Here is a 288358-nt window from a genome sequence, read left to right on the forward strand (position 1 = left end):
GACAACACGAAGGACTCGGAACAGATAGGACCCGACAGAGACGCTGGGACACAGGTGACATTAAATACACGGGAGGGTAATCACAGAAACGAGACACACCTGGGAAACAATCAAGGGGAAGACAGGACAACACAAAGACTCGAGGACACAGAAAACTCTAATTAAATACACAGACAACACAGATGATGACAGTTACCCCCCCCCCCCTCAAGGGCGGCTACAAGACGCCCAAAAAACAAAAAACACAAGGGTGGGTGGAGGGGCGCTGGACGGCGGGCCAGAGTCCAAAATAACAAAAAACAACCCAACGGAGTGGGCGGAGGCAGAGAAAGGGCCAAGAGTCCAAAAACAAACAAAAAACTACCCACAGGGTGGGCGGAGGCAAAGGAGGCGGGAACCACGGAGGCGGTCCGGCGGCCGTCCGCGGCGCTGGAGGCGGGAACCATGGAGGCGGTCCGGCGATCGCCCGCGGCGCTGGAGGCGGGAACCACGGAGGCGGTCCGGCGGTCGCCCGCGGCGCTGGAGGTGGCGACTAGGAGTCTCGGGAGGAACACATGGAGTCTCGGGAGGAACACATGGAGTCTCAGTCTCGGGAACGCCGGCTGAAACGCTGGAACGCCGGCTGAAACGGCCTCGGGTGCGCCGGCAGTGCCGGCTGGAACGCCGACTGATTCGGCCTCGGGTGCGCCGGCAGTGCCGGCTGGAACGCCGGCTGGAACGCCGGCTGATTCGGCCTCGGGTGCGCCGGCTGGAACGCCGGCTGAATCGCCGGCTGGAGGTGCTGGTCCCGGAACTGGAGCGGGATCTGGGCTGGCGGTTTGGGAGGCAGAGTGTTGCCTTTCAAAACAGCAACCACCGTCAGGCGCTCCCGCTCTGCCTCCTCCTGCAACTCCGCCAGCCCCAGGTGCGGAAGTCGCGGGACCCAGTAATCCAGCATGATCACCAAGCGTGTGGCTATGTTCAGGCGGTGACGGGCGGAGTAAGGCTTTGCCAGCTCCTCGACATAGTCCTTTATGGTCTTTCTTAAGCCGGCTTGATCGGTTTGGTCGGGTCCTTCTGTCAAGAAGTGCGGGTGGTGAGAGGTGGTGAGGCAGACGCTGTAGACCCAGGAATGCGATAAATGAATGATTTTAATGAATAAACTCAGTCCAAGACAACGGGCAGCACGGCCGAGCAGAAGCCAGGGCTCGACGCCGGTAGCAACCGTTTAACCAACGGACAACACGAAGGACTCGGAACAGATAGACGAGACGCCAAACGAGACGAGGACCCGACAGAGACGCTGGGACACAGGTGACATTAAATACACGGGAGGGTAATCACAGAAACGAGACACACCTGGGAAACAATCAAGGGGAAGACAGGACAACACAAAGACTCGGGGACACAGAAAACTCTAATTAAATACACAGACAACATCAGACTGCTGCTGAACATCGTCACAGTCAAGCGCTAAGCAGGAACGAACCACTTCATGCAGATCCAGGGGGATTCAGTGCAAATATGGATGTGTGTTTTTTGGTCTGGGAGGGGCAACATTTGATTTGTACTGCTAAAAACTATTTTAGGAAACTCAATATGATTAACTTTGTAATTGACAGGGCCCCATTTCTTTTTCATTTCTACTGAAAAAATAAAAAAAATAATAAATTGTGGAGGGCCCCCTGTCGATCAGGGGCCCTTGGAATTATCATAACTTTTCTCCCTTATACGGCGCACCTGGCTAGACGTAGTGCACAGGTGGCATCCAATGTCGGTACCACTATTTCTTCTGAGAGCACGCTTTTTCCCACAGCCTCAGTGCTGGATTTCACACAACTGTAAAGGTGGAGGTCACTGGAAAATCTAAATTCAGTGATTTGGGAGTGAATACTTTTGGCAACATTGTGTCTTTTTAACATGTAATTTGAATGATTTCATTTACCTTTCATTGTCATCATAGCACAGATAATTGATGACAGCCACACCAAAGCAGTCTCCCAGAACATTCACCGAAGTGCCGAAATGGTCTCTGAAGAGCCCAGAGGAAGAGAAGAAGCATGCTGTCAGACTCAGCTTTGTTTTTCTTGAAGGTTTTCTGTCTCTCGCTCTACAACAACCAGCTGCACCAGCTGTTCTTCCATCTTGTGACGTATTCAGGGTAAATCAAACCATATACAAGTGATGGGCGATATGCCGATACAGAACAAGGTAAAAATGTCTATTGTGCTGCTTCTCTTTTATGGTTTCTATCACTATATGCTCTAGTGCTTTCAATGGGCTGCTTTTCTCCTTTTTGCAGCAACTGAACATGGACATTTTCTGGTGTTTTAAGATGAGTTACGTCAGTCTGCGCTTCCCCAACAGTATGTTTCCCCTAGACTGGTTTCTAGAACACGACAATGAGTTCACTGAACTCGACTGGTCTCCACAGTCACCAGATCTCAGTCCAATAGAACATCTTTGGGATTATTTCCATCATGGATGTGAAGCCAACAAATCTGCAGCAACTGTTTAATGCTATCATGTCAATATGGACCAGACTCTCTGAGGAATGTTTCCAGTACCTTGTTGAGTCGATGCCATTAAGGATTAAGGTAGTTCTGAAGGCAAAAGGGGATCCAATCTGTTACCTAATAAGGTACACATTTATTAGTAATGTGTACCTAATAAAGTGGCTGGTGAGTATATTTAACCAGCCATTTGAGAAAGATCAAATTTATAAATACACAAAAGACCGTAAATAGTGAGCATGCAAAAAGAAAAGTAACAACCATAAAATCTATTGTAGTACAGATCAGTTTTATTCAAACACATAACAATAGTTATACATACTCATTAAATTAAACATCAATAAAATATGGAGATATAAGTAAATAATTTCATATTTGCAAGAACTGAAAAAAAATAGAAACAAAGAAACACATGAATAAACTGATATGGCCCCATCCTCCTAATAAAAACAGGGGCAAACATGGAAATGAGCAGCTCAGACACCCCCGGATGATGACGTCCCTATCCAGAGGTTTCAGCTTGGTGGCGTTACCACTCTTCTGAGATGATCCCCTCTCTTAGGTGAAATGGATCTTGAGTGGGATGAAGGGGTGGAGGAGATGAACTCTTCATCAGAATCCAAAAAGGATAAGTCCATTTCGATGTCCTTGATGGAACGAGTCCTTTCAATGCTAACAGGTAAAATGGAAAACATGGTCAATAAAGTTCAAGACAAACTGGGACTAAAGTACCTCTTGTCTTACCACTTAGTGTAAATGACTTATAACAATCTATGCTCACATTTCTCCAAACTGAAGACATTGTGATACATTTAGATCTTTGTTATGTGAGGTTATGTGTGAATAACACAGAGACCATTGATACAGCTCAGAAAGGGATTTACACAATGTTGACAAAAGTATTATTTCATCTGCTTTCACACACACAGGGAGTGGCCAATTATTCAATGGCAGTGGCAATAACCCCTCGGAGAACGTTTTTCTTTGCAACCCAGCAGCTAGCATATATGAAGATGCTCTCCATACAGCAAAAGTAAAGGGAAAGGAGGAACTAAGGGGACAGCCAGTTTGTATTCTGGAGTCTAGGGACGAAAGTCTTTGCTGCTGTACATATTTTTTTTGTTACATTTGAGGCAGGATTTGAAACTTCAGACAAAATGTCCACACCGGTCTAGAATAGAGGAAATGTAATGAATTTAAGTCGTGCACAGATGGCATCCCATCATGGTGTTAGTCTCAAGTTCACTGTTGCTATTGAGAGTGACCTATTTGTTCAGTCTCAGTGGTGGCTTTCATACACCTGCAGCTGTGGAAGCCACTGGAACGCCGGAACTCAACGATTTGGATCAGGGAGCAAATACTTTTGGCAACATTGTGTCTTTGCAAATGAACATGTAATTTGAATAATTTCATTCACCTTTTATTGTCGGACTTCATCAGGTCATCGTAGCACAGATGATTGATGACAGCCACACCAAAGCAGTCTCCCAGAACATTCACCGAAGTGCAGAAATGGTCTCTGAAGAGCCCAGAGGAAGAGAAGAAGCATGCTGTCAGACTCAGCTTTGTTTTTCTTGAAGGTTTTCTGTCTCTCACTCTACAACAACCAGCTGCACCAGCTCTTCTTCCATCTTGTGACGTATTCAGGGTAAATCAAACCATATACAAGTGATGGACGATATGCCGATACAGAACAAGGTAAAAATGTCTATTGTGCTGCTTCTCTTTTATGGTTTCTATCACTATATGTTCTAGTGCTTTCAATGGGCAGCTTTTCTCCTTTTTGCAGCAACTGAACATGGACATTTTCTGGTGTTTTAAGATGAGTTACGTCAGTCTGCGCTTCCCCAACAGTATGTTTCCCCTAAAGCCCCACACAGTCTGCAAAAAAGGAAAAAATGCATATAATCGTTCCCAGCTGTTACCCGGTGAGCTCTGCTCACACACAGAGGCACTAAAGCAAGCAGTCAAGTTTGACCGCAATTTTCATTCCACGCCACGCTCAGCATGCTCAGCATTTACATGTTGGACATACCCAAAGCCTGAACCGATTATGTAAGTAACTGGATTATTTGAATTAAACTGGGTTTAAATATGAATAACTACTATATCTGTTTATTACGATTCAGTGATTTGGAGGAGACAGATGTCCAGCTCAGATCGTTCCTCCCAAGAAATGCTGGAGTCATCCTTGCTTCCTGAACTACATGGCTCAAAGAAATAGGATTGCAGTTCTTCAGTAGAACCAGCTCCCTCTTCTTCATCACTCCATCTAGGTTCTTCAGACAAATGGCTCAAATCTTCGCTAAGAGTCGCTCAGAACCTTCTCTGCCTCCCTGTACTCAGCCTAGTTGTGTAGGGTTTGATTCATGCTGATTACATCACAAGGCCATTTGTTGTAAAAAGCTGTTGTTTAAATCATGTAAGTGGTTTTTATCATTTCAGTGACACTTCAAAGTAATTTTGAAACACAAATATCAGGCTGTGAGCATCAAGTTGGACTTACAGAAGCCATTCCACCACCAGCAGAACGTAGGCATCATCTGCAGGCAGTCCCGCAGATGTCAGAATCAGGATAGTGATCATAGCTCCCGTTACTGGGATCCCTGCAGTTCCAAAGCTGATGATGGAAACAGTCAAGCTGCAAACCAAGCACAGCCTTCATGAGCATTTTTGTCTTAGGTACAACACACAGCTGTGTGTCAGCCTTTCCTCTTTAAGTGGTTAGTATTATGCAAAACTTACTTTTTTGAGCTTACATCGTGTCATAATGTTATTTCCTCATCAGAAACATACCTGGAGTGTCGCATAATTTCATGCATTTTTTGGAGAAATCTGAAATCCCATGACAACCACTCAGCTGTGCCTCTGTGGACTGATCGGCACTTTCAGACAAAGCTCTGAAAGTGGCAGCTTGGAACCTTGGAGCTGAACAAGGTTCACAGAGCACCCCTCTCCCACAACTCTCACCCTCAGCTCATTCAGACTAGCCAGCAGCAATTAGCAAACACGTGGAACTGTGCATTTCCTGAGCTCAGCATATGAGCTACTTCTGAGTGCAACACAGTCAGAAACTTAAAAGGTTAATAGAGGAGCGCTGTTGTTGTGATGACTTTCTGAAGGCAGAGTTTCAAAGAGTATAATTTTTAAAGAGACAAATGGCCAATTTCAAGGCATTAAATATCAAAGCCAAATATCTTTTAATTTATATTTCATATTGATTGCATTTCTTTAACAACTAAAGGTAACATAGTTACTTGGTTGTTATAAGAACCCCCCCAACAATTTAACAATTCCACTATGCATGTTTTCTCAATTCCAGGCACATCTAGGAAGTAGCTTACCCAATGGTGATTATCTGGCCGACATCCAGCACGATGTTATTTATCTGGGTAATAAAGACAACAGCGATCACTTCGTAGAGCGCGGTCCCATTCTTGTTGATGGTAGTGGCGATGGGCAGCATGAGGCGGCAGAGTCTCACATTGACCTTCATGTTCTCTTCACAGCATTGGAGGGTGATGGGCAGAGTGGCGGAGCTTAGGCAGAAAACACATCCTTTATTGGAGCACTGTTCATGTGTGGAAACTAGAAAGGTGTCCCACTCTGACAACAAGTCAGAGTGGGACTTGTTGAATGTAAGTCCCACTCTGACAGGTAATAACAAATAACATTTGTTATTACCTGGACGCAATAACAAATGCTGTCAACAAGGCCCTTGAGGTCTTCTCGAAGATGACATAAGGGTTCACTCTGAGGATTATGAAATAAAGCCCAGGAAGAACAAAAAGGGCATGGATTATAAGCCTGAAAGAGACAATAAAGTCATGCTCAGTGTTATTAAGTATTAAAGGTCAGTACTCACTGACCTTTAACTTTGATACTTTTATACATTTTGTCATGGTAATACCAGACACCTTAGAGTGTTTGGAGGGATTTTATATGATATACTAATACACAGTAGTTCATCACTGTAAAGTGGAAAGAAAATGATGCATGGTTTCCCAGTAACCATTCATCTATGAAAATGTTCGTACATCTACATTATGCATTATAGATCAACCTTTTTGCTGCAGTTCCAGCTGCAGCCTGCTGGGTTATGTCTGCACCAGCTTTGCTCTTTCTATTTCTGTTTCTATGTTTTGTTATGATTTGTTTGTCACATTCCTCTCCGCAAAATAGCGGACTATAATCATTTGACCTATAATCAAGTGATTATAGGTCTGGATTTGACTAGACCTTTCTAACACATGGATAAGCTGGTGATATCTAATCCTCAAGAGCCAGTGTACCAGACTTTTAGAAGTTTCCCTTGTCCTACACGCTTGAATTAAATGGCTGAATGGCATCACTAGCATGCAGTCAAGGACCCGGTTCCAATACTCAACCGGGCCCCTACACCACTCTATGAAGTGTGGACTCAATCAAAGTGCACACAAGGGTTCGAGTGGTCAGATTACAAGCAGGCAAAAATTAGAGAATTCTAACAGTACACTCCCGAGTCGAAACGTCGATATCCAGTATAGATATTTATGCTTTTCAAAGTCATCGCTGGATTGTATTCATAAGAACTGATCTCTAAACATAAAGAAGGAGGAAATCTCAGTAAAATCAGTGATACTGTTCTGTAAATAACATTCAAAGCAGTTTCTCTCCTTCTTATGTAGAGTTCAGTGGTTTCAACTTATTAATAAAGCTGAGACACAGGAGGTGTACATACCCCAGAAGAACCAGCCCTGAAAGCTTTCCAAGTTTAATGATGGCGCCCCAGTCCTGCACCTCCAGCACCTGGTGTGTAACCAGGAACAACACTCCTACTGGCAAGTACCTGAAACAAAAAGCAGCCAGAAGGCTAAATAAAATAGGCATTTAAAATTTTTGCTTTACTAATTTTGTTAAGAAGGTTAACGGTCATTCTTGCCGTAAATACAAGAACTGAAATGACATTTAAGTGGTATAGTACTGGTGACTTCCTCTTGTGTTTGATCGGAAATAATTGAGATAATATTCATGTTAAAAATGGGTCTAATTTGGTAAAAGAGTGAAATGATGCACTGTTTGATCTTACCACAGGATCCAGTTAAATGTGATTTTTATTGCTTCGTTGAGGCATTGAATGACCTGCACAGTGACATTGGCCTTGCTTTCCACCTTGTTTAACATGATGCCGATGACAAAAGACCAGACGATCAGTCCTATCATGTTGGGTCCAGCAACATAACTGCCTATCAGTCTTATCTCGGTGTCATTCTGTGCAAAAAAACAAACAAACAAACAAACAAAAAAACAACATAAATATGCTGTTTCTAAAACTCTTAGAGCAATATTGTAGAAGTGCCTCATTATTGGACAATAAATATCACTGTTCCACAATTAGTCGCATTAAAATCCTAAACTTCAATGTATCTTATTTTGATTTATTTTGTAAAAATGTATTTAGCAAAAAATCCCCGTTCAGATTGAGAGGTGGGAAGAAACAAATTCAATAGAAAAACATTTATATATATATATACAAACATAAAAAAACCCCCAGTCTTTGTGTATTTAAACAATTTTTTCATCACTTAAGTCTTTTAGTGTTTTTTTTTTCGGGCAAAATAAAACAAAGAAACTAAATAAAGAGCTGCTTACATGGAGGAATTTAAAGGTGCCTAAACTCATGGAATACATAAATAAAGAAATGATACAAATTCCCTCTGCTCATAGCCAAAACGGGAAGATATTTTATGCACATCTGCATCACATTTACATCGTTACAGGAATCCAAAATCTCTTGACTTCTGCTTCTGACATCAGCTGTTTATACAGTCTCAGCTCTACTGGTGTGTATTGGGAAGCTTCGACCAATGGCGAAAAGACTTTTTTTCCCCCCACAAAGGCTGTGAAGACTTTTGGAAGTTGTTATAGAAAAAGAACAAAGATCAGGAAAAAAAATACTCACCTGACCAATGTTGGGGACAGATTCTTCTCTTTTAATATGAACAATCTCAGTCTTGTACTGAGAGGAAAATAAATAAACTGTGGGAACTTTCCAAACTCAACATGGGAATTTACACAGTGAGCTGTGCTTCTGAATAAAAACATACCTGCTCATAGAAAGCCTGAAGAAAGCTCTCTGGAATCATGTTCCTATGTGAGTCAAAGGAGAGTCACAAAATAACTGTGCTTGTAGATGTTAGTCTTTCTTAGTCGCTTTGGTGCATTTCTCAAATCATTCTTGACATTTGCGAAAAAGTGCGTTTCTCAAAACAATTTCTACAAGCAGCAAAACACCTTGGATTATCTGCAAAAGCCAGTTTCTTTCTCAAAATTAAACATCTGAGTCAATGAACGTGCCAATGCCTCGGAATTAAACGTCCTCATTTCATTGTGACAGTCAAATTGATTGGGCGTGTTGTCAATATAACAGTGTGAAGGGATGTTCTGTTGTAAACTACAGCTAAAGTTTTGATAAGTATTGTAAATTGTAATTATGGGAGGTTAATGGCAAGAGACCGCAAAATTCACATTTATCCTTTTACTGTAATCTGCTGACCCGACCATGTTAGTTTGGCACGGAAAGAACAAGACAAAACTGCAGAGCACAAAGAAAAAAAACAAAAACAAAGTAGAAATGGGAACATAAGACAATCGGAAAACCAAACTTATGACATAATTAATTTTTATGAACATGACGTAAGTAAGAAGAATCAGAGAATCAGATAGAATCACCTGCATAAATGTAAAAAAGTATTTGTAACTTGTTGAAAGAAATGAGAAACTTCTTTTTTTGATGTGCTTAAGAGGCACAATAATTTGAAGATTGAACAAGAAGTTTTTGTGAATTTTAATTATGTTCTGAGAAAAGCACCAAACCAACTGAGAAAAACTGTAAGACACAAAACATGAGGATATAATTTTTCACCATAAATTTTACACATAAACCAACATAGTTTTAACTCAAGCAATGGGAAGAAAAGGCACTTATATCCCTTGAACCTTTCCATATTTTGTCACATTACAAACATAAGTGTATTTCATTGAAATTTATTGTGAAAGACCAACAGAAAGTGGTATGCATTTGTGAAGCAGAAAGAAAATTATACATGATTCAAAACATTTTTACAAACTGAAAAATGCAATGTGCAAAAGTATTCAACCCCCTAAGTCAGCGGTTCCCAAAGTGTGGGGTTCGCCCCCTAGGGGAGGCATAGTGCCATTGCAAGGGGGTCGCGGGAAGCAGTATGGATGAATGAAAAACAAAAACTAAACAGTTACACAAAAGTGTTTCACTGTAGAGATGGTTTGTAGTTTTGTTGCAACCTGAAGTGTGAAATTAACTTCGGTGGAGTTTGAAAACAAAATGTGTGTAAAGGTTTATGTCTGGTTGAACGATGTGTGTGCCCAGTTGATTTTTTTTTCTCTTTTGGGGGGATTTTATTATAATCCATAGGGGGGCCCAGAAAATCTTTGGGAACCACTGACCCAAGTCAATATTTTGTGGAAAAATATTTTGCTTCTATTACAGTTGAAGCTGTAATAGAGACTTACACTAAAAACTGCAAGTCTTTTAGTGTAAGTTCCATCCATCCATCCATCCATCCATCCATCCATCCATCCATCCATCCATCCATCCATCCATCCATCCATCCATCCATCCATCCATCCATTTTCTGTACACAATTGTCCCTAATGGGTTCTGGAGGTGCTGGTTCCTATCTCCAGAAAACGTTTCGGGGAAGAGGCGGTGAACACCCTAGATAGGTCACCAGTCTGTCGCAGGCTTTGCACATGTAGTGACTGAAATTTCTGCCCATTTTTCTTTGCAAAACCGCTCAAACTCAGTCAGATTAGATTGAGGGCATTTGTGAAGTGCAGTTTTCTGATCTTGCCACAGATTTTTAGATGGGTTTATATCTGGACTTTGTTTGGTAGCCCATCTTTATGTTTACAGCCGTTGTCCTGCTGGAAGGTGGACCTCTACCTCAGTCTCATATCTTTTGTAGACTCGAACAGATTTCCCTGTATTTGGCTCCATCAATCTTCTTGTCAACTCTGACCATATTCCCTGTTCTTGCTGAAGAGAAGCAGGTACAGGGAATATGGTGTAAGAGCAGAGGGGGGGCTGCGTGGTACAGCAAAAACAATTGGAATTAATTTATCATCAGAATAAAAAATCAAAATTCTTATTGCAGGACATTTATCACAGCAAATGATAAGCAAAGCAATAAATGTGCACTCCTAAATTATAATGAGATTAGATTACACACAGGTGTTAGGCATTAATACTCATCAGGCAACTTCTTAGGGCTATTGATTGCATTCAGAGAAAAGGGGGCTGAATACTTTTGCACACCACTTTTTCAGCTTTTTATTTGTAAAAAATGTTTTGAATCTAATAATTTTCTTTCTATTTCACAATTGCACACCACTTTGTTTTGGCCTTTCTCATAAAATTCCAATGAAACACATTCGTGTTTGTGATTGTAATGTCACAAAATATGGAAAAGTTCAAGGAGTATGAATACTTATAGTATGTATTTGTTAGAGATGATAAAAAACATCTATTGTATCTTTTCTATGCAGGAAACTATAACATTAATATGCAGAAAAGCAGGAATTTTGCCTGAACTCTTCTTCTCTCACCTTAAAAGGTCCTGAAGGACCAAATGAATGGAGAAGGGTGGGACATCCGGAGATTCAGTGGATGAAAGGTCTTGCCCCTCACCAGGCTTAGCCATTAGCACCATAGTCAACCCTACAACACAAATAATCTACAAAAACATCACCTCACTCTGACTATTGAAATCTGGTCTAAAACCCCATCTTTTTAGATGAACCTATTTTTCGAAGATTATGATGATGTGGATTTTTAAAATCTTTATTTCATTCTGTTGCTATTGTTTTATGTTAGCTTTTAACGGTACAGCAATCTTGATTGTCCTGAGATGCACTTTTAAATGAACAGTTTTATGATTTTTTTTTTTCAACAAGTCTCAGGCAGCATGTCAAAAACAATAACACAATACCCTCTATGGTGGTCTTGATAAATCTACATTAAAATTTGCTACCTATGAGAAAGTTACCAATACTTATGGCAATGAAGGTAGTGCCACAGATGTAGGTTCCAGTGAAGATGGCCATTTTCTTGGACATTTTGTTGCTTAATTCAGTCACTCCTGAGAAATGAGAGCAGAACCAGAAGTTCATGTGGTGCCTGAGCAATGACTAGGACAACATGCCAGTTCATGTGTGTCCTAACAATAGTCTAAAGGTCTGAACTCATCTTTATCTTCTTATAGTTCTTAGTCACAAGAAATAATTAGTAAGATCACCATATGAATCTAATGTCCAGATACAGCTATGGTCAAGTGTTTATCCACAAAACAATGAGTGAGCAACTTTCAAATACATCTTTATAATAATAATAAGTTCATACATCAAGTATCTACGTTCATATTTAGCTTGCCTGCGATCACGCTTGTCACAATGAGGGGGACAGCAAATATCTGAAGCATGTTTAGAAATATTTCCCCTGGCGTTTGGATCCAGTGAATTTGATGTGGAGTTAGAGGAACTAGAATCCTCAGCAGAAATCCAAGGCCCATCCCTATGAAGCAAACAAGTCACAAACACACACATTTTTATATATTTATATATACCATCAAGATGTGAAAACAACCTAATGGTATACTTTATAACAGCCATTGGAAATAAAAGGAAATGCTTTAGTTTCAATGATGAATAATATATTCTTCAAAGTTTTTTTCTCTCCAGGTAACATTGCACCCTGATGCTAAATAGGTAAACCTGTCCAGGGTGTACCCAGTCTCTCACCCAGTATACCTGCTACTGTAGACAGGCATCAGCCACCCTCATGACCATGCAGGACAAGTGTGTTCAGGTAAAGAATGAACAGATGGACGTATTCTAATTAGGCTTGTTTATTTTCAAAAATATCTTTTAGAAATAACAATACATATTAGGCATGCTTTTTTGTCAAGCCTCATCTCTGAATTAAATATGTTTTATTTTGGTCTGATGTGCAAATTCTACTGTTAAATTATGTGTTTTCATTGTCTGTAAACAGAAAAGTATTATTAGAGAAGTGAAGGTCTGGAAACATCCATCACTTTGTTAACAGAGTTTCTGAACTAAATGTACTCTTCAATAATATCGTCATGTATTGAACTGCACTGTAACGTATCGAACAGTACCATGTGTAAATTTCAAAACACAAATGTTCATCATGAATCGACAGCAGAAGAACTCCCCCATCTGATTAAAACGGCTTCTTTATAAATGGAAAGGATGGGGACAAAATACACAACTCTCACAGTCATGATAAAAAAAAAAGTCCAATAAATCAAATGACGACAGGATTAATTGGCAAGATAAAACTCCTACAGTCAAGTTATGAAACTCACAACAAAGAAGCAAAAAAACTTGACTTTCCTAATTATACTAACAAAGATTTTTGGAAGATTAAATTTGGTTATTAATACTGACAGAAGAAAAGTAAATAGGTTAGGTTAGGAGAAACTTAAAATTTTTGCAGAAACAATAAAATGATTAAAACCACTTGTATATTAAATCCATTATAAGAGAAATTAATATATAAAACAATCACAGTTAAATGTTTGTTACAGTGTATGGCTTTGATTGAAAGTGGAACGAATGAGTTCTTGCAGCTGCTCAGTCTACATGCAAGAGCTCTGAGTCAATAAGTTAAGAAACTGATACTCTGAATGAAGAACATGGGTGGGGTTTGAGATGATATTCTGGGCCAGTCTGGTTATTGTTTCTTTTGAAAATGGTCTGAAGTGAGGCATACTGCTTGACCCCCTTCTGCTTCATAGCTCTTTGTGTGAAACAAATGAGCTTAGCCTTCATTTGGACAGACAAGTTGCCAAAACAGGCAGAAACGCTGAATGAAGGCCTGGTTTCTCTACAGTATGTAGAAAGAGCAGCATCACTTTCTGAGTAACACCAAAGGGTTTCAACCTGCACTGAAAGTGTAGTCGCTGCTGCAGACAGAGTCAATCTGAGCAGTGCACGAGAGTTTATTGTCAATTTGTATTTCTGGAAATAACAAGATTATTCTAAAAACAAATCAATCAATCAATCAAATTTTATTTGTATAGCACATTTCAGCAGCAAGACATTTCAAAGTGCTTTACATCATTACAAACACAGAAACACAATGCAATATAGAATCAATAATCAACATTAAGTCAAGTTCCATCCATAAATTTGTAATTGATTACATTTCAAATACAATTCTAAACAGGTGGGTTTTTAGTTGAGATTTAAAAGAAGTCAGTGTTTCAGCTGTTTTACAGTTTTCTGGAAGTTTGTTCCAAATTTGTGGTGCATAGATGCTGAAAGCTGCTTCTCCTCGTTTGGTTCTGGTTCTGGGGATGCAGAGCAGAACCAGAACCGGAAGACCTGAGAGTTCTGGAAGGTTCATACAATAAAAGCAGATCTTTAATGTATTGTGGTGCTAAGCCGTTCAGTGATTTATAAACTAACAACAGTATTTTAAAGTCTATTCTTTGAGCTACAGGGAGCCAGTGGAGGGACTTTAAAACTGGTGTTATGTGCTCTATCTTCCTGGTTTTAGTCAGAACGCGAGCAGCAGCATTCAAAGTACATTAACTAACATCTTACAATACGACAAATACACATTTTTAATTGTTTTCATCTGTGACCAACAAATAAGTCAATATTCAAACTTGAGCTACACTTAATTAGGGTCAGGGGAAAATACATACCACCCCCCCCCCAAAAAAACAATTAAACATTTCACTAGGGTATTAAGACTGCACATATAAAGTACGCTTACCTCATTTCAGTAAAAACCCTGGTTAAACCCACTAACTTCTGTCTCATCAGGCAGCAATTCCACCACACAAATAAAACAATAATAATAATACTTAAAAAAAAAATCACAAGATGTTCAGCAAGAAAAAAAAGTTAGTACTTACCTAAGGCAACTGAAATCAGGGTAGCGGCCTGAAATATACTTTCTTTCATTGTCTTTGTTTCACTTCAGTCCAGTGGGCTGGAACAGACGGGCCAGTCTCTCACAGCTGGTTAGGATTATCAATTGTTTTTTGGTGTCCAGTGCTGGTTAGATAGAAGAGATTTGTCCCCCTTTGAAAAAAATGCTCTGAAAAACATATTTGGTTTCCATGGATACCTTGGTAAAAATAAATAATACAACTTAATAACACCTTAGAAATATTTGAAAAAAGACAGTGGGCTTTCTGTAATTTGATGTGATTAAAAACAAATTAGGTTCCGATGGTCTCAATAGGATTCATTAGTTTGGTAGTTCAAAGAAGTATTTTTTTTTAAAACAGGCGTTTAAGTGATTTAAAAAGTTTCAGTTTCAAAAGGATCTTGTTGTTCATTTTGTCGTCCAGTGTGTCTTTGGGTTAATTTTTTTTCGAAAATGCCAGGAAAAGCATTCCTGGTCTCCTTGGATACCTTACTTTGGTTCAAAAACTAATCAGTGTTAATATCTGTTTAAATTAAAAAGACAATGTGCTTCTAACAATATTAACTCTTTGAAGTGTTATTTTATGGGCTTTTTATTCATGTGACTAGAATATATATATTTTTTGTTTTGAGAGAATGCATCAGTTTATGTAGTTTAGAGTTTAGAAAGAGAGAAGGCGCTTGGCCTGAGCATATTAAAAACAAAAACATGTTTAGTATAGATGGGAATTGTAATATTAAAAGAATTATTTAGATCAATATATTGTTTGAACATTTGTCAACAACAAACTGTTGGTTGTTTGCAGTCATAATTGAATGTGCAGAGTCATAAATCATCAATCACCTATGATGCATTTGAAAGAGTAAAAATACAATTTTCTGGCAGGACTTTATATTTAGTTCCACATTGAGTTTTGTAGATGCATATTTCTACGTTAGGCCTTGTGTCTTCATATAGGGCTTTATTCACACTATAGAAATGGGGGGAATGGATCCATCCTGCCTTGTATCAACGGTTCAGGCTGCTGGTGGTGAAATGGTGTGGGGGACATTTTCCTGGGACATTTTGGGCTCATTAGTACCAACTGAGCATCGTGTCAACGCCACAGCCTACCTGAGTATTGTTACTGACCAGGTCCATCCCTTTATGACCACAGTGTACCCATCTTCTGATGGCTGCTTCCAGCAGGATGACGTGCCATGTCTTTCATAAAGTGCAAATCATCTCAGACTGGTTACTTGAACACGACAATGAGTTCACTGAACTCGACTGGTCTCCACCTGATCTCAGTCCAGTAGAACATCTTTGGGATGTGGAGGAACTGGAGATTTCCATCATGGAGGTGAAGCCGACAAATCTGCAGCAACTGTTTAATGCTATCATGTCAATATGGACCAGACTCTCTGAGGAATGTTTCCAGTACCTTGTTGAGTCGATGCCACGAAGGATTAAGGTAGTTCTGAAGGCAAAAGGGGATCCAATCTGTTACCTAATAAGGTACACATTTATTAGTAATGTGTACCTAATAAAGTGGCTGGTGAGTATATTTAACCAGCCATTTGAGAAAGATCAAATTTATAAATACACAAAAGACCGTAAATAGTGAGCATGCAAAAGGAAAAGTAACAACCATAAAATCTATTGTAGTACAGATCAGTTTTATTCAAACACATAACAATAGTTATACATACTAATTAAATTAAACATCAATACAATATGGAGATATAAGTAAATAATTTCATATTTGCAAGAACTGAAAAAAAATAGAAACAAAGAAACACATGAATAAACTGATATGGCCCCATCCTCCTAATAAAAACAGGGGCAAACATGGAAATGAGCAGCTCAGACACCCCCGGATGATGACGTCCCTATCCAGAGGTTTCAGCTTGGTGGCGTTACTACGGTTCTGAGATGATCCCCTCTCTTAGGTGAAATGGATCTTGAGTGGGATGAAGGGGTGGAGGAGATGAACTCTTCATCAGAATCCAAAAAGGATAAGTCCATTTCGATGTCCTTGATGGAACGAGTCCTTTCAATGCTAACAGGTAAAATGGAAAACATGGTCAATAACGTTCAAGACAAAGTGGGACTAAAGTACCTCTTGTCTTACCACTTAGTGTAAATGACTTATAACAATCTATGCTCACATTTCTCCAAACTGAAGACATTCTGATACATTTAGATCTTTGTTATGTGAGTTTATGTGTGAATAATACAGAGACCATTGATACAGCTCAGAAAGGGATTTACACAATGTTGACAAAAGTATTAGTATTAGTATTAGTATGGATCAGGGAGCAAATACTTTTGGCGACATTGTGTCTTTGCAAATGAACACATCATTTTAATAATTTCATTTACCTTGGTATTTTTTCCAAGCTTATCAGGTCGTCATGCCACACATGATTGGTGATAGCAACACCAAAGACATTTACCAGCACATTCACCGCAGTAATGAAATGATCTCTGAAGGGCACAGAAGAGAACAAACATGCTGTCAGACTCAACTATGTTTGTCTCGAAGGTTTTCTCTCCATCAATCTACAACAACCAGATGCACCAGGTCTTCTACAGCTCAGACTGATGTTGACTTCAGTCTCCAAGTGTAGTTTTATCAATCATTACTACACTAGCTCTCCTCAGGATTTCTCCACTAGTAGGTGATCCTAGACATTAGTTTATTATGCAAGTTAAAAATCATGTCCTGGTCAAGAATAATTTCAAGCTTTCTGATAATAGACCAGCATAGCTCCATCCAGAGTGACTACACAGTTTGATGGTGAAAGTACTCTTTAAACACAAGCAGCAGGCTTTGAGAATCAAGTTGGACCTACAGAATCCACTCCACCCCGATCAGAATGGCAGCATGCTCTGCAGGCAGTCCTACAGCGGTCAGAATCAGGATAGTGGTCACAGCTCCTGTTGCTGGGATACCTGCAGTTCCAAAGGTGATAATGGAACTAGACAAGCTGCAAACCAAGCACAATCTCAATTAGCATCTCTGTCCCAGCAACAGAAATGCTACAATCTGCAACTTTATCAATCCTTTCCTATTGTCCAGTTGGTTCAGTTCAAAATTTACAGTGAAAATAACTATAAATATCCTGAAACACCCCCAGATTAATGTTTTAGAATTAATAGAGTGCTTAGTTTTTGACCTGCTGCCTCAACCTTTGTCCACTGCTTCTTCAAATATTTGGTCAAGTGAGGTGATCAGAAATTTCAGGATTGAATATCAAAATTGTTTTACAGTTTTATGTTTTTAGACTTGAAGCTTATTTTGCACCTATTAAGTGATCACTGCGGTAGATCAGCTAATTTAAGCATCTCCTCTACTGATGATCTGTAAAAGTTGGTGTGTAGGTTGCCTTTTTTTTAATATCATAACTGAACCAAAACACACCAAATCCCAGCATGCACCTTTTCTCAATTCCATGCACTTATATGAAGCAACTTACCCAATGGCGATTATCTGGCCGACACCCAGGGTGATCTCATGAAGCTGGGCAATAAAGATGGTAGCGGACACTTCATAGAACGTCATTCCAGTTCTATTGATGCTGGTGACAATGGGCAACATAAGGCGGCAGAGTTTCTTATCGACCTTCACGTTCTCTTCACAGCATTGCAAGGTGAGAGGCAGAGTGGCGGCGCTTTGGTAGAAAGCACATCCTTCATTGGTGCACCGGTTCATATGAACAAACTGGAGAAGTGTCATGCTTTTTCAACAAAAACAGAACATTTCACCTGGACGCGATGATAAATGCTGTCGTCAAAGCCCTAGAGATCTGCTTGAAGATAAGAAAAGGGTTCCGTCTGGTGAGAACGACGTAAATCATGGGGAAAACAATGAAGGCTTGGATTGCCAGCCTGAACAACAAAACAAAGTCACATTAGTGTTAGAGATTCATTAAGTATTAAGTAAGGTTGTTAAACATTTATTGGTACATTCATACCTCTTTAAACATTTTGTCATGGTAAAACCTGACAGATCAATGTGTTTGGGGGGATTTTATATGATATGCTAACACACAGTGATGCATCACAGTAAAGTGGAATGAAAATTATGGTAACACTTTATTTGACGGGTTGTGAATAAGACTGTCATGACACCGTCATAAACATGACATAACACCTGTCATGAACATGAGTAAGTCTTCATGAATATTTATGACTGTTGTCATAAAGTGTCATTCGGTAAATCATGACACTTTTCATACAAAGTTGACATTATTCAAAATGTCTTCGTTATGACAACTTGTCATTAACCAAGAATCATCATGTCATAAATATGTCATAATAGTAGTCATAATAATGTCATAAATGTCATTATACACTGTCAAAATCTTTAACAAAACAGTTATTAATATTTCCCCTACCTTAAGTAAAGCAAAACAAGTAGGACCAATAATAAAGCTTTATTACACAGTAGAACAAACCCTTTATACAGTGGAATAAAACAAAAGATAACTTGTTCTTCAAACAGAGGGTTTAACTTCTGGTGAGTATATTGTAACTATGAAAGACTGATTGAAAAACTAAAACAGAATTACTTATTTTTTAACTTAAGAAAATAGGTTCTATCTACAGTCAGCCATTTCCTTCGTCATAGCCTTCCTGCAACGCTCCGAAAACAGGGAGATCCTCTTGTTGTCTTCATTTCCTGGAAGCAGGTCTTTGAAAGTGCCGGAAATGCTCAGAAATTGTGGCTGTTCTTGCAATAGTTGTGGTCAACGTTAATCATGGTGAAAGCCTTTTCGTGAATTCTGGTGAATCTCTTCTGGACATTCTCATAGCGAGTGATGACTCAATTCATTGTGGTCACCTAAAAAGTTGGCAAAGCAAAGAACACAAGCACCATGTCACATCAGCCAAGTTGCTAAACAATGCACATAAAGGATAACTTTGACTAACATATAAGCTTTTAATTTGTTAGATTAAAACTGGAGGGAAAAAAACCCTATTTGCCTGCCTTTAAAATATGTTTAATATTAGGGGCTAACCTTACAGTAATGGAGTTTAATAACTTTAGCTAACATTAACTTACAGCAAGGTAGGATTGGCTTGGATTGGTCATAGCTAACATTACAAAGAATGAGAACACAGTCAATGTTATTTTCTCAAAGAAAATGTAAAGTTAAGAAGACACATACCTCATATGTATTAGGTGACAAACTTTGGCTTCTTTTTAAACAGGAGGTCTGCAGAACTTGTGTAAGGTTTGCCCCACAAGATGGAAGATTTCTTCTTCACCAACACACTGCACGCCTGTTGTGCACTGCTGCCTCTCACTGGTGGAGATGGTGTATTGCACTACTTAAAACAGCCTTAAATAATGTTTCAAATGCAAAGTTCATAAGTGCTTTGTAGACATCTTACTGTAAAACTTTAGGATCAATTAAATTAAGAAATTTAAGACTAAACAAAATGGCAGAGCAATATAACATTTCCACATAAAGCTACATCATTTTTAAAGTTTAATCGGTAATACTTTTATAACAAATGAATGTCAGATCATGATTTGTTGGTTAATGTCAAGTTGTCATAACGAAGACATTTTGAATAATGTCAACTTTGTATTAAATGTGTCATGATTTACCGAATGACACTTTATGACAACAGTCATAAATATTCATGATGACTTACTCGTGTTCATGACAGGTGTTATGTCATGTTTATGAGCTTTGCTCTTTCATAAAAACAGTTGTCACATTCTTCTCTGCAAAATAGCACAAGCTAAGATTTAATGGAGAGTGTAACCACATATTATCAAATGGATATAGGTCTGGTCTTTGTCTATCCCATTCTAACACATGAATAAGCTTTGACCTAAACCAGTGGTCTCACACTCTCACACTCTAGTCCTTGAGCCCCAGGGTACTCGAACTTCTAGATGTTTCCTTGAACCTACAAATTTCAATGAAATGGCTAAACTTCATCACCAGCATTCGGTCAAGCTCTACAGAAATTTCCTAATAAGCCTGTAGTGGAGCCAGGGTGTGCTAAAGCAGAGAAACATCTAAAAGTAAAAGGACACCGACTCTTGAGGAGTGGAGTTTGAGACAACTGATCTAAACCTTTCCATGCTCCCTTTAGTTGAAGGTTTAGATTCATTATGCTGAAGGAAGTCGGACCTCGCCGCAGTCTAAAGTATTTTTCTGCCTCTAACATACTGTATTTTCTCCCAGGTTTGATCTGTATGAAGCTCAAACAACCTTCTTCCTCTTTCTTATCTGAAAGCTTGGTATATTGTTTTAGAAATTAACCCTGATTTAAACTTCTCCAGAACTTCCTCTCTGATGTGTCTGCTGAGGTTCTTGGTCTTTATGATGCAGTTTATTCGCTCATCTTCTCTAACAAACCTCTGAGGCCAAACAGAACTTCTGACGGGAAATGCTTGAACTGGACCAGGGGCCTCATGCGTAAAAGCGCAATTTTCACACTAAAACTTGGCGTACGGAAAAATTTAGAAAAGTGCGGCGCACAAAAAAAATAAATAATCGGACGCATAAAGCCGTGCGCACGCACGTGGCTGGCACCTTTCCTTTATAAATCCTAATTTGCGGGAAATAGAGCGCAGCTGCTGGCCCGCCCTGTCGCCACCCATGAATACATATGTAAATTAGTATAAATACCCGGAAGTCTGCCACCACGTGAAGCAATAACCATGGCAACGTCCTTGTTCGAAGCAGTATAAGTATTTATAATAACAATAATTATATATTTTATTTAAAAGGTGCTTTGAGGACACATAATGTCACATCACAAAAATAAAAATCCAAATTAAAAAAAAAATAAAGAGATCCTGCAGATGCCTGTTGGAACAGCAGCGCGTTCAGCCGGGATTTAAAGACAGACAGCGCGTCACAGAGTCCTTTGAGTGGGTAAAGTGGACGTTTATTCTAAATAATAGAATGCTTTATGTCCATAGAGCGCATTCACAAAGCGGGCGACTCGACTGAAGGATGACTGCAGCTGGACCGGCACCGGTACCGCGCGGCTCTTTTGCTCAGAGCTCCAGGAAGATCGGTGTGAGCAAACTAAACGCTCATAAACCATCATCAACATTTCACATCAATATGATCTCTGATCAATCGCTCCCTCTGAATCCTTCCATTGGCGATGTTCTCCATCAGAATCAAAGCGCCCCACAATTACGCGGCTACGTAATTGTGGGGCGTGTGATTGCACCTTAAAAATAATCGAACCTATTGATTATTTTTAATCAGCATGTTTGAGTTAATCTGCTGATCAAACCCTGTTATCTTCTATTAGTGAGAATGAAATGACTCCATGGATGCATTTCATGCGCTTCGGCGCACAGGCCAATGCGTTATGACACAAAAACTGAGAAAAAGTACTATTTACATTCGAGCGAGGTTTTCACATAGGCTACTTTTATTTTTTACTTTCTTTATTTTGTGTGCGTGTTAGCTTATTGTCTGAGGATAAATGCGGTTCAGTTTCATCGTATATGTTTTTAAACAATGAAATATTAAAATCATGAAAAACACATCGGGTTTGATGCTTCTTGGTCTAAATAACACCGAATGTAGTCAGATTTCAGTGTATTTAGGTGAGTTTTCACGCTTTGTAGTTTGATATTGTCGACAGAAAAAGTTTGCGTGGCTGCCGCACATTGTCACACCAGCGATTTTTATACATGCCGACTTGTGTCATAAAATATGACGCCGCACATTTTTTTATGTGCGCACTCACGCTTTGTGCATGAGGCCCCAGATGTTTGGAGGAATCAGAGTAAACCGGCTGACAATAATTGATGAAAACTGATCTCTCAACATAAATGAGGAAAATCTCATAAAATCTGTAAAACTGCTCTGTAAATATATTCATAGCACAGTTTTCTTCTCATGTCACTCAGGTAGAGTTCAGTGCTGCTACCTCAGGAGCAGTGATATCAATTTGGTAGCAAAGATGAAATGAAAAGGTGGTTGGACATACCCGGCTAAAACCATTCCTACAAACTTTGCGAGCTTAAGGACAGCGTCCCAGTCACCCACACCCAACACATGTTCTGTGAGCAGGAACATAACTCCCACTGGCAAGTACCTGGAACAAAAAAACAGTCAAAAAATAAAAGGTTTAATAAAAAGGATGTTCCAAATATATTTTAAATGAACGGTTAAGAGTGGAAGCTGCTGTCCTATGTAAATAGAACTGAATATGTAAAAGAAATGACATCTGCTCAGATACTGTCTGATCTTACCACAAGATCCAGTTGACTATGACTTTTATGGCATCATTGAGGGATTGAATGGCCTCCACGGTGCTTCTTGCCTTCTTTCCAATCCTGTTTATCATGATGCCGATGACGAATGACCAGATGACCAGTCCTAACATGTTGGGTCCATCAACATACTTGCCTATTAGTTTTGTCTCAGTGCCATTCTGCGCAAAAAAAACACAAAAAAACAGCACACACATGGTGGCTCCAGCCCTCTGACAACAATATTGTACGAGCACATCACCTTGTTGGACAATGCATGTTACTTTTTCATAATAAGTCAACATAAAACCATTGACCTTGATGTATTTAATATGCATTTCTTTTGTAATAGACCACTCTCTAAGGCACTGCATCATCGTGAAATGGAAAGGCACAAATTCAAGTGTTAAATCCTTTAGACACAAAAAACAAACACAAGGGAAATGGAGCCGAATGGAATGTAGCAGGGAAACCAGCAAGGAGTGACTGAGAAAGCGGTGTATCAATACTGTTAGGTTGAACAAATACTGAACAAAGATCTGGGCTGATGAGCTAATGGGTTGCAGGTGTGAGGAGAGAAAGCAGAAGGCAGGCTGAGGAGAGAGAAAGAGGAAGTGGCACAAGGGGGGAGGGAGAGCAGATTTGGGACTTGGAAATGAATCTAACAAAAATAATTAGACATAAGAAACATAATGAAAACTAGAGTAACTAAGGACAGGACTAGACACAAAAATAAATATAACTAGAATCCCTAAGAAGGAACTGATGTAAAAATAGAAACAAGGCAGAACAAAGTACATAAGGAACACAAATAATGACAAAACAAAAACAAACTCAAACAACCCAAGATCCTGACAGTATGAGTGTTAGCATGGTTGTTTGTCCTATGTGCCTCTGTTCCCCTGTGATGCATTCCTCCTGACACCCAACGACAACTGTGGCACACCTTACTGTCACATTGGCAAACACCACCTCCCCATTCAGGCTTTAAATTAGAAGAAACTCAAGGCCATTTGTTTTTTTCCTCTTCAATTTGAAGTTTGTGGCTGTAAAATGACAATTCTAGAATGGAAACACAGACCAAAAGAAAATACCCACCAGGGTTGGATCAAGTTCGAGGCCAAGTTCTTCTCTTTTAAAATGAACAATCTCAGTCTTGTACTGGGAGAAAAAGAGAAGCTGTGTTAAATTTCCAAACCCCAAATGGTGAAATTACACAGTGAGCTGTGGGCCAGAATAAAAGCATACCTGCTCATAGAAAGCCTGAAAGAAGCTCTCTGGAACCATGTTCCTGTGAGAGTAAAAGGAGAGTCAGAAAAAAACTGAGATAAATGTTAAAGACAAAAAAAACTTGAGGATATAACTTTACCCAGAGTCTCATCTCACAGAAACCTAGATAGTTGAACTAATATTCGTCAAAGATGATAAGATCTCTAATTTAACATACAGCCAGAAAATGCAGAACATCATGAATTTGGTCTCACCTTATAAGATCCTGCATGATCACGTGCAAGACGAAGGCTGACACAACATCTTCTTCAGTATGATCTTCAATCTCTCCCACACCAGGCTGGATGGACAGAGCCAGAAACATTGCTGCAACACAAAGCATCAGGCAGGACGTCAAAAGCAATAACACAGTACAAAATAGCTGTCTTCGTAAATCTATTTTAAAATTTGCTGCCCATGATAAATTTACCGAGAATTACGACTATTAGGGTAGAGCCACAGATGAAGACTCCTGTGATGATGGCTGTTTTCCGGGATACTTTGATGTTTAATCCAGTTACTCCTGAGAAAAGAGAGCAGAACCAGAATTTCATCTGAAGGCTAAGGACAACATGCCAGTTCAAGTGTGTCCTAACAATAGTCTAAATTTCAGAACTGATCTTCATGTTCTTATACTTTTTAGTTATAAGAAATATATGGTGTGAACATAAGATGAGTATAACATCTAGATACATATGTAGTCAAGTGGTTTCAGCAACATTTATACAGAATAGCCACCAAAAGATGAGTGAGTATCTTTTCAATCTATCTCTATGACAATGATAAGTTAATACATCACGTGTCTGAATTCATATTTAGCTTGCCTGCAAGCACGCTTGTCACGATGAGGGGGAGACTAAACATCTGAAGCATGTGCAGAAGCATATCCCCTGGTATGCCGATCCAGTTTTTTAATTGTTCAGTTATAGGAACTACAGCCCTCAGCAGAAACCCAATGCCTAACCCTGTTGGGCAAAAAAAACGGGAAAAAAAAACCCACAATCATAAACAGAATATATATGTATGAAAAAAAAACTTCCACATGTAAAAACAACCCACACTGTTGCATACTTTATGACAGCCTTAATAAATAGATGGGAGTGCTTTAATAAAAACAGTGAATGATATATTTTGCAGACATATTTTCAAAGTTTATTTCAGTTTGTTCATAGGCAACATTGTACCCTAGTGCTGAATAAGTAAAACAAAAATGTTGGTCATCTATGTGTGTAAAACAGTGACAAACAGGGTGTCATTTACACAATATATTACTGCTATTTTATAACGCTGTGGACAATGTACAAGAATTTCACGGTCATGATATGAAATATTCAACAAAGTACATTATTAAAAGGATTGTTGGCAAGAAAACAAACTCCTACAGCAATAGTAATACATTTTATTTAAAAGCACACTCATAGTTATTCTACAGTAAAAAACAAAAACAATGCACAACAACCTGAAAATGTTAGGATCTCAGGTGTTTTAGTTGGGTTTTGTTTATTTCTTAGTTCGTGTTTAAATCTTAGTTTGACTCCTATGGGTCTCAACAGGGTATTGAGACCCATAGGAGTCAAAAACACTTTTGTTATTCATTGCTACTTACTAGTCATATTTGGTGGTGCAGCTTGAACACAATAAAAAAAAATTTAAACCACATTTTACATTACATTTGACTGTAACTTTGCCGACACCCCCAAAAATTGCTCTTAAAAAATCTCCCTGTTTATGGTCCCCCCAATAATGAGATGGGATTTACACCCTCGCGATCAACATGACAGAAAATGCAATTGATTGGAAAATACTTTTTCAATCCCTTTAGAAATGAATCATAGGTTAGAGAGAGGATAGAGATTGTTGAAGTTCGAAGGGTGGAGACCAGATTGTTGATGATGGGAGCAATGGCTGTAGATTTAAATCCCGCGGGGATGATACCAGAGGACAGAGAGGAATGGATGATGTTAGTAATGATAGGGAGCAGAGAAGTGAGACAGGGTTTGACGAGAACTGTAGGAAAAAGATTGAGCTGACTGGAAGACGGTTTACACTGGCAATTAGCTGTCTGCACCAGAGGGGAGAGGAAAGACTGAGGGTAAGGGGTAAGGAAGTCTGAGTTCAACAGAGTTAGGCCCAAGGTTTTTGTGGATGGAAGAAACCCGGAACGAAGTTCAGGAATGATTAATCAGGAGTGATTAACATTTTTAATATAACAAAAAAAGAGGGATCATAACAGTTTGGAGGAAGAGCATTGGATGTTAACATTAAAAGAGAACAGCAAATAATCAGCAAAAGGAAGCTCATCAGAAGAAATTCAGAGGAATAAGTCCAGACAGAGCAGCTTAAAAGGTTCAGCGTGTGTCCTTGGATGTGGATCGGAAAGAAGTATTTGGAGAAGGAGAGATCAGATCAGCATCAACGTGAACGTTAAAATCCATATGACATTCGGTAAGAGGGCTTAGAGACGGGCAATCAGAGCAGCAAAGTCTTTCTTAAAAGAGGATAGACATCCCAGATGACAAGAAGGCAGGCATATGTAGCAGTGAGAACTGTCGGGTTCTCGCAGTGGGTTATTGCAAGACCCTCCACAGCTCGAAGTCACAACACTTGGCGACGTAAACAAACCCTGGTGTGGTGCTGGCAATCCACTTAACGCCAGTTTTTAATTTATCAAACTCATCAAAGAATAAAGAGGACTAAAATAAATATTTAAAAAATTGCTTAACAATAATCCTAAAGATATAAAAGAAAGATTTTTGGAAAAGTTTAAATGATTAATATTGACCAAAGACAAATAAGTTATGTTAGGTTATCGGAACCTGTCAACATTTCTAAAACCAATAAAAATAATTAAACCTGCTATCATTATAATGGAAATAACTGCATAACAGAAACATGGTAAAGTTTTAAGTTTTAGACACCATTTTCTGTAGTGAAAAGTGAATCGAATGAGTCCTCGCAGCTGTTCAGTTGATATGCAGGATCTTTTAAACGCAGTTCAGAAACTGATTCTGAGGAACATGACAGAGGTTTGAGATGATTTTCTGATGGCTGTTTCACTCAAAATTGTCTGAAGTGAGGCGTACTGCCTGACACCCGGCAACAGCTGCTTCACTCACTTAGCTTTATGTGAGATAAGTGAGTTTAGCCTTCATTTAGACCAGGGGTCTCAAACTCCAGTGCCTCGAGGGCCGCTGTCCTGCAACTTTTAGATGTGCCTCTGCTGCACCACACCTGAATAGAATAATTAGGTCATTAAGGCTCTGGAGAACTGATCTACACAAGGAGGAGGTAATTAAGCCAATTCATTCCAGTGTTTTGTACCTGTGGCACATCTAAAAACTGCAGGACAGTGGCCCTCGAGGACTGGAGTTTGAGACCCCTGGGTTAGACAGACAAGTGGCGAAACCAGGCAACAATGTTGAACCTAATGATGCACCCTACTGATGCCTTCTATATTACAGCATGTTGAAAGAGCCGCATCACTTTCTAACACAAGAGGCCCTCAACCTGCACAGAAAGTGTAGTTGCTAATGGACCCTGTTACTGACCTAGTCAACCTGAGCAGTCCATGAGAGTGTGTTGTGAATTTGTATTCCAGTGTATTTGTAAGTATCCACCTGGGCAAATAGATGCAATGGATGAGTAATCTCCTATTGCCTTCAGATTATAAAGAAGTTCCTGTGATATTTGGACATTAAGGATGAGAAACGGTTCCTCACAACACTGAAGACAGTTTTTAATCTGTCTTCAGATTAAAAACGCTGGTTAAATGTGATTTGTCTGAAATGAGGCAGAGAATAGCTGTGTCATCAGAAAATTTGAACATGTAGTTATTTTGTGTATTGTATTACAGTGTATTAAGCTGTACTTCACTAGCATCAAGAGAAAATACTTTCAAAAAAATATTAGGCATTCCATTGGCGTATTAAATTTCACATTTAACGTTCGCTTTTACTCATTTTAGTTTTCAAGCAGCAATTCCACCACAAAAACAAATGAATGAAAAAAAATAAATAAAAATCACGAGTAGAAAAAAAAGTAAGTACTTACCCAAGGTGACTCCCAACATGCAAAAGGCCTGAAGTATGCTTTCTCTCATTGTTTTTGTTTTACTGTGGTCCAGTCAGACAGATGGACTAGTTACTTGCAGCTGTTCAAGACAGTTGTCCCACTTTTTAGAAAATGCCCTGCTAAGCATATTCAGTCTCTATGGATACCTTGGTAAAATAAATAACACTACTTCAAATTCAAATTCAAAAATACTTTATTAATCCCAAAAGGAAATTAAATGTTGTTATTACTCATATTAATTCAAATTATTCAGAGTTATTGTAGATGGCGATGGCTGTTTTCAGGAAAAGGTCTCTTGTAGTGGCCTTGCACACCACTGTGCCTTATAACTGCTTAAAAATAAACAACACCATGGAGAGAAAACTGTGCATAAGTTACACCACAAGTTTGGCAGCATTTCAGATAAAACAAAAGATAATTAAAACAAAAGACTAATCAAAAATTACACTGGGTGACAAAAAAATTTTTTTTTTGGAACTTGCCTATGTTTTTGTCTACCGAATTAGGATTATTTTGCACCGCTGAATCCAAAAATGACCTCCATTCTTCTCAGGTTAGGATTTTAATTCTAATTTGACTAAGAGAAATCCGGTCTTCTGACTGAATGGATTACATTTTTGTGACATCAGTTCATTTTCGTTAATGTTTCTCATTCAATAAAAGTTTTAGGACAAAACAATTGTTTTCTAACACAGTGTATTAAATGTTACAAACTTAGATTTCTGTAAATTGAATAGTAAACACTGATAAGGGTAAATACATGTCTGATTAATATGTGAGAACAAGTCATGCATTTTGATGCTCAGATCTAGACAGTCTGATCTACAGGTACATTTGGTAAATTTGGTTTCCACAACTAAATGTCTAACATTACAGCCTAAAGGTAGCAAAATAAGTCGACACTAAACTCCATGCTGAGTTGCACAGCAGAGATGCCACCAGTGTCACCTGGTTGTGTGCGTGCATAACTAAATTGAGTTTACAAAGACTCATCACTGTCTCAGTCCCGTGCTAACATGTTTGAAAAATGGCTCCATTGGATTCTTTGATTCAAAGAGGACTTATGCACACCAAAAAAATATTTTTACATCTGTTCAGTAGTTGCTTGGAAAACGGAAACCATCTTAAAATTCCGATTATAGAAATCTGACAGGATTTAATTAGAAGAATTAGCTTCTCATTAATCTCGTTAGCAAGAAACAGTTTTTGTTTAAAACATGTTCAACAGACAAAAAGAACAAAAAAAAAACAACTTAAGCAATAAGTAGTTAGGCGTGGCATTTATCTTGAAAAGTTAACACCGTGTAGGATTTTTGTGGCCAGTGGTATTTCTGAAAAGAGGGGATTTTGAAAGATACATATGGCAAACGTCATGTTTACATCAACATTTGAACAATTCTTATGAAATAATATGATAGTTGCAATAGAGGAGATTCTGTAGTGATTTAGAGTCATCCTGTAAGCTTCTGCCTTTTTATAAGAGGTACTTTATTGCAAACAGCGCCCTCTGCTGGTCAAAGACTGTTTTTACCAATGTGAATGCTTTCATAAATTACTTATACTATAAAAATTATTCTAGAACAGCAGCAGATTGACTGACAATTTATTAAGATAAGTTCATCTCAAGAAATGATTTCATGCAATGTTCATACGTTCATTCATAAAAATGACAATTATATTCAATTAAATTATTTTCAAAATGAAAGCAGTAAATTTGTTCCTAAAACACAAAGGGCTTTATTTACAAAGTATTATTGTATCAACTTTGTATATAGAGCAGTTGTCTTACACTGAAGTTTAGCTCAGAATTACAGAGGTTACAAACAGAAAGACAGGCATTTAACCACTAGACACACAATGAAATGATCTATATAATCAAATCAAGAAAACAAATAAAACAAGTAATTATTTATGTTAAAACTATGAGGATTAAGAAAATGAGTTTTAGAAGATGAGGAAATGTGGCAGTAGGTGTTATTTATTGAGGAAACACTGGAGAAGTATTTCAGTAAGGACAAAACATAGTAAACACTGCAACAGGAAAAATAACAACAATAACATCTAGCAAAGATGAATTATCTTCAAAAACATAACAATAACAATAACTTAAAGATGAATACATTAAGGATGTAGATCCTTAAAAAGTTATGAAAAATTGAAAAACTAGAGAAGTTAAATACAAATGAATAAACTGGCACCATCCTACTGGAAATGTATGCAAACGAGGAAATGATCAGCTCAGACAACACAGGATGTTGACGTCCCAATCCTGAGGTTTCAGCTTGTTGGTGTTAATATGGTGCTGAGATGATCCCCTCACTTAGGTGAAATGGATCTTGAAGGGGTGGAGGAGGGGGAGGGGTTGGCCTTGTCTTTAGGCTCCAAACATAACAAGTCCAACTCAAGCTGACTGATGGAACGAATGCTAACAGGCAAAATGGAAAAAAAACATGGTCAATATCGATCTGGACAAACTGTAGGCTAAAGTACCCTCATATCTTACCACTTGGTGGAAATGACTTATAACAATCTACTTTCCAGATTTATTTTCACCAGAATTTGTCAGCAATATTTGATTAAATATTTCAAAGGAAAGTACTACAAACTGGAGATATCCTGAGCGCTTTTCAGATCATTGTTATGCGGGTCAAGAGAGTGAATAATGCACAGACCATTAACATACTCAGAAAGAGATGTACACAATGTTGACAAAGTATTCACTTGTCTACCTTCACACACACACACATACCTGAGCAGCATCCTAATCTCAATCCATGCGGTTTCATATGATTTGAACAAACCTGTAAAGGTCTTCTACCCCAAACGTCCTCATCTATGTTATGGAACCTGCTTTGTGCTCTGGTGCACAGCCTTGTGAGAACAGACAGAAGCCAATTTCAAGTGTTCCCACAGTGTTGGGAGTTTGAAATACGCAAAAATGCCTTGGTGTGATGAAGCATTAGGAGTTTCTTTTACTAAAGCAAATGGGCTGAGTCTGGCTTCTGGTGAACGGTACCAAATAATGAATCAGGTGGTATCCTATCATGGTACCATGCTCAAATTCACAGTTTCTTCTGAGAGTGACCTATTTGTTCAGCCTCAGTGCTGGATTTCATACACCTGTAGCCATGTATGAAGGCCACTGTAACCCCTGAATTCAATGATTTGGATTGGGAAGCTAATACTTTTGCCAACGTTGTGTGTCTTTCGAAATGAAAAGATAATTTTATAATTTAATGTACCCTGTGTCATTGTCCATGTCTTTCAGCTCCTCCTGGCACAGATGATTGATGAGACCTACACCAAAGCAGTCACCCAGTACATTCACCAAGGTGGCGAAATGGTCTCTAAAGAGTACAGAAGAAGATAAGAAACCTGCTGTCAGATTCAACTATGTTTTTCTTGAAGGTTTTCTCTTCCTCACTCTCCAACAGACAGCTGTACCAGCTCTTCTCCAGCTCATGCCATTCCTGTTAACCACATCCATCTCACAGGGTAATTTAATCAATCATTGCTATACATGCTCTCTACACAAGTAAGGGATCCTAAAACCCTTGTTTTGCAAGTTAAAAATCAAGTCTTTGTCAAAGATAAGCTTTCTCATAGCAAACCAGCATAACCCCATCAAGAATGACTGGACAGTTTGATTAAAGTACTGTTTTGAACAAGAGTAATGATCTGTGAACATCAGGTTGAACTTACACAAACCACTCAAAGACCATCAGAATGGAGACATGCTTCGCTGGCAGTCCCACAGCTGTCAGAACCATGACGGTGCTCGCAGGTCCCATCATTGGGACACCTGCAGCTCCAAAGCTGGCAACAGCACTAGTCAAACTGCAAACCAAGGACAGCTTTCATGAAGATTTCTATCTCAACTACAACACACAGCTGTATCGAAGCCTTTCCTTTTAGCAATCCCAGGATTCACATTTTCTCAATTCCAGACACATGTAGGAAGCAGCTTACCCAATGGAGATTATATAGCCGGCATCCAGGTTCATTTGAGATAGCTCGGCAACAAAGACGGCAGCGATCGATTCGTAGATCGCCATCCCATTCATGTTGATGGTGGAGACGATGGGCAACATGAGACGGCAGAATCTCACATCGACCTTCATGTTCTCTTCACAGCATTGAAGGGTGATAGGCAGAGTGGCAGAGCTTTGGCAAAAAGCACATCCTTTATTGGTGCACCATTTATATGTACTCGAGAAAAGTGTCAATCTTTGACAACAAACAAACTAAACATCTCACCTGGATGCCATGGTAACTGCATTTAGCAAAGCCTTGTTGACATGCCGGAAGACCAGAAAAGGGTTCTTTCTGGTGAAAGCAAAGTAAATCAAGGGAAGAGTGACGAAGGAGTGAATTGCAAACCTGAAAGAGACAACAAAGTCATGCTCAGTGTTAAAGCCATCCAAAGCAAAACTATTCACTGACCTTCAACTTTGACACTTTTATATATTTTGTCATGGTAAAACCACAGTTCATTGTGTTTGGGGGATTGTTTCCGCTAGCTTTGCTCGTTCACAGAACCAATATTTGTCACATTCTTCTTTGCAAAATAGCATAAGCTTCACAAATTGCCACGGATTATCTAATGAATATACTGTAAGTCTGTCCTTTGACTAGGCAATTCTAGCACATGAATAAGCTGTAATGTAAAGCTTTCAATCCTCTCTAGCTGCAGGTTTAGCGACGTTGTGTTGGTTCTTGACACAATCTAAAGGCTTTGCTGCCTCTAACGTATTTTCTTTCAGGACTTGAGCTGTATGAAGGTCAAACCTTAGCCTGCTTTCCATGAACTCTGGCTAGCGTTCCTGTCTCTGATGAAAAGAAACATTCCATAACATGATGTACATGATGCTTTGTAAATACATTCAACGCAATGTCTTTCCTTCTTAGTTAGAGTTCAGTATCTCAGGAGCAATGGTTAATTTGGCACCAAAGCTGAAACAGACACAGTGGACATACCCTAGAAATAGCACCACTATAAGCTTTCCAACTTTAATGACAGATTTCCAGTTTTCAGTCTCCAACACGTGGCTTATCATCAAGAAATAAATTCCAATGGGCATGTACCTGAAACAAAAAGTAGTAAAAATAAACAAGATTAAATAAAACCAACTGTTCGTTAAGAAAGGAAACGGCTGTCCTATGTACATACAAAAACTGAAACCACATCTCCATCATGCAGTACTGATGATTTACTCTTGTGCTTGACCTGAACTAATTAACGGAATGTCTTTACATTGAAAAAGAATCTAATTTTATGAAAGAGTGAAATTATGTACTGTTTGATCTTACCACAGGATATACTTGAATATGATTTTTATTACATCGTTCATTTCTCTAGCGGCCTTCACAGTGGCTTTTGCCCGGGGTCCCACCTTGTTTAACAAAATGCCAATGGTGAAAGACCAGATGATCAGTCCTAGCATGTTGGCTCCATCAACATAACGGCCCTTCATTTGCATCTCTGTGTCATTATGCCCCTAGAAACACAAATATGCTGGCTGTAACTCTCTAGGAGCAGTTTTGTAGCAGTACAGCACCTTGTTAGACAATGCATATCACTTTTCTGCAATAAGTCGCACTAAAGGCTTAAACTTTGATGTATTTTATTTGGATTTATTTTGTGAATGACCAATCCAAACTATTGCATAGTTGTGAAGTGAAAAGAAGGAAATTCAAGGGTTAAAAAAACTTTACATATAAAAAGAATAATAAAAAAAAGTTGTGTATTTAGTAAACTTTCTGTAACCTCTTCAGTAGCCCTGTACACTACCATGTGTGATAATTTGTTTTCCTTCTGCAGAGGCAGGAAAGCTGCTCAGACGTTTTATGGGAAGATGGATGGAGCTAAATCTAAAAAAATGGAAGATGAAAATTGGAACAGATCTTCTGCTTGCAGTAGAACAGACACTCTAAGCATACAACCTAATCTACAATGGAATGCATAACCATCTATTGGATCCATGTAGTCAAACCCAGCCCTAAATACATCAGAAAATTTTTGGCAAGATGTGAAAATTGGTTTCCTTCTATTTCCCAAAAACCATTACTGTTGGGTTAATTGGTCTTGTCTTAACCAGTGGGTATGAGTGTTAGCCTGGTTGTTTGTCTCAGTGCTCTGTGATGTGCCCCTCCTCCTGTCCAATGATTGCAGCAGAATGGCACAACTGCCCTCATGTGTGTTGAAAATAAACACTACTTCTCCTTTCAGGTCTTAATTTAGAAGAAATTTAATGCAACCCATCCTTTATCTTCCTCTTCACTATCAAGTACTCCTTTGTGTTCGTTGACGACTTTAAACTGAAACAAAATATATTGGAGTTTGTGGTTGTGATATGACGTGTGAAAAATCTTAAGGGTTATAAAGACCTTTGGAAAGTGCTCCAGAATAAAAACAAATATCAGAAGAAAATACTCACTGATCCAGAGACGATGGTTTTGTCTACTAGACTGACCTTAACAAACACTGTCTGGTACTGGGGGAAAATAGAAACTGTTTGGAAACTTTCCAAACCCAACATGGGAAGCTACACAGCGAGTTGTGGAGCTGAATAAAAACATACATGCTCGAAGAAGGCCTGAACGAAGCTCTCTGGAACCATGTTCCTATGCGAGACAAAGGAGAGTCAGAAAAAAACTGACCTTGTAAACGTTAAGGACAAAAAAACATGAGAATATTATTTTCACCACTATGAGTTTCACCTAAGGAGTTTCAAATTATGAATTTCATATCATAATTTACATAAACCAAGCTAGTTTTGATAGTTATCAGACACAATAGAAATCTCTATTTTTACTTATCTAGAGTAAGTAAAAATAGCTTATAGGAATTTTTTCTAAACATTTATTCTCTCACCTAATAATATCCATGAAAATGAAATGCAATAGCGTATTCTGGGATATGCGATTTGGACTCTTCTGCTTTCGTGTCCCCACCAGGCTCAAGCGTGAGCACTAGAACCAGTCCTGCAACACAGGCCCAGGCAAGATGTTAAAATCAATTACACAATACACACTGTGGCGGTCTTAATGTACCTATATTACAAACTGCTAAAAGTTACCGATAATTATAGCCAGAGTGGTAGTGCCACAAACGTAGATTATTATGTAGAAAGCTGTTTTCCCAGACAATTTGCTGTTTAATGCAGTTACGCCTGAGAAAAGAGATGAGAACCAGAAGTTCACCTGGTGCCAGAGCAAAGAGCAAGACAACACACCAGTTCATGACTGTCCAAGTGAAAGTCCAAATGTCCTAACTGATCTTCATCTTTGGACACGTTTTAGTCACAAGAAATAAGTGGTGAGTTTGAGCAACATTTACACAGAGCATCCAGAAAAGGTGAGTATCTAGATTCATATTTAGCTTGCCTGAAATCACGCTGGTCACAATGAGGGGTACAGCGAACATCTGGAGCAGGTTTAGAAGCACATCTCCTACCATTTCAATCAACCTTTCTGTTATTTTACTTACAGGAAAACGGAATTTCAGCAAAAACCCAGTGCCTAACCCTGTGGGGGGGGAAAAATGACAGAGATAATAGGTATGTAAAAAAAAACATCAACCTTATCTATGGTATATTTTATAACAGCCATAAGACACAATTGGGAGTGTTTTAATGTAAATGATAAATTATATATTTTGTAGACATGCTTTTCAAAGTTTTTTTCAGTTTATTGTGTATAGTATTGTTGTGCTGATCAATATTAGACAAAACGTGTAAAAATGCCTTCATACAACAAACTAAATTATGACATTTAAAAAACAAACACTTGAGTTTTTGAGGCTCACTCCATATAAAGACATCTGGTCCAACATCGTTATGTCTGGATGCTCTGTCTCTAAAGCCCAACAGGTGCCACAGATTATTTCATCTGCAGCATGTCCCACAAATTGTGAGTGCAAAGGATGTCTGAGTGCTTAGCAGCTGGACTGCTGACAATTTTTATTTGATAAAAACAAAACGAAAATCATCACATTTAAACTTTTATATTGTACCATGACAATGAAGAAACAAAAATGACATTCAACATCCACCAGAGACCAAAAAAAAAACATCATATTGCCAAATATGTTGAATATTGATACTGAATATACAACAAATAAAGAAAATTCGCCCCCCCCGCCTCCTCCTCATATTTCCTTTATGGGTTCATAAAGGTCACAGTTCACAGTTCATAAAGGCTTACAAATCCGGCCTTCGAAGGACGCGGCCCGTCAATTCGGACACACCAGATGCAGGCCTAGGAAGTTGCCCATGTCGCCCATATCAGAAACCTCCACTGCTTGGACTTTAATATAAATTTCTCTGTGGTTTCCCAAATTACTTAACAGACCTATCGCGTGACTTCTTTGAAATACTTTGCCTATCCTCTTTGCTGTAATGTTGGCTAATAAGTCAAAAAATGCCTCAGCAAATGTCACAGGTAACGCTGTGAGCTTCACAGCCTTCACCTTATGACCGTGTTTGTTTGTAGGAAGTATGCTCTACTTCTGCATGGGGCGAGCATCTCGCTGAAGTCAATGGAGGTCACAGACTCCACTCCCCAGCCACTTTTCTTAGCTACAATGAAAAATGTCCGAAGGGAGAATCGCGTCAGGCGTTCCGTGTGAGTCAGGCCAAACGCACACTGGGAGGCATGGCAATCCCTCCTAGAGACGTAGTCAGCTTCAGAAGGAGGCCCAGACTTCCCTCTCCCCAGCCACTTCTTCCAGCTCTCCGGGGGAATCCCGAGGCGTTCCCAGGCCAGCAGAGACATAGTCCCTCCAGCGTTTCCGGGGTCTTCCCCCGTGGCTCCTCCCGTGGGAAAAGGTGCCCGGAAGCACCTCACCAGGGAGGCGTCCAGAAGGCATCCTGACCAGATGCCCGAGCCACCTCAACTGGCTCCTCTCGATGTGAAGGAGCAGCGGCTCTACTCTGAGTCCCTCCGGATGACTGAGCTTCTCACCCTATCTCTAAGGGAGAGCCCAGACACCCTATGGAGAAAACCCATTTCGGCCGCTTGTATCAGCGATCTTGTTCTTTCGGTCATGACCCAAAACTTTTCAAACTTTAGTTTATGAAATACCAGAATTTTCATGACAGTCTGTTTTTAGTCTGATGACATAATTCCTGAATGATAAATCATACTAAAGCCGTCTCTTTCTACTGTTTACTTTTTAATCTTGAGTATCTTGGATGGATACTTTTTACTTTTACTTTAGTAAAAATATGTTGAGGTAGCGTTACTTTTACTAGAGTACATTTTTTGGGTACCCTATGTGTCCAACTGACTTGGCAGATGCATTGAAGTCTTTCCAATAGCTATTTCCACGTTTTAACATGAATAAACTAGTTTTGATTAAGCAAAACGTCTGCAGGCAAAGCAAAACCCTGCATATCTAGGGACAGAGAAACTAACCAGAGGAACAATATTTACTGAGCATTGCCACACTGCCGTTCCCCCCGTTCTCTCATGAAGAAGCAAATGTTGAGCTGTGACCGACAAATCAGTTCATATTCAAACTTCAGCTACACTTCAATAGTGTCAGAAGAAAATGCATTAAAAAGATATTGAGCATTTAAATAGCTATAAAGATGTCACATCTAAAATATGCTTTAACTAATCTGAGTTAAACACGCCATGGTAACCTGGCTTGTTTATATGCCAGTTTAACTGCTAACCTCCAGCAGCAATTCTGCCCCAAATATACAACTGGCATAAAGGCAGACTCTCTCACCTGCTTTCTTCATGCCTGCACTTGGTCGCATTTCAATAGGAAGGTCGCTTGGTTACCTTGCAGTGGTCAAAACTCTGAAATCAGTAAGTAATGTTTCTCCTTCTGTATAAGCAATTTTAGTTGGTTAATTCAAATTGCTTAAATTTAGAAGCTGCCTGAAGTCTCCTGTTTGGTACTGAGGTGTGGTTGTAATATACCCTCCCCAGTTCATCTTGGCAACGTAAAACGGGTATGTATTTTTTTTTATTGAACTGCCTGATTTCAGAGTTTTGAGTTTTGACCACTGCAAGGTAACCAAGCGACCTTCCTACTGAAATGCGACCAAATGCAGGCATGAAGAAAGCAGGTGAGAGAGTCTGCCTTTATGCTCCACACCCACTGAGGTAATTAGGTGCCAGGTGTCCTCAATCTTGGGGCAGGCTTCATCCTGCTACACAACAATAAGAAATCACAGGATAATCAGCAGTAGAAAAGCATGTTAGTACTTACCCAAGAGAATCATCATCAGAGTAGACCCCTGAAATATGCTGGTTATATTTGTCATTGTTTCACGGTGGTCCAGTGAGCTCAGACAGATGAGCCAGTCTCTCACACCTGTTAAAGACGATCAGTTGCTGTTTTGTGTCCAATGCTGACATTTGTCGCCCTTTATAAAAAATGCCCTGAAAAACATGTTTGGTCTCCATGGATACCTTGTTAAAATATATGACATAAGCTGAATACTTTAGAACTATTTTAAAAAAATATAATGGGTTTTCAGTTATTTGGTGTGCTTAAAAATCAAATCATGTTTCAATTGAGTCAATTTGGTTGGTTAATTTGTTAAATATTTAAGTGATTTAAGACGTTTCTGGTTTAAGATGATCTTATTGTTCATTTTGGCAGCGAGTCCTAAATTAAATTTCTTGGAAAATGCAACGAAAAGCATGTCTGGTCTCCTTGGATACCTTGATTTTTGTTCAAAAACAATAAAAAAATTAAGAATAATAATAAAAAGACGGTGTGTTTCTAATACATCTAAATTGTTTAGTTTATGGGGTTTTTTTTTTTCTTAAATTTGACCAGTCTGAACAGCATTGCTTACTATGCATTTAGGCTCTAACATAATTACAATTGGACTGAATTTTGCAGAAGTGTCATTAATGTCAGTTGTAAAATGCAATCAGTTTTGTTTTGAAATGCTATGATCTTTTTGTTAGTCTACGGAAACATCTGGTGGGTGCGATTCAAGCAAACCAATCCTGAATGTCGACAAAACGAAAGAAATTGTTGCTGAGTTGAGGAAAAATCACACCCCTCCTCATCAATGGTGCCACAGTGGAGCAGGTCAGCAGCAATAAACTCCTGGAGATACAGATCACCGACAGTTTGACCTGGTCCCTCCAAACCTCTGGTCCGATTTACATTGGATGAGAAGAGCAAACCTCCCCCCTTCCCATCCTCACCACTTCCTATAGATAAAGATCCTGCTGATCAGCAGCATCCCGGTTTGGTTTGGAGTGTGTAACTCCTCTGGCTGGCAACGTATAGAGAAACAGGTGTGGACAGCAGAGAGAATCATTGGGACTGAGCTTCCTTCCATCCTCTACGCTGTTCCCAGTCGCTGCCTGACCGTGGCTCAGGTGAATTAAAAAACACTTCTCCACCCTCACCATGGTTTATTCTCCATGCTGCCCTCTGGCCAAAGGGTCAGCAGCTTCAAATGTAGAACAACCAGATTCCAGAACAGCTTCATCCCTTATGCTATAAGTCTACTAAACTATTAATATTTTTATTGTATATATTTATATTGATACTTTTCTATTTATTTTATTATTATTATTGGAGCCTTGCAATGACATTTCGCTCAATATGTACATTTTAAATGTACCAATGAATGAAAATAAAGTCTGTCTAAATTCCTGGAGAAATGTCAGGATTTTTAACTGTGGTGGAGGGACCAGGGATAACATTTCTTTTGTTTGGAGAGAATCTGTTTCATTCAAATTCAATTCAAAAACACTTTATTGATCCCAAAGGGAAATTAAATGTTGTAAGTCATTAATTCAAAGTCTTCAAGAGTTATTATAGATAGTGATGGCTGTTGGCAGGAAATCTCTCTTGTAGCAGGTCTGTATTACAGCGAATCTGAAGAAGCCTCTGACTGAAGACACTCTGCAGTTCCAAGACAGCCTGATGAAGAGGATGGTCAGGGTTGTCCACAATTTTCTTGATCCAATGAAGAGTCCTTCTTTCCACAGTCATCGTCAGAATAGAACCAGGACAGAACCTGCCTTTTTTATCAGGCTGTTGAGCCTTTTTAGGTCCGTGGCTCTGATGCTGCTGCCCCATTAGCTAATGGCAGAAGAGATGACTGCTCTCAACAGATTTATAGAAAATCTGCAGCATCTTGCTGCAAACCTCGAAGGATCTCAGCTTCCTCAAGAAGTCCAGTCTGCTCTGAACCTTCTCATAGGCTGTTGCATCTCCAGTCTTTTTCATTACACTTTCATATTCAATGCATTAGAATACTGAAAAGTTCAATTACCTAAGTGAAACACATTATATAGATTAATTATGCGCAGACTAAGTTTTTATTTCTGTTAATATATGATAATCCTTCTCTTGGCTAATGAAATCCTTCAGCTAATGACAACACAAGATTTTAAATCATTTCATTTAGGATGAAATTAAGGAAGTAGAGTATTTCCATTCAGTTGTGGTGATTTGGGAGTCCAAAAGTATTTACGCTTTAAATTCAAAGTTTTGCTGCTATTCAAGATCATCCTATGCTCATAATAAACTTTTGTCACATTCATTTTCTGGGAGATTTTATAGATAAGAGAATTTGTGGAAGAAACTGGATCATTTATCTCCTTTTTCATTAAGCTGATTATAAGTTTCTGTCCTCATGTAGTCTTTTGCCCATTTATAAAGCTTCCTCTGCCGGTCAAAAGTCTGCTTCTCAGCCAACTCTTTAAAAAAAATTACTAATACAAAAAAAGACTCTCCTACAACAGCAGCAGAGTGACTGGCAATTTATTAAAATCAATTCTTCTCAAGAAATGATTTTATGTGATGTTCATGCATTCGTATATAAAAATTAAATGTATTTTCAATTCAATCATTTTCAGTCTGACAGCAGTGAACATGTTCATGCAACATTAAGGATTATATTCACAAAGTATTGCATCAGTCAAACTTTGTATATTGAGCACTGGTCATACACTCAAGTGAAATGCAAAGTTACAGAGGTTAAAAACAGAAAGATGAGCATTTAACTACTACAGACACACAGTGAAATGATCTGTATAACCAAATAAAGTAAAAGGTCAAAACCAGTTATTGGTAATAAAGCAGTGGGGATTCAGAAGTGGGAGAAAACCGATTATAGAAGACTGAGGAACTGTGGCAGTTCATGAGTCAGGAAATGCTGGAGAAATATTTCTATCCTACTTGTAATCTACAAGTAGAAAGAACAAATTTATAAAAACAGAAAAGTCCATACATAGTAAACATTCAAAAGCATAAATAATAAAATCTAGTACAGCGAAGGTGAATTACCTTCAAACACATAACAATTAACAACTTAAAGATCAATAAATTTGGAATAGAGATCACTGAAAAATAGCAAAAACAGAAATAAAATACAAACTAAATACAGATGAATAAACTGATATGGCACAATCTTATTAGCAATAATAACTATATGCAAACAAGGAAATGATCAGCTCAGACACCCCACGATGGTGACATCCCTATCCTGAGGTTTTAATGTATTGGTGTTAATATGGTGCTGAGATGATCCCCTCATTTAGGTGAAATGGATCCTGAGGAAGCGGAGGCGGAGCGAGAGGCGCTGAGCTGTTGGTCAGTCTCCAAACAGGTTAAGTCCAACTCGAGCTCACTGGTGGGACGAACCCTCTCAATGCTAACATGTAAAATGGAAAACAGGGTCAATAACTCTGGTCAACAGCCAAAAAAATTGTCTGGGGTTTTTCAACTGTTTTAGGATCATTTTGATGTGCTGAATCCAAAAATCACATTGTTTGTTCTCAATCAGGTCGACTTTCTGAACTATGGATGCAACATGAGCGTCAGAATGCGTGACTTGTTCTCACATATTGATCAGACTCCTGAGAATCTGATCAACGAGTGATGAGCAGGAGGAGAGACTCCATCAGGACAGAAAAGAGACGGAGAATTTTGCACAATGCAGACGTAATGTTCAGTTCACATATACTTACCCTTATCAGTGTTTACTATTCAATTTACAGAAATCTAAGTTTGTAACATTTAATTACCAGACTCTGTTAGAAAACAATTGTTTTTTTTCTCCTACAATCTTTTTTGGATGAGAAATATTAACGGAAATGAACTGATAATGTCACAGAAATGTAATCAATTCAGTCAGAGGATCAGATTTCTCTAAATTATATTAGAATAAAAACCTAATTATTCTAATTGAGAAAAATGGATGTCATTTTTGGATTCAGCGGTGCAAAAATAATCCTAATTCAGTTGAAAAAGATAGACAACTTCCAAAAGATATTTTTTTGTAACCCAGTGTAATGATCTGGACAAACTGTGACTAAAGTACCCTATATCAGTGAAAATGACTTATGACAATCATTGTTCAAGATTTATTTTCACTATAATTTGATCCAATATTTTATTAAACCTTTCAAAGAAAGATATTACAAACAGGAGACACCCTGAGGCATTTAGACTACTGTGATGTGTGTCTATGAGCGAATAGTACATAGACCACTAACAGCTCAGAAAGAGATTTGCACAATGTTGACCAAAGTATTCACTCATCTACCTTCACACACACATTTGTCTTATTCTCAGTGCAACGGATTAGACGTGAATGTGAGCAAACAGGTTAAATACTCATCCATGTTATGGACACTGCTTTGCTTTATTTGCACAATTCAATCTGTTCCTACAGGGAACAGCTTGAAATAATAAAGAAATTCGTCGGTGTACTGAAGCATTAGGAGTTCCTTTCACTGAAGGAAACGGGCACAGCAGAACTTCTGGTGAACGGTCCAAAAATAATGATTCCTACTCCGCCTTCCTGCCCAACTCAAACACTGCTGACATAGAAGAGCTGTTGTCCTGGCCACTGACAAACCCAGTTGTTAGGACGCCAAAGTGTATTGTCATTTTCATAGCAAAAATTTCATAGAGAAACTGAGGAGCACCTTTTGCAGAGTAAATCATAAAAAGCGGGACTAAAAATACAAAAAAGGTTTTTAAATACAGAGAATGAATTCAATAATAAAAAAAACAATAGGATATTTACCCAGTTTGACTATGTAGAACAGCTCCTGCTACAGTTAGAATAGTCATTTGAAATATTTCTTTAGTTCAACAATAATCTGTGGTATTAAAAACATTTACCAAGCCCGTTTGTTCGACCCTTTATTGTCCCACATCTTCTACTACAGTGGTTCCCAAAGACTTTCTGGGCTATCCCCCCTATGGATTATAATAAAATCCCCCCTAAAAAAGAAAATAAGAATCAACTGGGCACACACATCGTTCAACCAGACATAAACCTATACACATATTTTGTTTTCAAACTCCACTGAAGTTTATTTCACACTTCAGGTTGCAACAAAACTACAAACCATCTTTACAGTGAAAAACTTTTGTGTAACTATTTTTTTTTCATTCATCCATACTGCTTCCCCCCGCACTCCCTGCAATGGCACTGCGCCAACCCTAGGGGGCGCACCCCACATTTTGAGAACCACTGTTTTATTAGAAGGCAGAAGTTGAAATAGCTGTGTTGGATTTTTAATGTATCTTTTTTAAAATTTTGCCTGACACACCAAGAATGGTACATTTCATTTAGTTTGCGGAAGGAGCAGCAAATAATTTAAAGCCATTGTAATTACTACATGGAGGATCTTCTTCTTTGCAGCCTGGCAGCTAGCTTATGTGAAAACGCTCAAAGCAGAAGTAAGGGACCAGGAGAAGCTGTTGGGAGAGGTGATTTGTATTCCAGAATGTAGGGAGGAAAGTCTTTGCTGCATCTTTTTTTAAACTTTTTTTGTCTCTTTTGAAGCAGGATTTGAAACTCTAGACAACATGTCCACACTGGTCTAGAGTCCATTTTACGAAATGCAGTGACTGGATGTAGTGCACAGGTGGCATCCTATCATCTCAGAGCACCCTATTTGTTCAGTCTCAGTGCTGGATTTTATACACCTATAAGCCGAGGAAGAGACTGGAACACCTGAAATCAGTCATTTGGATCGGGATGCTTTTGGCAACACTATGTCTTTGCAAATAAACACATCATTTTAATGATTTAATTTACCTAGGTGGTTTGTCCAGGTCTTCCAGCTCATCATGGCACAGGAAATTGATGAGAACAACACCATAGCAGTCTCCCACTACATTCACCCCGGTCCTGACATGGTCTCTGAAGGGCACAGAAGAAGAAAACAAATATGCTGTTACTCAACTATGTTTTTCCTCAAAGATTTTCTTTCCCTCACTCTACCACAGCCAAATAATAATAATAATAAAAACTACAGGCAGCACAGGTAGCCAGGGCAGAACAAAAACTCGAATCCAGGTGTAAAGACAACAAGGTATTACTGAGGTATTAAGAGGAGAAGAGGTATATAAATACTGGGAGATTGAATGCTGGAACAATTGAATGAGGCTGATGGCTAACGGGTTGCAGGTGTGAGGAGAGAGAGAATGGCAGCAAGGGGTGAGGGAGAGTAAATATGATAACTAAGAGAATGAATCTAAGAGCAACAAAGAATTACTAGACTCAAGGAATGAATAAACATAAACTGGAATTACTAAGAAAAATTAACTAAAGTAAAACAGAAATGAGGCTGATATAATCAAAGAACGAGACAAAACTAGAGTAAAATCACCAAAACCCTAAAACAACTGAAAACAACCCAGTACCTGACGACATGCAAGTTAAAAATCATGACCCGGCCAAAATCACTTGCAAGTTTCATGATTGCAGATCAGCGTAACTCAATCTAGATTGATTACATGGTTTGATGATGAAAGTACGTTTTAAGCAAGAGTGGTTGACTCTGCGTTTCAAGTTGAACTCACAGAACCCATTCCACTACGACCAGCATGGCAGCATCCCTTGCAGGCAGACCCACAGCTGTCAGAATCAGGATAGTGGTCACAGCTCCTGATGCTGGGATCCCTGCAGCTCCAAATGTGACAATGGAACTAGTCAAGCTGCAAACCAAGCACAGTCTCTATCAGCATTTCTGTCTAAAGTACAACACACAACCATAATAAAGCCTTTCCGTGGAATTCAAATTCGTGGAAATTGAATTCCACGAAGTGCTGCTTCCTCGGCACTTCAAAAAAGCAGCTTACCCAATTGCAATTATCTGGCCAGCATCCAGGGTGATGTCATTCATTTGGGCAATAAAGACAGAAGCGATCACTTCGTAGACCGCAGTCCCATTCATATTAAGGCTGGTGAGAATGGGCAGCATGAGGCGGCAGAGTTTCCCATTGACCATCAGGTTCTCTTCACAGCATTGAAGGATGACAGGCAGACTGGCAGTGCTTTGGCAGAAAACACATCCTTTATTGGTGCACCGTTCGTACGAGGAAACTGGAAAAGTGTCACTCTTCGACAACAAACACAACATCTCACCTGGACGCAATGATAATTGCAGTCATCCAAGCCTTAGAGGTACTCCTTAGGATGACAAAGGGATTCTTTCTGACAAGCGTGAAGTAAACCATGGGAAGAATAAGTAAGGACTGGATTGCAAGCCTGGAAGAGACAATAGTCACGCTCAGTGTTGAAGACACGCAATGCAAAAGTATTCACTGGCATTCCACAGTGACACTTTTATGTATTTTGTAATAATAATGATAAATAATAATTAATTTGGCTTAGAATACATTTTATATCTTGAGATCTCAAAGGGCACACAGTAAAACCACAGAGTTCAATGTATTTGGGGAGATTTTATATGATATTATAACTGAGAAGAGAAAACTTTCTCTTTTTCTCTCTCCCCTTTTATTCACATCAACACATTTGCGCTCTTTTATTTAGAAAAAAAATATTTTGAAAAGAAGAGGCGTGATGCGCGATCCTGTCACCTTAACGGTGACTTGGAATGAATTATCAGTTGCACTTTGGGAATGCAAGGCTGTGGAAAAAATAATGCTGAAATTGATGGCTCTTTTTTAAAAAAATAAAAGAGCGCAAGTGTGTTGATGTGAATAAAAGGAGAGAGAAAAAAGAAGGCTTTCTCTTCTGGGTTACAATATGCTAAGACAATAGTGCATTGTTGTAAAGTGGAAAGAAAATAATGCCTGGTTGCACACAACAACATCTATCAAGATGTTTGTGTATTTGTTACCATCCTCCCTGCGTCCATACTTTAGATCAACTTATTGCTGCAGTTCCAGCTGCAGCCTATTGGGTTATATCTCCACCAGCTTTATGTTTTCATAGAAACGTTTGGTACATTCTTCTCCGCAAAAAAGGACTAAGTCCAAAATGGATGTTGAGAGTGAAGACAAAGCTCCACAACTTGCCCCAGATTATCAAACGGACTTAGGCCGGACTTTGACTAGGGCATTCTAACACATGAGTAAGCTTTGGTCCAAATCAGTGATCTCTAGTTCTCAAAGGCCAGCGTACCAGACTTTTAGATGTTTCCCTTGTCAAACAAACTTGAATGAAATAGCTTAACTGCATCACTAGCAGGCAATTAAGATCTACAGAGATCTGCTAATGAGCCAATATTGACATCCAAACATTAAAAAGTTTCAGGACAAAGGCCCTTGAGGAGTGGAGCTCGAGACAACTGATCTAAACCATTCCACGCTCTCTAGTTGTAGGCTTAGAGTCGTCGTGCTGAAAGGAGACGGACCTCGCCACAGTCTAAAGTGGTTGCAGCCTCTAACAAATATTCTTCGAGGGTTGATCTTTATGAAGCTCAAACTCTGAGATGAGTCAAGTTTAGGTTTGTCTTTATTGAATGTCGTGTAATAAAAGAATAAACAAAGTTTTGTTCAAACAAAATAAATTGAAAACAAAAATAAACAGAACAAAAGAGGAAGCAGTAGTAAAGTATATTTACACATTCAAAGGAGTGGGTAGAAGTATGAACTTATTTTTACGCCCAGCCCTCTTACAGCTGTAGCATCATCCAATAAGTTACTATTCCTGTTAACTTGGTTTTAACAATCTTTCTTAGTATTTTCTAGTATTTTCTATATCCATATCTATAACTCTAACCCTCTTCCTCTTCCTCGTCTGAAAGCTTGGGTAAGTTTTAGAAACTAACCCTTCTTTAACCGAACTTTATCCCTGATCTGTCTGCTGAGTTTCTTGGTGTTCATGATGCTGTTTGTTCACTAATGTTCTCTAAAAAACACCCAAAAACCCTCTGAGGCCAAACAGAACGTCTGAAGGGAACTGCATGACCTGAATTGGGTGTTTGAAGATATCAGAATAAAGAGACTGGAAATAATTGTTTTCATAAGAACCAATCTTTGCAGTGTCTTCATCCTCTAAACAAAATGCATTAGCAGCGGTGGCATCAGTTTAGTAACAAAGTTGGTAACACTTTATTTGAAGGGGTGTGCATAAACATGACATAACAACGGTCATGAACATGGAGTCCTCATGAATATTTATGACTGTTGGTATGAAGTGTCATTTGGTAAATAAGGACACTTTTAATGCAAAGTTGACACTTTTAGTGAACTTTTAATGGAAAGTTTAATAGAATTTTGCATTAATAGGGTCATTATTGACCAAACAATGCAAAGTTTACACTTTTAATGGACTTTTACAGCAACCTTTAGTGCAACTTTGCATTAAAAGTTGCAAACATTCATAAAGACTCCTTCATGTTCATGACAGGTGTTATGTCATGTTTATGACGGCGTCATGACAGTCTTATGCACAACCCTTCAAATAAAGTGTTACCAAAAAAATAAAACAGAAAAAGTGGACATACCCCAGAGCAATCACAGCTGAAAGTTTTGCGAGTTTAATGACAGCGCCCCAGTCCTGAACATTCAACACGTTTTCTACGATCAGGAACAAAACTCCGATTGGCAAGTACCTGAAACAAACAAACAAAAAATACTGGACTAATTAAAGGAATGTTTTGTACATTATTAATGAATCTAATTTTGTGAAAGAGTGAAATGATATACTGTCTTATTTTACCACAGAATCCAGTTGAATATGATTTTTATTGCATCATTGAGGCTTTGAATGGCCTTCACAGTGCTTGTTGCCACCTGTCCCACCCTGTTTATCAAGATGCCGAAGGTGAAAGACCAGACGATCAGTCCTAACATGTTGGGTCCATCAACATAACTGCCCACCAGTTTCATCTCAGTGTCATTCTGCACCTAGAAACACAGAAATGATGGCTCTAATTCTCTAAGAGCAATATTGTAGGAATACAACACCTTGTTGGACAATGCATTTCACTTTTTCACAATAAGTCACATTAAAACCATTAACGTTGATGTACTTAATTAGCTTTTATTTATTTATTTTTTTGGAAACGACCAATTCACAGCATTGCATAATTGTGAAATATAAAGGAACAAATTAAACTGTAAAAAAAAACAAAAACATTTACAGTACATAGAACCCAAATATTTCTTTATGTATTTAGCTAAACTTTATGCTGTACCATCTTCAGTAGCCCTGTACATCCAGGGATCCACGTCTGTGTTAATTTGCTTTTCTTTTGCAGCCCCGGCTCCAGAGGACTGGAGGGCATTCGCTCATTTTGAGAGGGGAGAGTAAGCGAGCTAGTACTTTAATGTAAATACATAAATAAACATTTATGTTACCTTTCAAATAAGATAACCATGTTTATTAATAGAAAATTACACAATAAGGACGTAAATGCATAATCAATCTACCCCAGTCAGAGACAGCAATAATAATATTACTCAAGTAACAGAAAGAAGCACAGAGCAGTAAAACTACTCTTACAAAGTACCTTTTGCCCCAAAAGTTACTGAAGTAAATGTAGCCAGTAATACCTACTGTACTTTTGAACATAGAAAACAAAATTCCTATCAAGCTTAACGTAATATTTTGGCATTGGCATTATCCGCATCCAACAGCATTACTCAATTCAGTCGGTTAGCTTAGGGGGGGAGAAAACTGTGCAAATAGTCATTGCCTTTTGCTGGTTTGCTGCCATTATTCTAACACACGTGTCTCTGTACAGCAGCAGCATGTCTCCTTCACCACACAGCACATACACCTGGCGCGAGCATCTTAGGGCTCATGTTGCTTTTAAGGGGACTCAGAAAAACACATTAAGACATGTTAGCACAGCCGACTCTGTGAGTGGGCAATGACCTCCAATCCCACCCATGCCATCAGGCCTGCTTCATAGGAAGACGGACGGCGCCAAAACCCAGACAATCTAGGATTAAAACTTGTTTCAGGGGTGCAGAAGACTTGAGAGTAGGAAAAATCTTCCCCTTGCAGCCGAACCGCCACTCTCGGTGAAAGCATAACCATCTGTTGGATCGTTCTAGGCAAATCCAGGCCTAAATACAATAGAAAATCAGTGGCAAGATGTGAGCAATGATGTTCCACCCACTGACCAAAAACATTACCGTAGGGTTAACTGTTCTTGTTGAAACCCATAGGTACAACGAGTGTTTGCATGGTTGCTTATGCTGTGTCCCAGTGTTCCCCTGTGATGTACTCCACCTCCCACCCAAAGACCACTACAGGAAGGCACAACTGCCCCTCAGGTGGGCTGAAAGCAAACACCACCCCTCCTTTCTGGCTTTAATTTAGAAGAAATTTGAAGCCCTCCATCCTTTTTCCTCCACTTCAGAATCAAGTACTCTTTTGTGGTGGCCGACTACTTTAAACAAAGCAGAATACTTTGAAGGTTGTGGTTGTAATGTGACAACATGTGAAAAACTGAAAGGTTATGGACTTTTGGAGAATTCGCCAGAGTAAGAACAAAAATCAGAAGAAAATACTCACTACTGCTGGATGAAGGGGAGGGCCAGAATCTTCTCTTTTAACCTGAATAATCTCAGTCTTGTACTGGGAGAAAAACAGAAACTGTTGGGAAACTGTCCAAACCCGGAAAGTTACAGACTGAGCTGTGGTTCTGAATAAAAACATACCTGCTCATAGAAAGCCTGAATGAAGCTCTCTGGAAACATGTTCCTATGTGAGTCAAAGGAGAGTTGCAAAAAAAAAAAAAAAAAAAACTGAGCCAAATGTTAAAGAATATTATTTTCTTATCATCATTTCACATAGGTGAAAATAGTTTTAATTGTTATCTCAGATAATAAAAGTCAATAATCCTCTATGAAAAAAACTACAAGATGAACAAAATCACCTTCCTAAAAATAATGGCCTATCATATTTTGCCCAACGTAATTTTTCTCTTTGCCTAAATCATCTGTTGGCAATAGAGAGGTTGTGTTTCTTTGCCAGAATAACTTTTGGGCAAAAAGAAAAGAACATATTTAGACCAGTATTTTAGGAAGGTGACAATATGCGCAATATGCACAAAAGCAGAAATTGTGTCTAAATGTCTGTCCTCTTGCCTTAAAAGATCCATGAGGATCACATGAATGGAGAAGGCTGGTATTCCCTTATTGTTCTCCTGTGTTAGGTGTTCTCCCGCACCAGGCCGGATTGTGAGCACCAGAAACAGTCCTGCAACACAAAATCTCAGGCAGGATATCAAAAGCAATAACACAATGCAAACTGCGACAGTCTTCATAAATCTTCATTAATAACTGCTAACCATAATAATGTTACCAAGAATTACGGCCAAAAGAGTGGTGCCACAGATGTAGGTTCCTGTGAACAAGGCTGTTTTTCTGGACATTTTGGTGTTTAATCCAGTCACTCCTGAGAAAAGAGAGCAGAACCAGAAGTCGGTGTGGTGCCTGAGGAATGAGCAAGACAACATACCAGGGCATACAGTATGTGTCCTAACAATAGTCTAAATGTCTGAACTAATCTTCATCTTTTAAAATGTTTCAAAAGCACAGGAACTAAATGCTGTGAATGTGAAATTAGCTTAACGTCTAGATATAATATAATATAAAGGGTTTCGAGCAATATTTATACAGAATATCCACAAAAAGACGCGTGAGCATCCTTTAAATCTACCTCTATAACAATGATATGTTAATACTTCAAGTATCTAGATTCATATTTAGCTTGCCTGCAAGCACGCTTGTCACAATGAGGGGTACAGCGAACATCTGAAGCACGTTGAGAAGCATATCCCCTGGTATTCGGAGCCAACTCAGTTGATCTTCCCTTAAAAAAATCATAAACCTCAGCAGAAACCCAGTGCCTAAGCCTATGGAGGTGGAGGGGAATCACAAACATAATAGATATGAAGAAAAAAAAAACATCAAGATGAACAAACAACCTTTGCTATGGTATACTTTGTAACAGTCATGAGAAATAAATGGGAGTGCTTTAATATAAATAGAAAATGATATCTATTGTAGATATTTTTTTTCGGAAATTCCTTTTCAGTTTATTGTCTATAGGTAACATAACCCTGACGCTGCATAAGTAAAACAGGAAATCTGGCATTTATTTCCTAAACATGTGTAAAATAATCACTGGCTACGTGTCGTTTACACAATGCATTCAATAACTGGAGGAAAAGGAGTGTAAGTTAGCAGATAAAACAAGGTTCAACGTCACGTTCAGTCAGCAGCCACTCTACTGCGCATCTTGTCTTCAGATTGCAGGCAAGACTCTAATTATTTAACCTATTTACGATTAGGCTGATGAAATAATTTACAACTCCCCACCAGCGCAGATCTCTTCGCCCGGCGCAACTCTCACACGCAGTTTTGCGCGCTCTGCAGTTGAAGGAGGTTCAACGCTTAGCACACCATCTCTGTACCTCGCACTTCCTCCCGTACAACCCACTGGATATATATATATATATATATATATATATATATATATATATATATTATTTCTGAAACCTTAGTTTATCACCTGCCTTGATGGACATCTTCATTTACCCTCCATTTGTGACCAAACTAGAAAGATTTTTTTTTATTTTGTCGTTTGCATTCTAAATATAAATCCCTTTAAAATATATAAAAAAAATATTATTTGCTTTTATTTTATTTTGGGTAAAAAAACTTAAATTTTAGAAAAACCCTATTCCGGTACCCTTATTGTTCACCATGTCTGTCTTTATTTAGAGGGACTCGCATATGTCATTGAGAGCTGATGATGTTACCGTGAACAAAATTTCTAGAAATTAAAATCCGACTCGCCTGCATTTAATGCTTCCGGGTCGTTAACATGCGTCTCGTTCACTAATGTCAACTTTGCAGCATAACTTATTTTATCGCGCGATAAACGGATGTAATCCGCAGACTGACAAACATACAAGCTGATGTTAAAACAGCAACATTAGTACGGGTAACCATGACAACCAGTCAGCGTTCAAAGGCCGGCCCGACTAGTTTTGCAGTCAAGCTGCGCGCGCATCTGCTGTGTTTGCAAATAAATAATCCCTCTAGAATATGTTCTAATAAGACTTGTTTATTTTCAAAAGTATCTTTCAAAAATAGCCTTTAAACAGGCTTTATGCCAACTATTATTATTATTATTATTATTATTATTATTATTAAAAACATGTTTTTATTGGTTTGATGTACAAATGTTACATATTTTGTTTTCATTAGTTAGAAAATTATTATCAAAGAAATTAAGGTTTGAAAACATTCATAAGCTTGTTAACTGAGTTACCAACACAATGAACTTTTCAATAATCTCTTCATTTATTGAACTTGACTTGAATGCATCCAACATCCTATATAAATTTAAAAGCTGAACAATTTAGATGTGTGTCAGCCTAATTAGACAGTAGAAAAATAGTATGTTGGCATGGCGATAACACAATGGTTCATGATGAATCGACTGCAGAACAACTTCCTCAATCATTATCGGCTTCAGAGTTACTTTTATTGTCATTATGCAAGAAAGCACAGTGAAATTGAAAAAATAGCAACTCTCATAGGCAGTTCTAATAAATAAATAAGCATAGATTATATAGTAGATTATAGTAGAAAACTGCGACTTTATAAATGGTAAATATGGGATAAAAATCAACAACTTTCACAGTACTAAAAAAATGTTCAATAGATCAAATATTGAAAGGATCGCTGTCAAGAAAAAAAACTCTTATCTCCTTTATCAAACTAAGGAGCATAAAATTAGTATAAAAAATAACTTAATAACAATGCTAGTAATTTTAAAGAGAGATTTTTGAAAGGTATTTGGAAAAGTTAAATCTGATTACTTATATTGATAAAAGACAAGTAGGTTAAGTTAGAAACTTTTGAAGTCAATAAAATCATTATTATAAAAACAGGGTACATTTATTAACTGACAGCTAATATCTTACGAAGTAACATTTTTGTGGTGGGGGGGTTTCTCTCTCTCTCTCTTTTTTTTTTTTTTTTTTTTACAATTTTTGTCAGCTGTGACTGACAAATCAGTTCATATTCAACCTTCAAATAGGATTATACTAACTTCAGTGTCCCAAAGGAAATTTGCCTTGGGTACAAATTCTGGCTCCTGCATCATCCAAATCCAAGACTTTACGCATAAAACCACTTCTATAATAAATCAATTAAAAGAGATATAAAGTATAAAAGAAGCATGTTAAAATCTTAAACACCATAACCTACAGTCACAATTAACTGTAGGTAAATTGGGCACCTGGGCAATTAGTTTACCTACAGGAAATTGTAGGTAAATTACCTACAGTAAACATTTTGTCTACCTAGAGTACCTTTCATGGCTGCGACTTCAGAGCATGCCTCTGAAGTGAGGCATACTGCTTGACCTTCACTAGCTTCATAGCTCTTTGCGTGAGACAAATGAGTTTGGCCTTCATTTGGACAGATGAGTTACCAGAGCTGAACCTAATGAAGGTCTGGTCTCTCTACAGCATGTTGAAAGAGCAGCATCACTTTCTGACTAACACAAAAAACCCAACCTGCACAGAAAATGTAGTCGCTGCTGCGGACAGAGTTTATTGTCAGTGTGTATTCTAAGGTATTTGTAAGATTCCACCTGGGCAATTAGTTGATTATGGATGACCACTGGTGAGTGATCTCCTATTGGCTTCGGGTCAAAAATAAGTTCCTGTGATCTTTAGATATTAAGAATTAGAAATTGTTACCACCGCCTGCTGAAAACAGTTTTTAATCTGCTGTCGGTGGTGAAATGTGATGTGTCTGAAAAGAGGCAGAGAATAGCTGTGCCATCAGGAAATGTGAACATGTCGTTGTTTGGTGTATTACAGAAACAGCTTCCTCCCTTCAGTTGTCAGAATGCTGAACTCGAGCTGCACTGAAACTCAGCTTAACTTCACCATTTCACAAAACATTTCGTTAGCATATTAGATGTCATATTTAAAGTACGTTTTAACTCATTTCAGTTAAAAGCCCAGGTTAAGCACACGTGTTTAACCGCTAACCCCCATCTCGTTACGCAGCAAAATACTACTACTGAAATTAGTACTCACCTAAGGCAACCGACAAGAGGCAAATGACCTGAAATATACCCTCCTCCATTGTTTTGTTTCACTGTGATTCAGGAAGCAGATGGGCCAGTCTATGGCAGCCGTTTCAGTTGCTGTTTGGTGTCCAATGCTGGGTAAGTCTCTATGGATACCTTGGCAACACAAATAACACACATAACTTATGACTGGTTTCAGTAATTTGATGTGCTTAAAGACCCAATCATGCTACCATTGAGTCAATTTGATTAATCGGTTTTCCAGTGCACAGAAATATTTTTATTTAAAAACAGCGTTTAAGTGATTTAAAAAGGTTTTGGAAGATCTTGTTCATTTTGTCAACCAGTCCTTGGATTACATGTTTTGGAAAATGCCTGGAAAAGAATTCCTGGTCTCCTTGGATACCTTGATTTTGGTTCAAATGCTAAACAAGGTTAATATTTATTTCAAATAAAACTAAAAAGACATTGTGTTTCTAATAATAGCACCACCTCACAAAACTCTTTATATTATGGACTTTTTATTCATGAAACTGGGTATTTTGACCCAGTTTCTGAAAAATATGTAGCCTACCGATAGTTTTTCTTTTGCTTCTGAGGAGTCTGGCTAGTCATTCTTGACAGCACACCATCCTTCAAATCTCACATTAATAACCTCACCAGGTCCTACGTAATATGAACACCCTTCACTCACTCCTCTTCTACCCCCCCAATACCTTGGTCACTCTGGTCTTCCTGAAAAATCCCTAAATAAGCTCCACTTGGTTCTCTTCTGTGTTTTGTCTTTGGCTTAAATGTTTTCATGTTAATGTGTACCTCCTTTTTTTCTCATTTTATTTCATTGTATTTATTTTCTGGTTTTGTGGTGGTTTGTCCTCTAATTGAGTGTAAGTTTTCTCGTAGATCAATACCTCTCTTTGTTCGTCTGCAGTGTCTCATTTATATGCAGTAATTTGTAAATAAAAAAAACCACATGTGTCTGACACTCATGTTCACGTTACTTCCCGCTCACTTTGATCCTCTTCCTCCATCCACTTGTCTGTCCCCTCTGCCCGACTCAATACTCAAAAATTTGACCAAAATGCAAAACATCATGTGTTTCAGAGAACTAATACCACACAGCACTCTGATAATATACAGCATTTTGAAGGAAACATGCCTCAAAAGTTTCGAATGATATTACTGTTTTACATTAATACAACAAAGATTTGTGCTGTAAATATGGATGCAAGGCATATCTGTGACTTATTCTTTTTCTTTTTTGTCAAAGGATGAGGGAGTTCAAATGATCGTGGCAGATCACAGTGTTTTTAATTATCATTCGAGCAGAAGGTGCAGAGCTTGGCGATAACCCCCAAGGATGTTGTGATTGTCCTTGAAATGACGAATAACTTAGGCAACATAGTAAAGACAGGGCTCCATTTTCCAGTGTCAGCGTTCAGCTGATCTGTTTTCTGTGCACTGCTTTTCAGGGTCCACTTTATGGACACTTAATGACAGTGGTAGGCTAAATTATTTTTAAATTTCTCGTACATAATTAAAGACTAACTTTTAAGTTGACTGGCAATTTATTAAAATCAGCTGATCTCAAGAAAAGATTTTATGCAATGTTCATGTGTTCACTCATAAAAAAATGACATTTAGATTTAATTCAGTTATTTTGAATTTGAAAGCAGTAAATCTGTTTATGCAACATGAAGAAAAGTATTTATTTACAAAGTATTATTGTATCAATCAATCAGCCAAATTTTGTATATAGAGCATTTGTCATTCAGTCAAGTCTGACACAAAGTTAGAGAGCTTAAAAACAGAAAGAAAGGCGTTTAACCACTAGAGACACTTAATGAAATGAACCAAATAATAAAAAAGAAAAACAGCTAACGCAAGTAATTACAGGTAATAAAACCGTGAGGATTTGTAAGTGGGAGAAAATCCATTATAGAAGATGAAGAACTGTGGCAGCTCAGTTGATAAGTGAGGAAACACTGGAGAAATATTTCTATTGTCAAAATTCATTTTATAAAAACAGTAACGTCCACATAGTAAACACGCCATTGCACACAACAATAAACTCTAGAATAGTGTTAATGAATTAGTGAATATAAATAAATAATGTAAAAGTTGCAAAAACTGAAATAAAACAGAAACTAAATATAGATGAATAAACTGCTATGGCACCGTCCTGCTAGCAACAATTATATTCAAACAAAGAAATGATCAGCTCAGACACCCCAGGATGCTGACATTCCTGTCCTGAGGCTTAATACGTTGGGGCTAATATGGTGCTGAGATGATCCCCTCACATAGATAAAATGGATCCTGAGGAAGAGGAAGGGATGAACTCTTCTTCGGGCTCCAAACAGAATAAGTCCAGCTCGAGCTCCCTGGTGGAACGCATTCCTTCCCTGCAAACAGGCAAAATGGAAAACATGGATAATCTGGACAAACTGTGACCAAAATATCTCATGTCTTTCTACTCAGTGAAAATGACTTGTAATAGTCTACATTCCAGATATATACTATATTACAAGAACTTGAGCCCATATTTTACTCAATATTTCATAGAAACATAGAAGCATTTTTATGTGGCTCTCTGAGTGAATACTACAGAGAACACTGACATAGTTCAGAATTGGATGTGCATAATGTTGACAAAAGTATTTACTCATCTGCCTTCACACACACACACACACCAACACACACACACACACACCTGAGCAACATCCTAATCTCAATCCATGGGGTTATATATGATGTGAGCAAACCGGTAAAGTTCTTTTTTTTTTTTTTGTTCTCCGAAGAGTTTTTGCGGCGCTAGTGGCTCGTATTTTTTGCGACAGTAGGCAGACAGGAAGGAGGGCGAGAAGAGGGGGGAGGACATGCGGCAAAGGTCGCCGGGACCGGGAGCCGAACCCGCGACGTCCGCGTCGAGGACTAAGGCCTCCAAACGTGGGGCGTGCTAACCCCCTGCGCCACCACAGCACGTCCCGGTAAAGTTCTTCTACCCCAAACTTACTCTTCTATGTTATTAAACCTGCTTTGTGCTCTGGTGCACAGTCATGTGAGAACAGGAAGAGGCCGTTTTCAAACTGTTCTCAACAAGGATGGGAGCTTGAAATAGTAAAAAAAAAAAAAAAGCCTTGGTGTGCTAAATCATTAGGAGTTCCAGTCACTTAAACAAAATGGGCTGAGCCCGACTTCTGGTGAACGGTACCAAATAATGAATCCCACCCCGCCTTCCTGTACACCTCAAACACTGCTGACAGGCAAGAGCTGTTGTTGTCCTGACCACTGACAAACCCAGTTGTTAGGACACCAACGTGTTTTATCATTTTCACATCAGTAAGAACGCGATGCAGCTTCTGCAGAGTAAAACATCAGATGCAAAGGACCAGAAGAATCTCTTGGGAGAGGTGGTTTGTATTCCAGAGTCCAGGGAGAAAAGGCTTTGCTGCATTTTTCTGATACTTTTGAGGCAGGATTTGAAACTCCAGACAACACGTCCACACTGGTATAGAGTACAGCAGACAAACTTTAATGACTGGAAGTGTACAGGTGGTATCCTCTCATGGTACCATGCTCAAATTCACTGTTCTTTCTGAGAGCACCCTATTTGTTCAGCCTCAGTGCTGGATTTCATCGACCTTTAGCAGTGAGAAGCACTGGAAAGCCTGAATTGATCGATTTGGACAAAGAAGTGAATACTTTCAGCAACATTATGTCTTTGCAGATGAACACATCATTTTAATGATTTAATTTACCTTGATGATTTGTCCAGGATCACGATCTCATCCTGGCACAGATGATTGATGAGAGCCACACCATAACAGTCTCCTAGCACATTGACTATGGTAGTGAAATGGTCTCTGAAGAGCACATAGGAGAACAAACATGCTGTCAGACTCAACTATGTTTGTCTTGAAGGTTTTCTGTTCCTCACTGTACAACAACCAGATAAACCAACTCTTCTCCAGCTCAGGTTGTTCCTGGTAACAAAATCGGTCTCCAAGGGTAGCTTTATCAATCATTGTTACACAGGCTCTCCCCTCAAGTAGGCGACTCAAGACTGGTATTAGTATTTTCGTTTGCAGAAAAAACTGAATAGAGATGTTTGTGCATCTCTATTCAGTCTCAATGAGACCTTTTTGCTGCAGTTCTAGCTGCAGTCTGTTGGGCTATGTCCTTACCAAAAATAACTGCAAGCATTTGATAGCAGACAAGTGTAACTCCATCCAAAATGACTACATGACTAGATGGTTAAACACGTACACTGTGTGCACAATTATTACGCAAGTTGTAGTTTTGAGGATTCATTTTATTATTGAACAACTACAGAACTCTCGGTCAATCCAACCCGTTTAAGAAGGGCCCACGAGTTCTTTATGCGATCTAGGTCTGGTGAGGAAGGGGGCCACTTCATTATTCTTCCATCTTTAAGCTCTTTACTGGCTAGCCACATAGCAGAGTACTTTGATACGTGTGATGACACATTGTCCTGCATAAAAATCATGGTCTTCTTGAAAGATGCAGACTTTTTCCTGAATCCTAACCCTTGAAGAATATGTCTTCTAAAAACTGGCAGTAGGTTTGGGAGTAGATTTTGAGTCCATCTTCAACCCAGAAGATCCATCTGGCTCATCTTTAATAATATCAGCCAGTACCAGTACCCTTCCTGGTGTCTGATGTGAAGTGGAGCTCTGTGCCCATTACTAATCCTGCCACGGGTCGATCCATCTGGTCCGCCAAGAGTCACTCTTATCTCAGCAGCTCACAAAACTTTTGAAAAGTCTGTTTTCAGATGTGTCTTGGTTCAGTCTTGATGTTTCAACTTATGTGTCCTGTTCAGTGGGGGCCAGCCGTACTTACCTTGGCCAGGTCTCTGAGCTCTGAACATCTTGTATTTCTGGGCCCTCCAGGTAGGTTGCAGTTCTAGAATGTGACAGCGCTGGAAGATAACGGGATCCTGGTAGCGTCACGTTTGATTTTTCACAAATCTTTGGCAGTTAATTTGCCTCTTTTTTTCTCAACACGTTTCTTGTGTCCCTTTGACTATTTGCAGCAAAACATTTGATGGTTCTGTGATCACGCCCAAATATCTTAGCAGTTTCAAGAGTGCTACATCCCTCTCAAAGACTTTTTACAATTTTGGACTTTTCAGAGTCACTTAAATCTCTTTTTTGGCACTTTTTGCCTGAGGAAAAGAAACTGCCCAATAATTATGCACACCTTGATATAGGGTGTTGATCTCCTTAGGTCCACACTCCCTCATTAAAAAAATGCACACCAGCTGACATGTTTACATTCAAAAAGCATTCAAGATTGTGCAGCTTGGAATTGGAAAATATGCTTAAAAATGATGATATGATCAAAACTAAAACTTGCCTAATAATTGTGCACACAGCGTAGTAGGTGATGAGTATCAAGTTAAACTTACAGAAACCACTCAAAGACCAGCAGAAGGGAGGCATTATGTGCAGGTAGTCCCACAGCTGTCAAAATCAGGATAGTGGTTGCAGATCCGGTTGCTGGAACACCTACAGCTCCAAAGCTTGAAATGCAACAAGTCAAGCTGCAAACCAAGCACAATAGAGATTGTGCTTGGTTTGCAGCTTGGCCAGCTGCAAACCAAGCAGCTGGAAATGCTCATGAGCATTTCTGTCTCAACTACAACATACAACTGTATTCCTCTTAACAATCCCAGCATGCATCTTTTCTCAATTCCAGGTACTTCTAGGAAGCAGCTTACCAAATGGTGATGATCTGGGTGACATCCAAAAGGATGTCACTTATCTGGGCAATAAAGAGGACAGCGACCACTTCATACAGCGCCATCCCGTTCATGTTGATGCTGCTGACCATTGGCAACATGAGCCGGCAGAGTTTCGTATTGACCTTCACGTTCGCTTCACAGCATTCAATGGTGACAGGCAGAGTGGCGGCGCTTTGGCAGAAAGCACATCCTTTATTGGCAAACCGTTTGTATGAGGAAACTACGAAAGTGTCACACTTTGACAACAAACAAACAGAACATCTCACCTGGACGCCAAGATCGCTGAGGTGAACAAAGCCTTGGAAATCTGGAAGAAGATGAGAAAGGGGTTCTGTTTGGTGAACACGAAGAAAATCAATGGAAGAACAAGAAAGGAGTGGATTGCGAGCCTGAAAGAGACAACAAAATCATGATCATGGTTAAAAACATTCAATGAAAAAATATTCACTAGCTTCCAACTTTGACACTTTTTATGTGTTTGGGAGCTTTTATATGATATACTAACACACAGTAGTGTAAAGTGGAAGGGAAATGATGCATGGTTGCACAGTAACGTCTATGAAGATGTTTGTGCATCTCTATTCAGTCTCAGTCCTTTTGCTGCAGTTCCAGCTGCAGCCTGTCGGGTTGTGTCTCCACCAGCTTTACGCTTTCATAGAAACAACATTTGCAGAAACAAATTGCACCAGCTCAGTCAGAGTGGATGTGGCATGTGAACACAAAGCTTCCCACAGATTGAATATAGGTTTAAACTTTTACTCTGCCATTTTAACACATGAATAAGTTTTTATCTAGACCTTTCAAAGTTGTCTTTAGAGTCTTTGTGCTGAAAGAAGATGGGTCTCTTGGTCTTTGTGGAGGTTCCTCCAGCTTTTCCCCAGTGTTAGTATTCATTCAAATGTTTTCACACAATGTATTTGTAATTTCACGTTTTCTGTGGCATTGCATTAGGATGTTTTCTATTATGAGTGCACACATTTAGTAAACACCTTATGTATATTTGGATTACTAATTATTTTTTGTTTTGTGGAGTTTTAAAGGACTCCTGGGGGAGAGGACTGCATCAGGCATCAGTCCATCAGGCTGAAGAATCGACCTCTCTCTCTACTAATAGCATAATTACTAAAACATTTTTGGTGTTAGGTTTTTTTGTTTTTACATTTGTATTGTAGTCAAAATGTGTTGGTTTGAATTAGTTGTTTATGTTTATGCATTGCTTGTCTTTGACTCCTTCCCCACCCCTCCTCGTTTGTGTAGGCCAGTCAATTGCCCGGTGTGTTCATTGTGGGAGGTCAGTTTTGGTTTGCTATCCTGAGTTAGGTTTGCATTATTTGACATTTTCTTTTGGGTTCATTTTTCTATATTTTTGAGATTTGCTTTTAAAGGCCATCTGTTAATAACTTTTAGAAAAATAAATAAAGAATATTTTTTTATATACATTTGTCCTTGTGCCTAACCGGCTGGACTGTAACAGTCTTCACGATGCCGTTTGTTCACTGGCAAACATAACAAAACCTCTTAGGGCCAGAACTTCTGGAGAAAACTGCATGAACTGGACTGAAAATGGTTGCATTTATAAGAACTGATCTTTTCATCCTCTAAGCATAAAGGAGTAGGAGGAGTACTGTTCTGTAAATACATTCAAAGCAATTTCTTTCCTTTTTATGCAGAGTTCAGTGCTGCCACCTTAGAGCAGTAGAAACAAAGCTGAAATGAACAAGGTGGACATACCCCAGAAAAATGACCCCTGTAAGTCTGATAAGTTTAATGATAACGGTCCAGTCGTTAACGTCCAACACGTATTCCACAACCAGGAACAAAAGGCCGATTGGCAAGTACCTGAAACAAAGAACAGTCAAAAAAAAAAAGGTTAAAGAAAATGGGTGTATAAAGAAAATTATTTCAACTCCCTGTTTGTTAATAAATAAAAAAAAAAAACCCAGCTTCCTTATGTAAATACAAACACTGGAATCAAATCTCAGTGGTATGGTCCCAGTGATTTGCCCTTTTGTCTGACCTGAACTAATTAAGAGTATTTTTTTTGAATAATAAAAATGAATCTAATTTGGTAAAAAAAAAAAAAATATGATAGAAATGATATGGTGCTTGATCTTACCACAGGATCCAGTTGAAAATTATTTTTAGTGCAATGCTGAGGCATTTAATGAACTTCACAGTGGCTTTGGCCTTGATTCCCGCCTTGTTTAACATGATGCCGATGGTGAAAGACGAGGCGATCAGTCCTACCATGTTGGCTCCAGGGACATAATTGCCCATCAGTCGTGTCTCAGTGCCATTCTGCGCCTAGAAACACAAATGTGCTGGATCTAACTCTCTAAGAGCAGTTTCATAGGAGTACAGCACATTGTTGGACAATACATATCACTTTTCCACAAAAAGTCCCACTAAAGCCATAAACTTTGATGCATTTTATTTGCATTTAGTTTGCAAAATACCAATCCAAAGTACTGCATAATTGTGAGATGCAAAGAAACATATTCAAGGTTTATAAAACCTTTACATGTAAAAATCTAAAAATATTTTTGTGTATTAAGCTAAACTTTATGCTGTAACCCCTTCATTAGCCAATGTATATCCAGTTATCCACATGTGTGTTCATTTGCTTTTCTTCTGCAGGGACAGGGAAGCTGACGGATGGAGCTAAGCCCAGGAACATTCAGATTTGGGTTCAGATTTATTCATGTCCCAAATGGGTAACTGATGTTACACCAAGTATAAAAACTAAATGACAAAGTATCAAAGTTAAAAAATAAAAAAACAATAAAACATACCAAAAAAGACATCAAATATAAATCAATACATTATGGGGAGAGTACAGCAGTCTATATGTCGACCGACAGTTGATACAAACACTGACAATCAGATGTAAGTCCCCAGACCTTGTCCTGCGTTAAAAAGAGAAATGGCAGCAGGATCAAAGGAGAGCTTGTACCTGTTACTTTTCATACTAAGAAGTCTGAGCCAGAGGCCAAAAGGCAGAAACTGGAACTCCGCGTGTAAAGGGTGAGATTTGTCAGCAAGAATGGCTTTAGTTTTCCTTATGATCCGTTTATAGAACAGATTTAGGGTGAAATTAGGACAGTCACATTCAGTCCATGTCTACAATGGAATGGTTCAGGTGAAAGCATGACCATATTATGGATCCCTGTAATCAAATCCAGGCTTAAATACAACAGAAAATCTGGGGCAAAATGTGAAAACTGATGTTCCTCCCTCTTCCCAAAAAGTGTTTTTGTTGGGTCAACACTTCAACAGGTACAAGTGTTTTGCATGGTTGCTTGTCCGTCTGTTCCCTGGTGACGTATCCCTCCTCACACCCCATCACCACTACAGAAAGGCACACCTGCCCCTCAGGTGGGCTGAGAACAAACGCCACCTCTCCCTTCATGTTTTAATTTGAAAGAAATTTAAGGCCATCCATCGTTTCTCTTCCTCTTCGCAATAAGCTACTCTTTTGTGTTGGTCCACTGTTTTAAATTTAAACAAAAATACAGTGACGTTTGTGGTTGTAATGTGACAACATGTGAAAAAGCTCCAGGGATCTAAAGACTTTCGGAAGGTGCTCTAGAAAAAGAACAAAGATCAGAAGAAAATACTCACTGTAACTGGATCAAGGTAGTGTCTAGGAATATCTGTTTTAACCTGAACAATCTCTGTCTTGTACTGCAAGAAAACAAAAAGAAACTTTTTAAAAACTTTCCAAATCCAACATGGAAAGTTACACAGCGAGTCGTGGAGCTGAATAAAAACCTACATGCTCGTAGAAAGCCTGAACGAAGCTCTCTGGAACCACGTTCCTATGCGAGTCAAAGGAGAGTCAGACAAAAAAAAAAAAAAAGTACTTGTAAATTTTAAGGATACAAAATATGAGGATACTGAAATGGCCTGGCGACCTGTCCAGGGTGAACCCGCTTCTCACCCGTTCAGGCATGTCAGATAAAGGATGGATGGAACATGAGGATGTTTTTTCCGTAATATCAGAATTTCACATAAACCAAGAAAGTTTTAATTTATAATTGTCAGAGATAGCAAAAATCTCTATTTTGACTTCTTCAAATTACAACCTGAATATGCAAACCAGGAATTGTGTCTAAACACTTATCTTCTCACCTAATAAGATCCATGAAAATCACATGCATAGAGGAGGATGGCATATTTATGTTAACGGTTGTTTTGCCGGTTGTGTGATCCATACCAGGCTTGACCAGGAGCACTAGACTCATTCCTGCAACACAGTCACAGGCAGCATGTCAAAACAATTACACAATACACACTATGACTGTTTTGATAAATCTATGTTAAACTGTGCCGCCCATCATAAAGTCACCGAGAATTACGGCCAGAACGGTAGAGCCACAGATGTACGTTGTTAGGAAGACGGCTGATCTCCCAGGCAATCTGCTGTTTAATCCACTTACTTCTGAGAAAAGAGATCAGAACCAGAAGTTCACCTGGTGCCTGAGCGATGAGCAAGACAACATACCAGTTCATGTGTGTCCAAGCAATAGTCTAAATGTCTGAGTTGATCTTCAACTTTCAACACTTTTTAGCCGCAAAAAATAAATGGTAAGAATGTCAGATAAGTCTTACACAATCAGAAAGAATATCCACACAAAAGTGAGCATCTCTTAAATCTATTTCTAACATTTACAAGTTAACACATGAAGTGTGTGGATTTTTAGCTTGCCTGCCATCACACTTGTCACAATGAGAGGGACAGCAAACAACTGAAGCAGGTTAAAAAACAAATCTCCCGGGAATTTGATCCAGTCCATTTGATCTTGAGTTACAGAAACCATAAGCCTCAGCAAAAACCCAATACCTAACCCTGTGGAGGAAAAATCACAAATATAATAAATATAAATAACATCAAGATGTAAAAACAACATTAGCTTAGATAGACTTCATCACAATCATGAAAAATAAATGGTGGTGCTTTAACATAAATGGTAAATGATATATTTTGTAGACACGTTTTCTAACATATTACAGCTTTGATCGGGAGCAATATTGGCCAGAGATCATTGACACAGAATACGTGTGAAGCTAACCAGAACAACTTCAGTTTAGATACTATTTGTTTACCCTTTGTGTGGCTCAACAGGGTGGCACTGATCCAATATGCGCTTTACGAGATTTATTTATTTTTTGGTGGTTTTGGGAACTGATGGTCTGACGGGACAACCCTCTGCTTCCCTGCTGTTTGTCTGTGTCATTTGTTACAAGACACCAAAAAGGGTTAAATGAAATGGCTTCCGTTTCAACATAAGCAAAACTTAGTGACTGTGTAAGGAGCCATTAGGAGGCCCCCTAAGTGGAACTGCTTTTCTAGTAATAATTTCTATGAGATAACATTAACAAAAATACACATTTTTATTATAAAGTTGTGATGTTTTTTGTTTGTTTTTTAAAATAATATTTGACCATGTAGAAATTATTCTTATACTGGCAAAAAGAAAAAATAAATTGCTCTTGGGTCCCCCCTGGTGGCCATCCTAGGCCACTGTTCACTATGAGCTGCAGTGCAGTGTTCTCTCTCGCTCTCTCTGACTATGACAGCATTTCATTGGTGCCTCTTTTATTTTCACCAATTTTTCCACCTGTTGCTCTTTGGCCTGCTTCCCCTGTTACCCCTCAAGTTTCTCTAAAAGTCTCTTCTTCAGTTCTTCTCTTTTTTCTTCTCTTGCCTCGTTTTTTTTTCTTTTTTGCCACCAAGTTTTGTCTCTACTTTTACGTCCACAATTTGCAAGCATCATCAGCTTGAAAAACTGGCAATCTAAGAAGGATATAATAAATTGAAATGAGAAATAATTTAGAAAATTCACACAATCAGTTGTACGAAGAAGTCTTATTGTAACCTTTCCTTTTTGGGATGTCACAAGCAGGTATACTTGGGCCAGAGAAATTGGTAAGATATCTGAGGATTCAGATTTCAGTACATTTATAGGAATGTACTGTACAGCTTAAACAGTTTTAATTTGAAGTTTATAAGTGTAAGTGGGCAGTTGATATCTTACTTAAGAGATGAAGGCCTGGCACCTTAAAAATAGGACTCTTTATTTAAGGAGTATTTGTGTGTGTCCACTCATATGTATGTGTTTTATTGTGTCTTGAAAGCCCATGTGGGCTGGGCACCTGTGAAAGGGTGCATGACACATATGAAAATAAAGTCTATGAAATAAACAATAAGAAATCACAGGATGATCAGAAGTAGAAAAGAAGTTCATACTTACCTAAGGCAATCATCATCAGGGTAAAGCCCTGAAACAGGCTCTCTTTCAATATAATCATTTCACGATGGTCCAGTGAGCCGAGACAGATGGGCCAGTCTATCGCAGCCGTTAAAGAGAATCAGTTGCCGTTTTGTGTCCAATGCTGGGTAACTACATGACATTTGTCCCCCTTTTTAAAAAATGCTCTGAAAAAACGTATTTGGTCTCCATGGGTACCTTGGTGCAATAAATAATACTTTAGAAATATCTTCTTAAAATACATTAGATTTTCAGTAATTTGACGTGCTTAAAAACAAATCAATGTTTCCATTGAATCATTTTTTAGTTCTCCAAAACATCTTTGCTTAAACAGTGTTCAAGTGATTTATGAAGTTTCTGGTTTAGGAAGATCTTATTGACATTGGCATCTAGTTCTGGGATTCCATTTTTTTGGAAAATGCAAAGGCATCATGCCTGGTCTCCTTGGATACTTTGATGTTGGTTCAGATATTCTAAACAATGTTTATAATAATTCTTAAAAAAATTTAAAAAGACAGTGTATGCACAATGAGCAGATTAGACTCGGGTTAAACAAAGCAAATACAAAATAGAAAGACACTACAATTTAGATATGAACAGGTGCTAAAATGGAGGTTACCCCTAACCTCAGACATAGCCATTAAAAAAAAAATCAATGCTTTAATCTAAAAATAACAAAAACCAAGGCTGCTACCCACAGCAAGGCAGGAGGCCACACAGAAGAATAGGAATTTTTTTCTAAATTTAAACAAAAAGCACAAAACTAAGAAACCAAACAAAAAGAAATTGTTTTTTTGCAGAAAATAAAACAAAGCAGCAGGGTCTCCAGTGAGCTGCATCAGCTTTATGCCTGAAATGAAGCTCCAGATTAATAGGTGATTTTAGAAAATGGTAGGAAGGCAGAGGAAGCCGTTGTCACCTACCAGAGCTGGATGACTCCACCCCGACCAGAGAGGCCCTTCCGGCCCAACAGCAGGAGGATCCGCTTGCCAGTACTTCCTATATATAAATAGTTGTCATTTTTGTGCTATTCAACTGCATGAGTGCAATAGAAAATATATACCCGTTTTATGTTGCCAAGCTGAACTGGGGAGGGTAAATTACAGCCACACCCCAGTACCAAGCAGGAGACTTCAGGCAGTTTCTAAACTGTAAACAATTTGAGTTAACCAACTAAAACTGCTGATCTTATACAGGAGGAGAAACATTACTTACTGACTGTTAGAGTTATGGCCACTGCAAGCTAACCAAGCGACCTTCCCACTGAAGTGCGACCAAATGCAGGCATGAAGAAAACAGGTGAGTGAGTCTCCCTTTATGCTCCACACCCATTGTGAGGCAATTAGGTGCCAGGTGTCCTCAGTCCTGGGGCAGGCTTCAGAAACCTTAACAAACCCACAATGCCTGTCTCATCATCTCATGTGTCAAAGACAGAAGAGGAAATATTGTCAGGAGAAAAATGAGAGCAAAGACCAACCAGTTCACCAGCTAGAATGAAGTCCTCTGTCACACTGAGCCAGAGGTGTCAGAGACAAACTTAAACTCCATCATATGCATTTGTTGACTCTATCAGGAAAACAAACTGGAAAAAACAAACCTTCCTAGACTCTGTCCATCCTAATTCTATGTCATTTTCTTTCGTCTTTCCATACATACTTTAAATAAGTAGTTTTTGTTTTTTATTTTAAATCTAGATTACTACATTTATTAATAATTTCAATAAGCAATCAAATAAAAGTTTTCAAGGCTAAAGTTAAACCTACAATATTCTGACGCTGAAATGCAAGAACCTCCGCCCCAGCCAGAGCTTGAATCACAGCAGGAGGCAGATTTAGAGGGAAGGCATGAAGTCAGCGGTAGAAAAACTAGAGCAGAGTCCAGTTTTCCAAAAATGACTGCACAGGCCCCAGATGAGCCAATCTCGAGAGCGTTCTGCTACAGATGAGAGAACAAGTGTCCAAGGTCCCAGTTTATCCTGAAGATGTTCCATCTGGTGGGTAACCCCAAAGACTAGCAGGGGCTGACTAGCTGATCCATATATTAGGAGTAAGCAGACACCCAAGGTGGCTCACTCTACCTTCCACTTTGACCTTATGGCTCCCTCTACTGGTTGGAAAAAACACCCCGGTGACTCTTGACAAGCACTAAATTACACTATGAGGAGTCTTTGTTTCCTCAAAGGTTAGTTCAAAATCCTCCACTTTTTATTGAATATAACCATAATGAACTGGCAGACGGTTTACTTCCCTACTCACAAACTTAAATCCTCCTCAAGAGGATTCAACCCAGATAACTAAAACACAAAAGTTGCTGATTTTTTTTTTTTTTTGTGTATGCTCAATTTGTTGTTTTCCTTTTCTTGTGAGAAACTGGAGCTCAGTTGGAAAACAAATAAGTTGGGCCCTTCAACATACATCAGATTCTTTGTGTGTGCATCGCAATCAGCTCTCACCACATCATTGGGGAGGCTTCTTGCTAACGTAGAAATTGCATCATTCAAGCGAACCGCAGTCTGATCCGATGCAGAACAGAGAGGAAGCAAAAAGGCAGAGACCACAAACCACATCAAAATCCATGACACGTTTATTTGTGAATTCTATGACAAACAGGAGGCAGTTTCATCTTATTTTACAAGCTACCATGGTTGGAAAAAGAGAAATACCTTCAAAAATCCATTTGTACGTCTTTTTCTCACATCTTTCAATGTTTGTTATTGTTTTATTTCATTTCATTTTTTTTTTTCCGTCAGTCATCTTCAAAATGCAACTATATACATGAAAATGGTCAAGTGCCATCTAAAGAGGGAGAGAGCTACATATTTCCACAGCGACCTGGGTCAGATCAGCTGTTGACATTCAGCTATTCTCATAGAAACTGAAGGGCAGGGAACAAACCGTGTCACTTTCCTGTTGCTTTACAATGTGGGTGGGAATTCTTTAGCAAGTACTCGTTTAAAATGTTCTCCTTTTATTAATCAAGCACTGTTAAAAAGAGATAAAAGTATGTTAATAAAGCTAATATACAGCAGTACCTTAGCTATCATTACGATCAGCTAAGAGTCATTTACATAATCCCAGCATGTAATAATCTAATTAGTGGTATGGGAAACATTTACAAAAAGGATGGAAATATTTATGTTGCTTTACTAGGCTTACCTAAAAATGGATACAGGTAATGGTTGATACCCCAGAGCCTTTAAAAAAGTCATTGGCTGGTGGTGTTTTTCTGCTAAATGTTTTAGTTAATGGGTGAAATACAATTTAGGGATTAGGGAGAGACGGATATCCGCCTCTACCAAGCCACATTCCTATGTGGCAATGCAATTTAAAAATAATCAGAATCATTATATGCATATAACCCTATCATTCTGCCACAAATCAAACAAGTATGTGTCCAGCATGTTTGCGTACTTCTTTCGAAGACATCAAAAATGAAATAACAATAATAATGAAATAACTTTTCTCATCATGTGTTTGATTCTTCATATTACGTTGCCATCTTAAATTTAGACCTATTCACATAAAAAAAAAAAAAAAAAAAACAGTGTAGGCTACAGACATGCATTGAAAAAAATTTATATTTTTCTTAATTTTGACTTGTTTGGAAATCTGATGAATCAAAATATTAATATCTAAGGGTTCACTTTAGCTCTCATCTCATAAATCCCTTATCAATTGTGCAAAATAGTACAACTTTTAGATTTAATTCGACAATGATATCTAATCTGAATATTTGAACTAAGATGTGGTGATTGTTTTGTAATGGAATCTACGCAGAGAAAGGAAAAAGTTCTAGTAAAAACAAGACACTTTTGTAGAGGAAAGGCACTAAAGTGACCCTCTTGTTGACAGAATGACATTGAAATTAAAATGTAGAGATTGCATGAGTTTCAACTGACAACATTTTCTGGCAGATTTACATGAATTTAGTGTTTGTGTTTATTTTAGTCTACAGTCTAAGAGGTAGAACGAAATTCTGTAAACTGTCCACTATTACTTTTGTGCAGACAATCAGAAATATAGTTTAAAATTACAATATAGGAATCATGTTATAAAGTTGCCTTTTATTTGGAACAGCACGACGAATATCCCATAAATCCCTGCCACAGTGAGCTTTTTATTGGTTCGCAGTGTATAAAGCCAATCATGTTAATGTTTTAAGCACAACCCTGTTTTGTTGATAGCACACAATTTTAATAGCTTTGAGTTTCAGATAGAAATGCAAAGGAAAGATTGAAAAAGACAGGTTCTTATTTGAACATGGTTTGGAAATCTTCTGTGTGCCAATCAGTTTGGGTTTTTGTAGTCTGGAGAATGAAACTGTTAGAAACAATCTTTTTAGACAGTAGATAGTACATAAAGATGACCACTAAACTTTGTGGTGCAGTCTACTTAATGTCTGCTATTTTTTTTTTTAGGGTTTTAACTGCAGGCAGAAAAGTTTTGAAAGAAAAACTACGAGTAAACCTTTTTGGTGGTTTAATAATATCCTATGAGCTATGGCTGTCTTGTTAGCATGCTAACTGTTTGTATATGTTTGAATGTTTAATATTAGTACTCAAATTATTGGTTTATTGAAGCTTAGTGTCATTGACTTATGTAAAATTAACTTGTGCCTCCAATATTTCAAATATGGTCTGATAAGAGGACCAGAATACTATACTGACAAGTAACTGAACTGTTTTTCCATGAGCATCTAGCAATAAGCTAAAGTTAACAGTTTGCAAAGTCAAAAATGATAATTTCTGGATAACTCTTTAACAGTGGGACAAACAGCTGCAATACTTTGAATCATATTGTTATGAAAAATTTCCATTACAGCAAACATTTTCAAATTACAGAAAGCCCTTTGAGCTTATTTTGGGTTCTAGAAAAATACTAAATATCTTAATGTAAATCAGCACTGAAGGAACAGTCTGCCCTATTGTTTAAATTTTTTGGTCAGATTTCTATAGTAGAATATCATATTTTAATATATTTTAACAAGGATTTGCTTTAAATAACAGCCAGGAGGAAATGTGGTGGTAGTGAGAATGACGGCTTTGCTAGATGAACATCTCAGCTAAATGTGCTAGCTTGTTGAAACTTGAGCTTGGGGTTTTGCAACAAAACCAAGGCGTTTTTCCTAAAATGGTTCAATAGCTCAATTGAAAATGAAAACATAAAATATTCAAGTCATATTTACTGTGTTTTCTTGTTGAGTTTAAATCGAGATTAAATTATAGCATCAGATAATTGTTGTGCAGGACAATGCAAATGCTTTTAAAAAAGTGAAATATGAAAAAGGAATAGTAAATGACCTTTTTGGAAACCGTTGAAACATTGCTTAGCTGGTAAACCAGTCAGACATCAAGTACAGCCATAAAATCGTGGCCAGAACTCAGACAGTCTAGGTGAGCTGTATTCCTGTCAGTGGCTGGAAAGGCAGCAGCTGGTTTTGTACCCAAAATGACAGACAGTAGCACAGAGACTGTGGGTTTTCCTCAGCATGTTATTTCAGTATATGTACTTTCTGTAATGCCCTACTTTTAAACTGCTGAGTCATTAAACTGTGTGCATGCACAGGGATGGGTAGGTTCTCTGTTAAAGTCCACAGAAGGCTGCACACCAACTAGCACCATCGTATCAAAACAGAGACTTGACAACAGGTCAGCAGAACATCAATTAAAAAGTAAAGTAGTAGATATTCCAGAAGAAATTACATTGTATTTTAAAAATGCCAGAGGTGCAATCTTTGCCACATCCAGCTACAGTTGTTAGCCTCTTGTCGCTTTACCAGGATACAGTACATTAATGACGAAAACAAACTTCCTAAATAAAGGAAGTTTGTTTGTTTTAGAGAGTCTGGTTTTAGTGTGACAAAATATAAGACAGATAATCCAACAGGCCATTTGAATAGCAAATCCAATATAAAAAGAAGGACATGGCAAAGTAATGGACTCAAGATACATGTATAAAAATCCTTCAGAGTATATTTTTATGTTTTGTCCAACATCAGATTTTTCTATTTGCAGGGTTGCACAACCAGGCTTTGTGACTTTGCAGTTCTGTTAGTGTTGATTTATGCTGCCCATTATGTCCCGCTGTTACAGGAAAATTAACTCTGTAGTCCATCTTATAGTTAACTTTGTATTTCAGCTTCATTTATTTATATAGAAAATCAATTTATGGATCCATTTCAAATAAGTTAAAAGTTTCAATGCTTTAGATATTTAAATATTAAAAGTCATATTTTTCTGATAAAAAAACCCCCAAAAAAACATTTTAAAAATCCTGAAAGAGATTTCAAGTTTGTTGTAATGCTATGAACCAATTCAACGAGCCTTATTAGTAAGAAAGACAGCCGTTAGTGTATGGTTGTGACAATATGTTTACTTTGATATCTCGACTTAGACAGTTAGTGTGTCTGGTCCAAGTATCTAAACTATGGAGTTCACTGCCTTGCAAAAGTATTCATATCAATCGCGGTTTTTTAATATTTTTATTTTTAAAAAAATCTATAACTGTTAGTAAAGCCAGTACAAAGGTTCATGAAAACACTGATGGAGAACATTTCTGGAAAATCCTGGAGGTGCTAAAGACTTGAGACTGCGGTTGAGGTTTACCCTCCAACAGAACAACAATCATGAACATGCAACCAGAGCTACAATAGATTAGATGAATGTAAATATATATATAGTGGAATGGTCACGGAGTATGGATACTTTTGCAACGCACGGTATTTGTTTATTTTCCCCAACCGTGTGATTATGATCCCAAAAGACGTTTTGATTGATTAGTAAAACTGGAATGCCTTTAATTTCTCGCTCCCAACATTGGCTTGGGTAAATCTGAAAAAACAACATAATAAATAAACATTAAAAAATTACATTTCTATCCAACGTCCCATAAGCTTAACAAAAAGGATCCCAGTTTAACTTAACAACAAGGAGGAATGATTCCCAAAGTGTGTCACAACAGAAGCCATTTCAAGATGGCGCACAGTAGATATGTACGTTTACCAGATTGGTGCTCTACTGTTAAAGGATGACATCAATACAACTCAATCTCTGGCCGTCTGCTTAAAAATAAAGACATAATTTCTATCATCGAAGGTCAAAGTCATGGCTTTCATATCACCCGTTTTGTCTGTATTTGTTCCCATTGTTCAATAAGACAGAGGGCAGACGGCACTAGAAAACCAAGCCATAAGATATATTTGCTCTCCAGGAACACTGCTTAAACACAGTCTCTATTTTAGAGACCATTTTTATGGTTTCATTTTTTGAGCCACTAGGTACCTGCATTCTTCAATTTAGTTCAAATCTAGTCATCCTGAGACACACAGCCCAGTACTTTCCAAAGTCTTCCTATACTAATAAGATACAGTGTATGCCACTCTGCTATGTGTCATTAAGATGTGCCGTTTTTTTTAAATCTGTGAGGTCAATTGTGCAAAGCAATCTGTGAGGTCAATTGTGCAAAGCAATATCAATGCGTGATGTTTTAAGTACAGGTCCAACACTGTGAAATCATCGAAACGTTTCACTGTGTCTCGATTTGCAGACTGGCTGTCTCAGACCAGCCAGAATGTATATGAAAAAAAAAACAAACAATAATAATAGTAAAAAAAAAATTTTTTTGTTTCATACCCCCCAAAGTTACACATAATATTTAAAATAACTGCTCATTAAACAGCATGATGGTGGTAACATTATAGCATGTAGTTGTGAACGTTTAATATTAGCAGACTGATTGTAGTACCTGTTATTCTGTTAGTTGGAGGTTGTGTTTTGAGTCCTGACATCATCATTATTTAACCTGTTGATTGGCATCTGTAGTGTTAGACGGCAGTTCTGGTTTCAGTCCTGCTGGTAGGTTTGGGATGCTGGCGGAGTCCTTGGCATCGGTTGCACGTCTAGAAACCGGAGTGGCGTCTCCGGGGTCCTGATTGAGAGAAGCTGGCAGTAGCTTTGTGGGGGGCAGTTTGCGCTGTGTGCTGACGCGATGTTATGTTTGGCAGTGGGCCTGTGTGCGTGGCAGGTTCTAGGTGTTTGTGTGCATTTGGTGCTCTCGGAGGTGCGGGAAAGCGTTTCCAAGGCAGTCGTGTTTGTGAAGAAGTGAATTTCCTCTGTGTGACTCTTCGCTGGGGCAGAGGGAGCCTCGTCACTCGTTACAGGCGTCTCCTTTCTCCTCGGCTCCAGCTGGAGAGTCCTGTGGGCGGTGCTTGCAGTGGCGAGCAGCTGCTCTAGACGATCGGACAAAGCAGGAGGACTGGGTAGCACAATCGCAAGGTGCATCCTGGGAAACAGAACTAAGTTACTTCTTGCCCACATCATGATGCCATGGTGTACAGAGCCTTGGAAACATGTTCATACCCATTTACCCTTTGCACATTCTGTCACGTTATAAGTACAAACATTCATGTACCGACATATTCAGTAAGTCCCAGTGAGTCTCATTTGTCAGATTAAAAGTATCTTTTGAAAATAACAACCTTTAAGTAGCAAACATGCTTTTCATTAAGCACACATTTTCTGTTTTTAAAAAGTTTTTTATTGCTCCGATGTGATCTTCTGATTTTAAATATCCTGTTTTTATTAACTGTAAGTGGAAAATGATTGTAGTTAGCAGAAATAAACGCTTTCAAACACCCATACTGTATGTGTGTAATTAATCTGTATGATATGTTTCACGTAGTGATAAAGCTCCTGAAATAAATATTCATTAATATTCTAATCATTTTACTGGTTAGACCAACAGATCAAACTAAATAGTTGTGCTTTAGAATGAAAATGATACATGGATGTTTAAAAATTACAGCTGCAACTCTTGGGTTATCTCTACACCAGCTTTTCACATTTAGAAACTTAAACTTTTGCCCAATTTCCTTAACAAATCAGATTGGATATACATAATTTCAAGAGGAGTTTTCTAGTCTTTGCAAAGTTGACTTAATGTGTTGATCTAAACTCCTTTGTTGTAACTTTGGCTGTATTTTTAGCTTCCTTTTACCACAGGTCTTTTGACAGATGCTGTAATCAGTGCTCTCCTCCACCTGGCAGTTCAGGCCATGGCGTGGCAGGTCTTCATCATTCTGCTACCATTTTCAGTACACACATTAAGAGTGCTTTTATAGCTTTCTTTCTGAGCAGTCTACTGTATTTCTTGGTCTGTGTGATGCTGTTAGTTCACTGATATCCTCAAACACACCTCTGGAAACTTCACAAAACAGCTGAATTCATTACACACAAGTGGACAACAAGTACTTATTACATGACCTTCGAAGGCAATTGGTCAAAGTGAACTTTATAAAAGGAGATTTACCACATTTTGGTCTGCAGTTCCACTATAATAGGTTGAACTTTATGGTTGTAATATGATAAAATGTAACATGTAGTAAAACTAGCAAAATACTACAAACTGCCATTTCATTTGAAAGAACAAACCTCGGTTCCCGGTCCTGCAGCCACGCTGTTGCTCGTTGCTTCCTTCCCTCCTCCCATGATGCTGATCATCTCCTCCCCAGCTGTCTGCCTCATAAACCGCTTATTAACAATCCTGGTCACGCTGTCGTTGCCTCCACTCAGTCCAGCCAGCGCAGCAGCCCCTCCGAGTGTGGGGTCGTCCACGCTGTTCAAGCCACCCAAGACACCCACGCCTCCGAGGACAGCGAGGGGGTCTCTCTGCACTCTCTCCATGGACAGGGGGGTTCCACCTGGGCCGCGGCTGCTGCACACATTCCTGAAGAACTCCTGCACCAGCCCTCCATACCGTTGAGAGTTGGAGTCGGAGCCGCAAACAGCAGCACCGGAGGGTTTTCCGGCAGCGTGAGGTTGCCGAGCCGGGCTGGCCGTCTGGCTTGACCCTATAGCAGCGCAGGGATCACAGGTTTGGATTATCACCAATGGGATTAACTGAAGTTATTGTGGGTTTAAGATAGAACAAGACTAGAAGACATTTTGGCTTTTTTCTGTTCCATCAAATTATGTTGTTTCTCAGATTGTTGTTATGTAACTTTTACTGCAGGGATTGAGCCTTTGCTCGTGGTGTCAGCATCTTCATGTACCACTCCACCACAATGGACGTCAAAACAACCTATGTGAGTGTTAACTCTTGTAAAGCTGGTCAAAAAGCAGACAGGGTTGAGAGCCTAATATCTCTTTTATTTAGATGATTTCACCTTAAAAATGGCTCCAGGGTGCTGCGTGGTTGGCTGGACAGACAGACGGACATGAATGCAAACCAAACTTGTCATTTTATTGTAAACCTTTTGACGAGGAATGGAGTTGGTGATAGTGTATTTGTGGATTTATAGCAGACACTTTTTGCATGGAAAGAAGATTGATGTTCAAGTTTAGTCAGATGCAGTCAGATATTGCAGTGTGGCGTAGTTACGCATCTATTCATTAGTAACCATGGAGAGAAAATGCTCCGCCGTGTACAAATAAACTGGTCGACTTTTGTATGCTCTTAAATCTGCTTCGGTGTTATGGGAAACGCTGTTTATGGCGTAGTGGTATAAATCATGGGGCGTGAATCCGGCTCTTTGATTAAACAAACAAATATGTCAGGAGAGGGAATGTATGGCTCGCTTTCTAATCTAGCTTTATCCAATGTTTGTAAGTGCTGCCATCTATGAGCCCCAAATAAGTTTGTTTACTTCAGCAGACAAATTACCTCGATTTGAACAAGTGAAAGTCATGGCTATAAAGTCAAGGCAAACATAACTTGGAAAAACAATCTCTCACTCCCAGCGTCGGTCATGGCGTCTCCATGTGATTAGGTGATGTATCTGAAATACTTAAAAGATGATAGAGTTACAGACCTAGATTAAGGATCTCACCTATTTCACTCCTCCAAAGCGACTCTGTGCTTCCGGAGTGCTCCACTACGCTGAAAAGGCTGGAGAGGCCGTCGGTGAGGCCGTTCAGGACGGGGCTGTCCCTCGTCGTAGTGGAGCGAGCCCAAGCAGAGCCGCCACTCCCACCGATGGCCCTCTGATGTAGGCTCCACATGCTGCGGTCCCTGCTGGAGGAAGCGCCGTCCAGTCTGGAAGTGGAACCTGAAACCAGCGGTTTGCTCGGTCATTCGTCTAAAAATGCTCCAAAGCACCAACGAGCTGGGTTCAGAGGGAAGCGATAGGAAGTTTTACCAGAAGACACTCTCCGCTGTAGCTTAGGCGATCCATACTTGGGCGAACAGCATGGCCTCTCGATGCGGCTGTGCACTTTATCCAGAGATGTAGAAATCTGCCGAGTTCGGGCGGATGCCAGCGAGGAAGTGGTTGTTGGCGTTGGCCGAGGTGACCAGGATTTGGAGTGCAACCCCGTTGCCCTGCTGGTCTCTGTCTGCAGCCCGATGCTGACACCCTGAGCTACAGTCTGGGTGGACTTGTTGGATACTCCACCGGGCTGAAAGAAGTTTAAAATGTTTTGGATTAGCCTTTTTACCTGAACTTTTTCCAGTAGAGCTAAGTTTGCAATTAGAACACTGAGCTCTTTCTGTCTAAATCCAACATTTATAACATGTTTTAATGTTACATTTTATTTACAAAGCACTTTTCAATACAAAGACATGTAAACTCATAATGATATTAAGTTTGGCATCCTTGCTATAAAGTAATAAAGATTAAATACAACAAGAATAGCAATAGCAAGCAGGAAAATACTAGGCATTCAAAACAATTTAAAAAAAAAAAACATTTGCTGGAAAAAGGATCAAAATGAATGAGAGATGATACCTGACTCCCAGGCTCCTTGCTGGATTTCCTCTCCAGAGAAGAAGAGCGAATAGCTTGCCGGACACAGTTAGTCATTTCCTTCATGTCATCGCTTAAGTTGGCAGAGATGTCTCCGATCTCCAGGTCATGGTAGGGAGAACCGGACATCATCCCGTCCACCACCCTGTTAGCCTCCCCACTGCTGCTGAAGACGCTCGGCATCGACGTGGAAATGCTGCTGCCTCTGCTCTCCAGCAGCTCCCGGTGCTGCTTGGACAGCGAGCTGAGCCACTGCTCATAGGAAGAGGTAAACGATGAGGAGGGTTGTTGTTGCTGAGCATCGAGCGCGTTTAGTGAAGCCACGCCACCATCTGTGTCATTCTGTTTCAGAGAGGAGCCCCCAACGCTGTATTGATCGGGATCTAGAGGCTCCTGGTATCTTCTCCGGTGCTCCATACGCCTCACAGTAGGAGGGCTGTAGTAGATACGGATGCCGGTCCGGTCCGGAGCAGTGCAGCTCCTCTGCACAAAGTCCAAGTCCATCTGAGAGGCCGCGGAGCTGCTAGAAGAACCGCTTGGACCATCCCAGGTTTTACAGGCATCAGCCATCTCTGGGGTCTAGACCAGGAGACAACAGCATAGGTTTAGTAAATGTTCTGACTCAATGCTTTTGTGAAAACAGTCACTCTAAGTTAAGATTAAAAAAAAATCAAGAGGGAAACCTCAACAAAGTTTTTCAAAGTTTAGACCAGTAGCCGTATAAAAGCCGGAGTTTCAAACCTCGTTGGTTATGCTGGTCCAGTTCTTCACGGTTATATCTCCAAACTCGGATCCAGTAAAAAGCGGCATTGAACCAAAATGTGCTTTGTCCTTCACACAGGAAGATCTGTTACCCTCTGAGTCCTCCAGTGTAGATTTGATCCTATTCAAAAACGCAGTAACAGAAAAGTTATGTTCAGATGTCACAATGACAAATTTACAGTGATCTGCAAAAGTATTCATTCTTCCACATTTGTGACATTCCCAACCACCCACTTGAGTGTTTGTTAACTTGGATTTTATGTAACAGATCAACACAAAATGTTTATTATTTGTGATCGTAGTTCTTTTTGTGAGTGTTAGAATTGTAGCAAATTCTAACAATGACCTCTTCTGGGTTTATGTTAACAATAGTTTTCTTTTTGCCTATTTTCCGTGAAAGCCAAATTTCTGGGCAATGCACTTTTTTTTCCTTTTCCTTTTTTTTTCTTTTCTTCTCTTTTCATTTTTTTTCATAGGTCCATCTGAGCTGTGGACCTATGCAGTGCCTCCTTTCTTTGCCTTGGATTTTATTTAGGGGTATTGTATGTTTTTCTTTTTCATATTTTATTTATTTTTTAACTTTTTTAGGTTTAAAAAGTCCCAGTGTACTTGTTTAAACGGATTCTGACACTGATTCTGACTTTAACTTAAAGCACCGATGATGAAACAGCCATAAAAAGTGAAGGTGATGACAACTAATGATTTGGATAAGTACATGCTAAAGTAAGCGTGATTGTTTTTCATTGTCACCTCGGCGATGGCGATCCATTTACAACACCCGTGTCCACGGTGGGTTCGTCTCCCGGAGGCTTCGACTGTGAGGGAAAAGAGAAGAGTCACGTTGAAAGGACTTGATCTGGTTTTTGCAAACAATCAACATTTAAACGACCTTCGTGACACGTCTGCGCATCGCAACTCCTATAGCATTTTATCGTGAGCGTGAAGTGGCCGGCCGCCTCCTTTGGAGTGTTTAGAAGTGAAGAATCTCGCCTGCTATAATCAGTCTGTGGCAGATCGAGGTGAAACACGGATTTGATGCTGAGTCAGTGGCTTTTGCACTCGAGGTGAGATCTGAAGCTCAGAAGCCATTTCCTCTGTGCGCGGAGGAAGAGAAGTGGAAGAAAAGGACATCTGCAGATGCTGTGCCAATAGCTGCACTGACAACCTTATTTTACTCTCACCGGCAGCACTGTGCAGCCCAAACTATCTGAATAAACAGAAATCTATATACTGAAAGTAAAAGATGTGTAGTAATTGACCGCCTTTGTTCTGTTTAAGTGTAATAAAGCAAGGATTACACTAAGTTGCCTGTTGGTGGGGCTACAACTACATCCCAAAAGCTTGAAAAGGTCCAAACAAATTACACATCCATAAGACTTGAGGAAGGCAGAGCGTGATAATGCTGCTATCAGAGTGGCTGAGACAAAAGCTAAACGACAAGCTGAATCTCCTCCCAGTTTTCCTGCACAGGCCTGGAACGAGACAGGATGACAGCAGAGAGGGGGAAGGAAGACGACGGAGACAGACGCGGAAGTGGAAAAAGCGAATGCGTGGACAGGAAACAGGGTGAGAGAGAGGAGGGGAGTTCTCTGCAGGCTGAGTAATTCAAAGATGACAGAAAGGCCTTAAATGCACCTCTGGGGTTTGAGTTAGGCACGCAGAAAATCCCTTTAACCTTAGAGGCCACAGAAGGTCGCAGCACGCTGTCAGCCCTCACTGACATGTTGCAGCCCACATGAGAGACCACGTTTTTCTGGTGAGCTGAGCTTTTACAGAACAGTCCAGCAATTACTCACATCCAGAGTTGGATGGTAACCAGATACATTTACTCCATTACATTTGCTTGAGGAATATTTTGGAAAATAAATACTTTTAGGATTATTTTTATTTACTCTGGACTTTTTACTTTTACTTCAGTAATTTTATTAAGACGTGTCACTACTCTTACTGTAGCAACATTTCTGGATACTCTTTCCAATGCGAGTAACTTCACTGGATGGAGAACGAGCTTGTTTTGATTTAAAAAACAATAATCAGACACCAGCAGTTTTATCAGTTTTACATCAAATGCAGCGGATTTGGAAAAATGTTTCTTTTGCCTGATTTGTTATTTTGTAGTTATATTATTTATATGAATTATTTGTCTTTAAAAAATAATAATAATTTAAACTTATTTTTATATTTTTATCCATCTGAGGCAGTAATTTTTAAATATTAACTGATTGATGCTTTGATTAGTTTACCAAAACATTTTTTCCACTCTTACCTAAGTATTTTCTTGGACAGCTATTTTTAAAAATTTTACTTGAGTAAAAATGTTTTCAAGTGGCGCTACTCTTACTGAAGTACAACTTTTGGGTGCTCAGCCCACCTCTGCTAATATCATGGCATTAACATCTGTGCAGTTACTGTTTCTGTCCACAAAAAGATGAAAGCAGAAACCCAGAGCAGCAACCTGAACCAACAGCATCGTGTCCAGAGGTCTGAACTCTACATGCGCAACATCAACTAATGGAGCTATTTTTTAAATGTGAAAAAAGCCCTGACACTGCATGGCTGTTTCTACGGTAAAGAGGCAATATTAAAAGAAGAATTTTAGCAGAAATTAACTTTCATTCTGTAACTTGATCGATCTGGAATGTCCTTCAATGTCAGACTCTCAACCCAAGACGTTCAGAATGTTTCTCACACTCACATGGACCTACAAAGACCCACCCTTCGCACCTTCTCCTGTTGTGTGACAGCGTCTCTCAGCCTCTGTTCCCACTGTGTTCTCTCCTGGTTGAACCTCTCCAGCAGCTCCAGCTTCTCTCTGCTCCAGTTCCTCTCTCCGATCTGAAGCTGATCCGATCGACGGTCGGACAAGCCAAAGGAGAGAGATTCAAAAACAGCAGGATGAGTTGAAATCAGATGGAGGTGACGTACATCCATGTTCACGTCCCTCAAAACTTTTAATTTAAAAAAGAAAGTTTTTCTCATGCGGGCTGCACAGTGGCGCAGTTGGTAGCACTGTTGCCTTGCAGCAAGAAGGTCCTGGGTTCGATTCCCAGCCCGGGCTCTTTCTGTTCTCTTGCATGTTTTCCCTGAGCATGTGTGGCTTCCTCCCACAATCCAAAACCATGAAAGTCAAGTTAATTGATCTCTCTAAATTCTCCCTAGGTGTGTGTGTGCATGGTTGTGTGTCCTGTCTGTCTCTGTGTTGCCCTGCGACAGGCTGGCGACCTGTCCAGGGTGTAACCCGCCTCTCGCCCGGAACGTTAGCTGGAGGTAGGCACCAGCACCCCTCCTGACACCTCTAAGGGACAAAGGTGTACAGAAAATGGATGGATGGATTTATCTCATGCTATGACCGCTGTCTTCAATTTCTTCTTCCTGCGTCCCGTCAGCATGATGCCGCGACCGCCAGCAGGCCGGTTCTTTTGGAAGTCACTGTACATCATTAACCTGATTCTGTTTTCACTATTGTGTCGACAGGCCCAATTCCAACAGCTGAAATAGTCCATTGAAATTCTGAATTCGTCATGCGTTTACAGTTTGCAGCATCAGCGCCAAAGAAGTTGTAGGTTTTCATTTCATGCTTGGACATCAGCTCACCTGTTTGGTTAAGTCCATCACGGCTGCGTACGACTCGGCGAGGAGGTGCTGGTGCTCCTCACGCTCCTTTTTAAGAGCCACCTTCAGGTCAAGAGGGTCCAGTGTTTCAGCGGAGGACAGTGCTGCTGTGGTTTTCCCGAGTTTGGTCTCAAACTGGAAGGTGAAAACCAGTAAATTCAGTCAGAATTTTTTAAAAATGGTAATGGGATTTTCTCTTTACTAAGAAAAAGAAAATCTTTCTTAATTCTAATATCTAAGAAGAGTGAGTGTTTAATCTAAATCTCCCATTTCAGTGTCATCCACTAAAGTTATAAGATTCTAATTAGGTTCCCTGTTTAGTTAATTTGTCACAGATATTAATGTTTGACTAAACATGGAAAAAATTTGACTGATATTCTTTTTGCTACGACACTTCACAAGATGCTGAAATTAAAACGTGTTAATGGAAGACTACAAGATTAGAAGTCAATGTAAATTAATAAATATAAGGCGATGTATGAATTTATTATTAAGTATGAAAAAGTAATATTGAGAAAAAGGAATTTTGACCTAAAGAAATAATTATAAATACACTTCGGTAGCCATCTAATTCTTCTGCTCATCCACGTTAGCAGCAGAGCTGCAGGTTCGGCCCCATTAGTTCAACATAGTTATGATTATTCTTCTAATGCGGACTATTATTTTTGCCATTATAATCAAGGTAATTGGAAATGTGTCATAATTGGACTTAAGTTGAATATGCTTAAAAATAACTTTAATTTGCTTAGTGATTAAAATCATTTATACTGGCTTGTGTTGCCTAATTACACTTTAAAATCATCCAGTCGGCTTTATAGAGTGAAATATTGGAGATGGGAAAATTTAATAGAAAATGGGAGAGTCCACATTGTTCTCTGTGTTATAGGTTTTAATAATTTAAATTACAGAGTTCCCCAGGAAGAGTAGTTAGTTGCTGTTAGTCAGGAGATTATAATTGAGGGGGAAAAAAAGAGTTTTAGTTGCCCTTTCAGGAGAAAAAAGTCGCATTCAAAAAAAAAATTAGAATTACAAGATGTTCAGAGATTTTGGCCTCTGAATGTCAGCAGTCAGTAACTTTCTACCCAGCAGCTTTGTGTCTGAGTTTAGTCAATATTAATCAACATAAACTGTGTCTTGTTAATAATTAGAATTGATGGTTGTCTGGGATCCATAAATGCATCATGTAACATCGCCCACTCATAAGAGGAAGTCTCAGGATAGCAACATGTCTCGTCCTGTATTTGTGGACTTCCCTGTCATCGCCTCTCTTCCCCTTTAACTCTGTTTCACTCCATCCTGTCCCTGCAGACTTCTCACTCTCTAATTTTGAGCTGCATCACTCCTCTTTTCACCCTCCCTTCTGTTCCGCTGTTGCAGATTCTGTAGGTGGAATCCCCTTAAATATGTATGAGCGGTTTTACATTTTCTCCTCAGCGTCCGTGTCTCACCGCGCGCACGCCCGACAGTACTGGCACGTCGGCCTGACAAACATGAAAACTCAAATGCCCACACACATACACCCAGACCTCCCAGACCCATCAATCCTCTCGTTGTGCCTCAGTCTGGCTGCCCGACTCGGTGGCATCTATGTGCGGTACTAATGAAACTGTCAGGCAGCCAGTCACAGTGAAGCACACTCAGACCGAGCCCAACTCCCGTCTCTTACAGCCGCGCAGTATTTCTTGTTAATGACGAACACAGCTTAATGAGGCCCACAACTCAACGTGGTTTACTGCAGAGGTGCTGAGAGGGAGGCTATTTCACTGCATGCCAAGTGTTTGCGGAGGTGTTTGGGTCAAAACCCGATACTTACTGTTTAGCAACTTTAACTGTATTTATGGAGGTAAAATCTAAAACAGTTAAAGTGCTTTTGGAAAGGAAGGCAGCATCTGAGTCTTTACCAGTAAGTAGGAAATACTTGTCACGTTTATGAATAGGTAATATTTTTAATATAAGAAAACTTGCTACATTTAGTAATATATATAGGCCTAAGAAGCTATTAAGTGGTTTTAAAACATCCCCAGACACGTCTGTGACTCATCATGGCTGCAGAAGAATGAGAGAAAGCAAGACTTTAGAAGACGACAGGAAAGTCAGACGTTTTAAGGGAAAGTTTTATCCATCATAGCTCGTAACCTCTGTCTGCTATGGAGCATGCTGGATCTGGAAATACTGACTGTTGGCAGAAATAGCTCTCCATTCTCTCGGAATATACACAGGGACAGATGTTTCTCATTTGCTTTAAAATATTAGTAGTGCTGTTTTGATGTGACTGCTGATAATATGAATTAGTAAAGCCTTTTTTAAAAATATATTTAACAACTTGCAGTGATAATGTTCTCTTTACAGAGGTGCTGTACAGAGAACAACAGTATTACTGGAATTAATGGTCTAATATTAATGGTCTAATAAAAGCACAATCCTGTGAGGCTTTACATTACATAATAATTAGCAAAGTTAGTTAGTTAGTCAAATAATAGTCAAATCAAGCAGAAAAGGCTGAGGATAGAGTTACTTTTGAACCATAATAAATGGAAGGTTGACCAGCATATTTGATGTACAGTATATTGATCATTTTGATCACGTCACTCATAAAAATGTAATGTTTGTTACTGGTTTCTCAATTGTTGACTGTATGGTGTTTTTCGATGACTTTGTATTTTTGTGCTTTTATGATGTGAAGAACTTTGAACTGCTTTGTTTCTGAAATATGTTAAAAAGCAAATAAACTTGATTGACTGAGCTTTTACCACGTTAATGTTAGAAGTATTTTTTTTTTAGCTGCAGATGCATCCATATTCCAATATTGTATAAAAAAGATTTAAACGGTTCTCCGGTTACCCTTCACAATAATCGAATAATCAGTGGATTACTAAAATAATCATAAGTTGCAGCCCTAATAAGACGCACTAGCAACAAAGACATAAAACTAAAATAAATATGTCTTTTCAGATCCCTACAAGGAACCACAAAGAGACATTGGTAAGCATGTTTCTGGTTAAGCTGCATGTGCTTTTATCACACATTGAAACAAACAGACCAGAGTGTTGCGGACTGCATTTGATTTTCAAATTAATATAGCACATGTCCTCCTCCCTTCATGAGTGAAGTTAATGCCACAGATGTGATGAATGAGCAATAAGAGCTTCCAGCTGCTCAGCTTGTCATCACAGAGATGTTTGTAAACAATCCCACAGTCAGCCAGGATGACTGATTAACCTGCATTAAACAATATAAGGCAGCATCAGAAGGGGGGCCTCAGGCCTTTAAAGGTTGGAAGAAAGCTGCATTTGTCCTGCAAGCGCTCAGGGATCCTGAGATCATTTGTACGCTCTCTGACTGGGTTTGTTTGTCAGGTCGAACAGTGAAGATAATTTCCTGTCAGGCTGTTTGACAGGAAGGACAGTGTTTGAAATTGAGTTGACTTGTTCAGTGAAGCAACAGCTGGAAGACCCGCTGCGAGTTGCCAGGAAGACTTGGCACTGATGTGGTCGGCTGGTTTGTTGTATGATCTACACAGACACACACACATAAAAAACAGACACGTACCCACACTGCACACTTTACAGTTTGCATCGTTGGCAGAGAAAAGATTACTTCCAAATGTGGCATCTAGATGAGAGCAACACCCACACACAGACTCATCCTAGTGGGAGAGTTCACCTGGCAGGAAAAAGCCAGAGGTGTTCAGGTCTGCACAGACGAAGCAATCCCTCGCTTTGACGATTTAAAAATTTTAAAGAGGTACTTGATCGGTCTCCGGTTTTTCCGTCGACAGTTTTTCTGTCTCGTACATGCAATGTAAAGATATGACAGGTGGTTTAAAGCCTTTACACGACAATGCAACTATTTTTGTTTCATTTTCCAAAATTTACTGTAAAAATTCGAACATTACAAATTACATTTAATAATTGATACCAAAGAGTTCGCTGTCGGGGAAGGGAAAAGTGTCTCGTCTCTGTGAACTCAGGCTCTCATCTACGACTGGCCATCAGGAGACAAATGATCTGGCATCCTAGAATGAGGCCTGACTCGTCGAGATCGGAATGATTAACGACGGCTGTCGGTGTCGGCGTGCGTCTCTGTGAGCGTTATTAGGCTTGTATGCTGAGGAGAACCCCGATAACGAGGAGAAAATCCTCCACTGTGGGATCACTTGCTGCATTCATGAATGTGATTTTTTTTTCTCCCATCAATTTTCAGTGAATTATCTTTAACTTACAATGTGGTGATAGGTGGCTTTTTGTAAATATTTTTATTTTTCCAATCATAAAAGGCCAATGGAAGCGTATGCATTTTTTACAGGTAAATGACGTCATAGGGACTTTCGAAGCAATTTCTTCCTACAGATGGGTTAAAATGCAAAATAAAACTCATTGGGAAATCTGGGCCTCCCTTCTGAAGCTGCTACCCCCTCGACCCGACCCCGGATAAGCGGAAGAAGATGGATGGATGGATGGATGGATGGATGGATGGATGGATGTAATATTTCTAAGTGACCCTTTTCACTCAAAATACTATTTGTGTTTAACGTCTTCAATATTTAAAAGTGAAACTGCACAAAAAAACAACATAAAATAAATGCGGGGCGGCAAATGCACATAATCAATTCCTAGAAAAAAAACGTGAACATATCTGACCTGCAACTTGATATCGATTAGGTCCAGGGCAGAATATGCATTAACATAATATACATTTATACAAAAAGAAAGAAGGGATGATATCATACAATTAGGTCTGTTTTAATAGGCCTCCCTGTCGGCAATAATTTACCTCTCATTCTTTCCCTGCCCCATTACACACAGTTCTATCCTTGAGGCTGTTAATTAAAACTATTACAGCTTCAGCTGTGAGACAGACAGCGAGACAAAGACAATCAAGAGGAGGAGGAGCCATTAAAATCCTGTCCCGAAGCTTGAGAGGAGCTGGAAAAGGTTTTACCTACAAATAAACTACCTGACCCCCAAGGTCAGCAAAAAGTCACTATGTTTGTGTTTTGGCGATATGGTAGAGCTGGTTTAGTACTGTCAATAAAAATCACATTTCTTAATTTATGATTGTACACCCCATCTTATCACCTTACTCAAAAATGCAGTTTTACTTCCTAGAAATAAAAGAAGGCTGCTCTGAATGTTCAGCCCTGCAGTCAAAATTGTAGAGCTGCACTGATTCACAGGGGGCCGTACAAACTTGTGCAAATTCTAAAATTTACATATTTCATGTAACCAAATTAAAACATGGCTTGTAAAACCCCATTGAACTTCAACAATCTAAGATGGCTACCTTCCATCTTTCTTGCATTTGATTCTCTCCAGCTCTTTTCTGTTCTCACAAGCGTTGCTCATCATGATATTAGTAGAAAAAAAAATTGTTTGTCAAACTTAGTGATTTATATTTTTTGACATTTCTACAGCAGCTCTACTCTGCTGTTCTGTTACCTGCGTGATGAGGCTCTTTAGTTCGGTTCTCTCCACCTCCCACTGATGCTTTGGCCTTTGCGAACTGCTGAGTAAGTTCCTGGGAGCCTTGTCTCTCTTGTCTCAACTCTGCACTCAGGTCCTGCAGAGCAACCTTTAGGTCTGCCAAAGTGCTGCTCACAGCACTTGACTGTAACAACACACAGACAGATCTAGTAAGTGTTTAGTCATGCACACGTCACTGTCAGAGCAACATGCAAGAAGCTGTTCAAAACGTAAGTCAATGCATGTCCTATGCATTTTTTTGTGTGTGTGCTGGTCTGCTTGCCTTTATAGTCGGGCTGAGAGGCTGTTCGTCTGCAGAGGCACTCTTATCTGCCTGGCTCTCCTCCTCCAGCAGCAGGTACAAATCCTTCAGGCTGTTTATCTAAGGAGCCAATCAAAGTGCAGCGTCACCTCAACTCCTCTTTCCAATAGTTCCTCAACCAAAGAAAATCCAAAATATTTCCTATTTTATAGCTACACATAATGATTGAAATGTTTTAGAGCCTATTCTTTTCAATCAATCAATCAAATTTTATTTGTATAGCACATTTCAGCAGCAAGGCATTTCAAAGTGCTTTACATCATATCAAACACAGAAACACAAAGTCATAGAATTAACAATCAACATAGGACATTAAGTCAGGTTCCATCATTAAATGTGTAATTGATTACGTTTCAAATACAATCCTAAACAGGTGGGTTTTTAGTTGAGATTTAAAGGAAGTCAGTGTTTCAGCTGTTTTACAGTTTTCTGGAAGTTTGTTCCAAATTTGTGGTGCATAGAAGGTGAAAGCTGCTTCTCCTCGTTTGGTTCTGGTTCTGGGGATGCAGAGCAGATCAGAACCGGAAGACCTGAGAGGTCTGGAAGGTTGATACAATAAAAGCATATCTTTAATGTATTGTGGTGCTAAGCCGTTCAGTGATTTATAAACTAACAACAGTATTTTAAAGTCTATTCTTTGAGCTACAGGGAGCCAGTGTAGGGACTTTAAAACTGGTGTTATGTGCTCTATCTTCCTGGTTTTAGTGAGAACGCCAGCAGCAGCATTCTGGATCAGCTGCAGCTGTTTGATTGATTTGTTGGACAGACCTGTGAAGACGCTGTTGCAATAATCAATGCGACTGAAGATAAACGCATGGATGAGTTTCTCTAGATCTGGCTGAGACATTAGTCCTTTAATCCTGGAAATGTTCTTCAGGTGATAGAAGGCCGACTTTGTGACTGTTTTTTAGGAACTGGTGTTTTATATCTTGTCTTAGTTTTATCCTATGAGAAACACAGCAAACACTTTTGATCTATTATGTAAATAAATAACGCAAAAACCATCAGTTCTTGTAAAACAGGATAAATCAATGAAATTGCAACTTGGACAAATTGAAATAACGTCTTGAAGCTGCAGTATGTAACTTTTACATATTTTTTCTACATGTTTGTTAATGACAACATGACAATATGGTGTGAAACAGGTGATCAGTGTGAAAAAAAAAAGAGTTCCTCCACTTCCTCCCAGTGGTACTATTGCCATCTGCAAAAACCTACCAGTCCATGTCAAAAACAACCAATCAGAGCCACAAGGACAGTCTGTTAGCTATCACGCTCGTGTATGCGTTGCTAAATATGCTAATGGAGGAGAAACAACTTACTGTTCCAGAAAAACTGTTTATCTGCCATCATCAGAGGCTATTAGAGCAAAAGAGAGGATGTGAGCAGAACATATACAAAAGTGATTGACAGCGCTAAGGCCCTCCTCCTGGCACTGATTGGTTGTTTCTGACAGAGCAGTGTTTGTGACAGGAGGACCATAAAGGAAGGCAGAGGAGCTCTTTATTTTTTTTGTCTCAGATTATCTGTCTAATATAGCTTTAACAGATATGTGAAAAAAACATTTACATACTGCAGCTTTAATTAATGTTTTTGCTTTCCATCCACTCATACCTCCAAAACATCTTTCCCATCTGCATCCTTCTGGCAGCCCAGCCTCCACTGTTTGAGGAAGCAGCGTAGTTTCAGACTCAGCAGCAACAGAGCCTGTTTCAGGTGCTGGGACTCTTGAACGAGCAGAGTCCTCTCCTGACCCCACAGCTTCTGCTGAAGTCGAGCCTGCAGGCCCAGGCTCTGAAGCTGGAAGTCCCGTCGGAGAAGGGCCTTCTGGTGCTCCTCCTGGAGCTGAGAGCGGAACGTAGTCAGTCAGAGAAGGTTCAAGGCTGATGCATCACTATCACTGTCAAGCAATCCACAAATCTGGTCAATATGGAAGATTAGCCAGAAGAAATCAACAGAAGTCCCGGTTTCAGTTTTCTACAATCCAAAGCGGATGACACAGCAAGTTGTATCACATCAAAATTAAACTTTTTGGCCTTCATGCAAGACCACATATGTAGCTGAACCCAAACACTGCATCCCTCAACACACCTTCAGTGAATAGTTATGATGGCAGAATCGTCCTGTGGATGAGGATTTACATCAGTGGAAACAGGCAAGCTGCTCAAGTTTAGAGCAAAAGCTAGTAGAGACATTGGTCTTAGCCAGAAAATGAAATAAAATGTGAAAAGTTCAACACACTTTTACAAAGAACTGTAGTTACTGACCCAGAAATTAAAGAAACAAAAAACGGCACAGAAAGCACCCGAGGTTCTGCTCATTCTTGAGAGTAAACCCTGAAAACGTTGAGATTCACTTTGGAAATAATAAAACCGAAAAAGAGTTCAAGCCGTAGAACATAAACACACTGATCCAACAGAATTAGACTTTTGGGGCAAAATTACTATTTTTGTTTACTCCTCCTTTAAACTGACCTGTGAGAGTCTCAGGCTGATTTCTTTGTGGTTCTGCCTTTCTCTCTCCAGCTCCTCCAGAGTTCCTCTGGTTGACTCCTTTTCTGTGGACAGCTGCGCCTGCAGGTCACTGAGCTGGACAGACTGGAGAGAACAGGAAATGAGAGATGACAATTAGAACGGAGGGGAACTAATAAGTAAACATGTGGAAAGAGTAAATAACTGAAGAAGAAGTGACTAAAAATGGACCCTTTGGATAAAAGAAAAGAGACGTGCCACATCACCTTTAAATCAACTCTGAGCTGTACAAGTCTACTGTAAGTCTTCACAAACCTCCTACACCTATGCTCATGCACTCTCCCATGGCTCATTTAGCTGCTGAGTGAGTGCAATCCATCAACCCTCCACTGTACCATGAACGTCCTTTCTTACCCTCCCCTGGGCTTGCTCTCTGCCTCCACCACCCCCAACCAAGAGCAACTTCCCGCTAACACCAAGAGAAATGACTTTTTCTGTTACAAAATGACTCTGGTGCAAAGAAGTACATAAAAAAATGAGGAACTAATTGATACAATATTAATTTCATTCACAAACTAGGCATTTACATAAAGAAATGGAGTCCAAATCCAGTAATTCTAATGAATATGACTATGAAATAATATGAGTTACTGTATATCTTTACTGTCACACTAAAACCTTTTGAACAGATGGACAGACTAGATTTACTTTTGTATGCTTGACCCTGAAGCTCAGCACTTTAGGGTCTGAGCTTCAGACCCTGAAAGATGGCAAAAACCAATTTCTGTTTTTTTTTTTTGCCATCCTCTGTTTATCATTGCCCTTCACTTATCCGCCTCTCTCAGTTTATTTTGGTGTCCCCTGACCTATTCACCCTCATACTCATGGATAAAGATGCAGATGCATGAAGCCTTGGTTGCCATGGAAGCACAACATAAAAAGCTCAAGCAAACGACGGTCTATTCTTACTGTTGGTACCACTGCTTGGACAGTGTCGTAGCTGTTTATTTTGTTTGCGAACCTGTGTTGATAAAGTTTGTCCTGACACAGAGCCGCACCTCACCCAAATCTTCCAGCTAGCACACCCATTGAAAAGGCTTTGAATAATTAGTTTATATGGTTATCAATTATTTCTATGAAATGCTTATGGAGCTCTGAATCATAGTCAGATTTGAAATCGTAGTTGTTGTTACTCATCTTAAAGCCTTACAACATCCTCAGAGGAAGTCCTTTTTGTCTTGGGTTATAATTGTACTTTCTAGCAAAATTGTAAATATTAGCTTCTCACATACACGGTGCTTCGTATTGCAACTGGTAAAACAGCAGCAGAGAGGTTGCTTCAGGAATAAACTTTGATCAGTGGTGAGGGGAGGATACGAACAACCACAGAAAATGAAACCTAAACATTTCAGAGATCTCAGCTTCCAATCTAATTAATTATAATGGGCACTGGTGCATCTGTATCAATGATTTGAAGATTGTTGGTACCAAGAAACCAGACTGAAGGTCAAATCCAGCTGCCTGTTGCATTCCACCAGCTCCGAAAGCAATGTGAGTCTTTCTAATGGCAGACATGCACAACAGGAGTCCATCCAATGACGGCGGTTATCCCAACAGTCACCTTTCTTTGGTGCATTCAGGTACAACTGGTAACCAAATCGCTGGTCAGCTCTATACCGACTACTTTTTGAAATTGTAGGCCAACCTGATAAAATCAAATATTTTCTGAGTGAAAAAAAGCGAAAAAAAAGAGAAAACAATGCTAAATTATAGAACTATGTCTGTTTAGTTCTACAACTGCAAACTCTTACTTTAAAACCATTATATTTCAGCACTGTAAAGAACACAACCACACCCTGCTTCTCTGTTTAGACATCCCTAATCCTGCGCTGCACCATTATCACATGCTCAAACAAATACTACGTGGCTCACCTCCAGAATCACATATGCAAACGGCGACAACGTGTAGATAAACATGGGTAACTAATATCGGCCCGATTATGGGGCCGATAATCTTCAGCACTCTGGTGACCGCTCACACAAACAGAGCTGTCAATTTATAGTTGCCTGAATAGGTAGCGACTGTATTTTCTGGATCCCAATGTAATGTGGAGTCATTGTAAAGCAACATTATAGTACACCCTCTTTCTGTTGTGGGTTTATAAATGATCCTGTCTTGTGAAAGTAAAAATATAAATGTTTGGAAAATTAAGTACACCTGAGAAATCCTAGATATGTACAAAATATGTAAAGCATGCAAGTGCCTAGAATTTAAAGGGGGCATACTTTATTTTGTTTTGTTTGGCTAAAGTATTATTACACCGGTCAAAGTTTTATGTTTAGGTTTTTGGTGTGACCTCCGTCGCTGTCTGGTTAATAAACTGGTGCTGGCTTTCAGCCAAGAGATGCACTGAGGCGGACATATTGGGTCTCCAGCATGAGTTGTTTGCTGTCATGTTGTTTATGATTGAGCGTACCGTGGAACGATCCGTCTCCTTCTCCTGCTCCAATTGTCCAGCTGCCCGATTTTGCATGTCGTTGCTGATGGATTGGCTGCTCTGGTAAGTGTCATCTTTCTTGTCTGGATCTGATTGGTCCCTATAATCAGGCTGCTGCATGCATGGGCACGTTAATGAAGAAGAAGAAGAAGAAGAAAGAAAAAAAGAAAACACACAAACAAAAAAATCATAGAGAAAAGACGTAGAAATGAGGGAGGAGACATTTTGGGAGGAAACAAAATTGAAGGTGACAGAAAACATGACAACAATAAAAAAAAAAAAAAACAGTACAACCAAAATGGTGTCCCATCGATGAGACATCAAGAAAACTAGGGAGAGAAAAAACTTATGGGCCTCACAAGACAAAGAAAAGGATGTAGAGGAAGAAGAGCTTGGTCAAAGAGGAATATGAAAGTGTGGAGAAAAGAAAGAAAAGGACAATGAACGGTAGAATGAACGGCTGAGGGGCAAGGAGGGAATACTTTTAATGGAAGAGAACACAGAGTAGTGCAACAGATGACAATACAGGGTTAAAATGGGAATGAGCGATAACGAAGGGGGACGGAGGGAAAGAAGAAGAAAAGAAGGAATGGAAAGGGAAAGAGAAGGAGTAAGGCAGTTAGGATGAAAGGTCAGAGCGAAGGGCGGAGGGAGCAATAAGGTGCAGAAGAAGAGAGAGAAACGAGTGACGTGAAGCAATAAAAGGGACGAGTTGGAACAAAAGAGGTGAGGGGCGAAAGGAGAGGTCAGAGAGAAGCAAGGTGATGAAGGAAGGAATGGAAATGAGCATGCGTGAGTGGTGGCAAAAAAAGGTGGCGTGAAAGGTGTGGGGGCAGGTGGGGGCAGGAAGCCAAGAGCAGAAATCGATCGGATATGGAGCCCATGCAGACAGAAGGAGGGACAAGAGAGGGAGGACAGGGGAGGAGAGATAGGGGGGTTGGAACTGGCCTCTAATGGAGTATTGTCACTTGAATCTACTGATTATTTAATTACAACTTCTTAAAAACCAATAAACTAGACCAGATCAGAAGAGAAAAATGATTTTATAGTGCATGACTCTTTTGCTATTGAATCAGTTTATCAAGTCCTAAAAGTCTCCATCTTCAGTTCTATTAAATCTTTTGGACTTTAAATGCCATTATCTAACTTTACTTAGAAATTTCAGTAGATTATTCCATCTTATCAAACCGAATTACCCATTGGTAATGTCTAAGAAAAAAATGACGTCCATCTGTAAAGTCGTATAAACACAGAACAATTGAAGTTAATTCAAAATCTCTGTTGAGTTTTCTTGTACTTTTTTGGCTCATTTATTGAATTTTACACTGACAATAATACGTTACTTTAAATAAAAAAAAATCCCCACCAAAATAGAAATATAGATCTGAAATAATTTAAACTTGCCTTTAGGTTTTTCAAACAGCTGTGCAGGTTTAAAATCCAGCCAGAAAAAAAAACTAACTATTAAATGTTCTAATGTTCTCTCTGATCCCTTCTTGATACTTCAGAATCTCTAACTATTTCTTGTAAATTGCGTTTGCGGACCCACAATCAAATCACCCAGTTGTCATGACACAAAAGAAACAAGAACCACCACTAAGACTTCACGATGTCAAACTCAAATAAAGATAGACCTCCCAAGTATAATACGAATGGACACTGTTGCACAGTCCTATAGTCCACGTAAACCGGGTGTGGGATTGCTTGACGTGAACGGACAATATTTGATAACCTCTTTATGTCCAGGCAACTGGCTCCATTTGAGGCTCCAAGCAGCATTTAAACACAGGTTAGAAGGCATTAAAACAGCATGCTGAGGACATGCAGAGTTTGTTTTTGTTTTTTTGTTGTTGTTGTTTTTACGCCGGCAGCTCAAATCTGACTTAAAACACGGACTCTGCAGAGACCGGAATGCTTCCCACAGTTTTCCGACCTATGCATAATGAGCATTGAAAATTGTGAATTTGGATTAACAGCAACTCCAATTAAACAGCTGATATGGGCAAGATGTTGCTGCAGATTTGAGCATGCTGTGTAAATGAATTGTTGCACTGTGCAAAGAAACTCATAAAGAAAGCATGGTGGCATGGGACTGAGAGAGATGTCGGCCAAAATAATGCTTAGGCACTAGAACAACAACAGACCAACAAGAATGAAACTTAAAAAAAAAAAAGTGAAGGAGAGGACTGTGCTTTGTGTATTTTTACCTTGTGCTCGACTTTGTTTTCTTGATCCTGGCCGTCTCCGGAGCAGGGGATGGAAGCGCAGGGTGACGCTGGAGGGGACGCCCCTTCCACCTGAGCGTCTCTCGCCCCATATGGAGGTTTACCCAGGCCATCCACCTGCTCTACAAAGGCCTGCAGCTGGGTGTGCAGGGCCTGAAGCCTGCTGGTCAGAGCACCAACCAGAGGACGGTCCGCCAAATCGGAAAGCTCCGAGATCTGAGGAGCGGAAAGCGCAACCTTTGTCACACGGTTTGTCAAAACCGACGGAGATAGAGGGGATCCAGTAGTGTAATAATGAAAATGTATTTTCTGTCGTCGCAAGAATTTTATAAATAGATTTAAAGATTACAAAATTTCATGTGACACTTTCAGAAACAGACCAAACCGAGGGCGCGAACCTGGCAGTGAGGCTGAGGTTTCTCCAGGTCACACGGCTCTGCTGCCTCATTGCTGCAGACCTTGTGATACAGCGAGGGAGAGGAGGAGGAGGACAGGCAGTTGGACTCGGGGGAGGTCAGCAGATGTATGGCAGTGGAAACCAAACGAGCCTGGTCCCTCATGGCCAACAAGGCATCACGGTCCTTCTGCCCCAGGCACCCAGAGAGCGGAGTCGTTGCCTCAGCGTTGTCCTCGATCTTCTTTTTCTGTTCCTCCATCTCCATGGCGTCATTCTCACCCCCTACTGGCTCTTTGCGATGAGGCGGGCTGATAAAGAAACAAGAGAGACCTCTTTTATTGCCTATGTAGTCGTTACGGAAGAAGATTTGTGTATCGAAGGAAATGTAAAAAAAAAAAAGAAAAGTGACTAAAACTAAAGAGATAATTTGTAGTTTTGTTTCAGCATGCTGATAATGCTGTTAAATGTGACAACGGAACCAAATTACATAGATGAGATGCACACTTCATCTTCAAACTGGTTGTTTACGTTCAGCTTTTGCATGGATTTTAGCCTGATTTTCCACAAATCTTAACTGATGTGTTCTTACTGACAAATATCTGGACGAAACATTTTGGCTGCTGATTCTCAGCTGAATCTCTGATGTAAACAAAACCATATAATCCAACAATACTGTGCAGATCGTAGTTACAGATCACTGGTTAAAGGTTTGGAAGTGCAACAAGAACATTCAAATTATTACAACATATATACCAATAAATTTGCCTTGACAACACAATTTTAGATAAAATCCGGTGTCAAGGGTTTAGAAGCTTATTATCGCATGCTATCATAGTGATACCGGACCACATCACACCAGTTCTAAAGTCCTTCCATCTGCTCCCTTAGCCAGAATCAAACATAGACAAGCAGCATTCAGCTTTAATGCTCCTCTATTGTTAGAGGAGCATCTTGTTAGGGCACAACAAGATGCCCTAACAAGGGTCCACGCATGTACGAGCGTTGTACCATTGGTGGTACAACGCATCAAATGGTGACATTTATGTTTGAGTTGCAGATTGTCCCCTTTTGAATAAAGTGAGTCAATGAAACAGCTGAAACACTGAGTTCCTGCAGGTCCAGGCTAAAACCTCGTAGTGTTGTCTTTGATAAATAGTATGTGGAACACTGATCAACAATTTGATGATGGTGTTTTTGACGATGACATTTGATAAAATTTAATGTTTACTGCTTGTTTCATAATTCACTGATATTGTTTGTATGGTGCATAGCACTTTGAGCTGCCTTGCTGCTGAAATGCGCTATACAAACTGACTTGACTTGAGAGAGACAGTAGTCCCGCAATAAGAGTATGCTGAAAGAAGCATTGGAAAACAATATCTACACAAACCTGAGAGGGAGGCACTCGGCTGAGTCTCCTGCTTCTGCATCTGTCTCCAAAGCCAGCCTCAACGAGGAGGAGGACGAGGAAGAAGGAGCGTGATACGAGGCGAGATCGCAGCGCTGCAGGTTGGACAGCAGCACACGGTTCTCGTACTGCAGTTTCTTCACTTTCCCGCTCAGCTCCCCCACCTGGAGCCTCGCCAGCCTCAGTTCCTCCTCAGGGGCCGGCGTGTCGGTGCTGATGAGCACGGCCCCGTCCTGGACCGAGTGGCTGTCGTTCAGCAGCCCGTCCGTCAGAGACATCAGCGACTCGGCGGACAGCGCGGACGTCGCAGGCGGGAGTTCGGATTTGTAGCGGTTGATCTCATTCATCAGCAGTTTGTTTTGCTCCTCCATCTCGATCAGAGACCTCCTCAGCAGCTCGGCCTCCTCCTCCACAAACTGCAGGTGCCTCTGGAGCTCCATGACGTTTTCGGACGAGGCCCCTCCGCCAAGCACCACGGCCCCCCCAAGCCCGGTCCCTGGACCAACGCCAGAAAGTTCTTGGTGGCCGTCTAGGAGTAAAGACAGTCATTTCATTCAGAAAAAAAACTTGGGGAAAAAAAATAAATAAATAAAACTGTCGACAAAATTCTGAAAGAGAAAGTATTTAAGATTTAAATAGATATCCAATACTTTCACATGAGGAAAGAGCTGGATTCCAGATTTTTATTAACTGTTCTAAAATGTGTCCTGGCACCTCAGGTGAACAGTAAGGAAGTACAGGATGGCAAAAAGGGCAAAAAAATGAGAAAATAATTGCTATTTTAATTGTTAATAATGTGTAAATAATTGCACAGTCAATGATGAGAATGTGAGGTTTAAGTTTCACCTAATGTTGATGTGTGTACAGTATGTGAGCTGTGCAATATTATTATGTCAAATGACATGACTATATGTCATCTTATTTATTTTTCAGGTTTTTATTTTTTTTTACTTTTTAATCAAAGGAAATAAAATAAAAATAAAACAAATAAACAACTAATAGGACTAACCACCTTGTGAGCCCTTCATTTCGTCCATCTCGGCTCGGAGTCCCCTGTTCTCCACCTCCAGCTCCACGATGCGTCGACTCAGCAGGTTGGCCTCCTCCTCTACCAGCTTCAGGTGAACTCTGACCTCAGCTTCGCGAGTATGTGGGGAGTCGGCAACCTGAGACGAGTCAAACAGGGCAAACAGTGACCTCAAGCATCTCGACACATGTTTGCCTGAAAATGTTTAGCTAAGAGTCTGTTTGCATTGCTCGTTTTAAGTGCTTTTTATTTTTTTACTCATCTGTTATTTATGCCTGCTTTGTCTTGATAAATGTTAATTAACCGTATTGCCTATTCAGATGCTTTTAAAGACTTTAAGGAAAATAAAAAGTTAATACACGCACGTACGAGGGTTTAAAATTCTACTGAGTTGTTAAGAAAAAAGAATCTGTTGAATAAAATACACAAAGTTTGAGTTTAGCTTTATAGTGATTTGGTGGTTTTTAAAGCAATGCAACTTTTCCTCTGCAGGATTTTTCTCAGGCACACCCACCGACATGTAATGACTTTATAGGCCTCTTGAGTGTTTTGTGGGAAGAAAAGAAATGCTATAGTTTACCACTATAATACACTTATGCTGTAATGAGACTGTTTACCAGGCCACAACTTGTACAAAACAGGCAGCAAAGCCGTAACATTTTTTATGGAGTTCCCGCAAATTTAAAATACCAAACTTTTCCAGATACAATTTTTCTTTGTTGTCAAGATGGATGGATGGATGGATGGATGGATGGATGGATGGATGGATGGATGGATGGATGGATGGATGGACGGACGGATGGATGGATGGACGGACGGGGGCCAGGACCCAATAACAGAAAATTGTTATCATGGGAGGCAAAACAAAAGAAAAGAGGAAAGGAGGGAAAGATGGATGGGCAAAAAGGAAGTAAGAAAAGTCACATGGGTAGAAAGGAAGGAAGGAAGGAAGAAAGAAAAGAAGGAAGGAAGAAAAGAAGGAAGGAAGAAAAGAAGGAAGGAAGGAAGAAAGAAAAGAAGGCCACAACAAAGAATGAAAAACATGGAAGGAAACAGAAAGATCTAGGAGGGAAGGAAGAAAAGCAATAAACAATGAAGGAAGGACAGATGAAAGGACATAAAGACATTTGAATAAACAAAGTCTGGAAAAACAAATATTTTTCAACGTCCTTATTTTCTGTCTCCATACTCAGACCTGTAAAACACTGATATTAAATTCTACACCTCTCCAGGCTGAGTTTACAACTATCTACTACTCGTGTCGTGCAGTTAGCAGCCTTTGAGTCCTAGTGGTCCGTCCTCCTCTCACCTCCTCCACGGTGAGCGAGCTGTTGACGTCTCCGTATAGAGACCTGTACTTCGCCAGCTCTTCCTTCATGGCCTCGCTGTCCTTCACCAACTTGGTCAGCTTCTTGCACATCAGGGCCGATTCCTCTTTGGCAAAGTGGAGCTGACACTTCAGGTCTGAATTGTCTTCCTGGAGTGACATGACAGAGGGAAGAACAGCACTGAGGTGACAACGACAAAGATGCTACACTCCCTGATAGCAACTCCCAATAGTTTCTGTTATTGATTCATGATTGTGTCAAAATGTAAAACCACCACATCATTTACCAAAACGTGTCGCTTGAATCATTTGTGCTTGCGGTGCCGTGGAAAATACATCCATTAAAAAAAAAAAAAAAATAATAATAATAATTACACACTTATGTGTATAATTTAATGCCCATGGAACATCACAGCCAGATACTCATCAAACCTGAGTGTTTACCGTTTTACAGAGAAAGGAGTTGCATATATGGAAAAAGGCCCTTCATGCAGTTCGTCCTGCTCCAGAGGTCAGACGGGGAAGAACAGACAACCTGACAGCACAGATACACACAAAGCATGGCCAAAAACAAGCTGACCAGTCAGATCACTTCAAGCACAAGATTGCTCCTCTTTGAGTCTGTACCATTTAAAAATAGCAAAATAAAGTCTGGAAATTTATGAATTTTAGCGCTTTTCAAACTGGACCAGTGTTTTCACCTCATCTTGGACGAGGGCGAAAGCTTCTCCAACAAACTCCTTAAACTTTAAAGAAAGACATTTCCAAAGCTGTCTGACTGACATGTGGACCGAAGCCACTAAATGGTGAGGTCGGAGTCCTGCTGCGTTTGTATTTTGCTTGAATTACAAGAATAAAAGGCTCTAAGGGGAAAACATCAGCAAACACGCTCATTAGTGGTTTGTCTCAGACATCATTTATCATCTACAGAGACTATTCGCTACCTCGACGGCGAGAGGAACGTCAATGTGCTCGCAAATTGTCGAGGAAACTTCTCGTTCAGCCTTCTTGTTTCAAAGGAAAAAAAAAAACTTTAAAATTTGAATCTGAATGCATCGTTCTCTCATCCCAAACCCTGCTGCTCTTGCTGCAGCTGACCTCAGGTGACCAAGTGCACGCATTCCCCAGCAGCAGCTCTGTGGCTGTGTTTGTTTTACAGCCTGTGGAGCGGTTCCAACCACATTAAACGAGGCGAGGGCAGCTGAATTTACAGCCATTTATGGTATGTGGTTTGAAAGGGGAGGCCAAGGCACGTCTTAGCGGCGCAGCAGAGACATTGGTGAAAAGAAATACCTGCAAACACTCAACACATTTCATTCTGCTGGGTGTTCACCTTGTACATGTGTACCTTTCTGACCTGACGACAAAGAGGGACATGATCTCTTTTGGTAGTGTTTGTGGCTATTGAAGTGTTACTTCAATGATGCTGACAAGGGAGACTGAATATAGAGCAAATGGAGATTAAATCCTGTGTGGAAAGCTTTATCTGTACAGCCAAAGCAAATGAAAATTTTGCATGCATGGTTTATAATTAGCACACCTGCAAGACAAGAAGAACATTCAGAAATAGAAAGGCAGGAGACATGGGGGACATTTGTGGACAATCATCACTTCTTGAACAGAAACACATTTATCAACCATGGTCTCTGATTGTGTGGCAGTCGTGATTTGTGGTTATGAACAACACAATACAAGGCACCGTAAGACCAAAAATTAGCCATTCTTTACATTTCTGAAGTTAAAACATTGACGTAAAACCTTTTAATTAGAATATAATGAGTGGCAGAGAAGAAACACCAGCAATACCTTTGTAAAAACTAATTTACTTCTTGCTCATTTTCCTTTCTGTGGTGTGTGTGGATGCATGCCGGATCAATGTCCATGTCTTTGGAGGTTTAAGAGGCTTTGGCTCCCGAGGCAGCTGGTGTGTTTCTCTTATCGATTATTCGAAGCACTCAGAGGAACCCCCCTCCAAGCAGTGAGTGTTTTTTTCCCCTAGTCCCAGTTTAAGACTTACCTGTGGAGCAGGCTTCTTGTCCGGTTTGTTGCTGGACCGTGCTCCTCTTTTCTTCTGGGAGTTCTGCAGCAGAGACAGAATGACATTCTCATTAGCAATATGTTGCGCCTCTTCGATTCTGTTCAGAATAAAATCGGTCAGAAACAACAAGCATCGAGAGAAACAGCAGCAAAGAGGCTGCTGCTCTGTTTATAAAAAAATCTTTGTTGTCTTCAAGATCTTTTATTAGAGACGAAAGAGTGGGTCTAAGACAAATTGTGAAAGAAAAAAATCTAACTAAATAGCAAAATGATAAATGTATCATAAGAGAGAGTCTTTTGTTTTGTTCACCCAGCTTCATGTCTCGCTCTTTTACATATTCATTTGCTACAAAAAACGGATATTTATGGGGCTCCAAAAGTACAATTTTAGAGATCGAAATTAGGGGGGAAAAAAACCTAACAGCAATGCTTGAGAAAGCAGACAAATTAGATTTCTCAAACCTCGCATATAAAAGTGAAGGAATCGTCAATAATTAACCATTTATGTTCCCGTCCTTTCTGTTTGTCTTTCTAACGGTGCAAATAGAAATCGTGTGACGATCAGAATAGGCAGATTTCCTGCATTATTAACACCAACCATGACCAGCAAGCCAGAAGCTGAGACATCTGAACACACCATATAGAAGGTTGTCATCAACACTCTTCGGTGTGGAAGTTCTTACAGGGTGAAGCTTAAAGTTGGCCATTTGCTGCATCAGTGAGATGTTCAAATACAAAGTCAGATGACGTCCAAAGCAGTAAGAAGCCATTAAAAATAAAGAAAGAACTTTTTAAAATATTTCAGTTTATTGAGGGAATGAGACAGCGATACTTTCAGCAGAGGAATGCTGGGCAGAGTACAGCAAAGCTGCTCTGCTTTGTTCTGAGCTTTCCATTTCTGGGAAGGCCAGATGTGAAGTGAGGATCTACATTCAGGAGGGAATACAGATAGAAACTACTGTTTATGCAATGCTGGCCACAGTAACCAAGGCAGGGTTTATTTTACTATAAAGATACAAAAGATACAAAATTGGAAAGGTGATAACTTTAAAACAACTGCTCCCCCATAGAAGTATCATAATGCCTTCTTTGCTACTAATATAAACAATTAATAGCTACTAAAATGAAAGGTATAAACCTCATATTTTCGATGCTGTTTTTCTACTTTTTTTGTAACTGTTCATGAGAAATTGGAATAAGCCCAAATTTGTACAAGAAGTTTTACCAAAAAGAAAAAAGACTGGAAAGTAACCTCAATGCTCTGATTGGTGATGTTCCATTATATTATTTATGACTGGCTGACAGCTAAAAGCTTGCCCTACCTGATCTCTGATGAAGACGTGCCACTTTAATTTTCATTTTAATGAAAATGTTTCTGACAGGAAAGCAAGCCAAACTGGAAAACTTAAGTTGTGTTATTCTTCTCCTGGCTTTGGAGAAGACGTCATTGCTATGGCAATGGTGAGCAATCTCATGGCGATCCCAATCACTGCAGGGCCGCTGATAAGAGCGTGGACTTACAGCGTTGAGGTGGAGGTAAGGACTACAGATTTGCTGACACGCGCACACACACACACACACACACACGCACACACACGTTGTCTGTTCATCCAAGCATCTGTTCTGACCAGTGAATCAGACTCTAATCAATCATCATTCCTTCTCTCAAGAAGCAAAAACAGACCTTCATCATGCAACCACTCAGCGCACACTCGGCAGTGCAAGAAACCAAGCTTATCTGGCTCAGCACGTTTCCATGGAAACAGGCTACTCGCTGTCTCTCCCTCCCTTCCTGTCAGTCTCGCTCTCTGGAGCTGATCAGCAACCACAAAAAGAGGAATAGAGAGATAGGTGGAGAGGGTCGAGCAAAAGGGATTGACAAACAGCTGTTTAGATTATAATGGAAACATAAAGTTAAAATAAATCTCTTTCATCATCACAAACAGCCACGATCAGACGAACAGCAGTTAAATCAGCACAGGGGCTTTTTTGTCTGATTCTCCGGGGTCTCCACCTGCTCTTTCTTCTTCACCACCTCATCCTCCTACCGAAAGCCCGTTTCCAACCACTTAAGTTTCAATCTCCTGCTGAGGTGTCCTCACCCTGGCCCGTTCTCTCAAACCCACTCGGATACCAGTTTATTCAGGGGGCCAAACTGGCTGTTTAGCGGCCCCAAACCGATCAATAGTTACCCCCCTAATAATGGAGCCATCGATTCTGGCAGCACGCGTGTCGGAGCTGTCGGGTCGGACTCTCAGCTCGGCTCTGGGACTCTGGCAACAAATGGAAAACTGCTGGTGGATGTGCTATTAGAGACATTAATGTACTTGTTCAGGTACCACAGCTGTCATTAAACAGCCTTTAACAAATAAGTTTAATTTTTTAAATATTAAAAATAAAAGTGCAAATATATTTCACCTGAAAACAAAACAGCTAACGTCTCTACATTGGCGATATTCCTTTAAAACTTTGAATGCATGTAAATAAAAACATTTACTCCATTTATATTTTAATCCACTTTATTTTATGATAAGGCACAAAACACAAGAAGTCTGTGACGGGAACCTGACTGAGGCATCCTTCCTGCAAACTAGACTTTGCAGTTTTCTAAATCTGCACTGATTTTCTATGAGCCTCACGCTAAGAATAAACTGACTGACTGGTGCGTGGAGTATACAGAAAACTAGACTTTACCATGACAATTAAACAGCTCAACAAGCTTTGACACAAAATGCTGACTCAGCGTGTCAAATGCTTTTCCTGAAATGTGTCACAGTTCTCTCAAATTCACAAGATGCTGAAACGGCAGAAACTGTTTATTTTTCTCAGTCTAGGAAGGAACCGTTTTAAAGGCTAAGACTTTGGGGGGGCTTTAAAATAAATGTTTTTATTTATTATTTTTGTCCTATTTACTCCTCTTGTAAGAGGAACATGACTGCAGGTCCAGAAGAGAGACACTTACACCACATTATATGTCATTTCCCATAGATTCTCTATTGGATTTGGGTCTGGTCTATAGACTGGGTTATTTTAAAACATAATATGCCTTGATCTAAACAATTTCAACATCCACCTTAGAGTCATGACCTTTGCAGCCTCTAGCAGTTTTTCTTTTTTCTAGAATTGCTGAGCTTTCATCGACCTCCCCATCACCTCTGACAGCATCTCTTGCCCTGCTGAAGAAAATCATCCTCGTGACCAGAACACCTTCCTCCACATGTCGTAGTAGTAGATACTCACACCTGTCGCACCCTGTCTAAATCATTTAACATATGAATAATGATGTAAAATAACAATCAAATCTTTCCTTCTTCCTTGTCGTCTTTATGGACAGATTCCAACATGAATAATCCTCCTTAGAATAACCAATCTGTCCTGTGGTTCAGCTGGGCCTTTTCATAAATAATATGCCGAGGCAACACTGAAAGTGTACAGGGAGCTCTTCATTATTTATCATGTGGAAGCCCACACACTGTGACCAGAGCCCTGCTCTCATGTTTCTAAGACTGCAGATCTCCACTTACACTGCAGATAAGATAGCGAGTTGACTTAACGTGCTCTCTGATAAGATATTCAACAGCTTCTGACGGACCCTCCCCTTTCACGACAGCTAGATTCTAAACCAAAACAGCAGACATGATGGTGGAAGGAGAGGTGGAGAGGGTTGGGAAAACATAGGCAGAAAAAGGCTAAGTACAAGGTTAAAAAGAGACAAAAATAACTGAACTTGTGGAAGCAGGAAAAGAACCAGATGGTTCAGATGACGGCGAGGAGGGAAGCAAGCAAATGACAGAGTCAGAAAAGAACGTGGTAATGAAAAAAGACTTAATTTCTCTGTCATAGAAGAAGAATCACAGCAGTGAGGGCTCTCCTCTCCTCCCTCCAGTCTCATCTGACCTGCGGTTCAACCAGCCATAACACACAGGGCAGGGCAGGACAGGGTTGAGTAAACTAAGGAGATCAGATAAGAAAAAAAAAAAAACAAACTCCCAGCAATATGAAAGGAGGATGGTGAAATACGATGACATGGAATCAATAACAAACACAGCCAAAGCAGAAGACAATGCAAAAACGGTCAATATGCAAGTATGAAAATGAACCGTCAACATAAAGGAGTGCTAATTTTAAAAAAAATGTTGAAGCAGTCAAAACAAGAGAGAAGTTTAGAGGAAAAAAACCAAAACACTTATTCTGTTCTCTTGAGGAAGATATTCAGGTTGATTCAACTGAATTGGGTTTTTCCTGGTTTGAGTTTGATGGATTGGGGCAAAAGATTTCCCAAAGAGAAAGAGGAGTTACGGCTTGTCTCACTGGGAATGACAATAGATGAGGAATCAGAGACATCGAGAGGAAGCGGAGCAGAAATCAGATTTGATTCCATTATACAGACACATAAACCGACCAGGCATGAAATCCAGAGAGTCGCATGCAGGGAGAACAGAACCTCTAAATTCGAATTAGCCTGTCAGCGGATGGCTTCCTGATTTACAATTACGTTGGCTTAAAAAAGTACAGATACCCTCTGCGCTTTTACTCATTTCTGTCATGTTCAGCCACAAACCTCAATGTGTGTTAGTGCATAATTGTGAAGTGGAAAATGTGTGTGCATGTGTGGAGATAGTAGAAAACTTAAAAGGAATTCGATTATCAAAGCGTCGCACTAACACACACTCCATCTTTGTCTCTTTCTGGCGACGGTTTGGTCTGAGGAACAGGACACTGGCATATCAGCATTACCATTACACACAATGGGACAAAGATTCGCCACAGCTGCAGCCACACAGTGGTTGCATAACCAGCGTGTGTGCTAAACGTGACTGCATGTGTAAGATTAAACCGGATGGTAGCAGAGAGAAATGGATGATTGACAGATCAGAGGAAGGGCGATAATTACACCCCACTGGAGGAGCAAAGAAAAATTAAACCAGCAGTCTCTTTTTTTTTTTTTTTTTTGGCCAAGAGTTTTTCCCCCGATCCCGCCCCCCAAATAATATTTTGGCAAAAAAAGAAGGTGCAGATTTTTAAAAATGGCTTTAGACCATCATTTAAAAAGGTGACAGTGTTGCAAAACGACTAAATTTGTATATTTGGAAAGGTACTGGACTATTATGTGGTCGGGGAAAGGATTTTCGTACGTCAATAAAAAAAAATACACATCCTGCCATTTACCACATGAAGTGATTAAAAAGCAGCACAAACACAGACTGCTTAAGTTACACAGTGCACAAACCCTAACATGCTATTTATTCTCAGTGAGAGATGTTAAGTAGCTCCCTGCAGTTGTTTGCAGGCAGAGCGAAGCAGCTCAGAACGCAAAAGATAAGAGGGAAGTGTTTTCCCAAATCCCCAGGCTTCTCTGCTCATTACTAAACACACACATGCAAACACTCCACTTCCACACTCAGCGCATTGACACACAGTCTGTCATATACCCATCCTGCTAATGCTGAGGTGGGAAATAATCAGCCAACTTGCTATCAGCTCCCGGAACATCAGATCACTTTGTGTGACGCAGAATGAACTGAGAACCGGAAATGACATATACCAAAATAAACAATGCAGGGGTTTCAAAGTGTTATATCAAGCAAAAGCGTCTGTTTTGTATTGCTTTTTCATGTTTCCCACTCCCAATCTCCTATTTATGAGCTTTGCAAGAAAGAAATTATTGTAATAAAATTAAAATGGGAGAATGCAGCAATCCTGGACTTTATGGAAAATAAAAAGTTCATGAGAAATACAAGAAAACTACATCTGGTAAAATGAAGCATGATGTGCCTATTTAAAGATAATTGTTTTTATTCTTAAGAGAACTTGGAAGGAAACTCAAACTTGGACAACAAACCAGAAAGCGAGCAGTAAAAAAAACGCAATTCCCTCCAAAGAGCAATGAGGGCATGTTTGTGTTTTATTTTTGGAGTTGAATACTCTGAAGGTAGAAATAAAACAATTCCTTGTGTGTTCTCATCACAGGAGTGGAGGTGTGAAGAGAGAAAAAAAAATAGAGGTAAAAGATGAAAGAGATAAAACGCGAGGAGATAAAAGAGAGAGAAGAATGTAATCTGAGTGCTTGCATTATGCAGAGAAGGAGCAGATGCACAGAGTGAAACATATGAATCAAACCGTTTCTGGTTACTATAATGTCTGAGACGTTAACTTAGTTTAGTTTTAACATTAGCATGAAACTTAGCTTCTAACTCATCAGTGTGGTAAAGGGCTATTTCACAGCTTTTTTTGGTATATGGACTTATATCAGCTTTAACATTGAAATTAATCATTTTATAGATCTGAACTGACTAAACACAGCTTGTAACCTGTGACTTTGTATTTTCAGATTTCTATTTTGTACCTTAAACAAACTACTTGACAACCATGTAGTTAAACTATCATCTTATTTTTGTCGGAGTTAAGTATTTTCATTTATTTCAGGCATATATTCAACAAATCTCCCATCTACTCTAATTTGATTGCGTATTTATTACCTGAAAACTTTTTTTTACAAAAACGTTCCCATTAAATTAAGCTCTGATCACAGTTTGTCCAACTTCACTCTTATGAAACCTGACAGATTTTGACTCCTGATCACACACAAGTCAGAAACCAAAACAATGCATGAGTTGGACAAAAACCTAACAATTGTAACATAAATATAAATGTGTTGATCCTTTTTGAGAGTTTGTTTACTTTAACCAAATAAGAAAAAAGTCCATAACAAGACAAATGTTTTACCATGACTGATTCTTCTTTCTTTACACTTCTATATTTGGATAGAATTAAATCTCATATTTTTCTAGAGTATTCAAGACAATGTAGGAACCATACAAATAAATCAGGTGGTTCCACATCAAACATTTAATCCTCACCGACTTGAAAAATTCTAAAAACTGGCTTTATGCCTTTCCTAAACTACAGTGACCATACAGCAACAGCTAATGTTGTTCAGATTCCTGTTTTCAGTCTATCATAACCCATGCTTTAAGTTTTCCCACCAGGTCTTCAGAGGAAACAAGTGATGCACAAAAGTGATGTAATGCAGCTCTCACTGTCTTGCGTGTGTATATAAGCGCAGCCAAAGCCAAAAGGCTAAATGCTCAATTAGCATAGCATTAGCAGAGCAACAAAGAGCCACTGGGCTGACTGGAAATGGATGTGTTACTCTGCATGTAGCTTCCAGAAAGAAAAACATAAACTCAAGCTTCTGTTACTTTCATTTGTCACATGTAATCACAAGCTGTCTGAAATGTATGTAAACAGAGGATAAAAAAAAAATTAAACCAGGTTTCGGGTGTTACAGAGAGAGAGAGAAAATAATTTTGAGGAGAAAACAAGGAACGGGGCAGACAGGAGGTTTCCTTTGTTACCAGAAGCACCGCTGCTCACTCCCAGCCTCTTCCATCAATCGAAAAGCTTCTGTAAATCTGCCAATAAGTGTGTATATGTTTGGGCCACATGAGAGTGTGCGTGTGTGTGTGTGTGTGTCAACTGTGTGCTTCTTAAGGGCAGTGTGTTACTGGGTAACCTTGAGGAAAAAGACATTTCAAACACAACACCACTGCTTTGATTGAGCTGAATTATCCGTGCTCCATGAATGTGGTGAGAATACGGTGATCGTCTGGGTTTAGCTGACACTTTTGGTTCTCTACAGCTTAGAGGTACAGTATCTTCCTTATCTTTCAAAGCCAAAATGTTGCCAAATTTATTTTGTTGCTGCTCAGCAGATGTCACGTAAAATTCTAAAAAAAAAAACAACGTTTTAAAGAACCTGTTCCTTTTCTTTTGTGTTCTGTAAATACGGCTCTTATTTTTGTCTGCTCCTTTCTGTGTAATACTCAATGAGGAACTACTGCACTGACAAAAACATAATCGATATTACAATGTCTGGTAAATGTTAGACACGCAGTATGCGCAGAGGTGCATGAATGGAAGCAGACACATTTTTTAAATACAGATTTAAAATTCAATACTTCAAAAGTTTTATGATTCTCTTAATTTTTTCAAATGGTTAAAACATTAAAGTCCTATGAGCTCAGCGAGTTGGAGGATAAAGAAGAGGTCAGACTTTGTTTTATTAATATTTAATGCCATCACCTCCTCTATTCTGAGGAGCAAGCAAAGAATACAGCATCCATTTCAATCTCCATCCGCTCTCCCCCCTACAAATACATGCATCAGCAACCACAGACCATAGCACGTTGCCGTGACGACAGCTTCTGCAGGCTGTCGCCAAAGCACCCTGTTAGCAGCACATTAATGAGAAGACAGAAACAGGAAGAGGAGGTAGGAAAGTAAATGAAGAGGGGGAAAGTGTTGGCGGATGACCAACAAGCGATGAGAGAGGAAAGAAAGGAAGCAGGGAGATCCACTGAGTTGAATCAAAAACAAAGTCAGGAGTCAGGGTTTGAAAAGGTCCAGACATTTGTTTTGGTCTTTTTTTTTTTTTTACTTTTCAGAAAATGGGAGTTAAATCATCTAAGCGTCTCTCCGGAGAGCAATCAGCTCATCCCAATTTACATGATTAAACATCAGCAGTGACCTGAAAGCCCACTCTGTGCATTCAGTGTCGGAGTAGCAACCATGTGATAAAGACAGGACGTAAATAAGGAAGAGGCACACGGAGGGACATTTGGCTCATCAAAAAGTGTAAAACTGTAACCTCAATATTGACATAGAATGAATTAAAGACCTAATTAAAGGGTGTGAAATGTTTACGGCCACACTTTCTGCTCTTTCATTAAGCTTCTTCCTCTACTTCTTTATCCAGCGAGACAAGGGAAACAGTGTTCTTCTGGGCTAGCTTAAGAGTAATGATAGTTCAACTGCAGGGTGAACTTTCACAAACATGATTTACTGTTCAACATCACTGCACATTATTGTGTACGTGGGAGCATTTAATCCCCTTCGACGATCATAACAAGCAAAACGGAAAAGATTAGTAATGATTGTCTACATCTGATTTCCTCAATACTAAGCAAAGAAAAAGATCCGACAATAATGAACAAATTACCCCATTTAAAGCTAAATTCACAGATGACAAAATCTATCGCTTTAAATTGTGCTGCAAACATATTTACGCAAATGTTTCCATACAGTTTCATGTATTGGCATTAGGGTTTCTGAGTCATTTAAATCTGAAAACTAGCAAGTTTTCAAGACATTCGCCACGCCAGTGTCACCAGCTGAACAGTTTATTTGAAGTGTTTAAAGCAGCAAAACCTTTTTTCTCTAACTAAAGCCAATGCCGAAACCAGGCATCGGCTTTCAGATGCCTAAAACTGACAAAATACTCACTTTTTAAAAATCCAGATTAAGGTAAGACATGTATATCATTTCAATGCAATTTCAACCCAAAAATGTGATAGTTGGCCATTTTTTGCTGCTTTGGAGGACCAAGGTTTCTTGTGTCACTTGAAAGACTAATAGTTCCTATTGGGTTGTTTGGGCGCTGACAGATTGCTGCAGCAAGGTAAATCACTGAGCCTAATGTCAACATGCTTATGACCGATAGCTCTAATAATAGCTTAGTGGGTAAGAATTAATAACCAAGTGGCTGAGAAAATGGATTACAGGAACGTGACAGATGGAAAGACTGAGATTATTCTGCCGGCTAGATTAGCTGGTCTTAGCATGTTTACCAACTGTAACAGTATTTTCTATTTCATTCAGTTGTCACCTGTGTTCATCTCTATTGATGAAAACCATTTATTTTCCTGATTGACGTTCAAAGTGACTGATAATAAAGTGAAATCAAGACAACTGATGAACACACTTTACATTAAAAAGTCCATGCCTGTACAAAAAACAAGCAAAAAAAAAAAAACATACTGCTTTTGACATCTTGAAAACTAAAATAGTCAGGAATGGGGTGTTTTTAGTTCTAAAATGTCACCCTGCAATATCAAAACAGGGTTACACAAACACATCTCCCCCTCCTTCCCTACTTCACACAGAGAAACCATATGTGAACGCAACACACCAACACACAGGGTCTCCATCTGGTGAGTGTGACACTGTGGACGTCCCAGCGAAGCACAGAGCAGCACCCTTTTAGACCCTATAAATAGAGAGCATCATGTGCAGTTCACACCTCCCTGCTCCTTTTCTGTCAAACTGAGCTTTGTTGATGCTTTCTGACAGGAAGCGGCATCTAATGAGTTGAAACCTGAAGTTAACCTCCTGTTCCTCAATTGCAAAGATTAGAATGAGTCAGAGTCTGAGATCTTAAAAGACAGAAGAGGAAGACGCCTTATGCAAGTGCCAGATGTAACTGTAACAAGATGACAAGAAAAAAAAATCTCAGATGCTCCAGGATTATATTTGGTCTGTCCAAATATGGAGAAAAATGAAAAATGTTATGTGTTGCGAAAACCATTGCATTCTGTTCTGTGGTCCATTTTTCCATTTTGTGTTTGTGATGTTTTACTAAAATTAAAAATAAGAACAAGACCATTTTTGGGGCTATCTGATTCAAAACTAAATAATACAAAAAACAATCACTTTTTAATATGTTGGTTAATTTATCAAACTCAAGGCCTGGGGGCCAAATCCGGCCCACCATTAATTGTTTCGTGGCCTATTAGACTCTAGGGCCACAGAAATATAACTCTCCAGATAACAGTTGTGTGCTTAAATATTTTTTTTTATCAATCAAATCAAGACAGCTTTTATCTGTATACTGCCAAATGATATCATTGTGAAAAGATGTTCAACATTATTTAATTTCAAGAAGCATTCATCGACTGCAGAGAAATCTATGGGTAGTTTTATCAATACATTCTGCTTCAAGCAGCCCTGGAGGACATTTGTGATCTTGACATGGCCCAAAACGAAAATGAGTCTGACACCCCTCTTCAAGGACAACAATAAACATGCCACCAGAGTTACACTGGAATGGCTTAGATCAAAGCATAGTCATGTAGAGGAAGATCCCAATCAAAATCCAGACCTGAATGAATTCTAAATTACGACTGTGTCCTGTATAGCACAAATAAAAGAAATTATTATTTACAAAAGTAGCACATGCAAAGAGATATTTGTTTGTAAAGCTAACTCTGTAAATAATTTGAATACTCTATCTCCATTTTTAAACATGGCGGTGGCAGTATCATGTGGTGGGGATAGTTTTCATTGTTTCATATATTTTACAAAACCAGTAAAATATATGAAAATACTGGTTCTATTGTGAGAAAGTATTGGAAACTTCCACGAATATGAATTTAATTTACTACAATAATCTTATACGTGAAAAATATGAATAAGTCTTGCGACAATAGTCAACATTTTGACAGTACACGGCTTTATTTATGTTTCAAACAGGCCTCTTTTCCTTATTTGTGCCAACACATGCAAGGGCAGCCTAGATACATACAGTATATCCTTATTTAGATACATTCAAGGGCTAACTTGATTGCAACACAAACTCACCCTTCCGACCTCCATGTGGTTGGTAGGAAAGTGTGATTCACAAATTTAATTAGTCAGAATATCTTGTCACACTCCATCTTACACCTGACAAACACACAAGGCAGCAGTGACAGCTGGTGGTATATCACAGTGTGCTGCATAAGAAAGACAGTCAAGTGGAGAACGTATGACAGCAAACTGACTGGGTTCTTCGGTAATTGGCAGTTCGAGCTTCATCAATTATGTGGTGTGTGCGCGCGTGTCACATCCAGCTGCAAATAGTCCGCTGGAGAAAGAAAGCTACAGATACATTAAACACTAGTAAAGATCACATACGTAATGAATACTGTGTCAAACATTTGGCTAAAAATTATAACTTTGGTCAATTAATTAGAGTATATTTGATTCAAGGTATCATAGATAAAAGAAGGATAACCACTGAGTCTGTCATAAAAGTCAACACGCTGAACCTTGTGGTGCTTTAAATAATAACTGCCTGTTTTATCTCAGTGAAAGCAGAACAATATCCGGTGCTGGCAGACATAAAGGGCTCGACTGACCTTTAGATGTGACTGACAGTTCAAACACAAAGACCAGCGCGTTCACCACACACACCCGAAGGGTAATTTCAGCAGACACTCATGACACTCCTGATGTAAACAGTGTGGCCTGACAACTCATCTTGCAACTTTGGTGACGTCTATACAGAAGGGAGAAAAAATTAGTTGGAAAGGGCGGGAAAAAAAATAAAAAATAAATCAAATTAATTAATTTTTTGTAGAAGTTAGAAGTAGTTTTTGTTTTATTTATTTGTTGTTTTATTTTGGATTTTAAAAAAATCTTCCAGTACCAGTGTTAAGTTTTCTTTACAAAAATGTAAGTCTGTTGATCTTTAAAAGTGCTAACTTGCATTAGTTTGCCGTTATCGATATATTACTTGAAAATGGTTTCAAAACAACAATATTATTATTTGTCGCAATAATTGCTTGGGCAATTTATCATCCAGATCCAGATGCTATAGTTGTAGGTTGGTTTTTCCTTCATAGACCCCTGGGGTTTTGTTGGAGAAAACTGAAAATGACTCACCAGTGGGTCTTTCTACAGAATAAGGGTCTACAGTAGATGGCCAAGTTAGCAGAAGTTGTAATAAATCCTCCTTTGTGACCATCTCAGTCCAAATACTGTAGAAAAACTGAAATAGAATCCGTCAGTGATCTACCTTATACGCGTTACTGCAAATCGCTACAAGCAATTAGCAATAGAGTGTTTTTTTCAATTCTTTTGCAGTGCCATAAAAGATGATCATTTGAAGTATTTTAACACGTCTTTGTCAAGGGTGTCAAAACACGTGTCTTCCTCTCCATCTTCTAGGTTTCGTTCCCTATCTTTCACAGCATAAGATTAGATTGTAGAGACCATAATCGTGTTGTTGTCGGTGATAACAAGCATCTTAGGTGAGCACACGCTTATGTGTCATCCTTTCACAACAGCTGGGACACAGCTGTCTTCAGAAGTTCATCACAAGGCGTTAAACGCATCCCTCTTCTTCCTGCCACCCTGTTTGTTCCCTTCGTCTTCCTCATGGCCCTCCTTCCTTCTGACTTCAGAAATCCTGGCAATCGCGTGTTGACAGGAAATCAAACAAGATATGACAGGCTGATTGGAGGCCTAACTTCTTGCTCCGAGCAAATAGTGATGATGAGATGCTGTCTTTTCCGTAATTGTTTTCATTGAAGGGGAGAAGCTGTGCCTTTTCCAGGAGTTTAAAATGTGAAAACAGTTAGGCGAGGGTGTTTTTAACTAATTAATTGTGATATGCAAAGCAAATGCTCTCTGCTGTGACACAGTTTGACCTCATTTTATCCAGTTAGAGAGGTCTGGTTTTAAAAGCGACCAAGGCAGATGCTGACCCTGGCACAGAGTCAAACACAAATGAATAAGGGGCTTTTAGCTGTTAGCTTCGGGTGAAGGAATGAGCTAAATGTGGTTTTAAACGGCCGGCTTATCGACTCGCAGCATGGCGGAGGTTATTACACAGAGGGGGATGTGTGCAGGACGACGACGCTCCAGATAGCTGATAAGCAACCGAACAAAGAGGCAATCATTTGGGGTTGTTGTGTGGCTGTTACTGTCTGGTGACCAGATTTAAAGCTACAATTGTAAGCAGGCAAAACATAAAGTAGAAAGAAAACATAAGAGTGAATAAAGACAAGAAGATAACTAGACGGTTTGTGGAAAGTTATAGTCAAATGGAAAATATAAAGTAAGCAACCTGCTAAAACAAGAGGCCTTTTAGTTGTATCTTTTTTTCTGAAGGGGCGAGCCAGTTTTATAAGAGAAAAAACACATTCACTGTTGCACCACTAGAGAGTTCAACCCAGAACTCTGCTCTCACTTGCTCCACATCAAGGGCGTTTTCTGATTCTGTTGCAATATTTTTTCTGTGGTGAAGGCTCTGGCAGAGACTAAGACCCCTGAGAGGAAGACACAGAAATGCCCGTATGCAAGCGCTCCCACTCAGCCACTTGGACTTGCTCCACTGCTCCCATCAAATCAGTGCTGGGACCAACTATGTGGTGGCTATTAATTTTTGACCTCAGTGTGACAGACGAACACAAACCTGCATTACTGAACCTCCAGAAAAGTGCAGGGGAAACCACTGGAGTGCCCAACGAAAGCTCGGGAAGGGAAAGTACAACCAAACACTCATAAATCCTGGTAGAGGCCGACCTGTCTGCGCTTAATGATCAATTCACTCTACAGTCAGATACCTTTTTCAAGGTTAGAATAAGAAGCTAAAAGTTAGAAATGTTATTTAAGCCACTTGGGGTTGACACAAAGAATTTAAATGTTTTTTAGCCACTTTTTTAGAGGTCAACCTAGCATTGCTAATTGGAGTTCACTAGATTTTCACCGTAGACTGTAGAGTCTACAGTCTACGGTGTAGACAATGAAATGTTGCTGAAAGGAACTCATAGAGTGAAGAAACCCTTTGCTAAATAGCCACTGTGGAAAAGTACAGACTAAATTCTTATACTCATCTAAACTAGAAGTGATACAGCTAAATTCCTATTGCATGCTACTCACATCTAGCTTTAAAACTGACAACTTTTAATTTTGCCAAGCTAAGGCTAATAGGTGTATTTTAGCCAACCTAGAAGCATAAAGTATAAAGTACATGCAAGTCATTTTTTCTGTCTGAGTTTTATTGTTTTTTTTACTTAATCTTTATTTATGCCCATCAAGACAAGATATCTCTTTAATAAGTGAGAGCCTGGCCAAGACAACATCAGCTGAATTACAAAGAAAGCAAACAGAAAACGTTAAAATGTGCTCCCAGAAAAAAACTGCCAAGATATTCCCATATTTTTAAAGTCCCTCAGCGTAACAAGGGCATGAAGTTGAAGCTCAGATTGTAAATTGTTCCAAACATGACGTACAGAAAACCTAAAAGCTTTCTAGTCCAGGTCAGTTTGTACTTTTGGGAACAACAAATTGAAGAACATCCATAGATCTAAGTTTGTAACTCCCATGTTTCCTTATTAAGCGACAAGACAGATAAGAAGGAGTAGTACCCAGAATAGTTTATAAATAAACACATACCAATAACTGAGTAGTCGTATATATAAAGATGTCCAGTTAACTTTAGAAAACAGCAACCATATTTGCTCCCCTGAGTTTTTGTTTGTTTGTTTGTTTTATGAAGTTAAGTCAACTTCACAGTTGTGTGGAACCAATGAGTTTCTATTAACTGTAATCACAGACGGGTGCATGTCCAGAGCCTGCAAGGCTGCATGGGGATGTTTGTGCTAATTATGAGAAGGTCTATTTGAAGGAGCTATGAAAGCTATTTGTAAAATAGGCCATGGGGACATTTTATATCCGCCTCATATAATTAATGGGTAGTTGACTCATCAGTTTTCTTGAAGCCCCGCTTATTTCATTTCCACCCGTGCAATTATGCAGAAGTACACCTTCCCACTGGATTTAGAAAAACTGAAATCTTTTTCAGACAGTGAAATCTTGTCGGCTACCGATGGACAAGTGAATGAACTGTAAGAGGGTTGGCCTGGTCATTTAACCACTGATGGTTCGGCTCTGTGCACTGTGATTCCCTTCAGTATCCGTGTTTTCACCCTGATGACCCCAGTCATTCTGTAAAAAACAAAACAAAAACAAACAAAAAACAGGTGAGTTGGAGAGGACAAACCTTCAGCAAACTAACCTTGACAATCGACCACTTTCAAAGGATTTGCTTTTCACCATCACCCACAGGCCAGGTATGGCAACCTATACAGCTTCAAGAGGCATGAAATGTTTTTGAAGTCCAGCCCAGATGAGTTAAAAGCAAATTCACTGAGCGCTTGTTTGCAAAACTCCACAGAACCAGTTACTCTTTCTTCTTTGTCTCAAAGAGGAATCCACACTGAAATTGGTGTTTTGTTCTTATTTTTAGGATCATTTTACGTTTAAAGACATATATTAACATGCTGAATCTTCTTGTAACAGCTCTATCCAGTTTATGTTTATTAAGCAGTGGCGTGGCATGGGGATAAACTTTAACAGTTATTTTAAGTTAAGTTATTTTGTAAAGTTCTCACAAAATAATATATGAATCAAATACATGCTATATCAAATTATGTGTGAAATTTGAGAATTTCTACGACTATGTTGATAACTGATGGGTGAAATCTCCACATACTTACCAGATATTGTTCTAATGTGTATCTTGGATGCTCGACAATCAATGCTAACTTACAATAGCTGTTTTTTTCTCTCTTTTTTTTACTTCTTACAACAAAAACGTAGCTAAACGAGCACTCACGTTTCCAAATTCGCCATTTTTACAAACTTAATGTGGCTATAACATGTTCACAATATATTTGCAAGTAGATGGTTCATTTTGGAAGAGAAATCTGTGAGAGTGAATTGGCTCAAGTTTGAAATAATAGCTCTCTTCACGCCGCAAACTGGGCCAATAAAATGATCATTAGGGTCTGTCCACTGATGTGCTCAAATATATTTATCAATGCTTGTAATGCAGAAAATGTCAGCATAAAATAATATATATCTCTTTCCTGCTAACCCCAGTGCTTTATCGGTGTGGTCATGTTTTCCTGGTGAAGATGCGAACTCTGCAATGTTCCGTGGATGTCCTCTAGAGCGAAAAGGACAATCATAAATCGTCTTTACTGTAGGATTACAGAGTCATCCAGCCCACTGAGCATGTCAGCCCTCTCACACCAACCAAACCCATCCCTGTGATCCCATATGATATTAAATACTTAAATTCCCATTTTACAACCCACTTTCTGATACCTCAGCTTCTTCACCTTTATTGCTTTTCTGTAGTCCTTCACACTTTTTATAAGTGTTTGAATTTCACACCCCTAGAATTTCCAAATCTTACTTGTCGGACCTCCAGCTGAAAAATAAAAAAAAATAAAAATCTCTTTGTGGTTTCAGTTTGTTTCACTTTGTCCAGTATTTAAGCAAGCAGGACTATAAAGGTATGCAAAAGAAGCAAAGTAAACAAAAACAGTTCATTGTAAGGAGAATAGAACATCTTTAACGTAGCATTAGCGTCAAGTAGCATTTGGGGAATAATGCTGCTTGATGCTTCGAACACAACATGAAGAACTTTGGCTCCTCTTTCCTTTGTTCCCTCTTTAGGCTGTGTCTAAGGAGGCATGCGTAGCCCTGCGACATTTTTCAGCAGAAATGCAACTTCATCCTGAGTGAACTTTAAAATGTGCTGAAAAGTTTAACAATTTAATGTAGCAAATGTAGCGAGTTCTTGTACTGTGAAATTTTGAAGGAATAAAACACTGCAATATTCCTAAGAGTAAAGTCTCTCCTGGGAAGTGCTGTCCGATTACTGGATATGTAGAGAAATAATTGTAAGCATTTGAAGAAGGTGTGTGCTTTAAAACCTCCGTGTCTGTGAAAACTTTACCAGTGAAAAGATAAAAAAGGGAGGACTTGCACCGATTATATGATTTAAAACCTAGAATATTTACTCAATTTAATAAAACAGTCAAAATTTTCTCAAAAATGTTGAACTCTTGCTTCCCTTAGTTTAAAAGAATCTTTTCAAAATACACATTAACTGTGAGAGAGAGGAACTTTCTTAAACTACCTGTAAAAGCGGAGACTTATTAAGATCCACTGAACTGTGAAAAAAACTACAAAAAGTCAGAAAATCCCCAAAATTCAAACATGCTAATATAAACTCAGACAGTATTTTTCACAGGAAAATTCGCTGAAAGTGAAACAGTCCCAAAAGCAGACTGATACCATGAGACATGAAGCTTAGTCTAAACCTAGAGCAGAAACACGCTACGAAAGTCTGACCATGTAGATTCAACTCTCAGCAACTGTTCCTGAAATGATTTATTTCAGTAAGAATCTAAATATAATTTCCTAAATGTCATTTTATGAGCTAGGTCATAAAACAGTTCACTCTTTCTTCTTTTAATCAGTTCCTCTCCTCCACAGCTAAATATCAACACATGGGTCCTTTAAAGCCACATTCCTCTTTAGGCACAGCAAAGCATTCATGTAATATCCTTCTCTTTCCTCTCTCTTCCAGCCACTCCGTCAGTCATTGTGTGATTTCGTTGCTGCTTCTCTTCTCTCATCGGGCCAGCTCCAGATCCCCACAGCTCCTTTCTGCCCCATTAACCAACCAGTGACCGTTTCTGATCTGGGTGACTGGATGAGACTCCCCAACATGCCACGAGTGAACGACATCTCATAGATCATTACCGGCAGCGTTGTTCGTCATCTTTAAAATACAACTGGATGTGAAATTACATGAGTCCAACATACGAAACATATACAGAGAGTGAGAGCGTAGCTGAAAAACTGTTTCACGTATGCAGTATTTGTAGAAGAGGAAATCCTGGATGTGCCACAGATTATATCATTTCCACCGTGAGCTCACACATCAACAAGTCCATCACTATAGCAACAATACAACAATCTTCTGATGATAATTTGCTGAAAAAGATTTATTTATTTATTTATTTTTAATTTAAATCGAGCCCTTCTCTTTCCTTTTCATTAGCTACTTCTGTTTAACAAATCTAAATTCACTTTCTGGTTTTGTATTAGTCAGCTGCTGTTTTCTTCATGCATGACTCCTTCTCGTTTGTCATTCTCATGCATTTGTTTTGCAGCTGCTGCCGTTTAATTTGTCATAACTTGTTTAACTATGATTTGGGATGCATTGTGAAGGAGCATCACTTTAAAAAAATAATGTCTAAAAGCTAAAGTTTTCTCCAGAGGTCCACCACTCAGGCATTCTAGGATTATTTAAGAAATAAAGCACATAGTAAAGAATCCAACAAAAAAAAAAAAAAATCAAGAAATTATAAAATATAAGACATTACTGGAAATATCCCCAACTTTTATCTGATTTTCATTAATCTCATAAAGATGCAAAGAAGTGCATTGACTGATACACTTATAGATTAATGTCCTGCATAGGAAACAAACAGATTTGGTCAATTTTATTTATTTATTTATTTATTCACAAAACCTACCAGAATTGTTGCTCTAAAATAAAACAGCAACATCAAATAACTCTTTCCAGTTGTGTAACACCTTTGCAAATATTCCCTGACAGGACATTTGCTTCATCTCCTCTGAAGGACCACATTTAAAATTTGTATTTTTTTATGCAAAGAAGCAAAATCTAATGCTTCTTAAATTTCAAACAGTGAGTCTGCCAACGAGACATAAACTCAATTGCAGCACATTGCTCTGTTTGTGCAGAGCAGCACACAAACACAAGCAGTGTAACCATGGCGACCACAGTCCAGCCAGACTATAGCATCAGCGGGAGGTGCCAGCTACTCATTTTCCACGTCTCCATTTCCACATCATAACAACGGCCGGCAGCGTGCTGATGATGTCACCCCGCGCGGCCAGGGCGAAAAGCAGGGGGCAAGGGGGGGGTGGGCAGGAAGGCAGGAGGAGAGGACGAAAAGGAGAAGAAGAAAAAATTAAAATGAAAAGATAGGAGGAGAACGGAGAACAGAGGAAGGGGGGAGGACAAAGACAAGAGACAGAGAGCATAAAGGATCTTTCCAAACACAAAAGACAAACACAGACACGTGTTTTCACAAAAGACCTGCACCTGCAGCTTCATGGTAATCTCTTCACTGTGGCTTATGTGGAGCTGAGCGCGGCCGCAGCACGACTTCTGCACCCAGCAGAGCTCATACTTTTAATGCATCAACAATAAACTCCAGCATCCATCAGCCATTATTAGCAATAAACCTCTCGACCATTAGTAATCCCAGCAGCGATAATGCAGCCTTCTCTGGGGGGGAAATTGGCAAAGATCTGCGACCGGTTTTATTACATCTTGATGTAAGTCGGGCTTTTGTCTTAGTGCACTTGTTCTGCTTTCTGAGATATAAGCGATCAGTGTGATTGCGTGGGTGACGTCTTCATTTGCAGATTTTTGCCTTTTCAACCCAAAGAGGTGTTTCCTTGTGCTTGTCAAGATGAAACTACATTTTGACTCCAAAACGGATTACAGCCCCCATTATTTGTTTTTTGAATTAAAAATAAAACCACACCTTCCTTCCTACCATGCTCCTCCCTGTGAGTGATGGCAAAATAAACTACGGACCTCGTTCAGTGTTGTTTCTAGCAGCCGTTTTAAGCTTACCTCTTGTTCAGACTGTATACCTAGAAAAGATGATGACACCAATCGCCTTGTTAGAGTGGAATGCTTTCTTGAAAGTCCCATAAAGATGAGCAGTTAAGAGAAATATGTCCAGTCATATTTTTAGACCCCGATTACTAAATAAAAGCCTTTTGATATTCTGATCAGGTTTAAAATAAAGCAGAAAATACAGCAGAGCAAGTGACACTTATTTACTCCTCGTCTAGTTCACAAAACTTATTTTTTGTGCTTAATACCTAAACAAAGAACCTGTTTTAAGGAAGCAGCGCTAGATATTTTTTTTTTACATAAGTCAGGAACAGTGTACAGGTCAGTGTCCAGCTAGGGAAAAATACCAATAATGATGGTGACTGTCAAACTCTCCAGCAAATATTTGGTAAAATCTTTCCTGTGTTGAAACTCCAAACTTGAGTTAGAGTTTAACATTTGATCAACTTTTATCTTCTGAGAATTTTTATCAATAAAATATACCACACTGACATTTAAAATGTGTCAGAATACTATTGTTACCCGGTACGCAAGTTATCTTTACGATAAGAAATATAATCTCCTTGATTACTAGAAGAAATACAAGCACAGATTTAGGTTATTCAAGCAGAGCAGCATTAGAGTTCCGAAAAATTATGGAGAAATGCTAAATCTAATTTATAAGCCTAAAGGTCCCAAAAATACAACAGATTTTTTTTTCTCAGAAAAGAGCTCAAACTTAAATCAAAAGCTTTGACTATGCTGTTAAGAGTGCAGAGACACTCAATAAGAGTCACATTATTGGGCACTGCAATGATTTAATCTGTTTTGACAAATTTATCTTATTGACGGTAAAACTGAACGTTACATTTTACTAACATTGACTACTCCTGCAGTCAGAATGCAGAGCTTGGATAATAACATTTAATTTATGAGCTCAGAGCATCTCCAGATTATAGCAACAGGTGAAGACGTACTTAAAGGGACAGCACGTGTAATTCAGGTCAAAGAAAGGGAAAGTATGCGCTGTGATTTCAGTGCTTCAGGTTGAACCTACGAAGTCCATTAAAAACAAAATCAATCATCCCACCAACATGTGGCACAGTAATCCTCTTTGTTGTTGGTGTGTACCTCCACCCACGATGATTCCCACAGACCCCGGCGTCTCCCCACAGGTGAGATAATCAGCACTTCAGTTTGCTTTTAAAAGCTGTAAACCTCTGAAAGGCTGAGAGTGAAAGTTACTGCCCCTCCCATCTCCTCCATCTGCTCATTTCTCTCCCCACCTGTCCATAATGATCTCGCTCACTAACCGACTAGAGTGCAGTGCTGTATTTATCCCATCTCACTTTCATCCTGTTGTTATTTACAGCACCTGTACATTTTTACGCTATGAAACATTCAGTGGACGATTCTTTTTTTCTTTTTTGAAGGCTCTAGTGGCCAAAGTAGTTAAACAGGAAAGAGGGCAATGAGAGAGGGGGAAGACATGCAGCAAATGTCGCCAGGCCGGGAATCGAACCAGCGACCACCGCCACAAGGATTATGGCCTCAATACGTGGGTCGTGCTTTGCCCCTGCGCCACCACAGCACCCCCAGAGGATGATTCTTAATGGTTATATGAAGTGTGAGCTTTCCAGAATACAGAACATTTTTAATGTTGCCCAAAAACTTTTGGTCATTTTGGTCTCATAAATGTCACTCAGGGTGGACGGCCGTGTCTCTTTCGTTTAACTAACTCTACTCTGAACACTACAGACCTCCTCATGGAGCCGATTGTTGTTTATTGTTCTCCAATAAACCTCAGAGGGCTTCGCAGACTAGCTAGAATTATACTGAGATCTAATTACAGGCCTGATCGTTATTTAGTGGACTTTGTAGGCAGTTGCACGGGTTTTGTTTAGGTATTTCAGAGTAAAGTATTTCAGAGTAGGCTAAATAGATAAAGATCACACACTTTTCAGACTTTTATTTGTAAAAAAAAAACCAAAAAACAACTATAGTTTTCCTTCAGATTCATATTTATTCACTACTTCGTGTGTTGGCCTGTTAAACAAAATCCTCCCCATAAATTAGAATTGTAAAGTGACAAAATATATAAATGTGCTGATAGCAACTGAATAATTTTAACAGTTAAGTTGATCAGTTCACATGTTGCTCAAGACAAAAGACTTGTTGCCTTTCACTGTGTATTTCAGGTTGGCATTTAAAATATCCAGCAGCTGCAGAGGAAATTATACCTGACATTTACTAACATTTGAGATAGTGTTGCTAGAAGCTCACTTTATGACAATCTATTCTCTTCTTCTTCTTCTTCTTCAAATTTGGCAAGAATTTAGGCTTAAATCATTTCTTTCAAGGAAAGTTCAAAATAACAAAATGGTCCTTTATATACAATCAAGGCAACATTATAAAGAAATGTCTTTTAAGCTTGTCAAAAGGTGAAGCAGCATCTCGCCAAGACTCATTTTCTGGAAGTGCATTAGCATTTGCACAGAGCCAGCTGCAGAAAAAAGGTGAGCACTTACTGAAAGCTCGATGGCTGCTTTTAATGGCACCAGTCAGGGATACTCGTCAGAGAACAATGTGTTTCGACGCTTTAAGTACATCCGTTATGTCTCTTTTAAGCTGAGCAGAAAAAAGTCTGTACTTCTTCCCACAGATCTGACAACCTCATCTTTTAAATAAACTTACGGATATGAACAAACAAACAAAAGATGTTTTTCTTTAATTTTGTGGATGGACAAAATTGTAAAAAAGAGCTGCTTGTGGTGTTCCCCACCATCTGATCTAACCACAGGGCTCCCATCACTGAAAGGTGTCGATACGTCCAAGCATCCATCCTCCCTCCATTCTTCTTCTCTTTGCCCTCTGGTTGTCTCGTCTTGTCTTTCTCTCTCGCTGTTATTACGACCCAGTCGTTGCTCAGCGCCTCCATCAGTGATTTGACCAGTTTTTGGCGCAGGGTGTCTCAGGCAGGCTCACGTTACAGTTAGTGAGGCATGAAATTACCCCTGCTGCCCCTCCTCCCCCCTCCCCCGTGGGGCCATTAGTGATTCTACACCACAATAAGACTGTAGCAAAAAAAAAGACAGACAGGAGACAAGATTTGAGTTTAGGAAAGCTAAACGCTGCTAATGGTTTTGTAGGAGACGATGAGGCACAAATTGCTTGCTTGTTGCTTGTTGATATTTCTGTCTGCCAATTCATAAAGGGCAGAACAGGAGGTGAAGGGAAAGGAGAGACAGACATCCATAACACCTGATTGATGAGAAAAAATGAAGCTTTTGAGTAACGATGAAAGGAAAATTAAAATAATCTTATCATATTATTACTAAAAAGGACTCCAGACTTCCTTTATTGACAGTGGGAAAAAATAAGTGTTTGTACTTAAGAACCTTAAAATCTCGTGCAGTGCAGACGTTTTTTATATGAACTGGAATTTAAAAAAATACAAACATCTATTATTGTGAGGATTTTCTTTTTGATGTGACCTTGTGATTAATTACTATATCCAGAACTGGTTAGATGAAGTTATTTGGTTATATTGCTGTTGAATCCCCTTCTCTTATTCATGTTTTTTTTTTTTTTTTTTTTTAGAAAACCTGATTTCAGTCACTTCAGCTAGTTTGCCTTCGGGCCTGGGCTTTGTACCAGTTCCTCTGATTCCTCTGTCCAGATTTTTTTCTTTGCTCCCTATAGAGCTGATCTTAGAATTACCTGGAGTATCTCTTTGTTTCTTTATTTTGTGGCGGCTCACCTCCCTCACTCCAGTAGTGTCTTGCGCCCTCAGGCAACAGCCTGGGTAGATTGTTAAAGTTGTTGCTGCACCTGAGGCTTCTCAGACCCTCTCTGACTCGGTGAGCTACACTTGTCCAGCGTGGGTCCAGCAAGTATTTGCAATAATTTGTTCATAAAATTACAGTTCATATTTTTTCATTCTCACACCCCGCCTAGGTTTATGTTTCCTTGTTAAATGAAATGGAGAGGAGATTCTTCTCTTTTTACCGAATGTGTGGGACAGAATTCCAGTCTAGAATCAGAAGTTTTGGGAAAATACACAAAATGTTTAACAATGCTACCAAATACTGAAGAAATAAACTTTGCAGGAAAGCAAAAGGTTTATTGGTATTTTTTTTTCTTTAGTCTATCAATGTTCTTGAGAGGCTTAACTCAACTTTAATTAAAACGCTTTTCAAGCTGGAGGCAACCAACATTGGTTTACGGCAACAAAAATGCAGCGATTGAATATGTGTAAAAATAAAGTAACATTATCAAAGCATAAAAAAGAAGATAGAAAAAACAGAACACACAAGTTCAACACTAATACAAAAGCACCCAAACTAAATCCATATCAAAGCATTAAGAGTGTGCCTCAATAAAAAAACAAAATAAAAAAAAAAAGCCTGATTAAAAAGATGAGCTTTATGAATAATTTTAAAAGGAAAGGGTAGACTCTCATAGACAGACTGGGAGCTGATTTTACCAAGTAGAAATAATCCTAGCTGACCTAGAAAAGGAAAAGTTTTGTCTGATTCAAAGTTAGATGGCGGGGAAAAAAATGTATGTCTTTTTATGCAGTGCATGTTTACATCTGGGTTTTAAATGTAAACACACACCAATAATTGGACTGTTTAGCCTTGATTAATGTGCAGAATATTGTGCAGAACACAGCAGTGAAATTCAGTGTTTGTTCCATCGTATTAAAAGGAAAACTTACTGTAACTGTGAAGAAGTATTATAAGTGATCAGTTAAATAAACACAGATTTAAATGTTGTCTCAACCAAATCAGAGACCCACATTAATCGGGTTTCTGATTAATGTGTTGCCAGTTTGTACATACAATCTAGCAACAGTCACATCCACAAACTGTTTTCTTTGTGCTGAACCTGACATTTCCCAGTTGATAGCATGATTACTTTATCTTCCAGCCAGGTGAGCAGCAGATTCATTTGCCTGTTTGCTATAAAGCCAGCATAGGACGCGCGGCTTGAGGTTGCTTTTCTTCTTTTTTTGTGCATTCTCTCGTAAGTCACCTAACACTTTCTACTCATCTGCATTACAGTATTTGTGAAAACAAGAGGGCAAGTCTCTCTTCTTATGCACACAAGTGTGTTTGTGTGCACGTGCAACTGCTGTCTGTCCCAGTTGGTGCCTGTGAAGCTGGGATCAACCCAGAAAACCCCTCCTGGCATGATTCCCCTCGTCTTACCCTGACTTCCCTCTGGTTTGCTCCCCCTTTTCTTTCGAAGCATTCAGTCTTTTTTGTGCTTCCTCTTCTGCTCCTCTCCTATTTTCAGAATTCACACAATTCCCCCTTTGGGCTTTAACTCCTTTTAAGTTTTACTGCATGATGTTCACCACGTCTTTAAAACCTTGGTGTTTTACTTTATTTGCATTCCTATCGGTCATCCACAATTTACGAGGTCAGTGTATATTTTTCTTACTTCTCTTCTCAGGTTTGTTACAACTTACAGTTTAAATCATCATTTTTGACACATTTCCACCAGCCTATCGCAATAACTTGACGCTTCTCACTTTCTTTCGCTCCAGCTCTAAAACGGTGACTGCCTCCTCTAACAAACACAGTTGGTTTTAACGTCCCCAATGTCCCTCTTCTAAGACTATCCTCACTCTAATCAATCAATGCGACCCAGATAAAGCCGAGTTTAAACCCAGACCACTTTGATGCTCTGACCCATTTTCTCCAAACTTGTGTCTCTGTAGTAAACACTGCTTCCACTTCCTCCCAGTGGTGTCAGATGGAGCTCCATGACGTGTTTGGTGCTTTGGATTAAGTACAGAGAGGAACGCTCGGAGGGAAGTAGGTGAAATGGAGGTGCATCAACGGGATGAAGGTTTACTAGCCTTTGTTATGGACTTGCAAAAGATTCAGACCCCATGTCGTCTTGTTTCCGACACCAAATTTTTGATCCTTAGTTTCGTACAAGCTGGGGTTAACTCGGTTATTAGCAAGTGTCTTCGCCTCTGTGATGAGCCTGCAGTAGGCCGTTTACTTTACAGACACGCATGCCAACTCTTATAGCCATGTGTTGAAGCTTGTTTCAAAACACTGTAGCCTAAATTCATTTAGCTTCCAATGAAGCCAATTTGTACTTTAATCCACATGAGGCAACATTTTAAAGTCACTATACACAACTGACTGACAGCTCACAGTAGTTCTGGAATTTGTTACTACAAAAAATATATCCTAAATTCTCTCTAGCTTCACATTTAGTGAAGGCTAATCCTCTGGAACAGCATGAGGGAACATTTTTTGTAGTTCTTTTGCTCGGAAAACTAGTTGCCAGTGCAAATGTTGGCCATTTGGAGCAAAGTTTGAACTTCGGCTTAGACTTTGAAAATTTACTTTCTCATTCTGATGCTCAGTTTGAACTTCAGTCATGTGTCTTTGCCATATCTCCATGCCTCAGTGCGTTGAGTTGCCGTCATGTGTTTTGCTAATTTTCTGTTAGCTTTACATGCATGTACTGTAGTACCTCAAAAATGTCTGACTCCAAATAAGGAAGATTAGCAGCATAAAATGTCATAAAGAGGTGCACTATGAATTTCTGATGCACCCTAAATAATCTCCTTGTATCTGTAGGTTAATGAAGTTAGCTTCCCACAGTACCTCTATTTTTCACTGCTAAAATAAAGGACATTAGCACGCACAAAGAGACGCAGCCACACATACACACTATAAAGTCTCCAGCCACCCTTGCCCCACATCCCTCGGCTCCCTGCAAACAAAAGGCAGCACTTCCTGAAAGTCAGGAACAGCAGGGAACAGCTTCCTTTAGTATTTCACCAGGACTTAAAGAGAAGAAGGGAGGTATTTAAAAAAAAAAACAACACAGAAACGTACGAAAGAAATGTCTGGAGTGGTTCACTCCTGAGCTGCTGCCTTCAGGTGTAAAGTCAATTTTAAACCCTGTAAGCATCAGCAATTACAAGTTTGATTTGTTTTTTTTGTTTAGTTTTTTCCCCCAAGGACAGCATGAGGTAATATGATGGCAGCAGTTTCCGACCAGAAAACTAATGGACTGTTCCAGTAAATACTGTTCAAGCATAAAAACATCCATGATATACAAGTCTGTTGCCTTTTGCTTGCCACCTTGAGCTGATTCATTCTACATCACCGCGTTCAGACATATAGACAAAGAGGAAGGGTACTGAATGACCTTCAGGAGAAATATTAGCTTCAGAAATCTGCAGAAAGAAACAAGGAGAGAAAGAGAACAGTTGAAGAGAGGAGAGGGGAAGAAAATAAGACGAGACAGGGAACTGCTGTATTTTTCCCTCCTGTCACCCTGTACTCATTAAAGTATTTTTTCTTTTTTCTAATTTGGGCAGATATCTCCTCTGTCAGACTTCCTCTTTACACAACCCCCACATGGTTCAGTCCTAGCATTTGTGGGGTTTCTTTTTTCTCTTTTTGTCATGAAGTGGTGTGGTAGGCGGTGAGGGAAACTGCAGCAGACCCAAGGTTGAAGTGAAATGATGAGTTTAATCCAACACAAAAGTCCAAAAACCAGGCAGCACTGCTGAGCGGAAGCCAAGGTTCAACACAGGTAGCAACGGGGAAAACAAATGGACGACTGACGACAGACCACAAACAACTGCTTAGACAAGGACCCGACAGAGACGCCGAGACACAGGTGACATTAAATACACAGGAGGTAATCAGGGAACGAGACACACCTGGGAACAATCAAGGGGTAGACAGGACAATACGGAGACTCAGAAGACACAGAAACTCAAAAATAAACACACAGAGAAACTCAAATCACGACATTTTTACTTTTTTAATCTATAATTTTTGTTCCTTTTCTCTCCATCCTTCTTCACTCAGTGTAATTTCTCAGTTATCCAAGCTGCTTTTCTTCCATCCGTCTTACTTTAGATGCCTTTTCTGGTCTCATTTTTCTCTTTGCAATTTTCTGTTCACTAGATTTAAGGAGAGGTTGCAGCTAAAACTAACAAATGACAGTTAGTATGCGGCGTATTTTTCAAACTATAAATCAAACGCGTTTGATCTGGTCCTGCTAGTCTGAGTCCATCTATGAAAACACATAACTCACTGGACAGGGGAAACATCAGTCCCGGCCACTAGACAGCATTTATAAAACATAAATACTGAATCATGTCAACAATGCAAACCACGAAGCAGAGCATTTATATCCTAATTAATTCAGCTGAATCTCACTCATTTCAGTAGCATCAGTTCACACCAAAGGACAAGTTAGCTTTCTATACGCGAAGAAAAAAAGAGATTCAATTCAAATCAATATACTAAATCATTTCAAAGTCATCTTACCAGCATATCTCCTACTTATTTGTTTAATAAGTAGACTCTGTGGAAAGTCTGGTGTGTGTTTACAATACAACCAACATAGCAGGTGCACAACAAAAACAATAAGAGAAGTAATGGCGTTAGCCGTAAACAAAACCTGACCTGAAACAAACCAGAGGCAAGCTGACAGTGTATTACCATTTTATTCCTTAACTTTTAACATAAATTCAGTTTGACCTTCTCTATCAGCATAATTTTGAATGTTTCTATTGGGCTTCTTCATATTCACAGGACGAAATACCAAGAAAATATGCCTCTATTCAGTCCTATCATCTGTTTTCCGTCAACCATCTTTAGAATAAGTTCGTCCCTTATTGCTTCCATCCCTGTGGAACTGAAGTGCATCCATCCTATCATCAAGCGCAACCTTCCCACCTCCAAAGGTCACCCGCAGCTGAATGGATCAGTGGTTTGGGAGCAGGAAGAGTGGATGAACGAGAAAACAAGAGAGAGAGAGAGGGGAATGAGTGAGTGGCAGCCTTGGTGTGACAGAAGTATTGAAGGTGAAGTCCGGCTGGAGGAGGAGACGAACAAGGAAAGGATTTTAAGGGAAGAAAAGGGAGGGAGAAAATAAAACTCTAGCATCAGCATTCCTGTACGTCTCTGTGGGAGAGATGGGAGGAGGAGGAGCGGGAGAGAGAATGGGAGGTGATAATAAATGGGGAGAAATAAATTAAAAGAACACAGGAGGGGAGCTGTGGGTGAGTGATGGGAGGAAAGGAAAACAGGGCAAAGAAAATGAGGAGCAGCGAACAATGTCAGCTTAATTGAATTCATTATAGGTAATGTATGTTTTACAAGGTATGTGAATTAAAGGTCAGTGTTCAGAAATGGTACGTGATGGTTTGATACAGTGTGAAGCTAATGTGCAGCACTGAAATTCAAATGCTGAAACAAAGCACTTAGACTTCCTTTCATTACATATGCAGCTACAGGCACAATGTTTTGAGTCTGGCACATTTTGGACCAAAATATGTTGAAATAAACATGACATGTTTGATGGATCTCCATGGAGCCTGAAATCCTGTTTGCATCATGCGACTCAAATCCTCCAACAATCTAAACTGATCCTCATGAAAGATGCAGCAGAACCTGTTCCAATCGCAGCACCAGCCTGGCAGAGGAATCCACTTCATGTGGACCCCTTCTCAGAGCTAATTCATCAAAAGCTGCAGACAGACTTCTTCTTTTTTTTTTTCACAGTCTCTCTGGTTCAAAGTATAATATTCGCAGCCTACAGCAGTAGCATAGAGGTGCAGCTCCAGCGCTGCGTGCGCCTCTGCTTCTTAAAGAATATCGATATCAGTGCAGACTGTGGGCTGCGGCTGCCACATAGTCAATAATTCAACAGCCAGTCTTACCACTGTGAAGTTTAGGACCGCCATTGTCTGAGTGTTTACATGGTACTTGTGTTTACGTGGGTCAGAACCGGTCTGCTTATCCTTATTACAATCATCTCTGTGTATCTACTTCATCTCTCTTTATTTCCAAAACATATCTCTGTTGTCTCGCCTTAATTAGTCATAGGTCCTGCATTGTGCCATGCAAAGTGTTCACACCCTTAGAAATGTTTCAGCCTTTTGCCTCATTACAACCACAAACCTAATTCCAGTTTTTCTGTGAAAGGTCTCGGAGGACTGGGAGAAAGTTATTGAGAAATCCTAAAGCAGAGTGAGATTACAATACAATATTTGAAGCTTTCAGCGTCATAGAGCTCTGTTTCAGGTCATCACCTGAAAATGGAAAGAGCACGGAGGAACAAACCCACCAACCATTGGTGGCTTAAACTGAACCAAACTGGACAGGATCATTAATCAGAGAAGAAGTTCTGTTTGTGGTTTTGGGACATGACAAACATGTGGAAGAAGAATTAAAAAGTAAACCTTCATGCAAAAGACCGTGTGTGTTATGCCTCAGCCTGCACAAGTACCATCTCCACAGTAAAACAAGATGGCAGTATGGGGAAACTTTTCTTCAACAGGGACATGGACCCTGCTCAAAGTTCACAGGAACATGGGTGGAGCTAAAACACGACACTACAGGAACAAAACCTGTTTGAGACTTCAGACTGGAGCGTAGATTCACCTCCCAGAAAATCAACCACCCTAAACATACAGCCACGGCTACAATGGAGGGTTTGGATTTCATAAAAATGTTATGTTAGAATGGCCCAGTCAATGTCCATGTAGAAATAAAATTGAGTATGAGTAGCAGGGCTTGAACAGAGATACTCTCCATCTACTGTAATATGTCTAAGCTATTCACAATATTTCTTTTGAAAAAAACAAACATTTGACCAAAAAATCTCAGAACAAATGCATGAAACACTTTGAACTATGTATATTTTTTCTTCTGATTCAGTTACGCAACAGCCGTGTTGCTCTATCACATGAAGTCCCAACAAAGTGCATTGACATTTGAGGTTTCCGATGAGAAGAAATGTGGAGCAGTAGAATGCTTTTTGCAGAGCACGGTAGCTGCACTGTGTGTCCAAATGGTGAAAAACGGATGAGTGAGAATTTCCACTGCAGATGAGCGTGAACAAAAACTCTGAATCATCACTGTCAGGGTAAGGAGGGTGGGAGCCTCCTGCTTGGAAGGGATTTTGGACGTTTGCTCAACAGACAATAAACCGACGTGTGGAATGAAATGGCCTAGTCACACACGGTGAGCTGAGAGCCAGAAAACACTTAAGCAAATCAGTCATTTAGTTAGTCAACAAAAAGACACGACAAGACGAAAATAACTAGAGCACACTGGCTTTGATGAAGCTGCTTAATGTGCATGGACAGCTTTAGATAAGTACTACAGTGAGGACGTAATGCAATGCAATGTTGCATTGCATTGGTTAGGGATTTAAATGTGTACGCTCTCATGAAATATCTCAAACAGCTTTATTCTGCACAAACTAAAGGCTTTTAAACACAAAGATTAAACCATGACAACTGGTTTATACCTGTTGGTGAAAATCCAAATAGAAACTCGGCCATCAAACTCAAAGAACTAGAGATCCGATCCAGAGTATCAGCAAGTTGTCTTGAGAGAAGTAAATCGAAAGCACCCGAAAGACAAATTAATAACATTATACAACGTTCAAAGGAAAAGTACTGGTTTTATGAAACGGAAGGAGCCCTGTTTCTGGAAGCTTTGTCTGTACACTGTTAACTGGATCCACACTGAAAAATGCTGCTGAATTAGCTTAGAGTTTGGGCAAAGCACATCTGGCTTCTTTCCATAATCAATAGAAGACACAAAACTTTGCTAATAAGTGACCAATGCAGTAAGGCTGAGGGGGTGAAAATGCCTGCAATGAAAATATAGTCAAAATTGTTATTGGGAGATCCCTAAAATATCAAATGAAGGCGTGTGTGTGTTGTACATCCCTCTCAGGCTGCCCTGCAACCATACAAAAGAAGAAACTTTATGAATGTATTGTGGGAACACACAGTTCACCCAGATAAAAGCAGCCAAACCCAGATCAGCTGCCAGAAACCCAACCATCCAATTCTGACCCACATCAGGGGCCTCAGCAAGGGCCATCAAGCCAGTATAGATTGTGGGAAAGGGACACTGAGCAGAAAAAAAGGATGAGAAAAAGAACATGGTGACAAATTGTCTTCCGGAAACAAAAGCAGGAAGTCTAGCAGAATAAATCCTATCAAGCGGAGCATGACATTAATTGGGTTTTGTTCGTCTTCACTTTGGCTTGCTTCGACATCCAAGTTACCACTTTAGTTTTCAATGCAGTGTTTTCCTGGACACACTTGGTTAAGTAAAAAATTCCCCCGAGCGATGCCAGAGAGGCAGAGATGAAATGAGCACAAGATGAGATCAGAGACAGAATCCCCTGAGGCTCCGAGACAAAATAAGCACAACAAACAGAGTTTTCAGAGACCTAAGTGAACGGGAGCATAAATCAGGATCGTCCTGAGCTGTGAGTGTTTAAATAAAATGTTAAGATCAGATCTCAAATGGACGTTGAACTGTAGTCGTATGATGCATCTTAACAGGAAATGTCCTATAAATAGCTCAGCAGCTCTAAAATCTGCTCATTATCAAAACACTTGGTGGAGCATCAGATCGCCTGCATGAATATAAACGGGGACACAGAAAAAAAAAAACCAGCAGTGTTTGATCTGAAGCCAGTGGAAACTTTTTAATCTGACCTTGTCCAGCTCCTGCTGCAGGACTTGTTTGGCGACCTCCAGGTCCTGCAGCCGGACTCGGAGCTCTTCGTTCTCCTGCTCCAGTCCGACTCCTCTTCTTCTCCAAACTGTCCAGCTGGCTGTGGATTCGGATGGAGACATCCTTCGCCACCTGAAGAAAAGCGGAATGAGAAAAAGTTATAGCTGGCTAGTGAGTAAAAAAACTGCTTAAAATCTGAAGGAATAGAAAAATAATACATTCTACTGTACTTTAGAGTAAAAAAAAAGAAAGACATATCCTTTAGGCAAAATAATCTGTTTTAATAATTACTCTCGAAAACCATTACAAGCAAAATCGCTGATCATTCATGGAAACTGTAAAAAAAACAAACACAACATACTCTTAAATAGAGGTTTCCAGCAAGTAAAGTATTTGCCAGTTAACTTCCTAGTTTTATTAAGAAAACAAACAGCGTTAACTGGTTTACAGCACAAAATAGCAATACGTAGTTTTGGGGCATTTAATTCACAAGCCATTATTTGACCAGTTAATCTGTCATCAGAGCCAATTCAGGGATTTTTGTCAATTCACTTCAAGTCAAAAATACTTTATTAATCTCAAAGGAAAATTAGGCATTGCTGCAGCTCATAGAAATTTCTTGAATGAGTCAGTGTAGATGCATAAGGCATGACAGACCTCCTGTAACAGTCAGTCTTACAGCAGTTCTGGAAAAGCCTCTGACTGAAGACACTCTGTTGTCTAGTGAAGATGACGCTCAGGGTTGTTCATTATGTTTTTCTTATATTTTATGAAGAATCCCTTCTAACACAATCACCTCCAGAGGTTTCAGAGCCGTGTCCAGAACAAAACTGATGGCAGACGAGATTACGCTCTCCACCACACGTCGATAACTGATGGATAAATAACTGATGTACTGCTAAATATTAGCTGTAATTACAGCTTTACTGCTCATTTATGTAATAGAAAGACTACAGCAATAAAATGAACGTCGAATTAAAAGTTTGTTCTGTAAATGGGAAGAAGTTGATTGTTATGGTCAATCAGTTTTACTTTTCGTATGTTCCAATTTATGTTCATGAGGAGGACTTTTTTTTTTTTGCCTAATCTACCCCTAGAGCACTCAAGAGGGCTCTGATATTTCATACATAAATTGATCTCATGAAAGTCTGATTGTGTCCTCCCAGGGGCGGCTCTTCATTAAAAGTTTGTAAAGTCAAAGAGTGAAACTAAAGTCAACCACTTTATGTCTGCAGCGCAGCTCTCAGTCAGATGTAAGCTTTCCATCTACTGTAATTTTTTGCCGTCGTGTTCTCCAAACCCGCAACAGTCAGCATAACAAGCTGAGCAGTTCAAACCACGGTCGGATAACCGCGCACCAGTCGATACAACAATAAATCACATCGCAGCGGCTTCCACTCTATTTTCAACTGCATTGGGTGAAACTAAAGTGAGAAAGCAAACTGTGAACAATGTGCCAAATATAACCACCTAAAAGAGAACAATTAGACATTGTAGCATTTATACCAGGACCGCCTAAATTTTACCTTCATATGCCACACTATTATCTGGTTACATACAAAATATTAAGGTGAGAAGGACATTTTTATTTTATTTTTTGGAGAATGACTTTCACATGTGCCTGGAGTACTAAATGACCTCAGTCCATTAACTAATGAATTAATTATTACTTCGGCTATTCATAGTAAATAAGTGATTTCTTAGAAAATCAGAATAAGACTAGAAATGGCCCCATTTCATTCCTGCCACATTAGTCAAACCTGTTAGAAACCGGTCATAGAATCACTGGCCGTGGCAAATTTGAGAAATCTCATTTGAGTTGAAAGAAATTCTGATGCCAGTGGCTTCTTCGTACTTGACAATATTTTGTTTTGTTTTTTTCACTAATCCTCTCACATCACTTCTGCCAATCCGTAGAGCAACCCTACATTAGTGGCAGGTTGCTGCACCGTCACCGCCAGCTTCCAGCCTACTATGGAGAAGAAAACATCGTCATTGTTTTCAGGGAGTATCATCGACAAGTGAGAAAATCGGAAGGGGATTGGTTGTTTCCGCAAATCGCTGAACCTGACATCCTGGGCGACAATTTACAGCTGGCACAGAACTAAACCAAACCCCATCTCATTACGCTTCATTCTGAAGTTGGTTTTATAAGACCCAGTGCGTCTATTGTAAAAATACTACTGTAAACTGTTTGTTTTCACAGCAATCAGCTCCATATGTAATTTGGAGGAGTACGAGTGTCTCTCCAGGTTGCAGCAACATTTCATGGAAAGCACAACACCAGCTGACCTTTGTGTACGACAAAACTTGATAAAAAAAAAAACCAATAGATTTATTGGTGAGGAAATCATGGGTTTCTTTCTTGCAGCTGCTTGTTGAGATGGTTTCAGCCAGAGCGGTGACATGAGCAAGAGCAATACAGTAACTCACAAGCAGTGCTGTCCAGCCGATCCAAATTTAATGGTGTTCTGATGTTGCAGCGTAATATCATACCCAAGACCAAATTTATTTCTTTTTAATCCTGAACGCTCTATTAGACTTGATTGCATGAAACTATAATGACTCCCGTTGGAAGCTAATCAAAAGGAAAACGAGTGTGCTAATTAACTCACTCATTGGCTCATAAAAGGACTCAAACTCTATTTATTAAACAAAATTTAAATATTTACAGAGACCAAACCTTGAGTGCGGCGCCACACTTGCAAGCTACCATCTATGACAAAACAGAGATGGGAATGATCAGTGCTCTAACTAAGTGTAGGACCTGACTGATTCATTATCCGCGGTCTGTTTGTGAGATGAGTTTTCAGTCAATATTCAGATATAACAGACCCAGAGGCCCCAACCACATAATGCATCTCATAAAATGTAACACAAGACTGGAGAGTTTGTTTTAGGCATACTGGCATGGTTCAATAGTAACTCAAGTGTTCCCGCATTACAGTCACTGAATCTATCTAACAATTAGAAACTCAGATGAATCCATATTGCATCTAGGGGACTTTGTTCTTTTTTGTGTCAATACTAATCTGCATCATATCTCTACATTTGTTTGTTTTGTTGTTGGGTTTTTTTCTCTATAGAGTTGCCTGTGTGCCTGGCCATAACTGTGTGTAATAACGCCAGCCCCTCAGTGTGTTTGTTTGAATTGTTGCCTGTCTGCAGCTGAATCCCACAATGATGGGCCTTGTACTGCCCACTCCTATTTTAGCCAAGCAAACCATGCCTGGGCTCCACCATGCTCCAATTCATGTTGTTTTATAAGTGTGTGTTTTGTGTGTTTGCACACTGGGGATTTTGATAACGTTATTTAAGGATCTCTGCTCTAAAGTCAGATATAAATATAAATAAACACGCTGCTGTAACAGTCTTTTCTTTAACTTATTTCTTCACTTTCCAGTTCATTTCCTATAATTTTCTAGTTTATCTTCTAATTAGAGTCTTTCAATATATTTTAGGCCAAAACAATTTATTACCCAGTATTATTCAGATTGCAGTCATTCTACTCCAGGAAGACGTAATCTGAAACATGTATTGTTGTTGTGCATCTCTACAGAGATAAATTTCCCAACAGTATGCACGAGTGCGATTGCTAAAGTGCTCCTTTACAATGGTGTGCTGATTCGGGAAAAGATCTGGCTGTTTAGCTACTGAATGCGCCACAAACTTTTTAACTGTGGTAATGGGTGTTCATAAAGACCAAGCACCATGTTGAAACTGCTGACATTTGAAAAGCCGTACAAAGCTGAGAAAGAAAGTGAATTTAATAGTGATCTCAAAAATCTTCTTGATCTCATAAAATGCAATTGTAAAAAGTTCATACATAACACAAGTAAAGGGTTCCTAACAGGTGAGTAGACATTTTTGCCTGCAACAAGGGTTGCACTGATGCAGCACTAAAGATGCTTTCTCCAAACACTCTACTATTGCTTAAATAAAAACTGATATTAATGCATGCAAACATCTGTGCAGACCACACACATTCTGGATACAAATTGATTAGATTTCTACCTTCAGGTCAGCGCTACAGAGCACTATTTTCAAAAACCAGCCGCTAACGACCCAGACTGCCTCTCTTATGATTGCAAGGAACAACCGTACAGTCAGAGTAGTCAGCTACTGTGCTGTGAAACAAAATAAGCATCACGAGCTGCATTCCCTTTTTTGTCCTTTTCTTTGTTTTCTTACTGTTTCATTTATCACTTGTTCTGTTTCCTCTAAGATTACATATTATTATGTAAAGTTTGAGTTCTTACAAACCCCTTTGTAAATACAATCTTTACCAATAAAGCTGATTATGACAATAATAATAACTTTAATTTTACTCCTAAGCTGTCAAAAAACAGCCATTTTTGTCAATGAATTTTTAACTTAACTCTAAGACTGATGTTTTTGCAAGGTATTTTGTCAAGAAAAGTGAGGGAAAATGGACAACTGTGGTACACCAGGCAGCCATATTTGATTTGTTTTAACTCTCAAAGTTGATCAAAGACCTCTGGCTTATCCAAGGCAAAACGTCCACTTTATTGCATCTTCTATTGATTGTCCTGGTTTGGAGATGAGACATTTTGACTCAAATGCACCATGAGCATGCACCAGTTCTCAATGCACCAGTTCTCTTTAGTTCTGCTCCTCTTCTCCTATAGTGTCCTATTATTTAACATCACTTTGTTGGTCTTTCACTGCCGCTAAATACTTAATTGTTCTTCACTGTTAAAGGAAAGAATGGAAAGAATTTCACACCATCGAAGCCATTATATTGCACCTAGCAACAGCACTTTAAGTGTAATTAAAGCTCACTTAGAGGGAAGCAAAGAGAAGAGAAAAAAAAAAACAGAAGGAGCCAGGAAAGTCAGTCGTTCTCTAATGCTTCTTCACCAAAGCATTATGCAAAGCACACACACACACACGCCCACCCCCACACACACCCCGACCAGTACACAAACAGCCTCATGTTTATGATTCTACAGCAGTCACTCAGTTAGTCAACAAAGGATATTTTTCATGGAAAGCGTGTGTGACTGTGTGCGTTCGATTGTGGTCAACAACTGGAGTCTTGTTCCAGCTGTAATTCTTGCGTCTACGCACACACACACACAAACACCCGGCACGCACATACACTTAGTGCACAAAAGCAGCTGCATGTAAAACCCCTCTGATAAAATCTACACAAAGGAGACTTGTTAAACTGAAGACCGTTGCAGAGAAAAAGCAGCTGTGTGTGTGCTTTACGGTGCATGTTTGATTTTTATGCACCCTTGTGCAATTATAGCTTTAAGGTTCCCAAGGAGAACAGATGAAGACATTTGTTTAGTTTTATTTGAAAACTGTTTAAGTAAAAGGTTTGACAAGAATATAGCATTGTTGGTATGGCCACAAGTCAAAATGCTTGATAAAAATTGTGAAGAGAAAATCTTACATGAAAGGCAATACATGTTCTACACAGATAGGTGGCCAATGTAGCATTAGCAGTAAAGTTACTACTCAATCACCACACTGTCTTATTCCCCAAGCAAAACATCCACAAAGTCATTGATGATCATGGTTGGTTGGTTAATTAATTGGAAAATTAAGGTTTGAATTCAAGCCTGATAAAAAAAAATATCCAGATTCAAAGTTTTGATTTGTTTGTCTAGATTCAAAGGTCTTGAAGTATGAAGTTACTGATGACAGATACCAGGTGGCACCTCAAAACAGTTCATGCACTGCTGGGTCAGAGCTGGTACGGTAACATATGGCTGTGTACATCATATGCAGATGGGAGAGACATGTCTAGGTTCCTGTTTATGTATTTATAAGGATTTACTTATTCACTTATATTTAATTTGCTCTAACTTCTTACAGGATGTGGCCATCAACTGCATATTAAAAGGGAACCGCTGTCTTACCCAGCAACAAAGGCAAAAAAAACCCCCAAAATCTTGACACTTTCTGAAAAACGTAAGAGGAAACAGACCAACTTTGCAGAAGGTTTGTTGACCTTATTGGGATATCGCAACATAAATATATTCTACTACAACACTGTGGAGAAATGCACTCAGAAAAATCAATCGAGCAACACAGTTTGAAATGTTATTTAAGGTTGATGCGATTTTCTACAGTTGTTCGAGTTTGGTTTCTACTGATTCTTTTGTGTGTTAGATAGCTTTCTGTGCCTTAGCCATTCTGTTATTAAGTGAAATAAAACATAATTATTCACTTGTGGTGCATAAAGCTGACATTGTTCATTGTTCACTTTGTGTTTTCATTTAGCTCAGCACTGTGGCTCAGTTTGCTCTTTACCGAGTCACAAATCATCGTGGCTTCACGTTGGGAAATGATGACTCGACCTAAATGGAAAAGTATCTCAGATCTTTTAGCCAACATTGAAGGTAAGTGATTTTTATTCCCTAAAGAGCAATAAAATATGCTTACAAAGTATGGTCCTTTGTGATGTAATAGACAGCCTCTTATATTGCTGAGTCATGCAGTTTAGCACGTAAGAGAGGGTTGCAGAATCAGCTCGCAGCAGAAACCTACAGAAAACGACTGGTTTGGATAACTAGCATGGTCGTTAAATCTAAACTCCATCTTGTTTTACAACATACAGGTACTGTATAAAAGACATATAGACATACAGTATATATATGTGTATATATATATATATATATATATATAACCTCTATATGTAAAATCAGGATAAACATTTCCTGTCAAGGTCAGTTAGAGGCAGGGGTCTCAAACTCCAGTCCTCGAGGGCCGCAGTCCTGCAACTTTTAGATGTAGCCTCTGCTGCACCACACCTGAATAGAATAATTAGGTCATTAGCAAGGCTGGGAGAACTGATCTACACAAGGAGGAGGTAATTAAGCCATTTCATTCCAGTGTTTTGTACCTGTGGCACATCTAAAAACTGTAGGTCTGCAGCCCTCGAGGACTGGAGTTTGAGACCCCTGAGTTAGAATAACCAAAACTATTTCTATTTACTAAATTATGTGTGTGAGCAAGGAAGAGAAATCTCTGTTACATGTGTTCTGTCTGAAGGAATGGGCCAAATTTTCAGCAAACCTGTGAAAGCTTGTGAAAAAATGCAGAAAATGTCCTAACAAATAATAAAGGTATGTGATTTTTCTGAACAAAGCTGTAGCAAAATGTCTCTATGGTTATTAAGTTACTTAGTAATTACAAAGATTTTCTGGCAGTCCTAACTGTCCTAAAAACAGGAATGTTAAACAGTGAGGGAAATAGTTTTTTGTATTTTTAGAAAGTGTATGTAAATATCCAGTTTCATTTAAATAGAAGGAAATAATGTATTTTTTATTCACAAATTACAAGCCGGCTGCTGTACTGTACACCAGGCAAGTAAACACTCCTAATGAAATAAAACAAATAAAAAGCATCTCCAGCAAACAAAAAGTCTGCCAAATTAGATTATTTTTTTAAATTTCCCAAATTCACAATTTACCTTATTCTACAGTCAGTGTAACTTACAGTAACTAGCCTACAGAAGTAAAATGAAACATTACTGTCAGTTATGACAAATGTAGCTGGAATTTCCACGACTGAGTGATTTTCGCAGGTGGCTACCAACACGACCGATTCAGCTCCGAATGCTTTAATGCTGAGCATCGATGCCAGCTTGACCCTTAGAAACAGTCACACAGCATCACCGTCTCTAAGTGCCCACTTAGGAGATATTACATCACCCATGGCGGCTTCATGTCTATATATAAAGGCATATGAGCGAGAGAGATGGAGGGAGCTGTGGCGTGACAGCTGTTCCAGTTCAGCCTGTGATCATGTGTCTCCGGAGAGAGGGAGAAAGAGTCGGAGAGCAACAGGGAGGGAGGCGGCAGAGGGTATAGGAATGTGATGGATTCTCACCATCACTGGCACTTTGTTTGGCAGGTGGAAAGCGTGATCTCACCTCCACTATCAACAGCAATCCTTTGATTCCATCAACATATCTATGCATTCACGTGTCGCCTTAAGCACTTTCCTGGACGCGTAAGGAAGTGTAAAATGCCTTCCTTTTCGCATGATCTCAAAACAAAACAAAAAAAAGAGCGAGCTGAGTCCTGTCTTATGCTCTCTGTACTTCAGCGCTCCTCACAAGTTTTCAATTAGATCTGGGTCTGTGGAGGGAGCTGGTCATCACAGATGTTTAATTTTGGAATTGGTGAACATTGGCTTCTTTTGCCACATACTGATTCACATTTTCCTCCCCTTAAATTGTTGGTGTTAGAACAATCTCGACATCATCTGACCAAAGCACACGCTTCCAGCTAAAAGCTTGAATAGCATCTGGTAAGGTTCATACGTTGTTCGCCGGTTTTCCAATCTTGGAGATTCAATTTAAGAAAACCAAAAAAGAAAACAAAGTCAAAGCTTAGAACACACTAATTGCATGCTAGTCTGAACATCTTTATCTAGCACTTTGAACCATTTAGAACTTTATGGGATTATGGCAGCACTGAAAACATTCTAATTACATGTTTATTGTCCCAAGACTGTAATAAAGAAGCAACCAAATGGATGCTTTAAAGCATTAATGTCACACAGATATACACAGACAAGAGCTGCTGTTGTTCCTCTGCAGTCTGCAGGGAAGTAAAGAATGAGACAGGAATGGTAACTGGAACCGTATACATTATAACACATGGTGCAACCGCAGGGGGTGGGATCACTGTGAAGTTCATGCATAGATGAAAAACGTACATGAGGAGGCCCTTACCTGACCTCATTCAGTAAACCAACTGCACTGAGTCCAGTTTTAGCTCCACGCCTCTCTTTGGCACACACAGCAGAGCATATGGTGATGATGAGGAAAGGATGCAGGCTTGTTCAGATGGATGTTGCTGCTTCCTTCATCTAATGACTTTCAGGGACATTATGCAGTGCAAGTATGGCAAGTGAGGGGTTTTTAAAAAATTTTTTTTAATAAAATTCCCATACCTTCAAACTGCCTTTGGCTTTTATACTGTTTGGACTTTTTACTGTATAGCTTCTTAAATTAAAGCCCTGAAACTACTCACTATTAGGGTCCCCTGCAAATGCAGTAGTTTAATTTTAAGAGAGTAACGACATGAAAAAGTCTCTGTAAGAGACGCACCTGCCGACAGCACAAAACAATTAGAAGGTTGCCTTTTAAAACTGTTTTCACCGCCTTATGATAGCAATTAGTTTTATTTATTGTGAAGAGACATAGATGAAGAGCTCAAAAGAATGAATCAGTGAAACCGTGACGTAATGCTTTCAGCCTTGCTTCTGCCTACTGAAAGTCTTGCTCTCTCTCCTGCAGTGTGAATCAACTGTGAACTAGTGTTGTCAAACTGAAGGAATCTCCAGCACACCTCCACCATGCTCTACGTTGTTAAATCAGGAAGCGACGATTGTTTTAAAACTGTTTAAGGTACGATTTTGTAAAATCCAGATTGAAGGTGACAATAGTTGATGAGAAATTGTTTAGGACTTGAGGTAATCTGCCGGAACAACATACGCAAAATTACCAGAAACGGAAATTGTACGGAGCTGTTGCTGGATAAATTTCAGTTGATCCTTTTTTATGTTGCTTAGAAACTAGACCTTTAGTGAACTGTTCACTGTTCACAGTTGAACTATGAACTGTTATGAACTGATGTGAATACTTTCATAAAACATATTAAGAGATATTTGCCATACAGGAAAGCATAACATGTCAGTCTATTCTAATTTCGTTTAAGTCTAAATGGCTGCTGACTTGCCAACTACTCACTGGTTTTACACAGATTAACATTTTGTTACTGTTTGGAATTTTTGTGATCGTTATTAGAAAGGAAAGTTTATTTGGCTGCATGGTTTTTTTCTATCAGGTTTTAATGTTTTACATTGTGGTAATCCAGCTGTGGACACGTCTCATCAAGCCACAGCTGAGAAAGTTTTCTGTTAAATAACTTCCTGAAACATAGTCAATCATCTCTGAGATATTACTGAGATATTATTTACTTTTACTCCTTTGGCTCAGTAACAGCAACCAAACGGAAAATGTTAATACAATAACAGAAAGTATAATGTTATTTAAAAGTCTTCAAATTGCTAAATTTAATTTTTTTTTTTTTATGTTGTCGGATGTATGAAATGAAGTCATAAAACAGTGGCATAGCAAAATGTGCACAAGGTGATACTGTACTAGATATATTATTATATACTTATATATATATATACTAATTATATATATATTTATTTATTTATTTAATTTTTTCTCCGAAGAGTTTTTGCGGCGCTAGTGGCTCGTATTTTTTCAACAGTAGGCAGACAGGAAGGAGGGTGAGGAGAGGGGGAAGACGTGCGGCAAAGGTCGTCGGGACCGGGAGTCGAACCCGCGACGTCCGCGTCGAGGACTAAGGCCTCCAAACGTGGGGCGTGCCAACCACCTGCGCCACCACAGCACGCCCCATATTATATATATTATATATATTATATAATTACATATTTTTTATATAATTATAAAAATATATATAATTTATATATATAAATAAATAAATATATATATATTATATTTATATGTATAAATATAATTTTTATATATATAATATATATATTTTTTATAAAAAATTTTATAAAAATTTTATTTAAAAAAAGTTATAAAAAATTTTTTAATGAAAAATATATAATTATATATATATATATATATATATATATATATAATTATATATTTTTTTATATAATTATAAAAAATATAATATATATATACTGTATATGATAGTATATTAATACTAATATTAGCATTATTTTACTATAATATTAATAATCAACAATAAAAAAGTGCCAGAGTAGTAATAAACAATGATTTTAAATATTAGTATTAATATACTAATATTAAAACATTTGTATTATTATTAGTATATCAATACTAATGTTGTTATTCATTATTATTATTGCTACTTCAAATTTTTATTGTTATTATTATTATGAACAAGTTCAAATGTTCTTCCAACAAAGAAGATGATTGTTGATATCAGAATGAACAGGACCAGATCAAATCCTGTTTCCATCATGGGAGAAGATGTTTAGGTGGTTGAGGAATATAAACACTTCGGTGTTCAACTGGACAACAGTCTGGACAGGAGACGCAACAGTGAAGCGTCTATGAGAAGGGACAGAGCAGACTGGGCTTCTGGAGGGAGCTAAGATCCTTCAAGGTTTGCAGCAAGATGCTGCAAATCTTCTATAACAGTGGTCCCCAACCTTTTTATCACTGCGGACCGGTCAAGGCTTGGCATTTTTACTGCCGCCCGGTAGGAGGGTCGCGGGGAGGGTGAACCGTCAGACAGGCTTCTGCATGTGCCCGCTAAAGTTTAGTTCACATGGCACCATTTTAATTTTTTTGCCCCGATTTTTTCCTTACGTCAATCTTAGAACGTTCTGAATGTGGCTTGCGATAATCGTAACCGATCATCCTGCTGTGTGGTGAGTTACGTAGAACGTTGGGACCGCTCCGATCTAAAATCGGGCATTTTCAACATGTTGATTGACTTGGCCCGACTATCGCGGCGCGTGGACCGGTACCGGCCCACGGCCCGGGGGTTGGGGACGACTGTTCTATAAGTCTGTTGTTGAGAGCGCCATCTGTTGGGGCAGCATCAGCCAAGGATCTAAAAAGATCCCTGGCAGAACCAGCCTGATAAAGAAGGCTGGTTCTGTTCTTGTTCTCTTCTGGGGATGTCCGTGGAACCGCTGGAGATGATAATGCAGAGAAGGATTCTTCATAGGATCAAGAAAATTCTGGACAATTCTGACCATCTTCTTCACAAGGCTGTTTTGGAAGGGAAGAGCATCCATCCTCAGTCAGAGGCTTCTTCAGGTTCAGTGTGGTACTGACCGCTTCAAGAGATCTTTCCTGTCGACAGCCATCTTCAATGGCTCTTTGAAGAATCTTGATGAGCTACAACATTTAATTTTCTTTGGGATCAATAAAGTATTTTTGAATTTAAACTGAAACAGAAAATTTAACAGTGTAATTAAATTCAAAGTTAAGCTCTCAATACTTGGCTTTATGATCCCAATAAATAAGCAAGTCCACAGGAAGAATATATAACAAATAAAAACAGGAAAAAACCACCATAGTACATAATAACCCAGGGAAGGCAAAATAAACACAAACTAAGAAACATTAACAAAAATGGCTCCCATATATTGTCGTTGTTTTTGTGAGACAACACATTTTCCCCAGTCAGGGAAGTTCGCTCATGGCTACTGTCTTCAATTGCCATCTTGATGAAAGCAAAAAAGTTTTCAGACTCAATAGTCTCCTTTTCACAGCAAACATCTGCAACCGTCAATCTTCCCAAAGTTTGCTCTTTGGGAAGATTGACCAGATCGTTCCCTGCAACAGTGGTCTGGACAACTTCTGCAGCCGCAGAAGTTTGCTCTTCGGGAAGATTGGCCAGATCGTTCCCTGCGACAGTGGTCTGGACAGCGCTGTCTTCATGAGTAGTGTCTTCAATTGTCATCTTCTTCAAGGCAGAAGTTGATCTTTCAGACTCAGTGGTCTGAAATTCCCCAGCCAGGGATGTTTGGTTCTGAGCCGGGGATGGATCAAACAGATAAGAATCAAAAATATCGTAACCAGAGTAACAAACTTCCTCAGCTGGGGAGCAAACTTCCCCAGCCGGGGAGGTTTGCTCCCCAGTCTTGGAAGGTTCGAAAAGAAAAGCGTCAAAAAGATCGTACTCAGATGACGTCCTCTCCTCCTGAACGCTACTTCTATCTACAGTGCTACCAGGAAGCACTTTGTCAAAAACCTTCCTCATCCCTGTTGTAACCAAATATCCCACTCCAAAACTCAGGGGAAAAAACAAGCCGACAAACATCTTTTCCATACTGAAAATACTTGTAAAACACAGTGTTGCGATTCGAAGAGCTAGTTGGATATGAACTGATGTCTTGAAATACCAGCATTCATAACCTCAGAAGTTCTTTGATGTAGGATCGCATGTCATAGTTGAGATCATAGGTACAATGAGCTCAATGAAGTTCTGGGGGAATGTCTTGCTTCTGCTCTTTGCTATGGAAACGATCAGATCAGTTCTGCAAGACCCAAGCTGTTAACCCTTTGCAATGGTGACACTTAATCATTCGAGGTGCCTTGATGGAAGTCGGAAGTGAGGAACGGGAGTATTGAACTGAGCGACTGAAATTGTTTTCCAAAGTTGTTTGGAATTTTTTTTTTATTTTAAAAAAAATATATATATATACATACGTATACTATAGTAGATATAGATATTATACAAAACATTATACAGCCATCCTGTTTTTATATGCTGGAGAGGAGGCCTGGATCCTCTCCCCATGTGAGCACACAGTGGAGACTGTGAATCACAATCTGAATACTTTTCTTTCATGAAGGCAAATGAACCAGTGTATTAATCTAATATTCTGTTAAGAAAAGAAAATAAGGCAAAGCAAAAGACATGACATATCTTTTTCATGTAGAAAAAATAAGAAGTTTGTTTCAAAGAATCTATTTGTGTTTAGGCAGAAAAGATCTAGTAGAGATCCCTGATAACATCATCCCCTTAAATGAAGTAATGCTTTGTTGGCTTTGTTAGACTACCAACAACCATTTCCTTCTATACTTGTGGGCGTGTGTGTGTGTGTGTCCAGATGTCTGCAGCCTGTGGGAATGAGAGCGGTTTGTGAGTGGGACAGGAAATGATGTTAGATGTTCTCATGGAGAATGTGATGGTGCCACACTGACTAGTTTCCATTTCACACACAGACCCACAAACACAAACAGTGCATCTCCAAGTCATGTGCATGCAAGGGACACACACAAGACAGCTAAACGGACACAAGTTGGAGCATGTGATCCTCGTTCCTTGTCACAAAACATCCATGTGACACTAATCTTTCTGTATCATCCAGCAATCAACACTTAAGTCATAGACAGAAGTGGAAAGGAAGACAAACAAAATAAGAGCAAAGACTTCAGCGAGAGCGAAGAGTTTGCATGTGCTCATTTGCCAATTTGTTTTCATTTGCATGTTGGCGAGTCATCAAATCTGGAACCTGAAGCAGCAACAGTGGTTAAGCCACTTACTCTTGTAAAGCAGCTCAGGAGAGAACCGTGGAGCAACTTAAGGTCAACCTGGACTAAGAGCTGCGAAACACTGAGCACCTCCAACGTAAATATTTATTTCCAGGAAGGATGAGGACGTTATCAAACACAAAAATTTATCCAGGTTCCTGATATGTAATGCTATTTGCAGACTCTGCCCCCTTCTTAACCTGCAATCCCATTAAATTAGCATTTTCTTTAAAATTTCAGCTATTCAGTTTCAATACTGAAAAATGATATTTTTTACTCATTTACCAAATGCATCAAAACTGAAAACTCCCATCATTTTAGATCAATGAACACATCAACAAACTTTGAGTGTCTTATTCAAATTTTACAATTTCATAAAAATAGTTTCATAAATGCTATCGAAATGTGTCTTAATGCATAAATGGAAATAATATTAAAATTGTATTATGTTTTGTTGGTTTTTGCTACTCATATCAAATAACCTGCAGGATATTCTTTCTCTTATGTACGTTATCATTCTTAGAATAAAAAACAATCACACACAATCAGTCGAACCTGATTGGTGCATCTCTACTGATTTTATTCCTTGATCATAGTGTACACCAGTGAGAGTTACATTTCTTTTTTTTTTTTTTTTTCTCCGAAGAGTTTTTGCGGCGCTAGTGGCTCGTATTTTTTCCACAGTAGGCAGACAGGAAGGAGGGTGAAGAGAGGGGGAAGACATGCGGTAAAGGTCGTCGGGACCGGGAGTCGAACCCGCGACGTCCGCGTCGAGGACTAAGGCCTCCAAACGTGGGGCGTGCTAACCCGCTGCGCCACCACAGCACGCCCCGAGAGTTACATTTCTTAAAGGTTGGGACTTTTGCACAACACATTGCCATACTGTTGTAGCTTCTGTTCCAGGTTAAAAAAAATTTTTTATGATAACAGGGTGTGCTAGACAGATGGCTAGTTTGGCTCTTTTCCACTTAACAGAAAACCCCAAAAGACATTTGCGTTTGTGAAATATATTTTAGTTTCTAAATCAGAATTAGTTCACTTTAAGAAGTGGTACACTGATCAACACTGCTCACCTGCTTATTTCATGAAATCCTATATTCTCACTACTATTTAGAGCTTTTCCAAGACAGCTGAGTCACGGTAAAGCCAGAGAGAGCTAAAAAGCTTTTACAATAAACATGAGTAACAATAAGAGAAGATTAGCAAAGGCTTAATGCACTTCTACACCCACACACTGAACAGGGTGGTGTAACTTGACCGGCCGTTTAGGGCTGAGTCTCTGCTGCCAGGGAGCCACAATCAACCATGTGTTGAGAGAAAGATGCAGAGAGGTCAGCGTTCCCTCCCAGAAGACACTTTATTCCAGTTTCCTGTCTTATATTTGGTAATACAGACAACAGATGCAGAATTTGTTTAAAGCGATAGTTCAGCAATATTAAAGTAGGGTTCTATTCAGCTGCTTTACATATTCTATTCTTAGTATGTGTTTTACACAGGAACATCATTGGTGCCACATAACCCTTCAACTTTTGTTTTCTGTGTAAATAATCGACAGTTTCTCTGTAATTAATCATTCAACGCAAACAGGACAGGTGCTATCAACTGCAAGTAAGTTATTAATGATTAACAGAGTCTTCCTTCAAAAATCCTGACAAACCTCTTAAAATCTTGTCTTCAGAATCTGTCTGTTGTTTTTATTCACGTCACGCTTTCTGTACACATTTAAACAGAACAATCATCAATTTAAAAAATAGGCTGGCTCTATTTGGATATCCGTTCCCCATTTTCCATTTCAATTTAAAAACTCCTCATTTTCATTTTCCCTCTATTTTCATCCTCTCCTCCTGATTGGCCGGTTTGAATTTTCAAACTGAGCCGGAGTTTTGCCCCCTCCCCTTTTAGTCCACAAACACCGGATATTCCCTCGTCTTTTTCCTTCCCATCCTTCCTCCTTCCAAAAACAACCAGATGGTGAGACAGCAGCTGAGAGACAGACTGCAGCAACGGGCGGAAACCCCTTAGAATGATACAACGGCCCCACACTCATGCACTCTCTTGCTCTTGGAGTGTATAAAGACCTCATTGTGTCCTCCTTGACGTTGAAAATGTCGGAGAAACGTTGGAAATTTAACAAAGAGCAACCACTGACCAGGGTGAGCTCTAACCCACCCTGTTCTCACTTAGTGTTTACGTTGAAAAGGCTTTTATCAGGAATTCCTGAAGTGACTGGGATGACTGTAGATTATTTGCACATGCTCTGAAGGTCGCTTGCTTTAACCATATCTGTGTCTGTCTGAAATGACTCTGCTCTGAAAGGCTTCTGGAGGTACTGTGCCACTCATCTCTATGTGTGTGTGATAAAACATGAGGTTAGCTCAGAGTCCTGATGAGGCATTTCTACGTTTCTGTGAGCATAACTGAAATAAATGAGAGGAAAGTTGCCCTTATTGCCTGAAGCAAAATCCGGCAACAGTCCAGAGACACACACACACACACAGACTTATGATAGCATTATGCTGGTCATATTTCAAAATCTGAAATAAGGATTATCCCCGGGGTGAGAACTTTTATCTCTAGTCGGTATATAGCTGAACAACACTCCAAATCTAGAAGCCCATATCCATGAGGGAAGCCATCAAAGAATCACTGTTCTGTTGGAAAACCCAGCTGGTTTTGTTTTTTAACCATCTGACCCAAACCTTTGGTGAACAAAAATTACTCTGTATGTTGAAAATATATTTCAAAAACCACCAAAGTTGAAGTTTGTAAAAGAAAAAAAAAACCAGGAAGCTGCAGGAGCCAGTGTCACAATGAAGCAAGTTATATAGAAGCGAGTGCAGAACAACACATATTTACACAAAACTGGAATTCTTGTTTTGAAAATCATTGCTGCCAAAAATACAATTAAATGAAACAAGCAAATACTAATTTCTATTGAATAGAGCTAAAATATACAAATGGAATCTTGAACGTTGACATTAAAATAGTAAGCAAAAGTTTCAACACCGGAAAAATTCTTTGAGAGCAGAATCTAGATTTGCAGTTATTAAGCCAGCTAATAAATTTCTAGTAAACTTCAAGCTACACTCTTTAGAATCAGTAAATAACCACAAAGCCACACTGATATTGCATTTCTCATACATCAAAACCATTTTGCGTGCGGCAATTGTTATACAAAATGTTGCTGATTTTAACACTTACTTTTACGTCTTGCTCCAACGTCCTTATCAATTCTCCATCCACCTGGCCCGTTTGGGCTACGCGCAGAGAGCGCCGCTCTGCCTTTCTCAGTCGGTACTGCAGGATGCGGCAGGTTTTGTTTGCCTAAAGGGAGAAAGACATGACGTCACATGTCTTGTGTCTAAACCTTCCTTGTTCCTGCTGCAGTCAATGCCACACATGACCAGAAAACACTTAGACCAAAGTAGCATTTAATTTGTTTGGAATGGATTAAAACGTAAGAATTGAAACACAAAACAAAGGTAATAGCTAGAAGATGTGCAACTAGTAAAAATAGCAGCGGAGAGGGACTAGTGGTTAAGAATGTGACCTGAGTCCTGAGATTATAAAGCCAATACAGAGTTTAACATGAGCCAGTAAAAGCATTGTGAAGGTACTGTAGGCAAAACAAGGCAATTAATTTGCATAGCACATTTTCAGTAGCAGGGCAATTCAAACATTTTTAGAAGGAAAATATATCAAAAAGCAAAAAAAAAAAAAAAAAGCAATGACATTGCAGTAGCAAAGTAAGGGAAAGTGATGGCAGGTTGAGAAACACAAGACAATTTATCATGTTTCAGATTTTTGGGGTTTTTTTTTAATCAAAAGCAGCTCCAAACAAATGAACTTTTAGCCTTTTTTAAAAAGAAATCATTTTTCTAGCAGTTTTGTCCAGATTTTCTTGAACCCTGAGTCTAGACTATAAAAGTGCCTGTTGTAAACTAAATAAAAATCAGTGGACATTCTGATAGCCGTCTATAATATAGGGCTCAGCAGATGCATGTTTTTAATAAACAATAGTTATCGATGCCACCTCTTGCATTTGGCCACGAGAAAGTTGCCAAACAAATTCCTCTAGCTAACATTGCAAGACTTAAGGAAGAAATGTGGGACTATTACGTGCAAGAACACTCTGGTGCAGTTACGGCAGATGTTTAAGTATTGCAAAATTAAAGGCTCACATTGCTTTGAAGGGAAGCCTGGAGATCATTTTGCTAATCTAACTTAGGACTGGTCTTGCCTAAAAGCATCAAAAGCAGATGACTGATAAACCTTTTCTTGCTTGCCTGCTTTGAAACACTTTCCTATGTTAACCAAGATAGGCTGTGGCTTGTTCTTACCTGCTCCAGTTGTTGGCGCAGTTCCTGCAGCTGGTAAACATCATCCTCCATGTACATGTCCCTCATTTCCAGCATCTCAGACCTCAGCTCCTCCATCTCATCCTGGAAACGGTTCAAAAAAGGGAGGAGTTAAGAAAGTAATGCATGTTTTCATTAGAATTCAAGTCATATTCTGAAAACGTTATATTTGATGGTAATTTACTCCCCAAGAGTGGACCACAGTTAAAAGGTGAAAACATTATGTGGACATAAAGGGAATCCTTCAACATTTATGGAGAGCTATTGAAGCCTCTTATCCCCATGGCGAGGACAATCATCTGAAAATATCATCCCATTGACCTTGTTATCAACATAATCTCTTTGGTCAGCTCGTTGTCGGCCACTTCATCTTCTCTTCATTAGTCTAATAACTGCCTAATAATTACCTAATAATTACAGACTCGACTGTCTGCTACAGCAACTGAAAGGGTCATCAGAAGATAGAATTACATAAACAAATGTTATTGCAAGATATTCTCATATATTTTTAGAATAGGCATATCACCGGGGAGCTCAAAACTTTTAACTTCACTCTTTAGGTTGGATGCTGATTCTGCTTTGTTGTCTTTCTATCTGGGTGTTTTACTTCCTATGAAGGGTCTGAAATAAACCTATATCTGTCTATGTCTACCTATATATCTAAAGCAACAAGAATATACAGGAGCTTTCAGGACAAGAAATGTGAAACACAAAAAAAAACCTTAATTCTTGGACACCGTAAAGAACGTGACAAAAACATTGCAAAGAGATCCGCTGCATATTACCTACCTCTCATTTTGAACAAATAGCAATCAATGATTCATTTCAACCTAGAAACATGAATTGCATCATCCCTCTGAATCATATTTTGGGGTGCAGCTCCTGTAGCAGCGTGGGTGTAAGTAATAAAATTATCATCCATGGGAAGAGACTTGATGTGACAGCAGCACAGATGCAGGGTTGTGTGACACAGTAGCGTGACTCCAAGACGAGAAGCAGTGTGTTTGCTTAAACCTCCGCATGTAAGCACATGTGTGAGGATGTTAGGAAACGGGAATAGGATGCAGCAGCAGCAGTAGTGGTAGTTGTAGTAGTGCTGACACAATTTTACTATAGTGAATAATGTGGGTCAGCTTCTGCAGAGCTGCTACTGTAGCAACAACAAGCTCTGGGGATATGTCGCGATTGTGTGCGTGGAATATGGAATGAGTCGAAGTGAGTTCAGCAGTAGGTAGGGTTCACATGTGTCACTGCAGCAACAAAATACTCCTATGAGCGTGGAACTACTAATTAAAGCTACTGCCTGTACTTCTTTTTTTTTTTTAATGAATCAGTCTCAACGATAATATAGTTTGTGGCCAATAGGATAGCGTCTCACAGGTCAGCTTTTTATTGGTTTTGATTTTTATCTGCGAACTTCACCTTCGCTAAAACAAGATGACCTCTGATGACATCACATAAGGCACAACTGAATATGCCTTGAGTATATTCACTTATTCATTCCTTGCTGTGTTTCTTCCCCTTTGATCACATTTTCAATCCAATCCCTTGTTCAAAGGTACTTACTTATATTTAGTACAGCAGCAGTTAAGCTTATCAGCTATATTTGGGAGCAACGAATGTATTTCAGAAACATTTGGCAAAAACAAAAGGGAAGAGGACCAAGATAGACTGGAACTCAAATGCTTTCTAATGTATGCTAAAAAAATAAATAAAATTGGTTAAAAGTTGCTTCTGCCACAATAGTTAAATGATCTGAGCTGATCAGATCGATTCTTCCGCCTCTTGTGATGTCGTTCGACCAAAGTGTAAACAAAACAGAAATAGCCCCGTTTTTCCCCAACTATTACAGTTTTTAAAGAGGCTTGAATTTATGAAATCCTACAGTTCATCACTTCATCACTGCGCCGTTTTTATTGTTAATGTGTATATTTTTAATGGACAATAAACCACCACAGGGTAGTATCTGGGATTATAATGCAGCACAGTGTCTTGTAAGCAACCCGGTGTTGATGAAACTAACATTGACTTCAGCAGGAAGCAATTTTTTCTCCAAGGAGCACAAGTACAAATGTGCAATCCAGGGAGCAGAGGGTCGATTCCAGAAGGAAGGAGGGTGGAATTGTAGGAAATGGAAAAAAAAGAATAAAAATGAAAGGAGAAACAAGATAAAAGAAGAAGAAATAGAGAAATATGTGCATTTAAGAGGGCCAGTGCACCAAAGTAAGGACAGATCTCCAAAGATGGAGATTAAAAAAACATAGCTGAAGAGAAATTTGGAAGTGAGGTAAAACAAATCCCTCTCTATGCTTGCAGACCAATTGTACATAAAGATGATGAAACATGACGGAGAGGAGGGGAGAACGTGAGGACATGAGACCAGGGAATCACAAGTTATCCTGGCAAGAGACTTAGAGAGGGAGAGAGAGAAAGAGAGAGATTGCTCCACTGACCTGCTTTTCACAGCTAACTGAGAAAGAAAAGGGAAGATAGTCTCTGTCATGTGAGCACACAGCCAGTCAGGAGAAAAAAAATTAACCAATCAGCTGTCATGTTTAAGAGTCAAGACACTTTAATATTTTAAATCATGCTGTAATGTTAGCAAGACCCAGTTCAAGTCCAAAGACCAAAATCAAACAGATACTGTCTGTGGCAAGAATTGAACATTGTCATGTTTGCATGCTGGTTTTTTTTAATCTGCTGGTGGAAACAAATCCCCAAAAAACTTGAAGTTGCAACTGGAGCATATAAGGTGAATGACTCAGAAAAGTTGAATACAAATGCACACCACACTTTTCTGATTTTTTTTTGGTCTTCTTTTTTTCTTCCTCATTCAAATTATTTACATTTTGTTGGAAATATCACATAAATTCCCTCTAAATACTTTGCGGTTTGGTGCTGTAACATGACAAAATGTGAAAAAAGCAAAGAATGTGAACGCTTGAGCAAGGCTCTGCGTATTTTGAGTTAAAAGTTGACGTTTTCTTCTTTTCCGTAACATTCTCAGGTTGCAAGAGTATCATTCAGATTTCTTGATATGACCAATGATTCAGTGTCCTGTTAAAAGTATTTGCGACAAGTGATGCATGATTTAAAAATGAGGAAGGCAGAAACCATTTGTCGCATGACAGCTTAGACAACTCCTTGCTACTGTACACACACAATTTATTTTCTCCTGTATGAATGCATGCAAGTTCTTTATGTTGCTTGCAATGGCAAAACGTCAATGTAATACTAAGAAAAGGGAAATGTATATTTTGGTGCTAATTTTCAGATTATAAACTAACTTTTTATGTCATTGAATATTCATTCTCTAATACTAATCTAAAGAGTTTTATTAGATTTAAATTATAAATAAAATTGTTTAAAAACATTAGTAAAGGGTTTCTTTTTTATTTACATTCTAATGCGTCTGTGTAACACAGAAGACTGCAGCAGGAGAGCTGCTAGCTTAGCTTACTACAAAATGCAACATAGCCAAAAATAAAAAAACCTTTCTAGGTTTTTTGTTGAGGTGGGAAAATACGTGGAGCAGAATTTATTAAACTCCCCTTTCTGTCCTGTTTGCTTAGTAGTTGTAGTGGACAAGGAGGTATTTTCTTTAAACAGAGCCAGCCTGCCTGATATGTGCTCTGTTTACCTAGCGTTCATCCGCTGTAGTGTTAAGTTAACCTGTCACAAATTCAAATGTCAGGTTAAAAACCAAGATTTTCTAATCACATACTTATCAAGCTTTAGGTAATATACAGGTAACAGATTTGCGCAATGAAGTGATAAGTTTAGAATTATGTTCAATGACTCAAGAAACCAAGAAATTGCTCTTTTATGCACTTTGCTGTTCAAACAACAACCTTTGGAGCTAAAATAATTTGTGACATTTACCCAAAGTCTTTGGGTCAATTTGTATCCTCATCTTTACCCTTGTGCTGCAGCTTCACCACCGCCTACATCCATTTCCCTACCAACCTGCTCAAACTATTAGACATCACTGTATTTTTATCTGAAGTTCAGTTTTTTTCTGATTTGATAAATAACACTATATAATTATTTATACTGACAAACATAACATGCTTCAATCTTTCACATTGTCTGCATGATCCATTTGTGAATACATGAGTTGTCTCTGGGTCCTCTGGCTTCTTCCAGCAAGTCAAGAACTTTAACTGTTAGATCAACTGGCCATGTTGTCTGTTGTGAAATATGACAGGCTGTCATAAAAATAAAAATAAAAATAAGGGTAATCAACACGGCTTATGCAGTTTATTCCTGTTATATTTTAGTTTTTTCCCAAAAGACATATTTATCCAAAGTAGACAATAAGAATATTTGAGAGTATCCATGTAAATTATGTCACAGCAAGTACAAAAAAATCCTACCTACCAGGAAGTTAAAATAGAAGCTCTCAGTGTCAAACGATGTAGTGGTGCAATCACACTAATCCAGAGCTGTTTCCTGTCTGTACAAAGAAACTGATGCTCATCTTGCATCTGAAACTGTGGTCACAGGACAGACATTCCTCAAAAATTAAGTCAAGGCTGGGAAAAATACTTTTCAAATCAGCGGGATAGCTACGAGTAGCAAAGACATACTTATACAGTAACACTCGTACAGCCCAGAAAGGTTTCTCTTTAACTTCAAGCGGAAGGAAAAACACTTGAAAAGAGTAGAAACAGAGCCAAACTGTGGAGAAACAATGAAACTGTTGTTTGCCTGCCACACACACTGCATTGAGTGTGTTCTAAATGGCAAGAGGTTGTAAAGTGTGTATAGCAAGTAGTATTTTTAACACACCGTAGACGTAAAGATTTTTAAGTTGACTGCTGTTTATAGGCTAATTGCCAATAGTGAAAGAGAGGCAGCACTGCAAGCTCAGGCAGTAATACAGAGGCAAACAATGACAATGAACATCAAATGAGGCTTTAAGGAAAGAAGGTAGTCACAAATAAGATTTAGAATAAGGATTTAGCTCCAGTCTGTTAATCTGATGCTTAAACAGTATGTTGTTTAGATCTTTGCAGGTGTTCCTCACAGCTGTAACGACAGATTAACTTCACTGCAGGCCCTCCCAGGAGTGTGTGCTGTGGTCTAAAGAGGTAGCTCTGAATCACGTTGGCCTATATTCAATCTGCAGTCTGCCAGATAAAAACGGCACTCAGAGGACGCAAAGAGTGGCTTTAAGTAAGAGAGAAACGCATGAGTGTCATTATGCTTCAGTGTTTCACTTGCACAAATAAAAATGGCAAAGAAATGTCTGTTAGAAGTTAGGTAGTCTGTCCATTACCACATTCAGAAAATAGGTATCATTTTACTATTATAGCAATGGGTGTAAAATGTGACATCTTCATATTTTTTTTCTAACTTTAACACTAAGACAAGATGAATGTGTTAAGAATTTACTTAACACCTATGCATTACTAATTAATTTTCAAATATTTGTCCAGCACAAAGAGAGACACTGGGGAAACATCTCTTCATATGTTGACGAAATCAACTAAAATCATGATGTAGTGTTATTTTGAAAATGGTCAAGTTATCTACTCACTTTTCACGGAGGGCTGACTAGATCTTCCTGAAACCTGGTTTGAAGTCAAAATGAAGCTTCAAAAAATATATATATATAAATAACACACTCCCTTTAGAACTAGCTGGGCATAAAGAACCAGAAACACACAGAGGCAAGTGTTCCTAATCAGTCAACGCTTCCAATCAATCTCTGACAATTACTGGCTTGTCTGGTCAGACGTTGCGAGAGCTTCGGGACATGCTCCCTAATTGATCTTTCCCTTAAACAGTCAATCTCAAGGTAGGCTTGACCAGTAGATTTAATTGTATTGCTTTTCATTGCTGTCTACAGGCAATCTGTGAGATCCTGAAACAGTTTTTTTTTTGGGGCAGGGGTTACTGATAACATTGTCAGGCTAGTTCTACTCTAACAATTTCACTTAATATGCTGGATGTCACTCTTCAGCAGTACAGTGTTTCTGTAAAATGGATCAGTTAAATACAGGTTTCCCAAAGAGATTGTGCCTGAAAGATGGACTATTGGCACTAAACTGTATTGTTTACTGCAAGCCCAAATACTTTAGGCTGTTTTTCCAAGGCTATTATGTCTAAGGTTGCTAATATGTAAATGAATACAAATCACAATCAAAGCTGCCATTCAAATTACTTTCGGGTCCATCAGACCAAAGCATTTTGTTCAAAGATAGACATTTTCAGAGTTCCTCATAGGTGCCAATAGTGCACCGATTTAAGCAGCTGTCTTTTTTCTAAAGAGAAGGAAAAATGTTGCAGTTTTTCTCATCAGCAACTCAAAGCAATTTTTGTGTTCTCTGAGAGAGAGACAGAGAAAATCCCAAATGTAAATGACAGAAAATCCTGTAATACAAGAACAAACCACCTTCTTGTATCTCTTCCTATGATTGGTTTGTTCTGTGTTTAGTGCCTCATTCTGAACAGAAGGTCTGTTGTTATTTGTCAGTGCAAACAGTCAAAGACACTTGGCTTTAAGGGCCTCTGATTTGCAGAGAGACTGCAGAACGCCTCCTGGGCAGGTTCAGATATCAAAATATGAATCAGTGAAGCTCGGGTAAAAAGCAAACTCCCGGGCTGAATGGGAGGCTTACTGTTGGGTTTCGATTCATCCTGAAAGGTCAAAGCTCAGATCTGGTTTGGATCGTGTCACATGCTGTAGCTGCAATTTATAAAGCAAAACAAAAGGCATGCTTTTTTGTTTTGTTGCCATTAGCAGCTATTCAATCTGCTAAAACTACCCCCACCCCTCTCCTCGTTTTGATGTGTTCAAGTGCATGCATGTCACTGGATAAATGAGATACAAACTCTCATAATGGACAATAGCTCCAAAGTCCATTATGTTTTACACATGTCAGTCATATTGGACATTGAATATCCAACTAATTTCTGGCCTGCACGATGGATGTATGGATGGATGGATGGATGGATGGATTTGGTCTACTTTGTGCCTACACAGTCATTGCAAAAAAAAAGAGGGGAGCTTTGAGAACAGAGGAAGGTAATTGAGTGGCACCAAAATTTGACAAGCTATATTAGGCTGCTGTTGTTTCCATCTAAACCAGTGTAAACACCCTTATGTATATTATGAAATATGGCCATCACCAACAACAAATGTCTTTCAATGAAGCAGAATCTGCAAACATAAGATGCAACTACTCAAATTATTTACATTCCTTCCACTTTAAGAGGTGGAAAGCATATCTGTTTGGTCTTTTGTTAACGTCTAGTCACAACGATCCTTCACAGATCATGCGCAGAGAGGGGCGGGGGTTCCCAAAACAATCTTCACATGGGGGGAAAAAAATCAGAGCGAACCAAAGAATTGTCAGCAGCTTAAGGTGCGCTGCATGTAATGAAAAACAGCTAAACCTACTGAGTTATTAATTGTAAAATGACACGACTTTTAATATTTATGTCTTACAGTGATGTGTGTTAATACGGTCAGTGCATTTAAGGGAACCACAGAAAAAAATGAATGTTCCTTACTTTGAGGTAATCATTTTCAGATCTCAGCTCTTCTATTTCCCTGAGGTACTCCTCATGCAAGCCATCGGTAAGTTCCTCCGTGAGGTCTGAGAACGCCAGGGAATGTGCTGGCAGGCACCCTGCTGTCAAACGAGGTGGCCGACCGCTCCTCGCCCGGGGAAATGCTATCCTCCCCGGTCTCCACGCTCAGAGAGAGCCGATCCTTTGCATCTTTCTCCGCGGTGGAGCAGGTGTTCCTGGCGGCTGCTCGCTGACCAGCTCTGCTCCCGAGCGGCTTCTCTCCTTCTGCGCCGCGGCTGCTCCTCGACTCGGTGTCGCTGCTCCCAGCATCCGCTGAGAGTTTGTTTTCCTCGGAGGCGCAGTCCGAAAGCTCGGAGCTGCTGTCTGTCGGGGAGAGCTTCCCCGCGGCGCACCCAGAGTCTTTGGATAGGTCGTCGGACCCTGTGCTGGCGTCCGACACCTTCCTCCGGCCGCTGTTGCTTTTTGCCGCTTTGGACGCCGAAGTCTTGGACTAGCAGCGAAGACTTTCCCACTGTTTTACCGCCGCCCCTCTCGGTTTTACCGTCCTTTCCAGCGAGGCTGCCCACAGGGCTGCGCCTGGAAATGCGGCTGCCCAGATGGATAGCTCCGGGCTTGACGCTCAGGGTTCGTGCTCCCGATCCCTCCGCGGATCTTTGTGAGCGACCAACCGGGCACGTCCTTCGGTCTCGCCGGAGACGGTGCCCGGTTTATCTTCTTCTTCTCACCCGTCCGGGCGGGCTGCGCCGCCGTTTCAGCCGCGGGGTGCTGCTGCGGCTGACCGGGCGCCGAGTGCTGCCCCTGGCCGCCGTCCGAGCTCTCCGTCCCGCCTCCGCTTTCCATCTTCTGCCGGAGATGAAGTCTCCGTTCCTTTGGCGAGGCGAAGGAGAGGTGAGTCGGAGAGTTATGGACATCAACCTCCTTTGTTTTTGTCATTCATTCCGTTTAGGACGACACAGTGAAAAGCTGAAATGAACCACCTCCTGTATGCCGAATTAGGGAGGCAGAAGAAGTTGAATAAACAACCGCAGAGCAACACAAAAGGGAGACCAGTCCTCCTCCTACAATGAGAGCTTGCAGAGCAACAGGACGAAGCGGAAGAAGACGAGCCTGAAAGCTGCAAGAATGCAAAACAAAAACCCCAGTTTGTGAAGCAGATTTTCAAACTGCTCCGTTTTGTTGTTGTCCTCTCATTTCTTTAGCATTTCTTTGCGCGGATAGCACAAACCAACCGGTTCCTGCTCAGAGCAACTGTGTCTGAGAAGAGGGAAGCAATGTGGTGGCTATGGTCACTATCTCTCTCCCCCTTTCCCCGCCCAGATAATGGGATGCATTGAAAGACGAGGCGAGTCGCATTTCTGATGCTCTGTCGCCATCGTTGTGAGAACACACAAAGCCGAAAACAATAAAAAAAATTTAAAAAATCCATGCGTATTTTGGAAAACGAGACATTCAAATGCATTTAGCTACATATTTACACCCCCAAAAAAAATCCCAGCAAAAATGCTTATCCTTTGCCACAGATTGGGTATTTGAAGGATGTAATAAAAGAGATTAACAGTAAACAGAAAAGGTAAAAAAAAAAATTGGAACACATTGTTGTCTGTTAAGATGAGGTTGTAGTCATACAACAAACTTGAGAACCGCTGATTCTGACTGTTTTTAATAAATGCATATCAAACATCTTTAAAAGTCACATCTCTAAAGAAAATAAATACACAGTTAAAGTCTTTAACTTAACATGGTAGTGTTCAGATACAAAGTGGAGAAAGGCTTTTAGATTTCTCAAAAGCTAAAAATCTTAAAAAAAAAAAGAAAAAAGAAAAATAACTTCAATATATATTTTTGGTACATTTATCTTATTTCTTCCACATACTGATGCAGATTCTCACTCAGGAGCCCGTAAGTCAAGGACAAATAGACTTTTCTTTTATCTTGAAGGAGTTTCAACTCTCATTCTAAAGGCGTCTTCGGTTCTGACCATGTTAGGACGTTATGGGCTTATGAGTTGAGGTCAGAACAATCACATTTATGAGGCCATTGAGGTCACAAATGGGACAATTAGGGCATGTGAGTCACTGAGTTCACAGCTCAGCGTAACTTCCAGCCATGTTTTGAAGTTGAAGAATTCCTTTGGATGAACGGAGAAGAAGCACATTTTCACTTCTACTCGGGCACTTAGGATAATCATTACACAGTTGAAGTTATGAACCTTTTTCCACCTTCTGTGTAAGGAAAAAATTTGCATTGATTCTGCCGAAAACAGAAAACTTTCTTTACCAAGACAAAAGATCCCAAAAGATTTAGGACCTCACATCACCCAGCAGTAGCCCAAACCTCATTGTGAGACCAGGGGGAGGAAACTCAGTAAACCAATCAACAAATACTTCCACAATACAATCAACATATTTCACTAATTGTGGAATGAAAAATACCCCGATGTGCCTCTCATTGACGTACTCTCCCAGTTACAGAGTCTAAAAGACTCCAGTTGCTTTTGGGGCATGAGGAACATTAGAAAATCGCTGCGTTTGCAAGAAATTTTCAGTGCAGTAATTGGATGGCCGTGTAGGTGGGTGAAAACATGAGCTGCATCAGCACTGTCACTGCACTTTATCCAGCCGTCTGAGAATAAGTGATTGGCATTGTGTCACATTTTACTGCCCCATTTTTTTGGACTGCTGTGCACTTTTAAATTTAGTTACATTTGTACTTTCATTTCAAATTCGTAGGACTAAACCATAAAATGTACACCCTCCCCTCCCCCACTGCAGATTTATCAGGCTAAACTAGTCATTATTTGTTCTAATGTTTTGGCTGAAGTGGAAAATTACTCACTGCAAATAATGTGACTCTCATGTGCCCTATTTTGAAAAAAAAAAAAAAATCTCTATGTTTTTTATTTTTTGCAGCACAGAACTGGAGGTCACCTACATCTTAGAAAGTCAATAAGCAGTGCCCTCTATGTATGTACTGCTTTAATCTGTACTGGTTTCCCTCCTATTTAAAGAACAGAAGTTAAAATTTGTAAAATGTGTGACCACATAAAAGCTTCTTTAGCCCCATAATGTGATACTCAGAATCCTGTTGGCCTCATTTAGATTTTTCCCAATGCAGGAAGTATTAAGTATTTTGTTGGCAGTCCCTTATCATGTTATGAGTAATATTTATTTGCACATGTCGATTAAGCAACACCAATTTGCTAGTCCAGTGTTTGTAACTTGATGGAATCATTTTGGTTCCATCTTGACTCTGGATTCACTTGAAAAAGTCATCTCCTGGTTTTGTTTCTTTTGGTAAAGGCCCTTTGCTATGCTCAAAAGTGTTGTGTCGTCTGCTTAACTCAAATACATTTTTTGTTTCTTTCTTTGCGCTTAAACTACTGCTATACATTATTTATTGGAATCAAAAAAGCATCACTGAAGAACTTTTAATCAGAACGCTACGGATGGGTTATGCTCTAATCTTTGTTTTGTGTGCATTATATATATATGTACAGTATATATATATATACATGCTGTATATATATATATATATATATATATACAGTAAATGATTCAGTTTAATTGGTATGGTACTACTGACAGGATTCAAACATCTACTGACATTGAAGCTGCATGCTTCCACGTAGTTAGATAGTCTACAGTATCATTATTATGATGAGCTCAGTTTAATGGGCTCTATTACATAACGGGGATTTGTGTTTTATGCTGCTGGATTTTGATGTCAGACAATCACCACCGAGGGATCGTCTTGTCAAAACATCTCTCTTATTTAAGTATCTTTGAGAAAATATAATATACTTTGGAACAGTGTTTTATTACATGTCTTGCAGCGTCCAGCTCAATGGAAATCAGTTAAAAAACACAAAAAACAAAACACACAATTACACCAAAATTGTTGATGCACAAACAATATTTTTCACAAAGAACTATAGAGATAAAATCAGCCGTTTGGTAGCCGTTATCCAGTTAGAGGTGGAAAGTAACATACAAGTACATATAAAAAAAATGTAATAATTGCGTAGGAGTTCAATATTTCTTGGCAGTTATCTCAGAAAGTGAAGCAGTTATTTTAAAAAGATTAATTACACAGAGAATAATATTTCTAGCATTTATTTTTCTTTTTTTTTGTTGCAATTTTAATGATTACAACTTTCAGGTAAAGAAAACCCAAAATTCATTTCCCCAGAAAATTTGAATGTCATAGTAGACCAATCAAAACGACATTTTTTTAAATCAGCAAATGTCAGGATTTTGAAAACTTTCTTTAACTTAATATATTAATATATACATTTATGGACTTAATACTTGTTTGGGTGTCCTCTTGCATGAATTACATGCATCAGTGTACAATGGCATAGGTCAACTGCCTTATTGGATTTGATATCTCTCATCTTCTTCCTGGCAACAGCCCACAGATTTTCTATGAGGTTTAGGTCAGGGGAGTTTGTGGGCCAATGAAGAACAATGACACTGTGGTCATTGGTCCAGCGCTAGGTATCTTTGGCAGTGCTGACCTTGCCATGTCCTGCTGGAAAAGAAAATCAACATCTCATGCAGCTTGTAGAGGGAAGCATGAAACACTCCAGAATTTCCTGGTAGACTGTTGCATTGACTGCGGGGTCTGGACAATTCAGGAAATACAGTACATGGGACTAATACCAGCAGATGGCATGGCACCCCAAACCATCACTGGATGTGGAAACTTTGAACTGGACTTCAAGCACTGTAGATTCTGTGTCTCCACTCTTTCTCCCAGACTTTGCTTTCCAAATGAAATGCAGAATCTACTTTCATCTGAAACAGTTCCTCTCTGCTGGTGCATCTTTTCCTATCCCATTCCTCCCCTCCACTCAATTTTGTGGTAATATGCTTGGACACAGAACTTTGAGAACAACCGGCTTCTTCACCAATGACCTTTTGTGGCTTACCCTCCTGGTCTTCTGTCAAGACAGATAGAATCCCATGATAGAATCACTTCCTGGCCCAGTCTGAGAGATCGTTTACAGGCTCAGGAAACCTTGCAGATGCTTTCAGTTAGTTGATTGGGGTGTGGTACCATGAGTTTCCAATAATTACCTTTTTCAACGTATTCTAATCTTCTGAGAAACTGAATCTTGGATTTTCATTATCTGTAATCTATAATATTAAAATTATTTTTAGCTGTATCTGTGGAGAAAGAGAAAAAAATAGGACAATCTTTTACCGCCACCTTGTGTTAAGAAGGAAGACTTGCAGCAGAGACCACACTAGTAGTTCTAAGTGGAACAACCATAAACAAGGAAGAAAACATTTAAGTGATAAGGTAAAATTATTTGCATGACCACAAGTTATGTACGTTTTTGCAGTAATTGTTATGCACAGTATTCAGAGGTGTATTTTTCTTACTAACAAACGTATATTGACAATAAGAGCAGAGCTGAGTTATGACATGGATTTTGATTTTGACACCACACATTACAATGTTTTACAATGTGTGATGAAGAAAAGCTAAACAAAAACATTAAACACATTTGTTCATAGTTTGATTAATTACATCACAAGAGGACATTTACTGGCCCTCTTTCAAAATTGCTTTCATATGTTACTGATCTCAACATTTGTCTATAATCCATTCAGGATTATCAAATATGGTTTGAACACTTTTCTGCAATCGAGAAAGCAAAACACCTTAAAAATCTGAATAATAAAAAAAAAATCAAGAACTCCAATTATGTGATGTCACCGACATTGTGGGTGTGGTGCTTGCTTTTTGGACGATATAAAAATAATTTATAGCATAGCAAAATGCTTAAAAATTCATAAACTATGTTGTTCTATAAAAAGATCAATAGATCAAAAAGATCTATTTTGAAATGGACGACATGGCTCACTACCCAGTGTGCATTAGCCCTGGGGAAAACCTGCTTCAAACTACCTTTCTGTTACTTATGATGGGGAGTAAGCGCTCCTCGAAGTTCTGCACAGTATAAGAACTAAATGAATGTTTCTGTTAACTCTGACTAATTAAAAGAACGCTTTGATTTGAAGAGTTTGATTCGCCAGTTTAAAAAAAGTTGGAAGTCCTTTGGATTATTGCGATACCTTACAAGTTGATCAGGATGCTTTGCATTCTTTGTAGAATGATTTTAATTGCAATTAATTGTGTACAGATCATGATGACCCTTTATTTAGTGGTACATCAGAAAAATCTTACAAATCCACAGCACTGCATTGTTTTATTAGAATTTCTTTATGATGCCCAGGGCCTCTGTATGTGCTAAGAATGACTGTGTCTTTGTGTGAGCGATTGAGTAGAAGCAGGACTCTGTGTCCCACTGAGAGGATGAATAGAAACTATTTTTTTCCTCCAATGTTCTCTGCCTGCTCCCCTCCTCCTCTCCTGCCCTCTCTGATCACATTCTCTGTTCTCCTCATCACACGATTATTGTTATGTAACTGCAGAGACAAACAGGACACTGCCTTTCTGTCCTCTGCTGGTTATCACAACTACTAAATTAAACTGGAATAAGGCCTTTCTTACTTATGCTTAGTTTAAATGAAAAATGTAGTTCAAAAACTATTTATCTTGTGCCATTTTTCACAGCACACTTAGCTATTTTGTCACTTTTTTATGTTATATTGTCACATAAATAAAAATGAGAATAGATGACTTACCATTTTTAGCTTAGAATGACCTAAGACTGACCTTAGTGTTTGAAAGGACCTCATGCATGTCTTCATCTATGAGGATGCAGTCAGCTATATCAGACATATCAGTGACTAGTAAGCTACATTATTTATTAAAGAAATAATATGGCTTAGATGAGACCTCACACAGGTCCTGAAATTAACCCCCTGTCTGACTACAAGAGAGGGCCAAAGTAAGACTGAATATAGATTCAAGGAGTTTGCAATGATAGAATATAATAATAAATTTTACAACAATAATAATAATGAAAAAAAAACCTTGCGGTCAAAGGTGTTTCTCCAGTATTGTCGCTTAATTCGCTCAATTCATCTTCCCATCGACTCTGTCCAGCTTCTCTGTCCCAGCTGAAGAAAAGTGTAATGACATAATGCATTCTGAGTGTTGTGTTACTTTCCTACTAGACAGTCTGAATGTAGGCCGACAAGTGCAGTTTTCTCCTCATCTGACATGTTTGCTTTGTCCTTAAATGGTTTGTGACTAACTTAAATGGGACTGTTGATGGGAAAAGGGCACATTGGTGGAGTGCATGGCTAAGAGTTGTGGCAACAGAATATAGCATTTATATTGCATTTAAAGATTGATTCTATTTACCAATTACAAGGACTACAAGGAACTGGCAGAACACAAATTTACTTCTTACTTTTTATTTATAAAAACATGAAGAATAGTTTTTGTTCCGCTGTTGAGGCATACCATTAATATAGCACAACTCGAGTCCCTTTCACCTCTTTAGGTGCATTTGATCAAATGGATCACCATAATTAATATTTCTATTATGTTTTGTAAAATTACATTTATGCCCATGTTTGTGTTGGTAGATAAAATAAAAATCCAAGTAATCCAAGTGAATATGTGGTTGTAACATGACAAAATGTAAAGAAAATCTATCTATCTATCTATCTATCTATCTATCTATCTATCTATCTATCTATCTATCTATCTATCTATCTATCTATCTATCTATCTATCTATCTATCTATCTATCTATCTATCTATCTATCTATCTATCTATCTATCTATCATTGTTTTGGTGATTCTCTCTATCTTTCACCTGATTGGCTGCCGACCACGTCTGCCCATCGTCCGGCCACGCCCACTCTGCCAGCGGCTTCCGCTTCAGTGTACAGACAAGGCTACACACAATTCCTGCCCATCTTTCTGGGCTTGCCAAAAACATTCAGAGAGGAGCCACTGCGGAGGTAAGAAGACAGGCATTTTAACGTCCTGATTGTGGACTATCTATTTGTTTTCAGACCATGAACTCTTGCTTTGTCTGTTATCTTGAAAGAATATTGCTAACTGTGCTACCTAGCTCTATTTTTTTCAACATAGCCCGCCGGCTAACTCCAGCAACGCTAGCTGTCAAAAAACAAACAACAACAACAAAAAAGCTTTCAGACCTCCGTCAGTCAGGACTTGGAATACCAGCTGGATGTCTGCTTTTAGGGAAAACCAACGAGTGTTGTGCTTTTTTCATATCCTCGTTTTTGTTTAAAATTCAAGGCTGGGATTTTATACACGCTTTAGATTGGCTAGCTAGATCAATTTTCACTTTGTTTGTGCTGGTAATATTAGCAAGAAATAGGCTTAGGGTGACATATTTGGGAAAGGTCCCCACAACGGGTGTCTCTCTTGACATATACTCTTGTAAATATATTGCTAAGCAGCAAAAATTAGGGTGTATTTCGTATTTCTAAGCGTGACTTCCACACAGAGTGCTTGTGTGGTTGAATCTTCCTCCCAAAACGTGATGTAGGGAAACTTATAATGTGTCTTTTCGTGTTTAACATCTTAGTAAATGGTGGGAATGTTCCCCTGCCTGTTTGGCTTCTCGCCGCCTCGGTCACCGTCTGCATCTGCAGGTCTTTGACACCAACACTTTGCCGTGATACAGCAGTCTCTTTATCTGCCCTCCCTCACCAAGAGACAAATTCTCAGTGGCAAACACTGCTGTATCATTGTGTGTTGCATTTTGCATAGAAGTACTAAAACACCAACTGAATATAGATTCATGCTCCTACTCATTTCATCACACTCCTACTCCTTACATGTAAAGAACTAATATCTTAGTAAAAGTATTTTTTTCCTTTTTTTTTAAAGTGCAATTGTATGAGTGTACACAGATAGAAGTAGGATTATGTAGTACTACCAGAAATATGTTGGTCTCTGGAATGAACGAGACTGTTTCTCGCAAATTCTTAGATGTTTATGTTGGAAAGAAGAAGCCTTTTATTTGACATTATATTTCAACATTGGGCCACTCTCTGGGGATTTACAGTGGCAATCATTTTGTTTTGCGTCTTCCTCCCTAAGGTGCCTTAATTACCCCATATGGGGACAGTCTCCATCTGAAAGGGAAATTTGAGTCTTTAGTACCAACGTTCTCGTAACAACAGCAATGCCAGGGACTTTGTCATTTCTTAGCACATGCTGAAGAATAATTTAGTTGTGAAATGTGTATTTTGTGATCTGTGGTTACATTTAAAAGGAAGAGGAAGACAATGTTGTAATACGTGTACTTAAAGTCTTGTTTCAACAGGGCAGTGTGGAGCGTTGCAGCGTTAGCATGGACCAGGACACATAGACGTAGTAGTCACATGAATTACTGTGTCATTAAGTTGTTGGATTTGAATCTGAATTAGCTGCAGCCTTTTGTTGCCATAAAAAATTGTGGTAACCTTTAGCTTTTTCTCCACAAGGACTTCATATGAAGATGTTTATAAGCGACTTGCTTTTTTTTTTTTTTTTTAAATAGTATCTCTGTGCTGTGCCACTTGAGAATAAAGGTGAGCTTGAGGTAATGCTGCTTCTACTAGGCAACCCTCCCAGCAACAAAGAGATATTACTGTATGTTTAATTTATGGCTGATAAAGAGAGCCAATCAGGAGCCTCTCTTACAAAGCCACTATGTTAACTTACTCTGCCTTTAATGGCTCGCTGTCAAAGGGGAAGCTTGCTGGTCAGCCAGGACTAAATATGAGACCAACCCTGTATCATTATGTAAACATGCTGTCAATGCTAGCCAATATTGCCATAATGGGTACTTAAATATTGATCTGGTTACTCTTTGCAAGGAGTTGACAGCCTTGTGTTAAATTTTTCAATAAGTCCACCAGTACAAATGTCATTTATTTCCCCCTCAGTACAGATGCGTTTTGGATACTCTAAAACACTCGCACATGATGTGTGGAGCTGTTACCCTACTTTAGATTAAACTGTTATAATTACTTCATAGTGTGGTAACATTGAGGGAAAAAAAAACCTTTCTTCTTTGTAACAAGGTATTTACACAAAAATGAAAGCTAAGCCATGATCTAATTGCTTTGATTTCTGCCACAAAAGTATCACTTATTGACAATGCTGCTTGTTATGGTGATTATAACAATGGCACATTCTTCATAAGTAAGGAGAATTAAGCGAAAACATAGAAAGAACTCTGATAAAATTGTGTAGTGTTTGTTGTGCAGAAGAAAACCTCTTACTGTTGTGCTTTTTCATGAAATAATCCCAGTATTGCAAAGTAGGTTTGCATGATATCAATAAAACATGTAACTGTAATGCTATTGCTCGAACTTGTGGTGGTGGTGATATTGATTATGACTAGGCTATATTTGGCCAGTCATCTGGCATTTTGCAGCAACAGGTGGGGGAAGGGCAATGGTGGATTACTTCCTTTAATGTAATAGTATGACAAATAATTTTAGCAGCTTTTGAAATGTGCTTTTTACAACATTTTTATCCCATTATTCTGCTCACCAGTTTAAATCCACCCTCATCATTGTGGTATATTAAACTGTAATATCGTCACAGAAAAGGTCATAGTTACTTTGAAGTCATTTGAATCTTGAATCTAGTAATTAAAAGAAAATGTATTTGCAAAGTTTTGTTTGGTAATGCAGATTGTTCTCCTGTATGAACAATCTTTTTGGGTTAGTGGGTCACCATGTGTTTTTGGTCAGATAAGTGATAGTGGAGACTGGCTTTGTTCTGATTGTCCTTTCATGCTTCCTGTCTTTTGTTTACTGTTTTTTTTTTTTTTTTTAAAGCAACAGTAAACATACAGTTAGTCAAACTAGTATAACCTCGTGGAATATTTGTGATCAAAGCTACACACCAATGAAAACACAGTAAAGGCAGTAAAGTTTTGCACACAGACGTTGACTGGAAAAAACTCAATTCCCAGCATTTACAACTCAGGGAAGGGAAAAAATGATTTTCTTCTCCAACACAGTTCCATTCAGCATGATTTCAAACCGTGATGACCTGAAGGATTTCTGTCTTTTAGTCTCAAAACTATTGACATGTTTGGTATAGAGAGTGGACACGTTTAAATCTCAAGGCACTGAGCCAGTTTAAGTGTCTTGTAATTTTGAAAGTAATACTCATCCTTGAACGGTTTCCACTCGTAACAGGTATCGCTGGAATGTGCTGAGTCATGCTACGACGATTGCCAAGTTTTGTATGCGAGTATTTGTGAGAGAAAGACGTTCAGCAACCTGCACCGAAAAGTCTAGTAGAGGATCATAAAAAGTTAATACTTATGTTTGTAGAACAACAGAGGATTAATTAGGCATGTTCTAAATCCCAACACATACTGAATTAGTGTGTAATGAATACCTAGGTATTAATGAACAACCCATAAATTTTACTGTTATCAGCACGTGCATACAGTGCTTTCCCCACTAACAGGTTCCATATGTTTTTGCCTTGTTATTGAATTGAAGTGAATTGTAACATATGGCAAATGTTACCTGAGGAACGACAAAATTAAGATTTCAATAGATCATTTCATTTCTTAAGGGGAAATGGCAATCCTAATCAATCTTGCTCTTTGTGAAAATGGAATCTCAACAACCTTGTTAAATTATATATTTTTTTGTTGTTGTTTTGATTTTACTTACAACTCTCAGGCCTGATTACTACCAGACCCGCAGAATCAAGAAATCACCCAAACAAAACTTCTCTGAGTACAACACATGATTTAAAGAAATTGAAAAACGTGTGCATATTTTATTCTGGAAAGGGTTAAAAAGCAATTTATCGTGCTTTGGGAGAACACTGTGCTAGCTAATATGTAAAAAAAAAAAAAAGGCATATTCTTCGTTCGCAACCAACTTCCTGTGCTATTAGTCATTCAACTTTGGCAGAAGTGTTTTTTCGGAACATTGATGTTTTTCCAGCCTTTCAAGTATGATGCAGTGTAACCATTTCTCAGCCCCAGTGAAACGCACTATGAAGCTCCCCTTGAAGAAATGCCTGTGGGAAGGTTGGCTTTCATTTTGTTTGCAATTTGAATATGTAGCCATACTAAACATTTGATCTTTTTTGGTCCCATGACTCTATCAAACAGAACAGAGATGAGGAAGGTGGGTGGAAATAATCACAAATTACATTTTAGGACATAACGTTCTCTTTAGCCACTTCTCTCAATCTGATCTACATTTGGTAAGCTGTACATCTTTTTCTTTTCAGACTCCCAAATTTTTTAGATAACTTTCATCTTCAAAAGGTTGTATTTATTACACAAATTTCTATTTATATATATATATATGTAAAAAGGAAAAAAAAAATTATTTTGTAAGAACATTTGACACAGCAGCAACAAATTCATATTTATAATCTAATTTCTTGCTTTATGTTTTGTAAAGATAATCGCATTACAAAAATGACACTGAACTTGATTAAACCCAAACTGACAGGGACTTCTAAATCCAGTATTGTGTTTATAAATGGATTTTAATGCTATTTTAGAATAAAAGCATTTTTTTGGCATTTAAAAACTAATCAGTACTTGTTTGTGCTCGTGTTCAGAGCAAATGTAGACTAAACTCTGCGACTGCTTCCTTGCAGCTGCTGTCAAGTGAATGTTCTTGACCGGGTTAGTCTTGTGATTGAGGTCGGATGAATTTGATTTTATACTTGCGGTCGTTCTATTAAGAAGCCATTTGACGTTTAAACTCATTCAGTCTTGTGATAAATTCATCTTCCTTAAGTGTCTTATTGCAACTGACAGTGTTCTGAACACATGGTTTGATAGTGTGGAAAAGTACTTGATGTTCACTGTAAGTACACGTTGAGCGGATGTGTCATGATTTGTAACAAAGTTGGCATGCTTTTAAACTCTTAGGTAGGAAAACAAAAAACAAAGTTCTTGTTTGTTCTGTTATGTAGTTGACCAGCTGCAGAGTGCTTCCTTGTACTAATGCTTTCTAGTTTGGATAAATAACAATTTAACACTTGAAATGCTGCTTTAATATGACTTTACTTCATCAGTTCAGTCCATCAAGACTAACATTCAGTTTATGGCTATATTTTAGAAACAATGGGAAGCAAACAGGGAATTAAATTCTTGATTTATAAACACTTCTCTTATTTCAGTAATTCAAAAACCTGATGTTGAACTACTTCCTCAGTGACGAAATATTTGAACAAGGAACTCCTCTATTTCCATAGCAACTCTCCTCCCAATTCAGTAGCTGAGTTTTTTTTTTCTTTTTACAATTTCTGCCCAAATTAATGCACCGTCAGCCCCACAGTCAGTCAAACGGCTTTTCTGTTTAGACTCTTTTCAGAACTGTGTGCATCTCCTGCTTCTCAGGCTGCACTGACAATCCCTTTTCACAGATTTCACTGTCAAACCGTTTTCTTTCCGCCCCAACCCTATTGATAGCTTTTAAAGCCAAACCCTTTAGCAGTGAGGGATTTGACACCAGGTTCTTCAAAACCTCCCCACAATAAGTTATTCTCCTTTATGAAACACTTGTTTTCCCTTGTGATTCTCCAGTGACTGGATCAGCTTTCACCCACCTTCCTGTAGCTGCGTTTCCATTGACCATAAAATTGTGCAAATTGGAATTACGAAAATAAATTCGTTTAATGGAAAAAAAAACAAAAAAACAACATTTTTGCTAAAAATGTTTTGTACTAGGATGAGGTGGTTTTTCAGTTTTTCAGTATTGGTGTATTGCAAAGTTTGTCACTCCAACACCTGAATAAAGACACCAACGTCTCCTCTGATGGCTGATGACGAGCGCTAGTGCTGTGGTCAAAATATGAATATATTTCACCGAAGTGTATCCATGATTTTTAGTGACTTATCATGCGAAGAATTTTATTTACGTTAGAATATCAAAAAAAGTTTTGCACACATTTGTAATGGAAACACAGCTTGTACCATCTTTGTGATTTGTAGTGTCAAATCTGGATGTGTTTGGGGTTTTCTCCACACAGCTAGAGAACCCTTTGACCTCTGCAGCAACTTTAAACTGTAGACTTTGCAGTTTGAACTTTTTCAGACCATGTCTGCCTTGGTGCTGGTAACCAGTCCTTGACTACTCACATGACACCCAGCTTTGTTGCAGTCTGATGTAAACATTGTACAATAGCTGTTGCATTCTCGAGGCTCGTGTGATGTAAGCTCTACACACCCATCCTTACTGGGCTGTCATGGCCATTGAGTGACAACATGGGGCAGAAAACTGCTGTCCAGCTGGATGGTTCACTCAGAAGCTACACAACGTGGTTACTCAGCACGATGTGACAAAACATTTGATGTAAATCCATATTTGGTTTGTTTGCCTGCTATTTAGTTTGAGTGCTCATCTTATTGTATGCCTTCATTTTTATTTGAGTGTGTGTCTGTGAATACCGCCCGCCGTACGTGTCTCACAGCATACAGAGGTGTGTCAAGTACTGATGTTGGTGTGTGTAGCCAGACATCCAGAGGTGTGTTCAGTGCCAGGCTTTGTGTTGAACTGTAAAGGCATCACTTGGACTCTCCCTTCAGTCAGTTGGCCTAGGAAGCGATCAGGAGGTCAGTAAGTAGATGCTTATATTGTAAATACTAATTCTGTGTTATATTGTGTTCAAGTGGCCATGAGGTATGAAGGTATACCAAGATTTTGGTATACATTGATAAACTGCTTAATGTATAGTCATATTTTAGTCATTTTGTTTATTTTAAGTTGCAAAGAAAGCACAAGAGAGTTGTCAGCTGGCCGGAAGAGGACTTGTACACTTCTCTGCATTACAAGGAAAACTTTGGAGGTAGTTTCAGTAGACAGCACTACTAAATTTAGTGAGTCTTCCATATTTCAGCTTATGAGTGCTTCATGCATTCATAAAAATCTAAATTATCTGACTGGAACCGCATTTGTAATTTGGAGCAGATTGCAACTATCTTTTTCTTAAAAAAAACCCAACAACAACATAAAAACAAAAACATTCCCATTTGGTGATACCAAATCATATTTTATCCTGAATAGATTCTTTTGTATTTAGATAATCAGAAGATAAAATAATATATCTGGAGCAAGCATGCTACTTTTAATTGTGTGCCAATAGACTCTGCATAAATAGTTATGTTTCTTACAGAATAATTTTTGTAAAAAAAAAAAGTTCTTTCAAATTTTAAGCCTAGACATTTTAAGCTAGAAATGCGTGTCTCTCGGTTTGCACTTTTTCAGCGTGGAGTATTTTGGTCATTTGATAAGCTTTTGTCCAAGAATGGAAGCGTAATTGTGATTTGCGCATGGTGCCATGTCTGTCACAGTTACGTAACGACTCACAGACATCTGAGAGAGAGTGACCGATATGATCTGAGGGTCTGCTCCGGCCAATCAGATAGCTTGTCTCCACATCCTATCTGTCAGTGGGTGTGGGTGTGTGAACCTAGTAAACTCATCAGCACAGTTATGGAAGACCTATTTGCTGCAACGTGGAACAAAACAGGGCTACCTTGTTCTAATAAAATGTGATAAGATGTTGACTTGACATTGCTTACAATCGCAAGGATTTAGCTTGATCTTCATCTACAATCACAAAAAAGCATTGTTCCGACGTGATTAAGTTTCATAATAACAACTGCATTTATTAATCATTTAACTGCAAGATTAATCATTTATCTCAGATTTATTCTCAGAAACTGACAACTGTAGTTCCTTGCTGAATAAATAAATCTATTGCAGTCTTAGTGGAAGCTGTGCCACCTTAACTGTGCTTGCATATATTTTTAACTGAGGGTAATGTGTAAATAATTGATTTTAATTCTCACTTTCTCTCTTGTAAAAATAGTTTTCTCATAATTTAAATAGTTTTCTTGCCGTCTTATATAACTCAACCTTTGGAAATGAGCTTGTAATGGAATGTGAAAAGGGAGTAGCAACATGTGAGCCTGGGGTAAATTAATGAGATGATACGTCCCTACAAAAAGTCACAAACATAGATTTTGTTATTCATAGCTACTAATCTAGTGACCTTAAATTTAAATGACTTTTTTACAGACTAGACATGTTGAATTGTTTCTAGTAAAGCCTTCAAAAGACAGCAGTCCAGGAAATACTGAAGAAAATATGTATGATTAACTATTCACTGCATTATTAGTCTTACTAGAAGAAAGAGTCGGACACTATTTGTTGAAATGTTTAGTTTTGTGGTCTTGATGCAATTTCAGTGTGAGAACTATTTTCTGTTATTGCTTTAAAACTAAAGATCAACCAGTTCATCAAGGCTGGCAACATGTTGCCTGTGTTACTGTACAGTGCTTTGTGATTTTGTCTGTGAAAAGTGCTTTATAAATAAACTTACTTCCTACTTTTGCTGTTTTCTGGCCCATTTCTGGTTGCTTTTTTTTTTTTAGGTTTGACCTGGCAATTTTAATCGACCCAGCTTTATTTTCTAAGTAAAATCAGGTAATACCAAGAAATAATTCAGGTTGTTTTGAAAACAGAAGTTATTTTTATTCAATTCAAAGTGTATAAAACACACATGCTACTGACTTATGCTTTTATAGAGTAGAAATGGAGGCAGTTTTAATTTTGAGATATTTAACAAATGAAGGGAAAAAAATATTTTTTTCAGTGTTTGATCTGTTGATCACTGATTAAATCGGTAAAGGGCAAAACCGTAAGATTTTGAAGCTGTAAACTTAGGAATATTTACGCCTTTGTTTTTCAGAAATAAAGTGTGTCTTCTGCCCATCTTTGAGTCAGTCTGAGGTGGACAAACTTGCCTTTTTTCGCAGTTTCATCTCCTAATATCTTAGTTGATTCTCAACTTTTACTCTCAGAATGTCTAGAAATAGTTTCCACATCCTTTCATTGCAGATTTCTGGTAATAAAGCGTTTGCCTTTCTGCACAGCACAAACTTTTTAATTAATACTCTGTGATGTGTCCAGTGGCTTATTCTGTAAAAAGAGATTCTGTAAGCCCTCTTTAGTTTTAACAAGTTTTCTTTCTCATCCAGTCTTCTTTAAATAGAATCTAAGCTACTGAGTCATTTTAATGACTCTGCCAGTTTATCACACTTAATCGTCTTCGCTACATCTCAGCTGCTAATAAGTCTGCTAATGACTCAATGGTAAGCTATTAGAATATTTGAATGGGACACTGGGATCCATTCTGTCCACCTTATCGATCATGGACGCCGAGGCCAAAGTTCAGTAGTGTGCTGAAGGCGTTGCTGGTTTCTGAGAAAGGTACAATCCCTGTACTTAGTGGAACAAATGGAGAGTGAATGTAAAGGAATCAGGAACAAACTGGTTCCTGATTCAATGTTTTACCTTCAGAATTGATGGACTTCATGAAATGAATTGTTTCAGGTATATTAAGATTTTTAGTCCATGTTTAATTAATTACTTGTATTACTTTTAAATTTTGTTGTGCTTTATTCATGCACAATGACATTAAAAGGAATTCTGAATTATGATAGTACCTTCATTTGGGTAAACTTTTAAAATGAATTGCAGATGACCCTCTGTGCTTTTAGCATCTCTAGATTACTTTAGCTAATATATCAGACAGTGCTCTACTTTAAAGACATTTCAGAAAAATATAGTTTTTTTCTGTTCTTCAAATTTTTACTTGTTCAAAATTAGAAACACAATTGTGGCTTGTATAACACAATTCTTTGTCCTTGCCCTTTCAACCAAGTTTCTTATTGAGCTGGTAAGAAGAAGCTCTTCAATGGTTCAGTTATATCAGCAACATGTTTCCCACGTGTCGGCCACACAAAGTTGCTTCTTTGCACTGAATATTTATTTTAGATGTTCATACAGTCTTTGACCTATGACCTATAAAACCTTATTGCAATGATGCAGTCATTGTTGCTGATTTAGCCTTAAACCTAAACACTACTACTATTAAATTTCAGACAAGCTACCTACTGTATATGTATTTCGCCTGCTGCGAATGAATTGACTTTTCAGTCAAACATTTGTATTTGCTTTGTGGACTGTGTCATTGTGATGAAAATGTTACCTGTCAGTTTGGCTTGTCTGTAGTGAGATGAAGCACGTAGATTACAGCAGTGAGACAAACAGGCATATAGTAAAGGTCATGTCTCTAGGAATTCAGCTCTTTTGTTGTAAAATGTGGTGCAGTGTGTGCGGTTGAGTTATCTTCGTCTAGGAGTCTTTCCTTGGCAATACTTTTTTCTGCTGATGTTAAAAATTTTAAAAAGGCTATTATTTGATCTGGCCCACTTTAACTCTGGGGGAGCTCAGGTGGGAAAATCTGTTTACAAGGAAATAATCAGCTCTAAACAATCTGCTTAGATGTGAACAAACTTGAAATTTTTGCGGACTTGCAAAATACCACATGGTGACAAAACTTAACGCTTCAAATCTTCTCTAATTCCCCATTTCTGCAAAACAATGTTGTGACAGCACCAGGACAGTGAGGACACTTTTCTTTAGCATGAACTGGGAAGTTGGTTGGTATTGAAGGGAAGATGGATTGTCATAAAGGAAAAACTTGTTAAGGATTATAAAAGACTTGAGACTGAGGACATGGTTCACCTTCCATAAAGCAGCACAACTTTGTGCTAGAGTTTTGAAAGTTTCCTTTATTTTATTTAGACTTTTACTGTCTTTCTCTGATTCCATCAGTTTAACAATTCTTTGTTTTTTCCAGGTTGATAATTTTCCTTGGTGGACAAAGCCAAAGAAGCTAAGCTCTGAAGTCAGAACCATCAACCTACTGTTCATTATTTGAGGAGCTGTATTTGCCTGGTGGTTGTCCTCTCTTGTCAAGCCATCTCCAATAAATCTGCACGTGGCAAATTTTGGGACCCACATCTCGACATCTTGCATTTTCCTTTGGCCCTGGTGACGTTCCGGAGGACACATCTTCTACTGCTGTCCCTACAGATGCACTGTTGGGTCACTACCAAAAGGAATATGTGCTAGAAACTAAAATCTGCTCTAAAAAAAAACTGCTCAACTTTGAGTGTAGAAGATGAGCAATGAAGACGAGTTTTACGACGCCGTCACAGGTGGGGAGGTCTCTTTACTCTCTTGGTCTCTTTACGTGATTTTTTACTTACGTCTTCAAAACTTATTTTTCTTTGAGCTGCTCCCTTTTAGAAGTTCCTAAAGCGAACAATTTCCCATCATCTCACCCTATCTCTAGCATCCTCCTCAGTTTCTACAGTCATCTGCATATGCTCTTTCTCTATGTCCATGAATCTTCTGTGGTCTTTCTCCTATCGTCTTCCTAGCAGTCCCTTCTCCAGCTTTCTTTCTTCAATATGTTCACTGTCTTTCCTTTGCCAATGTCCAAACCATCTCAGGCTCTTTTCAGATTTGCATTATGATGCACCCTGACACATTCAGGTATGAACAGATAAAGTAATTCCATTCACACTTGACATTAAAATGTATCCAGAGTGACAACAACTTAGGAGGTAGATTGATATTAATCTCTTGATTAGCTTAAATGTGCACCTTAACAGAGAAAAAGAGAAAGGTTGGATAAATAATGTGGGACTTCAAAAAGTTTAGCAACGGCACAGATTTTAACCCATTGGAGCTGCATCACTCTAACATCTGATGGCATGCTGGCAGCCATTAGCTGCTTTACTGTTGACAGAGCTCTGTTATCAAGTGACTAAACATTCCTCAGGGTCTCAGCCTTGCCTGGCCTCTCTAATTTTGTCTCTAAATCCCTCAACCTGAGCTGTCCTTCTGATATGCTCATATCTAATCTGATCTTGTCTTTAGTTTTCTGCTCCACCACCTCCATGTCCATTCACAGACTTTGTAATGTTGTATACTAGACATTAATGAAACTCTTACTATCCTGTAAATCCTCATGTTCAAAGCTGTCCTCCTGTCACAAATTGCCCCCGACACTCGTCTCCATCCATGAGCGTAGTTTGTATTTTGGTTGAATCTCAGTCTTTAGAAAAAAAAGAAAGCATTACCCTCCCGGGGTCTTGGCGTGATGCTCAAGAGTGCGGCAGATGTCATGGTCGGTCAGCAGTGAAGCAGAGGTGTCCCGTCCCATCAGAATGTCAGTTCCTGAACCCACACAAAAATAAAACTTCATAAACACGCGTGTGGGGCCAGTGTGGCCCCTCCGGACAGTGCACAAAGTTAAAAAGCTCACAGGGTCCAACAGACCTCATTATTTGAGGAGCTGTATTTGCCTGGTGGTCGTCCTCTGTTGTCAAGCCGTCTCCAATAAATCTGCACATGGCAAATTTTGAGACTGCAAGAGGGTTAAAAAAAAATTTTATTATTATTTTTTGCCTTGTAACTGATATTGTACACTGTTCTCTCCCTCGAGAAAGAAAAGAGGAGAAATATAAACTGCAGAGGAAAAATTTCCGTGAGCATCCAATCCTGAGGCGGTAATTCAAGCTGCCTCTGTTATTGAAGGATAATACTATTCACTGTTATCCAATTTGTTTCAGCCTGAACATGAGTTCAATAATTCAGAGGTTGGTCGTCTTGTGGTCATGATCACTATTACCAACAACAAACCCAAATGTCACTCAATAGGATTGAGGTGAATTTCACTTTCTTTAAAAAGGAAAAAAAAAAATAAGTTAAACACTTACTCCAAACGTATGGCTAATTTTAAAAGATTTTATTTTTTTTTAAATTAAGTGCGTAAACGGAGAAGATCAGATAACAGTCCTCAAAGTCAACATTCAAGATTGGGTGCATGCCAAACACACTAAGAAGTGTAATAACCAGGTATTTGATAATTACACAGTGCATTTCTAAAGAGATATAGATAAGACATAGATGGAAATCCTGCCATAAAACTTTTAAAGGCCTCATTTGCTGCAGAGTTGAGACCAGAGGTTGTCCTAGACTTTTTTTGTCATCTGTCATTTCGATGGACTGTATGGAAAAAAATCTAGTCCTTTTTATCTGTCAATTTTTATAATGATAATAATGACATATTCAACAGTATATTTAGCAATATATACAGTATATATTGACTATGAACAAGCTGGCTGTCTTCACATAGACAATCAAATTAAACGATTGCAATTCAACTGAACGATTCACCTGCTGTGGGCTGATGAGACAGCCTCACAACTTCCTCCTGGTCTGCATGGACCAAATGTCTCAAAGGGGATTGCTGCAAAGGCTATGTTATCATAAGGTTTATTGACTTTGCCTTGATCAGACGACTTCTCATGGATGTTGATCTGGAGGCTGACTTCGATCCCTGCTGCCCAAATGAAGACTGGAATTTCAAGCACCATTCCAGACAAAATTTTGAAATCAGGGAACATTTCTCCAATTGAAGTGATCAGAAGTCAGCAAAACTCTTTAGAACGAGAGGTTTCCTGTTCCCTAGCCAATCGATTCAGAGGGAGAAAATCTCCCTTCATACACTCTTTCTGCATGAGTAGATCAGCTGCACCGATTTGTGACTCGTTGTAGTCACACACACTCCAAAGCCTCCTGTTCATAAATGTTCAATGCAGTTAAGTTTTCAGCTCTCTTTCCGATAGAGATGCATTGAGTACGGTGTACAAGTTAAACATAATGCTCTGATGGGAACCATTTGTAATTGATATCTGCAATGTAGATTGGCACATTTTCAGATCTGATGCAGAACTTTGGACTTTGACAGTAATATCACAAGGTGATTTTGTTGATGTGCAATCATTGATAGTTTATTTTGAAAGTATTTTATATGAGTGTGTCTTACCCCGTACATCATCCCTGTAGTGTTACTATTCAAAATAAAAAAATAGCCATTATTTCCTAATACGTTTCCCATAACGGCTAGAATTGGACTTTTCAAAATGGAGATACTTTGCTGTAATACTTTCAGCTTCCATTAATTTGCTGAGATCTATTTCTGTTTCTCAACAGCCTGAGTAAACACCTGGCCTTCCTCTATAGAAAACAATTTCATTTTTTAGCTTTTTATTGGGTGTTTCATGGATCCTTTAACAGCTAAATACTACTAAAAGTAGCTAAATTTAAACTTTTGCAGATCGTTGCTGTTCTTGTGTCACTCTGACATTTAAAGTTTTAACTGGGTACCCAAAATATTACCACAGTCGATGTTAAAGGAGTGGGGTTGTCATGTTGTTAAAGTTAGCACTTTAGCAACATGAACTGGATAGCACACGAGAGACAGAATGCTGTTGTATTTTAATATTGGGAGATCTGGTTCCTTTCCCAAAAAACACCACCTGTTAGATTTTTTTGTGACAAGTAATCCATTTTTTTGTTTTTTTTAAAATTCACCTTTGTGTGTCTAACATGATAATAATAGGATCCACACCTTGTACCTTATGATATAATACAAAAGCTGAAACTCCTTTGTGTATTTAAAGTGAAGGCCTCACCTTGTTCTGAACTCCACCCTGCTGAATATTTTAAGAAATACAGCAGGCCGGCGATTACATCAGCATTCTGTTAATTCGCCATAGCAGCTTTGTCTTTAAGATTTTTATGGTTTAAATATCTTCACATGATTCATTTTGCTTTAAAATTATGAGTATGAAACAGAAAAGTTGGCTTCTGGAAACCGCCACTGCTGTTTTCTGAAGAATTTAATCATTCAATAAATAAAATTTGCTATTCAAATCTGAGCAACAGTTCGTGATGCAAAGCAGTTTGGACATTGATGTGCATGGCTATAAAGATCCAGTTTTACAAAGAAAACAAAAGACCACAGCTGGTAGTAAGATAGCAGATATTTGTAATTTTTTTAATCCAAACATTTGACCTTTTGTTTTTTTTAATGGATGCACAGAGTATTGACTTTGTGTGATACGTGACGCTGTGTGCTGTCTAAATTGGGTCAATTCTTGCCTTGGACAGGCCTGGACTCAGACGAGTCGTGTGAAGGGTTGTCTGAGGCCAGTTTCAAAGATGCCAGAGGGTTCGATGGCAGCATTCAGAAGAACAATGGATCAGTACCACAAGAGAACGGCATCAGGAAACACAGGTACAGCTTCATTCCTGCACCACATTCCACCCTCTCTGGTCAGTGTTCTAATCTGTCTGGATTATCCTCACTTCAAGAGCTGCAACAACACTCTTTCTGAAACCAGAATCAGAACGGAAATCATCAGTTTTCTTTAATTTGTTTTTTTTTTTTTTTTATTTAATTTGAACTCACTTTGTATTTTTACAAGAAACTTGTCATGCAGCTTTTCTTTTGAGGTGATGCATAAGGAAAAACAAAAAGCAGAGATGAGTTTGGCTCCAGGCATTATGGGCTGAGTCACACACCAGCTTTTGGCAGATGCTGTATATTAACTTCCATTTGTTTTGGTGACGTGAAGCGTAGTGGAAAACTACCACTCCAAGAAAGAGTCACAGGTCATGTTCATGTGAACTCACGTGTTTGTCTGAAACATGTCTCTGAGAGTTAATAATTTTCTCCCTCGGTTCTGCCGAGGAATGTCTACATGTCTGCTGATAAACTTGAAAGATCTCCTCATTCTCTTACCTGCATCTGTGTTTCTTTTCCCTTGTTTTTTTCTCACCTCAGGACATCTTTACCAGCACCCATGTTTTCCAGAAACACTGTCAGCATCTGGAGTATCCTCAAGAAATGTATTGGACTGGTAAGGCTTAGCTTGTTGGACTGCTAGAAGTAAAATACACCTTTGACTCACTGTGAGCTTTAGTTTTACATTCATTAAGATAGACTCCTTCACAGGTAACAAATTATGTGGATGCATTATTATTAATATTATTTTATATTGTCTGAAAAAAATGGGAAAAAAATGAAAGCACTGAAATTTAAATCGCTTACTGAGGGATCATGGTACTGTTTTATTAAAGGTGGACTCATCACTAACAATACAATATTTGTATTTTCTGTAATTATATATTTTTATCAAGAACTTGGTGCACAGATTTGATTTAATTTCTGCCCTCTAATTCACCTTGGGTCAATGTTATGCACACAGGTGGAATAACCTGTGTGAATTAATAGATTAATTCTATTGTCAATTAATCAAATAGAAGCATTTGGTTTCAATCTGTTCAGATATTCGACCTCTTCCTATCAGAAATTGTAACGTTCAGTCGCATCGGTCTATTTTCTGCCATCCTCTTTGATTTGTTTGGTATGACCATTGTTAAAATGTAATGTTGGCGTGCTTTGTCTGTTCCTAAACCAGTTCTAGACATTTGTCCTGTTTGAACACCCAAGTTTCCACCACCTAACTTTTGATTTGTGCTGATATCGAAGAATACGGAGGTTCATTATTCTGTCCACTTTTGTGTGTACAGCACCAGTCACAATGGCAGCGAAACAGACCTCCGGCCTCATTGTGCCACCACCGTGCCTCACGTATAGAAAGACACCATGTCATTCTTTTTCTGCTACAGTTTTTGCAATGTTGCCACAAGCGGAACACCTCTCAGAAGAGATACTATTTCATATCAAGTTAATGAGTTTAACTGCACAGAGCTCAGTGCACTTATCTTCCAAAAGTCGTTTGCAATGACATGCATTCATCGCCTCTGATTCAAATTGGGATCCACAGTCGAAACTCCCACTTTCGACATCTGCTCCGGTCCAGTTTTGTTAGCGTTAACATTATATTATTCCTCAATTGCTTAAACACCAAATCTGTGAGCGTGTGACTCTGGGAGAAAGTACAGGCAGAAAACACAGCGGGTTTGACATTCGGCACACAGACTCAGCGCCGTGACAGAAACACTTTCTGCTCCTGCTGCTCAGCCTGCAAATGGATACATGTAACTAACAGACATGTAGAGCAGATCGGTGTGTGTGTAAACGCCTGCTGCTTGTGTAGATGCTAGTATAAGTAGCAGGATTATTGACAAGATGATGACACTTTTCATTGAGCAAACAGTAGAACTAACAATCCTGACTATACAAACAATTTTTGGGGGTTTAAAACATCGACGATAAATCACAATTCTTATCGTAGTAAGAAATTTATCACAATAAATGATAAACGATGCGATAAATGTCCACAAGAAGTTACTGTCACTGTGGACAGGAACATAGATACTCAGAGTAACCTTTTTTTTTTACACCAGGACAGTCAGACAAGACGGCTTCTAAAACCTCGGATATCACACATTATATCCTGATAACTGCTGTGAAATGATGTGCTGTTTGCTCGTTTTACAGGAGCTGTCTAAGATCACGATGCCCATCGTCTTCAACGAGCCTCTGAGCTTCCTGCAGAGGATCTCAGAATACATGGAACACACTTACCTCATCAACAAAGCCTGCTCGCTGTCCGACTCCATAGAGCGCATGCAGGTCAGAGCAAACCTCTTTTATCATCTACATAAACTTTGTTTTACTCTGTACATTGAGTCAGTAGTTGGTCTTTTGTTTTGAACATTTCTGTCTTAGTAACTAAATGTACATTTTACCAGAAAACCTGCTCATTTGTTTTAGGATGCGGCGTCACCAAATATCTTTTACAGTGTTTTCTAAAGTAGAAATGTAAAAGCAAAGTCTCCACCTTACTCGTCTTACCTGAATCCTATCATTGACTGCGTTTCTTCATTTCAGTCAGTAGCTGCTTTTGCTGTGTCAGCAGTTGCGTCTCAGTGGGACAGAACTGGAAAACCCTTCAACCCACTGCTGGGAGAGACCTTTGAACTCATCAGGTACACACACAGCGGCTCACCTGACCATATTTAAAGCTCATCAGCAGTTAAGTTTACCTTATTGCCGTGTTCTTCTGCAGAGAGGATCAGGGTTTCCGGCTGGTGTCAGAGCAGGTTTCCCATCATCCTCCGGTCAGTGCCTTCCACGCAGAGAGCCTCTCCGGGGACTTCGTCTTCCACGGCTCCATCTATCCCAAACTCAAGTTCTGGGGCAAGAGTGTCGAGGCAGAGCCAAGAGGAACAATCACACTAGAACTTCTAAAGTGAGACTTTTATGGTCCCAGATAAAACAAAAATGCTATACAATAATTTGTTCATCACATTTTCCACTTTTTATTTCTTCCCTTCTTCTTTTTAGGCACAACGAAGTGTACACATGGAGTAATCCTTACTGCTGCGTGCATAACATCATCCTGGGCAAGCTGTGGATAGAGCAGTACGGAACAGTGGAAATAGTCAATCACAGGTATGTGAGCAACATGTGTGTTGCATTTTTCTTCCAAACCTACATCATAGTAAAGAAAACAATGTTGCTGATACAACATCAGAGTTTCTACAAATTATTGAGAATTATTTTATTTTTATTTTTTTCATTTTCCTGGATTGAATAAGTTTGAAAAAAATAAAAGTAGCTTTCCAAGAGGACACAAATCAAAATTATGCTGAATAAAATCAATTGACAATTACATTGTACACCTTTATTCTAACTTTTTACCTGCCAGTCTTTTGATTTTGATTGAATCTTTTGTAACTACTAAGTTGGATTGAACTACGGAGCGCCAAAACGGCCCTGATGTTTACAAACAGTTAAGTACCTTTATTCAATATTCCAGAACAAGAGTTAGAGATTTTCATATAGAGCCAGTCCATATTAGTCCACACACCAAAAGAAATGTGAATTAGCCATTTCCCTTACTTTTTAAATTAAAAACCATTGCATTATGCTGTTTTCTGATTTGTGGTTTCTACTTTTAAGTTTTTACATTTTTTATTTAAATGTTCAGAATGTTCTAAGACCTGCAGAAAATCCTAAACATTTACATCTGAAAAATATGAAATTAAAACTGTGCAGGAAACTTGCTAAGGCGTGGAAAAGGTTCAGTTCATAGAACCAGCGGACTGCTGTGACTCATATTCATTCCCCGGCTTAAAACTATAAATATCCACAACTTGAACTCCACCAACGGAGACAAACTAAAGCTCGGGTTTTGTTTGCTCAGATATTTGAGTCTGTGCTCTCTCAGGCAAACAACCACTGCTTCAGTCTGTATTTGTCCAGGGAAGCTCTTCAAGGCTGTAGTTATCTTTGTTTATGCCTGGTCGTGTGTCCTGTTCACACACTCGCACTGATTCACCCCACAGGCTGGGAAGCACACTCACACTGTTTGCTGTTGCATTGGCTGGAAAAGAGTCTGGATTCTTAAAAAGTGTAGCGCTTGCTTTAATTCTTTTGCAGGTCTGGATAACTAGAAAAAAAAATGTAGTTTTATAATAATGATATACAGTTTGCTCCCTTGGATAGAAATGTAGATTTCTAAGAATATGTATATTTCATTCTTGAAATATATATATTTTTAAAAAGGTAATATTTTTATCTGCTTAGTTGAAACATGCTAAAATCACTTGACTCGTTCATATGGAGAAGCTGCAAGACTTCTCAACTGTTGTTTTGAACAGCAGGCTTAAAGTTTTGTTGTTTATTTAGGCTTCAGGTGAAATCATTTCTGACCTGTAGAAATGCCGAGCTTCCCTTCACATTCTCTGCCTGTTTATTGCCTTGCAGTTCAGTAATTAAAAGGACCGTTCTTCCTTCTCTTCTCTTTTTTGTTCTGCAGCACCGGGGAGAAGTGTGTGCTGAATTTTAAGCCATGTGGAATGTTTGGCAAGGAGCTGCACAAAGTAGAGGGATACATCCAAGATAAGAAGTTAGTGAATGCTTTCGCATGAAGATAGTCTGAAAAGTTTGCCTGCTTATTTGATCTTAATTCTGTTTGATTTTCCTTCTTTGTAGCTTTACTAAAAATAAAAAAATCTTCTTTTATGTATTTTAGATGTACCTGTCCTTCCTTTTTCTTCTCTTTTCATCACACACCTTTATTCACTTTTCCTTCTTTTACACTTAGTAAGAAGAAGCTCTGCGTAATCTATGGGAAGTGGACTGAGTGCATGTGGAGCATCGACCCTCAGGAGTACGAGATCTACAAGAAGTCGGACAAGAAAGGCGACAAGAGCAAAAAGAATGTGAGACTAGCTGTGAATTTGACTAGCTGTGAAGCTGATGTTTTTGTTTTGCCCACATTATATCACTGTGTAATAACTCTTGATTAAGTCCAGCTTGTTTTTGTTGGTGCCCTCAGCCCACTTTGTGGTCTCAATCAGGTAAACCTGAAGGTTTATGTAGACTTGTGCTGCTCTTAGCGCGCTCATTCCTGTAACGTGGTGCAATAGGTTAGAAACCCGGTAGCTCAGAAGTCATCTCTCCAGAGAGATCCAGTTTGTCCCTGAATGTTTGAAAAGCATCGGTTCTGTACAGCAGAGGTTGCAGTGAGTTGTTGTTGTTGTTTCCAGGAGGAGCTTCAAAAAGCTGAGAATGACGAAGCAGACGACATGCCTGAAATCCAGGAAACTGTGTCTGTTGTACCAGGAAGCACTCTGTTGTGGAGGATAGAGTCCAGACCAGCACACTCTGCTAAGGTATCGCTATAAAGCTGCGGATAACAGCATAAATAAATATGTCTAGGTACTGTGCACTTCCTGAAAGTTAGTCAGTACGACAGAATAAAATCTTAGCCAATTTAGTTAAAAACAATCAAGTATTTTAATCAAACAGTAGATGATTGTGGCTTGGCTAACTGGAGTCGTACCCATCTGCTTTCCTCAGATGTACAACTTCACAAACTTTGCGATGGCTCTCAACGAGCTGGGGTCTGGCATGGGAGCCATTTTGGCCCCCACCGACTGTCGCTTCAGGCCCGACATCAGAGCCATGGAGAATGGAAACATAGGTAATTTAATTTAAAGTTCTTTCCTTATTTATTTATTTATTTCATCTAAAATAGGCAACTACTAAGCTTAAAGAAATATAAAAGGTTCTTTTGTGTTTGTGGATTTCCTGATTTCAAACCATCCACGGTGCCGTGCAGACTTTTTGTTGTTCTTTGCTCTTACGCAGACGAGGCGAGCAAAGAGAAGGAGAGACTGGAAGAAAAACAGAGAGCTGCCAGGAAGGAGAGAGCCAAGGACGAGGAGGAGTGGACAACTAGGTAGCAAACTACAGCACACATGCAGTCAAACCAGGCCAATCGTATTCCACCTAAAAAAAAATAAATTGCTATAGAAAAGTGTTTGCCCCCTTATCTATCTCTTCTGTTTTTGATTTTTTTTTAACTAAAAAGATTCAAAAACAGTTTGTTTTTACCCAATAATATTTCTTTAATGATCCAGGACAAATGTGTAATGTTTTAAACACTTTTTCCACAGACCTATATGTAGCAGTCCAGGTGTGATCAGTTTTATTTATATTTATTTATTTACTGTTTTAATCTAATTGATTATAAAATGTTAGGCTAAACCAATGACGTGCTGGAGAAATTCAAGATTATTGTGCACTGGAAACGGCTACATTTCTAAACTAATTTCTAAAGTGAGTCTAAAATGAACTGCTAGCTAATGGCAACATCTAATTTAACCGCTAGAGGGAGCCAATGCACTTTCGTCTCTGAACTGTTTAGCTGCAACTAATCAAATTGTTCAAACTAGATATGTTGACCCTAACACCAACTCTCACAGTAAACGATCCTAAAGTAACTTCTAACATTTATTTGTAATAATAGCCTCAAAAAATGCTGCCAGTGTTTGTTTTAATTTAATAAGTCATCTAACGGAAAATGAGTTTTCATCTAAGCTGTCGTGTTCCATGTTTGTTTACAGCTCGAAGTTAATGAGCTCTAGAGTTGCATGTGAACTTCACCTATTTTACTTAATGGGTGCTTTTGGTTACACCAGTTTAATATCACCGATCCAACAAATAGGAAGCAGAAATTCATCATATGTAGAATTATTTAAAAAAAGTCAAATGACTGCAGAAAATAATTTTTAAAAAGCTGTTAAAAATGCATAACAAAGATAACCTTAATGTGTGTGTGTTTTTTTTTTTTTTTGTTTGTTTTTTTAGGTGGTTCCAGATGGGCACCAACCCGTACACCGGCTCCCAGGAGTGGATCTACAGTGGCGGCTACTTCAATAGGAACTACCAGAACCTGCCCGATATATACTGATACTCTGCTAGCCTTCATCTTTCTCCTCTTCCTGCTCCTCCTCCTCATCATCGTCGTCTTTAACCTGCGTTTTCATTTTTTCATTTTTGGCCCATCATGATGCAAAGAGAATTGCTAAAAATGCAACCTTAAAGGGTGATGGTTTTGGAAAGAAGCCAAACGCCTGCCATTACGTTCAACATCTCGAAGAGAATCGGTGACCATCAAACGTCTCTTCTCTGCCTTGATGCTGTAAAGAACACAATAATCACTTATTCCCCGGGCAATCTCAGCAGCGGAGAGCTGGGAACGTACCGAGTCACACATCTGCTCTGAATGTTTAACATCTTTGCAATCAGATTTTTTCCTTTCAGCTGCCATACATCCGGTCAGCTGCTCGTGACTTATAAATACACAGATAAACGTACATAAGTGGAAACAATAACTTGGACGTCGCAAACCTCGCGATGGATTTGTGGATTTAAACGGACTCCCAGTCAACAAGGAAATCAGGGATGTGAAAGTTCCTTTGACTGAAGACGGATTTTCGCTCTGAAAGACTCGAAACACTCACAGATTAATATAGAGGACGTTCTGCTCTCAAAGGAACAAACGTTTGCATCTACTGTTGGTTCGGTTAGTTACAGCAAATCAATGTCTGCATCCCACATCCCTGAAACGCCTAGTGTTTCCCCCCTCGAGGCGCCTGATAACACTGAAGTCGCGTCACAGAACTCCAAATCAAGCTCAAAAATGAAGGTCCTCCTTGCTTTAAGCTGCGGCTCTGTTGTGTGTTTGTATGAAGTCATTTTACTAACCAGAAGATGTAGGCAGGATAGCTTTTGCAGCTCATTCATAAAATAAAAATAAATGTTCAAGAGCTGGGTTTGTACGCAACAAAGGGAAATGCGAGTCATTGGGATCAAAAGGTAATCCCTGAAATAGTTTTTTTTTTTCTTCTTTTATGCATTAACAGAAGACTATATGTAAACATGAACACACTCAAACTCAGTTGCTAAAAGCCTGGAAAATGACATTTAAAGATACTTGTTTACTTTTACGCCTCTAGGTTATTGTTGATGTTTAACGTAGATTTATAAACGTGTTTACACCGCAACCTCGATGAACTAATAATCCAAAAACAAGAAAAGCTTCAACATCTGCTTTTTTTTTTTTTTATTTTAAACAACCTACTTGTGCTTTCTTTCCTGAATGACTAAGCTGTTTTAGAAGATCTTGACATTACATGTACATATTTAACAGTTTAGTCGCGTCTTGCTGGGGAAACATCCGAAACAGAAAAAAATCTCAAGTGTAAGGCGGTGGATACACATTGGTCTCGTGCATGCGTGTGTAAATGTTTAGAAATACTTTTAAGTCATTCTATGGAGGAAAAAAAAACATCACAAAGAGTTAATTTGCTGCGAAAAAGGGGGAAATAATGAAATCAGTCGGCCGAGGTGGTTTTTTGAATCTTGAAAACGTAACCACCATTAATACAACACAAGCTTAAAATAGCAACAAAAGATACAAAACAAAATGTAAAATTAGCTTAAAAAAAATGTGCATTGATTGTAGTTATTTTTTTTTCGTCCTGCTACAGGTGTACATATCCATCGGTGCCTTGGGGTCCGTCATCCAAAAATGGATCAGCTGAGAACAAACACACCTACCAAGAGAATGAAAGCACAGATGGATTAAAAGCTCCAGAACTGATTGGATTTAACAACCGGTCAGAAGTGTGCTCTGGGGTTAAAACAGCGGGGCAACTTCCTGCTTTGAGTTCCAATATTACCACCCGACGCAAGAGACAAAATGCTGCTGCGTAAAGTCTTTCATTTCCATTAAAGCTGCACAGGCCACACAGTCGCACACACTTCTCTGAGCGATGTGCTAAACTCTGGTGGGTAAACGTTTAGCAGAAAAGGTCTTTACATCCTAGGTTCACGCTGGAATCCGCTTTCCACTACCTGCACATTCAAGCAGAGATGAAACATGCTGAAGCAGCGAAATGACTCGTTTTAATATCTAGCTTTTATGTCAAAGTGATACGCTCACGTTTAGCGTTAAAAGACATACATATACACATTTCTGGCGCAGCAAATTTGGAAAGTTGTCACGTAACACTATGGAGCCCCTGCTGAGCTCCTGAGAGCTGCTGGCTGATAGGTGTTGTAATGTTTTGTTTGATTATTGTTTCCTCACATCTGTGTTTGTCTGAAATCATGTTTCATCACCAACTCTATGCAACGTTTGCACAGCTACACGAACAGCGCGTCTCATCTGTTATTGTACAGTTGCTCTACATTCCTGCCCCTCTCTGTCGTCCTCACACACACACACACACGCCTACAGCTAAATTAGACCTGCTCACACTCATCTGTAGATGTTAACGTATAATTTCAAATATTTCAGTGAATGTGGGGGCGGGGGACAAACTGCAGCGGCACTATGGCTGTCAGATCTCACCTCAGCGTAACTTTTTTTTTTGCTTGTTTTAAAACTGCAATGAGTGCCTGGTTCTGTCTAATTCTTTTGCTTTTTTTATTATTATTATTATTTTGTCTATTATTTATGGAGTTTTTGGTTTTAGGAGTTAATTGTTGCTAAACTTTGCCAGAAATGTGGTATAAAGATGCTTAAGCCTTCAGACTGTGGCTGTTACATGTCAACTTGACTAGCCGGGTGGAGGGTGATTAACTTTCTGTTTTTGACATGTTTGGGTAATTAAACTTAAAGATCTAATTCATTTTTGGAAAAAAAAAACAAAACAACAAAAACACAAGCAAACTACGGTAACACTGTCATCAAATGGTGAAATTTATCACAGATCAAATGTTTTAAGTAACATGAATGTAAACAGAGTCACCAGTCTTGTTTTTTTTTTTTTTTTTTTAAATATGAATTTTGCTTCTGATGATTTAATTCGCTGGCCAACATATGCAACAGTCAGACGTTTGAGCGCTAAGGTTCTGCCAGCCGCCCCGTTAATCTCTCCATTTGACCGCCTCATGTTGCTTTGACCGCTCGGTTTGTCTGTCGATGTTTGTATATGTGTACATGTGCCGCACAGACGTAATCACAAGCAAAACGGCACATTATTTCGTGCAATTGATTTATTTTTTTAGTATTTAAACAATTGTTTTTTTGTTGTTTTTTTTTTTTGGTGAGAACATTGTACCAGATGTTTTATTTTGAGGTGGGGGGAATGTAGAGAGGGTCTTACCCATGCTGCGGACAGCTCAGTTGGTTAATGAATGGGGGGGAAATGTCTACTAATAAAATCCTAATTTCAGCTTTTTGACTGTGACTCCGACTTTATTGACATAAAATGAAGTGTAAGTTATGATATTGCTGTAGTGTTGTAGTCTGTATGAGTCATTTGTAATTACCTTAATTACAAATCACTCAAATGGCCATATCATTTATGCAAATGGTCATGATGATATGGCCATTTGTATAAAGTGTCAGACATGATGCATTCAAGTACATCTCGAGTTCACCTGGGAGCAGTTTACCTATTCAGGACAGAATTAGCAAAAAACTAACAAAAAAAATTGGAAATGCATAGAAATGTGTCTGGCATATTATGACAACCACTTTGAATTTAAAGACTTATGTGACGACATTATTCTTGGATGTTGTGGAGTTTGAGATTATTCAACAGAGAGCTGAATAGTGTGCTTTGTTCGTCGTAAAATAAGCAATTGAAAATGTAGGAAAAAGCAGAGAACTGTACATAACATATGAATACTGAAACGTTGCAAGTTGCTAAAAGGAATGTGAAACTGCTTGCTTTTTCGATGTGCACAACTGATGCAATGACTTAACCATTGGATGAAGTAGTTTTGAGAAATTCAATTCTGATCTGTGAAATGCACCAAAGCAGCTAAGAAAAACTACAAAACGGATAAAAGTTTTTTTTTCTCTTAATAATCCAAGAGTCTTTTGCTCTTCTTCTCCTGATGTCTCATTTTTCCCTCTAAATCAACTTGACGAAAGGGAAGCAGTCAATGCACAATACAAGAATAGCTAAGTTAGTAAAACAGGATTTTTGCTACATTTAAGAAATCAACAAACTATGGATGGATGGATAGAATAAAAATAAAAACGTACAATTTTTTTTGTTTGTTTTATGTATCTGTCTTTTATTTATTTTCCTGATTGAAATGTATTGTAAGGTCATAATTTGTCATTCATCACATTACATGGCATGATGCACCAGGTCTACTACACCCATTTACAAGAGGAATACACGGAAACATACACAAGGTTTTACAATAGGGAAACAGGAAGTTTAGCTCATTGCACTTACAACAGTGAATGGAACACTTTGTTGTCGTTTTTAGGCTCTTTTTGTTTTTACTCTTTTCTTCAATCAGCTGGGTTATTTTCATCGTTTCGTTCACCTTCTCCCTGAATCTTCATCACGTAATGATCCACCCTGAACTTGGAAGTCAAAATATTTTTCTCATATATATATATATTTTTGTTTTGTTTTAGATGTCATCTCGTTTAACAAACACAACATGTATAGAAACTCTACACAGACCAATATTTTTTTTTTTTCAATTCCATATCCGAATACAATGATTTCTTTTTTTTTTTTTTTTTTTCTTTTAAATATAATAATGACTTTTAAACCGTCCATACAAGCCAGCCACGTACAAACACAATGCAGTTTGTCAGCTGATCACGGCTCCGGTTTGTAGATTCGTTTTTGTCGTTTTCGTACACAAACAAAACAAAAAAAAAAGAGAAGCACAAGTTTCGGCAGGGAGTTCTTGGCTTGCATACGCTGCAGCTGGGGTCGCTGCTTGCAGTATAAAGGCCTCTCTCTCTCTCGCACGCCTCTTGTGCACGTGTGTGTCTGTCTGCGTGTGTGTGTGTGTGGTGGTGACTTGAGATTTACATGTTGTACAGGACATGTCCCACATGGCATTTACATGTTTGTTTGGAGCGGACTCCGGTCGGTTCACATCTGGTATTTACACTGGAATAAGGATGGTAGGTGGGGGGGGGGGTCAAAGGTCAGAGAGGTGGCTGGGGTAGTGGTTGGGCTTACGGGGGGAAATGTGGAAGGTGTCCAGATCATGCACTTGTCACTTTTACAGATAAAAGATGAAATGACGGTGACAAACAGACAATTTTCCTCATGGCTTCTTCTTTACTTATGACCTCTCACCTATATGAAACATTTATTTTTATATATATATATATTTATATACGCATTTGTTTTGTTTGAAAATCTTGCATCACATCCTGTCACACATTGACCGACGGTAAAGAGCACTGGCACTGGAGCTATGCTCAGTGCGAGCACAAAGATGCTACCTTTTGGGTTTTACAACAAACACCCACAGCCTGGACATCCCAAAAGCGACTGACGGTGCATAAGAAAAAAAAAAAAGTATAAAGTCTTCCAGTGGAAGTCAGATTAATCAAGTTCAAAGCCTTCTTTTAAAACACAGACTTCTTACAGATTCACGTCTGTGCATTTGTTTTCTATTGCAAACTAATAGAAACTTTATTCCACTTGAAAGCAGATAAATGGAACATTTATTGAGATATTGTTTTTTTTTTTCATGACTTTTGTAGTTGAAACATTGGTGAAAAGAACAGGCTGTGATGCGTACGCTGTGGTCTGATTAGTCTAGATACAGAAAGACACCATGCAGTGTGAGGACAGAGACTCCATGACTGGCTGGAGGGCAGTAACAGGATGGCTTTCTTCAGTGACCAGTATTGTAGTATAGAAGCCCTTACTGCTATGCATATTTAAGTCATCTTCATTGGCTGTATTCATGCAGGAGCAAAAAGAAAGACAGAAGAAAATAAAAAGCAAACACATTAAATATAAACAAGAAGTGGAATAATCTTATTTCTGCACAATTCTTCTTACTAATTGTGTGCTAGTGGCTGTGTCATTCACACACACACACACACGCACGCCCACCCACGCACACCCCCACACACCCCCACACACCCACACACACACACACCCTCACCCACTGACTTCCTGCACCTGCATGAACACACTCACGGTCTTCTAGCGTCGTCTGAATGTCTTCCGTTGCAAGGCTGCATTACGCGTGTGTGCTTTCCTGAGGCAGAAGTGATTGAGAATCATTTTATTTTGTTTTCATTTTTATATATATATATATGTATTTTTTACAAACTTCCAAAAATGTAAGACACAAAATAGAGGAAGTTGGTGTTAAATTGGGTAAATCTAGACTTTCGTGCGCATCATCTACTTTTAACGTTTTTGTTCATTTTGTTTAAAACACTGATCTAGAGGAAGTGCATCTGTAAAATAAACTCTGCTTGGATCATGTGCATCCAACTTATTGGAGGTCAATGAAAGGCATGAAATGTTGCTGTTTAAGTTTTTGGAACAAAGGTAAAATACCTTTGCCACTATATCATTTATTAAATAAAATAAACTCTGTTTAGGCAGAATTTCTATTTATGCTTTGACAATCTGATTATATTTGTTGTGCAATAACTTAAGCAATAGATCGATCTTTATATAAGATATCTTTCGTCATATAGTGTTTTTGTGGCTAGATTTGTTTCAGCCTTTATTCCCATTATCTTAATATCTCCTCTCTGTTTGATAAAATAAGTTTTTACATAGAATAAATTATATTTTTAATATTTCAAAAAAATATATAGACTATTTTTACATGGATAAGTGATTTGTGAAAGTCATAAGAGTTCTGAAAAAGGTTTGGAGGGATCTTTTTTCATATATATAATTGAGGTCTCAGTCAGGGGTTTTTGTTCCCTATAAACTGTTTTATTAAAATCTATGGAATGTATATGCAGTAAAAGAAACACATGTTACATAATCTAACCAGCGACATTCTGGATACTTAGGTTTTCCTTGCTTATTTGTCCCAGTGGGAGTTTCCTCAGGTCAGAGTCAATATGCTGCTCCACCAGAGGGTTAGCTAGGTTAGGAAAGCGACCATAATCTCCTGATAACGCACCTAAAATGCACATAGCTTTATCATTTGTTTATAAAGTTATATCTGACTCAACAAATACACCTACCATCTTCAGTAAACTCTCGTGTTGTTCCTGCTGTTGTTTTTGTAGGGAGTAGTTTGGTGAAGCATGCGACATGTTGATAGTTCAGCTAGCAACGTATTTCAAAGTGATTGGAGTTAATGTGAATAAGGCTTAGAGAGAAATATATACTACCCCTTAGTAAAATCAGCTTTGAACATCTTAAAATTGAATCTGTGGTGTTTCAGCTACACAGCTCTCCCGCCTAACACAACTAGCTACAACTAGCTGCTGCTCCTGATATGGACTTTTTTTCTTTTTCTTTACTGTGGTGTCAATGTACTTCTTAAGGATGGAAAACTTTAACATTTGTAAAGTCAAAACAAAAATATTTGGAACTATGCCTACCTAAAATTGTAATTATTGACAAAATGTTGTGTTCAAATTGTGCATGCAGTTGCTGGGTGTGTGGCTAGCATGAAAACTGCAAATGCAAGAAACACCATCAGGTGTTGGGAATTTAGTCACAGACTTCCATGTTGATCATTTAAAATGCCTCTATTGCAATCCTATTTTTCGGATCATGACATCCCCTTAAATGACATTATTTATATATTTTTTTGATTACCTTAATTTTTAACCACATTTCCTAAGTGTGCTGCTACCAAAAAGCTAACACATTTATGAAAACTGGCAGATGATTTTTGCTCTGTACATTTACTTTCCAGTGTACATTCCACAATGACACATGCCTCCAAATTCACTGTTACCCAAAAATAATCACATCAGGAATGCTCTGAATAGTGCTTCACTGCACCATAGAAAGATACATCTTATAGGGCACTTTTGCTTCAGTAGCAGTTTACAGTACTTAATTTAAAACTAATCTACAGATTTATATTTATTTGTGTAATTTTTAAACGCCTAAATTAGATTTTTCTTTTAAGATCAGAGCAAAACGTCCTGTGGAGAAGCATTGTCTGCACAATGACATTATTATAGCAAATTCTGTTTCCGGCCATCAAAAAGGAGAGAAGCCCTGAGCAGCCCAACACCTATAATATAGTTAAGTATATAAATCTTTAGAAAGCTTTTCTGTGAACCCAGTTCAGTTCTGCTAAACTAATCAACAAAGTTATTACTGGGAAAGACGTATTCATGACAACTTGGACATTTCACTCTCGATCTACATATATATTATAGAGCTGTTGTTTACCAGACAGCGTTTCAGATCAACGACTGTTTAAATACTTTTAACCAATTTCACTGCTGCCCAAAAGGCTTGGTGAGCAGCGCTTCCTGGCCATGTTACAAGTGAAATTTCCCAGTTGTTGTGAACATGTCTTCAGCTCCCCATATCAAAGGAGAAGCGACGTGTTTTTTATTACAAAATTTCACAGAAATGAAACAAAGCAGACATGGTTTCTAACTGAGGAGTGATCAACAATGACTGCGACTTCCTTCTGCGTTATTCTTCACATGCCTTCACCTCCTCAGGTTTTTCTCAAACAGGATTCATTGCATAGAACGACTTTGCCTCCTTTGCCTGCGATGCTCGTCGTGGTTGAACTTTTTGTTTTCTTCCCCACATTAGGTGATGATTATTTTTTATATACTCGCATACTGAACCCCCGAACACGCACATACATACACGCATACGTACAAACGTCAGGAACAGAACAATATAGAGGTGACTGAGGTTTTCCTCTGCGCCGGGCAGCATGCGAAGGTTCCCAGCAAGCGTTCACAAAGACAATATACAGCAGAAGTTGGTTGGTTTGGAGAAAGAGGGGGAGGCGGAGAAGGAGGCCTCGCCGAGTTGGGGCCTGTCATGAGGGCCGGACCGCAGATTCCCCACAATGCACTGCAGGAGCAAAAGCAGGGCGAATACTGACCTGAGAATATTTCCAAGGTGACTGACAGTCTGAGAGAAAAGATTTGTTTCTGTTGTCTTGGAGAAGGGGTGTCGGGTCAGACGTCTGAACTCCCACCGCGATAGAAAATAGGCCGGTTTTTTTTTTGTTTGTTTTTTTAAAAAGGCGAGTGACTTTGTGACACAACCGAGTGTGTTATTTTTGGTTCCTCAGTCACATGACAGCAGGTTATTTTTTGAGTAAGATCACTGACACCACTCCAAGTGTGCTTTCAGGTTCACATTTGACAAGAGTGAAGACACATGCGGACACAGCTGTGTAAGGAGTCCATCTCGGAGAATCAGAAGAATCCCAATAAAACCCCCCAAAAACAAACACTCCCTCTTGCCTCCCACACTGAAGAGTGATGAATGGTCCAGCTCTGCTGCTTTTCTGCGCCTCTCTGCTGCCCTGCAGTGCTCTCAGATCAGACTCCAGCTGAAGAAAAGCAGCACGTCGGTCCGAACAGGACAACTTGGACACCGTCTGGGCGTCACCGAACTCCTGCGTCTCTGCTAAGTTCATACAGCAGCAGTCCAACAAGTGGTGCGTTTGAGTCACACTAAAGCCGAGCTTTGGCGGTAAACCACACAAACGAAGGCAACACATTTTTGGAAAAGGACACAAAATTGTGCTATTCACTTTCTTACCTCTTACTCTATTGCTTTCATAATTATTGATAGGAACAAAGAGTCTGAAAACTGTCAACGGGAGGGGAGCCTAGTTCAATTTAACAAAACGCTAGAAAATAAATAAAATCATATCACAAGAAAATATATATATATATAAAGAAAAACAATGTTAAGGTAAAAAAATAGAAATGAACCTCTCTGTGGCTGTGGTTCCAGCTTACCTAACGGCATAAAAATACGCCGCCTCTGATTTAAAATGAAACATTTGAAATAATTAAGGCGATGTTGGTAAACTGCAACATAAAAAACAGGCAATTGACACAGAAGAAGAAAAAAAAAAAACACAAAAAGGCATATTAACTAAAAGCCAAAATTTGTGGAGCATTTTGGAGATTTGCCACATAAACTGATAGTAAATATTGTCTTAATGGCTTTAAACTTGGCTAGAAAGTAACCCCACTGTTTCATTTGCCTCACTTAGTCATACAGCTTTCTAAAAAAAAAAAAAAAACAACATAAAAAAACTAATAAAAAAAGGAAATTAAACAAATAGCTCTTCTTATTCCCATGGCCAGATCCTTTGTGTTGCTTAATTAACCTTTCTTTGCTATTATTTACGCCTTTAAGCTCAGATGTCTTTATGGCCTCAGTTACATAATGATGAAACAGTGTAAGGTCTTGGTTATAAAGTTCCATGCATTCCCACGTTTTCTGCTAGTTCAAATCCACACTACTCTTGTTTAAAGACATGGCAACTTGTGAACTGTTGCAGTGGGGTGTGGAAAGAAAGAAGAGCTGGCATTCAAGAAACGCAAAAGTAGTGAAGAAGAAGGGCACAGTTCCCCAGCTGGAATGTTGATAGAGGGTGAAAAAATAAAAATAAATAAATAAACGCGTGGCGACATGCTTGGGCTGTGTCGGCCGCCGCTTCTTCATCGTCTGCTTCATTCATAGTGACGTTTCGATGATTTCCTGGTCCGGTATTCGGTGGTCTAATGAGACGACTTTTGTACAAGAAAAACCTGTGATGCCTCTGTGAGTTTTCACTTCTTTTTTTTTTTTTTTTTGCTCATTGTTTACTTTGGAAAAAGATAGAAAAGAGGAGAGGTGACTTATATTCCTTCAAGATTGAGCACAGGACTGGAAAACCAAGCTACCACCTTCTACAGGAAGTTAGGATGAAAGCAGCTCTCGTGGATAGATGCGGTCGTCAGCCGTTCTCCGCACCAAGTCAACGTAACTGATATTTTAAATCCACGTGTCGGGCTGTGGGGGACCTCTGTATGAACACGGCTCCCGCTGCTGGGAGGGAGGGTGATCACGGTCGTACAGCTGTTTCTTCTGCTGTCACTTTCAGCCCCCAGCTGCTCTGTTTCCATGTAGGGGTGTAGATGTTTGTAGCTTCTGCAGGTTTTCTGAGAGAAGCTGCATAACAATGGGGATCCTTCTGAAGCTGGATGTCGGCTCGGGCTCGGAATGATCTGAAAAGAAGAAGAAAAAGGAGAATTAAGTGAAACAAAACAAAAAAAAAAACCCTCAAACTGACCAAAAACATTTTAATGATTGAATGTCTCTGTAGGTCCTCTACAAATAACCTGTTTACGCATAATGTTTATTCATGAGAAAATGAATAAACATTGTTGTACTTGTCAGGAACAGATATCTAAATAGAGCTGAAGATACACTGGGTCTAAATTGAAATGTACTACGAAAAAAAAAAAACATCAGCTCATGTGTGGAATCAGATAACATTTTTCCTAAATATTCTTGACTGGTGATAAACTCAAAAATGTATTTATTTTTTTTCATTCACAGAAAACTCTATATACAAGCACTATCAGGTCACACAACATGTCCCCATGTGGAAGTTGTTAATGAGTGAAGAAGTTAAGAGGTCAGCCATTTTCAGCATCATTGAGGTGTTTAAAATAAGCTACATGGCTCATTCAGGCTGCAAGAAAGCAAGCGAGAGCCACACTTTAAGCAGAGAAAAAAAAGCAAAGCTGATTTATTCATTTGAACCTTCTTCTGTCATGGGACATGCATGATCTGTAAATGTTGACATTTACAGCTTCAACAAACAACAGTTTTGTAATGTGAGTTGCTCAGGGTCTATGCTCCCCTCAGCAAATTCATAATCTCTCTTTTAAAATAAAAATCGAATTTAAAAAACCCAATGACACTTGTGCAGCAGATCAATTAAACAGTGAAAATCAAACACAGTTCTCCTTTTTTTCCCTCCCAAACACATTTGCACAACAGCATGATCCTCTGTCAGAGTCCAAACCCGTTTTCCATGTCTTTCCCATTCCACACTCAAATTTTAAGATATTTTCCCCGGTTTTAAACATCTGGGCACAAATATTAAGAGATATTTGCTTAAATTATTAAGCTGCAGGCTTGATGTAGCAGATGGGGCAAAAGGGGACATCTTGAGAAAGTTGCTGTTGGAATGTTACATTTGTATGTTTTGGAAAAGTTTCCGATGCTCAGTTTTATTTTTTCCTTCTCCATACATAGCCAGACTGGGAAAGAAATCCCTTCCTCCCATTAGGAATGCACAAAGTCACTAATTTGGTCACAAACACGACATGTAGTACACAAAAGTGTCCACCAGATGGTGTATGAGTCCAAAACTGCACTGCATATTTTATACATAGACAAACAATATATATACGTAGCTATTCATGAAAACTCCGTCATTGATATTTTGAGTGAGAGTGTAAAATAGGCAAAATTTCAAATTGTTCTTTCTTTATATCTTAAAAAAATAATAAAGCAGATGGATGCAGATGGTTTCAGTAGAACCCATCAAGATTCATCCATCCTTATGCGCTGCAATTTCAGCAGGATGTTCTTTAAAGGTTTGCTGCTAAAGAGTTGCTTTCCTGTTTCTTAACACTATTTAAAATTGTATTCGACACAGTTGTTAAATCAGGTTTGATTTGGGTTGCAACATATCCTGTTTTGTGAATATCGTCTATAATTTAAGGTGAATTTCTTCTGATTTGTTTTAGAGTTAGCCCAATTTATCACACCTGTTTTTTTCTCTCTCTCCCATCTGAGTTAATCACGGATTTTCTTGTCTCCGGCAGATGCAGCTCTGATGATTTCCCCGTGACGTGCGCAAACAAAGCACATAACTACCTGCCTTCATTTAATGCTTGTTTCATCCAGAGTCTTTCATCTGTAATACCTTCCATTCAAACTGATGTTTCTTTGGAATGAAAAAAATTGCAGTCAAAAAAAAAAAATGCTGTGGCAACGTGGAATAAATAGCTTCGCATTATGTACATGAGCGGTACCTAACCTCCATGTTAAAACATGCAGAAAGCGGCTGTGGTAAGCAAAGAGACGAGGCCACAGGAACTCCTAACTCAGCCTGTCAGCCTGCTGACGTGGCTCCTATGGGGACACAATGTGAAGGACGCATGTTGTGGTGCCGCTTCAGACGACACGAGAGAAACGTCACTTGTACTCTCTGGGACTTCAGGGCCGCCTCACAGCCATCAAGGCTTTAAAAAAGAAAAACAAATTGCACAGAGCCATTGCTTAACGCCTTAGATATTCACAATAACATGATGAACCTCAGCATCTTTATGCAGGAATTATTATTCTTATTATTAAAGCTGATCGTAAAGCTAAAAAACATAAGTCATTACAACAACATTTTAAAACTTGAACCCTGCACTGGCTCATGATGTAAAACCCGAGGCTCCGAGCGTCACCTCGGTTTTAAAGCTCTAAAATTGAACCTTTTCAGTATCATTTGAACTTTTGGTGGCCTAATCGAAGACCGAAAGCAGGTCTTGGATCAGGAGGAAAAATGGAGTCGTTTCTAACGCTGCTGCGACTTTGGTTATTTGTTTGCATGCAAACTTCGTGCATAACCTTTAACATAATCAGCACAAGAGAAAAAGCACAAGTTGCCAGCCACCTGATGCTGGATTTAGTCAAACAGCAAACAATCATTTCCGTTCTAAGCTCTGCTAAAAAAACAAAACAAACAAAGCTTCAGAAGCCATGATGCAATGGCACTGTAACAAGATTGCTGAAGGAATACATTTATCATCAGACAGTTTTGCTAGGAAGAGATCGTTGAAAGACTGACACGGACTACTTTACCTTGTATTAATTTCTTTTGTTCTATTTCATTGAACTCCAGTGGAAGACATCAAAGTTTGTGGTTTTAATAACCAGTTAAAGGGGAATAAGGAGTTTTTCTATCCCGATTCCCATCAGAACTTTTACCATAAAATGACTTAACTCATCTTTTTCCTTCCCACTCTGCGTGTGACCCGGGTTTAGCTTCTCCAAACATGCGTTCTATCACCAAACTTAATCGATTCTGCTGAACACGCACTGGAACATGGACAGTGGTGCACATAACCACTGTGTTCGAATAAAAAAAACAAAAAACACCAACACACAAACAAAACTGGCTCGCTGGGCAGAGAGTTGAATTCGAAGGGTCGCGTATTCAAACATGGCGAGCAGGATCGAGGACAGGAAGAAAAAGAAAGAAAACGTTTTCATTGTTGAAAACATATCTGCAGAGCTCTGACCAGAGCTTCTTCAAACACCTTTGGGGCTGAAGTGGAGCAGTGAGTCAGGCCATCAGAAGCCAACCTACATAATGCTGCTTTGACTGAATGGGAGCAAACACCCACAGCTAGTTTCTGTAAGGAACATCCTCCACGAAAACACTGGGAGAAGATTGAACGTACAGACATAATCTCTCTGTATTGTAAACAAAAATAACACGAAGATGATGCCAGGAAAAGAAAATGACACAGTATGTAGAGGCAACAACATTTTTAGAGAGAAGAAAATAACCACAGTATTTAGGCAGAACAAGGCAAGATCTAAAAAGGGGGTGGGGGGGAAGATACAGTGGGGATCTTATCAGTGAGAGAGAGAGAAAGAGAGAGAGTCTATATGAGAAATGGAGGAAAGGAAGAGAAAAATGTTTGAAAGCTGGAGTAGTGTGTGGGAGGATTGACAGAAAGAGAGAGAAAGAGAGAGAGACCCTGCCACAGCAGCAGCCACACGAGGCAGTTAAGCGCTGCATGGCTGCACAGAGCAGAAACACGCTCAGTGCAACACTGGATTCACACTGTGAAATAAACCGGCAACTTCAAGGCCTGCCCTTCATCCGCTGCGGCATCAAAGGCTTCAGAAGCCACTGTTATCAAGGCAGAGCAATGCAGCCATTTCTGCTGCTTCTTCTTACAGTTGCAACACAGAGCATCCTGTCACGTCTGATTAAAGAAACCTGCGGAGATGTCTGTTTAGGGATCAGTAGGTCTAAAAGGTAAAAATAAATAAAAAATTACAGTCACGCAATTGTTGGATGTGTTTTGCAACATCTGTCCGCCCTTCCTCCCTACCTGGCATTAAATCAGACTCAACCTTTCCCGTGTTAGCTCAGTTAGAACGAGCAGAATTATTTATATTTGCTGAATGCCAAAAATGCCAGTATTGTCTTTAAAGCTGAATGACTTGGGTCAAACTGTCATGGTCCTTTTGCAAAACCCATTCATTTTCTTGATTTTAATTTCCATGCTGATGCTCTGAGAGGTTGCTTCAATATTTCCACAGAGTGTCCGTTCCTTTTGATTGCATTTTATTATTATTTTTTGCACCAGTCCCTCCTGCAGCAACAAACATACACTCTACTCTACACTCTTCTTTTTATGTGGCTTTTAGAATAATGGTTCATCTTTTCTGAGTGGTCTTTCAGCCCAGTGTTGGTACATAACTTGTTTCTGTTTCTGTTTATACTTTAGTATGTATCTTAATATACAGGCACGTTGAAAAAATTTTATATTGTGTCTTCTGGACATTTGCACAATCAGAAGTCTTCCTCATTTCGCCTATTGAGCCAGACTGAGAGCCTCAGGAAACATTTGCTCATTAATTAGTTGACTGGGGTTTGACACCATCCGTTTTCTATGACAGTTTCACAATTTTTACAGAGATACCAAATTTTTTGTTAGCTATAATCACATTTACAAGTAATAAAGACTCAAAAATGTTCACTCTAACCAATATGACTTTCTCTTTCTAAAATGAGAAAAAAAAAAAATCCACAATATTCTAATGTGTAAAATGTATCTGTACTTTGATGTAGCCTAATCATGCAATAAAAATCTAACTAAATAAAGAACTGGGTGGCCCTCGTAGGTTATCACAGAAGCTACCTCTTAAAGTAAAATTGGAAGGAAAGAATCGAGGTCACAAAGTTTGGATTTCCGCAGCTTAAAATATCCTGTCAGATATTTATGTTTCCAAGGTAAAAGTACCTTACTGTCTGGCCTGTCAGAGAGATCAGAGTGTTCTCTCTGCCTTTGTATGCTCAGATCTGAGACATGAAGCATCCAAAGGGATTCAAGTTTGTTTTGGCTGCAAAAAGAGGCAGACATATTTTAGTCAAAGCCCCCCCCCACTCCCCTTCGGACTGCAAACTCACAACTGGGGATTAAATTACAAAGCAGGATTAGAGTCTCACAAAGAAAACTTCCAGTTTAACTTGGCTTCTGGAATTCAGCATCTTTGGAAAACTAATTTAGCTCACCAAATTGATATAAATCTTATTTGTGGAACACCAGGACTCCTGATGTTTCGATGTGGTGTGGCGTTTTCCTTCGAGTATATTAGAACACTTTCGGTCCGTGTTAGACAGCCAAATTATTGTTATTAGCTGTTATCACTCACATAATGCGGCTTTAATTTGATAGCAGTCTACTGGATGACGGGTCAACCTGCATCTTGTAATAGATCAGATGAGAAAGATATCAACACTAATCATAGATTATCGTAATAACACAAACCAGATTACGTAGGTGGCATGATGTGATTATGGGAACAAATGTAATGTCTGAGCAGATGTTGGAAGGTGAAAGATTTTTTTTTGACAACAAAATATTTTATATAGCTTAAACCAAAAGAGCATGCAGATTTTAACACGTATCTTGCTAAGGAGAGTTGAAGCTCTAGAGTTGTTTTGCGCTTTCTGCAAGAGTCACACATCTAGATCTCAGTGCTGGAATGTCACTGAGGAGACTGGCAGCTGTACCTAGATGTTTTTACACGTGTAAATTATCGTCGCCACATAAAACGAAGGTTAGAAAAATGCCTAATTCGTTGATTGAATGCAACAACTGGTTTTTTGAGATCTTTGCCCCGTGGGATTGTGTAAGGATTGGAAAACTTCCACAGAGTTCATTATTTACTTTAAATTTTTCAACAAATGACATTGTGGAATTTGTTTGATATTTTTTGTACATTTGAGATTACATTTCAATGCTTTCAGAACCTGGTAAAAGCCAGATTGTTTTCACTCTTCTTGGAAAACATCAATTCCAGTCGAAAGTTATCTTATGGCCGTGAATGTACGAATCGATTTGAATACACACCATTATCAAATAACAAACAATAAATATGTTGATTCAAACACAACAACAAAAAATGAGTTCCAAAGAAATCCTAACTTAAAAGTTTAAAAAGATTTTATGTGCACGTGAAACCCAAGTACTCACCAGAACGCTCCGCTCTCCTCTCAGCCATCATCCTCTCTCTCTCTCCTTCCTTTCTCTTTTTTCAGGATAACAAAAGCAGGGGGAACTTCACAGGTTTTTCTCGTATGAGGTCTCATGACTTCATTTATGACATTTTTCATAATCCTGCAAACACATTAGTATCATTACTATTTAAAAACAGTATTTTAGGAGTTCATGTAAGTCTCACATTGACATACATCAATTAAAGCGTATATTGCACTAGTATAAAATTGTTCTGTGGTGTATAAAGATGTGCCAGTGCAGATTTTTTAAAAAGCTGTCACTTATTCGAGCCTAGCAGTGAGAAGCAGGCCTGCAATTGTGATGCGTACATTTATTGTACTGAGACTTAATGCTTAAACGTTTAGAACCTGTAATTCTTTCCAAGCCTCAAATGCAATCCCTAAAGTTCACGACACTCAACATCAAAGCCAATAACCTGCTGCGATGGCACACAGTCTGTTTGGGATTTTATGTCGGAAACAAGTTCTTACTGTCAGTGCTAAATCTCTCGCCCTGCAACATGCAGAGCAGTCGAGACCGAAAATAACAGTGAGGAAGAGAAACAAATAGACGAGGACCAAACCCAGAGCAGACTGGGTAAACCGCTTTCATCCCCCTTCCTCTTCACGGCCAGCAAGAGTCAACACACTGCACACACAGCAGCAATCCAACAAAGCTTCATGAAAGTTATTCCTAAACCCGATGCACTCCAAAGAAACCTTTTCATGGCGCTTCTTTCAGGAATCATTGACCCAAAATACCTCATTTTTACCTCATGTACAAGTCGGAGGGCCTCCAAAACGGGACTTGTAAAATAAAGTCGCCGCAGAATACAAACAACAAACATTAGATATTCCATTTTATATGACTTATTTCCTATGTGAATAAACATACATACCTTATTTGTGTCACCTCAGAAGAAGGAGGTGAATTTCTTGCCAAAGCCAGAGATAGCTGCAGAAAAAGTAAGCAAAAAAAAAAAAAAGGTTCGATAAATGTGTTAAAACAGACTTTTCAAACGTAACCTCCCTCCCCCAAAAACCACGGAGCAACGTCAAGGCTTTTGAATTTAAACGGTCACCAATGCCACTTCAGGAGCTGTTGCTGAAGCTCTGTCAAATCACTGTCGGTGAAGTCTGAAGATAAGCAGCTGTAGGTGTTCAACGTCACTCTTTGGCTTGTCTGATGCTTTAGCATCAGCTTGTTTTGGCATAACTGACCTCTTGGTGCCACTCATAGACTCATGCAGAGCATCATACTGTCATCCTCCTGACGGGGAAATGGTCAATAAATAAATAATAAAAGAATGTAACATCGTAGAAAAATGTACTGTTCTGTGTCCAGAAGCAGCAGCAGGCCTTCCCTTCATCTCATTAACAACATTAGACATTTGAAAGGAGATAATGTTTTATAAAATGTGGTTTATTTCTTTATATTTTCGCCCACATTGTGACAGCAGCTTTTTTTTTCTGACAGACTGAGTTTTCTTGTCACAGTGATGAAGCTGTTGCAAAATTGAGCTCTTTACTGTAGAGATGTGGCTTAAAAAAAATCAACTAATGCTTAGAAACTTTTCCTCACTGTTGAATCATTTTAGTAAGGAAAATAATAATCAGGCAAAGAAATTTGAAAGCCTCTGAGGCGGCTCTGTTCACCCAGTTGACTTTGTATATCTTAGAAGACTCTCATTTGGGTAATAATAACAACTCAATAAGTGCCCAAGCTCGTCCTGTCTGCGTTGCGGTTTCAGTAGCCTGCCGTACCTTCTCCCAGCTTGCCGGCCTGCTCAGCAGCGCCTCCAGGAAGAATCTTGGAAAACATTCCTTCTCCCTCCATGCCAGGCTGACCTGCTGCCGCACTGCCGATGCCGCCGGGTCTCGGAGCTGCCTTGGAGCCTAAACAGTAGAAGGAGAGAGGAGAAAGGGCAGAGAAATAAATGTAGTCCAGGTAGGAAGAAGTAAATGCGTAAGTAAAAAGTGGAGGGTGTACTATATTTTGCTGCATGTGAAACAAATCTTCATCAGAAAGAAAATGAAACGAATGAGATGTTAATGAGTTTGAAGTCATTTTCTTAGGGACTATCCTGCTTATCTTTGAGCCAATACAGTTGAGCTTTTTTATATAAATATAGATTTGACATACATTGTGTTTTGAAGTTATGTTGCACTTTTTGGGCGACTCCTTTTGGCCACATAACATACTTAAAAATGGAACCTCATTACTCTGCGAGGTGTTAAATTCAAACGAATAAGTGGCAAATAAAACTCAGACTTTTTACTGTATGAAATGGAAGTTTTAGTCTATTATAGGCGGCGTTGTGAGATTGATGTATGAAAGGCAATCGGCTCAATTATTTAGTATAACTTTGCAGTTATATAAAAATATCTTAAAACCTTCATGAATCATTATTTCAGTAGCTAATTATGTAATAACCTAACACTATCGGGCTTTCATATTGAGGGATAATCCTCAGATTTACCTCAGATTAGGCAGAACATCAAATAATAATAACATAATTAAGGCATAGTGGACAGCAAGTGAGTGGTGAGAGTGATGGGATTTTACGTGTATGTGTGTTGGGACTGAGCATCACCTATTCCTGTAAGCGGGGGCTGGCCTGCCTTCGAGGCCATGACAGGTGCCGCTTTCGCCCCAATTGCCGTTACAGGAGGTGTGTCGATCTTTGTCTGCACAGAGAAAAAAAAAAAAGACAAATGCTGCTGCGTTTAGGCTAATTTAGCAGTAAATCTGTGGTTGTAGAGGGCTGTGGGAGAGAAAAACATGTTATGTAATCTGAATGTGGGTGACAAACTGGAATCATGAGGATCCAGTATTCATCTGTTCACTCAAACAAAAGCCGAATAAGACAGTGTTCAGATTTTGATACAGCGAGACAGCCAAAAATAGTATAAAAAAATACACATATTAGGAAACAGTGACGGCAGAATAAGACACTCAGTTGTTAAGCAGTGACAGTTTACTGAGACCTGAATGAGAAAACAGGGAGTTTCGCACCTGGAAACTGTCATTTCTGCTAAATAAGGTCTGATCTCCAGCACTGAAAGGTTTATTTGGGTATCAACTATACTGAATATACAATGATAAACACAATTCTAAATGGGACTTCTCACTTCTTGAAGGATATAAAATGATATATGATTCAATTACAATAGTATAACAATAACCAGAAGGAAGGCGTTTTAACTTCCATCTTTTATTAGAGAAAGGCTCCAAAGCAAAAATGTTTAGGACAAAAAAAACCTATCTATCATCTACTTCTCTGTTAATGATCCTTACCATGCTAGCAACACAGCTACTGCTAGTTAGCAGCAGCTAGTCCCGTTAGCATTAGTGGCTTATTTAAATTTTAGTTAGGCTGGTTGTTTCTTTTCAACCAAATTCCACTCAATTCTCATCTCCCTTCAGTGCTGTGTGTGAGATTTCACCCATTGAGCTCAATTTCTCCAGCTGAATTTCAACCAGGTCAATCAGCGAACAGAAGGAGGAGTTGTGAACAGTGACGTCGATTTTCTGCGCTGTTTTAGAATTGCCTGTAGCTTGGCAATGGCAGCGAGGGAAGTGAATGGAGCCATGTGTCGGACATGTTTCCAAATGTTGAGTAAATAAAGTTAGCGCAAGGGGAATGTTTATTATATTTTCAATGGTGGCAAAGATGTAATTTGACTCGGCACTTCTCTCTTTGCAGTGCGGTATGGTTGTTTACAGTGCACATCATTTCTGGTAAGTTTCATGGCATAGCTTCTCTCACTATCAAGCTGGCACATTACACACGTCACGACAAAGTATTGAGTAAAATCAGATCCATTCCTTTAAAATGTCAGAGTCTTGCAAGCAATAATGTCTTCATAGATGAGGTTCTAGACCCCTTATACAAAGCTGCAGAATAAGGGGCTAGACTTTAGTAATGACTACAAAATAAAAATTGTCCAAAATATAAATTATGCCTCATCAAACTATTGTGCTAATTAATAGTGCATTTCATTGGAACTTGGACGTTAATACTGTTCACAAGAAACCTTTTCATCAAATCTGATGTGAAATTTCAGCATGACTGCTTTCTATCAAAAATATCACCAAATGAGAAATATGCATGTCAGTTTAGTAGTTTGTAAATATTAGCCCACAGTTTTCAGGCATTATTTGCACCCCACATTGGCATCTAATGTAATTAATAAAGCATGAGAGAGAAAAAGTGCCAAGAAGATGCAAGTAAATGGGAACTGGGTAATTTTGGATGGCATCCTGTGAATATAGACAGTATTCATATGTACACTTACTAAAACCAAAATCATCAGCCTGTTCGGAGTGTTATTTAAAGTGTAATCATCTGAAAAATAGCTTCAAATGGATTGATGGAGTAAATGCAGGAATAGATTTTTGCAGGGAGAAATCTTAAGTGCCAATTTCTTAGGGCGTCTAGCAGACAGTGAATCAGCTGCATTGGGTTATCAGCTTTCACAGTGTTAATCACGGTGTTAGATAAGGTCTGCCAGCAGAGGCACATAAGAATTTCAGTAAACTATCTGAAATGGGACAGGGTGGTTGTCAGGAAACTCGTCTCAAAAGCAGCGCAGGGAGAAATAGGGGGACAACAAAACAGGAGAGATGATCGTAAAAGCAGACTACAGGAGTAGGAGTGAAGCTTTAAGCAACATAGCTTGCTGTGTCAGTTTCCAAGAAGGAGATCTGATGAAGAAAATTCCTCTCGTTACCTCAGTAAAAAACACAATACAAACTTGTCAAAACCAAATATCAGAAGTTAGAAACCAAAAACAGAAAAATCTACTTCTTTTCATTCAGTGATTGTATTTATAAGTTTTACAAGATTGCACTGACACCAACAAACTTCAATGTCGAAGCTATGACTGAGTGAAGAAGTTAGTACTTTTTACTATCAGTGATGTGTTTAAAATGAAAATATGGCAAGAGCGTAGCTGTAACAATGTTAAAGAGAAACTGTTTATTGCATGTCGAGACTTTCAGTTAAGAACAGGAAGGCTGAAAAGAGTAAAATAAGTTTGCTTTATATTTTTAACCTCAATCGGTCATGCAGGATTTTGAAATACTGGAAGCTTACTGGAAACCTCAGGAAAGTGTCCAGACTCTAGGATATATACGTAAGGAGTCAGGACATTGTGCTTTAATAATGCTAAGACGCTAAAACCAGCTTAACATATCCACTCCATAATCATTTTGTCCTGACAGCACAATCCTGAGTTAAATTCAGTTCTGTTCTTGTATTTTCAGGAAACTGAAATTGGAACTGTTCCCATCAGGTCAAACAAACACTGGTGACAGGAAATCAGACACAAAATGGCGTGCAGATGTGAGCTGGTTGTGACTCCTCCGGCTTTGTTCCCATTACTCACCATGGTGGGCGGTGTGGTTCCTGCTGCACCAGTTGGTCGAGCCTGCCCCATCGGCCCGCCTGCTGGTCCCATTTGCCCTGGTTTGGCCTGGGCCTGACCCATGCCCATGCCCATGCCCATGCCCATCCCCATGCCCATGCCTTGACCTTGGGCTGGTGGCTGCTGCTGAAGGCCTGTGGTCGATGTTGTGCCAGGCTGTCCTGGTCTGGCTGCAGCTGTCTGGGCCTGCTGTTGGAGCTGAGTCCTCTGTCCTTGGGTCCCATCCGTCTGTGAACCGGGACCGCCTAGTCGCCCGGATCCTGGAGGCCCACCAGCAGAGCCCTGAACTCGCCCAGTACTGGTGCCGGACCTGGATGAGCCTATTTGAAGGTAAATTTATTTATTTATTTTTTAAACCAAACCAATTCAAAAACCGATTCATCTTATTACAAAAGAGGACATAAAGTCAGAAATAAATAATAATGAAAAAACGGTATGGGATCATCTATCCCTCTTTGAAATAAAGTCCATATAAAAGTGTAGGGTTTCTTGTCATAATAATATTTTATTGACATTTCCTTTTTCTTGAAATGAAGCAGCAGGCGTGAGACAACAATGAACAAGTGTTGTATGCAAAGATCAAACTGGTGATTTAATTTCTACGCTGTTATGAACACGTCCGCAATGATGCCTTCAGGGAAAACGTATCCTTTGAAAAGTTACACTCGATATTGTTAATTAAAAATTGTTGATCCCTGAGGGGATTGTTGACTATAAAAAAGCATCAAAATTAATCTCAACAGCAAAGGCTATTAAATATTATTACCTCAGACAGGATTTTTAAAAGGGGATCCTATCAATGTTTAGAGATTGAATCAGAATTTATTAATGAAGTTGCAAATTTTCTCCCTTTCACCTAAATCTTGTTGATCTATCCAGGATGGTCAACAAAAAATATTATTAAATATTCTTATTACCAATGTAATCTGTTTCCTTTGCTTATCAAGCCAAAATCTTGGCAAAGTATTATCTTTGGTAGACAGTAAACCATCTGGAAAAAACTTAACTTCAAATTTCATATTTTTTTTCAAACTACTTTTGTATTCTTTAAAAATATGTTTAAATATTTACATATGGATGCAGGCACTGTCTGAATTTCAGTTATCAAATAGTGACTTTTGTGCGCTCCATTTTATTTATTTACAGGTGCACCCTGTTTACCTGGTGGTTGGCCCTGCATGTCTACTTGGCCCTGGGACTTGCTGCGTGATGATCTGTGGGGATCTCCCTGCCTGGAAGATCTTTGGCCGTGATGATGTCCAGCTGGATCCCGTGAGTAGTCGGAAGAGTGATACCCTCCAGACCTGGACTCACCACGCCTTCCTGAAGATGAAGAACGTCCTGAGGGGTCATGGCGCATAGACGGGTCTTTGGGATGCCCCTTAGATGACCTCGAGGATCTCGGCTCATCTGAGTGACGGGAGGAAGAGTGCCGGCTAGAGGTGCCATGGTGCCTGTGGTCACGTGATGATGAATGCCGCCCGCCATGGCTGTACTCATCTTGCGGCCACAGGTCCTCCTCAGGAGGTTCATCATAATCATGATAGGTGTGCTTGACACCATGCCGACTTCTTCCAGAGTGGCTGCTGCCGTAGTGTCGAGAACTGGAGCGTGGTTTCTCAAACCAGTCAGTTTCTTCCTGGCCCAGATGGTAGGCTTTGGAAACCGAGAGCAGATCACAATCAATCTCCATGTCGTTTGGAGAGAGCGGCATGCAGGCTGTAAGAAGGAAGAGGGCAGAAGGAAGACCAACCGCATGCAAAAAAAAAAAAAAGATAGGTAGGGGAAGACACAGAAAGAAAGGCAAAAAGTAAAATTTTACACTCATGCACAGATTTACTCCACAAGTACAAGACAAGTTAAACAGGACATATTAAACACTGCAAAACTGTCTAATACAGCAGATCTTTTTGTTACATATCCTTACTCACTGACTGCTCGAGGAAACTTGCTAACCAGTTAAAACTTTTCTCCTCAAACAGTCAGCATTGTTCTGTTTTTTTTTAATGGAAGACTTTTAAATAAAGCTTCCTTTGACAAATGGAATATGGAAAACTTTGTCTAGACAAAATTTTGCAGTGTTGACATAAACTTCTTATATCAAAACACATCAACAGTGCAACAGAGCCAATAACATGTTGAAGAAAAAACTATTGATGTCGTGCAAAGACCTCTTAAGTCAGTCAGTGTTGTGAAGACAAAGACGACCACGCTGAAGAACCATGCGACTGTCGAACAAAGAAACGGCTGGACGGACAGGCGGAAGGACGGACAGGCAGGCAGACAGACAGACAGCAGTCCACGACTTATAGAGCTCCAAGTAACTCTCAGGACGAAGAAAACACTGACATGCAACGACTATCTCTGTCCTTTGTTTTTTGTTATTTTGCTAAGCTAGCTTCTGGGTGGGTGGGGGACGTTTAGATAAACGGTGGGAGCAGTAGTGGGTAGTGAGACTGTGGGAATTTGGCTCCCACAATTACCTTCACTGTCTGACACAGCACAATGATAATCATCAATAATGTATGTATCATCCGATTTGTAGACATGTGTCCGGGGAAGGTCCCGTATATGGTCTTGAACATCTGGCAGCGAGTGACTGGAACCATAATTGCCATAATAGTAATAATATCTACTGCTGCGGCTGTCATATGGGTCACGACCTAAGCTCGAAGATCTCCCAGAACCCATGAATTTCCCCAAAGGGCTGAGTGGGCTCTCCTCCTCAGAGTATTGCCGAGTTGGATGGCGTCCTCTGTAGCCAGAACGGTAGGAGCGGTCGTCTCTCTCATAGGATCTGCTTCGATAGCTATGGTAATCTCTGGCTGAGATCTTGTCCATGCCGTAGCCATGGGAACGGGAACGGCCAGTTGAGGTGTAGTAAATCCGATCGTCCTCATCCACCATCATACCGTAGCATCGACTTCCATGAGTTGTGCCACTGGTGCCATCAAAGGCACTCCTCTTGAAGCCATAATCCTCGATCAGCTGGCGCCCTCGAATGTGAGGTGAGGGGTAAGCCTCACCTGTAGAATAGGACATCAAATCTGCCTCGACATCTCGAGCCTCCTCTATTGGGGAAAACTTTGAAATTTTCTGCTCCATAGTCCCCAGCTTCCTGTGCTTGCTGCGCTTGGAGGACATGACAGCGGGGGCCAGAAGGCTTCTGGAGGACGCCAAAGGTTTCTGCACCCCGGAGCGGATGCTGGCAAGTTTGTAGTCGTAGTCATAGAAATAGGGGGATCCCCCACCCATGCTAGTGCTCACGCTGCTGCTGCTGCCCCCTAGAGGTCCGTGCCTGTAGCTGCTCTTACCCCTGCCGTGGTGGTCGTACAGCTCATCCTGCATCGCTGCTTCCTCCTCAGGTGCCCTGCCGTAGGGGGAGCTGCCAGTTCCCCCACGCGCCGTGCTGCCAGATGTGCTGCCATGGCCATGGATGTCGCCAGGGTAACGCCCACTACTGCCATGATGCATCATGTCCCCTGCTGTCGTGCCCAGCCCGTCCTTTGCCGTCAGCTCGCTCACATCATCGATCATCATGTAGTTCCTTGGAATGTTTTGCTCTAAACCAGGAGCCCCATACATTCCTTCTGCTGAGCCGTAGGTGGAAGGACTGTCTACAGGGTGTCCATAGGCATTGGAAACTGTTGAAGTGTACTGTCCATAAGAACTGGCTGTGGTGGTGGTGTAGCCATATGTATTAGCAGTAGTTGTTGTGTACTGGCCATATGAACTAGCTGGGGTTGATGTATATGGACCATAAGTGCTTGGAGGCTCAGTGGAGTAACCACCATAACTGCTGGAAACAGGTGCAGATCCATACGGCCCATAGGAGCTTGCCATTGTTGTTGTTCCCGTGTACGGACCATAGGCTGGGGCTGCACTGGAAAAGGTAGCATCTTGGGCTGTGGTCATGACCACAACTGTTGGGTTGCTGATAGTCTCATAGTTTGTTGGCATCTTATGTTCAAGTTCAGCAAGTGATGTCTGTCTGGGTCTTCCAGGGTGAACTGTAAGAATATCAGCTTGAGGCTGCCCAGGATATGGAGTCGTCTGGGTGGGGTAGGGGGACACAGCGCTGGGATAAGGTGAGCTGTGGGTGGGGTATGGTGGCTGACCAGGTGGTGCAGGTCCAAAACCTGTAGGCCCTGCTGGAGGCTGAGGTTGAGGTGCAGATGGTAACCCCGTATCAGTTTGGGGATAAGGGGGCTGAGCTTGTGGATAGGTGTGGGAAGGATAGGATGTTTGAGGTTGAAAGGTAGGTCCAGGAGGAGGGGGATGACTCTGAAGGGTCATGGGCTGTGGCAGGGCCTGTGACTGTGACACTGTTGGGTAAGGAGGCTGGTTGAATGTGGATGACTGGTATGGCACACTTGATTGCTGAGATGGTGCTGGTGGTTGACTCTGGGGATATTGACAAGAGAGGAAGGATGAGGTTGGTGGGTACTGGGCTGCTGTGTTGAGGTCACTGGTAAATTGGCTAAGTGGAGCAGTGCTTGGTCTGGCTGTTAGTAGCCCATTTGTCTCATGTGATGCAGCAGCAGCTGCTAAACGCAAGTTATTCAACTCACTGTCAGACATATAGTCTCTGGTGTCCCCCATACATCTTAGGTAGGCAATGTCCCTTCTTTCCCTCTCCTTCACCAAAGTCTCTTTCCTCTGGTGAATTCCCAGTTCCAGGTATCTCAGCTTAGCGTCAATTTCTTTCTCTTCCTCCTCCAGTTCAGCTTGTTGCTTTCTAAGCTTGGTAGACTCTTGCTCCACGGCCTTCAGCTCGTGGGTGAGATCTTTGAGGAGGCTAGCTTTAGCAGCCAGGCCAGACCTTGAGCTGGGCTTGAGGCTGGGCACAGAGGACAAGTAGATCTGTTGTTGGGCAGGTGTCATCATGGTCAAGTGAGCTGATGTAGCAGTCTCGTCTGGAGGAGGGCTGGGCAGGGTTCGCTTAACCTTCCGAAGCAAAGAGCTTTGCTGTAAGGCTGCCAGCTGAAGAGAGAGAAAGAAAGGGCAGAGGGGGAAGGAAGGGTGGGAAAATGTGTGGAGGCCAAAAACAAAACAAAACATGGAGAGCATTTGAGGGGGAAATAATGGGGTGCACAAGGAACAGTTGATGGGATATGACATTGAGAAGGTTAATTGGAAAATGGACAATAAATGGAAAATTACAGATAATAGATTTGCCCAATTAAGTGAGAATATTGGATGGACAAGAATGAGAATGAGGAAAATACAGGAAAAAGGACGCAGATGAACAAGGTGATAATGCAGACAAGAAAGTAAACAAAAACAAAGAGGGATGGTTTTTGGAAAACAACAAATGAGAAGGGATGCAGGGAACAAATAAAGAGAGGAACCCCCCCCCAAAAAAGTAAAAATAAAGTGTGCACCAAAACAAAAGTGATCCAAGAATGTTTTCAACCAGTGTAGACAGCGGTGGAAGAATGACAAAAAAAAAGTGAATAAAGAAATGTGCACAAAAAAGAATTAATATCCAACAAAGTGGGACCAAAAGAAAGGAGAAAAATTCAAATGGAGAAAAAGATCAAGGAAGAGAGGAAACAAAGAAAGGATGCAACAAGACACCAAGGTCGACAAAGGAGACACATAAAGACAAACAGACAAAGACAACAGGAAACAAGAGTGAAGTTTGTTAGAAGACGTACAGAAACAAGTATATTAGTGTCAGGTCTGATACAGTTTTGTTGAATACACTAGAGTTTTAATAATTTCTGAGACAACATACAGTACATTCAATTTGAAAGAAAATAATCTTATAAAAATGAATTTCAAGAGCACTGAATCACCCCAGCGGTAAAGCCCCCATCTCTAATTATCTTATTCTTACATATATTATGTTTCATAACTATTATGATCTACAGGATGATATAACATTTTACAACAATAATTTTTAGATAAGATTGGTAAGGTCTTTGATTTTTGCACTTCTCGATAATGTAACTTATTAGCTGTTACGCCAATACGTGATCCCACAATTGTTTTGGGTGCACCCTGTTTTGAAGATGAGGATTATCTTCCCTTTCAGATAAATTCCACATATTCTATCAAACAACCAGGTTAGCTGGTGTTTTAAGTGTACAAATAGATAACCATCTGTCAACATAAAAATAAAACTTCCTTGGTTCCTATTATTCTTATGATTTTTGAGATTAAGGCTAAAAATACACCCAGCTGACTATGGAGTTGGGAGGAAGAAAAGGCACATAAAAGTAGTTGAATTTTCATTTTTCATATTAAAATTTAGACCAAAAATGGGTACATTCTAGCAAATACAACAAAATGTAATGGATTCAATCGTTTACTGTTCACTTTTACACTGTTTCTGTTACAGTGTAAAACTGTGTGATAATGACATATGAATAATAAAGCGTCAGGGCATCATTAACAATTAATGATTAATTTTGAAACATCAGAATGTATTTGTAGGGAATGCCTGGATAAAGCACATAAAAAATTATATAGTGGTGGAATTCCCTTTACAAGTTACTATGGTAGATACATTTGAGAGAAACCCAAGAGATTAGAGAAAACATACTGAGAAGATTGTGACAAATTGAAATTTTGACTAAAAAATTAATACTTTAAGCACATACTCAGCTTAAGAAACATACTTTCAATTGAAACAAGACTCATGTGGTGATAACACTCACATACGTTATTTTATGGAATCACCAAGGAAGGGGTATGTTAAAACCCTAGCCTTTTATCCAGTTCCAGTTGTTTCCAAACATTTCAGCTTCTTACCTAAAAAATAAGTGGAAGACACCTAGAACCTGGACAATTTTCTCAGTACACAAGAATTTCTAATAAGTCAGTTCAACAGGAGTAAAATGATACCACGGATGGCATAAATATATCTTACTTTTGTTTTGGTTGTTTTGTTTCATTCTACTGAGGACCCAAAGGGAGGCCCTGAGAACTAAAACTGAAACTTTGGGAACTGGCGTGACATCATATAACAAACAAACAGAAATAAATAAGATTAAGAAGTTTCATCAATAAGTACATCTTGAGGACTTGCTAACTACCTCTTTTACACAGCTGTAATTCCCCTATTGTAATAGCTTTCAAAATCAGTACATGATAAGGTCAGTTCTTTGAATACTGTAAAGGAGTACTTGAAAAGTACAGCAAAGACCTTGTTGTTCCTAAACAATCTGAAGGATTAAAAAAAAAAAAATTCTTAGAATAGAGTAAATACAGCTCCGACAACTGCTTTCATCACTGTTATCAGCTTTTTGGACCATCGGCCCAGCTTCAGTGACTTTACCTGGCTCTGGAGTGCTTGTTGTTGATACAGGGACAGCCTGGCCTTGGTGTGCTCATCTGTGGTTGGGCTGAGGGACTTGGGGTCTGACATGGACCTATGGGTGCTCTTGATGGGTCGGGGCACAGACGGGTGTCGCTGGGGGGATTCAGGCTGTATAAGACTTCTGCTGAGGTGTGACGTGGGCCTTGTTCAGTCTCTCGCTTGACAGGGAGGTCTCCAGCAGGCGGTGTGGGGACACTGGCGACACAGGAGAGTAGAGGACCTGTGGAGATTTTGGTGTTGTTTGTTGCTGCCGGATGAGGCTGGAGATGGACTCATTGTGAAGGTGGTTGTGAGGCTGATAGTTAATATCTAATGGGTCAGGACGACGTCGCTCAAATTTTGCTGCATTTGCTGCAACATGTTGCTGCTGGCGCTGTTGGGTGTGAAGGTCAGCCGAACTGGATGGCCCTGTTCCGGTAACGGTAGAGGAAGAATATGGACTGACTGTAGTTGGCACGGTTAGCTGTGGAGCTACAACACCCTGCGACTGCCCTTCTGAGTCAGTCTGGCAGGCGAGAGATTGTCCTTTTTGTGTTCGCTCTGGTCCAGAAATGTAGTGTACAATCTCTACTTTATTAGGGTCTGGTAATGTCACATGGATTGCCGGGGAGACTCTTCCTAGGTGCTCAGCTTCTGTCTGACAGGACACCTCCCTGATGGTCTGGACAGCGATGCTGGAGGAAACTATCTTGGATGTGTCAGCTTTGGTGTCTGTAGTTGAGGTGGTTGTCGAGGCAGTGCTGGTGCCAGCTGCCGTGGACTCAGCGTGGCGGGAAAACCGGGAGCGTCTACGGCGAACTGGATGCTCAGCCTTATCCTCAGTCGTCATCTGTCTGGACGGAGCAGTCAACGCTCCGACCACGCCGCCTGGTGCGATGACGCATCATGTACCTGTTGGTGCAGGGAAAAGGCACAACAGGGCATGAAGAAAACAATCTGTAGATACTGAGGCCTGTGTAGGTATTTATGTTAGATACAACAATTATAAAATTAGGGGATTTTGCTTGTAAAATAAAATATATTTTATTTGCTGGTGCATAGTGAGGATTGGGATGTGGGAAGCACTTACTGTGCTATCCACAGACAGTCATTCTTATGCCATACCACCTACATACTCATAGCCAAGGAGGGTATCCCATTTTTCACTTCAAAATAAAGAAAAATATATTGTTACCTCTCTTCTCCATCTTCGTCATCAGTCTGTACACAACTATCCACAATTCTGCGAGGGGAGCCATAGAAAATCACACCATCTCCATCAGAGGTGTCTCGGGTCAGCCTGCTCATGGAGCTATGTTTCCTCATACCAGCTCTGGCTTCCAGTTGTTCATCCTGATTCCTCAAACAAATCTCTGAGGAAGAGTTAGGGAGAGAGCGCGAGCTCATCTGAGAGTCTATGTAAGGATGCAGTGGCTGTCCGGTCATATCCAGCTGTTGACAAGAGTATATTGATTAGAACTACCAACAATCACCCGTGACTGTAAAGTTTTTGAAAACGAACCTGTTGAATAGTGATCATTGCAACTTCTTTCTTCACAAAATGTAAACAAAAATGGAGTCACATCAGATTTTAGCAGTTGTAGGATTTCTCAGTTGACTTTGGCAAAAGACCACTAGCCATTTCTCCTGCTAGTGCTACAGTCATGCATTTGTTTTGCTTGTATTTAACCAGAAGGCAATACACTATGTGGCCATACACTGCCCTCTTGCATTCATAAATGCACTTAAACTGCACCAGTTTACTTAAACTGAACCAAAGCCTATGTCTGTAGGTGGGCAAGAGTTTGCCTTTTTTGGTCCACATTAGAGTTTCATTGCGTATTCAAACTTTCCCAAATTAACCAGACTTTCTAGGCAATCAAACTAGTGTTTGATTAGTGCGGACTAATCAGGGCTGGTGTGAATGCACCTTGAAGATTAAAAACCATCTATCAAAGCTGTGCAAATTCCTCACCTGCATGGTCTGAGCAGCAGTTTTCAGCCTCTTCTGCTCTTGTAGTTGTTGTTGGAGCTGGTGCTGCAACGACTGTATCTGGTCGAGTTGGGATTTCTGCTGGGCCAACTGCTCTCGTTGGAGAACGAGTTGTTTCTCTCGCTCTTGCTGCTGCTGTTGTAATACCTACAAGCACATACAGACAAAACATGGACATGTTTGATGAACAGTAACAGAGGAGACCAAAAAGTGATGCAACAAAAAAAATAAAGATGGTGAGGTGGTAATAATGAGAATAGATAGACAAACAAAAGAGAGATACAAAAGGCCATGATTTAGTTGTAATTAAGATCACCGGTTTTCAAAAATGCAAAGCAAGATTCTTGAAAGTAAATGTGACATGAAGCTCTTATGCTGATGGATTAGCTTAAGAATGGTTCCACGTTAGTCAGAGAACTGAAGCGCAACTGAAACAAAGTGCAGCATGTACTGGCAATCCTTACCAGTTTTGTAACAATGCTCATATTAAATATTTGAAGCATTTTCTTTGCAGCTCAAATGATTGGTGCAGGAGAAGGGGTTAGGTTTTTGTTCCTATTGTATGTTATGAAATGCATATTAATCAAACATTCATTTTATAGTTCATTCTCATTAGGGGGTCTTCACCTGTTTTACAGAGTTAACTTGAAAGAGTTTCAACTGCTTGTTCTAACAAAAAGAAGAAAATGCTTATGTTAGCTCTTTGTCTTTTGTAAAACATGTTTAAAATTTTATTAGATGAAATGAGGAATTAATTTAAATATGCTCTTAAATGTTAACTTACTTAACTCAGAACAAATTAAAAATGTGACAGGAGTTCAGGCTCATTAGTATCTGATATACATATACATACCTGATATACATATACAGTACATACAACGGACATGCACACACATAGGCGGAATCCCATTTCCACAGTGCAACTCACTATTGTTTTACTGATAGTGAGCCAATAGGAACAGAGATCTTCTTAAACAATTTCACATTTTGAGAAACATGCTTCAAAACATAGAGGTCTAAGTTGAGCTTGCAAATACATTCAAAAATATAGAGTACAAATAGAGTATTTTAATCATTAAAGTTATTTTATATACTGGTCCAGGAAAACAATTTAATCTTTCAACAGCCAATGCAGAAAAAACTCTGCAATCTCTATTTAGATCAATTCCACTGTTATAACTGTTGTTCTTCCTAAGGTGTAAAAACACCGCATCATATGAATCGTATGTACCAAGGGATCAGCAGGCGTAGACACCGGGGTAACACTAGGTAACGGGATTCCAATAACGCAGAACAGGCATGCAAACCATACAATTGTCACCTAGTAATTCAGGCTAGATCATTTTTGACTCAAAATAAATCAAGAATTATTACACAAGGAATAGTTTTTTTTCCTTATATCAGTGTCTAATAATCAACTTGAATGACTACTTAATATCCCTTTGAATAAAACAAAAAACAAACAAACAAAAATCTTTGGAAAGATAATTAAAAATGTCAACTTAAAAACATGCTGCCTTTAAGTGATACACAAAATTGCTGGTTAATCAATTACTGGTGTAAAATAGCAGAATCTTTACTTATGAAAACCACTTGAAAAATAATAAGACATTCAACTCAGGAAAATAACAAAAAACAAAACAGACATAAACACCACTACATAACTCTTAATTACAAATCCTGATTTTCCCTATACCTGTTCCTTGATGTTCTGCAGCTCTTGTAACTCCCTCTGCACCAGAATTTGCTCCTTCTCCCTGTGAAACTTCAGCTCCATTCTTTCGTGTTCAAGCTCTTCTTGCAGTCGCAGCTGACGAAGTTTCTCTAACTCTACACGCTCCCTCTCCATCTGTAGGAGCTGCTCCTGCTGTCGGTGAAGCCTCTCTGCCTCAGTTTCACCCTCTTTATGTATTGCACCTGGTGGAGGGAAAGGAGGAAGACCACATGGAATAGGCAAGCCAGTAGTGGGGACCGATGGGCCTGCAGCAGGTTGAGTGTAGCCTTGGGTTATTGCTGGACTCGAGGGAGGGTATACGTGAGCTGCAGGAGGAGGCTGTGGCTGCTGAGCCGTTGTCACTTGTTTCTGTTGTTGGGTGTTCAGATGTGTCTGGGAAAGGTTTATTGGTTGCTGCTGTGGTTTGGTCAAAGTGATAAGCTCTCCTTGTGCTGAAGTGACCTCTGCTGATGTCACTTTGGCACCTTTACCAAGGTAAACAGGTTCCTCCTGGGCTGTTGAGCTTGTGGTTGTCAAAGACATGGGCACAAGGGCTGCTCCTAGTGCTGAAGTTGAGGCAGCAACAGTGGTAGAAGCAGTGGCTGAAGTTGTCTGAAGCAGACCTGGTGCTGGATAACGAAGTGGTACTTGTCCAGTTAAGGGCATTCTTGGGCTTATTGGTAATCTGGTGAGACTGGCCAGGGGCACTGGTGTCATGTTGGGAGAAGCATATGGCCTATAAACCCCTCTCAGAAGAGGTCGAAGTACAGATGCAGGTTGGGTGGTGATGGGAAGTGTTGAAGCTATTGGGGTCTGAATGGTGGAATAAATCATTCCGTCAGATGACCTAATAGCAGCAGGGTACATGGCCCTCAGACTAGCCTGCCTGGCATTGATAAGATTCGTCAGAGCTTGATTTTGAGACATAGGCTTTCCATCTAATCCAAAGATCAGACTTTGCCTCATGCCAATACCTGCTGCAAGTCTGGAGGCACCTGGTCCAGTACCTCTGCCTAAGCTGCCATACTGCAGCAAGTCTGGGTTGCTTCCATATCGGTCCATAGAATTAAGTGCGGCACACATTCGACTTATCTCCCTTGCAGTTGTAGCACTGTACTGAGCCAAGTTAGCTTCTTGGAAGCTTGCAATATCACGAGCAGAATAACCATAATCTGAACTGATGTTAGACAAGGAATTGTATCGTCTTATCGGCAACGTTTGTGCTGAAATGTCTCCTCCATGACGTAAATCTGTGTAGGAACCATACTGCATGCCCATATATCCTCCATAGCTCTGTTTCATAGCGGTTAAGTCCATGACAAGTTCACCAGGTTGTTGGAGGTGTGGCTCATATTTAGAGTGGTATGACTGTAAGCCGGCATCAGCAAGGTTCGTATCAGACATTGAAGGCTGAAGCCTACCAGGAAAAGGTAATGTGTAAGCCTTACGTTCATCCATTGGGTACTCATGGTACCTTCCAGGCTGTCTTTCTTGATCTGACTCATCTGTGATAGGTGGGGCAGATGGTGGTCTTATGCCCTCTTTCTCAGAGACACCAACACAACTTCCACCAAATGGCAGTCTGTAAACTACATCACAACAAGCTGGTTGGTCAGGTTTTATTTGGCCTCCTGTCAAATCCACTGCATCCTGTCCTTCTTCTACCTTCACAAGTTGAGTCAATGCCCTTACTGGCTCGGGCCCTCCATCCATTTGTACAACCATACTATGTGGTGATTTACCTCCCTGCATCAAACCAGGTGGGCTGGGCTTCCCTTTCAGCTCAACAGGACCAGTGCTATAAAGCTCAGGATTAATGACTGGTGAAACAGCACTGACCACTGTAGATGCAGTACTAGTCTGGCTGACTAATACATTTTTTTTAGCCAAAGGTGAGACCTGGCCTGTAAGGTTATACTTGGCTAGAACAGATGCCTGTAGTTGGTGGTGTTGCAACTGATGGTGCTGTTGTAGCTGTTGTTCAAGGAGCTCTTGTTGTTTCTGTAGCTTCTCTTGTTGTTTTTGCAATTCTCTTTGTTGTATGCTGAGATCTTCCAATTTTGCATCAATTTTTGGAATGGAAGGGTCAGTTGGAGGAGAAATTGGTGATTTGTTCTGAGAAAGACACACCTGCTGAGCCCATGCCCTGACCTAGATCTATTCGGTTTTGATGGGGATCACCATAAACCACTGGTTGTTTTAGCTGGGTCATAAACATAGAAGCAGCCACAGTGACACTCACTGTGGTAGGTGTGGTGGTCTCTTGTGTGTTCAAATTCATAATCAGTGGTTGTATGATTGTTGAATGCCTGGAACCTTCTGGTTCACCATGGTATTTCCTGCTTTCTGTAGCTAAAGAAGTAAGGTCCATTCCCTGATCGGTCATAATAATGGGAGCTGAGTGGGTTGCAGTTCTTAGATCTACAACACTACCACATTGGATCATATGTCCCTGCTCAACCCTTGAGGTGCCCGGGACTGTAGATATTCGGCAGAGGGAGATATTATCCATGGACACAGACCCTCTGGTGTACAAGCTAGCAGTAGTGACCATGCTTGTCCCTACATTCACCTTCTCCACTCTTTGTGCTCTATAAAAGCTGTGTGTAGGTGACTGTTGATAAGGTGGTGTGTCTGGGGGGCTGCCACATGGAGAGTAAGCTATCAAATGTTGACTGACGGCTAAATCGAGTGGGTGAGGATAACGGAGAAGTTGCAGTGTTCACTGTCATTGGCCTAGTTGGACCTGGAGGTGGGGAGTATGGAGCCTCCTGGGAAGACTGTTGTCGATATAGCCTTGGGGAAATTGATCGATGTGCTGTTTGGGTTCCCTGAGCCATCACAGGTGATGTTGGCCCAGAACCAGCTGGCTCCATTCGCAGTGCTGAGCTGAAGGTCTGTGTGGAGAACTCAGCGGTAGACCTTCTGGAAGGAGAGCGAATAGGACTCTGTGGTGGTGGTGGTGATGGAGAGAGAGGAGGACTCGTGCTCCTGTAATAGGTAGTATACTTAGGAGAGCGTGGTTCAATAATCCTCTCAGCAGATGATGTCGAGCTGTCTCGCACTTGAACACCTCTTGTCTCCCCAATCCTTCTGGTGATTACTTCTCTTTGACTATAGGCCTGGGTAATCTCTGCAATCTTGCTACATACACTTGAGACTGTAGCTGAGGATGTGGCAAGACTCCCTGTGTGTCTGCGTGAGGTATCAGATTGGGTTGATGTCATTGTGTGGCTTGATCCTGTTTGGGAAATTGTTACTGCGTCTCTGGCATAAACCCCATAAGCTGCAATGGTGGTAGCAGCTACTGCTGGAGTTATGCCATTCTTTCCTGCTTGGCTTTTAATTCTGTCTTTGTGCCCATCCTTTGCAGTGAAGTGCTGGCTTACTCTCACGTCTGGTATTCGACCTCCACTCTCAGCAAAGGAGACAGGAGCTGAGACCTGGGTAGGACTTGTTCCAGGAGTTAACAGAGCATTACTTTGCTCTAGTAGTTTAGCAAAGGCTGAGCCTGTGTCCAGCAGCTGCTTATCTGCAAAAGAACTCTCAATTTCAATCTCGACTTGCTCATTTGTGGCCTGTTGCATCTTAGTGATGTTCTGAGATGTTTGTCGGATTTCCTCGTAAATGTCATTTTCTATTTCTGCTGCTTCATTGTCATATCCCGTTTGATCTTGTTCATAGTCATAGTCGTCGTCATAGTTTTGTCCATTAATGTCCTCCTCATAGTACTGTCCATGTCGTTGTTGTTGCTGCTGTAGCTTTTCTTGTTTTTGCAGCATTTCTGCTTTTCTCATCATTTCCTCGTAAACTTCCTCAGCGCTCTTCAGAGGTTTGGAGGTCGATGATGGTGCAGTGGTTGTTGTAGTTGAGGAAGATTTCTCTATAGGTGAATAGAGAGACATGAAAGTAGGCAGATTGTATTCGCTGCCTGACTTGTAGATTTTGGACTCATAACCCTCAGCCTCAGAGTCCAGACTTTGGGGGGAATATTCAGAAGCAGAGGAGCGATGAAGCTCTTCCATCTCTGCTGCTTGTCTTAGTTCCTCTGTAGGGGAAGCATCTTCAATTGGTGATAAATTACTAGGTGGTGTTTTGGATCTTTCTCTGCGTCTTTGGGCCCTCAGCTCCTCCTTATCCCTTTTGGTTTTTCTCGCTGTGCTTCTTATTCTCTGCTGTTCTACCTCTCTCATCTTCTCCTGCTCTCTCAGAAGTTCCTCTTCCTCTCTGAGTTCATCCTCTTCTGAGGAGTCTTCAATGGTCGGAAGCAAGGGGCCATGAGACCGGTGGCGTGCTTTTCTCTGCTGCTTGGCCTCCTCCAGTCTTTGCCTCCTGCTTGGGCTACTGTCACTGTCTTCCTCCATTGATGAGATGGATGTTGGAGACTGTCCTGAACCATATGAAGATGAAGTTGGAGGCAAAGTTGAAGAATAGTCCCCCCTAGAACGCTCCTCTGGAGATCCGGTTAAGCTCTCCATCTCCAGCTCTGGCTCCCGATCCAGGTTTAGATCATTTTCATTGCTCAACTCCATATCTCGGCTGTAGCTGTTGGTGTTGTTGAGTTCAATGGTCTTAAAACGCCTCAGCCCCCCTTGGGACGCCATCACATCTTCCTCCCCCTCCTCCACAGAACCCTTATACACATCGGCAGAGGTCTTGGTTTCTTCCTCAAAACTACTCGAATGGTGCTGAAGCCGTCTCTTTTCTTTCCCTGAGTCAGAAATGATGTGCTTATGGTGGCTTTTCTTCAGTTTCTGGTAGCCATAACCTTCATCTTCCTCATCTTCGTCTTCCTCCATTTCCTCTTCCTCCTCCTCCTCATTGTCCTCATCAGCACTCATCTCCATTATTTGTCTCCTCATGAACTCCTCATCAGTCATCTCTGTTGGATCAACCTCTTTTTCCTTTTCCTTCTTCTTCTTTTCTTTTCTCTCTTCCTTTCCTTCTTTCCGTTTACTCTCCCAGTCTCCGCCATCTTCCTCTTCCTCCAGTATATCCTCTAATTCCTCATCAGAATCATATGCATCTGGAGGAATTGAAAGGGAACGTGGTCGATGCTTTCCTCTCTCATCCAAGTCTCTGTCCCTGTGCTTTCTTCCCCTTCTGTCTGGCTTTTCCTCAGAGAGGCTTTTCTCCAGCAGTGGCCTCATCGAGCTCTCTAGCTTGGTGATTTCAGAGGGGCTAGGAGGTGAGCCCCGCCCACTGATTCCCCTCTCACTCAGCTTCATTTCCTCCTCTTGGATTAGACCTGTAATTTCACTGTGTGAGCTGGAGATCCCATCAGAGGAGTAGCCAGTGTCACTAAGACTCTGAGGGCTGCGTGACAAGTCATGGGTGCTGTTGTTTTTTGTGTCCTACAGAGAACAGAAACAAAGAAAGATCACATTAGACGTGATGAAATTTGGCCTATATGGTTTGGGTCAAAAGTAATAGAAATTGACAATTTTGTTGACACATTTTTTGAATATAATTGAAGAGATTTTGTTTTTAGATTTAAAATAAGCTTTTTTTTTTTTCTAACTTGGAGTATGGCAAAAAGAACAAACACGTTTTGCACAAAAATATATTTATTGCAATGTCTAGAAGACTAAACTAATCAAATGATCATAGTATGATAGGTCCACATTCAGTGGGTATCAAGCACCACAAAAATATTAACAGTATAAGTCTTAAAATATCAGGACAACATTCTGGTTTTCAAATTTTCTAAAGAATTTTGGAACTGAAAACATCTCTGAACCCCACAACTAGAAAATAAAATTAAAGCCTTCGGTGAGTTTTCACTCATCTTTTTTTGAGCTCTATATGAAACATGTATGGACATTTGGGACAACCAAACAGTGACTTATCAACATAGGGTAATTTTGATTAATTGTATGAGCCTTTTTGGATTTAAAAATGTTCTAAAATGAATGAATATGCACAATAATAGAGCTGCAAAGAGAAAAGGCAAGAGGACCCATAGGTTCTTTTACATTCTACACGACGGGGGCTAAATGCTTTATGTATGGTATAAAACCTGGAGGTTTGCTCTCTCAATTTTGTACATAAAAACAATGTAAATATGAGGCCTATTGTTTTCAGATATGTGCTTTTTTCATTTATAAAATCTAAAAGACCTAAAATAGGTAATGAATGGACGTTTGAAAGAGATTTGACTTGGTATGTAAAAAAACAACAAAAGATTATGCAAATAAGGTTGCCTATAAAATTACATGAGGGATGGTAGTTATTTTGCTTTAGGACATGTTCACATCACACAGTCAGTTTAAAATACATGTTTTAAGTCATTAGACATTTTTGGACATCAAGCTCAAAATGACTAACACAAAACAACTGAAAGGTTCAATTTTCTATGGATTTCTATGGGTATAAAAGGTTTTAGTCACCCTTGTTAAAATGTCAGGTACTTTTTTCGTATAAATGAGAATGAAATAAAAACATTTTATTGCCTTTTTCCACCTTTAATATAAGCTAAAAAAGGTAAATGTGGTTTTTCTACCAGCCTAAAGAATACATTATACAGGCCAGGAGGCTTTCTGTGCAAGGAAAGTTTCGTTCTTTTTTTAACCAGACACACAAATAATACAAGAAATTGTCACAATGAGACAAAAACTTTACTTGATAAAAAATGCTGTAAGTTCTTTTCTAAAGAAATGTGTATAAATGCATGTTAATCTGTTAGTTACAGGCCTATAAGGCTGTTAGTGTTTTCATGTTTTCAGTACAACTTTAAATACTGGATCATCTTACGGGTAAATCTTACTGTTTACCATAATCTTAACCTTTATGACCAAGAGAAAGAAAACCAAAACATTTGCTCTGCAGCTATACCCGCTAATGACAAACTGTGAAGAAACTTTGTTTTGCATTTCATTTAATTTGAATAAGAAAACAAGTTTGAATATCTTTTAGAGGGCTCTGACATTTCATAATGAGTTTAAATGAATTAATAACAGAAAGAAACAGTAAAGGAAAATGACAAATATTCATGAATGAATAATAGCTGAGATAAAAGCCAAGGTAGAGAAGCTTTTTCTTCTTTTCATTATGCCAGCAAAACTTTAAAAATATGTATAAAATAAGTTTACTTAAATGAATATTGCAAAATACACTATTGTGAGGTTTAAACCCTTAACAAAAATTACCTACATTTTCAGGGAACTCTTTTTATAACTCAGAAGCTGGTGTAATTTAATCAAGTCTTTGAAAAATGAAAATATGAAATTTTCTCTAAAGTTGGATCAGATACTGTATGTAGCATATATACAGTATGACGTGTATCCTCACGCTGACTCTATCAGCATTGTCTCACGTTACTGTTTCTTCCTCCAGTACTTTAGTATTCAAACCTTTCTGTAAACAAAAGAAAAAAAGAACAAAGAACGCCAAACTTACGTCATAGTGCCTTGACTTCTTAATTTCCTTTACTGGAGTGATCTGTTCCCCTTTCTTCTGTGAAGGTTTGGTCTCTTTGGCAGTTTGGTTCTCAGGCTCCGTCTTGGGCTTCTCCTCTGTTGGTTTCGTGGGTTTCTGGGCCTCGGTGGTTGGGACTGGTGCTGTGGCTGGCGTTGTGGTCTTGGCATCGGTGGGCTGTTTGGCAGGCGTGGGACCAGTAGGTCCATCGACACCTGTTCCCATCTGGGATTTTTGTCCCTGGGGTTGGACCGGTTTGGGTCCTTGCTGAGTGGTCGACTTGTGGAGAGGGCTTTGCTGACTGGTCGGCGTCTGGTGACGAGGTGAGCCCAGTGGTTGGTGCTTCGGGGAGGGATGGGGAACAGGAAGAGGAGGCTCGTCAAGGGCGCCTCCAGACAACAGCCGCTGGGTCTGGCAGTTAAGACATAACCACTCTTTTTTCTGAAGAACACACAGAATAAAAAACAAAAGACACGTAATTAGTTGTTTTTAAAAATCATGAAATAGATATGCACACATACACATGAGGTTTTGTAGTCTTGACCAAGCATTTGGTCTAAAACTGTGACCCACTTTGTTTGGTTAGAGAAGAGGCTCGCTACCACAGGCAGCCATTTTGAATTACAGAACCTGCTGATCAGGCTTCACAGACTAGAAGATGGATCTGCAACCTGCGGCTCTGAAGCCGCAAATGGTTCCTTGGACCTATTAAGTGGCTCTTAATAACTTTGGGTAAAAATAATAATGAACCAGCAGATGTATTTGAATATAATTAATGGAGGTTTCAGTTTTTTCATGTAGTAATTAAATGACACTTAAAGTACCTGTAATGTTCTTTTAGATATAGTTTTTGTGTATTTAGGTTGGAAACTAAGTGTTTTCTTTGCATCATTTTTCATAGAAGAAAATGTATCTGTTCTTTTGGGCAAAAGTTGTGGTTTTCTTTTATTTAAAACCCCAAAATATAAACAAAAAGGTGTTTCTTTAAAAAAAAAAAAAGAAGAAGTTGTATTTTCCAAAAATCATTAGCGGCTCTAAATGAAATTTACTTAGCTGGACCAAGGATAGAAATGGCTCTTTGAATTGTAAAGTATGCAGACCACTATACTAGATGAAAGAAGAAGCAACAAGATGGTTAAATTATGCTGTTTAATAATTTAATGTCAGTTTTAATGACTTTAACATACTTAAGGTGATAGTAGGTTTTTACCTCATAGTGATGTGTACAATATTCACTCTTTGATAGATAAAAACATCATAGGAAGAAAATATTTTACACAGTGTTAAATAGTGACAGGGCCTGGACTTTGTCCAAGAGGTCCACCATGATTGGTCAGACGTGATCTCTTCACATAATCATTGGAAATATTAGGAAATTGGTTATAAGATGCAAAAAAGGAGATGAATAAATATTTATACACACTCTTTCATAAAATATAGCTTATATAATTGGCCAAAATTAAAACATTGTACACTTAGCTTAGTGTTCTTCACTTTGTTTTGCATCTTTCCCACTAAAACGCACTGCACTCAGACTCGTTTCAGTGCATTGTGGAGAACTCATTTGAAAACAGAGCTGTCAGAACGATGGCAGGCTGAACTAAGCTGATACAAGTTTCCAAAAGGCCAAGTCATTCTGACAGCCACACACTATTTTCATCCCATTAGCTTTTACTCACACCACTTCACAGACTGCCAAGTGTTAGGAAGCTGCATCAAACTGACACAGAAAGAGCAGAAATGACTTCGAAATAAGCGCAGAACTAAACTTTTAACATCTTCAGTCGTGATTCTCATCATTTGTATGAAATGACATGCTCAAATAAAAGATGCTGTAGATAGTTGGCTGGGCTTAAAGCTAAACTGCTGCAATCAGAGGAAATGTTGGGTTTAAAAATATCACAAAAACACATTATAATTTTTTTCACTATTGATTACGCATCCGTCTGGTTGCCATGTAAATTCATACAGATGGATGGATGAATGAATGAATGAATGAATGAAATCTTTATTTTGAACTTGTAAACAACAAATGTCAGATTTTCGTTTAAAATAAAACTAGACACATAAATAGTAGTTAAAACTTTCATATTTAGACTGAAAATTTGTAAGAAAAACTCAAACATTATGATTTCCTGCCCTCATCTGACTCTTGCAGTATGTACCTTATGCATTTCAGCCTAGCATATTGAAATATTTTCCACATCATTAAATATTTCTAACTATTATTTGTCACTGTTATTCAGGTCATACCATCATGACCTGAATAATAGTGACAAATAATAGTTAGAAAGAGTAGGAGCTTCTTAAAGAGACAGAGGCCAATTTCAAGGCACGAAATAGCAAAGCCAAATTTATTTTAAGTTATGTTTGAAATACACAGAATTTTTAGAACAACTGAGTGTTACATTAATTATGTGTGCCTGGAAAGTTATGTCTTTTCCAGGCACTGATCAGTGCTGCTGCTCAGTTTTTGTGACTCTATTGAAAAAAGTACAAATGCTGAGATGTGCATTTTTAGACTAAAAAGCAACATTCCAAACTTTTTTTTCCAAACTGTAGACACTGGTTACTCATCAGCTCAAACAAAAAATTTGAATAAAAGGCGAACTAATATAGAAAGCTAATTTTATTTTAAAAAAGCCACTTTGGTGAGATATCCAATGGTTTTTAAGTGAGTACAAAAATCTAATACCATCATGAAAGATCAGACCTTTAGTTAAAGTCTGTCAGGTTTAGTTGTAGTTTTGCATAAAAAAACCAACTAAAAAGATTTGTTCATCTTACTATTGTAAGATGTTAGACTTTCTTTTCAGTGTCTCCAATGTCTTCTCACCACCCACCAGCACCATCTGTTTATTCTCTGTCTGTGTGTCTGCCTCTATCCAGGACAGCTAATGTTATTTGGGGCAAGAGAGAGACTGTATTACCGACGTAATGAATAATTGATAGATGCAGCACTCTCTCTTCAACAGTTATCTACCATCGCTGCTGTTTTCCACCTGCTCTTTCTGAAACTCCCCTCTGATGCTCAGGCTTTTCTAAATGGCTCTCCGTTCTCCTGCGCCTCCTTTATCTCGGACTCTCTCCGAATCCTTTCGAGAGAGGATGAGCTCATCTCTGATTAGGAGCCATTCTAAGACTCCCAATCCTTTAGAGCCCACCTTTTTATAAGTGATGGTTTTGGCTGTGCAATTTCACTAATTATGAGGAGACAACCAAAGTAGTGATTACATTCTATAATTTTTATTGTCCAGTGATGCATTAAATTAATAGAAAATGGATCATAAAGAAGTGGACTGGCTGGAAAATCTATTTATGACACGTAAACATTTGGAATAAAGTATCAGAAATATGTACATTTGGGAGCATGGTTAAAAACAAATCTGTCATTATTATTTAATAACTTTCCTGTCAAACTTATTTAAGTTACAAAATAAAACCCCACTTAAAACTAATAATAACTCTTTTTAATAAATTATATTTTTTATTTAAGATACAACCCCCCCAAAACACTTAAAACTAATAATAACTTATTAATAAATCACATTTTTATCTGGTATCAATAAATGAAAATTCGTATATAATCTAGCGGCTCAGTGTAGGAGATAAAAAAAAAACAACTTTTCTTTGCGTATTGCTTTAAAGGTCTTAAATTCACATACTATAGAGATGAACATAAATTAGCACAATTTAATAAGAGACTCTGTAGAAGGATTAAAATATGCTTACGCGAGTGTGTTTGTCCAGTGCCGATCTGTTTAGTGGCTTCTCAAAGTACTGACGCCTTTTTTTTTTTGCAACTGTTGTTTTTGTTTTGAAGCCAGCAGATATCGCCACATATACCTGTTTGTTTGTGAGCAAGAAATATCCTGCAGAGTGCACCAGTGGTGTCCACTTAGCCTACATGGCACAAACAATGTCATTAACCCTCCATATGTCAAGCTGCTACTTTCCTTTCATTTAGTGGCTTCAGGTCGTTAATTCGGGATCTACCTCTCCTCTCACCTTTATTGGCTATTGCTATATTTTATTCTCTCCTCTTAAATATGTTTTGTGCTGCTAATTTTCCTATTCTGTTATTTTTGTTTAGAGGATTTATACTGGCTCACAAGTCTATGTCATTTGTAGGGATTTGTTAAACACAGTGAAACCATTAGAGTAAACGTAGAAAGAACATCGTTCCAAAGCCAGGAACAGGCACGAGATTGAACTGGAGAAACGCTGACTGGAAAAATCAAGCAACAGAAACAGGAGTACAGTAAAAACCAGAACCATGGAAATGAACAATTGGAGGCTCTGGCAAGAATGTAAAGAAATTGCCTGGCTTTTAACTGCTAGGGAGGTGATTGATCAACATGAGAACGTGATCAGAGGAGCAGAGGGAATATGGCTAATTAACACAAATGGATAGAGTGATTTGACAGGACACAAAACCATCTTCCTAAGCCAATTTAAAACAAATACACAAATAAAAGTGAAAAATAATGAACCATAAAACACAAAACAAACAGTAAAAAAATGTATAGAACAGTGTCAGTAATAAAGTTTAAATGATTGAAATAAAGACTAAGTGATAACTAAAGAATAAAGACCAACAGATGACAACAGACACAATATTTCTCAAAGATAAGTCCAGTACATGTCACTATGTAATGTCATCAGTAAGTTTTTGACTTTCTTTTTTCTTTTTTTTTTTAAATCTTGCTCCTATGGGATTCAGCAACCAAAAATAATTTTGGTATCTAAATGTTCCAAATAATAAAAACTGCACATATTGCCGCATCTTTCCCAAAAGCATGTTGTACAATTATTGGCTGAAGAAGTATCAGAAATATGTACATTTGGGAGCATGGTAAAAAAAAAAAAAATCTGTCATTATTTAAGAACTTTCTGTCAAACTTATTTAAGTTACAAAAAACCCCAAAACTATAAAAAAAAAAAGTATTCAAAACTTTTTTTTATATAGTATCAGTGAAAAAGATAACTGACCAACACCAGCAGAAAATAAATGTATTATTAAACTGAAAAATGGAGAAGTAGTCAAACGTTTCAATAGAGTCAACCACTGGAAAAAATCAAAACACCAAAATATAATAAAAAATATATATTTATACTGTCAACAGATCTCCACTAACTTTAATATTATCTGACAATATTGCATGTGCTTTGCTGTACATTTATAGCCACCAGGGCAGTTGCTATGGAAACGTCTTTCAACAGCACTGCTCTCCTATTAGGCTGCTTCCGGTCTGAGTAACTCATCTTTCCGTTCAGTTTAGGCACATTTTCATCTACAGTTTATCTCATTTCTCTTTTCGGCACACAGTCATTAGACTCCAATCTTCCCCTCCCTTTCATCCCCCTGCTTGTCACTCTCAGCCTCCTTTTTTTTTTCTTTTTTTCCACCTCCAACAGAGTGAGGGGCTATTTTTACCCAGAATGCCATTGTTTTGCTTGAGCGCACACTTCCCTTGTGCTGGCTGATGCTTTAAGCAGTACTCTGCTGCTGCATAGCGCACACACACACTCCGGCACAAGCACAAACACCACATGCAGACACATGGCTCACGTCAGTGCAAAATGGAGAAGTGCAGGTTGGAGCTCTCCAGAAGGAGGGAGGGGAAAAGAATAAGGAGAGAGGTGGAGAGAGCACCACCAGGGAGAGCAAAAGAAAAATGCTGGTAGTGAATGACGCCACGTGTGCATGCGAGTGCATGTGCGCATACGTTAAATGGGGTGCTGCTGAGTCTAGCTTGATCTGGAGGCAAAAGAGAGATGAAGCAGAAAAAGGAGGAAGATCAAGAGAAGATCAGGGGGATTACTGAAAAAGACAGGATGTTTCATAAGGAACCTGTTTGCTAGCCCGATAATGTTCACATCGTCCACAAGTTTTAAGTTCCTCTGCAGTTATTTCAAGCAACATATCGATTGTAACATGTTCAGGAATGTTTAAACAGATTCATGTAGTAAAGTAACATATTTTTAACACTTAGTTACAAAACACCTTGTAAAGGTGAGGCAAATGAGGTATGTTTCTCACAACTCATCTCATGCCTCTAACTCATCTAAAAAAAAAACAACTAGTAAAATGTAACATTCTTTTATATCAATCACATCTATCAATCCAGACATACTCTGCTAGAGGGAAGTGAGTTAGTGAATGGTGACTTGGACTGAGTAAATACACAAAACAAATGGGGATCATTTTGGAAAACAAAAAAAAACAAAAAAACTTATGGAGCACCGAAAGGAGGTGATGAATTAAAAGTATTGGAGGCGAAGGAGGTAGAGAAATGAATTAGCGCATGGGGAAGAGGAAGAATTATAGCAGAGGCTGTTCTGGTTATATAACACAAACAGGTTTCATTTCCATTTCACAGATATTTTAAAAATCTCCTCTCTCCATTTTATCAGCTCAACAGAGCCTCTTTAATTATGTGACCTTATTGTGAGAGGCAGAGCAGTGGAGGCTGTGTGTGTGTGTGTGTGTGTGTGTGTGCTTATGTGACTGCAAACACATCCACGTCCCCTCACTTCCAGGCAGGCACTCATCACATAGACAACATAAAACCTACTTATGGTTGACATGCCACTTCTGTACTCTTCTAATAGCACTAGTAGGAGGATCTCATTAGCATATGGTTTTAGCTTAAAGCTGTCTTAGTTTATGTCTGTGATCATGTAATTTGGCTAAATACCTCCAGAGATGTTGCCAGAGCTATTTTGTCCTGTTTTAATATTTGTCAAATTTTGTTGAAGTGCCTAAAACAGCTTCAGCAAAAAGAAAGTGCCCGAATGTATCAATATGTGTTTGGCGATCAGACAGAATGATGTGTGGAAAAGAAGAAGTGAAATCATTTCTGACAATAAAAGGACAGAGAGTCGGGTGGAGTCAACAGCCAGAGAGAAGAACAGAAGAAGAGCATAACTAGGACATGTACTAGTTTCCACTGCTCCAACGTCAGGATATGACTTGTGACCAACAACAGGAAGCTGATGGACTTCCTCTCACTTTATTCCTTCTTCATTAAATACATACATGAGTTTTTCCTCTGCATGGAGGTGGAGAGTATAGGAAGAATAACCTGTAATGTCTTATGTTCCCATTTCTACTTTTTTTTTTTTTTTGTCATTTGCAGTTGTCTTTTCCTTTCTGTATCACAATGACATGGTCTGTCAACAAATTAGAGTAAAGACACAAATGTGAACCTTGTCCAGTCTCTATTAATCTCCCATATTTTACAATACTTATCATCAAAACTTTAGCCATAGCTTGCAACAAAATATCCTGTCGGAGTACACTGCCATATTGACGAACATGACTATTCAACTTGACCGTCTTATTCGTAAACAATGAAATAGCAACTTGTTATACTGAGACACCGACATGTTCAGATGTTCAATTTTGAGAGCTGAACGGAGGATTTTGAGAAAGAAACTATCTTTTGCAGGTAATCCAAGGTTTTTTGTTGTTTGCACAAGTTGTTTTGAGAAACGCGCCACCCTTTGTTGAAAACGTTCGAAAATCATTCAAGAAACGCAGCAAAGCGACTGAGAAAAACTGCAAGCCTACACGAAAAATTAAATTAAATTCAGTTACATATTAAAGGGACTCAATAAAAAGATGGATTAATTTCAATGCTTTTTACACATGGGTTGCTAAAAATGTGGAAAGAGCTTAAGAGCAGCTGGTTTAAATAACTATCAATAAGGAGTGCTAAACTTCAGACACAAAGCCAGTGGCCAACAGCTCCCATGCACTGGATGGAGGCTCATGCTGATTAAACTATACTTGAAAGGTTCGTCTGCCAGGACTTTCTGTCTACTGCTCAAGGACAGAGAACAATCAGAGACTCCATGATAAAAAAAAAAAAATCAGCTCAGAGACATCTGCCTTTGTGCCAGACAGAGACAAACCAAAGGCAGGCCGAAGTTTGTTTACAGTATGACCCATAAATCTGTCATGGGAGCTAATCGTAACAGGCTAAGTGTCTTATTGGGACTCACTAATACACACAGAAGTACACCAGCAAAACACAGGGGGAACATTCGCAGTGCGAGATTGTGTTTCCCTGCAAGACGCTGTGCTTGGATGTGTGTGTGAGAAGTGACTGCAGGGATCAGAGGATTTTTGACTTTTGCAGTAATGGGATGGCGGCTCGCCAGCAGCAGAGCTACAGTGGGCCTGCTTATCTCATCACTGACTCAACAGGGAGCATGAAGACAGACAAGTCAACAAACTTCCACAAGTGCTTCAGAAAGCATGGGTTAGGAGGACCAGAACAAAACAAAAGCGCTCCATTATGTCATACCCACAGCTTAAAGTCAGACTCTCTAAGCTTTCCCACATAAGTGATATCTCTCCGACTGTTAATGTACAATACATTAACTATAAAATAACCAACTGGTAGCCTTTGATGTCTTTTAATAGAAAGATTCTGTTTAAGTCTAATGTAGAATAGCTACTTATCTAAAGGTTAATAATCCAGTGAACAATTTTGCAGTAAAAGAGACGGATTATTTCCGGAGAACTAAGTGGGAGCAGAGAAGAGACTGAGAATAAGAACCTGCAGAGAAAAGAAAGAAAGAACAGATGATTTCAAAATATGTTAAAAATGTCATTATGTCTGGGAAAGGGAATGGTCTTCTAATTTCGCAATCTGATTTGTGTGCTTTTTTTAAAAGGAAAAGTGTCTGGCATGTTTCCATCAAATGTGAACCAGGTTTAATTTAAATCCAATACTTTGAGTCATGGTGACACACTCTAACTCTATTTGTTTAAGGGATTTAATGATTTTTAAAAAATGAATACTGAGGTTACTAAGTATTCGTCATGATAACGGAACATTTTTTCACAATACTTCATTGGTTTAGTCTTTCAAACTGGTAACCCCGACAAACAAAAAACATTTTATCATGTTGGCGATAATGCATTTATACTGGATTATTATTTACCTAATGCTTTGTATCCTCATTTTTCATTTCGAAATGCGGTAAAGGCAGAGCAGCAGCGTGACAGGATAATTAATACTGAAGCCCTGCTATGCTATGCCACATTTTCCCCAAGTACTATTTGTAATGCAAAGTTAGCATTTTCTCTGTTTTGTTAATAGACTGTACGAAAAAAACGCTTGCTCTAGCAGAATTTAATGATTAAAAAAAAAATGGGGGAAAAGTAGTGTAACCCAGGTGTAAATGACAACTTCCAGCTCCTTTCTATGTTCCCACGAAAACTCTCGCGATAATTCTAATATAGTACCTTTAAATCTCGCGAGATCTTTGAACAGCCAATCGCTGTTTACTATCAGGGGTCACATGTGCTACCGCAACCTATCTGCTACGATCTGCCAGGCAGAAAAATGTGAAACTTTAGGACACGATGAGAGGAGCAAAGCTGCAGGTCAGTGAAGCGTTGTGCCGTTTTTTTAACGCACACAAATGGGCTGAACTATAGGAGCCAAGATGAGATATAAACTGCGGACCTGGTGAGTGTTTCTGCGTGTAACTTAGCGCTTAGCTCATCGATGTCGCTGAGTGTTTGTGTAGCTGCTAAATTACCGATTGCAAGACGCTCATATTAGTTTTGAACAGTAAGTTGTCTTAAATATTTTTTGAGCACTTGTTTAGATTATTATTTTTTTTTACATTACGTTTTAAGTAATTTATATGGTGCATGTTTATTGGCTCTGTCATGGATGTAATTTATATTGAATATGCATATTCACTGAAAATGATTGGAATTATTTATTGTGCAAAGAGTGCCATTTATTGAATTTGTGTGCACGCTAGAATGATTTGATTATATCTATTTATTGAGAAAATGGTCCTGTTTTTTTTAATCAGGCCAGGTTTGATGGCCTATAGGCCTTAAAAGGGATTGCTCTTGCAGTGCGTCTGCATCTCCTACCAGGCTGGTAGGAGGCTCCTTGCAGCCAGCGAACACGTTTGTTCCCACTCTGATCTCTGACTTTACCAGTTCATGACCTGCACTGCACCAAGCACTTTAGCATTAAATTGCTTGGGACCTCTCATCAAGCCCAGCTTGGGGTTAAGGAGTTGAAGGTGTGTGGGTTTATTAATTATTGAACTGTGGGATTGACTTTTTTTTTTTTCCTCTTTTGCAGATTTTATATGGTCATTTGGATTTCTTTTCACTGATGTTGTAAATATGTATATAATTTTTTCCACTGTGAATACAAGACACTCGCAATTGCAAATCTTCAGTCTCTGTCTGCTCCTTCATGAGTCGCATCTTCTCTTCTGAGAAACTAGCCCATTTACCTTTTTATTGGTTACCAACCATTTACATTTTTTTAAATATATATTACAGCACACTGTTATTTTTACAGATATGCTACAGTCGAGTTTTGTACATTTCTCTAAAAATATGACGACTCCCTCTGGAATTTATTTATAGCCAAAGAAAGGGAACTACTATAACTTGACAACAAGCCATTATTTACAAAAAAAAAATTGAAATGAGCACCGCAAAAAAGCTATAAATATCAGCATGGGTGAGGTTTTTTTGGGTTTATTTTTGTGTGTGTGTGTGTGTGTGGATCTTCTCCCAGATTTAAAATTCACCCTTGGGCATGAACGAGTGTGTGAATAGTGATTTGTTTCATGACTGCATCGTTTCATTAACTGCTCAGCTGGGCAGCAAAAGCATGTCCCCACAACACACAATGTTTCCTCATGTAGGTTCTAAAAATCCTCCAAATGAAGCTTAAAACCAAACTGACCCTTTTTTTTCTTTTTGTATCAGAAAATCTACAATAAGAGTCCTTTTTCTTGCTGCATGTACTCAAGGTGTGAAACTCGTCACCAGCAGAGGAGAGAGTGGGAGGATGCTGGGTATTATTAGGCTCTAATTGATCTGGATATAGTATGAGAAGGGCTTTGAGACTTTGAAGTGGTGGAGTGTGTACTTTGAAGTTCAGGAGGCAGTCCTCGCATGGACAGGAGCATTATGGGGCGGGGGAGATTGCTGCCTCATCCCAGAGGGCTCGGAAGAAGAAGCCACAATCAGACAGATGTTAGAAAGAGAGGAGGATGGAAATTTAGCTTAAGGCACAGAGGGGGGAAAAAAGGGGAAAAAAACTTCCTCGCTCTTCCACAGTAAGACTAGATTGTGAAAAAGTCGGTCAGGGAGGCTGAAAAATGGAAGCTAAAAGGGGCGAAGATGGAATGTGAACAAGATGATTGAAGAAAGCTAAATTTGAAGAAATGGGGGTGTAACTCAAGAAGTTAAAGAAATGCCAGTATTGGTTTGGATTTCCCCTGTAGAGGACCAAACACACTGTTCATTATTTAACTCTATTCATCTTGCCATCAGTAATGATCAGCTTCTCTCTCCCTGTAATCAGGGCGATGTGCAATCATAGCACTTTGCATGTAGCCCCTTGTTTCCTTGTCCGAGTCTGCACACACTCTTACATGTTTGCTGTTTTTCCATGGCAATTCTCATGGCTTTCTCTCAACAGTGCTTTTCTTCTTCCATAAAGGGCAGGTTTCCATTCCTCGACAATTACCGTGATACTTCTGGCTGCTTTCCGTCTCCATCAGTTTAGGTGGGTGGCCCTGTGTTGCAGTTGTGCCGTGTGTTGTACATGAACGCCACGCTTCTCAAGGTCAATGAACTTTTCAAGTTTGTTGACATTTCAAGTAGTAACGCGAGTAAAAGTTCAGAGGGTAATCTTTCTGTGAGTCACTGATCGTTTTTAGTTTTAGTGAGTAGAAATAAAAAAAAAAAATGAAATGACGAAAAGTAATAGTTACGAGAATAAAGTCATAATGCTGTGAGAAAAGTCATACGAGAATAAAGCAAAAATAATACAAGAATAAAACTGTAATATATTATAAATGTATTCTCATAAGAAGAAAGGCTTAATACTATGTAATTTTATGACTATTCTCTTAATATTTTTATTCTTTTAAACGTTATTTATGCAGCTCTAATAACCCATCGTGGTTGATACAGATTTCTAAACGCGTTTTTTTTCCCCATAATTATTTCACATGCTAGATTTTAAATGAATCTGGTTTGTATCAACATCATCCATGCATCACGCATGTCCCTTGTGGGGTCACCAGCGGTCAATGGGCGAGAGGCTGGGGTCACCCTGGACAGGTCGCCAGTCCATCGCAGACATCAATACCAATTGAAGGCCAAATCAATGCATATCAACTGCTTGCAGAAAGGAAATTGTGATACTGGACTGGCCGTCGAACGTAAACATAAAAATTATACTAAAAATGTCAGGATAAAATGGAGATGATAACAATGAATAAGCAAGAGAGCGGGAAGTCAGAAGATGTAGGACAGATCAAAAAAAGAAAGGGACATGTAAGAAGAGGGGGAAAAAAAAAATCTGAGCAGTGAGCAGCCAAATATAAAAAAATGTGAAGTAGAGATAGCAGTGGGGTAGGATAAAGATATTAGAGAATTAGAATAAGAGATAATGGGTGAGGAAAACTGTGGAGAGGAGGGGAAGAGAAAGGAGTGGCAAATTCTAAAAATGAAAAGTGAATTAGTTCTGCCTCATGAAACTGGCAGTTCTGGCTGAGATGCATCTGGGACAGGATTTCACTGTGCGAGCGTCCTCCACTGTCGTCGCGTTCGCTTCACTGGGTGTGTGTGCGCGTGTGTTGTGTGTTCGACTGGATGCACAGAAGGCTGCTCACGGATTCTGTTGCTCCCGTGTAACTTTGCGGGTAAAGATAAACCCCCACCTCCCCAGAACAGAACTGATGTGGCGTTGACATTTAAGAAAAACTTGAGCCCTTTCGTTTTGAAAGAGCAACACCGAGAAGGAGGTTCCGACGAGGTCAAAACCGACTGACTGCACAAAACAAAAAGCAGAAAAACTACAAACGGCACCTGCTATCCTGATAAGTTGCTAAGGCTATCATTTCTGACGAATCGGAAGGAATCCATTGCAGTAGACTCACTCACTGGCTTTATATTTATTTCCTACCAATATCACATACAGAGACCGAGCAGCAAGTTCTCGGTCTTACCTGGAGTTTCCTTTCTGTGGGATATGTTTACAATAAAACACTTGGAGCCACCTCAGCTGACCCATGTCAACCAATGACAGACAATTTCTTTTAAAAAAAATAATGTTTTGAGTTTACAGCATCCTAGGACAAATGACTCTCACAAGAAGAACAGTATGAAGACACACTCACAAGCGTCATGTGAAGGTTGCCTGTCTTTTGCTGCTGACTCATGTCTGCCCTGACTGTTCTGTGTGATTGTGTGTGTTTGATTAGCTGCATGCTGATTCATCCCACGAATATAACAGATTTTCTAGCAGTGAAACAATATGTGGGTCAGTCTGCACTCGGCCATGTGTGGGACTACGATAGCTGGACCTTGCAGATGAACTGGCCCCGCTCTTATGCAGGAGAAAAAGCACGCATTACTTTTAATAGCCTTTCATTATCATTTGTATATGATGTCAAGCTACCATCTAAAAGCTCTCCACACCAAACCAATACAATAATGGCTGGTAATAATGACACAGAGGAGTTTGACAATCCAGCTGCTTACTTTTTGATCAGCAGTTCACTGAGTGGTTTTAACTTTATCACGATAGAGGAGATGGTGGTGATCAAGTGGTGGAATATGGAAAGCCCATTAGCAATTTAACGGCTCATCCATAGCAAGACATCTATTTTATTGATATTGGGAGTAATGTTTGGCTTGTAGTTCACAGACTGCATTACATCATTTGCGATGCTCAACAGATGCTAGCACCATGGAATATGCCATCAGGAACAGTCGGCGTTCTAACAGTGTCACTCCATGCAAGTTACACATTTTATAGCAGATTTTATTTTGTATTTCCACTTTGAGAGAAGTGGAGCTACAGGTATGTGCTGCCTTTTGTTTTTTAAGGAAATCTCCAACAGATTAATTGAAACACGCACTTGGTGATTTGATGCCCAAAAATCAAAAATATAACCAATACCCAACTCTAAAAAAAATCCTAGCCTGCACCCATTATCGAGAGCTCCAGATAAAGTGCTCTGTTTCTACTCTTTGTCAATATGACATTAAATTATAAATCATTTTGACTATCAGGGTTCTCTTACCATCTTATGTTGAAAATGCTTTTTTCTTCAGTACAAATCCATTTCTATTCTCACTTTCTATCATTTGAACAGTTTCAATGTCAAAATGATCTGGTCTTTACCAGATACTAAACGTCAGATTCTACGTCAATGTGTGCTCCTCAGATTACATGAAGCCCTTAATTTAATAGTAAGTGCACTTCCTTTTAGCCATAACTGTATATGTACTTTTGGAGACAATCATTCTACCACATGCTGCATCGTTGCTGGAAGATCTGCAGGGGTGACACAATCAGAAAGTGACGATTATTTGTCATCTCTGGGCGCTAATCACACATTGACTGTCTGCCGCTGCAGCTCAGACTGGCATTGATTAGGTGTCAATGTCAATCCTCTGAGGCCATCAATTTTTCATTTTACACAGTGCAAGATATAAGTGCTCTTTCTCTGCCGTGAGGGAAGCAAGGATGGAATAAGACAGGTTAGCAAAAATAAAGGGATTTTTATTTGTTTGTTTTTTTTAAGTAATATTGCAATTTGTAACAATTTGGTTTGGAAAAGCTGAAACCTTTATTTATCTAACCCGAGAAAGCCTGAGGTTGAAATCCCCTCAATCTTTTCCACATGTGAACTCTGAAAATATTTCTTTGAAGAGAAAGATGGAGGCCGTTCAGAAACTAGCAATCGATAAAAAAATAATTAAACATTTGAAGGGGAATCCTCCCAGTGTAGTTGATGGTGACAACATTGGCAGCAATAGGTAGGAGTGAGAAGGATAACTAAGATATAAAACAGTCGAGGGTTTAGAAAAACAAATAGGCATTAGACTTAATGATAGTAAATCCGATAACGTGTTTGTTGATTTACAGCAGTTGGGATTATTAAAATTTACATTTACCGAAGGCCAGAAAACAAGGCAGAATTTTTTAACCTATGTAATTCAAACTAGAAAGTTAAAACAACAAGAAAGCTCAGATGATGATGATGATGCTGCATACCTTAAAAAGCACAAAAGTGACACATTCATCTGCGCAAGGTGTAAATACCTTTCAGAACAGATGACATTTTTATTATTTTTGAATGACCTAAAACAGGAAGTGTCCAACCTGATTTCATTTCAAACAGGAAAAAGAAACGGACAACCCTTGTGTGTCTTTTTTTTTATACACCTTATGTAAATATTTATTGTTTCATATTTTATTATATTTAGTCTAAAATCATGACAGAATCCCTGTTTGCGCTCAATAAAAAGATAAACAGAGGATTATTAAAACCTTCTTTATGTAACTAAGCCTTTCCTACATCATGTAATCTTAGACAATGCTGGAAAGTAAAAGACTTTCACAAAGTGATCAAATTTGGATTTTATTTAAATGTCTGATAAATTCATGTAAAAATCGACAGCAATCATTTGGTATTAAACATGAGTCAATTGGAGGATCTGAGCTGATTTGGCATTTAATCACAATAAGTCACACAGAAGTGATGTCTGGTTTCATGTAGCACAGAAAAGCTGAAGTATGCGTCGGTGATGTCGCAGTGATGAAAACTGAAACTCATCGTCTCGTTGCAATTGTACAATAAAATACTGACAGGTTGAGCAGGGAACCACTTAAAGAACAAAAACAGAAATGAATGCGACAAGTCGTCTCTCGTATAATCATTTACAGACAAACGGAAGCTGCTCTCTCTTTCATACATTTAACTCTCCGCACAGAGTTCGGCGCAAATCATTGCATACGTTTTTATCTCTGTGTGTTTCTGTTGACTAGATTAGTATGAAACGGATGAGATAATGGGGGCAAAAGGCACAGCAGATGAAGAGCCCAGAATGAACCCACTCACACATGTTCAGTCAAAGTGCATCAGACTTAAACACCCACAGCTGTCCACTATCCCCCTACGTCCTGAAGGAATAGTTCTGTATTAAAGGTACTTGCAACGACACATGAAATGAAATGAAACGGCAGTTTTCTTTACACTCTGGTGTAAGGATGGATTGGCATCTGGAGGCTCTGATTGGTCAATTGCAGAAATTTTTATTTTCTAAGATCTGTGATCCGATTGGCTGGAATACTTAAGGTTTATATATATATATATATATATAGTTTCATGGTTGAGTGCACTGTGATGCGTGTTAGCTGGAGAGACTAAATCTATTTACTGTACTTTCCCTGGGGAGAACATCTCTTCTTCTTTTCCTTTTTTTTTTTTACTCAACATAAAACTGCTTTGTTGTGCTTCATTTTCACACAGTAAGGTGCCTTTTTATAGTACAGTAATTTTACAACTGTCTTTTGGATTTACTCACATGACCTTTGCCTAATATTAAAATCTGCTTTGTGCCCTAAAGGATCAAAAAGTGGAACAGCAGAATAAATCTTTAAAGGAGCTCAAGGTTGTTTGTTTGTTGTTTTTTATAGGTTTTTTTTTGACGTGTGTGGAGAAGAACCATGTTTATGTCTGTTAAAGAATACCTTAGCTCAACATTTAATCTAGCTTGAAATGATAATGTTTGTCTTCTCCTGGCAGATGGTGTTATAATATATCATTAGCAATATTTAAATACATGCTTGTCTGTCCTGGGTAAGAAATTATTTCATTGAATAGGCAAGTCCACACATAACAATCCACAAGAAATATGAATTATAGGTGTGCGTGTGAAAGCTGAACATAAGATTCAAATGAGAACCAATATATAAATGATCAGTTCTTCTTCTTCTACTTTCACTTTCTGTCTTATCACTTTAAGTCTCCTGTCACTTATTTTTATTCCACCAAAAACTGTTTATGGTTTGGATATAAATGTGATTTTGAACAGGGGATTTTTCACACTTAAATGGCCCAATAGATTTGAATTATTGATCTATCTATTGATCTTATTATTATTATTGGGGGAGAAATCAAAGCCAAAACTAATGAAAAAAAAAATGTGTAAAATATATCAAAGTTAACTGTGTAAAAGAAAATAGTCGAGACTAAAACTTGTCAGTGTATTGGCTGTGTGCTGTCATGCAGAAAACAACCACTTGAGATAGTTAACAGGTAAGTTAAGTCATAGTGCACATCTGAAGGAAAAAATTAGAAAAGAGACACATTTTGTTGTTTTTTATGCATGTGAGGGCATTTCATCTGGAAAGAAATTGTCAGGAAAAGCTGCCTTTAAAGCTTCTAAATGAAAACAAAAATAATTGTTTGCAATAAAATGCAACTAAAGAGGATTTAAGCAGATCTCTTAACTACATTGCAATAACAAGAAAATAAGCTCAGAGATGCTTCCACATAATGTATCATTTAAATGTTAATTATAATTGGCTCAGGTAACAATTACATTGAACACATCTCTTGAAATTTGCTCCATTAAGAACATGGTAAAAGATATTCCTGCTAGCAGCAGCAGAGGAGTTATTGTACTTCAGCACCACGGACAGAGGCATCATCAAGCTGCAATGACCATAACCAGCCAGCAGAGGCGCAGGAAGCTCAAAAAAAAAAAAAAGAGGACAGATTTACTATACTAATGCAAAGATACATTTTGCTGAACAGATGAAAAAAAGGCTTGGGTGGGTTTGAGTTGTTTAGTATTTCAAAATCGTAAAAAACGAGAGAAAAATGAATGAAAGGACGGAAAAGAGCCATGATGAAGAGAAACAGGAAGAGGGAGAGGAAGATAGAGAGCAGAAGCAGCAGGATACAAACCACTGGGCTGCTGGTTGGAGCTGGATTTTTCTAGTTCACATTCATGCAAACAACTCGAGTTCCTATGCCCTCAGAGGACATTACAGTGAATCACAGAAATTTCCTGGAAACCCTCATTACCCACATTACATTCATACCCACTGCAAGGCTTGGAACCAAAGCCGTTATTACAATTTGCAAAAGAGAACCAGGCTTTTGTGTAAACAAAAATGTAAAACTGCCCTATAAAACCTCAGAAAACACGAGTCACTTGCTCTCATGTTCCCTTTCCCTTCTGCTCTTATTCCCTCATGGTACAATCCTAACCTCTGTGCTCGTTTCTTTGTGCCCTAAAGGATCAAAAAAAAGTCGCCACCTGGATTTAACTAAGCAAATAGGTACAAGCCTCCTATTGGATAAGTACTGCATAGGCGATTATCTTTCAGCTGGCAACAAGTTATTTAACCCCAGCTGATGCAATGAGTAACTCCTCATTTCTTAAACAACCATGGCAAAAGACACATCCTGTGGTCGTGGAAAAGACGTTAGTCTGTTTAAGAAGGGTCAAATCATTGGCATGCATCAAGCAGAGAAAACATCTAAGGAGATTGCAGAAACTTCTAGAATTGGGTTAAGAACTGTCCAACGCATCATTAAAAACTGGAAGGATGGTGGGGAACCATCGTCTTCCAGGAAGAAATGTGGTCGGAAAAAAATCCTGAATGATCGTGATCGGCGATTACTTAAACGTTTGGTCAAATCAAATCGAAGAAAAACAACAGCAGAACTCAGGAGTATGTTTAATTGTGAACGCAAAAGCATTTCCACACGGTGGAAGCAAGCCTTGTCAAGTTTGGGCAGAAGCTAAGGTGTTTTGTAGAGACTAAAAACTTGACAGCTACCTTGACAGCAACAACAGCAGGCAGGTGTGGCAGGGAATCCAGCATCTCACCAACTACAGGACCAACCTCGCAGCTGCGGAAGACGACGCCATGCTGGCAGAGGAGCTGAACCTCTTCTTTGCCAACAGAGGCAGCCACACTACACCAAGCAACCCACAACACCACACCCCTCGTTGTAGAGGAGCACGAGGTGAGGCGCACACTGCGGGCTGTCAACCCAAGGAAGGCTGCTGGACCTGATGGCGTCCCTGGACGTGTCCTCAAAGACTGCACCGATCAGCTGGCTGGAGTCTTCACCAGGATCTTCAACCAGTCCCTAGCCCTGTTTACAGTCCCATCCTGCCTGAAATCTTCCACCATAGTCCCCATACCCAAGAAACCTCACATCTCCTGCCTCAACGACTACCGGCCAGTGGCACTAACCCCTGTGGTGACGAAGTGTTTTGAAAAACTGGTCCGGGGTCACATCACAGCACTTGTCCCTCCTGGCTTTGACCCCCACCAGTTCGCCTACAGAGCCAACAGATCCACAGAGGACGCTGTGATCACGGCCCTCCATGCTGCTCTGTCACATCTGGAGCAAGTCGGATGCTCTTTGTAGACTACAGCTCTGCTTTTAATACCATCCTCCCTCACAGACTGGTGGACAAATTGGGGGACCTGGGCCTCCCTCACTCCACCTGCATGTGGATTCTGAGCTTACTGACCAACCGACAGCAGAGAGTTAGGGTGGGAAAACATACATCCACTGCCCTCAGCCTTAGTACTGGCTCTCCACAGGGCTGTGTGCTGAGCCCCCTGCTCTATTGTCTGTACACATACGACTGCACCTCTGCCCACCACAGCAACACCATCATCAAGTTTGCTGATGACACCACAGTGGTGGGGCTCATCTCAGGAGGCGACGAGTCCGCCTACAGGGGTGAGGTGGAGCAGCTGTTGCAGTGGTCCAGGGAGAACAATCTGCTCCTCAACAACTCAAAGACAAAAGAACTCATAATAGATTACAGGAGGAATAAAACGGACATTACACCACTAACCATTGGGGGAAAATGTGTGGAGAGGGTAGCTGATTTCCATTTCCTGGGGGTCCATATTGAGCAGGGCCTCACATGGAACATGAACACCTTCGAGCTGATAAAAAAGGCCCAGCAAAGACTGTACTTCCTGAGGGTTCTCAGGAGGAACAACATCAAGGAGAAGCTGCTGGTGTCCTTCTACAAGTGCTCCATAGAGAGCATACTGACCTACTGTATCTGCGTATGGTATAACAGCAGCACTACGGCTCAAAGGAAAGCTCTCCAAAGGGTTGTGAATACAGCCCAAAAAATCATTGGCTGCCCTCTGCCCTCACTGGAGGACCTGCACAGCGACCGCTGTCTAAGAAAAGCACAACACATCACAAAGGACACTTCTCACCCCGGACATTCTCTGTTCACACTGCTGCCTTCAGGCAGAAGATACAGAGCAACCAGAACAAGAACCAACCGTCTCAGAGACAGTTTCTACCCGATAGCAATAACAAAACTAAATGCAATCGAAAACAACCATTAATCATCATAAATGATGTATGTGAGAATGTGGCTGTTCTTACTTAGTGTTTTTTTTTTTTTGCCAGTTTGTTGATTCTTGCATTGTGTGTGAATTGTGAGACAGTTATTTTTTGTTTTTGGGCATGTGCACTGACTGATGGCACCTTTTGAATTTCGTTGTTCTTGTGACAATGACAATCAAGATTTATCTTATCTTATCTTATCTTATATCCCTGAAAATGTAGAAAAATAAATGGAAAATTGCAATCGGTGTTAAGTAAATGTTCATCTTTGGCTAAGTTTGCATAGACTAAAAGTATGTCTTGTGTCAAATTGAATCCTTCCAAGTTTCAATGTCTGGTACTTGAAGTAGCCCAAGGTAAATGGCAAGAGAAATCCACCATTATTCAAAAACAAAGTCAGAAAATGTCCATCAATAACTTTTGTAGAATCTCTTTGTTTAAGAAGTGAAGCCAAGCCAATGGAGGAAAATGTCTGGGAATTTGACGGAAGGACCAGAAGCTTGAAAAAGAGAAAGAGGAGCTTAAATACTGAGGGAGAGATGGAAATGCACCAAATAGAGTTGATCACAGGTGAGTGGATGCAGCTGGGGAAGGGAGCAGGTAGAGGCAAATGAGGAAATGATAAAGAACTGGGGATTGGAGCAGAAAGGCAAGTGAATGACGAGCAAAGCAAAGAGGGAACTTAAGGGAAAACCCAGAAACTGACAAAAACAGTAAACAAAAAGAAACACTAAACTTAGGAAACAACCCCCACAGCAGAATGATGACAAAAAATTAACTAATACAAAGAATAAACTGAAATGGCAAGATATCAGGCACATTAACAATGAAATGGTCAAAACAGGCACACAAATGAATCTAAGAGTTCAAACACCAACAGGTCATAACAGAACGTGAAACCTCAAAAAGTCTTTCTCTTCCAGTTTGGAAACACGAAAGAGGACAGAGGAAATAATGTACCTGGGAGTCAACTTTGGGACAGACAACTTCATTATGATTAGACTGCAGGTTAAAGTCTCATACCATATAGCTAAGGCAAAGGTTAGAGTATTTATTGTGAGAGTGGATAAATGTATATTTATGCTGGTGATGGTTGATTTGCCATGAGAGAAAAATGCCTTGTAAATTACATTTGTTCAGTCATGTTTTATTACCCTGTTTCAGCGGTTTTGTGTGAGTGAACATCAGTGACAATTTTTATATTATTACTAAAATTTTACTGAGTTTTAGATCGGAGAGAAAAGTGAGGAGCAAATATCTCTCTTATGGGTTTTTGCTGATCACTCTGCATAAGCTAGAAAACGAGATGTTTCATGTATTTGATGAGGGAATTTAAATTCTAGGCCCAGAAGTGTCCATGAGCACGTATAATCTGATGACTGCTAATGTCAGTATGGGACTGGAACGCTGGAAGATCTGCTAGAGGGAAGGAAGGACGGAGGGAGGAAGTAAAGGAGCAGGAGGCTTACAGGAGAGAGGAGTGGAAGATGCACCCTGTTGAGATGCACTGAGTGGTTCCGTCCACATAGGAACCGTCCATTAAGTAAACAGCAGCAGGGGGGCTACAAATAAACTCAGAGGATCTGACTGGGTCTTCCCCCTAGTTAAGTCCTGTGTTTCTCTGTCCGTCTCCCACGAGACGACTCGTCTCCATCAGCATGGTGACCTCTGACAGATTAGCTCGCTGTCAGATTTGCACTCCGCTTCACGGCTGACTCGCTATCAAAGTCGTTCCCTCGATTTCTCAGTTCTCTCAATCCGTCACATTCAATCCATTCTTTCTCATCTTTATTGGCGACATGGGGTGCTCTCTCTCTCTTTTTTCCTTCCCTCCATCCCCCCGATCACAGTTACTTTACTTTTGTTTTTTAAACCGTCGTCATTTCCAGCTTCCCGTCTTACAAGTTTCCCCCGGTGGTTGAGTTTGTCATATGCAACCTGCTGAACTCAAACACATCCAGTATGAGAATTTCAATTTCGATCATTCACAGTGACTTAAAGGTTGACTTGGACTTGTCTCTGCAGTACTTGAGACTTAACCTAATCGTGAATGAATACAGTGTTTTTGATTAGTTACAAGTCGTAAATCGCTAGAATTTATAGAAATAAAAGCCTCAAAACATCAGTTTGTGTGTAATTAATTAATATAACTTGTTTCATTTAGTGAGCCAAGTTCCTGAAACAAATGAACCAAAACTTAATTCACACCATACCTCTAAATTTAACAAGTAGAGCATGATAGAATTGCAAAAAAAGTGAGGAGGACTAGGAAAAATGACTTGACATTATTGGTAAAATATTGTGAAAGTGGTCCTTTATATGTAGTATATACAAGTGCACGCCCACAAACACACACACAGTATGTTTGAGTGATGGACTGTTTACATTTGCATGCCCCCATATCTCTGCCAGTGTCTGTGTGTGTCACGTCTTGGTGGCTTCTCTGTGTCGGCGGACTGAAGCCACACATATGGGCTTTGACAGCTGATTGACAGAAGGACCACCAACATTCGTCATGGCAAGCCAAGCTGACGGCGTCAGGCTGTGAGGGGGCGTTTACACACTGTGCAGAAGTTAGGAAGGGTTTTAACTTTTCACAGAAATTTGCACAGAATCTCCTAAATGAATCAATAGTATGAAGAGACATCCGTCTGTTGTGTAATTGAAAGAACAGCAAGAAATGTACTTTCTGGTTTAGCAAGCAGATTGGAGAATTGAAAGAAAGTGCTTTAAGTTAGTTGATAGCCAAGTTCTCTACACTTCAACCAGTGATTAATGGGTTATGCCAATAGTTCCAAATAAACACTATGCTAAAAACATAGATGGCTGTCACTCTGTGCCTGCTGTGATTCTGGATAATGGGCTTCGCCTGTTTTATATGGAAGCAAATTAGATAAACTAGAAACCTGAAAAATATAAGTAATTTAATCGTTCTGTTTAATGTAGCTGTTTCCGGTTTATTCAGCGTGCATCAATGCTATGGTTGCCTAATCCCATTTTTTATTTTTATATTTAGATTAGAAAAAATTATCTGTAGGCACATCCAGCATGGTCTGTACATGTTTGGACAATTGGGTGTTCTCATTAGAAACCAGTTGTATAAAGCAATAAAAACATAAAATCTGTGAGAAAGGATAATAAAAGTAAATGGTCCTTTTTGTTATGTTTGATGCCCTTCATACTCCAGTTTAGAACGGCAAAAAAGTAACACAAGACTTTTTAAAATATCTATCCACATCTGACGTTGTCAAAATTTTTGACATGTATTTATTTTCATATTCTTTCTCATCTACACGTTTTTTTTTTTTTTTTTGGTAAACAAGGGATAACATCTTTGAGGTAGAGATACAGTATGCAGTGGTTTCAGAATTTATTGTCTACAGTTGTGGAAAAAAACCCCAACAACAAATCATTAACATTTCTCATCACTGATTTACTTTGGGAAAAATCAATGCAACTTTAACTTTCTTTTCATAACTTCCCAAACCATGAATAAGTAAATAAACAATGGGTTGTAATACATTATAACATTTTCTAATCAAAAATGAAATGAAATAATCCATTTTATTTTTTTCATCAAGGGTTTCTGAAGAGAGCCTCAGCATGTACGGACTCAGGATGTTTTTTTTCTATTCTTTCGATTCCTCCTTTATTTTTACATCGAAATATTTTTTCTAGACTTCCTATCGCCTGCGTGGATTCATGTTTAAATGTCACCTCCCGTGCATGGTGTGTCTGTTTCGACATGAATCAAGCGAGTAGAAACATCCAAAAATAGCACGACATGAATGAATGTCGGTGCAGAGCAGTGAAAGACAGGCGCCACTTATCTGCTCAGCTTCTCTGTTCAGACACAGGGCATAGTGAGGAAATTTGAACCAAAAAAAAAAAAACCCAAACTGTGAATCAATGTTCTCTCAGTCTGTCACAATCCCAGGTTTTATTTCTACTTCCCATTCCCACACTCCCACGCAAACTCACCAACTGGGAGTTTCAGAAAAGCTGTAGCGGAACAAGTACCGGTATTATGAAGGAGGGAAAGCAAAAGAAAGATGGAAGATGAAAGAGAAAAGACGTTTGAATATGATGTGCGTCTGAGTCATTCACTCTTTTAACTCAATAATCAAGGTGAGTCATGTTTGTGTGCAGTCGGGTTTCCTTTCACATCAGATGTGATTCTTTTTCCTTATTTTATAATGCAAAGCATAACGTAGGCTGCTGTACCAGGTCCATTTTTACACCCAATCAAGCACAGCGCTCTCAGGCACATCTTTCAGTTCATGAGTCATTTTTCTTTATTCAGATAAGACGAATGTGTGAGAACATTTAAAAAAAAAAGAACAGGTCGACACGTTTTTTACTTTGATAGGAAGATATCAGAAACCTGGGAGAAAAACAAGGATTTACAGACCTTTTTTTTTTTTTTTTTTCTGCCCACATATCCACACAATATTTTGGGATTTTGCCAACTTCTCCCAGCTTTTATTCAACTCCAGTTAAATAAAAGGCCCAGAAAGTCAGACATTCTACCTTTCTATCTATACGACACAGAGCCAAGCGCAACAACCCGAAGCGACTGACTCATGTCTCTTTTTAAAGAGACTTTTACTTACTTCAAGGGATCAAACACGTGCAGAAGCCATAATCATGTACAATATCATCCTAAACTTACAGGTAGAAATTCTGTGCTGCAAATGGGGGAATTTGCGAGAAGCGTCTGCATGCAAACAATCACAACTCATGGTCTATTTTAAGACGTTTCTCGGTTTCTGCTTTTGCTCACATTTGCACCTTCAGGCTTTTTTCTGTATGATACCTCATCCTGTTCTGTGATGCATTAAAATTACAAAACAGTTACTTTTCTTTCAAATCTGCCACTGCCGTTATCTATGAAGACCTTTTTATTTGCTACCTTTGTTTAGTTTGGCTTATAAGCAGCTCAAGTGTGTGAAACATACTGGATGACTTAAATCAGCACCTTCGATGTCTTCTAAACTTGCACTTTTAATCATTTTGAATGACTCATTTAACTCAATTACTGGTTATATAATAAACATCTTTCACCCGTCAAATTGATCTGTGGGTGATTCGGGATAAAAATACACTCCGCACAACATTAACCCAACTCATTAAACAACTGCAGCTTTGCTACGTTTATCAGACACGTTGGAAACAGCTACTGCGAACTTCCTTTTGCGTCATCTGCGACACGGAGGGCTCTGAGAAAATGTCAGCATGCGACACTGACAGACTGAGAACAGAGGAAAACAGCCAGACAAAGAATTGTTTTAGAGCCGTCAACATCGTGGCAAAGTTTGTATTGTTTTTTCTTGTTTGTTTTTATAAGTTTTCCTTGACAGCCATGCTCAGAGACAGAGCTGGAGCTCAGCATGGGGCTTTTGGCATAGGTTTTTAAGGTGGACAAATCCTTGCATGTCTTAATGTCTCCACATCCAACTGTAGATTTAAAATCAAATTTGGGTCTTTGTATAGTCTCACTTTTTTATATTAGGCCTGTTGATCAGTAGGACACAACGGTATGACAGGAGTATCAAGCATAGGGTCACGTTTGAGTGAAGTTTCATGAAAGTGTAACTGAATTTCTTCCAACAGAAAGTCATTCTGTAAATGATCGCCTCTTATTTAAAGCAGCATTTCAGGCTTGTTTTTGTTCCCTCACATATTTAGGAAATGCCCATCTTCTACCCCACTCCTTTGGGCTCCAGCTTGCTCGGAGTCGTGCTGCGTTTCAGTGAGAGCGTCTTGTTGGAATGTGTGAGCGGGCCCTTTAATCAGCCGCGGAGCCCAGGGAGGAAGCAGCACTCCTCTCTGACCCATTTAAAGGCAACATGGTGGAGAGAACCGAAAGTAGGACAGAAGAAAGGCAAACCTGTCAGTACGCAGTCGAACACACAGATAACACACGCATGCTTCATCAACTCTCTGGCGACTGGCTGCTTCTTTGCCCAAGATAATAATATTGATTTGTCTCCTTCTCCTCCCATTTGGTTCTTCATATAAACCATGCTGCGCACTATCACATGCGAGAGATTGGAAATGTTAAGGAAATATGATTATTTTAGTGCTTAATACAGTTAATCTTAAAAGATATATGGAACACTCTTATTTTGAACAGGTTTGTGTTAAGCATTTAAAAAATTAAACCAGATGGGTAAGCATTCAGAGACACAGGAACCAAATGCAGATTAAGGGAGATCTCTCAATGGGACCCCCACTGTGAGGCCAGGCCACAGGCGAAGCCATAAAATTAGCATTTTCCTTGGGAGACAGAGACGTTAGATTTCTCAGGTATCTGTGAGGTCTTATCTCAGGATCGTTCTGTACTCAGAATGACCGTGGGAGCCACGGGGGGTCGGGGCCAGCTATCTGCTCTTTTGTTTCGGTAGAAGGCAGATGGTCCTTTGATCTTGGCCGTAGATGGAGGGGAGTTACAAGTTTTTCTGGGAGCTTCCAGTTGGCCAAAAAGGGGAACGCCTAGAATGCATAAATTAAATAGAGAAACACCTCTTTACTATATGATTTCGTGTTGGGAGAGAAAATCCAGAGTTGTTGCCACTTTTTTGCTTTTTGCCTTGGCTCTCTCTCCAAAGACGTCTTTGCTTTTTGTTTGTCCTTGTTTCGTGTTTGTCTGTCTCCCCTTGTGTGTCTTTATTTTTATGAGAAAATGCATATCTCTGTTCCTCTGCAGCTTTGTTGTTGATTGCTTTGTATGAGATTAAACTCTGTGATCTGTGACGTCAACACGCTTTGTTGTTGCTTTCACTTTAGCACGACGCCGCCACTCGCCGAGGATCCGGGAAAAATTAAAGAGGAAAAGAGCCAAACGTTTTGTCCAAAGTTAGCAGTAAATTATCCTCTTTTTTTACAATTGGGGGCTCGTCGGTGCAGAGTCTTGGCGGGTGGCGGTCTCACCCCGATCGATCCGTTCGGCTCGTGCGGTAAGACATGTTTTAATATTCCTTTGTTGTCTACAGCGCCATGTGCTCGGAGTGGGGGGGAGCTTGATGGTTGTTGTGTGCAGCCACGTGGAGTTTCGAAGCTGCAGGGGAAGACAGATTTGTTCTTAAAAGAGTTTGTTGTTTAGTAATTGGTCGTCAATACGCACTACAGGGAATCGTGGCGGGTTCAGACGGAGTACGTAGCGCTCACTCTGTCGTAAAAAGGCTGGGTTTCTTAATTATTTTCTTCGCCCGGGGAATCAATGACTGGGTCCCTAAAAAAGCAATTTGGTAATTGTGTATCAATTTGGTAGTTTGGGCTTGTATTGGCCCGGAGACTGACTCATCTCCAGTATACTTAAAATTGGCTTAATAAGGCTGCATCGCCTGTCTAAGTGAGGCGAAGTGCCTGAGCCGGGTTGCATCGCCCGTGGAGAAGAATAGGACAAAGTTTATAAGTTTGGAAATTAATGCATTTTTGGAGCCGGCATTTTATTTTTCCCCTTTGTCTCTTCCGTTCGTCTGACACCGTGTTTGTGTTCTCTGTATTTCTTTGTGCGTGGTGATTTGTGTGTCGGCTGTCGTGGAAGTGCGCTCTTTGTTTTCCAGAGCCCTGGAAGTGTGTGTGTGTCTGTGTGTGTTTGTGCGTGTGTATGCGTTAATTGCTTTGTGCGGAACGCTGTGTTTGACAAGCGCTGTTTGTGTGAATTTGCATTGATTTTGCTGCGTTTTATTGTAAAGTTATTATGGACACTGAGTTGACAAACGAAGCTATAGACCGTCCAGGTAATCTGGCTCCGCGGATAAGTCTGCGGGACCAGATTGCTGACTTAATTAATATATATGATCAACAGCTTGGTCTGGATTCGCTTAATGTGAAGGCCGATGAATTGGAAAATGCGGTCCGCAAACAGGGGGACCTTATCAGTGCTGGTTGTTTTCCTATGGCAGATCAGGACCAGCGTGGAAAACCTTGTGTTTCTCTGCCTCCTTCTGCGGTTTCCCCAGGTATTGCTCATATTACACACCGGTTAAGCTGCCCCACACCTGCTTTAGCTTCTTCCCCTCAGGCGGAGACGGAGCAAGTAAATTTTAAGACACAATTACTACAGCTTCAATTAGGTGAAGCTAGACAGAAGCTTCGTCTTGCAAGACAGAAACAGAGGGAGGCTCAGACTATGCTAACAGATGCTGCTCAATTAATTCCGGTTCTGGCTGGGGTCCCTGTTGCAGTGGCACAACCTGATCCGCACATGTATGTAGCTCCACGCTGGCAGTCTGGTGTTCAGAGGTGGCGTGGCGGAAGAGGGAGAGCCCCCGCATGGTCGGGTGTGCGGGGAAGGGGTGCACGAGGCTGGAGAAGCAGAGATAGGTGTTTTTATTGTGGCGAGGATGGCCACTGGGTTCGGCAGTGTCCTCATTATACACCGGTTGCTGCACAAGATGGTGCGTTGCCGGACCTGACGCCACGACAGACTCCGAACGCTGCCTTACTTCCGCAACATCCTGGATAAGAGTTAAGTAAATTAAACTGGGACCAGATAACGGGAAATTATTGGTTGCTGTTAAATTTTAACATAGGTTTGACATGTCTCTTTTAAACGTGCACGGGATTTGAAAAGGCTACTGAAGATTGGAGTTTAAAATTAATTAAACTGACACATTAAAATAGATTAATAAAACATTGGACAATTTCTGAAGTTTCAGTAAATTTGATATAAATTACAGAAAATTTGATAAAAATTACAGTTCAATTTGATAGAATAATGACCACAGACTGACACTTGGGGACTGATGAAATTTTGACTGACTATAAAACCTGGCCAGATGTGTGTGTTTTGTGTTTTCTGTAATGTGTTGTGTGTTTTTGTTTGTGTTACAATTCATGTTGGTTTGACAGAGTGTGTGATTGGAGATAAAATACCATTTGGTATTTTATGTCATATAAATACTGAATTTTTTCTTAGTGCTGTTTTATGGTGCAAAATTTCAAGTTTTTACAAACATCCTCTGTGTTAAATTGGACTAAATTATTACAATTAGGCAATAACAGCAGTAAGTGTGATCTGCAGTGTACAGATTGGAAGGTGATTAAAGGATAGAACCTTGATAAAATAAATCATCTGAACAAATTGAAAATAAATTATGGGTTCTAAGGTTAAATAAATAAATAAACTAAAAAGTATATAGCGTTGACAACTAAAATATTAGCTTAAATGTTAAGTATTCCTTTTAGGCTGACGAGGAAGTAATAAAATAGAATAAATTACAATGAGTAAAATAGGACTTTTTTCATGAGTTGAGGATAAGAATAAACGAAGATTTTTAGAGAAACAGGCTCTAACTGTAAGAGGAATTGCTCAGATGACAACAAACTGCAATATGCAACTGACTCTAGATATTTTCACAATCAGTCTTTTTCAAACTGACCAAAACTTTAAGATAGATAAAATATTGTTAAGTCTACAGGACTTACGGATAATTAGACAGGATAAATTGGAAGTCACTCTCTTGTTAAATAGAAATTGGTCAAATATAGAAAAGTTTGCTACACTGTACAAATTTGTTGTTGAAGGATAATGTAGATCAGGGGACTTGCAGCCCCCCTTGCAGCAGCTCCGCGGGGGGGGGGGCCACAGAGCTGGGCTGTAACTGCTACCCCACTAGATTCAACTAATTAACATGTGAAGCCTCTTTGCAAACCACGATTTTTAAGTACAAGCAACCCCATTCACAGAAGTTCAGAAAGGGAGAACAAGCAACTGTAAGGCAAATCATTTCCTCTCCCATCGTTTAAAGTACTTCCTGACAAACTCTCTGAATATAAGTTACAATTTTTGTAATGGTACGACAAAAGGTTTTTAAGTTCAAATTTTACAATTAAAGGAGACTACAACATATCTGATGCTTTACGTGCCAAAGCCTACTAAAGTATTTAAAGAATTGGGAGTTCTTCCTGACGTCCTTATCGGCTCTCTTTCCTGCCATAAAAGTCGGCTCCTCCAAGAGGTGAAAGGGGGAGGGGGCAATTTAGTCTTCAGTTTAATTTCTTTCATTTGTTGATTTGGTAATATTCTGACCAGTATTTGTCATAATTTATCATTTTTGGGTTTTCTTAAGAATATATTTTGAATTTTTTTTTCTTTTTCAACGTCTCTCTGCCTGGTTTATGCATAACCTTCAATGAGTCTTAATTGGTAAACACGTTTTGTCAAACGCTAGTGAAAATTTTTGAGAAGTTGTACAATGACTTATTTGACAATCATAACAGTAATATGTAATAATGAGCTTTACAACTGTAATGTGAAATATTTTGGGAAAATAGTACTCTAGAAGGTTTAACACATGCTAAAATGACTTATTCTGTTTGTTTTGAAACATTTACCTTTTAGACAAGGGCAGCATTGCATATCGGTGGGATTTTTCTCAGCTTAAATAATAACCCTGTTTCATCATTATCGTTATTTCACATCATAGGAATTGTGATGCATTAGCTAGTAATGCATCATCAAACGGGGGAGAATATGTTATGGGTTTATCTTTTATAATACTTAAACAAATTTTTGAAGGACATGTCTGATCTGTGTTACACATAAAAAAGTGAAAGGAAAATATTCTCTGGTAATATATGTGCTTATTTTAAATAGGTTTGAGTTGTTCTCCATTAAAAGATTTTCTGACAATGGGCTAAAGTATTTTGAAACAATAGATAACAAATTTATAGTGATAATGAAGCATATTTTGGTTAATTAACTTGGGAAAATAATTATAGGAATTAAAATTATTATTGTGTTAGCCATTTTCAGAGCATTAATTTAATGGAGCATGAATGTTTTAAGAAATGTTTTGAAGAATCTGTCATTGATTAAAGTTATCACTAATCAGTAAAAGTACACAGGTGGGATTATAATGATTTTTTTTTAAAACTTGATTTTGATTTTTTGATTTACATCCATTTAAAACGATTTTGAATAACACTTTAAATTCGACGACAAGTAAAAGCCTAGGTAAAATTGGTATATTTTGAAAATGTTTGGGTTTGTTAAGGCATACATTGACATTATAATTTCTCCAGGTCTAACTCTTTTGAATTTTGTTTAAGGAATGCATGTAGAATGATTTAGACAAACAACCAGTAAGATCTAGTTTGTTCTATAAAAGTAATTTAAACTGGACTGTTTAATTCACATTGTTATTCATTTTTTGGTGGTAAATGTAAGCTTTACAATTGCATATTTAGGTTTTTGTGTTTGTTTTGTTTCGTTTGTTTAATCCTATTTTTACAAGATTGGTTTAAGAAAAGATCTGCATTTGTTTGATATTCTGGCAAAACGTTACGTTGGAAACATGTCTTTTGAAGCAAAAGATTACAGGGTTTTGGTGTTTTTCATCAGTTGGAGCTATAGTATATAAATAATAGAAACGTAAATTGAAGGGATCACATCCATCATTTGATGAACAGAACTGGACAAAGTAGGAGATAAGGCTTCATGTGATGAGTTGCTCATGGCTAACTACATACAGACTGGCTTAGAGTTCTGAGCTCCGAGCCTGACTCTGAACTCTGCAACACAAGCTGTCGTTAGAGGAGTGCGGCTGCTTGGAGGAGCGGTTTCACACTTTTTCGACGATAGCAGCCACAGAGTCACGAGCGGTGGAGGATTCACTCGGACACGGAGTGAATTGAAGATATTTGTGTTGAATACACAAAATGAATGATGCTTTTGGAAAATCTGAACTCTGCTTTCTCATTCCAGTTTTGCAGCCTGGTGCCCTGTGGATGTGGTCTCATTCAAAATCTGCGTTCTTTGATAAAAAGGATTAAAATAATTTCCCCGGATGGAAAATGACAAAGCAAATTTATTTTTAGGTGAAACCATCGTTTGATTATGCTGACATTAATGAAGATGATATTAAAGAATGTTGTAAGTGTGTTTCTGATGCTAATGAAACTCATGTTGTAACAAAATGTCTGTTTTAATAACCTGTGACAGGTCGTTTCCTAAGATCTAATTTCCTCACGAGGAGATTTCACTTTCTCTTTGAAACTCACGGTTATATTGGCATAATAATCCAATTTTCAGTGAGCAACGGACGGTCAGGTGGAAACCTGAGGTTTCAAACCGAAGAAGATCAGGCTGCAAGAGGATCATCATTAACTTTTTATTGCGTGTTTTAGTTCGTTACGAACTCTGAAAAGGACTTTCGTTTCGTTTTTTTGCGCGCATTTTTTGAACATTTCCTGACGAAGACTTCATATTTTTTGAGAGACTGTCGATGGACATTGAAAAAAAACAAAAAGAAAAACAGAAAAGACGAGCAGCAGATTGTAACTTTGTGTGTTTCTCATTTTTGGCAGATTGTAATTTTGTGCTGAATGTTGTCTTTTAAGTTGCAGAGCATTTCTTACTAGTTTTTTCTATGTATGTCCCTGTTTTATTTTTTATTTTTACACTTTGGGTTTTTGTTTGTCCTGTGTTTTTGGGTGTTTTGTGATAATTTTGTTTTATGATTTTACATTTCTGTAAGGATAAGTCTTTCTTCCCCTTGGGTTTTGTTTAAAAGGGGGACTGTATATAATTAGGGTACGTCACTCTTTTGTTTTTTGTTTTTTTTTTGGTTTTGGTTTTTTTCATTAGTTTAATACATAGTTTGGTTCTGTATTAGAAGGCTTACTCAATTTTATTGAGATCTTTGATGAAGATCTCAAAAGGGGGACTGTTAAGGAAATATGATTATTTTAGTGCTTAATACAGTTAATCTTAAAAGATATATGGAACACTCTTATTTTGAACAGGTTTGTGTTAAGCATTTAAAAAATTAAACCAGATGGGTAAGCATTCAGAGACACAGGAACCAAATGCAGATTAAGGGAGATCTCTCAATGGGACCCCCACTGTGAGGCCAGGCCACAGGCGAAGCCATAAAATTAGCATTTTCCTTGGGAGACAGAGACGTTAGATTTCTCAGGTATCTGTGAGGTCTTATCTCAGGATCGTTCTGTACTCAGAATGACCGTGGGAGCCACGGGGGGTCAGGGCCAGCTATCTGCTCTTTTGTTTCGGTAGAAGGCAGATGGTCCTTTGATCTTGGCCGTAGATGGAGGGGAGTTACAAGTTTTTCTGGGAGCTTCCAGTTGGCCAAAAAGGGGAACGCCTAGAATGCATAAATTAAATAGAGAAACACCTCTTTACTATATGATTTCGTGTTGGGAGAGAAAATCCAGAGTTGTTGCCACTTTTTTGCTTTTTGCCTTGGCTCTCTCTCCAAAGACGTCTTTGCTTTTTGTTTGTCCTTGTTTTGTGTTTGTCTGTCTCCCCTTGTGTGTCTTTATTTTTATGAGAAAAATGCATATCTCTGTTCCTCTGCAGCTTTGTTGTTGATTGCTTTGTATGAGATTAAACTCTGTGATCTGTGACGTCAACACGCTTTGTTGTTGCTTTCACTTTAGCACGACGCCGCCACTCGCCGAGGATCCGGGAAAAATTAAAGAGGAAAAGAGCCAAACGTTTTGTCCAAAGTTAGCAGTAAATTATCCTCTTTTTTTACAGAAACTAGTTCCATTTCTTCTGTCCATCTGTTCCTGCTGTGGATCTGGAAGAGGTGCTGCTTGACAGCCACCATGGAGGCAATTCAGCTTTCTCTTTAAAAAAAAAAAAAAAACCATCACTACCTCTGCCTGCAGGGATCTGTAATAATGGCAGACAAACGGGAAAAAAAGTAGCTTCACAAACAAGTTTGTGACCAAAATGCTCTGATATCATTTATCTCCCAATATGATGCTCAATAAGAAGACCAAATGCACCGTGTCTTAATCTCCAGATGAGTACTTGCCCACATCAGTGAATTTTTCATAAGACTTCTGTGGTTTGTGGAGAACATCTCCAGAAAACTCACAACTATTTATAGAGAATGACCTCACCTGTACTCCTGAAAAATTCAGCAAGGCACATTTCGAAACGGTGCGTTCCCCTTCGAACCTCCACAGTTCCCCCACTGTGGCTACAAAGAAGGAGGCAAGCTCACTGTCCTCATTCTCACACTCCTTGCCTCATGTTATTGCTTTTTTTTCTATATCTATCATTCTATTTAAACCATTCAACATGTTCTGAAAGCCCTTCATTAAAGCTACGCCAACTAGTAATCAAATAGAGATGTATTAAAATTGTTATTTTATAGTATTTTCAACTTTAAAGGATTTGCCTGGTGTGTTTAAAACAAGAAATAGCTGGAATCTAAGAAAATTTAAGTTTAAACAAACTCAGAAAAAGTAATCCTGAACACAAAATACCTTGGAAGCCCAACTGTCAGCACAGCTGAGAGCTTTGAATAGTAATAAAAGAAATACATTAGCTCATGGCACACTGGCTGGAATAAATCTCTAATGTCTCAGGGAGCTCAAATGCAGCACAACATGACCCGGCACTGTTCCTCCAGACTTTAGTCTTAGGCCTAATTCCTGTTCCAAGTCAGTAAATGTTACCTCATTGCATGATTCCCTTTTATTCTTTAGGTATTTTTAAATGTTTTTTTCCGCAGTAATTGCCGAAAAATCTCAGTGAAATAGTATCTTATTTTGTTCCAAGGTCCCATCACAAGCAGAGGTTGCGTCACTTCAGCCTTTTTTTAAAACTCCTCACAGCCTACCCAGACTTCAGGATTCAAGTTATGAGTGTAATTTATAACAGGCATCTGGTTGCAACAGAGGGCTGTATATAAACCAGTGCAGATTGAGAGGAAAGAACTTTTGAGATTACTAAGAAAATGAATAAAAAAGCTACAAAGGCTGAGCTGTAACTCAGAGAAAGAAACAAAAGGCACAAACATTTACGGAGACAGAAAAAAAGGAGAGAATGCAGAAAATGAGATGAAGACAAATGAGTGACAGCATCACTGGTTGCATCTCTAGTGAAGATGAGATTCATTCTTGGTTGGTTGGAATGGTAGAAGGTGTGTAAAGATCGAAAGGGAAAGGGCAACAAAGACTCACAAGAGAAGAGAGAAAGAATTATAAAGAGAACAGATTCATACACACACATATCAGGCTGTGAAAAAAACTGTTAAATTTGTTCAAAACCAGCGTGTATCCACACATCTTTAATCGTATACAAATTGTCATAGCAATGAACCCGAGCACTCGGTATTCATCATCTGCAGGTATTTAAAGAGCTGATTGTGACTCAGGATCGCATGCAAAGCCAGGAGCAGACGTCACAAAAACTGGAGCGGAAGAAAACGCAAACACTGCAAAAGTTTCAGAGTCTTAAGACCCAAAGCTTCAGAGCAAAGTTATTGCAACTTTTCTTAGTGCCTTTAAACAGTTGCTCGCATAATTTACATAAGCAAGGGCACTTTAGGTTTCAATGATGCATCTGAACTGTTGTTCGACCCAACACTTCCACATTCTTTTATGGGATTGAGATTAGAGACATTTTTTCAGTTGCTTGGTTGTTTTTTTGGGATCATTGTCCATATTCAGCTTTTAAAAATCCACTAAAATTGCTGCTCACATGAACACACTGAATGTCTGCTGGGGAAAAAAAAAAATCTTCAGAGATCAGATAGCAGCATTATGATCTGAATGTGCCAAAACGTTTGGCTTCAGGTTAAATCTAACAGCACAGTAAAACAATAATCACAGAAAAAATACTTTTAAACTACTTTTGGAAGCTTTGATTAAGTTCTGTTTTGGATGGCCATTACCACAGACCTATTGAAAATGTACAAACTATACTTCGACGTCAGACCTCTGACTGGAAACCCGCAAAATTCGAGACAGATTTATACCAGAAGCTTGTTGACAGCTACAAAGCAGGGTAAGAGGCTGTTTTGTTCACAGCCTGACTAGATGTAATGTTAGGATAGACTTTGTCTGTTTACTATTTGATAAAATGATGTGTTTCAACTACTTTTCCTACTAAAACGACAATTTAAGTGCACTGTTTCCATTATGACTGAACAACGAGTCTGTCATAATAAAAACTGTCCAAAATATTTTTGCTTCACCCTATGATGTCCCAAAGTGTCAGCAGTCAGAGATAATAAATTAAACATCACAAAGGTGGCAGAGTTTATGGGCACGAGCAGAAAACATTCTGTTTGTTCTTGTCTCATAATGGCATGAATAAATTTAAATGATCATTTGAACCCTTTCAAAACTAACACATCTAACGCAGTGAGAGGACAACAATAGTGAGAGGTTGAGGCAAGCAAATGGCCTCATTTTGCATAAAAGTTTGCAATTTTCGTGCTCCTTTTGAAAAGTCACTTCACAAGACAAGGCAGCAAGACGTACAGAAAAAAGTTGGTTGTCTAAATGCATAATGCATGGCTTTATATAAAAAAAAAACGAAATAGAGTGAGTGGGGTTTTGCTGAATAAGTTAAGAGTTCTGACAGAATAAGCGATGAGGGCAACGAGAGATTAAAATAAAAAAAATAAAAAAACGGGAGGCTCAAAGTGGACATGGCTTCCTGCACAGACTGGCAGCAGAAAATCTAACAAGGAGCTGAGCAACAGAAACGTCGTTGAAACTGCAGACACTGAGGCTCAATGTACACTTATAGAAGGACCCTGTTTAGAAAAGTGAAGGCCACCGGGGGAACTGTGAGGGATCGGGAGGAAAAGCAGATTTGATTGGATGGAAGGAACAGATGGAGAAGTTTAGGCTTGGAAAGGAGGAGGAGGAGAGCAGGGCATGGTGAGCTGTTGTATTATTAATTTTCTTGGGATGTCATGAGGTGCAGCAGCGATGCATCTGTCCATTTGGAGTTCTTGTTGTTCCTTCAGCTGCTCCTCTCGTCCTCTATTTTTAAACTTCTCCCTAAATATGGAAGCATGACTTCTTCCATCCTTGTTTGGTTTGTTTCAACCCCATGCTTGTTTGAAACTCAGACTTTTAAGATCAAAAATCCTTTTAGTGCAGACCCGGCGGTCTTTCTATTGATCTAAATTTGTCAAGGCTATTTACCGACTGTCCACATCGGACACGTTTGTGGACAAGTTGCAGCAGCAGCTGACGATATGATGGTATTCAGATTTTGGACCATTCAGACTCACAAAGACCCATAAGACAGGCAAACTTCTGTAGCCAATTGATGACTTTAACCTGTATCCAAATGGACATTGTTATGTAGCTAAAATGGCAAGTAAGAATACAGAATCATGTTCAATAAATTAGAATATAACTCCCGATGAGTCTCATTTGTCAGATTAAATGTACCTTTTGAAAAAAATATTCATTTTTGTTTTTAAAAATTATTATATGATGTTAGTATGTATGATGTGGTTTTAATGTTTGAGGCCTTCGCAGAACAGCTATTCTTTTCTTCTGAGATCAGGTTACACACAGTTGAACTTTCATGCTCCAGTGACCTGTTCAGGCCATTGGCTAAGTAGACTTTTATTTTTGGGATATTTCAGTAAAGAGGGCTGAAAACAAATGCGCACCAAACTTTTCAGATCTTGCTTGAATAAACTCTAGATAACCACGAGTCATTTTTGTTGCGCTTCAAAATTTTGGAGCGCCTTATGTCGGTCTATCATGTAAAAAAACATGAAATCCTGCTGAAGAATGTATTAAAGACATGGAAAGAAAGAGGAAAACATCAAGAACAGTGAATGCTTAAAATTTAAACATTAAAATGAACAAAAGAAGGTAAAGGCTGAATCCCTTTTTCCTAAATGGTAATATCTGAGAGTGAGTTATATGTGAAACTTCCATATAAATCCACCTGAGCACCAACAGAAAAGTTGAGTTAAAAAAAACCAAACTACAATAATATTGAATTTATATAAATATAAAGTTAACGTCAGTAACTTCAGAGGCCATAACAGTCATGCAATCAAACGCAGGGTGGTGACTCATCTCTGTTGCAGAACCTGACAGCTTGTTGCTCAACCTTTGCTGACTTACTGCTCTAGCGAAAAAATGAGGTTGTAACATTTATAAAAACCGAAATATGCTCATTAGAATAAAAACTAAAATTTGCAATCTGTTTCAAACAAAATGGACGTTGTTTTTTTTTTCTTTTTTTTTGCAAGAACAGATATTAAAAAAAGAAACTTTAAAAAAAAAAAGTGCACAAGTGAAATCCAATATAAAACCTTCCACAGACATGCAGGCACAGACTTGTATAAAACACACACAGACAGTGTGGCTCAGGCACAATGCGACAGCTGCTCCTTTCTCTCTCTACTACTATTTTCAGATGCTGACCAGCGATTCTGCTGATCCGGCCGTGCAAACCGTAGTGACGCGCAGAAACACACACCGTGCAGAAACACCCACTCACCCAAACACGCACTTGCCAAGTGAATTACATACATTACGCTCACACTTGAAACATTACAGCAGCCTTTACAAAGTCAAGTCACCTATAATTACACACACATGCTGGCTGATTGGTTGACACGAGGACCCGTGTGAGGAGGATTATTGTGACTTGGACATCAGAGGCTGATGGCGAGGCTGACGGTGTGTGTTTGTTTGGTAATCAGTGTGTGTGGGAGATATTTGTTCTGTGGCCGCGCTTTCCTGAATAAGACTTGGTCACCATATTCCAGAGGCTCTCATTAGCTTTTAATTGTTTGGTGTTGACTACATGTCAAGCAGTTCATGGTGCGTTATGCAGCTTCTGCCTTCTGTTGAAGTTTCTTTAATGCCGTTTCATCGCTCCATTACCTCGTTGCTTATGGAGAATCTATTTTCTGCTCGTCAGTTTGCAGATTGCTTTTCTAATTTTACACGTTGCGCCAGAGAACAGAGGAGATGCTGAGTGCAGATAATAGAGGATGATAACTGAAAACGTGGAAAATGAACTATACCATTGATCTACTCTTGTAGACATTATGCCTACAGGAGAGCAAGTGCTAAGACTTAGATTGTTTGGAATATGTCAAAGTATTTTTGCACTTAACTCAGTGGCAGTTCTTGCATACAGAGTAGCCTGGGCCAGTCCCTTTACTCAATTAAAACACAAGAAACTATCGGAGCTTCTGAAGCAAGGATAACATAGTGCAGTGCCTCATGGAACAGAAGATCTTGTTTTAACTTCCCACTGACTGAGCATGCATAAAAGTGTTGGAAAAAGTTTTTAGCATGCAACTGAAACAAGTTACATATACTTTTAAAAACTGGTGAGTTGTCCCCTTTCAAATGCTGCCCTGGATGACTCTCAAGACAAAATTGACCGGTGTGATTTTAGGTCTGTCCCTAGTTCAAACTGAGATGAGATTTCATTGAGTTTTGTCTGATTAGTTCAACTTCATTTTTGTGTGGGTTTCAGTGTCCAGCAGGTGGCACTTTTGGGCTCTAATATGGCAGTATCTCCACCTTTTTTTTTTTTTTTAACCCCTCCAGGGGGTCTTTTGTGGGCTCTAGTGTCCCTTATGACAGTAGGCTGACAAGAAACGGGGAAGCAAAAGGGGAGAAGACATGCGGCAAACATCGCCGGGTCCGGGAGTCGAACCCTGCGAAGGCCCGAGTTGAGGACTTAAGGCCTCCAAACATGGGTCGCGCTATCCTGTTAGAGCGAACTCACTTGTGACGTCACCCCTGCGCGACAGCTATGGTCCCGCTTCGAAACTGACGACAGTGCGCATTAGTGGGAAATACTGTGAATATGTCTTTAAAGTGGCAGTGCGACCAAAGCACAACCATTGCTATGAAAAGACATTGGATTTGAATAATACTGTAAGATTAACGGTATATAATTTTGCAGATTGGTTCAGATCCGTGAGACACATGATGCTGCTAAATAGGCCACTTACCGCCACTGCAGGGAAGTACTAGGCTTAGTGCAAACGTGAGATTTTAACGAAAAATATTTGAAAACTTTGTTGAAGGTTGCAAATAATTTTTATATTTTTTTCTGTTTTCTTATTTTGACGAATTTTTTTTTTTCAGAGGGGAGACTAGACTGTACTGGAGTCTCCTTTGTGTGTATTTGTTTCCATCTGGACACGCTGTCAGCCATTTTCAAGTGAATTCAAATAAGCTAGTACAATAAAACAGTGTAGGAGTTGAGTTTTGTACGTTTTCAAAGTATTATTTTTACACCAAGATAGTTTGAATGTTTATTTAGAGATGGATCTTCTGCGACTATTGCTGTAAGAACAATACAATAAGCCCACGAGTGTTTATTGATTGTTTTTTTGTTTGTTTTTTTGCTCCTTTTTTCTGGTTTAGAACTCATGTATTTTATTTTGAAGAAAACCTTTGATACACCTGAACAGCTGCGATAAAAGAGAGACCATACCTGTGGCTTTTGAGTGAAATGTACCGTTTGGATGCTTGAAACGCATCTGTTTATGATTGCTTGCATTATTCCAACTGAATCCAGTTAAAATCCCAATCATACAGAGATATTCAATCAACTTTTGACCACAACAGACCAAAAAGGTGTTTAACTGGAGAATTTTCAGTTTGATTCAGTCGCCGAGAACTAAGAACATCAAGACGAAAAGAAATGGCAGCTGTAGTTTGTAAAAAAAAAAAAAAAAAGAAAAAGTGAATACCTGAACATGCAGAGGAGAAACTGCGAACAGGGGGGCGAAGCTTTTAAATCAGTTCCTAAATGATTTCAGAGTAAGCAGAGAACATGCTCCACTGATTCAGCATTTAAACAGGAGTCAGAATAACAAACAGTTTACCCGGATTAATCAGATTGCTTTGATGCAAAGTAGTAGCTGCCCCCTGTGGACATTACACACACTAACATTCACATCAAGAACACAATATGGCCCTATGCAGAATTATCACCAAGCAGAATGACTGTTCAAACCACATGCACCCTGCATATTAACTTTCACAGTCAATAATCCCTTCAGGTGCAGTTAAACACTAATAAATGCACACTCTGTGGTGCAGAGATACTGGCAGGTGGCCCAGACGCACTTATACTAATAATTGTTCTGACAGCTGCAAAGGCCTGAATGACACACTATCCAGAGGAATAACCTCATTCACTAACATCTGCTTTATTTAGCAACTGTAGTTCAACAATGTAGAAGCACAAACCCATTAGTGCATTTGTGTTATGAGAAGGAAGCGTTTTTTTTGTTTTGTTTTGTTTTTTTCATATTGGGGTAAGATTAACCCTCTGATGCATGAATTATGATCCTTTGTGTCAGAATTTTTTTTCCATTTTTAAAAATTTTTTTCTTAAGGCATAAAAAAAGGTAGGAACATTTTTTTTGTAAAAATATATTTTTTTAAATTTTTTATTTTTATGTGATGAATTGTAATTTTGTCCAAATACAAAGTTGTTATTTGAAAAATACATCAGTAGTATTGTTCCTTAGGGGTTATCTGATGTCACAATATTGTTTTTACTTGCAAGAGTCGTCTACAGTAGAAGGAGGACCGGGTCGGTTCTCATGCTTTTTTGTCTGTCGGCCATATTGTATTTAACAAAAATACTTTCTTGCATTTGCAGCTGATGGCCAGTAGTTGATGGTATATTTTATGATGCATTAATGTCCACTTCAGTGGTCTGTGTGCATTTATAACATAAAAATCCACAGGAAGCAGAAGAAAATGGCTTTTAGATAGCTGTCCACTGTAGTGACCACTATGCATCAAAGGGTTAAATATTTGACCACAGACTGAAGCAGAACCTTTTTTTAATAGCAGCTACTTCTTTCTTAATTTCTATTTATAAAACTTTAGTGAACCAAGGAGTATTAATAACCTCAGTGTGGCCATGTTTATGACACCAGAGTTTTACAGAAGCTCTGTTGTTTCTTCAAACACACTCTTCTTCAGACAGCAGAACAAAAACTAAGCAAAACATTTTGATCTGTTCAAGCAGAAGGTGAGGTGAAAGACTCGCCTTCGGTAAAATGAACTCAAATTGACAAACTTAGTTTAGGTGAGTTAGTGATTAGTAAACTGTGATGGAAAGATTGACGTTCTTTTTCTAAACCAAAATAAAATGTAGACTTGACCAGGTTGGCTGTATGCAATTTTTTCCAAACTAAATGTTCATGTCTTTTACCCTTTTCTATGTATTATTTGTTTTAATATGTGCAAAAAAAAAAATTTGCAGAGTAACTGCGTCTATTTGTGGCTGAATTTGGGTTTACATTCAGACAAGATGTGTTTTTTTTTTTACTTATTTGCTCAACTGTGCTGACCAGATAATGTCCACAATGAAGCTAAAAGTGGGCCAGATGTGATTGACAAACGAGTCCACATGTCTGTCTTCTGATCCATGTCTCTGTATGTTATGGCTCAACTTTTTCTATCTTACAGTGCAGAAATAAATGAAGCCACATATTATATGAAGTGATTTGTCTGCTGTTTAAAGGCTAACAAATACAGCCCTTTGCAAACGTATCAATAAGCCAATGTGTCATAATCTACTGGTGCTGGTGTTTGCTTTCTGAGTTCTTGGTTATTGTCCTGTTGTGTTTTCCCAAAACATTTCTGTGTTCTTTAATGTGGCTTGGCTATGTTATTTTTTTCATAGCTCCATGATTTCTCCAGTATTTGGCTTGTTCTCTTTTGTGTTTAGTTTAGTTCTCTTTGTGGTTTCTATGTTCCTTAGTTTCCCTGCTCAGCACTCTCCTCTAACGGCTGTTTTAAATCCCCCTAATTAAATCACCTGCATTCAAGGCCATTCGCCACACTTCTGTCAGCTATAGTAGCTCACTGGTTTTCAATGTTCTGAACTGGTTCTTCCATTATGCTATGCACTCTATGTCCAGCTCACCTCATATCCCTTGAATTTTCCTTGTTATGAATAAAGTACTATCTTATCTCATCTTATCTTATCTTCCCATCAACTATGATCAACGTCTTGCTGAAGGGAAGCATTTCCACTGCATGACACTGCCATCATCACATTTCACCATATTATTTTTCCACACCAGTCTGATCTGAATAGAGTATTTTTTGTTAGGCAATATTTTGTTCATTTTATAAAATACCAATACAATGTATGTACTTTAGTGCTTATAAAATGAAAATAATACGCATATGTTGAGGTCTACGTGTAAGAGGCCTGTGTAAAGGCACTTTACATGTCAGAGGTGTGTATTAGGTGTGTAACTGTGAACTAAGTAAAGATGTCCAGATATAATAAGACGACTTAGGAGTCATAACGGTTTTATTTTCAGTGCCTGTTTTAACACCATGGGCAGAGTTAAAAGGAGTGCGAATGCAGTGGCTCTATGAGATCATCCTTTTTTTGTTTGCAGCTTTTCTTTCCACTCTTTGCTTCACTCTATTTTTTGATCCTCTTTCCCTCTACTGTTCCACTTACTGTCTTTTGTATGACTGTGTGAGAAGAGTGCCTCGGTGCCCATCTTCCCTCTGGACTCGAGTTTGCGCTTGATTCAGCTTTACATGTCTGGTTTCCTCTCAGCCTTGGCTCTGTTCTCTTTCCATCTGTTTCCATTCTCTGCTTCGCTTGTCATCCTTCTTTAACAGTTACCTTTTTGCTTTATTCCTCTCTATGCTTCTGTAAACGTCTCTCTCTCCCTTAAGATGGTCTAGCTCTCCTAATTGTCCAACCTGTCAAGTTCTTCTTCCATCCTTGGATATCAACTATTAGACTTTTTTTGTTTCTTTACGAGTGTCTTCAACAGTCACAGAGAAAGTCAGTAATAATTATTCTGTATTTTCATGTTTGTCTGTTTGCTAAAAACTACAAATCCAAATTTACTGAATCTTGAAAACAAGAAAAAAAAAATCCTGTAGACAAAGCAGAAAGCCTGTATGTGGAGTTATCAACTTTAAAATTAAAGAATAACAAATAAAGAATTTGTTCAAGAAATCTCTTGAACATATTCTCCTCTCGATGCCTAATCTTAATCCTTCAACCTGTCTTGGAAGTTGGACGTGGTTGGCTGGGAATTACATCACAACCAAGTTGTAATCATTCTAATGGCAACTTGGAAAACCATGCATCTGCTTTTCAGTGCTCTCTTAATCCTTTCAACGTTGGTTGGGGTGTGTGTGCGCGGGCATGTGTGTGTGTGTGTGTGTGTGTGTGTGTGGGTGCGTGTGTGTGGGTGTGTGTGTGTGTGTGTGTGTTGGGGGGGAGAGGATGGAGGTGAGGTAGGGCGTACCCATGACAGATTGCCAGTCCATCACAGAGCATCAGAAATGCCATGAATGCACTCTCCTGAAGGCATCTCTAAATAAGCTAACATGGTTTAGCTAACAGTGTTAACATCATGCAGCCTCCACTGTAAAACCAGATTTGGTTAGATTTTTAATTTCTATTCACTAGATAATCTGGAAGAGAACTGAAATACAATATAATTCAGGAGCTGTCCACACTAGTGTATGATTTTGCCACACCAAATCATTTTCAATGTGGACAGTAAAGCCATTTCAGAGTTCATTTTAAAATATAAGCACTCACACACTGTGAATCAGACACCAGCATGTCCATATATAGTCTTTTAATTAAATATTCATTTTCTTATTCTCTTCTTCAGAGTCAAGATGTGTTAGTTGTTTCTTTTTCTTAACTCATAACTTACAACTAAAGAAGATCAACGATTTGGATCATTTAATAAGTTCAAAACCCAGATGGTTCAAAAACATTTTCCACAGGTTTTAGATTGGCATTGGTGCTTTTTTTTTATTATCTCACAGTATCTTCTTATGTTTTTTGTTATCTTTCATAAATATTCTAACCCAAGATTTTTGATAATTAGTTTGCAACAAATAATAATATATTCTTTATTCTTGTATTTGATCTTGTTCAACATTTTTTTTTTTTTACTGTAATAACCTTTTTCATTCTGTGGCCAGCCAGGGAATCAGTAGCTTCTTTCAAAATTATGTTTTATTTTAATGTGGAGTTAATGTTGTGGTGTTCAAGCTCCACTTTACTGTAATAGTCAATATATATATATACATATATATATATATATCAATTTACTATACACAGTCATTTAAATACCAAATGTTGGGTAGTTCCAACTTTGGTGTTTATAGTTTTGTGTCTTTTTGTTTGACGAACAGAATTGAAGATGTGATGACATGTTCACTGTTTTATTCAAACCATTCCGTGTTGTAAACGGAATAAAACTGGGATTAGGATTTCAAATTAAAAGACACTTCCTGTTTGCAACATGCATTCTACAGTCTTATTCAAACATTCACATTGGGTTTCAAAATCCATTCCACCATGCCCATTTTTTAACACCATGAGAAACTATAGGAATTCATATAGCCAAAAACACGATGCATTCTGGAGTCACAAAAACACAGATTTCATACCTAATGACTTCCTAAATGGGAATATCGCTATTTGGCCAGAAGATTAACCTTTAGTGGCTTATTAAGGGGGCAACACTAAATGATGAGTAATAATTATACTCTATGTGTTTTTCTTATTACATAAAATCAGCTGCAAGGTACCAAGGCCACAATCCTGACCCACATTTTCACATTCATCATCCCATTAAGTCATGCTCTGAGTTTTAGAACTATGACAGATTCTCTCGGTCTAAATAACATTTTGAACAATATTTGCTCTTCATGTGTGTTTGCATGTGTGTATGTTAGTGTCCTTTGCGCACTTACAAAGGCGGCTATATTTAACCCATTATGTCAGAGTCCACCCAGCGGCAATTCCAGCATTTTACACTATAGAAATACTAGCAATTGTACTTTATAGGGACCCTGAAGGCAAAGATAAATATAAGTTGTTTCAATTAGTCTGCTAGACTAACCCACTGACAAATCTGTGATGTTTTACATTTTTCACAGATTTTTCTTTTTCCGTCCACCCTGGCATTCAGTTTCAGGCTTTTTCCTAAGCAGACAATTCTTCTTTTCCATTTGTCATCAGCCCTTCAGTTTTGTCCCTGGCAACACCCTAATACGCTATTCGTCTTCCTGTCTTTCATTTTCCACCGCTGTCTCTTCTCCTTTCCACTCCAACACTGCATTTGGATCGATAAAGGGGAGGTGATGGAGCGCTGGACCTTTATACTCCTTTCATTGTTCCATGAGCAGGAGCACTTTGGAGGGAACAAAGAAAGTACGGGTGGATAGGATGTCTGTGTTTTCTGACTATGCTTTTCTTGGACTGTTCATTCTTTCTTTACTAAAAATATGTTCACTGCCTTCTTCACGCCATGTCTATCACCGATAGACATGGTAATATTGGACATTTCTGTATTCTTTTCTGAAGATTTGTCATTGTTTATTTTGAACTAGAAAAAAATCGAACTCAATGTTGATTCTCTCTCACTATGTGGAAAGTTTGTGACAATATGAATGCGACACAACTACAAAATAGAACAAAAAATGACACTTTTTCTTTATCCATACATTTGACTAAATATGCCTTGCAGAGAAACATGTTTTTGCCAACAGAGGTCGCCTGCATGCTGGACAAGTTCACAAAAGGTAAATATGAAACAAATACAGAACAAAAAAACTATATACCAAAAATATGGTTCTTTTTCAGCAAAGTGACAAAACGTACCATATCTGTTGGACTGGATCACACAGAGAAGACATTCCTCACATGTTCCGTGTCCAGATTAATTGGTGGAACACAGAGATCAGGACAAGGCTGCAGTCGGTAGAACTGTACCGACCAAATTTGAGATGAGAATGGACTCCACATTGATTTTCTTTTTCGGTAGAAGTGATATAAAGACAGTTATTCATGGACTGAAATGATTGTTGAGACTCTTTTGTTGCCGTAACCTTCTTGCTTAATTTGCTTTCTAGCCACGTGTGCTTCACTGGTATGGTAGTAAAACTATTTTAATGTTTTGCTAAAAGCTTGAAAAGTGGATTCTGATGAGTTTGGGGAACCACTGGTACAATTTTCTCAAAGCATTTGTTTGTGATGCTTGAAAAAAAAAATTGTCAGCATTTTGGTGTGGACAAAACATTATGTTAATCAAACATATTAGCAAGAAAATGTATCTCTTGGTTAAATTAAATTGATTTAGTTACTGTAGGAGCTATTAAAAGAAAAATCAATATTGTACATTTCTGAAATGAGCTTCATTCCTTAAATAGATTCAAATAACTCACAGTTAACATAGAGGGTGAAGGAATGAATGTGTAAAACAGCCATTTAAATAAATAGAATAAATATCAGGGAGAAATGCACTTCAATAAGTAACACAGCACCAAGTAACAGAAGAAAATATAACAGATCAGAACAAAAGGACAGATAAGAGGTTTGGGTCTTGTTGCATGTAAGTCCAACAGCAGAATGAGTAGCATGTTGCAAACAATATTGATTTGTCTGGGAAGAGTTAACTGGGGATTTGTACGTTCTGATTTGACACTTTAATATAAGCAACAATTCAGTGTATATCAGTGTGTAGGAGATGAAGGCACGAGGGCGTTTCTTCTTACCTCTACTAGATGCGGTGTTGGGTTGAAGCCACACAGGTTGCACACTTGGCTTTGACATTGTGTACAGGTGTTGTAGTTGGGTGTGTCGGTGCTGCCGATGTTCAGCTCTGTTTTACAGAGAGGACAGTTCACCTTGGGCTTCTCGGCCTCTGGAGCAGTCACGGGCGCTGACACTGGTTCCTGTTTTTGCAACACTTTCTGCTGGGGAACAGGCATCTGCTGTCCTTGCTGCTCTTTTTGACGCTGAGTAAGTGGCTGCTGTGGCGGCATTTGTTGTTTTTGGAGTCCAGCCTGCTGCTGTTGCTTTTGGGTTGGCCCTTGAGGTCCACCGATGGTGCCTCCTGTTGGAGCGGGTGCATGAGGACCGCCCGTTTGACTTGGTGCTTGAGGTCCCCCCATTTGGGTTGGTGGATATGGTCCTCCCATTTGGCTTGGTCCACTCAAACCTCCCCCTTGACTTGTTGCCTGTGGAGCCCCAATTTGGCTTGGGGCTTGAGGACCCCCCATGCTGAAAGGCTTAGTGCTGCTGGTCCCTTGTTGTCTGTTATCGGGAGTTGCATTGCTAAACACCACCTTACCTCGCGCAGGGCTTGGCTGTGTTGAGGCTGTGGGTAGAGGATCAACGTTGATCAGGGTACTAGCCTGATTGAGCAGCTGATGCCCCAAAGCCAAACAGTTTGGTCAGACCATCCTGGGCAGGGGCCTGACTCTGAGGTCGGTGGGCTGGGGAAGATCCAGCGCTTCTCGTCTGATCATGGTGACGTGTCATAGGTTGATGCATCGGAGAACCTCGACCCAAATCTGGCTGGGAGGGTGCCTTAGTCAACCCAGGCAGAGGTACAGCACCTGGGTGGGGAATTCGAGGACCTCCTTGTTGGCCAGGGCCACCTGTCGGACCTCCAGCCCCTCCTTGAGCTCCAACACCTCTCTGGGAGTACAGGTCAGACCTCAGACCCTGCTGAGAGGGTGTTGTCTTAGACTGGGGGCCACCAAGGCCTGGATGTGTCTGAGGCTGCATCTGGGGTCCTGGTTGTGATGGAGGGTAAGGCTGAGGCTGGGACTGGGGATACTGTTGGGACTGAGAATATGGCTGGGACTGGGAATATGGTTGAGCCTGGGAATATGGCTGGGACTGGGAATATGGCTGGGACTGGGAATATGGCTGGGTCTGGGAATACGGCTTGGGACTGGGAATACGGCTGGGACTGGGAATAAGGCTGGGACTGGGAGTGCGGTTGAGACTGGGAGTAGGGATTAGCTTGGCCATAAGGCTGGGAATGAGGTTGTTGTTGTTGCTGTTGAGTTCGACTGACTCTGTGCCACAGGTTTGGGCTGTGCAGCAGCAGCCGGTTGTGTTGGCTGTGGAACGGGCTGCTGTGGCTGGACGATGGGCTTGGCTTGGTGGGACGGAGAGTGAATTTGCTGTTGGCTCTTTGAGCGAGGTGTGGTCATATCAATGCCAAGAGCTCGCTGCATCTGACAATTCAGACATAGCCATTCCTGGACCTGCAGCCAGAAGACAAAACGGTGAAATGTTACAATAACCTATAAAAGCCCCAATTTTCACCTTGGTTTTCGATCTTTTCGACGGACACACAGCACATGCAGCTCACGTAATAGTTCTTATAAACAGTTTGTGGTCAGGGTTAGGAAAACAGTAAGTGAGTCCAGCTGAAGATTTATTTCTGCAGCTGAAGTATGGAAACCACTTCTATGATTTATTGTTATTCCCTATTCAAGTTGATTGCCATTGATTCCTGCACCTTAAACGCTCTTGCTGACTTAGGCAGGATGTGTCTTATCATTTTGTGCGTACATCTAAACTTTAGGTGATGGAGAAAGAATACACGTGAAAGCAACAAAAAGATTGGAGTCACTCTCTCTGTGCATTGACGAACATAGAGAAGGATTTTCAGAAATCAACCTTAAAAACAAGCTGAAGGAGATTAAGCAAACACAAATCAAAAGCAAGGATAAAAATCTTGCTGAGCTGAAGCTACAACTCTTCATTTACATCTGTACTTACACATACTATAGGTATCCACACCCAGAACCAGAATGACACACATACAGATGCATAAAGAGACACCCAAAGTCAAATTTTATGAATACACAACGGCTCTCAGTGAACACCATGATAGCAGTCACCCCTCGTCTTCTCGTCCTCTTCTCTATCTTACCTTTCTTTCTTCAGATGAGAACTGACAATTCCCTGTGTCCCGGACCTTGCCCCGTCTAATTCATCCCGGTTTAGGAAATTACCCAGGCTCCTGACTCCACAGCGTCAACCTGCTCGTGTCCTCGATCTGTCCTGTTGAAGCTACGCATCCACTGCAACACAACTGCCCCGAATACTGCTATTTTAGCTCCTCTGCAAAGCTAGTAAATCTCTGCACGTTTCATGTCTGGCTCCCATCCCCTTTTTTTTCCCATAGTGCACTGCGGAAATGGACTGTATTACCCCGCCTGCCATCTAATAACCCACCCCCAAAATGAGCACCCAGACGTGCACAAATTGTCATTCTTGGCATGGGGCTACAGAAGACAAGCTGATTACTTCTGAAGGAAAATGCTTCCATCAGTCACTGTGCTCTCCCAGCCTGCTTTGCTGCATGGCATTCCTGCCTTGAAAGCATCACTGATCCCATTTTCTGTAAACTCAGCGGCTACAACCGTTGCTACAGCCCGACATCCCGCTTTCCTGTTTAACATATTCTCTCTGTAGCTGTCCCTCCTGTTATCCTTCCCCATCAACCCCTTGTTTGCTCCCCTTCTTCAGATCCCTGTTTCTCGTTGCCTTCCTTGTTTAGGCATTTTATTTTCTGCCCGGACTCAAATAAGGTTGAAAATGTAGGTCTTAGCGTCTTTAATGGCTTCAGTGGAAGGAGGTTTGGAAACAGTTATTGCCGTGGAGGCTCTTCCTGTGTCGTTCCACCATAATTTAATCTGGTGAAGATGGCAAGAAGGGAATGGAGACAAGTAGACAGTGAGAAAAAAGAAAAGGGGGGTGGGGAGATGATTTTAATGAGTCCCTCTCTTCCCTTCTGCTTTATAAACCTCATCACAAGAGACACTTGAAGAAGTGAGGGAAATACGGAGTGATGGGAAGAGGGATGGAGATGGAGAGAGCAAACGGCAAAGAGAAAAGAGTCAGCAGTTTTTAAATCCAAGCAACTCCTCACTTCTCAACGCATTAGGCTTAATCAACTGCACAGTGGTGCAGAATACCCACTTTTGCTTATGTGGATAAAGCTGGTGATTTGCTACATATCCGATCGCTCTTTGTAACAGGTGGAAAAATGCAAAAGGGGCATTAGCGTCGATATCACTGAAATGATCCCTGGGAGTTCCTGACTTGGACATTTTTGCATGTTTTCCTGCTTAAAAACAATGAATTCAAACGGGGTTCATTATGTTTCTGAGTCTAATATGTAATATCTACAACCATGAGACTGTTCAGAATTGTTTTGATTTGACCAAGAGTCAAAATGTGTCATATTTCAAAACTATCAACAGGTGGGAATGACAAAACCTAGAAACAATGCACAATTCAATTTAATTCTAAGTTATAGAAGAGTTTTCCAGAAAAAATATGTTTAGTTAAATTATCTATGAAAATACTGTTCTTTGACTATTTCTCATTGTACATATTTTTTTTTCTGCTGTAAATTCATTTGTCATGTATATATTTAAAGTCAGACCAACCTAAGACGACATTATGGGTAAAAAGCAGATTTCAGATGACAAATTGTTTTAAAGAAAAAAGCTACCGAGGCCTAAACATAGCCAATCCAGTCTTGAATACTACCTCAGCTCTAGAATGCAGAAAGTTCTTTACTAGAGCCTGTCTGATAGGATGAAGCATGAGAAATGGTCTCGCATTGTGGCCAATGTCTTGAGTTGTTTTGGTCTTTCTGTTGCCAAAACCACACAAAAGGCATCTCTGATAGTCACCACCAAATCAAATCAGCAAATCAAAAACCTTTAGACAAGCCTCGTCAAAGTCTGGAGTTAAATCACGTCGAGATGCTGTGGTGAGACCTAAACCTGTGGCTGAGTTAAAACAATTCTACTAAGATGAGTCAGTGAAAATTCATCAGCAGCATGAATAAGTATGAAAAGCAAATACAAATTGGCAAATGGGCAAACTGACCTGGACACTTATTGTCAGTTATCGCAAACAACTGATGTTAATTGTGAAAAGTTAAGAAGAAATCCCACTGCCAGCTCTGCAGGGCTTAAAAGTTGATTCACTGAAATGTGTGAAAAGTGTCCTTTTCTCTAGCTGACTTTGCATTTAGATTTTTTATGGTTTAATGATGACGGGTTTGTCAATTTTCATCCATTGTACCAAAGTTAAGTGGTTGAAAATTATCCATAGTGACTGAGATTAATAATATGGAAAGCAGCAGAAATACCTTTAATTTCTACATACGTACAGAGGACACGTGCTGAGCTACATTGGAGTTGCAGAAAGAATCAAATATTTCCAAAAGCCCCCAGATTAATATCCTGTGGCAGGTTTACGTTTCTAGAGGCATGCGAGCATTATATGTTGAAGGTAAACCTTTAATATCAAAATTTCATGTTTATTCCCAGTAACTCCCATCCTAAGTTTCCAACTTTGAAAATTTCCTGAATTTTAGAAGCCAGGTTTTGATTTGATGAATAACGTAACTAGAATACTGAGTCAGCCACAGAAAAGAAGCATACACAGACCAAATTTAATTAAGTAAAATTTACAGTAAGCTCAAACGGTACAAAGACACAAAGACATTTCAGAGCTTTAAGCCATTACTTTTGTATAAATCACTTTCACAGATAAAGTGTCAGAAAACGTAAAAAAAAAAAAATAATTCCTACTATGTGAGAAAAATCAGGCTTTTCATCGCCGTTTATTTAAGAATCTCCTGAAGTCAGTTATTCAGGTCAGCCGACATTTCTGCATATTTGAAAGGTTCTGGGCCAACACTCAACGCTGCTCCTGCTCTCTGCTGCGCCGCAAGTTCATTTCCTGAGTGAAGTAATTCAAAATGTGTGGCGCCCGTGTCAGATTTTTTTCAAACACTTTAATCAAATAAATGAACAACAAATAACTTGTCAGAGCGCATGCAGCAGTCCGTCGCAGGTTTCAGATGACACGGATCATCAATCAGAGCAAACACTGAGTGGTTGGTCCGGTACAGAAAGCACTCACTCATCGCCTCTCTGGGGTGTACTTGAACTCGAGCCTGCAGGGATCTCTGCGTTTCCTGTTTATAGTCGCATCCTGACTGACAGCTGCTCGGCCGAACGACAACCAGGTGCATCGCTGGTCCAGAGACAGCAGCAGGTGGAGTGATTTTTTTTATTCATTAGTTTGTTACCCCCTTCTGACTGCATCTGAGTACAGTATAGTAAACATAAAAGCAGATTGTCTATAAGTAATGATGATTTTCTAAAAGATTCAGGCCTACTAAAGAGTTCTGAGCCATTTCTAAAAAATAATAAATAATTAAAAAAGTCATTAAGTATTGCAGGATTCGTTTCGGTTACCGAGATGAATATGCACGAGTCTGGATTATGTTTCAAGTCCGTTTGCATGTGGCGTGGCAGGAAGCTGTTGGGAGTTTTCAGCCCCGTTAGCATTTTGTAAGCTGAAACTCTTGCAGATATCTTTTCAAAGACGGATAATTCTGCTGATTTCAGCAGGAATTTCGAATGCAAAGGAGAACAAGCTGTGATGAAGCTGTATTAAAGGTTAATCGTAATTTTTACTTTTTACTGCATGGGAAGATAAATTATACACTCAAAATAATTGCATGTAGAGTATTAGCACGTAATAAGCGTTGCTGAATTTAACGAAATTCAGCATTTTATCCTGGACTAAAATTACATCCCTATGAAAGATTAATTGTGTAGAAGAATTCTTAAAGATCCAAATATCACAACGTTTAAGAAAAAAAACTATAATTACTTTCCAAGTAAACATGCAGTGGCTGGTTTGCATAATACAATTCAACAGTGTGGTTTTTGCTTTGCTGTTTCAGATCACTTTTTAAAATCAGACAAAGGCAGCTTGTAAAAAGTTCAAAAAGCAGTTTTAAAATGATGACTTTATCTAATTGAGGAAATAAAGTAAAAGCTATCTCAACCAAATCCGTCCGAAGTGAAAAAGTTTTCCTCCTCTAAACCTAAGAAAGATGGTAGAGTCCGTCATGACAAGTTTGCAATAACTGGTGAAGCTACTTATTTATCACTCTGGAGGAATTATGACATATTCTTTATTGCAGAATTGGTTATTTCATCTTCATTAAGTGTTTTTTTTGTTTATTTACACTGGCTGTGTAAATTATTCAGCAAATAATTTACACAGCCAGCAAATCTGAGCAAATCATTCAGGTCAAGCAATGGGCCATAATCATACCACCAACTTTTTTATTTTACTCCAGAAATTTCCCATTTTGTGTCATCAATCCCCAGAATATTTTTCCAAACATCATCAAGATGTTTTTTGTTTTTTTTTAGGAAAATGTAACTCAGGCTTCCTTTTAAAGGTCGTGTTTTTCACTGTGAGCGTCAACTTCTACAAGGGGGCCAACACTTGTAGAGCGAGCACCGCATACCCACAACATCTGACTCAATATAAAACATGTCATCCTGCTTTTCTGTTCTTTCAAAAATTTCTGGATATGCCCAAATAGAATAAGTGTGACGTGACCTCGTTTAGAGCTTGCAAACATTTCCAAACACGGAGTGTGATTCTAGCCTCTCGTCTCCAGCTTACTGTAAGAGGCTCAGCTCTCCGCAGACACACAGCGGTCTTTCCTCAATCACATCTCTGCTTGCTGCCACTCGGCGCTCGCGCCTCTCAATTCAGTCTCCTTCTAGATTATCAGGTCTGAGCTCCTCTTCTAACATTCATTAACCTAAAGGTCAGCTCCATCCGCTCAGTCAGTGTCAGCGCTACAGGACACAATTGCACACACTGAAAATATTGGAGTAGGTCTGATTTTTTTTTTTTTTTAACTAAAAAGATAATGTTAAATCCTAGAAATGAGTTTGATGAATAGAGTGAGGTACTGTTGGAAACAGTTAGGAAATACTATCGGAGAAACTTGGTAAAAAAAACAAAAAAAAAACAAGTTGCTCATTAGAATAATCAATAATAATCAATAGTATTGCTTATTCAAAGTGAAAGTATTGTTACAACATCCTTCACTGCAAAAACACAAAATCTTACCAAGTACTTCTGGTCTAGATTCTAGTGCAAATATCTTAGTATGCTTGGAATAAGACAAAACTAACTTACTACTTACTTATTCATTAATATTAAGGAGTTATTGACTTAGAACAAGCTCCTATTTCTTGCTATAAAGTTACTTGTGCGACAGCTTTGTCCTATTTCAAGTGGTCTAGAAACTAGGCCAGAAATACGTGGTAAGATTTTGTGTTTTTGTAGTGTTTAATGAAGTCTTCTATTGCACCGGTGCCATGAATAAAACCACTGAAAGATCCAATGCATAGAGGAAAAAGTACAGTCAGCAAAACCCCTGCCAGGTGAAAACAAAACCATGTTCTGACAGTATTTTGCTGGGAAAACTTAAAAGGTGAATACAAAATAATACATAAAGATTCCCTAAATAAAACACCTCTTAAAGATTTGCTCTGTTACTGGTGCATTTCTGATATTATAGTTTTATCTTTGCACTGTTTGGGATTAAATATCAACTTCTACACAGGTTTTGACGACAGCACATGCGTGATGTATGAGAAAACATGCTGCTAACGTCCAGATCAGACACAAAATATTTACAAAAATACTACATCAAAATAGACAGAGTAGCAGAGATAACATATGATCAATCAAAGCTGCAGTTTGTCAAAAATGTTAGAAAGCTACCACATTTTACCCACATAAGTAGTAGAACCACATAACTATGTAGTATAACAGACAAAAAATGGTAATCACTCATTTCACAGCTCTCATTTTAGATTCTACTACTTTTCTCTGTGAATTGTAACTATATAGTTGGTTCTTTTCTCCTTATGTTGTCAATGTTTGTAAAAAATATAATAATGAGTCCACTGCATCACAGCTAGACTACAATTGAATCATTTTCTACCGATCATCTCCAGTCAGTACAAGTTTTTTTTTCTGCCTCTCAGTCAAGTACTCCATTAGCGAAGTCTTATTGTTAGATGCATGTGATGACGTTACAAGCTCGACCTTTCCCCTGATGATGTTTATTTATGCTGCGCATAATGGGACTGCCAACGCTTAATTATAGGTTATATAGAGTATAGGTGAAGCAGCACTCGAGCATAATTTGAAATGCTAAATTACATTATCAACTCTCCCGCCACTGTGTCCCTTTAATTAAAAGGCCACTCAATGTCCAAAGCTCCCAAAGCAAACATGAAACTTATGGCAGAGAAAAGGAATCGAGACAAAATCTCCAAAACCTCAACTTTGATTTTTTTATGTAGACATGCACTGATAATAAATCATCTGGTGACTGAACTGTCCCGTTTTCAACCTGAAACTTTGAAAATTCTTTTCCGATCGGTAAAGGCGCCATGCAAGGTAAAGTTTATTCAGGCTGTGAGTGAGTGAGAGAGAGTCAGCGTTTCAGTAGACGACAAAAAAATGATTTGTTTTTTAAAAATCAATTTTTTGGTTTTGATTTACCGCTTGTCTATTTCCATCGCTGTGGAAATTTTTCTAAAATTTTCTGAAACCTAGTCCTGAAAAAGTTAGCACTGGAAGCAAAGCATGCCGCAATTATTTGTGCTAAAGGCGAGTCGGGAAAATAAACCAGGCTGGGAAGGCAAAATTAAAAGATTTAATTAGCTGCCAATTGCTTGATTCACTGCAGTGGCAAATTGACTGCTTTACAGATTAGAAGACTGGAGCGCAAAACAATTAATAAGATGCAAGTGTACGCCATCAGCGAGAGCCGTCAGAAATAGTTGAATTCACGATTCATGCAGCTCTCCCGATGAGTGCAGGAGGCGAGTGGAAGTTCCTCAAAGTGGAGTTTATCGTGACTTTAATTTGTTATTAAGAAGCCTGGAGGCACCAAAATAGGGAAAGAGATGAAGGTGGGATCTTAATACCTTTTGCTTTCTCAGTATTACACATTTCCACGTCTCCTGTTTATCCCTACAAACTTTCTAATGATGAAAATAGCTAACAGCATCTGGTATGTTATATTAGAAGCAAAACTGTATTTGCAGAGTCATAATTATAAGTAGGCTATAGCAAATAGGACAAGAGGCGCCATATTCTGCAAGTCATTCTGTGCTGTACCACCTTTCTTTTTAATATCTTATCTCACTCACACACAGTCAAAGATTCATAATAAAGCTGGGACAAGCACAAAGATGCATCAACGTTTGAAAACAAATCATCATATTGTCTGAAATAGACGAAAAAAAAACAACCCAACAACAACAAAGAAGCCTGGCATTGAGCGCCCTGAAGACAGGATCAGCTACTTCCTGTTCCTGTCGCACACAATGTGTGACATGGCTGCCAACTCAAACGCGATGGGGGGAAAAAAAAAGAAGAAAAAAAAAAGAAGAAAAAAAAAAGCACACACTCGACAACCAGCTGTCAGCATAAAATATTCATGCCGCCGATTTCCAAACGCTGTAAGTGTGGAACAGGTGCTGAAGATGTTTCACAGAGAAAACTTGAGCGATTCATCTCATCATCATAATGCCTAAAAGACAGCTTAATTACACATTTGCTTTAAAAAAGATATAAATTAATGTCGCAAGTGAAGTTTTCATTTGTTTCTTGACCATCCTGCAGCTCTGCACAGCGTGACCTGAATG

General features: G+C 39.2%; 8 protein-coding genes across 11 annotated transcripts in view; 1 reads left to right on the plus strand and 7 right to left on the minus strand.

The window, feature by feature from the left end:
• Window positions 1-2845: 2845 nt before the first annotated feature.
• LOC116719631 (excitatory amino acid transporter 3-like) lies at window positions 2846-14540 on the minus strand. The gene is made up of 13 exons (XM_032562201.1): window positions 14459-14540; window positions 11941-12081; window positions 11558-11650; window positions 11118-11229; window positions 8579-8621; window positions 8434-8490; window positions 7561-7742; window positions 7213-7320; window positions 6177-6299; window positions 5837-6031; window positions 4999-5133; window positions 3910-4011; window positions 2846-3164 (listed from the first exon to the last, which is right to left on the minus strand). The coding sequence occupies exons 1-13, from the start codon at window positions 14505-14507 to the stop codon at window positions 3008-3010; spliced, it is 1497 nt and encodes a 498-aa protein (XP_032418092.1). The 5' UTR covers window positions 14508-14540; the 3' UTR covers window positions 2846-3007.
• A 1658-nt stretch (window positions 14541-16198) lies between these two features.
• LOC116723243 (excitatory amino acid transporter 3-like) lies at window positions 16199-28073 on the minus strand. The gene is made up of 13 exons (XM_032568006.1): window positions 28025-28073; window positions 24799-24939; window positions 24405-24497; window positions 24190-24301; window positions 23954-23996; window positions 23802-23866; window positions 22706-22891; window positions 22441-22548; window positions 18226-18348; window positions 17937-18131; window positions 17313-17447; window positions 16840-16944; window positions 16199-16516 (listed from the first exon to the last, which is right to left on the minus strand). The coding sequence occupies exons 1-13, from the start codon at window positions 28071-28073 to the stop codon at window positions 16360-16362; spliced, it is 1512 nt and encodes a 503-aa protein (XP_032423897.1). The 3' UTR covers window positions 16199-16359.
• A 2107-nt stretch (window positions 28074-30180) lies between these two features.
• LOC116710855 (excitatory amino acid transporter 3-like) lies at window positions 30181-38325 on the minus strand. Its single transcript, XM_032550173.1, is given in 16 exon segments — window positions 30181-30412; window positions 30414-30470; window positions 31288-31392; window positions 31748-31882; window positions 32015-32209; window positions 32303-32425; window positions 33023-33130; window positions 33356-33543; window positions 34263-34264; window positions 34479-34539; window positions 34627-34669; window positions 34920-34948; window positions 34950-35029; window positions 35125-35217; window positions 35432-35572; window positions 38271-38325. Coding segments are annotated over 16 exon segments (1491 nt in total). The 3' UTR covers window positions 30181-30336.
• Window positions 38326-40788: 2463 nt separating this feature from the next.
• On the minus strand, window positions 40789-51799 carry LOC116719743 (excitatory amino acid transporter 3-like). The gene is made up of 13 exons (XM_032562392.1): window positions 51784-51799; window positions 50984-51124; window positions 50572-50664; window positions 50355-50466; window positions 49926-49968; window positions 49780-49842; window positions 47974-48161; window positions 47759-47866; window positions 45427-45549; window positions 45141-45335; window positions 44862-44996; window positions 44095-44199; window positions 40789-41691 (listed from the first exon to the last, which is right to left on the minus strand). Exons 1-13 carry the CDS (start codon window positions 51797-51799, stop codon window positions 41571-41573), a joined length of 1443 nt encoding a protein of 480 aa, XP_032418283.1. The 3' UTR covers window positions 40789-41570.
• A 4115-nt stretch (window positions 51800-55914) lies between these two features.
• LOC116724950 (excitatory amino acid transporter 3-like) lies at window positions 55915-67100 on the minus strand. The gene is made up of 13 exons (XM_032570749.1): window positions 66352-67100; window positions 64806-64946; window positions 64446-64538; window positions 64230-64343; window positions 63873-63937; window positions 63725-63781; window positions 62214-62401; window positions 61829-61936; window positions 60364-60486; window positions 60074-60268; window positions 59762-59896; window positions 58089-58193; window positions 55915-56732 (listed from the first exon to the last, which is right to left on the minus strand). The coding sequence occupies exons 1-13, from the start codon at window positions 66407-66409 to the stop codon at window positions 56627-56629; spliced, it is 1488 nt and encodes a 495-aa protein (XP_032426640.1). The 5' UTR covers window positions 66410-67100; the 3' UTR covers window positions 55915-56626.
• Window positions 67101-68934: 1834 nt separating this feature from the next.
• On the minus strand, window positions 68935-161486 carry LOC116724939 (protein SOGA1-like). The gene is given in 29 exon segments (XM_032570739.1): window positions 68935-74648; window positions 75797-76215; window positions 77194-77412; window positions 77503-77761; window positions 78091-78687; window positions 78850-78991; window positions 79621-79685; window positions 81595-81711; window positions 82465-82617; window positions 87921-87962; window positions 87964-88089; window positions 88228-88326; window positions 89881-90111; window positions 90741-90863; window positions 93215-93349; window positions 95443-95676; window positions 95859-96165; window positions 97248-97794; window positions 98278-98431; window positions 99602-99769; window positions 101637-101699; window positions 134245-134328; window positions 134330-134395; window positions 151515-151637; window positions 152654-152755; window positions 160193-160294; window positions 160296-160703; window positions 160705-160839; window positions 160841-161486. Coding segments are annotated over 29 exon segments (5661 nt in total). The 5' UTR covers window positions 161147-161486; the 3' UTR covers window positions 68935-74513.
• Window positions 161487-167993: 6507 nt separating this feature from the next.
• LOC116724967 (oxysterol-binding protein-related protein 2-like) lies at window positions 167994-193327 on the plus strand. 4 transcript variants are annotated; one of them, XR_004340299.1, is made up of 15 exons: window positions 167994-168102; window positions 178814-179174; window positions 182967-183109; window positions 183659-183734; window positions 185282-185416; window positions 185675-185772; window positions 185853-186035; window positions 186131-186238; window positions 187608-187697; window positions 187896-188013; window positions 188341-188466; window positions 188654-188777; window positions 188945-189035; window positions 189947-190957; window positions 191632-193327. XR_004340299.1 is itself a non-coding variant. In XM_032570774.1 (14 exons), the coding sequence occupies exons 2-14, from the start codon at window positions 179145-179147 to the stop codon at window positions 190047-190049; spliced, it is 1425 nt and encodes a 474-aa protein (XP_032426665.1). In that variant the 5' UTR covers window positions 167994-168102; window positions 178814-179144; the 3' UTR covers window positions 190050-193324. The 4 variants fall into 4 exon arrangements, 3 of the variants coding, with proteins under 3 accessions (XP_032426665.1, XP_032426688.1, XP_032426675.1); XM_032570774.1 differs by having other exon boundaries at window positions 189947-193324; XM_032570797.1 differs by having other exon boundaries at window positions 182983-183109; window positions 189947-193324.
• A 14718-nt stretch (window positions 193328-208045) lies between these two features.
• bsna (bassoon presynaptic cytomatrix protein a) overlaps window positions 208046-288358 on the minus strand; it is a 97609-nt gene continuing 17296 nt past the window's right edge. Inside the window, 19 exon segments of the mRNA XM_032570760.1 lie at window positions 208046-208106; window positions 208916-209047; window positions 209746-209839; window positions 212543-212901; window positions 213743-214237; window positions 215065-217564; window positions 219867-220013; window positions 220015-220728; window positions 220730-220799; window positions 221083-221339; window positions 221863-222027; window positions 223577-225724; window positions 225726-226253; window positions 226255-228948; window positions 230993-231451; window positions 278537-279190; window positions 279192-279722; window positions 279724-279838; window positions 279840-280042. Coding sequence (XP_032426651.1) covers window positions 208066-208106; window positions 208916-209047; window positions 209746-209839; window positions 212543-212901; window positions 213743-214237; window positions 215065-217564; window positions 219867-220013; window positions 220015-220728; window positions 220730-220799; window positions 221083-221339; window positions 221863-222027; window positions 223577-225724; window positions 225726-226253; window positions 226255-228948; window positions 230993-231451; window positions 278537-279190; window positions 279192-279722; window positions 279724-279838; window positions 279840-280042 — 12306 coding nt within the window. The 3' untranslated portion in view covers window positions 208046-208065.

This window comes from Xiphophorus hellerii, chromosome 1, assembly GCF_003331165.1.
Source record: "Xiphophorus hellerii strain 12219 chromosome 1, Xiphophorus_hellerii-4.1, whole genome shotgun sequence".
Classification (NCBI taxonomy): Eukaryota; Metazoa; Chordata; class Actinopteri; order Cyprinodontiformes; family Poeciliidae; genus Xiphophorus; species Xiphophorus hellerii.

What these genes read in the sequence shown, in the direction of transcription:
- LOC116719631 (XM_032562201.1), bottom strand. Translation starts at nt 14,507, where the DNA reads ATGAAAGAAAGTATATTTCAGGCCGCTACCCTGATTTCAGTTGCCTTA. An exon ending in CCTGATTTCAGTTGCCTTAG is followed by an intron (nt 12,082 to 14,458) that starts GTAAGTACTAAC and finishes TTTGCTTCATAG; the next exon opens with GGATGGGCCTTGGATTTCTG. An exon ending in GGCCAGATAATCACCATTGG is followed by an intron (nt 5,134 to 5,836) that starts GTAAGCTACTTC and finishes CTTGGTTTGCAG; the next exon opens with CTTGACTGTTTCCATCATCA.
- LOC116723243 (XM_032568006.1), bottom strand. Translation starts at nt 28,073, where the DNA reads ATGAGAGAAAGCATACTTCAGGCCTTTTGCATGTTGGGAGTCACCTTG. An exon ending in GAACTTGATCCAACCCTGGT is followed by an intron (nt 22,892 to 23,801) that starts GGGTATTTTCTT and finishes TGTTTTTTTTGC; the next exon opens with GCAGAATGGCACTGAGACAA. An exon ending in ATAGTCAACTGGATCTTGTG is followed by an intron (nt 22,549 to 22,705) that starts GTAAGATCAGAC and finishes TTTTTGTTCCAG; the next exon opens with GTACTTGCCAGTGGGAGTTA.
- LOC116719743 (XM_032562392.1), bottom strand. An exon ending in CTCCCCTTCATCCAGCAGTA is followed by an intron (nt 48,162 to 49,779) that starts GTGAGTATTTTC and finishes CTGTGTTTCTAG; the next exon opens with GTGCAGAATGACACTGAGAT. An exon ending in GCAATTATCATTGCGTCCAG is followed by an intron (nt 45,336 to 45,426) that starts GTGAGATGTTGT and finishes TTTCTGCCAAAG; the next exon opens with CACTGCCAGTCTGCCTGTCA.
- LOC116724950 (XM_032570749.1), bottom strand. Translation starts at nt 66,409, where the DNA reads ATGATTATATTGAAAGAGAGCCTGTTTCAGGGCTTTACCCTGATGATG. An exon ending in ATTTTCAACTGGATCCTGTG is followed by an intron (nt 61,937 to 62,213) that starts GTAAGATCAAGC and finishes TCTTTGTTTCAG; the next exon opens with GTACTTGCCAATCGGCCTTT. An exon ending in CTGGTCTTTGAGTGGTTTCT is followed by an intron (nt 58,194 to 59,761) that starts GTAAGTTTAACT and finishes TGTGCTCTTCAG; the next exon opens with AGACCATTTCACTACCATAG.
- LOC116724967 (XM_032570774.1), top strand. Translation starts at nt 179,145, where the DNA reads ATGAAGACGAGTTTTACGACGCCGTCACAG. An exon ending in ACTCCATAGAGCGCATGCAG is followed by an intron (nt 185,417 to 185,674) that starts GTCAGAGCAAAC and finishes TCTTCATTTCAG; the next exon opens with TCAGTAGCTGCTTTTGCTGT. An exon ending in CATGGAGAATGGAAACATAG is followed by an intron (nt 188,778 to 188,944) that starts GTAATTTAATTT and finishes GCTCTTACGCAG; the next exon opens with ACGAGGCGAGCAAAGAGAAG.